The 288,358-nt window shown below is 38.2% G+C and overlaps 3 protein-coding genes across 17 annotated transcripts; 1 reads left to right on the top strand and 2 right to left on the bottom strand.

Moving 5' to 3' along the window:
- Positions 1-7,624: 7,624 nt before the first annotated feature.
- Positions 7,625-8,473, bottom strand: LOC110679240. The gene is made up of 2 exons (XM_021853394.1): positions 8,350-8,473; positions 7,625-8,286 (listed from the first exon to the last, which is right to left on the bottom strand). Exons 1-2 carry the CDS (start codon positions 8,389-8,391, stop codon positions 7,765-7,767), a joined length of 564 nt encoding a protein of 187 aa, XP_021709086.1. The 5' UTR covers positions 8,392-8,473; the 3' UTR covers positions 7,625-7,764.
- Positions 8,474-75,859: 67,386 nt separating this feature from the next.
- On the top strand, positions 75,860-85,761 carry LOC5577369 (probable isocitrate dehydrogenase [NAD] subunit alpha, mitochondrial). Of its 2 annotated transcripts, XM_001656401.2 has the most exons (5): positions 75,867-76,009; positions 76,221-76,346; positions 76,583-76,747; positions 76,814-77,344; positions 84,897-85,761. In XM_001656401.2, exons 1-5 carry the CDS (start codon positions 75,983-75,985, stop codon positions 85,236-85,238), a joined length of 1,191 nt encoding a protein of 396 aa, XP_001656451.2. In that variant the 5' UTR covers positions 75,867-75,982; the 3' UTR covers positions 85,239-85,761. The 2 variants fall into 2 exon arrangements, with proteins under 2 accessions (XP_001656452.2, XP_001656451.2); XM_001656402.2 differs by lacking the exon at positions 76,221-76,346 and having other exon boundaries at positions 75,860-76,009; positions 84,897-85,754.
- A 26,618-nt stretch (positions 85,762-112,379) lies between these two features.
- LOC5577368 (GRAM domain-containing protein 2B) lies at positions 112,380-251,600 on the bottom strand. Of its 14 annotated transcripts, none has more exons than XM_021851585.1 (9): positions 251,339-251,600; positions 240,498-240,581; positions 172,150-172,293; positions 134,844-135,055; positions 124,798-124,901; positions 124,343-124,715; positions 123,753-124,096; positions 123,565-123,684; positions 112,380-113,685 (listed from the first exon to the last, which is right to left on the bottom strand). In XM_021851585.1, the coding sequence occupies exons 1-9, from the start codon at positions 251,374-251,376 to the stop codon at positions 113,545-113,547; spliced, it is 1,560 nt and encodes a 519-aa protein (XP_021707277.1). In that variant the 5' UTR covers positions 251,377-251,600; the 3' UTR covers positions 112,380-113,544. The 14 variants fall into 14 exon arrangements, with proteins under 14 accessions (XP_021707277.1, XP_021707267.1, XP_021707269.1 ...); XM_021851575.1 differs by lacking the exons at positions 240,498-240,581; positions 251,339-251,600 and adding exons at positions 210,885-211,932; positions 223,148-223,358; XM_021851577.1 differs by lacking the exons at positions 240,498-240,581; positions 251,339-251,600 and adding exons at positions 181,172-181,848; positions 190,272-190,403.
- Positions 251,601-288,358: the final 36,758 nt, after the last annotated feature.

Raw genomic sequence — 288,358 nt, 5'->3', positions numbered from 1 at the left:
AGCAGTGAAATCACGAATGTTGTAAGTAACACTTTCATTGTCTTCACCCTTAATTATTTTTCACTAATTACAGTTTGAATTAAAACTGTTTGTGTTTGATACCGGCGGCACTACACTTTTTCTAGTTTCACTGTCTACGGTTGCCATGTATAATTTCAAAGGATTGTGATATCGTCAGATATCACGAGGCACACTGTTCGGTGGTTTGAACTGAAGTCGTCTTCATTTCCGAATCTAAACTTCAAGCTTGTGCTAGAATAAGGGCGTAAGTCGCATGATCGATTTCTCTTCATCGATGCTCTCTTCTGTGAATAAAGGTGACAAGATAAAAGTTCGTTAGCATTTCTTGCTTCAAACCGCTAGGCAGCGATGCAATCTTGCGTCTTGAAGTGAAAAAATGCTGAAAAACTTGCATCTTGTCACCTGTATTCACAGAAAAGAGGATCGATGAAGAGAAATCGATCATGCGACTTACGCCCTTATTGTAGCACAAGCTTGACTTATCGTAAGCTATTCCTTTGGAGGCATCTGAAGTCGTTATTTACTTTGCGAGTCAATCAGCGATCGAGACGCTGAACCTAAGATAAAGATAGTACAACTGGGAATAAAATTGAATCCAGTTTGTGATCCAGTCGCTGATTGGTTGAATTTGATATCTGCGACTGTGTGGCTGCGTGTGAAAAGTTACCATCGGATGCGTTTGTTTTGGTTTTGCCCGTGTTGCCGGATTACTATGTTGGGCCGTAATTTTTTTGCGGTTGTGCATAAAAGTTCGTAGCCGACCGATGTAAACCTAACAAAAAAGTGAAACGAAATCAGATTGAAATTAAGTGCAAAGCCTTTAACTGTATACGGAGCAGGAAATCTCATCCGGATCACCATTTTTATCGGTTTCCGAAGGACCCGAAAGTGCGTAACGAGTGGATTAAGATTTGCGTGAAAAATGAAGGACATATCGTTTTTTAAGCTGACAGCCGGATGCAGATTGTGCATTGTTAGATTGGTCGTATTGGGCTTCAATTAGTTTGTTTTGTACTTGCCTTGAGTGATTTTTAAAGGACTTAAAGGGAATCTTAATCCAAATCCGAAAATGGCCACTTTGGCAATAAAAGCTCTCATCAGTTAATAACTGTGGAAGTGCTCATTGACCACTAAGCTGCGAAGCAGGCTCTGTCCCAGTGAGGACGTAATACCAAGAAGAAGAGATACACTATACTTCACATAATCACCACAATTAAAAAATAAATAATAATAAATTTTTTTGTGAAATAGTGTACCGTCTTCCATACAAATGGCAACACTGTTTAACGTAACACGCAAGGGTGGAAAATTCACAACTGGGCTCATGGATGAAAAGAAGAACAACTTAAAGAAGCCATGTGTCCGATCTTATCTTAGCGCTGAACGAGTGAGAGAACATTTTAAGGAGAGACTGCACACGCAGCGCTGACGCACTCTGCCTGCAGCTTGGTAACATTTCTGCCTGGCTTTTGTCCCCAAGTACCCAACAGCCATATAGCAATAATTCTGTAAAATGATACTTTCTTGGGAAAGTGTTTATCGGGTGCAACAACCAGGGTCGCTGGCTGGCTAGGTTGCAATTTGAGCTCAGCATTACGCAACGTGTGCGTTCTGCTGGGAATGGATTTGGTTCGATGACATATGTGAAGCATATGCCACAGGGCCGAGCGCGACAGGGCTCGTCTAGGTAGCAGTGTTACGATAGACAGGGATACGTTCAAGGTCGTCGACGAGTTCGTCTACCTTGGATCCTTGCTGACGACTGACAATGACGTCAGCCGTGAAATACGGAGGCGCATCATCAGTGGAAGTCGGGCCTTCTATGGCCTCCATAAAAAGCTGCACTCAAAAAAGATTCACACCCGCACCAAATGTATCATGTAAAAAACGATCATAAGGCCGGTAGTCCTCTACGGGCATGAAACGTGGACCCTGCTCGAGGAGGACTTGCAAGCACTTGGAGTATTCGAACGTCGGGTGCTTAGGACGATCTTTGGCGGTGTGCAGGAAAACGGCGTGTGGCGGCGAAGGATGAACCACGAGCTCGCCCAACTCTTCGACGAACCCACTATCCAGAAGGTGGCCTAAGCTGGAAGGATACGATGGCCAGTGCATGTTGCAAGAATGCCGGACAGCAACCCTGCAAAGATGGTGTTCGCTGTATCGATTTGACGAGCGTGGGGCAGAACCAAGGATGGAGATATGCGGCCACGAACCGATTATTGTGGCGTGAAATTGTTGATTCAGTGTTATCTGTCTAGATGTTAACTAAATAAATAAATAATCGCGTGAGGTGAAGGTGAGACGAAGACCGTATTCAAATCGGATCGTTATTAATTTATATCCAATCAAAAAATTTTCTACATTGCTCATTTATTTTCTTAACAGGCAACATCACTGCATCTGGCGCCGAAGATAGCACACACAAATCATGGCTACTATGTTTCACTGCATAGTGCATAGATGCAGAGCAGCTCAATTATTATAACCGAAGATATTCAACTCATACTAAAATCAATAACTAATTATTGAGGTGTCTGATTTGAGTACGGTCTTCAAAAACGGTATCTAACAACGTATCTAACGATATCTAACAGTATCAGCGTTGCTTTAATCTTCAAGAGCACGTGGGCAAATACTATGATCGATTGAATGAATTACTTGCGCAGTCTCAGTCTTTATCCAAATGAGCTCGAATTTCGGGAGGAAATTGATCTGGAATCGAATGAGCGGTAAATAGCAAAAACGATTTTTTGAACCACCCTAATAAATAATGTTATTTGGGATGGTACACAAATTATGTCACGCTAAATTTCAACTTTTTTGACCCCCCCTTTGTCACGTTTTTTGTATGAGTCCTCTGAAACTTTTGTAAGGCTTCCCAAGTAACATTTTTAGTTTTTTTCATTTACTACAAGCGATTGTTACCACCACATCGTTAAAACTCATTTTAGAACTTATTAGACTTAACAACCTTAATAAACCTTTGATAAAACTCCGTTAAACCCGAAGAGGCCCACACTACAGGAGGTTGTTAAGACTATACCTTAAAACCACTTCTAAACTTTTCAGTTTTGCATCGTATGCATACATCTACTCTTGTAGTGTACTATAAAACACACATACTGCCCATAAAGGCATAACTGTCCCATATTGAAATCGTAGGCATTGAGAAAACAGCGCTCAAAGTTTGAAATTGGCATTTTCATTCAAATGTTTATAATTTTCTGGTAATTTTTTGAATGTTTGAATGTTATGCCTTTATTTTTCAACATGGGACTGCACCAACTTCATATTTTTCCACAACATTTTCAAACAAAGTGTATAAATTTTCATATGCATAGTGAAGTGTATATAAAAACATGAATGTTGCGATGAAAAAAGGTGTTGCTTCGAAAATCAATATGGGACAGTTATGCTTTTATGGGCAACATAAGAGCTATTGTATAGCCTTATTGAGCTCAACTAGCGGTATTAGATCTTTTGCGATATCCTAAAATACGGAATAAACCAACGTTAGAGCTTATGATTGAACAAACATCAGCTCACAAGTTGTTTATAAATCATAACCTTTTTTATAATATTGAAATCATCATGATGTCTGCCGAAGCATAATAATAAATTAATATCATCATTTTTTGGGTGGCAGTAAATTTGCTTTCCATCGCGTGTAATTCATGCCAAAGAAAATTTACAGGTGGAACGACACAAAATTTTTCGATTTATAACAACGCGCCACAATTACGACACCATAATTGACTAGGGTCGGTATTCCCTTAGTGGACGGTCCCCTATAGTCGCACTAGTGGCTTTTTACGGCCGTTTCGCTGGTAATCGTAGCAAAATAATTTTTGGCATGAAGATCAGTAGCTATTGATCTAAGTACCATTGACATACAGTTCGATTTTGTTCAAAAAATGATCGAAATAAATAGTTTTGCTTAAAATTTTAGCTAACCTATTGTTCCTATAGTAGCACTACTAAGAGAAACTATTTTGTTATTAAACAAAATAGTTGATAAATTAGGAACTTTTTTACATCAATCGAACGCTTTTGATCCACACTTCAAAGGAAAAATATAAAAGTTTTGTAAAAATACGGTTTTGATTTGTGTTTTGCCTATTCCGTGAGGCTAGTGCTCCTATAGGAACAGAAATTAGGAATAGTGCTACTATAGGCACATGTGTTCCTATAGTGGCACAAGCGATAATAAATACAAAATATGAGTTTTCTTATGTTTTATAATTTATCCACAAAGCCAAGATAAAAAGCTTTCAGATGATCTAAAAATAATTCCGCAGGCTTTATTTTTCGATTTTATACGAATATTTGTTCTTAGCTATGCGGCTATTGGTACATCGACCCTATCTAATATTTTATTTCATTCCATTTTCAGAATGATGGCATGCTCATCATAATCACAAATTGAAATTTCCCACGCATGAACCTGAAACGGCGACAGTAAAAATGGATTCCATTCATTTAAATCTTGCTGGTTTTGTCTGAGATGGTTTAAGATCAATTGGTGATTATTCCGTACAATATAATCATTCATATAATTCTCGATGGGGCCCAGATAGCCGTAGCGGTAAACGCGCAGCTGTTCAGCAAGACCAAGCTGAGGGTCGTGGGTTCGAATCCCACCGGTCAAGGTTCTTTTCGGGTTGTAAATTTTCTCGACTTCCCAGGGCATAGAGTATTTTCGATATACACATGCAAAAATGGTCATTGGCATAGTAAGCTCTTAGTTAATAACTGTGGAAGTGCTCATAAGAACACTAAGCTGAGAAGCAGGCTCTGTCCCAGTGGGGACGTAATGCCAGAAAGAAAAATAATCATTCATGAGAGCTTTTGATTTTATGAATCCTTTCCGCAAAACCCTCCACTGGCTAAAATATTCTTAAATCAGATTATTTGTTCTGCGCTAATACAAATAGGTTTTTTGTGACCCTTGGCTTAAACTTTATGCGCTCAGGAAAGCTAGTGCTGTCAAAAAGGTAAACAAATCGGAAGATATGATTTTGTGATGTAATTTAATAAACTAAATTTGCTTTGTTACGTATCTAATTATGGTTTTACTTGAATGAATTGTTGTGATATGGCCCGTGGTTCATCGGTTGTACTGATGCAGAAAACGGTAAGTGATGGGTGCCTGAAAAGTGAAAGTTTGTTCGTGTAGCTTAGTAATTTTTTATAAGAGAGATTCGCGGAAGCTGACATTGCTGTCAAAGTGTGAGCCAATCGAGCAGCGAGAGCTGTCAAAGTGTGAGCCAAACGAACACTCGTTATGTTTGTTTTGAAGTTTTCTTGAAGAGTAATGTAATCCGCTTGAAATTATTTCGGTAAAAGTAATTTTGCATGAAGCAAAACAATGAAATATTTTTCTTTTTTTTAATTTTTGTCAATGCGATTTTTAGTTGTTGATTTTTTCGGCTGTTTATTAATTTGGATAAGTAGCTCAAAGATCTATAACGAAACAAAATACACTTTTTAGCAATGAGGAATTCATGTCCGTGTTACAATATTATTCTCGACGTAGAACAAAATCAGCACTGCTGGTCTGTTGCCAAATCATTTCATTTTACTTCCGCTTATCTCTCAATGAAGGATCACTAGTGTAGCTCATCTGTTGTGTGCGGTATCGTTGTCTCACTAGAACTAGAAGTTCAGGCAAGCATGGGACAAATAGCTACATACGGTAATCCGATAATTGTACGAAAGAAATATATGCCATTTCTATTTTCGTGTTCTGATTAACTCATATTCCATGTAGAGAATTATCATTATCGACATAATGATATTGGTAATCACACGCAGACTGCATTCCAATAACATCAGACAGTTGAGATTTAAGAAGGTTTCAACATGACTTAGTGCAGTCTTGTCAGTTTTATCGATGTCTTTGAAAGACAAATATGATGAGGTTTCAAGTATAGGTTTTAATAGGCACTACACAGCTTCTTTAAAATACAATTTATTATCAACAAATTTGGCCGACCAATAAGTTTTACCGGAAGCACTCATAGGTATCTACAGAGCAATTTAAAGTGGTTTTTGCTGAAAAGACCGTTTAGCACTTTTCAATGCTGTTTAAAATCTGTCAGGATTTAATGCATCTCTAATAAAACCTCCATAAATAACATCTAATCTAATCTAATCTAATCTAAGCGCTTGCACAGCCAATATTGAAAAGCATCCTGGAAATACCGAAAGTTCTTCCAGTATTTTCTTGTCAGCATTAATGTTTGCAGCATATCAATGATTTGATACAAACATTAAAATGGCCAGGCCCACTGTGCAGACTTGGGGTTTGAAGAGAATTCAAAAATAAACGTCGATCAGGTTATTCACGAATGAATAACATGATCGACGAAAAAGTTTGAAGTATTGTGAAAGAAGAAACGGGGACAACCGTACCGACCGTTCCATTTAGGATGATAAGCATACCTCCATAAATAACATCTAAGATCAAAAAGCATTGAAATTGTTACTTGGGAATTTTCACGCTTGGCTGCCGCTTGTACCCTCCCCCCAAAGCGTGACGTAATTTGGGCATGACCCCTTTCTTTAACCCTCTAATACCCAACCCCGCCTTTAGACGGGGTACACTTTTGAATTTTGTGTATTTTTTCGTAGCTCGGAAATCAAAATGATTTTATTTTTGGCTTATACCTTGACTCATTACACGCATATAAGAAAAGTTTTTTATGACTTTTGAAACTTTTTTGTATTTTTAGAAATTGTTTGAAAAATTGCATTCTTATATAACCTACAAATGCCTGGGCTTCATTTAACGTGTATTATAAAAAATCGTACCTTTTATATTTTTCTACGATTAACCTTTCACAAACGAAGAGCCTGGTGGTATTAAAATCCTTTCAAACCTGTTTTTCCGTTAGTTACAAGGAAAATAAAAAACGCTCCGAAAAAAAATTAAAAATTTAATATTTTTAAAAATACCGTAACAATTTAAATTTTTATTATTGCCAAAAATCAACAACTAGAAAAAACTTCAAGAAAAATTGAAAAAAGCTAGGGATGTTCAAAAATAAAAATTATAAAAATCAAAAACCAAAATTTAAAAATGTGTGAACAAAAATAAATAAATGCCCTAAACGTGTTTAGAACGATTTTAGATAACGAAAAATAATACTTAAATCGAAAATAAAAATTTGGGTATTAGAGGGTTAATTATTTTGTGAGTCCTGCAATATCAAAATTACTCGCATTATCAAGGATACCCCGTTAACGTTACTCAATAATAACAATGATACACAAATCTGTAACACAAAGAGAATAAGTGGATGTCGAAAATTTCGCGTTCACCAAGGCCTAGGCAAACATTGATTTCTTAGGTCGGTATACAGTATGTCGTAAACCTGTCATTTACGGAATATTTTGTTCTCATTTCAGTAGAGTAATTCGCCTAATGTTGAGCGTCAAAAAATTTCCTATTGGCATATTTAGCAGTTAGTGACCTATTATAGCCGTTTGACAATTGGCGACTACCTTACAAACGATTTCTAAGAAATTATTTAAAAATTGATCAAAATACTTTGTAATGATCAATGGCCAACTCTAGTCAACATCTCGTTTCCTCGTCTACTGTAATATAATATAGAAAGTCTCTGATAAAACAACCATACAGATTATTTCCAATTTTATAGTTTATTATATCACACATTTAAATTTAAAAACCACTTCCACTTCCGACCCCAAAACATATGTCCTCAGATTGTCGTTCTACCAGTAATACCGCATAACCTTGGAAACAGCACCTCTCCGGTAAGACCTATAGTTCCCGATTCGTTGCCGACGTGGCGCAACACGAGACCGAACACGATACTGCGCAACGCCGTAGACTCTACTCCAAGGATATCTGTATGCCGTGTACGCGTGGTGATGCCTAATCGGAGTAATTCGCCGAGCACTAATCACAGAGGAAGGCCTCCGGATCAGATACCAGTTAACAATCGTTTTTGGAAGTCCGTTACATGGTCCTGCGACAGTCGTTGGATTGCTGATCACTGGAGTCTGCGTGATCACGTCGTAATTGTCGTAGTTGGGATACAGACCTGGATCAATACCTCCAACAGTGGGCACAGTAGGATTCCCATAATCGGGAACCCCGTAATCAGTTGCTCCGTAATCTCCTGGTGGCAATGTTACTGCAGTCGGATAATCTGTTGCTCCATAGTCCGGATAATTGGGATAATTTGGAATGGCTGTTGTTTCTCCGTAGTCATATTGAGCGGCTACGTAACCCTTAAAATAACATATTTTTGAAAATAGTGTTTACCATCTTCTAAATCCAAAAGGTTTTCCTACCACAAAAAGAGTCAAACTCAAGACTAAGCTTCCGTACAACATTTTGACGAGAGTTCAAGTTTGGAACTAATTCGAATTTAAGCATCCCATTGAGTGGGGTTTACGTTTGGCTCAATTACATTCACATTATCGTGAATGCAGATTCAGGGAAGTTGACCCGATAACAATTTCGTTGAAGGACGTCCTTGGTTCCGTGGAATGATACACGACAACAACTAGACTCTCAATTGAAATTTTCAACAGATTTGTTTTATGAGGTGTGTTTTATTTTATCTAATACATTCTAGACCTGGAATCAAAACTTCAAAACAAACCTTACATGTCTACATATTTGGAGAGGGTAATTTGTGCGCAGAGTATAATTTCTTTTTAATTCTTTTATTAGTATCATACCAAATATTACATCCATTTCTCATCTAGGTGTTCTATGTTAGAAAACACTAACATCGTAAATTAGTAAAACTATATTAAGCTTTTATTAACATTTTGTTAACAACATCTTACATTTAATTTGTCGTAGCAGTTCATAGTATTTACAGGTGAGTTGATTTCTCCTGCTTATAAGTGAAATAAAACGCTTTCAATTAACTTAACCTAATTTGTAAGTCATTAAATTAGGTTACAGTTTTTTCGGTTGTTCTAGCAAGTATCTCTTTTTTCGCATTATTTATCATATAACTTTCGGTTTCTTATGAATATAGCCTAAAGCGTTGATTTTTTATGAATACTTCGTGTCAATTTTTTTTTTCAGAACTTTCAATTTTGCGCATTTTTTCTAAAGCCATCAAAGAGCTAACTTGATTATTTTTAAAGTTATAGACGTTTTTAGTTTAGGAAAATACAGGTTTTTCATAATTAATGGAGAAAAAGATTATCTTTCTAATGGCGACTTTAGGTTGAGAATCCGTTTGCGCCTTTCAGAGGTATTAACATTTGAAAACAACCATTTTTTGAAGAAAATCTCTGATGACTCTACAACCATAAGAGGTGTAATGAGAACTATTCAGGATAGTGCACCGTTTCTGGCACTATCGTCAATCACGTATAGGGTGGGACGGGTCGAAATGCAATGATACCACCGGTCGATAGCAGGACCCTCGTCGACTGCTGGAATGCCGGAATACTGTTGGCTTGACTGTTGGAAGTGATCACTGACCGACAGCAGGACCCTTGTCGAGTGCTGGGTGCCGGGAAGTGGTTTGGTCGTTCGAACATGGTTTCAGACCGACAGCAGGAACCTCTTCGACTGCTGGGGTGTCGGGTTGTTGTCACGGATATCGACAGTAAGTCGGGGTTGATGCATAAGCGAGCTGGATGATTTCCGATGGGTCGATCGACGAGCGATGGCAATAGAGATAGAAAACTATAGAGGACGAATGTCGCTGCTGTTCCCTTTGTTCTCGCTCAGAAACATGTCGGGTATATAAGTGTCAAACTGCATACTTTTTCGCGTTGACGTTTATAGTCCCGCCTTTCTCCGCCAGCAAAAGATGTTTCTGCAGCGACGCCAGCGACATTCTTTCTCTATAGTTTATTACCTCTATTGCGATGGCACACACTGATGATGCACGTGTGAGCTGCAAGTCCACTGCCTCAGGATCGGTGACTTGAGGACCCCAACGGGTCATGCGGTCATGCACGCGGCGACGAAAGAGCACTAAACTCTAGTTTGGTCGACGACGCACGTAGATGGGTCCTAGATGGATAATGTGGAGCGAAAGATGTTATGGCTGGTGTGGTTCCCGTATGACCACGGCTTCAGCGCTCCTAGGTTGACCCTCGACACGTGTTCGCTACCTTCACTAATGGCAGGGTTTGATGAGCTGGTGTGGTTCCGGTGTGACTACGGCTTCAGCCTCACTTGGTGTTTTCTGAACTTACCGAAAAAAAACCTTCGTTCTGCCTTCGAACGCCACACAATTCTCATTAGAATCAATTCCCGTTATCGAAAATCACGTTTCTGAATTACCTTTACAAATCTGTAAGGTGTTCACCACACACTCTTGCCTATATGGATCTTAAGGTTTGTGTAATCGCTGTTCGTAACACATTTATTAAAAGTTGAATTAGCAAATAGTATGCTCTTAAGTACTTTCACCAACTTACATTGTCTTTTCTGGTCGTTTAACTAGAGCAGTTATGCTCAAAAGATTCTAGATTTTACTTTAGTGTATAATTTCACTTTCACTTTTTGCGATCTGTTCAGCGCGAGTACCAAATTGCAAGAGATCCTGATCATGGGTGGGTTGCATGTCGATTAGACTGGCCCTTAAACAAAAAAGTTGTAAAACTCAACGGGGCACCCCCCAGATATGTGCCTTAGGGTAAGAAAAAAAGCTCTCTCAAAATTTCAACGCAATTGGTTGCTCCACCAGCTGGCGCATTCAATCCGAAGTTTGTATGGGATATTCGTTTCAAATATATTGAAAATTGTCCCTATGTCACTGTTTCGTTTCGTATACTAGTTGATCGAATTCAATCGAGCCCAGAATGTCAAATACACTAGTTGATACCCTAATGAACATGATTGTAGAAGGTTGTATCTCAATTGAAGCTTATTTTCATTAACATTTCAGTTGTTGAAAGTTAGGCTTAGGTCAGAACTCACGTACAATTACATATATGCATGCCCCTTGTGCAGCAGTTCGCCCAGCGTCATAGGTGGCTATGATGCGCCGGATGGCTGCCACCATGCGGTGTTGAAGAAATACAAAGCAATATTGTTGTTCTTAAAAAATCTGCTTCGGATAGTTAAAACACCAACTTTTTCAATTTTAATCATGACACAACCTTTTACAATATTGTTCGCTATAGTATGAAGTAATGTTTTTGACATTCAGGGTTCAATTGAACGCAATCCACAATTTGCCTGAACCAAATAGTAGACGATGTGCTGTTTCCCATATGTTTGAGCTGGAAATCCCATATTAACTTCAATTCAAATGCGCCAACTCATGGAACGACCAAATGAGCTGAAATTTTCAGGAAATCTTCCTCTAACACTAAGGAATAATCGTGAGGATCTGAGAGAGACTCGCGAAGAGGAAAAATATCAACGTCATATGCAGCCCAGATTCCCCTCTCACGAAACGTCAAATGCAGCCCACCGTTTTTATGGCTGAAACAGATAAAGTATTGTGTTCAAAGTAAATTGTTATTGAAACCCTCAGTCAGCGGAGCAATTTTTTCCAAAGTTGCTGATAAATCTAAGCAGAAGATTAATTATTTCTAATGTCTGCTACGTTTGCTGGCATGAAATTTCACTCAAACGGCTATTTATGATTCGATGTGATGCAAACTCCATTATTTTTTGCTGAGAGGTTCATGTGAGGATTTGAACGACTTGCGCATAATTGGTATAAACACAAAGTGGAATAAGAAAAAAACTCAGCAATCACAGAAAAAGAAGACCGTCTTCGCGAGTCTCGTCTCAGGTGAGGTTTATACAACTTTATTTTCTCCCATACTGAGCTGGGCCAGTCTAATGTCGATACCCCACAATTGCACAAAAATGACATGTGGATCGTTCCTATTGGTTGATCACGGGATCATCCGATTAAGAGAGTTTACTTGGGAGAGAACTAGTCTAATTAGAATTTTTCATTCTTTTCGTACTAACGCTTCGCGCGGTCCAGCTCAAGGGAGGTACTGGCGGCTCTTTATTCGTGATCAAGCGTCAACATCCCACCGCAAAATCGCTAGTATTTGGAGGTGATGTTAACCTCCAAATTTCGAAATCATCACCTCCAAGTTAGTTCTAATAACCACTGTTATAAATATGAATTATGGTGGCGCGTCGATCGTCGCAAGTTTCTCGTTAAATAGTCAATTCCCGAGGAAGAACAAATAACTTCCAATAACTTATGCATACCTTATTTTGATATCGTATCAAAATTAGGTATTGTTTAGATATCAATTCGTCAACTTGTTATTATAATGGCATTGGATAAAATCTTTAAAACAATTAAAAATACTTCATTTAGGTATTAGACAGCTATTGAGGTCTGCTGGAGGAATTGAACTACAATTGACAAATTTCACTTTTATATGAAAATTCATCAAGTATTATTGAGGTATTACAATACCTGAACTAATTATCAGTTTGGTGTTCGTAGAATATGCTTGAGATATTATTTGAGGTATTTTACCTCTTATGCAAGGCTCATTCATACCTCATTCAGGTTGTAAGTATTGGAAATTATCTGGTATGGAATACCTTAGTTTGGTATTCAGAAGTTGTTTGTTTCGAATTATTATTTTTACTTTTCCGCGTTAAGCCTTAAAACTGGTTCTGGACTTAAGTTGGCGGCTTTTCAATTTTACTTCCATTTGACAGCCGCCCTCCACCCTTGGTCAAGCTTTCCAGGCAGGCCGTTATGCTTTTGCAGGCAGGCGTTATGCTTTCACTCGGTGCAGTTTGTACCATATTATGAAACATTCCAAAAATCCTGTCAGCTTGCTTCGCTGCAAAATTGCATGGTTTAAACATAAACGTTTGCTTAGAACAGTAGTTTCTCCGGAAAAATGCTGCGTAATCTACAACAAGAGTTTTGCGAGAAATTGTTGTATGCAAAGTTATCAAGAATAACCTGATTTTCAGGTCCATCCTAATTTATTTGTTAAAAAAAATCATAACTTGCGAACCATAAGAGATAGAAATGTAAGTCCTTCTTCGGAAAAGTTGCTCCAAATTGATAGTTCTAGAGCATTGTATATGCCTAAATGCATAAGTAATAAAGTTTTTGTTTTGACTCGTAAACCATGCGGGCCAGGGCCACCCTAATTTCATCACAGAAAAAAATTCCTAAGAAATATAGGGAAACTTTCCCAAAGACACCAAATATTTTAAACTGAAGATTTAGGCGCAAACATTTTGGTCTTCCTAGATATGGCTTTGGAACCAATGTGCAATGCGTGTACCGTAAAATGGGATGAAGTTGATCACTTTTGAGCAATACTGTTCTATAATTCCTACAAGGAAGCGTGCATTAGTGATCCTTTATAAGATATAAAGGATCACTAGCGTGCATTATCATCCTGAAATTTTTTAAACCTGTACTAGTTGGATGGTTATCGAATTATACAAACGTAATGTTGACAAAATGTTATCATAATAATGAAAACATTATTTAGAATTCAAAAAAGTAGAGTTTTTGATTCCGGGCAAAATTGATCAATTACTGCGAAAGGTTTCCTAAAATAAAGAGGTATGCTATTCACTAAATTTGAGGTCACTGACGTTTCAAAAATTTTACAACTTGTTGGTAAATTGGTCAATTTTAGAATGTGAGTTACAGAATACACCGCATTAAACGCCTAAAGATATGCAATTTTCTTTGAAATTCGTAACTTTCTTACAAACATAACATGGTTTTTCACTGAAAATTAATTTTTATCCTCAATGCAAATGCAAAACTGGGTTTGCTGAACGTATCTGGTATGTATGAAACAGTTTATATAAATGTCTTTATATTGCGATTTTTTTCACCACTTCAGACTTTAGTGATTTCGTCTTTTTCAGATTTCGCTGCCCCTTTTCGATCACCGCCGCCCATGCAATTATCCTGATGTTCATGACAGTTTTCTCCGGCCGGCTCATTGTTTATTATTTTCTCTTTGTTCTCGACTTACCAGCTGGTCTTGTTTACACAACAAAACCAGCTGGTCCTCCGATGTTTACAGTCATCGTCATTGTTCTCATGAACTAGATCTAGAAAGATTCGCGAATCAGGCGAAACTGACAAAATGTACACAATTTAAGAAAATATAGCGTTGAAATTGTGGCTTGATTGTCTATTCAGTGCACTTGAACTTTTCCCCTATCGATAATTTAACTATTCAAAAAACGCCAATTTGTAGAAGGCGAAACTTCACGTCATGCAAAACCACACACTTTATTGATTACGCCTGTGTTTTTGTTTATCAAATTGATGGGCGCATCTGAAATCGAAATCAAAACACGGCGAGAGTAAACGGCGACACTGCAAACAAAAAATAAACAAGGCGTGCATGGCGGGCTTAATTGAAACCAGAATGTAAACACGGCGCAAAAGTGACAGGCGACACTGAAAATAATATCGATTATAGGCCCATAACATTGGGCGATACTGGCATTCTCGAGTACGTTTTAGGCGAAACCTTTAAATATTTTTTGAGTACGAAATAGCTAGGGGAATTGTAGGAGATGTGTGTGATATTGATGAGGATTTTAAAACTAGGTTTATGAAATGGGTATTAAGGTGAAAAGGTTAAAGTTTGAGTATATTTTCTCCAATTGGGATTTAAAATTGTACATGAGAATTTCATTGATTATTTTCTCATTGTTATTGATTTGTCAGATAGGCCCTTATCGCGAATCTCTCTAGAGATGGTTGTGTTCTCGTGTAAAAACCAGCTGGTAGCGACTGCAATCAAGGACGAAAGGTAAATGGTGTTTGAAAATGTACTATGAGTACATTATTGGCAGCTTCTCAATTTCGTCATGAAAGTGTAATCATTCGTGAAAATCACAATATAGTCTTAGCAACAGTCGATTGTTTAGAGAAGAACCCTACAACAGTTCATTAAACATTTCCTAAGTAATCTGTTTTTCTATGGTCTAGTTATCTTGAATGTCAAACTAAAATTAGGAACATCAAGAGCAACTATCAGGTAATGCGACATCACATAAATTTTGATAATTGAAATATAATCTTAGCATTCTTGACAGTTTATACATGAGGGCGCGGGAATGATCAACTACACCCCGAATTACGGTTATCTTATGTGTGAAATGATAAGCGTGAATCTCAAGTTGCATGACAGCCCAGAATTCTCGTGGCAGCTGACTTGAGTAGACGAAGACTTTTAGTCCTTCGGTGGCTGTAATGTGAAACAACCCATTCGGCTCGCTCGGGCATGATCACGAATGCTGCTACAGTACATCCATCATTCATGCGTGTGTGCGCGGTTGTCGTTACATTCCATGTTTGATGCGAAACGTTTGACAGAAACTCCTCTGCGCTCTGATACTTCAGCTGCTTTCTTTTTCGGCTCTGAATCGTGTTGTATCCATCTTCACCCGACACGGCATGTGATTGTGCACATTGACGCTGGTTCGAGCTTTTCCAGCACTTTTAGAGGCGCCATCTTGTTCGCAGAGTACATTGCCAATAGCACGTGTCCGGTGTCTAATGAAAATCTGTTTCAATTCAATTGTTGTGTGTACAAAATACTGACCGTTTTACTGGTATCTAGTTCACTATCGCAACTTTGAAAATCGTCATCCGATACGTCCGACATTGTGAACACCACTGATTGAAATGTGGATAACCTGCTCTATTAGGGGGGGGGGGGTCCGTAGCCTTGAGGCTACGCTTTCGCTTCATAAGCGGAAGGTCATGGGTTCAATTCCCAGCCCCTCCACAAAAAAAAACCCGTCCAGCCACCAGAAGACGCCGCACGGAGGACCGTGCTTTGGGGAGCACATCCATCCTCTGTCAGTATCAGATGGTGACTGAAACAAACTTACCCTCTTCGTAGGCAGCTAGCCTCAAACGACTCAGGAACACGGCAAAAATTAACCACCGTAAGAGCAATGGACTATGGCTTATGGAAATCGATTGGACAAACAGCAAAGCACTCTCCTACCTTTAGCGTTGCCAACCTTCCAGATTTGTCTGGAATATTCCAGATTTTTTAGGCCCCATTTAACAAAAATCTGGAAGATCCAGATAAAATTTGAATCGAATTTTTAAGGTTTTGTAAATAATTTGTAAGCTTCTCCATACACAAGATAAGCGATCCAGACTTTTCCAGACAAATTTTAAAAATCTTCCAGATTTTTGAAAAATTGACTTGGCATCCCTGCCTACCTTCTCAGTGTTCGAGTGAAAGAGTAGAGAGTGATTCCAAGCAACAGCCCCAAAATTTGGTAAATTTTTTAATTCATTTTTTTCTATTGAGCTGAAACTTTGCACAGTTTTCCAGTTCCATCTAAATCGTCATTTTCCGATATCAAATCTTCAAGTTGAGTCACGACTAACTTTTCAAAAAGGTGTATGTGAAAATGGTTCAAAAATATTCAAAAAGCTGCACAGCAAAAACGGTTCGTTCGATTGTTAGACAACTAAAGAAACAAAGTTAGAAAACTTAATAAAGATTCCAAAAAAAAATACACACAGTAAAAAAAAATTTTTTTTGCATTAAAAAACATAATTTTTGACACAAAAACTCAAATATCTCAAAACCCTATTGGAATACCAACGTAATTTTTTGAGGGAAAACGGTCCATTATATTAGCTATCTACCATAAAAATTTGGTGATGGTAAACCAATAAACAAAAAAGTCAAACATGTCACAATTTTCACATTTAGTAGAAAAAAAAATTTTTTTTCGGTGTAAATTATTACGGGAACCGCAGTTTGTTGCTGATTTTATTGTTAAGGGCCTTGCGTGAATTAAACAAGTCGTTTTCATGTATTCATTTGTATTATGTATATTATATGTATAAATATTATGTATATGTATAAATATTATATGTATATGTATATATGTATAAATTAAAATGAATCAACAGATTACACGAAAATATTTTTTTTTTTACCAGGATATTTTTTTTAGAGTATGATCGATGAGTTTCTAAATGTTATATATAAACTTTAAAAGTTTTGGATTTGGGTATGCGTTATGAGCTCATGAAAACATTTTATTAATACTTATTTATTTATTTATTGTTATTCAATTTTTTTACAATATCGAACACTTTTGCATCATTATCAGTACAGTTCGGGTATAGTTTTGCTTTAATTTTATTTTCTGACAATGGAATGAAACAGTGAAATTTTTGGGTTCCTTGGATCGTTTTCGCGTTATTATATTGCTCGCTGAGCTCTGATGCCGTTAATTCGTACTCTTCAGTAGTAGTAAAACAAAATGATAATTTTGTTAAATCTTCTTCTTTTCTGCGATTCGCCCAATCAAATAGTTCTTTTGCAGTTTTAATTGGATGCTCACGTTCTTTGGCTAAACTTGCTCTTGTGGCCATGCGCTTTATGGTTCCTCCAATAGCATCACAAGGACCTTTGCCATGTGACGTAGCAAAGAAATGCCATTCTGCATCAATTCCGTACTTTGATTTAAATTGACATAGGCTCGAAAAATTCTTACGGTTTTTGTACTGCGATGCTGCTCCATCAGACATGAAATATATCTTTCTGATTTCTTTATCCTTATCAACGCGTAAAAAGTTAATCATTTTGGCAATGAACAAATTTACAGATACTGAGTCGTGTCTTAAATCTTCGGAAATTACAATAAAACTAAAATGTTCAATTTGCGTACTTCCATTGAAATAAATAACGAATGGATGAATTGTAGCTTGTTGTACGTTCCAGTGATGGGACTGCACTTCATCTTGCAATACAAAGCTATAGTTTTCAGAAAAATCACAAATGACTAAAAATTCACCATCTTGTAATGTATTTTTCGTATTTTTTAAAAAGCGGGATTGCTCTGTTTTAATAAAGTCGTGAGGAATTAAACTTTCTAATTTCAAGCAAAAAAATGACACAAACTCATCTACAGGTTTTACAATAGTTTCTAGGTCACACCTATCCGTGGTCACCCATTGCTCAAATGATAACTGATCAATATAATTTTCTTCAAACTCAGCGAATAAAGTATTTTCCAATGATGAAGAATCTGGACAATCCGAACAAGATAGCAATTTGATGTTGTATTTTCACACAAAAGACTACCAGTTATCATTTTAATATCCATTGATAAATTGATTCTTTTCAAACTATGTAAGATTAGGTTAATATTTTCGTGTGTTGTGCACACACAAACATTATGTGTTCCTGAATTGGATAGAAGCTTGCATTGCCTTGGACGAAGGCTTGCAAATGAGGAAAAACCTACCTTAATATTTTCGTTAATTTCCTTGAAGCGTGTATACGCTTCTTTCAAAGTAGTCATCATAATTCGTTTTTGGATTGCTTGACGCTTTCCATCTTTTTTTACAGATACATAATCTTTTTGGCCAGGCATAGCTCTACTTACTTCATCGTCTTCAAAATATTGAATTATTTTTTCTTTTGTCTCATCTGTTAATGAAGTACTCGACCTAGCATTTTTGGTTGCAAGACAGTCATTTTTGAATTGTTTTGCCTCTTTTGCTGTATTTCTATTGGTTTTGAACTCATCAATGGCGTCTTGAATAGACCACGAGCTTGGCAGCATCGACAAAATCAATAATTTTTCTTTCCTTGTCGTGGCTAGATTCGTAATTACCTCATCGTAGTCTGTATTTTCCACAAAAATTTTACAATTAAATCTTTTATAACCATAGTGGTAGTATATTTTTAGCTTTTTCGTGAGTATGTTCATGGTATGTACCTATCATGTTTTTGATGTTGTTGAAGTTACTCGCTTTCTCCCAAATATGATTAACAAAGTCTATTTTCTACCAAGGTGGGTCTATACCCAGGTGTAATCAGATTTTAACTTTGTGGAGAAAAACAGCGCCGAGAAAACCGACCTGCTTTACGTATACTAGATCACCTGGGTATAGACCCGCCTTGTTCTCTACGAGGTAAACTTTTTGCAGGTAAACTAGTCGTATACCTGTATAGAAAACTTTTTTTTGTAGCTTTTGTCTTCAATATTAGATTTCTTATAGGTTTTTTTATCAAAAGGTTTCAACACTATTGAGAGAATTTTTCTTCAGTTACGTACAATAAAAAATATGACACTATCAAGACTTTAGATCACAACACTGGATCGCGTCTAACTTTCTAATAGATGCTATAATAGTTATGAATAATTAAATAAAATATCATGAAAACAACTTGCTAACCTCATGTGGTACCCTTAACAAAAAATTCAGCAACAAACTGCGGTCCTAAAACAATTAACAATGAAAAAAAAAATTCACTAAGTGTCAAATTTATGAAATATTTGAAATGTCATAACTTTTTTGTTTATTGGCTTACCATCACCAAATTTTTATGGTAGATAGCTAATATAATGGACCGTTTTCCCTCAAAAAATTACGTTGGTATTCCGATAGGGTTTTGAGATATTTGAGTTTTTGTGACAAAAATGATGGTTTTTAATGCATAAAATTTTTTTTTACTGTGTGTATTTTTTTTGGAATCTTTATTTAGTTGTCTAACTTTGTTTCTTTAGTTGTCTAACAAACGAACGAACCGTTTTTGCTGTGCAGCTTTTTGAATATTTTTGAACCATTTTCACATACACCCTTTTGAAAAGTTAGTCGTGACTCAACTTGAAGATTTGATATCGGAAAATGACGATTTAGATGGAACTGAAAAACTGTGCAAAGTTTCAGATATTTTTGAAATGGTCGATCAGAATCGACTTGCATGCCTCCGTGGAATCCCTCTAGAGGAGAGTGAAAGTAGATGTAAATATACCTAGATTAGTTAAAAATAGATCTGCATCGGTAAAGCAGATACAGATAAACTGATTCCGGCACAGTAGTGGCCACGAGCACAGAGTGCCTTTAAAAAAACTGCTCTGTTGTCTTTTTATTCAAAGATGATACATAGAAAAGTGTGCAATAACAATAACACACTTAGAGATAATAATTGAAATCAAATATTAAACTTCATAACATACTACTATACTGTACATATGTACAAATGTGAACTCTAGTTGCTCCCAACATATACTATGTTGCAATAATCGGTTCCGTACTTAAAAATCAGCTCTTCAATTAAGAATGCCAAGCATATGAACAGACGTTAAGAAACAGTATATAATTTTCTGGGATATGATCATTCTGGGGCCCAGATAGCCGTAGCGTTAAACGCGCAGCTATTCAGCATGACCATGCTGAGGGTCGTGGGTTCGAATCCCGCTGGTCGAGGATCTTTTCGTAATGGAAATTTTCTCGATTCCCAGGGCATAGAGTATCTTCGTACCTGCCACACGATATACACATGCAAAAATGGTCAATCGGCAAAGAATGCTCTCAGTTAATAACTGTGGAAGTGCTCATAAGAACACAAATCTGAGAAGCAGGCTTTGTCCCAGTTGGCACGTAATGCCAGAAAGAAGAAGAAGATGATCATTCTGGAAAATGATTTTTTGGGGAATGGCTCATGGACCAATGCACAAATTCACTATTTGACCTTTGTGCGGTGCTGTGTTATTTATGTGGCTATGTTTTTTGAATTTGTTTATCGGCATATCGGTCTATTTTGCTCGAAGTAAGAGGGAGCATGGAGAAAAAAGCAATGAATACTAGATGGATAGGTACCATAAGGGAACGGCGAGAGAAATTGGATTAGATGTTGAAGAGGGCATACCATATGAAACAGTATTACTTTACGTTCTATCAAGTCGCATTATCCGACTCGGTAAGCCTCGTTGAATGAATGTACAATTCGTGCTGTAAAAATCATCATTCTCAAATTTATTGCGTATACTATTATGAATTATGGTTATGATATAATGCCTGTGGTTACTTGGATTGTTTAATATAGAATCGTGAAACGTAATTACATGTTAAGTAATCGAAATCTACTTCAGCATGCGGTCAATTGAACAATTATTGCAATATTTAGCTCGTTTCACTTTTCTACTTGAGGAAAATACTATATTTCAAACAAAACGATATTTCTTTCCAATTTTTTTACAACTAACTTCACAAATAAATACTACAATGGCCGCGCCATTAAGCATCAAGTACAACACGTAACAACCTAACAAATGCTCAGTATTCAACGGAATCGGCTCGCCCTGAGAATTCTGATCTTCTTGGACATACGCATAAGTGCCATAGCTATCCGCAAAGAAATTGATCAATCCTGACGGTTGAAGGTCCGCAATAATTTTATCGAATACCTCCGGCAGCGGGGATTTTTTCGGATAATGCATTCCCAGTGGTAGGATGCGCAGTTCGTTCTTCATTCTGGAGATCATTCCCACTTCAGATTTGTACTTGTTGTGATAGGCAATACTGTCGAATGGTACCAGAACAACGCCATGATGTACGCCTCGTGCCAATCGTTCCAAAGCCTTGCTGAGACTGTCACTCTCCTGTGGCAGAAATTCTGTTCTGGAAAGAATAAAATAATAGACAAATAGGAACAAAAGCAGCATTAAGAATCAGGAAACAGAAGTCCAGCATTTGATTTTAAGCCACAAATTGAAATAAAACATTTGATAAACCTTATTAAATTCATTACCCTTGTTCTGACTAACATATTTTAAGGCTCAAGAATCCATCATACCATCAGCAGCAATCGAAAATGTAATTTGTGAATCAATGGGAGAGGTGGAACCTAATTATGGATAAAATCGACACATATTATCGATCAGAACATTATAACAGCAATTCCATTAGAAAATCAAGTTACTCAGGACTTCGAAAATATTCTCAATCAAGAGAACGTTTTCGAAAATTCCTGGGAGACTGACTTGGAAGAAGAGAGAATTATTATTTAAAAAAAAAAAAACAAAAATATGAAAGCTACATTCACTCCTGGCGATGATGGAATTTTCTACATCCTCATCAAGAAACTTCCAAAAAGTAGCTTATCATTCTTAGTTGATATATTTAACTAATGTTTTCAGTTGGCTTATCTTCCTGACAGATGGGAAAATGCTAAGGTTGTACCAATTTTAAAACCAGACAAAAATCCCGCAGAAGCTTCTAGCTATCGTCCAATCAGTTTGCTTTCCTCCATCAGTAAACTTTTTGAAAAGGTTATTTTGAACAGAATGATGGCCCACATCAACGAAAATTCAATTTTTGCCAATGAACAGTTCGGATTCCGCCATGGACATTCGACCACTCATCAACTCTTACGTGTAATAAATTTGATCCGTTCCAACAAATCTGAAGGCTATTCTACTGGTCTTGCTCTTCTAGACATAAAAAAGCATTCGATAGTGTTTAGCATGAAGGTTTGATCGTAAAATTAAAAAAAAAAATAGTTTTCTAACATACATTGTTAGAACAGTTCAAAGTTATCTGTCAATTCGTGCACTTCAGGTTAATTATCAAAACTCTAGGTCTGAAAGACTTCCTATAAGAGCTGGTGTTCCCCAAGGCAGCATTTTGGGACCAATATTATACAATATTTTCATATCTGACTTACCCGATTTACCCCAGGGATGCCAAAAATCCTTGTTTGGGATGATTCAAATATTACGTAACGCAAAATTTGTCAATTATAAACCCTCTCCCCCCACATAACAGCTTTTGTATGAACAATTTTTGTATGGACCGTAACACTACTGAAGACCCCCTCCCTCCCCCTATTGCGTTACGTAATATTTGAACGATCCCTTTGCGGATGACTCAGGCCTCTCCGCCAAAGGATGAAGTCTGCGTGTCATCTGTAGTCGATTGCAAAAAAGTTTGGATATATTTTCTTCATATTTGCAAAAATGGAAGATTTCTCCTAATGCTTCCAAAATTCAACTGATAATATTCCCACATAAACCAAAAGCTCTTTATTTTAAACCTTCAAGTAGACATGTTGTCACGATGAGAGGGCTTTCAATATATTGGTCAGATCAGAGGCGCGTGCACGTTCGACACAATGGGTAGAACAAACGTTGGCAAATATTTTGTGCACAGTGAAGCTAAGAAAAATTTTAACCCTGGACTTAAAATTGAAATTGAGGGTCTCAAACGCAAGTACAATTTCAGTCAGTTTTGAGTTGAGGAAATTCTACTATTTCCAAGCGTTCTAAATATATTTTCAGGTGATCTAATCATTTGTTCTTTCTGTTTTCCCTTTTTCTTATAATATTGACTTGTTTTGTGACTCGCATACAATTTGTATAGAATGAAAAATTACGGGACATATTTTAAAGTAGATTTTCTCAAAACTAGGCTTTTGTCACTAACAGCCCTTTGCTTCTAACCCTCTCATTTTCATGCCAGTTGTTACCACAAATTAAGGAAAATTTTCGTCTTTACAGGGCTGGTAGCGACTGAGTTTCTTAAAAGTATGAAATTGGAGACCTCGTGCCAAAAAAAAAACCTAAAAGTAACCAAAAAAGAGGCCTTAAAGCAGGGCTGGAAGGCGTCAATGTAAATAGAGAGCGTACTGCGACTTTTACATAGTTGCTTCCCTCACTATCATTGGACGGCTAGATAATGATAAAGATTTTTTATGACGTGACGTGCCGAAGTAAGAACATGAAATATAGTTTCGTCTAGTGACGAAACGAACCTTTCGTCAGTGTCGCAAGTCGGTCACGATACCTAACAGCCCTGCCTCAAAGAGACCAACCAGGAACCAAGAAAACTAAAACCTAATAGGAGCTTGGAGATAAAACGTTAATTCTTCATTAGCATCAAGGTAGACATTTCTATAAGATCTAAGTTTTTTTTTTAAATTCCTCGTGACATTACGACAAGTGTTACTGTATGTGTTTTATCATGATTTTCTCTAGGAATTTTATCAGAAATTTAATGAGTTATTTGCCCAAATGTTTAGACGTTACTCCGGAAATTTCTAAAGGAGTTCATTAAGTGATTATTTCCTAAGAAATTGGGCAGTGTACGTTGATGATGCTGTAGTTGAAGAAACGGCCTTTTATGCTCATCTTGCACATCCTAGCGTTAATCGGCTGCCACCCGATAACGCGTTGTCGTATCTTGCCCAACACTATGAAGCCAGTTCCTAGCTCATTTGTGGTGCCACAGCTTTGGTAGAAGGTAGCCGCTTGATGCCCGCCTTTATCACACCTTCTGTCCAGTCCAACAAAGTTCCAGCAGCGCTACGATATCGAAGTTATTGGGATTTAGTTCGTCATAGATTATCCTGTCACAACCTGCGAAACCAAATGACTTGCAGTTCCATGTTTCAAGTTTCCAATCGTAATCCTTATTTCGTCGCGTGGGTCTTTGCTGATTGTTCCGGGTCTACTATGTTATTCGCAATAAGGTTTTTTATGGGTGGCTTATTGGGCCTACGAGAACACTCCTGTCTCGCCGGAGCGCCATCGTGCCAGCTATGTTTAACGTCCCAACTAACACTAGGACGATCGCGCTGATGGGGCTATCACCTTGGATTTAGCTGTGCGCGATTCAGCATTTCTTGCTCAGCCGCTGGATACCAGAACAGACGCTGTTGTAGCCGCGCCTCCAGGTGAACAGACGCTTGAGACGTACCTCCTCAATCTAGCTGATGTCAGAAGGACAACAGTACCCAGGCTGCACTACCAGCTACCAGCAATCCTTAACTGGCGGTCTTTGTCATCGTTTGACCCGTGAAAGCGTGAGGTAGGAACTTGTGCGGACCAGAGCTGTGTTAAACGCTCCTTCCTAGTTGTCGACTCACGGTTTTGCAGCCCCTAATAAATTGATCATATATTGTTTAAAAAATAAAGTTTGACATTTTAACTTTTCTTATCTGAGAAAACAGTGATCAGATTTTTTATTAGCTTAGCTAGCTTAGCTTAGACTGACTACACATATGAATGGTTGCTATTCCGTGATTGACCGAAGTCAGTGAAAATGCACAAAGAATCAGCTAGATGTTCGGCTAAGATTGGCCATAATCTTCTTCAGTGTGCATAATTCAGTGCATCTATTTATACATGGTCAATAACGACGTCGGCCACGTCCTTGTAGTCAGGTGGGATTGGGGAAGGAATGTTAGTGTGTAACCTTTGCAATTTGGAGACCGTGTTTGCCTCTACATCTCCACAATGGTTACTGGGAGGGATGTTTGTTAATGGGGAGGATCGTTGGGTCACAGGATTCACTTTTATAAGCGATTAGACCATGATATATAATTATTTGTGAGATATAAACATGCTTATATGTAAATATAATATTTTCATTAGATATGAACAATATCTATGTAGAGAAAAATTATGCCGACACTTGAGGTGACGAACCTTTCAAAGTTTACTTGTTTTTAATCATGAATCGTGGTTTACGGCTAACCAAATTATATGTAATGTTTAATGTAATGTAATGTTTTTTTTTTTCAAAGTTTGTTGATTAAAGTGAACCTTTCACAAGTTTACACTTGTAGTGTCGAACAATTTTTTTAATTACAAAAATAAAAGTAAAAAGAAGAAGGTGTTTTGAAAAGAAAATTTTGACTTAAAAATTTTATAAATCAGAGTTTATGTCGACACTCACAGTGACGAATCATTCATAGTTTGTTGAAAAATCATATTTACGTCTCACCGCACTATGGTCCAGGAATTAGTTTTACGCGGAAAGATGCATTTTGAGCTTTAGAATGAAACATTAGACAAAAACGGTCTTCTACAAAGTTGTTTGTATCAGTAAGGTCCTTTGTTGTTTGGTGTTATTGAAAATTAGGGTGGACCACATTTTCATAGAAATTGTGTAACTAACTTTCTTATTTGTAGAAATTATATTATACATGCTTCAGCAAAGTTGTAAACCATTGTTGCCCTCAATGCCCGCCCCGCTGGAGCATACGTCAAGGTCAAAGGATCAAAAACAACTAAGCGATTGCGGTTCTTTTTCACTTTCGCTCGACCGACGCGCATTGGCGTAAATAGGGAGGGGCCAGGGGGGGTCTGCCCTCCCCCCCGAATCATGAGCTTGGCCCCCCTGAAAAAAAAATGAAAAATAAAACAGGTGTTTAGTATCAAACATACCCTTATTTTGAACGCGTTAAATGCATTTTGAATGCAAATTAATGGATGGCAATAGCAAAATGTAGTCGTAAAACGTTACATACTGTATTAGTTACTCTTTTTACACTCATATGAATGAGACTCAAAATGACAAAATGAAGACGGAATTGCCCATTGAGTGAACGAGACCTGTTACGTTTAGTGTTCTTGCCCGGCTAAGCAAATCAGATGGCTAGTGAGGTGCTCGGGCAGTCAATGTGGCGCGCTCTATCATAAAACGTATCAAATATTCATGGCATTTGACATATATTGCTACATATAAACATTTTTGCTCTTATGTTTACTTAAGACTAACGGTACCTTGCTGCATTCGATGCTCTGCTGCTGGACGGGGCCCCGTGATGATGACGCCGCTTCTGTGCGAACATGCAATCGCCTATGCTTCGAAGGCGCGATCACTCAGATCGCCAATATCGTTCAATGGCTTGACTTTCGATGTCCCGATTCGTGGGATGCTCTACCCTGACAGTGCTGATGCTTGACTGTGGCACTCGTCCTAAATCGAGCTTCTACTACACTCGGCCGAGCCACACTCCGCGCGTCGTTTTCTCCTGGCCAACACTACACACCGGTGCACTTGTCATCGTCTAATGTAGGGCACGATGAGATCTTCTGTCGCTCTGTGAGCGGAGGCTCCTTCTAGATTACAGCCTACCGATGGACGGCTTGTCCCGAATGGTGATCACAGGGGCAGTGGCCCGTTGGCCTGTCAGTGCTCGCTGCCTCGACCAAAGCAAACGCACCGAAGATTATCTGTCGCCGCTTTGCCGGCGAATGGAATCCGGTAATGAAGCCTTCTCTTGAAGGCTTCGTCTCTTCACGCTGCGAGGATGCGAGGCTGATTATTGTAGGGAATCGTGCTGATGCGATGATGTGCTTCAATTCAGTTCGATGGATTGACGGGTCTTATCTGATTGGATTTGGATCCAATAGGAAACCGTTCTCCGGGTATTTTAGCCTCGTGTCGTGTCGGGTGGAAAAGCTTTCTAGATCGAGCTGAGAAGGTTTTCGGCACAACGCAGTAGCCAGTTGATTTGGGTACTCTGGTTGGGCGTCGATTGACCTCGTGGAATTTTGAGCTTTAACGGCCAAGATGTTGATCGTTTTGGCCAGATTTCTCCTTCAGCTGAGTCAATCGGCTTCAAGTTCACCGATCTTAGCTTTTCCAGTACCACCTACAAGACGCGGACTCACGGAGGACGGAATTTTTTGTGCAACCTTTCGGTGGCTCACACCTTTCTCCGATCGGTTTTCTAACACGGAAGTGGTTCGCTTTGTGTGTGAGTGTGGCAGTGGCGGTGTTGTTTTCAAGAAAACTTGAATAAGCTCTCTTGTTTTCAAGAGGTATTCGGTCGGTTTGCCCATGCAGGAGTATTTTTATGCACGGAAATTAAGTGTGCGGCAAATCCAGTACTTTGTCGATGTGATCCGTAACAACTGCCATACTGTTTTCCTTTCGCCTTTTCCCGATATTGATATGCATTGTAGCACGTTTAACAATTAGCACACATGGTTTGATCTATTTGTAGAGGTATTGTCAATCAGAAAACCAAAGTCTCTTCGATATTTGTGATCCATTACCTATCTAGGACAAATCGTTGTTACTGGGATATATTTATGTATGAGAGTTATCGTAAAGTTTTACAAAATATATGTCTCAAAAATAGACATTGATGCAGCAAGCCATTTTTTTATATATATTTTTTCACATATTTTATATTTAAATTTATGAGCCAAATTTGTACCTGAGACGTCGGGAACAGATATGAACTGCTGGAAAGCAGACGACAATGAAGCAGTTGCATTCAAATGTGACAGAAAAACTGTGAGCATTGAATTCCCTTTATGTATAGGTAGTAAGATAGTGGCGGATTCGTACAAAAAAACCATATCGAATCGAGTAAAGTCGTAGATGTCGCAACAATTTTCTTTATTGTTATATTGAAACCAATTTTCTGAAGTCTTTAGATTGATAAATTAATATGACCATAATATGACCTTTTTTATTACTTTTTATTACGCAACTTTTTTTGGCATCTTACTTAGGTTTTATGGACATTAAATTTTTTTTACAATTATTTATTTGGCTTTGTTAACGAGATTTTTAACCCTGGGCTGGTTCATATATAGGAAGTCGTCACTTTTACTTTTTAAGTCATAAGTGACTTTCTCGGGGATGGGATTCGATTAGGCGTGTGTTCCAACCGCTACACCAGGTCCGCCCCCACATGAATTCTGTTCAGAGATCTTTTATCGTTTTAAATATATCTGCATTCATGTAAAATTTCTGTAATTAGAAGACGTTGCAGTACTTGTAAGAAAAATAGATAAAACTTGCTTCTAGATTGATGACGAGATGTACTGCTTTGTGTTAAATATGTTTTTCATTGCAAGTTTGAACAAATCTAGAAAGACTAACTGCAAACTGTATGTAAGTTACACTAACATTCACAAATATCACAAAATAATTTTTAATTTCTCTTGGCTCAGATTTCTTATTTTACCAAGTCCAATGAAAGAGCCGTTTGTTAGGCGACCTTTACTTACATCGATGTATCAGTATCGGTATCAGAAGGCCGGCTCCAGAGGCACGTTCCCCGCCATTTGGGAGATTTGTGCCATCGCCATATTTGAGCCTATTTCATCATCTACCCGAAGGGAGAGGAAAGGGAAGGGAAAGATGGGAGGAAATAGGAGTGGGGTCCCTTGAAGAGGGAAAATCGCATAAGCGAATTGAGAGCATGTAGCTCCATACCACAATGGGTTCGAACAGCGCCCTGAAAAGGACACTGCAAAAACGCATGAGCGTAAAGAGAGCCTATAGCTCATTACCACAGCGGGTTAAGAATAACAGAATGTCCTAAAGATTCAGGTTTCTGAAATCAGTTTCACTTAATAAGTGTTAACCAAGTAATTGGAATCGCAATTACGCGAAGATTGGATAGTTACATATCAGATGATAAGAAGTTCCATAATCGGAATCACAACTATCACACAAAAAATGTATCAGCACACTGAATATTTGCCATGTGATAGTTGAGTCGGCAGTGGCCAGTCAAGGTTGTTACCAAGAGACTGCAATTCTGCTTTGACAGATTTGTTAAATACTTAGCCACCTTTGGGATGGCTCAGTAATGTACAATTTTGTTTGACGACATGACTCAAAATTATTCCAATATTGCTTGTGCTGAGTTGCCGCCCAAGAATTTCTGAAGCTTCACCCAGCACATCGAAATTGGAATAGCTGCCTGAGAGCTAATGAAGTCATGCGATGCTCCATTGCGAGCTAATTCATAAGCCAATTCATTCCCAGCAATGGAAGAATAGCAAGGACCCATATAAGTTTAACAGAGTTCACTGAATTCAGTTCCTCAAATTGAGTTCGACGTGCGATAACAAGCTTAGACATTGAGTTGACCTAAGCAAGAGCTTTAAAAGCAGCCTGACTATCTGACATATTCCTTTACAAATAGCCAGACGTCAACTAGTCCCGCAAAGGGAGTTGTGAGTAACAAAGTGACAAGCAATTGTGGGTTTCACTCGAATCAAGGACAATTGTGTCCCAATTCACCGGAAATGGAAACATTCAAATCACTAGGATTTCCAATGGACGGAGAGAATTCATAGAATTTGGTCACAACCAATTTCCAGTTTGTGGAGTATAACAAATGCAAAGTCTGCAAATTTACATTCATATGTTCATATAGAAATGTAGCGATGATCAGATAATGATTTATCATCTGATACATGACAATTCGTCAACTCGTGACTGATTCTGTTCAAGCAGAGCATTATGTCTAACACTTCTTCTCTAACAGATGCCATGAAGGTTGGGCGATTCCCTAAAATAAATAATCCAAGATTTGAACTACTTGAGCATTCCATCAGACTGGAGCTTCTCAAATTAATATCTGAGCTGCTCCAGATGATGTGATGAGTATCAGCATCACTACCCACAAATCAGCAGAAGGCCTTTTCATAGGCAGTGAACGACAACTCGTTTGAAATCATCCATTGCGGATGATTCATCATGTGGTAAATACACCTCAAAACGAAAGACGTATTTCCTATTGAGGTCACCAACAGAAATATCAATTGTGACAGCACATACATCTCTGGTTGTTAACTCAGAAATGAGTGTAGCAACGTCAGCGCTATTTACGAGCACGCATGCACGAGGTATGGCACGCGAGTTTGCCATTTCATGTTTATGAAAGTAACAAAAACTGGATCCACAAGGTTACCTAGAAAAAAGTTAACAAAAGTAAGGTTTTTGCGCCATTTGAACTGTACCATTTGCATTAGTCTACAAAGATTAATCGTTGCTGATATTTTATGCTGAAGATTGGTCTGACTAAGCTATCCTAACCGTAGCCACTACCCAAACTAGGCAGGATTAAGCTTTTCGCAATCTCAGAACGAAAAAGACCAGCAGCGAGAAAACCAGATCGGTATCTCTTAAAAGTCGCCAAAGGCGAAAAGCACAGACTACACTGTGTAATACGCATAATGCGAAACCATAGAGGTGGAAATTTTAAACTAACTTACAACGTATTAATAATCCCACCCTTATTAAGCCTCAGGCTTGAGACTGAAGAAGAGCAGACGATTATCTCGGAGAAACACAAGGTCACCTGTACCATTGTTCCGGGTAGCACAGGAAAGGCATAATACTGTAGAGGGCGCCCTGGTACTCCACAGGCTCCGTTTGCGGTTAGGTTTTATTTAGACCCCCCTAACCATTCATTCTTAGGCACGGTAAGCTTAAAGCCGCATGAATTAGAGGTCACCTGTGAGGTGGACTTTTACCACCGGAACAGGCAGTCCGTAGTGTTAATTCTTAGCCAGTTGAAACAACCGCTACCGACACTACACGGCTATCTAGGCTGATCGGGAAAAGGAAGTTAACATTGATGATTAACTCCTGACGTGCCCAAACAGCCGCTTACATCGATGTTAAACACCTGTATAAAATCTGATTGTTTTTCAAGAATGAGCTTATGTATTGTACAGTAAATATGTATTTCTAAGTCGTACGTTTGTATTTTGAATACGGCCGGATTTCTTTTTCGATTTTTAGTAGCCCAAAACTGAACAATAGAGTAAAGTGGGGCAAAGGTTCGAATGGGACAAGAGTATCTTTTTAAAATTTCTAGCTCAATTCGAACCAAAGCTTAAAAATGTCATGGTGATTCGAATGTTATTCAAGTAAGCGACTTTCTCTAAAAATATCATTCGATTGATATTTGGAAAAGTTATGACTATTTGTTGTTTTTTGACGTAAAAATTGTAATTTTTTGTCAAACTTTCATTGCATGGAAACAAATAAGGATAACATATTCTTCGATTTTTTATTCAAGGGCGTTTCTCAGCCTATTATAAGGATGCTCTAATAATAATACACCTAGTTATTACATATATGCTTGGAATCAATTTTTGACCCATAGTGGAGCAAAAGTTCGACCCACATATAAACTCGCAGAGAAATTTACAAATTACCCCAAATCCGCTTATTACTTTCAAGTTTAGCGAAATTTGCCTGATTGTGTGAAAAAAGTCATCACCATATCAAATTTTCAATTGGTTTTCGGGTTGGGTTTTGGTTTTGATTTTTGCATTTTCAAGTGCTATTTTTGGGTAAATTACAATTGACTTGACACTGGTTTGGGCAACTTTTTGATGAAAAATTAGTGTGAAGTTATCTCTAAACATAAATTTATGGCTGGTATAAGGTATTTCTGTCATAAAAGTGTCGATATTTAATGTTTTGGCCAGCGAACTTTTGCTCCACACTAGATTTGAACTCTTGCCCCTCCGGTAGGGCAATTGTTCGTTCAAGACAATCAATTTTGAAACTGTTATAACTTAAAATGGGTAAATATTTTGATAAAAGTTTGTTCAGCAAAATGATAGCAAATATGTTGAAGGTTCACTGTGTGGTATTTATTTCTTTTCAAATGCTATCGTATTTATGAAAATTTTGATTATACTACTAAGGTTGAATTTTTGCCCTACTTTACTCTAATGGGATATTATTAAATCCTAGAGCAAAATACTTTACATATTGTTTTTTGCAAACAACTGTTGTCGTGTGAATATACTTTATTCTAATCAGTTCACAAATATTATCGAAACAAGCACAGTAAAATTATCTAAATCCTTTCTACTTTTATTACTCATGAGAAGGAGCCGTGGCCCCCCTCAAGTCTGATGGCTATTTACGCCCATGCCGACGCGCGACATGTTTGATCCTGCCCCCATCGCCGGCCCCCGCAGGAGCAAACGTCAAGGTCGAAGGATCAAACATAACTAACTCCCAACTAACTGAAAACAATGATCAGATTTTTTATTTTACAAAAATCTCGCATAATCTGGGATAACGCCCTAAAAGCCATTGGTAACCACGTGTGTAGCTCGTTGTTTCTGAGCAAATGATTGTATAAACATCCAAACCAATACCACTGGCAGGTAGATATTGATCCTTTCTTCACCATAGAGTTGTTGAAAAACGTATAAATCCATTCAAATCCTCAGAAACAATAAGCTACACGCATGACTACCAATGGCTTTTAGGGCGAGATCATAAGTTATGCGAGAAATATATTATTTCTCAAGGTAAACTTTGTAAGTATTATATTTTTTAAACAATTACTGAACTACGACGATAGTGACTACACAAAGTCTCTCCATTTTGTCAATTATGATAAAAGGACGTTTTTGTTTTTCATTATTTGTTGATCAAGAAGAAGAAGAAAACTGCTTTTTTTCAGTTTTGACAAATGATCTGTTCTTACTAGAGCCTTAAGCGCATTTAATGTTCAGAACCGATAATGAGGCCCCTTCTCTCAATGACGGATCTACACGTCAGTGGGATGAGGAACTATTCTATTGCTATCGTTTTTCTTTGTCTCCAATCATCGTGAACTTTTAAGGGTATCCCTGAATAGGCCTATTCACATGACGTTCCAAAACAGCTGATCAAGAAGCTCTTTGACAGTTCTTCTATGAAAATGACAGCCTCGTGTATGCACCGGTCCTCCACCGATGAAGGGTGAAATTGATCATTGTATCACACGATTTTATTTATTCGTAATGGAGCACAAGTATCAATGTGAGCTGCAGTAAATGAACGTTGTTTGTCGTAACTATTGTCGAATTGTGTGTTGTGAAGTTTTTTGCGTTAAAGAATGTTTATTACTATGAAAATAATGTAAAATTTCCAAATCATGCACGGTGCATTATTGACAAACACCTATGAACTTTTATTTCTAAGCAAGGATTTGAACATGGTATAAACCTGAAAGTTTGTGAGGATGCTTGAGATATATCCCCAAACCAGATTTCATCACCCAAACTCGTACCAATGAGCTCATATGGTTGAAATAATTGAATTTCTGTTAGATACCATTGAATTCCTTAGGAAATCGCATACATTTAGGCGTTTTCCGCGTAATTCTTGAAATTTAACTATTCGTTATTTACATAAATATTCCATTGTTAAGAATTTGACAAGCATATTCTGATTCAGGGAGCTCAAATTTATCATGTAGAGTTGTTTTGAAAACTAACAATAATGGCATTGACAAGTGATCAATTTCACCCCGAAATGAGATCCCCTGATTTTTTATTTTAGAGATATTTGTTAACACTAAAATGACATTTGTTAGAAAATTTCGGTACATAAGTCGATGAGGCTCACCTTCGTACTTGTTTTCCTGCATTTAGTTGTTTGGTATTGTTAACATTATAGAAAACAGACTAGAAAAACCGTGAAAAATGATCAATTTCACCCGAAATTACGGTACATACCTGTTTAAAACATATGGAGTAGTTTCAAAGAATCGTACGTCAACCTCCGACATGTAGTACGTGAGTTTTTCCTTTTCAATGTCATCTATGGTTTCAACCTGTGGCCATCGTTGCTCCTGCTGCAAGTATTGAAACAGCAAACTTTGATACACCGATCGTACCACAAAGCAATAATAAATCCACGAAAATAGCACTACACGTGCTGAACACTTTTCCGTCGAAGTCAGAATTGAATTTCCAAAAACGATATTTATCAAATTTATTATCGGATGGTCGCCATCTTTGTCCAAAAAGTAATGTTTCAAATCGGAGTTCTCGATACATATAACTGCTACAACAGCTAACGATATACATAATCCAATTGCTATCCACATTTTCGACTCAAACGGCCTCAAAAGCTTTTCCAGTGGAGTGTAGAGTCGTCCAGCAGGTATTGCGAATACCAACTTCGCTGTGTAATGCGAAGTTCCAGCCTTGAGCAGCTCGTAGCGTTCCTTCGTCAATGAAAGGCAGCCAATCCCGATGTCTACTTCACCACGATAAACCATGTTCATCAGACCGGTGTCGTTGGGTTTTCCCAGGATTCCCCATTGTGTTTTATTCGGCGTAAATCGATAGATTGGGTGAAAGTTTAAGCGTTCTGACACAATTTTCATCAAATCCGCTTCGAAGCCACTTATTTTTGGCTGTTCCGTATCCTCTGTTGGATCTATGATGATGAATGGCCTAATTTCAAAAGTTCCAACCGTTAGGGAACAATTATGAAAGGTTTTGAACCGATTTCGAAAAAGATTCACACTTGAATTGTCAATATCGTTAAAGTACACCGAGTGAATCAATATCGGATTTGCTACGCCACAATATCCTGGAGTGTAGGGAAAGTAGGAAAAAATACGAATCACTTCTTGTTCAGCTCTCAAATGTGCATTCAGAAGAATGGTATTGGCAATCCCTAGAGACCACAAGTCGCTGAAGATTTTCGATATCACGTCAAAATTCACGGGTGCATCGTTCATTACGATGGTATACAGCCCGGAAAAGTCATACATCGCACTACTGAAATTCCTCATCAGATGTACGAAAGCAGCGTATCCATCAACAAAAATGAGATTGTAGAAAAATGGTTTCCGCTGCAAAATATTCGCCATATGGAACATCAAATTCGGTTTCTCACTTTTACTTCGAAGAACTTGGTTGATCAGGTCATCCTGATTGGTTGCTTTATTGGGATCCAACGCCAGCCAATTGATTTGTACGGGAACGTTACGGTCTAAATAATATGTCTGCAAAATTTCCACTATAACGTTGGAGTAGAAATTTGAATTTTGGCTGATTGGTTCCAACGCGTCTTTGCATTCGTAAAAGTTCATGGTTGATAAAAGCAACACGAGCACAGATATACCTTTCATGCTTAACGGGTGCAACGCCTAACGAGAACTAAACTAATCAAGTGTCATTGAAACATGCTGGTTCACGTACAGTGAAAGTGCATATCGTTTTCCACAAAAAAGGAATGGTGATTAGCCACGTGAAGAGTTCTTATGGGTTCATGGTGTTACGAAGCATATTTATTAGGTGTGATGTTCCTACTCATATAACCTGCGAATGAGTTTTTTGTTTCATCCAGTATTTTTTTTCCAGTCTTCTGGACGTATAAATGTGAAACTTTTTTTCCTTTTGAAAGCAAACAATCTAGGTTGGGTTTGTCGTACCGTTTTGTCTTGAATGCGTGAAGAATAAACCGACTTATTTCAGCTAAAGACACTTTTTTAAGAACTGCACCTGCCGAATCTAATAATTTGCGGAGACGATAAAAACATGGCAGATCTGATTTCAACACATCCGTTCGCACGCGATCCCTACTGCGATCCTCTGGAAAATATGTTCTGTAGAATATTCAAAAAATAAAAATAATGCAGCTTTCTATATCAACAATTTTAAGGCAGAGTGATAATTTTCAGGTTGTTCGCCGTCGTCGTCATCGTAACCCGAGCGGAAGAAAATAACTAAGGTTCCAATACTTACAACCTGAATGAGGTATGAATGAGCCCTGCATAAGAGGTAAAATACCTCAAATAATACCTTCTGCATATTCTACAAATATCAAGCTGATAATTAGATCAGGTATTGTAATACCTAAATAATACATGATGGATTTTCAGATACAAGTGAAATTTTTCAATAGTAGTTCAATACCTTCAGCAGTCCTCAATAGCTATCGAATACCAAAATGAAGTATTTTTAATTGTTTTAAACATTTTCTCAAATACCATATCAATACCAAAATGAGGTATTGACAACTGAAAAATTTCTAATTATGGTATGATACCAAAATATGGTATGGATTAGTTGTTGCGAGTTATTCTTTCCTCCTCGGGAAGCTACTTCGATCTAGCCAACAGCGTGTGGAGAAGCAGTCCATTGAAATAAGCCAAGCACGCTGCCAATTGTTCGTTCCCGTCGATAGATCGATCAACAGCCAGCAGCCTAATCTTGCGTCGGACTGCCTGCAGATGCCTATCAGCAAAGCGTACCGCAGCTTCCATTCTGTATGAATTTCATTTCCCATCCGTACATTCACTGTCGCCTATAAAAAGCGACTCCGTCGCATGTAGAAATGGTGTGTAAATATATATCGTTTCCCACAGTTTAAACGTGCGTTTCGAAAGCAAGTTGCTTTTACTCCGTCGTTCTTCTTCTTCTTCTTTCTGGCGTTACGTCCCCACTGGGACAGAGCCTGCTTCTCAGCTTAGTGTTCTTATGAGCACTTCCACAGTTATTAACTGAGAGCTTACTATGCCAATGACCTTTTTTGCATGCGTATATCGTGTGGCAGGTACGAAGATACTCTATGCCCTGGGAAGTCGAGAAAATTTCCAACCCGAAAAGATCCTCGACCGGTGGGATTCGAACCCACGACCCTCAGCTTGGTCTTGCTGAATAGCTGCGCGTTTACCGCTACGGCTATATGGGCCCCACTCCGTCGTCCCGTCAGTTATTCACAACGTAGGGCTCATCTCATCCTAGACGAAACATTGGTGCCGTGACCAGGATGGCACTTGGTGAGGACTTCTGGACGTCGGACACAGTTCATTACAGCAATGAAATTTTTATAACAATAATATTACTTTCTTAGGAAAGGCTCCTACATCCCGAACAACTTCTCTATTCGGTCGCATACAGTTTTGTCTCAAATTCCGAACAGACTCGTATTCCGAACACTCGATTTTTGTATGGCGATTTGGTTGAAATATTTCGCTGAAATATGTCATAAAATTACAAGGAAATGGCTGTCTATTGCAATTCAATTTTAACGTCTCCAATATATTTTATATCGCGGGAGTAGTGATGACTTTCTAGTTTGAGACCAGTAGAACAAGCTCAGATACATTTATTTGCGAAATTATTCATTTGAATATGATTTATTCGTGCTGTTCGCAATTTGAATCAAGGTGTTCGGAATATGAGACAAAATGAACACAGTGTTCGGGATTTGAATTAAAATGTTGTTCCATACTTTTACGCAAACACAATATTAAAAAAGATTAAATAAACAATTTTATCGTTACACTCAACAACTAACAGTTAGACTTTGTTGAGAAATTAAAATTTTCGCGAATATCAACTAATTTACGCCAATCAGATGCATTTGAAGTCACTGTTGGCCTTAAGTGTTCGGAATATGAGTCAAGACGGTGACAAATTTCGTATACCATTTTTTCTTAAGATTTGTTGGTTAGTTCAAACATACCACATTTTCCTTTCGAGGTTTTCACGCCCAGGTAACCATTAAGCTTTGTTATAGGGGATGGGGCACAAATTATGTCACGATTTTTGAATGGGTCCTTCAAAATTATTGTATGTCTTGTCACGCTTGGCTTGACCGAACCCCTCTAAGCGTAACATAATTTGGGCATGAACCCTAAGCACCCAGACAACCAGAAGTCGCAAAAAAGTGCACGTAATAACTCGTTTACTCATGCAAATCACATCAAACCCGCAAAACACGGTGGATAAATTCGTCAGACTGATGAGTTTCATCGCATAAAACGCTTCTATTCTGAGTTCATTTGCACATTTTGTTTCGTCTCGTACACTTGTACAAAGTAAGTCGAATCATTCCGTAGCAGCTGTCAAATGAACATTTGTTATCATAAGCTAAGTCGCATAAGATCACAAATTATTTCGGTAGAAAATTTATACACTCGCATTTTATGCTATTATTCATCACATAATATATGCACGCATATCGCCTCCACTTTTGTACGTAGAAGGCCTTTTCGCGACATCTTATAAGTGACATTTTTCCCATACAAAGCCTCCATGTGATTTCGTTATGCGTACATTTTGGTTGTCTGGGCAGTATATAAGCTCGTTAATGGATTTTCACTGCCAACATTTTCATGTGCTTTTAGGCACTGTGACCTGAAGCACTGAAATAAGCTGTAGAGGGAAGTGGTGGAAAAATGAACAGGGGTGGTAAAATGGGTTGGGTGACAAAACGTCGAAAGACAAAATGTCGAAAGCCAAAACGTCGAATGCCAAAACGTCTAAAGGACAAAACGTCGAAGGGACGAAACGTCGAAAGGACAATACGTCGAAAGTCAAAATGTCGAATGCCAAGAGGCCGAAAAAATAAAACTTCGACAGGACGTCGAAAGAAAAAAAAAAAAGGGAGTATTTGTAACAAACCAGGTCGACGATCTTGAATCGATCAATAAGAAATATGTAAAAAAAAATCGATAAAAATGTAGCGTCCAATTCAAATACTTAGCAAAGAACTTTGAACAGTTAAGACATTGAAAAATGTAGCCTTTTTAAATGTTATCTCTGTGAAACGGAATTGGTAAAGATAATAATAAAATGTAATTGAAAATAGTTGAAATTTGTCGAAATTGCATGAGATTTTTTGTATTATCTTCAGGTTTTTAAACAATTTTTGGGGTCTCATACACAAAGTGCTAGTTTCAGTATAACATTGATAGATGGTTGCGAGATACATGTTTTGAAGAAAAACAAAAATAAAAAATTCGCATATTTCGTACTCTTGTGTTTTCACGATAAAACTATAAACATTTATGCGTAGGAAATGTCAATATATGTATAGAAGTCAATTCACTAGCACAAATTTAAAACTTGCTGGATATCCTGGTACAGAATATCGGTTCCCCTAAGCAAATAGACAAATCGATGCAATTGTACTTTTTTGATAAAAGAATGAGTATTTTATTAAGAATAAAGAATTTACTAAAACTCAAAACCCCAGTTGAAAATTTTATGAGATATATGGCAACAGTTTGTTGAAAGAATAAGTGTATTTTATAAAAATAAATAATACACTATTAATCAACAGAAATCTTAACCAGCAACAAATCCATTGCTCCATGGATTTTTAAGATATTTTTAACCTGCAAAATCTTTACAAATTTAATGTGCAATATTTAAGTTTATAAGGGTAAATTGATCTTATTGTTTAAATAAAAAAATAGGATGTAACGAAACGGTTACGCTCCAACTGTAATTGTAATTGTAATTGTAATTTATTAACGTTACGATACCCTGTCAGTTTACAAACTATATCTCAGGTCAAGGAAACGAACGAAGTAAATTTGGATATTAAACATTGGAAACTAGTAATTAAATCACGGTTTTACAAGTTACAGTGACTGTCAGTGTCAATAACGACCACATTAAATTTAATCTAGGTACCTATTATCTACTGCCATCGTTTGACGGCTGCCTTGAATGAATTAATTGTTGGTTCAAGCTTAATTTGAAGAGGAACGCCGTTCCAGCTAAGAGCTCCTGCAATGAGGATACTTTTCCTTTGGGACGTCGTGTGTGCTGGGATGGTAAAGCACCGAGTGCGCTCTTGCGTTCCTCGCTGAAGGTGCTGCAGCAAATTGTCGGGCAGATCCTTGGCATATCCCTGCCGCATAAAGCTGCAAATACGGTTCCGATAGTTCGTTGCTAGATCGTGTCCCAAGATGGTGTTCCTCACTTCTTCGGTGGACTCTCTCCGACGAAGCCGGTATACGAAACGGACCGCTGCCTTAAAACATCTGTTCAGCTGCTCCTTTTGTGCTACGGACAGGCCGGGGTGATACACTACATCGCAATAGGTGAAGAAAGGCATCACCACGGCTTGCACTAGTTTTTTCCGGGTTTGGATAGTCAGCACAGGCGAGAAACGACGAAAGGTATGCAGAGTGCCAAAAACTTTTTTTGTGATTCCATTAACCTGAGTGAGCCATCGAAGATTCCTGTCCATTTGTAGACCCAAGTTAGTGACGCTATCGGATAGTGGGATGGATTCGGCGTAAAAGGTGATGTATGTAATCGGTGTAATTGTTCCTTCTCTGCAAAAGATGATAGCTTGAGTTTTTTTTGGATTTGGGAAAAGTGAGTTGATCCCGGCCCAACGTTCAATGTGCTGAAGATCGGTGTTGACCAACGCTACAAGCCTTTCGATGTCTTGCTTTGGTCCGGATACATATATTTGTAGGTCGTCTGCGTACAGCTGGTAGCTGCACTTGAGTCCCTGCGGCAGACTATTTACGTAAAGGCTAAAAAGAAGAGCGCTTAGGCAGAAACCCTGGGGCGTACCATCTGTGAGAGGGTGCACTGCAGAGACCGTTGATCCAACTTTCACAGCATGGCTGCGATGCCCAAGGAAGGATGTAACCAGCGCACAGGCATCTTGAGAAAAGCAAAACTCTTCGCTGAGCTTGGACTTCAGTTTCAGGTGGTTGACGCAATTGAATGCGAGAGAGAAGTCCACTATCACCATGAGAGTACAGTGGTCACCATCGAAGCTGTTGTAGATGTCGTGTGTAATTTTGGCGAGAGCTGTTGTTGTGCTGTATTTCTTCCTGTAACCCGATTGGCACCTCGAATTGAACATTTTGCTGCTACCAACGCCGTTTGCGTCGCAACCATTTTTTCATTAGCAACGCTAGCAACAAACATTTGCTACAAAAAGCACTGCTTTCGACGTTTTGTCTCTTCGACGTTTTGTCCCTTTCGACGGTTCGGGATTCGACGTTTTGGCATTCGACGTTATAGGTTTCGACGTCGACGGTCCCTAAACCGGTAAAATGATAACCATGCCTTTTACCGAGGAAAAACAAATTTCAATGAATTTTTACCACGCACGGACGATTTAGAGTAAAAATCGAAGTGTTCGGGTTGATACGGAGGTCATTTGAAGTGAAAATATCAACAAAAACTAAGATCTTAGAAAACCACGTTTGAAAATTAGAACTGACGTAACTTTTCACTCGGAGGTTTTGAGGTTTTTCAGGGAGGTCGATATTCACCTATGATGATATGATGTCATATTTGACACCTTTACAATTCTTTTTGAATGGGTATTGGGATCGTATCGTTTAAGGATATATTTTCGGTAATGCAGTGAAAATTTTCAAAAATATTTTTTGCTCACGTTTTTTGCATGATGCCCAGATAGTGCAGGTAAAATGAACATTTACATCCTTTCTTGCTAGCGTCAAAAATATGTGATAATTTAGCTATTCTAGTCTGAATTTGTGGCTCTGCTATAGTTTACAACTCTATGTTTGATGTTGTGCGAAAGAGCTATACAATTTCCTCGTTTTTTCTATTAGAAACAATAAGATATCCTTAAGGTGTTCATTTTACCACCCCTTCCTCTATATGTGTCTATAACGCTTCACTACAGTGAACCGTTTCTAACCGGAGGGGAAATAACTATCGAACTGTCAAATTTTAACTGAAAGTTAAATGAAACGGTGAAACGGTTCAAAGCCTGAAAGTCACGCTCTCCCGGTCGTTCCGGGGACCATCCGGAATGAAATTGATTCTTTAGGGGTTTCTCAAAGTTCATTTGCCTCACTTATTTTTAAATTTGTTTTAAATTGTGTTTTTGTTAATAAATGCTTAATGAGACAGAATTAGGGGCATAGTGTTTTTTAACACAGAACACCTAGATACAACGGGGATTCGCTAGTTGGAACACGACTGCCTTCCAATTAGCGAGTCCGACGCATTAGTTGGAACGACTGATACAGCTGGTGAAAATGCTCCAAAAATACACACATCTAAAAAGCAAATCATCACGTAACGCACATATACATGCACATTTATTCTATATATGGAGACAAGAGTATGCAAATTTTGGGTTCCCTTTGCTTAAAGCGAAGCGGCGTGTAACTCAAAGAATCATTAGAATCATCATTAATGTAATAGTAGTAGTGTCGCCTTTCCATGTATATTTTCAAAATAAACAAATAATAAATATAACATTTATGTTAAGCATATTTTTATGTAAACACATGGGAAATTTAATAGATTGACTAGTATTGGAAATCAAAATCAACTGTTCAATCGTACATATCAAAAGAAAACATTACAATTTAATGAAGGGCAACGGAATTTCTCTGTTTTTTATTGGATTTATCGCATATTTTTGTTATGCATCGGTACGGTTTATGTTTGCAAGGGATGACGGTGTTGCCAGGTGATTGGTGACAGATTTTTCTAGCAATTGTTATATGCTTGTTTTCGGAACATTTGCTGCATATTATAAAAGCTTATCATTTTGCAAATAGTTTTCCATCACAAGATCACTGATTTAATAAAATTTTAATGATTTTTGTGATCAATCCACATTAAATGCTATGATTTTACAGATAGCAATTCTGACATCACTGCGCTCAACGATCGTGATGATTATGCACACACGATAGACGCGTCCCAAAACATCGCACTGTGGAGCTTTTCAATTATTTTCAAACTCTGATCAAACTCTTCTCATGTGAAATCCTTTTAGCTATACACTCAGAGCTTACGAAATCCACCAAACGACTTTATTTGATTCATTTGAGGACTTAACTAGATTTATTCATTGAAAATTCTACAATATATGCATTTTGTGACTATTTTTCGGATTCAATTTTACTATATTGAGTAAAGTGATAAAACGTGTAAATTTTAGATCGGCAATGCAAATCAAAATCATGTGCTGCCGCCATTGTATTTAGTTTTCGGACATGAAAAAGTAGTTAGTTTGATTAGCACCGCGAAATAATTAACAAAAAAAGTAAGGAATATATTCCAATTGGGTCCTAAAATGTTTAATGAAATCTTGTTTTTATTTAACAACACGAAAGAGCATGTTACTTCAACTACTTTAGCGATTTTTTCCGCTCAAATAACGGCTATATCATGTTTAAACTTTAATTTTAAAATTGGGTCCATAAATGAATCTTGACACTTTTGATCATGTTTGACGTTCGCTTAGTGATGATGATGATGATTTGGTTCTACCATCTATTGTAGCAAGGCATCTGCCTATAGCACTGGAATAATCAGAAAAGCGATTTGATCAAGATTGAACTGTTGTTCGTGAGCAGGGCCAAAAATGGATGTGCGGACCCGCAAGCAGAGACACTTGCACGAAACCCGCGTCAGGGGAAGAGAATCTCCTTCCAGAAGAAAGCTCTCACGAACAACTGTAAAATCAAGCCCTCGATTGACTGAATATTCCCAATAGATGGGGTCGAAGAGCCCGCCCTCAATTCACGAAATGTTAACAACAGGGAGGAGGCAATCCCAAGCTCCCTGTCCAAATCGCTTCATTCGGGTGCCCTGGTGGTCCCAGCCCAACCCAAAGTACATACAATAATAGAAATGTGATCAGATATGGTATAATAAATGAAACAATTATAATGAAATATGTAAAAACGGAAATTATAGTTATATATGACATAGATGAAGATGTTCAATTAATTTAATTCATTGGATATGATGAATTCAATTTTATTCAGTAATCTCCAAAATAAGAACGAATTACGATTTCTGGAGAAGAACGACATGCTGAAATATGAAGAGCGGTGATTAAGCTAGCATTTCCGATATGCAGATTTCATTATGCTTCTGGAAGTTGAACCAATTAATTAGGATAATAAACCAAATATAAGTAAGTAATATGCGCGCCACGAACTGTCTGGTAGCTATGAGGAATAAAATTTATAACTTATGATAACATGTATTGATGTCCAGGGAATCTTGTAGTTTTATTCGAGAAAGGAATTACCCGGATACCTCTGTATTACATGTAAACGGAAAATTCCAACGCTTGAAGAAGCTGTTCCTGAAAAAAAATGCAACACAAAAACAAAACTTTGCACAAGGCACAACAAAGTTTCATATATTCAGTCACATAAGCGTCGAATCATTTAGTTTTATAGAAAAGCGTTAGCCACAAACGACTAACATTTCGCCTCCTGACTCCGATTGGCATTCCACTTCCTTGTCCATTGGTAACTTCAATGATGCCCTGATGCTCCCTCCCTCCACAAATGATGTTTATATAAAATTTTATATAGCAGATCAAAGTATAATATATAATAATATGGGAACACAATATAATAATAATAATATGGTCATCACAATACCGTACCAACAATATAATGTAAAATCAATTGAAAATCGATAAATTTAGCTACGTAATAAATTTACGCTGCCCTAAGAGTCAAGCATAATAAGGAACAGTCGACAAATCTCTCTCTTGTCTGTTCTTGTTTATGTATAAAAATCATTAAATGTTTTTTTTATAGATTTGTTGACCGTTTTATATAAAAGTAACTTTGAAAATATAACCACTGCCTCCATCTTGCCTCGCTGCCGTGATAACATTCTGCAATTAACAATTCTTTTTATTAAATGTCTTCGTAAAACCGGATTTATTGTTCCTGAAAAGTGAAGCGGTTGAACTTTCTTTTTGCTGCATAATACCATTTATTTTTTAATTTCCATGTGCCTATAGAATCGATTGAAATTTATAATGAATATTATAAAGCTCCTAAAATTATGTTTATCTCTGGAATTGTAACCGTTATAATTAATCAATTTTGAAACCGATAAAATCGAATAAATAAAATGAATTGAAATGAATAAAATTATGTTTATACAACCGTGATAATGAATCTTCATAAGGACTAGGGAAAGTGTACCAGTTATGGCTATAGTGGTTCCCTATTTCGCTATATGACAAATTTAGCAAACTGTCCCATTCTAAAACTTTTTTAATGTGTTTTTTTTTAAGTTATAATTGATATCTTACTACTTAAAAGCGCAAAAAGATTAAAAATTTGAAAACAATTGAATTATTTATTACGTATGGCGAAATAGAGAATCACTATGGCCATAACTGGTACACCTACCCTACGTCAATAAAATAAATAAGAAATAAAATAAATTGTCTACAGTAAACATATGATACTTACCATATAGCATAACCATACTTAATTTGCAAAATGTAATAATATAATTGTTGTGATGTTTCCGTTAAATGATGACGTGAGCAGTTTTACTTCTGGTAATTAAGGACTGTTCATTTTATAAAGTGGACACTTTGTTTATGCTATATCTTTTTTATTTATTGATAAAATCGTAATCGGTTTTCTGTGTATCGTTGACCTATTATTCTAAAATGCTATGAAAATATAAAATCTTTGAAAATGCTTTTGGTTGAAGAGCTAAATAGTTTTTCCAAAAACTTTTAAAAAAAAGCTGTCCGTCAAAGTTTAACATTATTTTTCGCAAAACAAAAATCCTTATTTTTATGAACAAATTGTATGTTTGTATCCTTTACTATTCTACTAAAGGTAAAGCTTTAAAAATATCAATTATATTCCACCATTCTATGACATTAGGTAACTTTAGTGATTTACCCATTTATGGCCAAATTTGCTGATACACCATCCTTTCACTCCCAGCAAAAGAGAAAAGTAAAAAGCGTGTTCAAAACTAGTTTGGATTACTAAACAAACTATATTAGTATAAACGAAAGCTAAATCGTGAGATTAAACTACAGTTGTTCCCGCGGATACGATCCGGTAGGGAATAATTACTACGAGAGATGTTTTCGAGTTCACGATTTATTTCCAACTGATTTTCTATAGCTGAAGATGTCCTATTTATACTCCACTCTTCCCTATTTACTTGCATGGAATATTCCAGAAGTGTATTGTTGTATACAATAATGTGTTGTGTCTAAACTGTTATACAACCTATTTGTACTGCAGAATCTTCTGGAACTGTCAGAGAATGATACAATGCGAAGGTAAACAATAACAATGCTTTTCAATGTTGTGATCTGGAATGATCTTGAAAGGTAAGTTGATTACTCTGTGTTTTAATGATTTGATACTAATTATTTTATGTTTCTAGGTATGCAGCATGAATGAGGGTATGAGGAATTATTTAAGGTGAGTAAAGTGTTGCCAGTATTGATGATTTGTGGTGTGTTTGTGGCCTCAACATGAGGCATGTTCATCCACCGGTGTGGTGCGGTATGATGCACCCCGGTGGCTTGTTGTTGGCCACAACATTCCGCCCACCAAATTGGGAACAATTTGATTGAGTGATGGGATGACATTTGTCCTCGATGATTTTGATGATGTGGGAAACTTCTTGATTCTTTGGTCATTTGTGATGATGAGACGGCACAGAGTAATTCTGCTCGGCTTGATTCGGTGATGATGAGAGTAGAGATGATCGTATTGCTTACATGGTGAGATGCCGCCCACCTTGGTTGAATGGCGGTTGAAGATTTGAAACGATGACAATGATATGCCGCCCACCTTGAGCAATCGGGTTGAGGCGATGATGGTGAGATGAATGAATGACGAATTTTGCATGCGAGTAAACTGGTAGTTGTCGGCGTGACGTAGATCTCTGATGAATGAAGTTGTTGTTGTATGTTATCGATGTTGATGTTCGTTGATGAATTGGTTGTTGTTAGCGTAGAATCGATTTCGTTTGCGTTGAATTGCCGCCAACCGTGTGGCGATCGCATAGGCAGCATGATGCGATGTTGAAGCGATGAGTTGATGTTTAATGCTTAGAATGTCCTTGTGCATCCCGAAGGCAATAGACACTGGCTTGCAGTGGCCGCTTCGGCGATATGGAATGTTGAAACGATGACGTGAATCCCGAAAGCAATAGTCGCTGGCTGGCAGGGACCGTTTCGGCGATTCAAGATGATGATGAGAGTTATAGATTTCGCAGATGAGTGTGTCCGTACATATCTCGTAGGCAATAGACGCTGGCTGGCAGCGGCCGCTACGACGATTTGCGATGATGACGATGATGTTAACCTTAGTAAGGACCTTGGGTCTTTTTCGACCCATTTCAAAATTCAAATCAATGTAACTTTTGATTGAAATAACCTAGCAATTTGAAACTTTCTGACAATTATTTTTTTGTGGGAAATTTTGTTTTTGCGGAAAAAAAAGTTTTGAATGACCCCTAGGGGCGCTTCCATAAAAAAAGTTACAAATTGTTGTTATGTCCCAATGACTGGGTGAGTGATAGCCAATGAACTGGTCCGGTCTATGGTTACTTTCATTCTCTTTTATTTTTCATTCTTACTTAACTCTAGCATTCTACCGAGGTGGTATGCTACAGCCCATTTCGCTGCGTGTGCATTACGGTAGGTTATCGTTCTCGAACGCTGGATGTTTATGCTTACAAAGCATAACACTCATCGTTCGATTCCACGACCTCCTTCATGCCGCACATAGGCGTAAACAGGGGGTGCATCCACCACACGCCCTATCATATTTTATTTAAATTTTTATCTACAGTTAAAAATTTAAATCTATCTGATACAATATGTTTTCCTTCACTCTAAAGGTACAATCCTACAGTAACGTGATGATACACACTAATCCTCGATACCTCGTATCTTGGACTTGACCTTCTCAAGGTTACGCATCCACCACACGTCCTATAAAATTGTCAATCCTCTTCCATAAAAAAAAATGTTTAAAATAATTAATATTTTTATATAAAATGAATAAATGTTCAATCCTATCCAAAAATTTGTTTAAAATGTTTAATCCTATCAAATAAAATGTTTAAAAATGCGTATTCCTATTCAATAAAAAGCTTAATCCTACTCTTATGTACTATGTCTTCTTTATTGTTATTACTGATTTTTACATTTGTACCCATGTCCTCCACTACGTGGTACGGACCATCATATCTCGGGTCTAGTTTTTTCCCTGTCTCATTTTTAATGAGAACAGAATCTCCTTTCCGGTAAGTTGTTTCCTTTGATTTTGTATTTATGCCTACTATCCTTTTTGTCTTTTCCTGAATAAGTCTGTCTCTAACTTCGCTATGACTGATCTGTAATGTTGCTTTTATTCTTTTACAGTAATCTTCAAAATTATACAGAGGCTCAGGGCGGCTGTCCACCAAGTTAGAAGGCATTTTTGAAGGTCTCCCAAAAACTAGGAAGAACGGAGTGTATTTGGTTGCAGAATGTACCGTATTATTATATGCAAATTCATAATACGGCACCCAGTTTGCCCATGAAAAGAGCTTGTTGTCACATTGGACCCTTAGAAAATTCCCAAGGCTTTTATGAGTATTTTCTAATGCTCCAATTGATTGGTGATAATATGCTGTACTGTTCAGCTTTTCAATGTTCAAAAGTTGTGCGACTTTAGTAAACAATTCAGACATGAATTCTGCTCCTCTGTCTGAAGCAATTCTATCTGGCACACCATACTTCAGTATGATACTTTTCATAAAAGCTTCAGCTACAGCTTCCGTTGTCTTGTTCTTAATTGGTGTTGCAGTAATGAACTTTGTCAGTTCGCACTGCGTTGTCAATATATATTCATATCCATCAGAGGGTAAAAGTGGACCCACTAAATCTAAATAAATTTTTTGAAATGCACTTTCAGCTGTAGTGGTTACTATCATCGGTGGTTTCGCAACATTAATTGATTTATATTTTTGGCATTTCTCACAAGATTTTATAAATTTTGCTACATCTTGGTTAATGCCTTTCCAATAATATTTTTGCCTAATGGTGTTAATTGTTCGTTTAATACCTGCATGACCTGCAGTAGGCAATATGTGATAATCGTTCAGGATTAACTTTTTCGTAGTGTCGTCATTGATGATTTTTACTTTATTTGATATTTTTAAAATTGAGGGTACCCTTTTTGCTAAATCATTTTGCATAATATTTTCATAAAATTTGTGCGCACAATCATCGTCTATTTGAATGTATAGTTCTCCGACACCATATTTTTTACATATTGAACCAAGTTCCTCCATTGTTCGTCGTAACGAGACCAAGGTATCTGTTGGTTTAATTATAATTTCTTCTCTTTCAGGAATCCATGTAACGTTATCAGAAAAATTATTTGTTTTTACTTTCAGTTGAACTATTTTTCCACTTGAAGCGTCATGGCCATTGATCACCTCTTTAGTAGAATTAGTATTTTCCTTCTTCGACTGCATTCGGGTCGTTACGAATGCCTCATTGCTGAGTTTTTCTTGCATGTCTCTCAATTCGGTTGTTGAAATACGTGATAGCGCGTCCGCCACAGCGTTTTCACAACCTTTTTTGTAGAAGACGTCAAAGTTGAATTCCTCGAGGGCAAGACGGAATTTTGTCAGCCTACTCGAAGGATCCGTTAATGTGAAAAGGTAAACTAAAGGTCTATGGTCGGTATACAACTCAAATTTTCGTCCATATAAATATACACGAAAATGCTGAATTGCCCAGACTATGGCCAAAAGTTCTTTTTCGATTGTTGAATAATTTTTCTCAGCGCTATTTAAACCTTTGCTGGCATAAGCTATTGGTTTATCATTTTTGTTGCTTAGTACTGCACCGATTCCGTAACCAGATGCGTCAGTGTGTAGTTTAAATGTGTTTTTCTCGCTAAAATCTGGATAATCTAACACGGGGGGTTTGATGAACCGCTCTTTCAATTGTTGAAATGCAGTTTCACATTCTTCACTCCAATTGAATTCTATTCCTTTTCGAGTTAAATAATTTAATGGTAAACACAAACTCGCAAAATTTCGTATATGCTTCCTGTAGTAATTCGCAAAAGCTACAAATCTCTTAACTTCATCAGAGGATGAAGGACTCTTCCAATTTTTAATAGTTTCAATTTTCTGTGGATCAGGTAGTACACCTTCCTTTGAAATAAAATGTCCTAAATATATCAACTCCTGCTTCAAGAAATTACATTTAGCGGGGTTGAGTTTCAAATTGACTTCTCGTAGTCGCTGAAAAACAGAAATCAAATTCTTATTGTGTTCGTCAAATGTTTTCCCAAACACAATAATATCATCGAGGTAAATCAAACATTTAGTCAAATTTAATCCTGACATTGCTACTGTCATTAATCGAGAAAAAGATGATGGGCTTGTTTTCACTCCCATCGGTAACCTGGTCATTTGATACTGACCGGATGGCGTCGCAAACGCTGTAATGGGTCTGTCCTCCGGTTTTAATTCACACTGGTAATAACCTTGTGACAAATCCAAATGAGTAAAATATTGAGAACCTGCGAGGGAATCGATTACTTCCTCTATATTGGGCAATGGAAATTTATCGTCTTGAAGATTTGTATTGACTTTCCTATAGTCAATAACTAATCTCCATTTCTTTGAATCATTGTCTGATTTTTTGGGAACTAGCAACAAGGGGCTGTTCCACTCAGATTTGGTTTCTTCAATGATACCATCTTTAAGCATATTTTCCACCTGTTTGCAGACTTCTTCTTTCTGAGAGAAAGGAAGCCTGTAAGGTTTACTAAATGCTGGTTGGATGTTTGGCTTGACCGTTCATGACGGGCAATAAACATTGGTGGTACCAAGCTTATCGCCTTTTAAACAAAATATATCGGAATATTTCAAGCAAATTTGTTTAATAGCTTTTTCATCACTACCAGATAAGTGATTTAATTTTAATTCTTCCAATAATTTGCTCGCTCGAATTTTGTCGTATTTTTGATCATCCTTTTTCAATTCTATAACATTGTAGTTTTCAGCTAATGCTATCCTTGGTTTCAAATCTTTAATAACAACTGGTTTATTTGAAATATTCACCAATCGCACCGGTATTTTACCATTCACGGGATTTGCTATAGAATTGGCCACAAACACATTTGGCTGAACTTTCTGGTTCAGTACCACACATGTTTCGGCGAATTCTGTTTCTATGTATGTAATATATTCATATCTTGGTGGTATTGTGAAATGTATTTCACCACTCGGAATTGTGAATTCCATCTTCATTTTTGCAAAGTCAATTTTTGCTCCAAATTTTTTCAAAAAGTTTGTACCAATCAAACCAATAACGTTTGCTGGTAATTGCTCCAGTATATGAAATCTAACAGGATACTCTGCCAACTCATGGCCTAAAGATGTATCCACATATCCCAATGTATGTGTTATTCCATTTACTCCTCTGACTTCAATGGTTGATGACTTATTTATTTTACAATTTTTCGGAATATACTCTTTGTCCAGTAGACAACAGGATGCTCCGCTGTCTACTATCAATTCTATACTCCTTCCAAATAATTCAAATTTGGCTCTTAGTGCTTTTTTAACACTGAAATTAGCGAAAAAAATCTATTAAGTTCGCTTCCTCTGCTTGGTTTTGCTCCTGGTTCACAGGTTGACGTTGACGTGGTTGTTCGGGTGCTTGCTCAGCTATATTTGCTGTATGCGCCCTGTGATCGTTCCCGTTGTGGTTAGCTCGAGGTGGTCTATTTCCTCTATGGCCTCTGCCATAATTGTGTGACTGGGGTTGTGAATTCATATTGTCATTCCTAGGGTTGTTGTAATTTGAGTAATTGCCTCTACCTCGGCCATAGCTTCTACCACGAGTATTTTGATACCCACGGTTACCACCATAACCTCTGCGACCTCTCGCATAGTAGTACGGGCGTTGGTTTGATGTACACCATAATGCCATCATGTTTTCATTCATACTGTCTGTGCTGGGCGTTGCCTGGCACTCTAAGGCATCAGAGATTGCCTTGTTCAAAGTTGTTGGGTTTCGGGCCTTTAGAAAAAATTTAGTTGACGGATCTTTCAATCCATCAATAAATGATTGAACCGCAATAGGTTCTACAATATTTACAGCGGCGGCTTCATGCGCAAATGTGCCCATAGAAACATGAGCTGCTGCCAGTTTGGCCGACAATTTCTCCATTTCAGAACCAAAGTCAGATATTGACTTTTGGCTTTGTTTTAGAGCGCTCATTTCGTTCTGAACCGCTCTTGGTGTTACTCTGATCGCGAATTTGTTTTTCAAAGCCTGTAGGGCATCCGCAACGGTTACAGATCCATCGATCGCACCGTGCGCAGAACCTACTAGCGTAGTCTTTAGAAATTTTATTATTTTGTCTTCTGGCACCCCTTCAGAGTAGTCCTGGAAGAGCTCAACTCCTTCGATGTAACTAGTTAGCTTAGCTACTGTTCCATCGAACGGCTGAATTACCTTCAGGCCTAAACTGAGATCAAGTTTCGTGGCCATGTTTTCAAACTCTTCTTCAAACTCTGTTTCTGAGCCTTCTGTAGAATCTTTACAATTATTGTTATCTAATGATTCCTGTTCTAACTCTAGAGTGAATAAATTTCCCAGTATCGATTCTTCCAAAGGTGACTTTAAAAGATTTAGACAATCGTAAATAACTGCTCTTAGCCTTTTATACCTGGCAAACAAATGTTGCCTAGTTACATAGTCAATTGAGCTGCTCTTTACTATTGCTTTTAAATCTTCTTTAAGAGCTATCAATGTATGCACCTTTTTGTCTCGTGTCTCTACTTTAAATGTATTATATTTTTTCAAGCTTTGATGCAGTTTGAAAATAGCATCTTCGATGCTGAAAAATTTATCCATTCCATTTTTTTTTTTTTTTTTTGCTTTACATCTACTTTTCACTCACCACTGTGCCATTTGTTCGTCCATGTTCGTCCATGAATACATGTACCCATTCATACTTTTTACCTAAAATTGTAATTTTCTATCAGTATCTTATCCTATATGTGGTTCATTCATTAGCTACTTCCCTTATAAATCCATTTGTCGATATGCCTCCATCGCCATGGATAATTCACCGTAGTTCCACTGAAGGTTTTGTACGTCCACTGGTCCACATTCGATGGCTGCTACTGCTGCCACGCGATGAACTGCTTCAATGATGGCCTTCTTGGATTCAAATTCCTCTATGGTGATTAACAATCTTTTCCTAGCGAGGCGTTCCCAATGCATCAATTCTCGCTCGAAAAATTGGTAGCACTGTCTCAGCTTTTCTTCATTTAGTGTTCTTCGATCTCCCATCATGTATGATTGTTCTTAAAATTCGTTGATCACTTGTTAATTTGTATACCGTGGTCACTAGCATTTGCTTCTCTGTGCACTTTTCCAATTTAACGACTTAGTTCATAGTCTTTTCGTTCACTTTTTGGCACTAATTTTCTTCGCGCCGAATGTGAATGTGAATCATTAGGCAGGCAAATTTGCCAACCGTGCGGTGCGCTCCGCAACACGCTCCGTTTGCTGCCGGTGACACTTCATCAGACTTTTTACGAGTAGATATCCCACGGCTACTCCGGCCATAAGACATAGCGCTACGGTCTGTGCTGTGTGATGACTTTCTGTTGTAGTCACTGCGGCTGGGGCGACGATTTCGTCCGCCGAAAACCAACCCATTTTGCTGCACTTTTCCGATCACTATATCAATTAATTAACTTGCACTTATTGATTCGTTGGTGTAGTTGCGGGGTTAATCACATAATTAACTTGCACTGATTGATTCGTTTGGTGTAGTCACTGGCAAAGGATCGCCATGTTATGTCCCAATGACTGGGTGAGTGATAGCCAATGAACTGGTCCGGTCTATGGTTACTTTCATTCTCTTTTATTTTTCATTCTTACTTAACTCTAGCATTCTACCGAGGTGGTATGCTACAGCCCATTTCGCTGCGTGTGCATTACGGTAGGTTATCGTTCTCGAACGCTGGATGTTTATGCTTACAAAGCATAACACTCATCGTTCGATTCCACGACCTCCTTCATGCCGCACATAGGCGTAAACAGGGGGTGCATCCACCACATTGTGACTTAGGGTCGTTTTCGACCCGAAAATTCAAACAGCTCGCAAAAATCAGTGTGTTGACCGAATTTAGTTCTGTTGGGCTTAAATGAAGGGCACACATGTCTAGTTTCTGAAACCCTCCCGGAGATCCGGATATGGACACTGTGGTCACCGGGAACCTGCTACACATGAAAAAAGTCCCTTTAGAGACCCTTACTTTGACGACCTGTAGTTTCGTAACTACACAAGTAATTTGAACCGTCCTCATATTGTTGAACAGGTATTCACGTGGACTGTGAATAGAGATTCTCAAATCACTTAGCTATTCATACCCGGTTCCGGAAACCCGGAACATCCGAAAAGTGAGTTTCCATCGCAGTTCTGTATATGTAATCACATCGGCACTATTCGGTTGATGGATATTTTGGCATAATTTTTTTCTGTAATAAAGGACCAATCACCAGCGCACATTCCCTGAAAAATTCGGTCCAGTATGGTCCATGCGGAACCAGTTCCGGGAGTCCCAGGAGGTGGCCAATCTGGACAAATCGATTAAATTACTCAGATTTGAACCCCAAAACCAAATGAATTGTGTCCAATTCTTTACGATTTTTTATGTTTGGATGTATTTTGCCAAAAGAATGAATGGATGGTTATTCTGGTCCTTTTGGAACACCGGAATGGCCACCGGGAAACCCGTAATATGGGACCACAAAGTTTAAGCGCCAAAAGTAGGCATGCGGCGGCTCAATCTTCATAATTTGGCATCCCTGTGACTCTGCTAGTTCAGTTATTGATGAATGACCACTTTGGTTCTTCTGGCCCACCGAAATAACCAAGGAATGGCCACCGGAGATACCCGTATTGTGGGACATTTCGGTTTTTGTACCGAAACTAGGCATGTGACGGCTCAATCTTCATGATTTTGAATACCTGTGACTTTGCTAGTTCAATTTTAGATGAATGACCACTTTGGTTCTTCTGGCCCACCGAAATAACCCAGGATTGGCCACCGGAAATACCCGTATTGTGGGACATTTCAGTTTTTGTACCAAAACTAGGCATGCGACGGCTCAATCTTCATGGTTTTGAATACCTGTGACTTTGCTAGTTCAATTTTAGATGAATGACCACTTTGGTTCTTCTGGCCCACCGAAATAACCCAGGAATGGCCACCGGAAATACCCGTATTGTTGGACATTTCAGTTTTTGTATCAAAACTAGGCATGCGACGGCTCAATCTTCATGATTTTGAATACCTGTGACTTTGCTAGCTCAATTTTAGATGAATGACCACTTTGGTTTTTCTGGCCCACCGAAATAACCCAGGAATGTCCACCGGAGATACCCGTATTATGGGACATTTCAGTTTTTGTACCAAAACTAGGCATGCGACGGCTCAATCTTCATGATTTTGAATGACTGTGACTTTGCTAGTTCAATTTTTGATGAATGTCCACTTTGGTTCTTCTGGCCCTCCGAAATAACCCAGGATTGGCCACCGGAGATACCCGTATTGTGAGACATTTCAGTTTTTGTACCAAAACTAGGCATGCGACGGCTCAATCTTCATGGTTTTGAGTACCTGTGACTTTGGTAGTTCAATTATTGATGAATGACCACTTTAGTTCTTCTGGTCCACCGAAATAACCCAGGATTGGCCACCGGAAATACCCGTATTGTGGGATATTCCTGTGTTTGTACCAAAACTAGGCATGCGACGGCTCAATCTTCATGATTTTGAATAACTGTGACTTTGCTAGTTCAATTTTTGATGAATGTCCACTTTGGTTCTTCTGGCCCACCGAAATAACCCAGGATTGGCCACCGGAGATACCCGTATTGTGGGACATTTCGGTTTTTGTACCGAAACTAGGCATGCGACGGCTCAATCTGCATGATTTTGAATACCTGTGATTTTAACAGTCCAATTTTAGATGAATGACCACTTTGGATCTTCTGGCCCACCGAAATAACCAAGGAATGGCCACCGGAAATACCCGTATTGTTGGACATTTTTGTTTTTGTACCAAAACTAGGCATGCGACGGCTCAATCTGCATGATTTTGAATACCTGTGATTTTAACAGTCCAATTTTAGATGAATGACCACTTTGGTTCTTCTGGCCCACCGAAATAACCAAGGAATGGCCACCGGAAATACCCGAATTGTGGGACATTTCAGTTTTTGTACCAAAACTAGGCATGCGACGGCTCAATCTTCATGGTTTTGAATACCTGTGACTTTGCTAGTTCAATTTTAGATGAATGACCACTTTGGTACTTCTGGCCCACCGAAATAACCCAGGAATGGCCACCGGAAATACTCGTATTGTTGGACATTTCAGTTTTTGTATCAAAACTAGGCATGCGACGGCTCAATCTTCATGGTTTTGAATACCTGTGACTTTGCTAGTTCAATTTTAGATGAATGACCACTTTGGTTTTTCTGGCCCACCGAAATAACCAAGGAATGTCCACCGGAGATATCCGTATTATGGGACATTTCTGTTTTTGTACCAAAACTAGGCATGCGACGGCTTAATCTTCATGATTTTGAATAACTGTGATTTTGCTAGTTCAATTTTTGATGAATGTCCACTTTGGTTCTTCTGGCCCACCGAAATAACCCAGGATTGGCCACCGGAGATACCCGTATTGTGAGACATTTCAGTTTTTGTACCAAAACTAGGCATGCGACGGCTCAATCTTCATGGTTTTGAGTACCTGTGACTTTGGTAGTTCAATTATTGATGAATGACCACTTTAGTTCTTCTGGCCCACCGAAATAACCCAGGATTGGCCACCGGAAATACCCGTATTGTGGGATATTTCTGTGTTTGTACCAAAACTAGGCATGCGACGGCTCAATCTTCATGATTTTGAATAACTGTGACTTTGCTAGTTCAATTTTTGATGAATGTCGACTTTGGTTCTTCTGGCCCACCGAAATAACTCAGGATTGCCCACCGGAGATACCCGTATTGTGGGACATTTCGGTTTTTGTACCGAAACTAGGCATCTTCTTCTTCTTTCTGGCGTTACGTCCCAACTGGGACAAAGCCTGCTTCTCAGATTAGTGTTCTTATGAGCACTTCCACAGTTATTAACTGAGAGCTTTCTTTGCCGATTGACCATTTTTGCATGTGTATATCGTGTGGCAGGTACGAAGATACTCTATGCCCTGGGAATCGAGAAAATTTCCTTTACGAAAAGATCCTCGACCAGCGGGATTCGAACCCACGACCCTCAGCATGGTCATGCTGAATAGCTGCACGTTTACCGCTACGGCTATCTGGGCCCTAACTAGGCATGCGACGGCTCAATCTGCAGGATTTTGAATACCTGTGACTCTTCTAGTTCAATTATTGATGAATGACCACGTTGGCTCTTCCGGCCCACCCAAATAACCCAGGAATGGCCACCGGAACTACCCGTATTGTGAGACATTTCAGTTTTTGTACCAAAACTAGGTATGCGACGGCTCAATCTCAATGGTTTTGAATACCTGTGATTTTTCTAGTTCAATTATAGATGTGTGATCATTCTGGCTAATTGTGACCGAATATAAAACCTGAAGTTGGCAGACACAAAAGTCAATTTGGACATATTGAGATATAAATTTGTGAAAAATAATTAAATCTTTCTGGTGAGCTTCGATCCCACGACCCCCAATACGCTAGACTGGGCGCGTTAATCAACTACGGCACAAAACGGGTAACGATTCTACAGCGTAGTCGCCCAACCTGAAACTAGAGGACCTGACCCAGACAACCAAAATGTACGTATAACAAAATCACCTGGAGGCTTTATATGTGCAAAATTCCACTTATAAGATGTCGCGAAAAGGCCTTCTACGTACAAAAGTGGAGGCGATATGCGTGCATATATTATGTGATGAATAATAACATACAATGCGAGTGTAGGGGAAGACGGGGTAAGAGCGCCCGCCGGGGTAAGACGGACCACCTTCAGTTTGGCATGAAAATTGCAATTTTCTTAAAAGTTCATGAAGCACTTTCCATAAACACAAGATTTTTGACATTCCGGAGTATTTAGTGTGATATTTAAATCAAATGTTTCATAACAAATGTCAAAAACAAAGTTTCTGCTCGTCGATATTGAATTTGATCTAAATTTAACAGATGCTTACTTAAGGATTTCGAAAGGGATTTTTTTGGAAACACATAACAAATTACCCGTCCATGCTTTAACAGAAATGTGAAATATGCTTCGGTGAAGTGAAATAAGAATTGTAAATATTAAGCTTTGAAATAAGGCCATAGTTGTGAAAATTGCGCAAGCGGGGTAAAACCGACCACTGTTGACGGGGTAAGACTGCCACCCCTAATTTATATCAAATAACTGTGTAAACCATTTTCAAAGTTTTAACTACGTTGTGCATTACTGTTCAAGTGAAATGAAATCAATTTTGTAAAAATACAAGCCAAATCCGCATAGTTTTTTCTAAAATATGGGTGTTTTAAGGTAATAATAAGTATACATTTAAGTTTTTTTAAATAATTAACCATAAAAATAATTCAATATTCACGTTAATCAATGTAGAATTCATAAAACATTATACTTTTATGAATCACAGGGAACTGATATATTTTTTCGCAAAATTGTGTACGAAAATCGTGGTGGTCGCTCTTACCCCGTGGGTGGGCGGTTTTACCCCGTCGCTAAAAATAATCGTGATAAGACATCACTTTTTAAAAGCTTCAAGAAATAAATATTTTTTAGAAATACAACACCTGTGATATTTTCTGATCATGCCTAAGGCTTCAAAAAACGACATGCTGCGTCGAAAAAGGATTTATTGAACCTTGATTTTGACATATGAATTAAATTGCTTAGGCGGGCGGTCTTACCCCGTCTTCCCCTATAAATATTCTACCGATCTTTGGGGACTTAACTCATGATAACAAATGTTGATATGACAGCCGCTACGGATTTATTCGACTTACTTTGTACGAGTGTACGAGACGAAATAAAATGTACAAATGAACTCAGAAAAGAAGTGTTTTATGCGAGGAAACTCATCAATCTGACGAGTTTATCCACGGTGTTGTGCGGGTTTGATGTAATTAGTATTCGAATAAACGAGTTGTAACGTGCACTTTCATGCGATTTCCGGTTGTCTGGGGAGTGCACTTCTACTTATTATTGTGTGAGAAAAGTCACATGCCCGAAAAACCAGGAATATTGAGCCGTCGCATGCTTAGCTTTGGTACAAAAACTAATGTACCCCACGATACGGATTTCTTTGGTGGACATTCCTGGGTTATTCCAGTGACAGTAAATGATCAGAGTGGCCATCCTTTCATTATTATGTGATTGAATCACGTGCTTGGAAAATTAGGAAAATTGAGCCGTCACATGTTTAGTTTTGGAACTAAATCTGAAATGTCTCACAATAGAGATAACACCAAAATTCCTGGTCATTCCTGGGGTTTTTCGGTGGTAACAATTATTCAGGATGGTCATTCACTTATAATTTTCTAGTTCAAGAGTCACAAGTATTAAAAATCATGAAGAATGAGCCATTGCATGCCTAGTTTCGGTATAACAACTGATATCTAAGGTGTAATTCTTGGGTTATTTTGGTAGTAAAGAAGAACCAAAGCGGTAATTTATCTATAATTGAAATAGAAAAGTCACAGGTATTCAAAATCATGAAGATTGAGCCGTCGCATGCCTAGTTTCGGTACAAAAATTGATATGACTCACAATACGGCCATTTCCGGTGGCCAATCCTGGGTTATTTTGGTGGGCCAGAAGAACCAAAGTGACCATTTATCTTTAATTGTACTAGAAAAGTCACAATTATTCAAAATCATGAAGGATGAGCCGTCGCATGCCTATTTTTGGTACACAAACTGAAATGTCCCACTATAATGGTATCTCCGGTGGCCATTCCTGGGTCATTTCAGTGGGCTAGAAGAACCAAAGTGGTCATTCATCAATAATTGTACTAGCAAAGTCACAGTTATTCAAAATCATGAAGATTGAGCCGTCGCATGCCTAGTTTCGGTACAAAAACAGAAATATCTCACAATACGGGTATTTCGGTGGGCCAGAAGAACCAAAGTGGTCAATCATCTAAAATTGAACTATTAAAGTCACAGGTATTCAAAATCATGCAGATTGAGCCGTCGCATGCCTAGTTTCGGTACAAAAACAGAAATGTCCCACAATACGGGTATTTCCGGTGGACAATCCTGGGTTATTTCGGTGGGCCAGAAGAACCAAAGTGGGCATTCATCAATAATTGTACTAGCAAAGTCACAGGTATTCAAAATCATGCAGATTGAGCCGTCGCATGCCTAGTTTCGGTACAAAAACAGAAATGTCCCACAATACAGGTATTTCCGGTGGCCAATCCTGGGTTATTTCGGTGGGCCAGAAGAACCAAAGTGGTCATTCATCTAAAATTGAACTACCAAAGTCACAGGTATTCAAAATCATGCAGATTGAGCCGTCGCATGCCTAGTGTTTGTACAAAAACCGAAATGTCCCACAATACGGGTATCTCCGGTGGCCATTCCTTGGTTATTTCGGTGGGCCAGAAGAACCAAAGTGGTCATTCATCAATAACTGAACTAGCAGAGTCACAGGGATGCCAAATCATGAAGATTGAGCCGTCGCATGCCTACTTTTGGCGCTTAAACTTTGTGGTCCCATATTACGGGTTTCCCGGTGGCCATTCCGGTGCTCCAAAAGGACCAGAATAACAATCCATTCATTCTTTTGGCAAAATACATCCAAACATAAAAAATCGTAAAGAATTGGACACAATTCATTTGGTTTTGGGGTTCAAATCTGAGTAATTTAATCGAATTGTCTAGATTGGCCACCTCCTGGGACTCCCGGAACCGGTTCCGCATGGACCATACTGGACCGAATTTTTCAGGGAATGTGCGCTGGTGATTGGTTCCTTATTACAGAAAAAAAATATGCCAAAATATCCATCAACCGAATAGTGCCGATATGAATTACATATACAGAACTGCGATGGAAACTCACTTTTCGGATGTTCCGGGTTTCCGGAACCGGGTATGAATAACTAAGTGATTTGAGAATCTCTCTCTCTCTCTCACAGTCCACGTGAATACCTGTTCAACAATATGAGGACGGTTCAGATTACTTGTGTAGTTACGAAACTACAGGTCGTCAAAGTAAGGGTCTCTAAAGGGACTTTTTTCATGTGTAGCAGGTTCCCGGTGACCACAGTGACCAAATCCGGATCTCCGGAAGGGTTTCAGAAACTAGACATGTGTGCCCTTCATTTAAGCCCAACAGAACTAAATTTGGTCAACACACTGATTTTTGCGAGCTGTTTGAATTTTCGGGTCGAAAACGACCCTAAGTCACAATTTGTAACTTTTTGTTAGGGACTAAGGAAGGTTAATCCCGAAAGCAATAATCGCTGGCTGGCAGAGATTGTTTCGGCGATTCGAGTGATGACGTTGATCCCAAGGCAAAAGTCGCTGGCTGGCAGGGACCGCTTGGCGATGCTGTATGTTGATAAGGATGTGAATCCCAAAGCAATAGTCGCTGGCTGGCAGGGACCGTTCGGCGATTCAGAGCACTAGTTTCGGTAACGGATTGTTGCGCACTGGGAAACTGCTGCGACGAAGGTTGATAAGAAACGAATATCCAACTCGAAGGCAATAGCTTTGGTCTGCATGTTGTTGCGCTTGTCTAGCCGCTTCGACGATGGGAGAAGATTCAAACGGATTGTTGCGATCGACGATGTGCCGATTGATGAGATGTGCAGGGTTCTCGGAGGCACGAGTTTCACGCAACGGGTTGTTGCGCACAGCGAAACTGCTCCGACGAACGGATGAAGAAGCGATGTACATGGTCGTGAGGATGTCCAAGTAGAGTAGGTAATGGTTGTCCAATCGGTCGTAGCGAAGCCATAGGGTGTCAACGGCAGTCGGAGTATCGGCATGTTGTATCACATTGTGGATTCACGTGGCACCACTACTCGCAGTAACTAGTCGGACTACACAATGCACTTCACTACTATTCACGAGGATGCTAGTTGAACTAGTATCCTGTCTACAGCGCCAAACTGTTCCCGCGGATACGATCCGGTAGGGAATAATTACTACGAGAGATGTTTTCGAGTTCACGATTTATTTCCAACTGATTTTCTATAGCTGAAGATGTCCTATTTATACTCCACTCTTCCCTATTTACTTGCATGGAATATTCCAGAAGTGTATTGTTGTATACAATAATGTGTTGTGTCTAAACTGTTATACAACCTATTTGTACTGCAGAATCTTCTGGAACTGTCAGAGAATGATACAATGCGAAGGTAAACAATAACAATGCTTTTCAATGTTGTGATCTGGAATGATCTTGAAAGGTAAGTTGATTACTCTGTGTTTTAATGATTTGATACTAATTATTTTATGTTTCTAGGTATGCAGCATGAATGAGGGTATGAGGAATTATTTAAGGTGAGTAAAGTGTTGCCAGTATTGATGATTTGTGGTGTGTTTGTGGCCTCAACATGAGGCATGTTCATCCACCGGTGTGGTGCGGTATGATGCACCCCGGTGGCTTGTTGTTGGCCACAACAACAGTCTTAAGTATAAATTTTACTGTTTATGGTAGTTTTACTAAAAAGTCTCATACTTTTAAAATCATGTACGCATATTTATCGATCTACAGCAAATTGTAAACAGTTTTCTCCGAATTTTTCAATTGGTAATCTCAGAATAACATATTATGAAAATAATATGTGGAAAATAAAATCGATTTTATTACAGCAGTGTTGCCAATTTTGATGATTGTCAATGTACTTTGATAGGTTTTCTAAGAATAAAACAATTGTGTTTCTGTTGTGCTTTGAATGTGACGTGGGGACTTACTAAGTAACTCTATGAAGGCGTAAGTTATTTTTCATATTAATACTATATTAGGACTTCCGTCAGGACGTACTTTTACACAAAAAATTCTACTCATATCAATTCCCATCAAATTTAAAAAAAAATTTCTTTAAAAATATACGGGAAAATTGATTTTATTATATCTGTAAAATTGTTGCTCCAAAAATAACTTGATTTTTTCCATCAGGCTTCTGATTGATGATGTTTTCGAAGAACAAGCCTTTTTTGAAAATAGAAAATATAAATTATCGAATTTTCCAGCCAATTTTTTACAATCATTGATTTTGATAACCTCAAAAAATCGACCGATCTAATCGTTGTTCCATATTTGTGTAAAATTTAATTATTTTGGAGAATTTTTATTATCACAACATTGTACAATACTAGTCGAACGATGTGCAAAAAACCGATTGAAATTTCATTGATTAATAAGAAAGATACAGCATGCACAAGGTGTCCACTTTATAAAATGAACAGTGTTTATAATTAGATGGTCATTATTCGAATCAGGATTGAAAATGGAGAAATGTATTAATTTAACTTTACAAATCAGCCCGACACAAAAACAGAAAACATTCCAGTTTTAAAAGGAAGGAAGATAAGCAGAAAGATGAAGAAGCAATGATTAATTCAATAGCCCCAACATAAAGAGCTTCACGGTTCTCCTACAAATTCAATCAATTCAACAAAAATATGTACTAAATACAGATAAATAATTACATTCATACGATAGTGACACCAACATTTATGCTGCATGGCTTGACAATCATAGGGGTGATGGAGATAAAATGGGCAATAATCGTTTCAACCATTTGACTTAATTTATAATATTATTTTTAATGTAAATTTTTTGTTTTGATTTTTTTTTTTTAGTTGCGTATATAGCCATCCATGAAACAATCACTTTAACATTTAATATCAATTTATGCATTGGCTGCTGGTTGGAACAAACTCACCAAATTCCACTTTCGCGCTGCGATTCACCGTTCCTTAACGAAGAAAATAAAATCAATTGATTCACCAACAACCTTTTTTATCAACACTCTTAACAGCACTCCCGAGACGCGCAAAAACGATTTCGATTACTGCAGCCTTCACAAAACTATCCCCCCGCAAAACACGCGGTAATCGTCAAGAAAAATTAGCACTTCGGAACAGCGTGAAACGAAGTCGACATCAACACAGTCACCAACACATTTATAGCAAAACTCATGCTACCCCTGTTTGCGCATGCAGACAAAACTCATGTACCCTCTCTTCCACACTGCACTGCACAACGAAACATGTTACTTATTCGAACAACTAAGCCTTCTATCTTAGGGGGGTCCGTAGCCTTGAGGTAACGCTTTCGCTTCATAAGCGGAAGGTCATGGATTCAATTCCCAGCCCCTCCAAAAAAATAATCCGTCCAGCCACCAGAAGACGCCGCACGGAGGACCGTGCTTAGGGGAACACATCCATCCTCCGTCAGTATCAGATGGCAGTGTCGTAAAAATTCAGCCGAATGATACCCGATCAGTGCGAAAACGAACAAAAACAAACTCCGCTAGCAAGAAGCCAATCTGACTTCGAGTGCGAATGCGACGAGAAAGAGAGTGGGTGCAACACACGCACACATTCAGTTTCAGCCACTGTTGGTGTCATTTCAAAATTCAGTTTCACCTAGAGGCACTGAAATTGAAAATTGAATATAAAAAATTACAAATGAATTTTATATTACTGGTGTAAGAAAACGGCAATGTGATGCCTCCAGTTGATGAATCATGATTGTCTTTTAATAAAAAAAATACAACTTTTGCAATTTGCGGATGTTTTGTGGGGTATTCTGACGGAAATGATTTTTTTCACTAGTGAAATTGAATTTGAATGTCAGTAGTGGATGAGAATTAGTGTAGCAAAAGTAATTGAAAAACTGAATGCACGTTCTACCAGATTCGTGCATGTATTGTCAAACAAACATTCACACAAAGAAGAATTCAACGATGACGGAGCCTACTGAGGATCGGCGTTGTTGACTGTATATTGAAATATGCAGACACTGGACCCACTTCGCAGGCAGCTAGCCTCAAACGACTCAGGAACACGGCAAAAACGAACCACCGCAAGAGCAATTGACTATGGCTTATGGAAATCGATTGGACCAACAGCAGTGCACTATCCTACCTGCTCGGTGTGAGAGCAAAAGAGCAGAAGAGAGTGAAAGCAGATGTAAATATAGATTAGCTAAAAATAGAACTGTATCGGTAAGGAAGATACAGATAAACTGATTCCGGCACAGTAGTGGCCACGAGCACGGAGTGCCTTAAAAAAAAGCCTTCTTTCTTATCCAAGCTAATTTATACACAATATTCTAAACATTTTCTGCAACATCACATAATGTAATATATGCTTTCAATAATCACAGACTCTTATTTTTTTCATACGTTGGATCTGCTCATGGTCACTAATTCTTTGCAGCGGTTTTTCTTCTATGCAGATCAGGATAGTCTTCTGATGTTCGCAGTTATACAAGTTAGGCGGAATTATGATAGAACCACTACAGCAAACTAATCAGCCCACTGAACTATTCATTTTCAAATTATTTCCACTTTATATTTTTTGCCAATTATTGAATCTACCGGAGCTCAAAAAAACGCGTCTTAACCCGACCGTGTATCAAACCGCACTTCTCATGTTTGACGTTCGCTTAGTCGACAAAAACACCACAGGGCTTTTAGTTTCAACACTGAGGTTGTTAGGTCTATAGGCCTTTTCATGTGACAGATCCGTCTATGCATTTGTTTACATCGGTGGAGGACCGGTGCTAACACGGGCCTGTCATTTTCATAGAAGAACTGTCAAAGTGCTTCCCTATCAGCTGATTTGATACGTCATGTGAATAGGCCTATCTGACATTTCGGAAGGGACACCGAAAACAATATATACCTAAAACTTGAGTTTAAGCCAAGGGGTGTGACAAAATCTAAAGAAACATAAAAACATGTTTTTTGGACTTAAACCAACGGAAAACATTACAAAATTGAGTAGACATGTGTTTTTAGCCTAAACTTAAGCATTTGTCACTAAAATTGGGACAGTGTTTTAGGACCCTATTACCTATACATTTTGTTTTGTCCCGTACACTCGTACACAGTAAGTCGAATCAATCCGCTGTCAAATCAACATTTGTTATCATAAGCTAAATCGCATAAGAACATAGGTTAGTTCGGTAGAAAATTTATGCTGTCGCATTGGATGCTATTATTCATCAAATAATATATGCATGTATATCGCCTCCACTTTTTTACGTAGAAGGCCTTTTCGCGACATCTTATGAGTGAAATTTTGCACATACAAAGCCTCCAGATGATTTCGCTACACGTACATTTTGATTGTCTGGGCGGTGCTTGCAATGAATCGGCAGACTCTTCGAAGATGCTGATTGATATACAATTTCTAGAAAATAATCAGTTTTTTATCAGTAATTACTGTCGAGATAAATTGTCGACACTGATGTATGTATTCAACTCACTGATCGCGCTACGCTGGATTCTCAAATTTCTTAAACTTCAAACACAAGCGCATGGAAGAATGGTAGTCGAGAACTGTCAAAACGTATGGAAAACAATGAAAAACGTAAATTACTAGCCATTAGGAAACTGGACGGTTAAATACGAAAATACTAATTAGCGTTGTAATTATTATATTTGTAATATAATCCTCCTTTATCATGGGCGTAAATAGCCATCAGACTTGAGGGGGCCACGGCTCCTTCTCATGAGAAATAAAAGTAGAAAGGATTTTGATAATTTTACTGTGCTTGTTTCGATAATATTTGTGAACTGATTAGAATAAAGTATATTCACACGACAACAGTTGTTTGCAAAAAACAATATGTAAAGTATGTTGCTCTAGGATTTAATAATATCCCATTAGAGTAAAGTAGGGCAAAAATTCAACCTTAGTAGTATAATCAAAATTTTCATAAATACGATAGCAGTTGAAAAGAAATAAATACCACACAGTGAACCTTCAACATATTTGCTATCATTTTGCTGAACAAACTTGTATCAAAATATTTGCCCATTTTAAGTTATAACAGTTTCAAAATTGATTGTCTTGAACGAACAATTGCCCTATCGGAGGGGCAAGAGTTCAAATCTAGTGTGGAGCAAAAGTTCGCTGGCCAAAACATTAAATATCGACACTTTTATGACAGAAATACCTTATACCAGCCATAAATTTATGTTTAGAGATAACTACACACTAATTTTTCATCAAAAAGTTGCCCAAACCAGTGTCAAGTCAATTGTAATTTACCCAAAAATAGCACTTGAAAATGCAAAAATCAAAACCAAAACCCAACCCGATAACCATTTGAAAATTTGATATGGTGATGACTTTTTTCACACAATCAGGCAAATTTCGCTAAACTTGAAAATAATAAGCGGATTTGGGGTAATTTGTAAATTTCTCTGCGAGTTTATATGTGGGTCAAACTTTTGCTCCACTATGGGTCAAAAATTGATTCCAAGCATATATGTAATAACTAGGTGTATTATTATTAGAGCATCCTTATAATAGGCTGTGAAACGCCCTTGAATAAAAAATCGAAGAATATGTTATCCTTATTTGTTTCCATGCAATGAAAGTTTGACAAAAAATTACAATTTTTACGTCAAAAAACAACAAATAGTCATAACTTTTCCAAATATCAATCGAATGATATTTGTAGAGAAAGTCGCTTACTTGAATAACATTCGAATCACCATGACATTTTTAAGCTTTGGTTCGAATTGAGCTAGAAATTTTAAAAAGATACTCTTGTCCCATTCGAACCTTTGCCCCACTTTACTCTATTGTTCAGTTTTGGGCTACTTAAAATCGAAAAAGAAATCCGGCCGTTTTCAAAATACAAACGTACGACTTAGAAATACATATTTACTGTACAATACATAAGCTCATTCTTGAAAAACAATCAGATTTTATACAGGTGTTTAACATCGATGTAAGTAAAGGTCGCCTAACAAACGGCTCTTTCATTGGACTTGGTAAAATAAGAAATCTGAGCCAAGAGCATTAGCGTAAATAGGGAGGGGCCAGGGGGGGTCTGACCCCCCCGAATCATGAGCTTGGCCCCCCTGAAAAAAAATGAAAAAAAAACTGGTGTTTAGTATCAAACATACCCTTATTTTGAACGCGTTAAATGCATTTTGAATGCAAATTAATGGATGGCAATAGCAATATGTAGTTGTAAACGTTACAAACAACAGTTTGAACAAAATCGCAAAATCGTTTGTAGTTAGTCTTTCTAGATTTGTTCAAACTTGCAATGAAAAACATATTTAACACAAAGCAGTACATCTCGTCATCAATCTAGAAGCAAGTTTTCTCTATTTTTCTTACAAGTACTGCAACGTCTTCTAATTACAGAAATTTTACATGAATGCAGATATATTTAAAACGATAAAAGATCTCTGAACAGAATTCATGTGGGGGCGGACCTGGTGTAGCGGTTGGAACACACGCCTAATCGAATCCCATCCCCGAGAAAGTCACTTATGACTTAAAAAGTAAAAGTGACGACTTCCTATATATGAACCAGCCCAGGGTTAAAAATCTCGTTAACAAAGCCAAATAAATAATTGTAAAAAAAAATAATTTAATGTCCATATAACCTAAGTAAGATGCCAAAAGAAGTTGCGTAATAAAAATTAATAAAAAGTAATAAAAAAGGTCATATTATGGTCATATTAACTTATCAATCTAAAGACTTCAGAAAATTGGTTTCAATATAACAATAAAGAAAATTGTTGCGACATCTACGACTTTACTCGATTCGATATGGTTTTTTTGTACGAATCCGCCACTATCTTACTACCTATACATAAAGGGAATTCAATGCTCACAGTTTTTCTGTCACATTTGAATGCAACTGCTTCATTGTCGTCTGCTTTCCAGCAGTTCATATCTATTCCCGACGTCTCAGGTACAAATTTGGCTCATAAATTTAAATATAAAATATGTGAAAAAATATATAAAAAAATGACTTGCCTGCCGAGTAGCGATGAACAGCTTCGTGTTTCGTTCGTCTCTACACTCTCAAGGTCCCCCACGGTCGGCTCTCGAAGAAAGAACACACTGGAAAAGCAACTGAATAATTTTGTCCAGATATATTATTTTCCATTCAACTCATTTGACATGCCTTATCCATTATACTACATATGGCAGTAGGGTGTTTTATGTAATTTGGATAGAGCGTTACGCGTATATAATTTGGCCACTTCCATTTGATTTTACCGTAAATGGCCAAATTATATACGCGTAACGGTCTGTCCAAATTACTTTGGTCACCCTATGTAACGTTTTACAACTACATATTGCTATTGCCATCCATTAATTTGCATTCAAAATGCATTTAACGCGTTCAAAATAAGGGTATGTTTGATACTAAACACCAGTTTTTTTTTATTTTTTTTCAGGGGGCCAAGCTCATGATTCGGGGCCCCTCCCTATTTACGCCAATGTCCTTTATGCATTCTGAATATTATGAAATAAGCATTCAGCTATTCTATTTCATACTATGTCATGCATTTCCACGACTTATATTTTACCGGGTCTCTTGCTACTCTTGCGACTTGTGAAATCAAACTTGTTCGTTGATCGTAAGTTATCCACGCCATCGCGCTGGATCTCTCCGCGTTTTCTTAGAAATCTCCTAGCTTTTTCAATAATTCTAAAAATTTCCTCAAGTTAGCACCGTGTACTCGAGTGGTCATCGTGGCTGTACATCTGTTAAATGGGTTCCAAGCTAAAATCAAGGCAGAAAACCAGAAATGTGAGAAAGGTTCCAGGATAATGGGCGCTCCCATATCGTCGGCTATTCAACTTTCCTCCGAAATCGCTTCCGGAAGGATTTGCTCTCAAGAGAAGTTTTCACCAGAAGCGATGATGAATATGACGGTAAGTTGACTGATTGCAAAATTATTGTATTCAGTTATCATTACATGGACTGTTCATTTTATAAAGTGGACACTTTTTTTATGCTACATCTTTTTTATTTATTGATAAAATCGTAATCGGTATTCTGTGCATCGTTCACCTGTTATTCTACAATGCTATGAAAAGATGTTAGAAAATGCTTTTGGTTGAAGAGCTAAATAGTTTTACCAAAAACTCCTAAGAAAAGCTGTTCGTCAAAGTTTAACATTATTTTTCGCAAAACAAAAATCCTAATGTATACTTTACTATTCTAGTAAAGGTATAGCTTTTAAAAATCAATTATATTCCACCATTCTCTGACATTAGGTACCTTTAATGATTCACCCATTTATGGCCAAATTTGTTGATACACCATCCTTTCACTCCCAGCAAAAGAGAAAAGTAAAAAGCGTGTTCAAAACAATTTGGATTACTAAAGAAACTATATTTGAATAAACGAGAGCTAAATTGTGCGTTTAAACCATAGTCTTAAGTACAAATTTTACTGTTTATGGTAGTTTTACTAAAAAGTCTTATACTTTTAAAATCGTATACGCATATTTATCGATCTACAGCAAAATGTGAATGGTTTTCTCCGAATACTTCAATTGGTAATCTCAGAATAACATATTATGAAAATAATAGGGTAACCAATATATTTTGGACCCCCCGGGCCATTTTCCTGCAAATTTCACAGTTAAAATCAAAAGACCAACTCAATTCGCATGCCATTTGGAAAGATGGGACTATTCCGCACTTGCATCAACCGTTTGTACATATAAAATTCGTTTATTTTATCTGAAATCAATTTAATTTAATCGGTTCATCCATGCAACCGTTACAACACGTTACACACAGAAATTGAAACCGTCAGAAATTTTTCAAATGTAAACAAAAACTTTTTTCAAATATCTGAACTAAAAGCGTGGAATTTCTTCGGTTTTTCATTGTCAATCGATTGATTAGACCAGAGGCGCGTCCACGTTCGAAACCATGGGTGGGACAAACGTTGGCAAATATTTTGTGCACAGTGAAGGTAAGAAAAATGTTAACGCTTGAAATTGAAGTTCACTATATTCGAATATTGTGGGGCCCAGATAGCCGTAGCGGTAAACGCGCAGCTATTCAGCAAGACCAAGCTGAGGGTCGTGGGTTCGAATCTCACCGGTCGAGGATCTTTTCGTAAAGGAAATTTTCTCGACTTCCCAGGCCATAGAATATCTTCGTACCTGCCACACGATATACACATGCAAAAATGGTCATTGGCAAAGTTCTCAGTTAATAACTGTGGAAGTGCTCATAAGAACACTAAGCTGAGAAGCAGGCTCTGTCCCAGGGGGGACGTAACGCCAGAAAGAAGAAGAAGATATTCGAAGAGGCTCAAACGCAAATGAGTGTAAGTGACTTTTTGCTCGGTTTTGAGTTGACTGGGAAAATTGTACTGTTTCCATACGTTCTAGCGACATTTTCAGTTGATTTTTCCGCTCAACAGATTTTCATGCTTTACAGGGCTGGTAGCGACTGAGTGCCTTAAAATAGGAAATTATAGACCTCTTGCTAGAATAAAGAAACCTAAAAGGAATTAAAAAGAGACCGTAAATAGCATCAGAACATACATAACTCTAAGATCAAATACTTTTTGCGAGAATTCCTCGTGACATTACGACAAGTATTACTGTATGTGTTTTTTTTCATGATTTTCGCTTGGACGGACATTCATCAGAAACATATTCATGTATTTGCCCATATGATCAGATAATACTCCTGAAATGTTTAACAGAGTTCATTTAATGATTATTTCCCAAGGAATTTCTCCACGAATTTTCCTATGGAATTTCTTCAATAACAGGATACTTCAAGTAAACCTCAAGAATGGCAATTTTCCCAAGGAGTACTACAGAAATGGAATTTCTCCAAAGATTGTTTCATAAAGCATCTGAGTTTCAACATTTGAGACATTTTACAAGAAATCCTAACTCTTCAAAACTTTATCCGGCGATTCATTCATCGATTTCCTTGAGACATGCTCCGAAATTCCCGATCAAAACATCTTCTAAAATTCAATAAATTACTTTCCAGAAATTTGTAGGGATTTTCTTCGATATTGTATACTAGGGTTCATATACCCTCATCAATTGCTCCAGAGATTCCGTCAAAGATTTCTACAAAAATTCCTCCAGTGATTCTTTCAGATTTTCTCAAGTAGGTTTTACATTTTTAAAGATTTCTTGAAGGAATGTTTCCATGGAAATGCCTAGGATTTTTTTTTCTGGAAAATAAATCCGAGAGGTATTTCTGAGGAAAATACTTGAATAACCTTTGATAAGACTTGTGTAAGTTTTTCTTAACAAGTATTTCACAGGTTTTTTTTTTCTAGATTTTTGTCGAAAAATGTTGGACAAAATCTTCATAAAAATTTGATCAGGAATTATCGGAGGAATTATTGGGAAAAATTGCTGTAGTGCAAACTGGCGAAAAAATTTGAATAATCTTTTGAAAACTGCATGGATTTTTTTTAAATTTTTTGGTAAAATGGCATGAGTATTTGGATGAAATGCTGGAAAATTCCTAGAAGAAAAAAATAGATTTTTTCAAAAGACCCATCAAGGAATTTCGGAAATCTGTGAGGATGAGATGAATTTCTGAAGTAATCGACATGAACAGGCGGAAATATTCTCGCAGGGCTTTTTGAAAAAAATCCTTAGGCTATATTTTCAAACACTTTTGAATAAACCTTCTCGCAAAATATACTGTAGAAATCATTGGAACATCTCCTAGAGTAACTACTGGTAAATTTGGTTGAATGATTAGTAAAAAATATCTGGATGACATTCTAGAAAATTTAGGAAAAATGAAAGAAATAGCTTTGGAGTCCTCAAGGATTTCCTGGAGCAAATTCTTCTAAGCTTTCTTTGGAAAATCGCTGGAATAATTTGTGGGAGAATAGGTAGAGAAATATCTAGAAGAATTTCAGGAGACATCCTTGTAGGGGCCCTGAAAGTATTCTTAATAAAATCAATATGAAAATTTCTAAAGCATTATTTTATTTTTTGTTTGTTGAATCATGGATAGGATAACCCTTTGGCTGTCCTACTAAGGCGTTTTTGTGCGTAGGACATGTCCTATCTGTCCTACCCACTTCCCGCGCCACTGGATTAGACTATGGGCAAGCATATTATACAACCAGTATCGTGGACTTTATCGACAAACGACAAAAAATGCCGGGGGTCCAAAATATATACTTTGAGGGTTCAAAATGTATTGGTGTGTCCAAAATAAAAACAGTGCTTCACAATTCTCATATTTTCGACGCTTTTTGGATCCTTCATGACCGTATGGGCATTTTTATATTATGGATCCGACAGAAATAAGGACAAACATTTTTTTTTTTAATATATTTCTTCTCAATCACCAAGTGTCGCGACTAATATTTGAATAGTGCGTTGTGTTCATAAACATCGTAAGAATGCAGCGCCACACATGTCATAATGACAGATATGTCGGGAACGAGTCAAACGTCGCGTGTCCCACACGCGCGTTCCGATTTGGTGGGCGCGCGACAATATCATAGAGGAAGTTTTTCTCTACATTTTGGCATGTTCTTTGATTAATTGGGACAAACAACTAAAATCACTTCCTTAGGGGGTCCAAAATACGACCGTTACCCTACTTTTGACCACACTGTGTTATAAGGTGAGTGTCACGGATTGAAATACAATGCTATGTAGTCGAGGCTACTATGGAAATGGCCACATTTACTGCACTGCTCAGTGATTGTTACCAGATTATAGTAAACTTAACAGATTTTTGTAGTCGGTTGAAAATCGTTGGTGCGGTTCTTAATTCTACCATGGATTCAGTAGATTATACAACAAAATTTGTTTGCGTGTAGTAAACACGGTTTACTCTTTAAAGAGTGAAAGCGGTTTATGTCAATAGATTGGAATTATTTTCCTATTATACTAAACGCCACCGCACCGGAAAATGGGTGAAAATAAAAACCCTTTTTAGGAAATATGAATGGAGGAAAATGGTTCATTTTTCTCGTTTGGTTTTGGTAACAATAAAACTTCTCTTTTCATATAATTTATTGACGAATACATAAACAATGCACTTAACAAAAAAGAAAACTCAATAGATTGTTGAAATCAGCCATTGCATCTTCCGGAGCTGGGCTCAAAGCAACCAAGAGTTTCTCGGAATCTGGAAATAATTTCAAATAATCTAAATTAGATTTCATTTACACCTATGCTAGTATCACTTACCGTTTATTATTAATGTTCTACGAGCATCACTCAATTATCAAACATAGAGATCTAGTGGTTTGTTCAAAACGACTTATGAATTGCCCGAAATGAAGTAAACTATTTATAACTGTTTTTTCACCAGGGTTTTCACCCATTTATGGGTTCATAGGGGTCATGCACAAATGACGTCACGCTCCAAGGGGGGGGAGGGGGTTGAGCCAAGCGTGACAAGCCTTACAAAATTTTCGGAGGACTCATACAAAAAGTGTGACAAAGGGGGGGGAGGGGTCGAAAAAGTTGAAATTTAGCGTGACATAATTTGTGTACCATCCCATAAAGAGTTTTCAACAACGGGTGTTTTTTTTACTCTTTTTGAGTTTTTAAATTCCCCCATTTTTTGACAGATCGGTACTCTATTCAACAATGAGAGTTTTCCAAAATGAATCCAAATTGCCGGAAAGAGAGTTTTCCGAGCAATATCAAATGTTGTTTATGAAGAGAGAGTTCTCCATGGTCGGAAAGAGGGTTTTCCGAGCCGGATTCTAGAAAGAGAGTTTTCCAAAATGAATCCCAATTGCCGGAAAGAGAGTTTTCCGACCAATGTTAAATGTTGTTTATAGAGAGAGAGTTCTTCATGGTCGGAAAGAGAGTTGGATTTGGATGATTTGGATTTGGATTTGGTTTTGGATTTGGATTTGGATTTGGATTTGGATTTGGATTTGGATTTGGATTTGGATTTGGATTTGGATTTGGATTTGGATTTGGGTTTGGATTTGGATTTGGATTTGGATTGCATTTGGATTTGAATTGGATTTTGATTGGTTTTGGATTGGATTTGGATTTGGATTGCATTTGGATTTGGATTTGGATTGGATTTGGATTTAGATTTAATTGGGTCCTAAAATGTTTAATGAAATCTTGTTTTTATTTAATAACACGAAAGAGCATGTTTAAATTTTAATCTAAAAATTGGGTCCATAAATGAACATTGACACTTTTGATCATGTTTGACGTTCGCTTAGTCGACAAAAACACCACATGGCTTTTAGTTTTAACACTGGGGTTGTTCCTATCTGACATTTTGGAGGAGACACGGAAAACAAAATACACCCAAAATTTGAGTTTAAGCCAACGGGTGTGACAATATCTATTGAAAACATGAAACAATGTTTTTTGGGCTTAGACAAACGAAAAACATTATAAAATTGAGTAAACATGCGTTTTTGTCCTAAACTTAAGCGTTTGGCACTAACATTGGGGCAGGGCTTTAGTACCCTATTCATACATTTCCACTAAGCACAGCATAGTATACAATTTCCCTACAATTCCAACAGCATGTTCAAGCAGTGCAATGAAAAAATGCATTTTGCTCATATTGGCGCTTACGTCGTCTATGCGAATATGGGCAGTATAGGGCTTGTTCATATATTTCATATCGCTTAAAATGGTCATTTTGGACACCCTCCCACCCTCTTGTGTGGCTTTTTGTATTGTTATTTTTCTGCAAGGACACCCACGCTCCCTCTCTAGCGTTATGAAATTTGTGAATGAGATATTTGCATTTCAAACGCACACAGCAATAGTCCATTTTACGAGGCGTTTTAGAACAGCTGATCGCTTATTTTATGAATGAAATTTTGACAGTATGCGGTGTCGTAACGTGTAAAAGTAACAGCAATATCATCAGTGTTGCCGTTTCGTAATATGAACTATACCATCGATACATATTAGGCGATTTCTCAATTTCACAGAGAATCACAGAATGGCAGAATGCATTACAAACAATCTCAGATTGGCCATGCATATGCACATGATAGTCCATTTGCTTGAGCGTAGGAATTGAATTTCATTTGAGAAAAATCATGAAGAGATAGTCAAAAATGTCACTTTCGACCTTTTGAAATCGACATCTTGATTTGTCTCCCTCGGTTTGCAATGTAATTTTGGAACGAACCCTCCAAGGAAGCGAAACACGCCTGTGCAGATTTGACGTTTCTTTATTTTTTTCACCACTGATGTCAAATCGATTTTTGCATCTTTTCTTCAGTCCTTCGCTGTCAGAACTCCGGGCCGAAACGAGAAAATTTTGTCCACTCCAGTCGCGGTTTTTGCTTTTTATTGGTGAAGAAAATCTGTGCAAGCAATGGCAGCACGTTTAATTAAGAGAATTGTAAGAATTTTAAGTGTTCTACCAAGTGGATTACTTAATAGTTTGGATTTTGGTTCTGTTATGTGATTGGTGTTTTGACTTTGTTCCTAACGAAAAGCACTTGGGCTGAGTTCCAGACAGAGCTCAGTTTGAAAGCGATTTTGCTTCGACCCTAAAAAGTTCCGGTTCCCAGATATATTTCTTCCAGTTTTGTTCGTTTTTTCTGTTCTAGTTTGGACGAGATCCTGAAAATTTTCTCAAAAGTTTGTCGCAAAAAGTGAAGGACAATTGGGTCAAAATTTACATAACCTCGCCTTCCTCCCGTGAAAAGCCAAATAAAAACGAGCCAATTGTCCAAGTAAATAAATATTTTGGTTAATTTTATGTAAATTACGTTTCTAAATTGAATTTGGCCACTAAGTCTTGCTATTAGGGCAACATATACTTGCAAGGAAGATTTTCCCTCCGATTAACAAGCTATTTTAAGTTACGTAACCGTATTGCAATGGCCATGGAAAAGCATAAATCAACTCCGTAGATAAATCAATTTTCTTGTAATTGATGGCTCTAATACCTAAATCTCTTTTTTTCAAGGCTTCCACTCCGTTCGGCGCACGTGGCTATGCTTCCGGTGTGAGGAAAGTTACGCTGATCCCTGGGGATGGAATTGGACCAGAGATCTCCGCTGCCGTTCAGAAGATTTTCACCGCGGCCAATGTTCCGATCGAATGGGAGGCTGTCGATGTCACACCTGTCAGGGTAAGTGCTGGTCAATATAGTAATCTTTAGACCATTGAATTAATGACAAGAATTTTTGTTTTCCAGAATCCGGACGGAAAGTTTGGCATTCCTCAAAGTGCCATCGATTCGGTAAACCGCAACAAGGTTGGCCTGAAAGGACCATTGATGACTCCGGTAGGAAAGGGTCATCGCTCTCTCAACTTGGCTCTCCGAAAGGAATTCAATCTGTATGCCAACGTGCGCCCCTGCAGAAGTTTGGAAGGTTACAAAACCTTGTACGACAATGTGGATGTGGTCACCATCCGTGAAAACACCGAGGGTGAGTACTCCGGAATCGAGCACGAAATCGTCGATGGCGTCGTCCAGAGTATCAAGCTGATCACCGAGGAGGCCTCGAACCGAGTGGCCGAGTATGCCTTCAAGTACGCCAAAGACAACAACCGCAAGAAGGTCACCGTGGTCCACAAGGCCAACATTATGCGTATGTCCGATGGGTTGTTCCTGCGGTGTTGTCGTGAGATGGCCAAAAAGTACCCGGAAATCAAGTTCGAGGAGAAGTACCTGGACACCGTCTGTTTGAACATGGTTCAGGACCCGAGCAAATTTGATGTCTTGGTAAGTAGCTTTATGTCATGAGGCAAATACCTAGACTTCGTGACAAGGCAGTGTCGGAATTTCATTCGACTTTGTCTGCCAATAATTGAATGCTTGAACGATTAAATCTACCCAACAACTATATAGTTTCTATCGAGATTTATCAAATTAATTAAAAGTCTTAATATCAAGATTTGGATTGAGGGGATAAGATGTACCTAGGTATTAAAAACCGTATCCTAAACTCTATTCTGGAACTTTTGCGGATTGAAAAATTTGAATATTATGTCTGACCAAGCAAATCACAATTTAAAGAATTGCACATTTGCATAATATAAGCATTCTATCGACTTCTACTTAACACCTCCTGAAATATGCACCGCAAACTGATAATAACGCATCACCTGGTCGTAACATATCTGCGTTGTCATCACACTGTCATGCGTTTTTGACACCTTGAAACAGAAGACCGAATTTCATCTGCGCTCATTTTTATGTTTATTTCATTTGATTGGATTGACCAGTGGTGCACATTCTGAGAATCGCGGAGTAGGTTTGGTATCAAATTGATTATCAAAACACCTCAATCTCTGAGGATTGATTATCAAAACACCTCTCCATAATTCGATAATTTGATTTGATGACTCCTTGAACGGTTCGTTACCAGAGGTGTCGGTATATTGCTAAGAGAATCGAATAGAAAAATAGAATAATGTAGTGGCCTAAAACAAAACGGGTCACAACACAAGCAAAACTATCAAAAGTACAACGTCTTGTATTTATCGCTATAATGATAGCGGGAGCGATGCGAAGCACTCCGTCAAAAGCATTAGATGCTATTCTTCATCTGCTACCGTTGTACGAATTTGTACAATTAGGCGGCATCCACAAATTACGTAACGCTCTAGGGGGAGGGGGGAGTAGGCTCAAACGTTACGACTCGTACAAAAATTTAAAACTTTTCATATGAAAAGCGTTACGAAGGGAGGGGTAAAAAATGGACGCTGCCTTAGAAGCTTAGGAGAGTTTTCTAAGGCTTAACAGATCAAATAAGTTCAAATCTGGTGATCTTGTTGGACACTTGAATATTTCACAACATATCCAGTGCGGGCCAGCGATGAGTGTGCATGAATACCTGATGAAAACTGTGGACAACTCTGATATCCGCTACACTGTATGCGAAACGACGCGTACGGATTGGAATGACGGAGAGTTCGCCAAGGCTGCATAAAATTCTTCACAGTTGGCTAAAAAAATCTACGCTCCTGAGACAAACGTTTCAGTGGCGATGGGAAGCTATTGAACAGTATGCGCTGATATTTGTCTTGAAAGAAAATACAGCCAAGTTGCGTTGAAGGCGTTCAATTGGATTCCGGGACACAATGGCATTGAAGGAAGCTTGGAGCTGCCTGACAGCTTAACTTGTCAAGGCTGAACCTTCGGTCTGACTTTTGCCAAGATTCCCCTCTACCAGGACCAATACTCAGACGGACTAGGCTATTATGCCTACATGAACACTGTTTTTTATTAGTATTGTGACGTAATAGTTTTTGAAAAATACCCATATTCCCTTGCTTCTGAGACAAGAAAGCATTGTAAAAATAAGCAACTCCACCAGAATTTGTTTGAAATGGTAGTGTTGTAGTGTACTCTAGTCGAAATAATAATACTGTCTAGTCGATATGATTCAAAATAATTTGTGATGCTTAGAGATGTACCGAATATTCGGGCCGAATATCTGGAATATCTCGATTATTTTGATTTTGCCGAATATTCGGTCTGCCGAATAATGAATTCTGCTAGTAACAAAATTAACTAAAAAAAAGTAAAAAAAATCAAACAATTTATTCAAATGTTGATAGGTACATTAAAATTTTCGTTTCATGCATTCTATGAAAGGAGTTTGACGCCAAATATTAAAAAATGTGAGAATTTCTCCGATATACAGTCAACTTTCGCTCGTTGCACTAAAGCTGTAGCCCACCTAGTGAAAGACTTTCACTAATCGGGCTGAGTTTTGAGCTGTCAATTTATCTAAAACAAAAACAAATCAGAGCTACCAACATTGACAAAATTCGTTTTATGTCAGAGAGTGACGCTTGTCTTCGTTTTAGATGGGCTATACTGCCCATAAACGCATAATTGTCCCATGTGAATAGGAAATCCAGCAAACATGGGACTGACATGCATTTATGGGCAGTATAGCCCACCTAACGGGAGCCCAATTGAAACGAAGTGCAAGTAAACATAGTGCAACGAACGAAATTCGACTGTATGGCATTATGGTGACTACGGTGCTGCTCAATACACAAGACATTCTTTGCAAATGAGCCTTAAGCTAACATTACAAGCTTTGCCAAATGTGCAAATATTTCGCTAGGCATAAACCAACAGACAAACATCGGTTTCAACACCAACCAAATCTATGCGATGACAAACATTTGTTTGACTCTGTATCAATCCATGCCACATATTTGCCATAGTGTACTGATAGCTTTATAATCATTTTTCTGGGGCTGTAAGGTACCACTAGACTAGTTCGATCCGTATGGACTCAATGCTTTTTATTTTATTCGTTAACATATATAAGCACTTTCCATTCTTTCGATATTGTTTGGGTTGAGACACCTGCTCAAGTTCTTCCTTTAGTCTGCTAGTCAATGGTCTGAAGTCTGTTTGTTCCAATTTCTTTGAAACACTCCCAAAAGTCGGATGAGAAATCTTGTAATGTATATTGGGTTATTCTTTAACAAAACATGAAATGGCTAAAAAGTGCAAGCAATAGAATACAGATCCTTCACTTTAGAAATACGAAAAATCTTTGGAATTTACTATTTTTGTGATTACAATCGGTTTCATTTTCATTCATAATCCGTTCAATTTTTCACCGTAGAAGCTTTCCCTACTTTTTTTTGCTAAATTAGCAAACAAAAACGAGTTTCTTTATCCAGGAATAAAAATATAGTTCTAGAGAAATTAGACAAATATACGGGTGTAATTTGGCCGAATATTTAGATTTTGTTTGGCCGAATATTACGTCATTATTCGGCCGAATGTTCGGCCGAATATTCGTTTTGCCGAATAATAATTTTCCAACTATTCGATGACAGTTGTCTTCACTGCCCATAAATGCATACCAGTCACACTAGCAAAACAGCGCACCCAAGAAAAACGCGATAGAAGTCGGGAACACCTGCATGCTTTCTTTACTCAAATTATATTGAAAATGCGATGTTTTCGCACCCAAATTTGAACTCAAATGGTGCAATGAACTATTGATTACAGTATTACATACATTTTGTTTATTAATTTTCTCAAATATTTAGTTAATATACGGAAAAATGTACGCGTGACTGATATGCGTTTATTTGCTTTTGAATGTACGAGAATAAACGCATAACAGTATCAGTGCTTACTATGATGCATCGGTCTTCACATGTGTATTATGGTTGTTTGACAGTTTAGTGTCCGCATTCAAAGTCGCGAAAATGTATGCTCTCGATTATTTGAAAAGTTATGGTACTTCTGATAGTTCCGAGGATGAGTGCAGGAGTAGGGCCGATGGCGTCCCGTTGGACAATGACGCGGGCTCTGAAGACAAGTTCGCTGGCTTCGACGATAAGAACGGCAATGCTGGCGGCGACGGCATATTTCAGTTTCCACCGAAGACGTAGCATTGGGTAAGCCTGGGAGGGAGGCACCGATACTACACACTAAATATAGAACAATGTTTGTTTGAACTGCAAGATAACTCCAGCTTGCCAACAACAATCAAGGCAGGCTTGGGGAAAATCGCTAGTTTTCTTTTGTTGTGTACTTTCGATTTTTCCTGACAAACATGGAAAAAGGGCCACAGTTTTCTATGCACTAAATATTCATTTTTATTGGAAAAAGTAAAACGATGCGTTTTTCAATGCTTTATATTCAATCCGATTGAAAGGTGCTCACGTAACATTACTTGCATAGTGTGCATGAATTGATTTTCATTCGATTTTTATCACTTTTGATGAAATGCGAAAATGTGTTTTAATCAGTTACGCGCTTTTTCCATGTTAGTCCAATGTTTGAGATCTGGGCTCACAGTGACAGTTCGTGACAGCGGAATCCCGGCTCACTATGACGTACAGAAATTTTGTATTGGTTTCTCCCTCCCAGGGGTAAGCTATTTAAAATCCTTGGGGGACACTATATATGTGACGGGGACTGATGAAATGGACTCAGACGGAAGTCAAACAACCGTTGATGAATTTGCCAAAAACGCAAGAGAACAACAACATGAAAGCGACACACAACGCCAAGAAGCGTCGATTATCGCACCAAGTAAAGCTCGTCACTTGTGGGTGTATAATGAACTACGGGCTTAAAATACCGAAGAAAACCCGTATTCGTCTTAACACGTTGCTCTAGGCATTGGATTCACGAGAGCAAACCAGCTATATACGCCAGTGCGTGGAACGAGGGGAACGAGTGGATGTTCAAAGACGGCGTCGGTACAAGTACGAGGAAGACGATCCAAGGAAATCCAATAGCTTTGTATTTCATCTGGCTGAATCAAACGATACTTCCGTTTAAGTGTGTCGTAGATTTTTTCTGACCACTCTGGGTTACGGCAACAATTGTGGATAAGTATATTTTCCTTTACTTGACTTACTTATCAACACAATTTGTCGCAAGTCCTTATCACACAAGTCGCGAGACTGACATGCGTTTATTAGTAACATGGAACAGACCAATTTCGATATTGTTTTTAACATTTCTAGAACAAACGTATTATTTTCTTATAATACAATGAAAGTACAAGCAATTTAATTACGTTTCCCGTAATTAACTAAAAAATGACAAAAAGTCACGTGGGACTGTTATGCATTTATGGGCAGTTCAAGTCTTAACCAAATTGGGCTGTTTAGTAGTAGTTCTAGTTCATTTCGTTTTTGTTGTTGAAAGTATGTATTGGCCATTACGTTCATATATCCCTTAAGAGTCTGTTCAACAATTGCTCGAAACTAGCAAGTGTACCCTAATGATCGATCTCAGCGTCTTACTTTCCATAGTCATTATTATAGTGAATATTAATAAATATAAGAGTTATAAGAGTAAAGTTACCTTAGGCTTGTATTACAGTCTCCTACAAGATTCTCTTTTCGGTGGCAAATGCAATGCTTCACAACGCCTACTTTCTACTTGTAAATTTTGCGAAAATGAAGCTGAAATTAGGTTTTGTATACCAATGTTAGGTATTCTTTATTATGGCAATGTAAAAACCATATTAAAATAATATTGTCGCCACTACTCAGTGAATCTACTAGTCATTCTCCTCAGAGTAATATTCCCTACGTCGTATATGATAAAGATGTGTCTAGCTAGCTAATAGTAAGAGTGAATACGGATCATTCTGGTTGGGAAATTGCAAACTGATCATCATCAGTAGTATTAATGCCCACTTCCAACGACCGGGAAAAATATGGGAAATACCCGGGAAATCGGGGAACACACCGGGAAAATCTGCATTTCAAACACAAAAATACCGTTTAGTTTCAATCGGGTGAAATTGGAAAATTTTGCCATGCCTGACAGCTAATAATTCGGACCTCGATTATGTTTTAATTAGCTGTTAAAAAGATAATTAACAATATCTACATTTTTTTTGTTTAAATCCTATAACAAATGATTGATTTCCTGGAAAAAAATTTGACAGATTTTTCCTTTAATTTTTACCATTTTTGAGATATGCTCTGTAGTTTTCTAGCTGCTAAATATTGAATAAATTAGGAAATGATCTTATGGAACATCATCAGGATCCTTGAAAAATTTCTAGAAGGGTATCTTGGGATTCCTGGCATACTAAAATAATACTTACTTAAATCTTATTAAGATTCAAGGCAAATTCTCAATGAGACCTTTACAGGAATCCTAACGGGAAACAAAGCGATACTAGACCCGTTTCTTGAAAGATTACTGGAGAGGTAATTAGTAGGTTCTCAATGGATTCTATAAAAAAAATCCTTGTTTTTTTTTTTAATTTTTAGTAGATTCAATGAGGTTGGCAAAATCGTGTTCTACTTTACCATTTTTAGGAGATTTGAGGAGGCTCTTATTGAAATCCGAGACATAATTATTGTGAATTGCGAGTAGTGGATTCCTAGAAATACTTATTCTTGGTGAAGCCTTGTCTGGATTACTAGTTTGGCTTGTCCTTGCTCTATGTCAAATAACTTATGAGGCCATTGAAAATATTTTGTAGGAATTTCTGTAGATTTACAACAAATTCTTTAAATTATTCTTTAAAGAATACTTATGAGATTATAATGAATTCGTGACAAGATCTTGTAGATGAATAAATGGTAAGTTCCTTTAGATATTCTTGGGCAGATTATTGTTTAGTTCCGGACGAGACTCTTGACAAAATCTATAATGGATTCCTTGTAAGATGCTCTTCTAGATTTATGTCAAACGTATTAGCCAGCTTCATTGGAGAACAATCAAATGTTTGTGGCGATATATTGTCACATATACCATTTCTGCTAAGAAGATCTCTTCATAGGTCCAACTAAAGTTTCACCAGGTCAATAATATATCCAGGAAGCAGCGATAGTTCATGCAGGGCTGGTAGCAAGTCACTTTTTAGTGACTTCGTCACTTTTTTCGACCTGGTCACTAAAAAGTCTCTATTTTCAACAATAAGTCACTAAAGTCGCTTTTTTCAGAAAATTGGTCACTAAAGTCACTATTTTCGTGATTTAACGGTATTCAAATTTAAGGCTGGGTTAGCTTTTCAAACAGAAACAGCAAGAAATGGATATTTATTATTATAAAGACTAATAAGTGTGATTTGAAAATTTAAGATAGAGATTCCTGAATATTGTGTAGTCATTTGCAACGGAAAATATATAAAAAAAACTGGGAAGTCGTAATATTTTAATAAATTTTGGCGAATACCAGGGCCAATATCTGACAGATCTGCTGAATAAATTACTAGTGAACTTTCTGCAATAATATGTGATTACAGTCGCCTCTCCACATCTCGATATCGAAGGGACCATCGAGATAGGGAGAGATCGAGACAAAGAACATTTTTTAATGAATACTAGATTGAAAAACACTCCGTTACCAAGAAAATAATAAATAATCAGATGTCATTGTACGTTTCTAATTTGTTTTGAATCTCAAAAATTGGGTCTAGTAACCTTTGATATTGGTTGTATCGAGATACAGAGAGAAAATTGGGAACGAAAAATTAACAGGAACGCATCGAGATACAGGGATATCGAGATAAGGAGGATATCGAGATGTGGAGAGAAAAATTGTATGCAGAATGAAGGGACCTAAAAATCATCGACATAGGGAAAGATATCGAGATATAGAACATCGAAATGTGGAGAGTCGACTGTAAATCAAAAAAGTTGGAAGATTTTGTCTAGAAGCTTGAAAAAGCGTTCGATCGTCGCTAACAATATTGATGAACTTTATTACACCTTAGAAAATCACACTTATTTGTTGGAAATATTAGTTTGTTTAGTTTGTTTGTATTGAAAACTTATTGAAATCGCTTCAATTTTCCCTTTTCCCTTTCCAGGTCATGCCAAATCTGTACGGTGACATCATGTCGGATATGTGCGCCGGTCTGGTAGGTGGTCTGGGCTTGACCCCGTCCGGAAACATGGGTCTGAACGGTGCTCTGTTCGAATCGGTTCACGGAACCGCTCCCGACATCGCCGGAAAGGATCTGGCTAACCCAACTGCCCTCCTCCTGTCGGCTGTGATGATGCTGAGGCACATGGAACTCACCCAGCATGCGGACAAGATTCAGAATGCATGCTTCGAAACCATCAGGGAGGCCAAATTCCTGACCGGTGATCTGGGCGGCAAGGCCAAGTGCTCAGAATACACCAACGCCATCTGTGAAAAGATCCATTAGACGTGGTATCTCTCGCATCATCAAACGTAAGGGAATATGCTTCAGTCAAATTTTACCATAGTTTTACCCGTTCAACAATCCAGTATCGAGTTTCCTTCCAAAAAAATTAAACTATTTATTACTCAGTTGTAGTACCTAGTTGTTCCTCCCACCATGAGTCGAATCTAAACCGAATCACAATTTCGTTTCCAAAAGAACTTCAATTTCGAGCGTCACGCAGTATTATCAACTGAATCGTTTTGAACAATAAATCCACCGTCGCTAAACCTAGATAGTAGCAACGATATCGAATTACAGTATGTGCTTTGCTATCCTCAGACAATAACACAAAACAGAAAGAAATGATAGTTGTGCGTTGCCGGAAAGTTTAGATGGACGATTCATTGAATGCAAAACTACTGTCCGCGGTTAATTTTTGTGAATGATGGTTAATTGTGCGATACAGGATACTAATTTATTACAAATTATTAAGGAAAAAATGTTACTTAATCGAATAATAAATCAAATCCACGCGAACACCTTACTTGCTGTTTTATAGCCATAATGTGATGACACGCCATTATCGAGAATAGACGATAGAATCATGTCACTAGCGGCAGTACAGGTCTGCCACATTTTCAAATGTAAGGCCGACGAGGTCTATACCATCTGTGAAGCAAACAAATTGAATGGCTATTTTGTAAATTCTTCCTCGGCTGTTACACCGGGCTCTGTGCCATAACAAACGAAGATTGAACAAAATACTCGAAAGTCCATCAGCTTGTCGTAGCCCCTGCGTAGTTCAAACGTCATTCAAAAATGACGTCCATCACTTGGGGGAGTGCGACGTGTGCATGTATAAGGTATTGGGAAAAGCGTGACGGATGGGGGAGGGTGGTCTAGAAATCCCGAAAAATGATGGACGTCATATTTGGAACCTTCACACAGTTTTGCACACCGTCTACCATTGCTCTGATCAATCTTGTGAGCTGTTCTCGTCCGTATTTTTTCATAGCTCATGGTCGATCCCCCGATTGTTCGATACCGTTTTGACTCATATTCCGAACACTTAAAGTCAACAGTGACTTCAAATGCATCTGGCAGGCATAAATTAGCTGAGATTTGTGAGAATTTCTATTTCTCTGCAAAGCCTAACCGTTAGGTGTTAGATGTGCCGATAAAAACGTTTATTTAAACTTGTTTAGTATTGTTTTTACTTAAAAGTGTTAAACAACATTTTGATTCAAATGCCGAACACTGTGTTCATTCTGTCTCATATTCCGATCACCTTGATTCAAAAATAAGTCCTATTCAAATTAATAACATCGCAAACAAATTTATCTGAGCTGGTTCTACTGGTCTCAAACTAGAGAATCATCACTACTCCCGAGGTAGAAAATAGATTTGAGGACGTTAAAACTGAATTGCAATTGACTGCCATTTCCTGATTATTTTTTGACATATTTCAGCGAAACATTCAACTAAATCGCCATACAAAAACAGAGTGTTCGGAATTTGAGACAAAATGGTACTCATCTTCTGCGCTTTCAGCGCTATTCAGGTGTTCTTTAGTGCTTTATTTATTTAAAAAAAACATGTTTAGACAAAGAAGCCGAACTTAAGATTATCAAGTTGGTAAAGGCAAGTACAGTTCTCTGCTTCAGTTGTTCATGAACATAAGAATTCCAACTTTTTTACAAAAATGTTTTTCCGATATTTGTACACAAATCAGGGTGTCTGCTACCTGAAAAAACCTGGAATTATCTGGGAATTTTATTCAACCTGGAATTCTCAGGGAATTTCGGCCATAATCAGGGAAATTATTTTGCATCTGTAATACCGTTTCGATTGATATTACGGACAACTTCAAATTCCTGACACTCTACTTTGTATGGGAAACATTTCACACGAAATGTTTCAATTTTTGCCGTTCAAAAATTCTGACTTCCGAGGCTCGTTTTAATGAGCTTTTTCCATGAAAATGTAGGCCAATGTATAATGCCCAAGTACCTTAGACGTCTCTTTAGTGGTTCGACAACTTCTATTGATGATTTGACTTTTCTATTAATGATTTTCATGAGCTGTCCAGATTTCGAATCAAAGTGTCCGGAATATGAGGCAATAGTGAGGAAGCGTCCGGAATAAGAATCATGAAAATGCCCCACATTTTGATTTATTTAAAATTATTCAACTTGCGAAACCGTATTCTTTACCCATCATTCGAAAGTTAAGGGTTTCCGACGCTCGATAACGCTGAGGAATCATACAGAATGATTTACTGTGTATGCTCTATGTTGAGTTATACTTCACTGATGCCTTTAGTGCCCGTAATATGAATCAAAACGGTACAAGGTAGAATACAGTCAACTCTCCATAACTCGATATTGAACGGACCATCGAGTTAGGGAGGTATCGAGTTATAAAACACAAAACCAGTGTAAATGTGATCCAAGGGACCGCCGAGTTAGCCATGAAAACCAACTTTTACTTTGGTTCTCTAACTCGATATCGAGTAAGGGAGAGTTGACTGTATGTCCTTTTCGTGACAGAAAATCATTTCAATCATAAAAATTTTCGGCTGCGCCGCTATCAAGACGCTACTACAAATATTCAGTCCTTATTTTTTTTAATGATTTTTATTTATCCAACATAAAACATAAACTTAAGATTGCCTTGGTAAAGGCAAGTACAGTTCCCATTTACAGTTGGGTGTCGTTCATGATCATATGAAAATGACAACGATTATCCTAGGATTTCCTCCAGATGTTTTTCCACTGATTCATACACCGATTTTTTCCAGTTGTTAGTTCTAGGAGATTCACCACATATTCCTTCTTTTCACAAAGGTTCATCCCATAGTTTCGATATTTTTGCAAGAAATCCTACAATAATCCCTACGCCGGTTTTTTTTTATTTTTCACATAGATTCTATGAAAAAATCATCCACGATTACTTTCAGAAATCGCTCCGAAAATGTCCTCAGGCCTTATTCCGATGAAATCTTTTATGAACTTTTCCAAGAATTCCTCAAAAATTTCGACCTGAAATTACTCATTAAGTTTCTCCAAAAAATTGTCTCAGAATATCTCCAGCATTTTCAGTTGTGGTTCATACATTTATCTAATATTTTTTCAAATAATATTTTGGAAAACAAAAAAATAACAGGAATTTCTGAATGAATTTTGACGCTGCTTTAAGCGGGAATGTCGGAGGAAGTCCTAGGGAAATCGATGGATATATTTCTTGAGAACATGGTACTTCCTTTGAAAATGTCTCCAAAGGTCGTGGAGGGATTCCTGATGCAATCCCCGAAGTAGTTTCTGTCGTAACGTTTCGCCATTTTTTTTATTCCGAATCACTTATAGATCTCCGGTTAAATTAACAAACTACAATTCGGGACTCCGAAGCAAGGTTTTTGTACTATCAAAACGCGTCCAATCGCACATACATCTGTCAACAGAATGAAGAACCCGTTCCGCCGCAGCAACGGCGAACCTGAACTCAGATCAATCAGAAGCCGCTTCGGGTCGGTTCGCTTTTTTGCTTCTCCCGAGAGACTTTTCATCGAAAGACTTTTTTTTTTCATTCTTACCTACGCTCTCACGAAGCCAAACGTCCCGAACTATCCCCCATCTCTTTCGCCTTCAACCTTTCCATTCGTCGAGCCGAACCCTCCGTCCGGCCTCGACCCATCGTTCGTTTTCCATCACCCATTATCACACCCGCTGCTAGCTACCCGAAGCCAAACGCCCCGAAATATCTCCCCGCTCTCTTTCGCATTCAACTTTTTCATTTGGTGAACCGAACCCTCAGTTCGGCATCGACTCATCGTTCGTTTTCCCATCACACACTCTCACTCCAGGCAACCGATCGATCCGAAGCATTCATCTAGCGCAACCTCGTCGTTCGTTCTCGACCCGAGTACGGCTCTCTCTCACTCGGCCATGCACGCTCTTTGTGACATCGAGAAGAACGATCAATTTAGCCCAACCAGATTTCTCCCGTTTGTCATTTCCCCTTTCCTATAGCTTTTTTTCTTTCTTCCGGGGAACTTATAATGATCGGTTGGAAGTCAAACACGCTAAGAACTACAAAGACAAGTTTGCATTACATTTTATTTTATTTTATATTTCCCATGGGCCTTTTATCTACTACAATATCCCTCTGCTGTACTCCAAGCTTACTCTATCTTGTTTGATTTGTTCCAAAGTTATCCTTTATTCCTTAAACTCTACTAATCATCTTTTTATATGTATTTGTAGGAATTGCTTATAGAATGTATTACTGGTAAATTCGATACACAAAGTTATCATTTAGTCGCACCGGTCTTTTTAACTTGGCGCGCTCACGAAGTGTGATCCTCTCCGATTCCTGGTTACTGACAGAAGGAAGACATATCTGAAGCTCTTGCTGTCGATTTCCTGAATTGTGCACTATACTACTAGTATCTTCGTCTGAGATCAACTCGTGGGCCGACAAGTTCAAACTTTCTTCCGGTGGAGCCAATTTTACGTCCTGGACGTTCCTAGCGTATTGTACTCCATTACTGCTCATAATAACTATCTTAGCCCCAGTTCGAGTGACTACAGTGAATCGTTCCGAGGAAAACGTCGGGTCGCTTTTACATTTCTTCTGCTGGCTTACAAGCACAACGTCTCCGACCTTAATACTGCTCTCCTTTGCACCCCGTACTGCATCTGCGTATTGTTTGCTGTATAGTTTAGCTTCCGCATCTAGTTCCCGAACGTTTTCTCGATCTAATTCTTTAGGGTGAAATTCATTCCAAAGACTCGGGAATTGACCACGATACTTGAATCCGACTAGGAGCTCAAATGGCGTGACCCTCAACCTCGCATGCGGAATCAGCGTATTGTGATTGTGAACAAATGTTTCCAAACTATTACGCCAATTTGATCCATCTATCGTTGAAGCAGAAACAGCTTTGATTAAAGACTGGTTCTGACGTTCTATGAGCCCATTCGATTGTGGGCTCAAAGGAATCGACTTCCGGACTTTCACTCCTTTATTTTCCCAGTAGGAACAAAATGTCGTACTGTTGAATGGCGGGCCGTTGTCGCTCTGCAAAATGCGTGGACATCCCCAGACCTTAAAGATCTCACAAAGTGCTGCATTAGTTGCATCCGCCGTTTTCCGCTTCATCTCAATCACTGAGAGGTAGCGAGAATAAGTGTCTACTACCGTCAAGAAATCCCCTGACCCATAACCCGGAATTGAAAGGAAGTCCGTTTGAACTATCTCCCAAGGGCCTTCGGGAAGGTCACGAGAAGATATTGGCAGGGGGGCATTTTTCCTAGACAGCATACAGCACGTTTGACAATCTTTGACAAACTGTTCCGTTTCGGAAGCCATGCGCGGCCACCAAAAGAACTCACGCATGATTCTTTTCATGGAAACCTCTCCTACGTGTCCCCCGTGCGCCGATTTCATAGCTCTTCTGCGCAAGGAACTAGGAAGAACAATTTTATCATCTTTGCAAATCAACAACCCAATGTTATGCAAATATTTCTTCTGAGCTTCGTATTTCCTTAAATGTGCAGGCCACAAGTCAAGCGCCAGAGCTTCTACCACTTGTTTCAATTCTTCGTCCGTTTCAGCAGCCTTCTCTATCTCTCCCAGCGATATGTCCATACTTCCGGTATCTAAAGCAAATAGTACATGGTCCTCACAACTGTCTTCAAACGGTTCAGCCTCCTTAGACATCTTAAATAGCCTGGAGAGTACATCTGCCACATTATGTTTCCCTGAATAGAATATAGATACATTATAACCTTATGATTAAATTTGGAAATAGCCAGCAATTCACCTGGGACCCGCTGAATAGAAAAATCAAACGGCTGTAACCGCAGAGCCCACGCTTCGGCGCGGGATATAGCTCGCTTACCGATTCGGTGCTTTCCCCCGAATATAAACTGGTTCGCTTCGGCATCAGTTCTAATAACGAACGATTTGCTCGACAAATAATAAGCAAAGCGCTCGACACCCCATACTACAGCCAGAGCTTCACGGTGTGTTTGTGGGTATCGTTGCTCTGTTGCTGTCAAAGCTTTGGACGCACAGGCAATGATCCTTGGTGTTCCCTTGTCATTGAACTGTACTAAGACAGCTCCGAGACCAACTGCTGAAGCGTCGACAAATATCTCCGTCCTATCCAATGCGTTAAAGTATCCCAGTGTCTTAATCATTTTAACAGCCTCCTTCTTGAATGCACTGAACTCTTGCTCTTCTAGCTCGGACCAATAAAAGGTTTCTGCATTTGCTAAAGCTCGTAGTTTTTCGGTTCGTGTTGCTCGATGTGGTACGAATTTGTCAACAAATGTCACCAAACCCAAAAAACTCTTAACCTCTGCGACAGTTTCTGGTGTTCTGAATTCCTCAATAGCTCGCATCTTTTCCTCCTCAATTTGCCACCCTTGTGGAGTGATCTTAAATCCAATAAACTTAACTGATTGGCTCTTGAACACACATTTGGATTCATTAATTTTAACATTGTGATCTCGAAGGCGGGCCATCACTTCTTTAAGATTTTCATCATGTTCCTCGGGGGTTTTTCCGAAAACGAAGATATCGTCTAAATAATTCTTGACGCCGCGACAGCCACCGAGAATTTTCCTCTGCAGGACTTCCTGGAAAATATCCGGCGCGTTACACAGACCGAAGGGTAGCCTGACGCAGCGAAACATCCCAAATTCGGTACAGAAGTTAGTGAGATGGCGACATTTCTCATCAAGCTCGATGTGGAAGTACGCGTTAGTCAGGTCTATGGTCGAGAACCACTGTGCGCCGTCTATCTCAGCTAATATTTTTTCCAAGCTAGGCATAGCAAAAGGAGATCTTTGAATATAACTGTTCGGACCTCTAAGATCTATAACTAGCCTTATATCGTTCTTTCCTTTAGGGATTGCTAGAATTGACGAGCAAAACGAGTTGTCCATATCATCTGTTACATACTCAATAATTCCCGCTGCGAGAAGTTGCTGGAGTCTTTTCTCGACAATCGGCTTAACAGCTATTGGAATGTTCATGAATATGTTGCGACATGGAGGCCGCGTCCTGTCATAACTAATGAGTACAGGAGGGATATTGAATTTTGGAAAGATTTCGTCTACCATCACTGCCGAAATGTCATTAGATTCATACCAGGAGTGCGCTACATATTTTCCTGAGCTCACCGGAACTTGTAATCCTAGCAACAAAACATTGTATCTTGTCGCTGTGGCTCTGCCTAACAATGATCTGCACTCCTTGACCACATAAAATTTTTCGAGAAGAGTTGGTCGATTGTCGGAAATATGCAAAAAGGCTTCAAATGTGGATAGAACAGGTATCTCCCCAGCAGTCGCATATGCCTTCAAAGGACGATCGGTACTCGTTTGCCTATTGAATAGACCTTTCCTGTATCTATCGTCAGTGCATAATTTGACAAATTGATGCTCCGTTATCGTGTTCACTTGTGCCCCGGAATCAATAAGGAACTCACATTCTAATCCTGCCACTGTTGCTTTTACGATACCTTCGTCTATTGATGCTCTTGCTGCCGTAAACGTTGCAATATGCAACTGTAACAAAATATTTATAAAAATTATTGAAAGGAAATCTTATTAGATATATCGCTTTTAACATTGATGTACTAGGTCATGCTTGAATCATCACAATCAGTCCAAATCAAATTCAAATTTGTTCCCATTACAATTTAAATCCAATTAAAATGCAAGGAAAATTCAATCTAACTACAACTACAATCCATTCCATATAAAATTACATCAAAAATCATTGTCATATTTTATTTAGCAGAAATTCAATAGAAAAATCTACGCAAAGATAAATGGATGTGGCTAGCGCCCATTTCTCTGCGTAATTTTAAATCCATACTCTTTGGAACAGTATCCACTCAAACATCAATGAATGTGACAAGCATTCATTAAATTTTATGAGTAGACTCCTTCCAAAGCTAAAAGCATTGATGTACTAGGGCATTCTTGATGGAAAAAAAGCCAAAATTCAAGTTAGATAAATGTCAATCGAATTCAACTTTATTGACAAACGAAAAATTCAAGATTTCCAACGTAAATCATCGTTATCAACGTAATTACTTTAATGAAAACCATCAACACCTACGTTTTTCTCTTCCATTTGCTCTTCTGCTTTCGCTGTTGCTTCAACCTCAATTGCTGCCACCTCAGCAGGCTTTGCGGTAGGCTCCTCTTTCACCAGGTGACGATGATTTTCCGTTTTGAACGACGCCCGACAAGCTCTTTGAATATGGCCTTTACGGCCACACTTCAGGCAAACTTTATCGATTGCGAAACAGGTCTCAGCGTTGTGGTACACGCTGTCACATCTGAAACAACGGTAAGCCGCCTTGTCACGAAAATTGCCATATCCTCTTGTGTCCAGTGATCGATTTTGGAATCGGGAGTGGCCCGCTGAATGCTGCCCAAATCTTCCACGCGATGTCGTACGATAGTTCAAATTGCGACGCGATGATCCTTCCTTGGGAAAGCCTGCAGTAACCGCTGCCACCGTTGCTTCTTCCGGCTTGTTATGACGCAAACAGTAGAATTGTTCGTTCATCGCCACTGCCTCGATTTCGCGCACCGCGTCGACCAGTTCCGTAAATGATCCTTGCTTGTTCAACATCTTTAAAGCGACAACCCGCACATCTTTGTTCCTCGCATGGGTGGCTACTGCGCTAACGATTTCTTCGAACTCTTTGCCTTCTCTGAAATCACAGAGACGGGCAATCGAGCCGGCTCTCATAATGAACGCAAGGTCCGATTCTTCCGGTGCCTGGATCATCAGCGCTAGCTTACGCCGTTGCAGCATAACATCCGACGCTGACCCGAAATATGTCTTTAGTCTGAACAAAGCGTTTGAATACGGGAATTCCACTTCGTCGGGTCCTTCCGGTGTTGACTTCGTAGACTTGAAGATGTCCAAAAGCATTGGACCAGACTTCACCTTAAGGATGATAAATTTAGTCGGCTCGTCCTCAACTCCTGCCAACTTCATCGAATCCTTCAGTAGATCAATCCATGCTTCGTAATCTCGCCGTCCAATCTGCTCACCCACGACAGAAGGTTTGCACTCAGGCACGTTAATGGAGGAAATAGACATTTGATTCACTGACGTCATGAATCGTGACATTTCAACTCCAGACTCATTTCCATTGTGCTGAGTGCTAGAAGGACCCGCATTTCCTGAGAACACTACGGTATCGACACTTTCACTCCGAGGGGTTCTCAAACTCGTCTGCAATGCCATGATCGTTTCATTTGCTTTCTCCAACTGTTTGCTCAACTCCACCCTAGCAGACTTTTCCTCTGCCAACTCTTTCATTATCATGTCGATTTTCGCTTCCTTCTTTTTCATTTTCCTGTAAAAAATCAGAAAAAAAAATTCTTTACCATTCGTTCATTGCGCCTCTTCTTCATTTTTTTTTTAAATTACGTTTTTTTTTTTGAGTTTTCTGCGCTTCTTATTTTGATTCTTATTATTATCATACGAACTTTTGTTTTCTCTCTTTCATATTTCCATTAGGAGTCCTCTCGCTCCTTTTCTTTGTCCGATAATTTCTGTTTCCACTTCAAGAGACCTCTCGCTCTTTTTTTTTCAGTTGGAGTCCTCTCGCTCCATTACTTTGTGTGGGGTGTGCACCTTGCTTAACAGTATGTTCAGCGCCAGCCATAGAACTGTCAAGCCGTTACGAATGCGGCAACGTTGCATTCCGCCTTGACAATCACTGCCTCGGATGATCGTCTTTCATTCAGTAGTGGTTTTCTTGGTTAGGTAAGTCACCCTCATCGTAAGCATCCTACATTTCCTCGCTAAGTGATTGTCCTTTACCGTAATACAACATGGCAGCTAACAATGCATCGTAATGCGAAAATAGAATACTTACACTTTGGTAAGAAGTCCTCTCGCTTCTTCCATTACTTCTTTCTTTACCACGTGTTTAAAAAATTGAAACTAACAGATCCGATACGCCATTTTTGGCTCCTTTTCTTTGTCCGATAATTTCTGTTTCCACTTCAAGAGACCTCTCGCTCTTTTTTTTTTTCAGTTGGAGTCCTCTCGCTCCATTACTTTGGTAAGAAGTCCTCTCGCTTTTTCCATTATTTCTTTCTTTACCACGTGTTTAAAAAAACCAAAACTAACAGATCCGATACGCCATTTTTGGCTTTAATTTTACACTGTTTATCTCACTTTTTTTTCAGTTTCTTTCGCTACAATGATTTTAAACTTATGGAAACTTAACCGTGAAACATTCGGAAATGTAAAGCAATCGTCTTCCTTTCTATCACTTGTCCGTCCGTATATCACATTCCCTTTTTGCATTTTTAACCACTGAATAAAATAAAACTAAGCTGCAAGCCGCTCTGATACCTGGTAATTAATTTAATTTTCTCACTCCTTCCCTCAATTCGATAAACTTTTCTCCGTTCCCCAGCCGGCAACAATTGAAAAAAAAAAGTTTCAATTCCACTCCACGTGGTGGAAGACTGTTCCGCCATTTTGTTTGACAAACGTGATTTCACTAATCGCTTTGTTTTTCGATATTTCTTCTCTTACCCCAAAGAACAACTACTTACCGGACGGGAGCGTCCACTGCGCCACTGTCGTAACGTTTCGCCATTTTTTTATTCCGAATCACTTATAGATCTCCGGTTAAATTAACAAACTACAATTCGGGACTCCGAAGCAAGGTTTTTGTACTATCAAAACGCGTCCAATCGCACATACATCTGTCAACAGAATGAAGAACCCGTTCCGCCGCAGCAACGGCGAACCTGAACTCAGATCAATCAGAAGCCGCTTCGGGTCGGTTCGCTTCTTTGCTTCTCCCGAGAGACTTTTCATCGAAAGACTTTTTTTTTTCATTCTTACCTACGCTCTCACGAAGCCAAACGTCCCGAACTATCCCCCATCTCTTTCGCCTTCAACCTTTCCATTCGTCGAGCCGAACCCTCCGTCCGGCCTCGACCCATCGTTCGTTTTCCATCACCCATTATCACACCCGCTGCTAGCTACCCGAAGCCAAACGCCCCGAAATATCTCCCCGCTCTCTTTCGCATTCAACTTTTTCATTTGGTGAACCGAACCCTCAGTTCGGCATCGACTCATCGTTCGTTTTCCCATCACACACTCTCACTCCAGGCAACCGATCGATCCAAAGCATTCATCTAGCGCAACCTCGTCGTTCGTTCTCGACCCGAGTACGGCTCTCTCTCACTCGGCCAGGCACGCTCTTTGTGACATCGAGAAGAACGATCAATTTAGCCCAACCAGATTTCTCCCGTTTGTCATTTCCCCTTTCCTATAGCTTTTTTTCTTTCTTCCGGGGAACTTATAATGATCGGTTGGAAGTCAAACACGCTAAGAACTACAAAGACAAGTTTGCATTACATTTTATTTTATTTTATATTTCCCATGGGCCTTTTATCTACTACAGTTTCTATGATTATACTCAGAAAAACTCCAGATTGAATTCTTGAAGGTATCAAAAACTAAATCCTCGGAAGAATTTCTTATAAAGTTCTTGAAAAATTACAAACTCCTGAAAAGATCGTTGGTGTAATATGTGAAAGAAATCCACGGTAAGACCAGGTAAAACTAGCAGTAATACTTGTCGTAATGTCAAGGGACTCTGAAAAGTCTTACACACTTAGAATCATTCTTAAAGATATGAGGAACCAAAATTTCATGATGGGATGTTGTTTTTTCATAATCCACGTATCGTCGTTTTTGTCGAGAGATATCTAAAATTCTTATTTCCAAGACTATCAAACGCTACCAGACTCGATTTCTCCAAGATATCATCTTGAAAAAAATACAATATGCCCTCAAAAGAAATTTTGTGGGTGTATCGCTGATATCCATGGTTCAGAATGCCATTCTAGGGGAAATATTCTTCATCTGCTTTTGATTCTGTACTTTCAGATCATTTGAAAAGAATTTTTTTTTGTGGAAATCAAATAAAAATCACCTAAATTTTAGTTTTTTTTAGCATTTCCAGAATTTAGAATCTTTTTTTTTTTAACCTGGAAAAACCTGAAAATCTCAGGGAATTTCATTTCTGTAAATGAGTAGACACCCTGCAAATGATAAAATTCGTGGCACGGTAAATGGCTGGGCATGGTGTACCATTGGTACCTCGCGTACCTGCAGGAATAAAATTGAGCCCTTTGTGTGGTTCTTAGCCTCTTGCCCAGTAACTCCTATCCCTACCTCCTCGCGGTACTGGCCGGTGTACGAGTAACCTTAGGGAAGATATGGTAACCAACTTCGGTGGGAACTCTGGTGGTATGCCTACAGGGATGGGGGGGGGTGTTAGGGTTTGCTTTAGCTTTTGCTTCTGCAAACCTGGAGCGGCTGTACTCCATGTTAGGAGCGGCTCACAACAGCGTCTGTTCCACATGTCAGGGGGCAGCTGAGCACCGTCAGAGTGCCAGAGAAGTACTCTAAGCTAATCTGCGCACTGTGGCCCTGCGAACATTTAGGGCAAATGATCCTCCGGAAATCTAGGGGGTTGGTGTCAGGCCCTGCAAGCCACCCGTAAAAAATAACAAGCACAGGAACTAAATTCACATCAGCATATAATTTTGATTTTTATCAGGGAAAAATTTTGAGCGATGAGTATTCTGGATTAAACTTACGCTCCAAATATTTTTACAGAATTTTGTATGACGAAAAGTCAACTTTGTTTAATATCACACGCTTTATAAAAATGTTGTAGAAAATATGTATGATAACATATTTTGTTATCAACCTGTTATCAAAAATGTCTGTCACGGATACAATGATAAAAAATTTTGTTATCATTCCGTTATCATAGATAACATAATATCAAAATGATAACAGCGATAATAAAAGTTGTTATCAATTTGATATCATCCAGTTATCCGCCTTTGCTCGGGATGGGCCCGGACTGGTTGGCTACTTGTCTGTACCGATTGAAATTATGCGAATCGGCATTCTATATAAAAAGCCGGTTTGTAGAAATCCAATCTCTTTTATCAAAAAGTGATCCCCAAAGGAAGTAGAGTGCGCGCGTGTAAATAGTATATTTAATGGTGATAGTTTTGCTTTATTGGTGAAATTCCTTTTAATTCTGTGTTGCTTCTTTTCTTAAATTAGGTTACGTGAAAATCTTATTTGTTAAAAATTAGTAAAGTTATATTAAACTTGTTAGAAGAAACAGTATGTTAAAATGTAATTAGTGTGGTTAGTATTGTTATATCTAAAAATCTAACCTAAAATAATGCATCATTGGAAATTATAGTAAAACTAGCTACGAACAGTAATACGAACAAATAACGAATACAACAAACAAGCAAAACCAATAGAAAAAGGTAATTATCAGTGAAACAGCGGAAAAGTAGAGGTTAGGTAGTGACGTCGCAGGGTGCTAATTCTTGGTGTCCAGGTCCACGTCAAGGGACCTTTTTCTTTTGTACTTTAGTCCAAGATCGTCAGTGCAGTGCCGTCGGTGTGCCTTCCGGGAAGATCTAGCCAGCTTCCGATGTCCCGGTTCCGTTGACCTCGATGATGTGACCGTTGGGAAGTGTTACAACCCGAGTGCGTGCCGCCATTGTCTTTGGCCGCTAAGAATAGCGTCACCGGCATCGGCCATCGTGATCCTGCCATCCTCCTACCATGCACCAACCCACCAACACCACAGCAAAACTCCGGATCCGTGAGAACACCTAAAAGCTAAGTACCCAAGATGTGACGTCACAAAAAAATTGTTGTTGAATGTTAAAGCCTCAGGTTTAGCTAAATCTGTAGAGAGACCAGCCCTGAATTCTAAAGGCCTTCACCAAGTTCTCTTTGTGTCGTCCTCCGGGTTCAAAAGGAACCATCAAACCTTGTCCTTTGTTGAGCACTAAGCATTCAAGACCCCCCCCCCCTTCTCTAATATGTGATATGTTTGCCTATTCTGTATTCATCCTTTTTGTGAAGAGTTGAAATTTGACTCATGCTTGAATCAATCATCCTCTGCTTGCGTATTGGGTGAATCGAATGTCCATACGACCCTGAAGATCCCAATCCCTTAAGCCAGTGAGTTAGCAAGTTACATCTTCCGCTGTCTCCTGTTCAATATTGCGCTAGAAGGTGTTATGGAAAGGGCGGGCTTCAATAGGGAAGGTGTACCGGTATTCGCCATGTACCAGTTATTCGCCACCCCAGATTATATACCGTTTTACGACATATATGGGTGCCAATTGTTTAGTGTTCGCTAAATTGCTTTAAGATGATACGGAAAAATTCTTAGAAACCGCATAATTTTCTCAGAAAATAATAGAAAAAAATCATTTTTCTTAAAATGTTTGCTCCTTTGCACCTATTTTTCGCCACCTGTTCCTGATTCGCCACCCTCCATAAGAAATCAACGTAAGTGGCGAATTTAGGAATCGAAATTAAAATCGTGGCGAATACTGGTGCAAGTGGTCCAGTATTCGCCACCACCATTTTAAATACAAAAACAAAGTTTCTGATTAGTTTTTATATTTTCCCTTCTGAGCATGGATTGAAAGCTTTCGTTTGATGTATTTACAGTAACCAAAGGTCTTTTGATTTATGTATAAACAATATTTTTCCTTAAGGTGGCCAAAACTGGTATACCTACCCTATAACGGATTTCACGCCAACTCGACACGCGATTGGCAGCACCCCTTCAGAATTCAATGAAACTTTCTGGATGTCAAAAATATGTGAAACTAAGATACTTTGCATATTTTGTATTTTCAAAATCGATCTAGACTAACATTTGAAAAGGGTCAAAGTTTTTTTTTACTTTTTTTATAAACCCGTATAACTCGAAAACGGTAAGACCTACAAAAAAGTGTTGTATGGTAGACTGTCGTGTAATTTCCTGAAGTTTTAGAAAAAAATATTGAAAAAAAAAACATTTTCTACACCGAAAAAACAATGATTCAAAACTTTAAAGTCGATTTAAAAAAACGGCCATTTCAGATTTTGATCATCCTTAAGCAAAAAGTTTCGTAATTAAATTTACTAAAAGTCGTCCATACATTGCAAATTCTGCATATTTTAGGAAAAAAAGTTTTTCTAACAACGAATTTTTAAAGTCAAATTTTTTTTTTTTTTATTTCTTTTATTTCGCTTTAAATAGTCTAGTATGCTCATATTTTGAAGTGATAAATGAGTTTTAATCACAAAATAGATTATATTTGATTTATTGGGAGTAGTTAAAAGAAATAAAACGGAATTATACAGAGTTTTTTTTTAATTAAATACAATTGATCTCGCACCAAACCGCTTATGAGAAAATGAACTCCGTCGAACAATCCGATGGGTTTTTAATGGTTGGAAAGATATCACAATAATATTTTATTTCTTATTTGGTCAAAGCCAATCTTAACAGGTGTCTGGAAAGGGTCAATATTATGCTTATAAAAAAAGTCGTGGTTTTTTTCTATCATGCATCATTATTTTTATTATTGCTATATATCCTTAAACGTAGTATCTGCACATGAATATTTACATTATTTTTGGGCTTTACTGAATAAATTGAATATTTTTGGTTCATCCTCTGAATTGGTATACCGTTTGGCTGCAATGTAGGCACTAATAGGCATAAAACAATGATATTTTTGGGTACCAGGGACAGTTTTAACCTTATCAAACAATTCCATCAATTCCTCTGACATTTTAACATACTGTTCATTAGATATATAACAGAAATTTAATTTGGTGATACATGTATCAGTTTGTTTCACTGCCCAGTCGAATAGTTCTCGCGGAGTTGCGATTGTGTTTCCATAGTCTTTTGCAAGACTTGCTCTTTTTGCCATTCGCTTGAGAGTGCCACCAATAGCGTCACAGGGGCCTTTGCCGTGGGATGTGGCAAAAAAGTGCCATTCTGCTTCCAATCCATATATTTTCTTGAAATTACATAAGCTGGCAAATTTTTTTTTTTTTATTTTTATAATGAGCTGCAGCTCCATCTGACATAAAAATAAATTTTGAGAAATTTATTTTTTGTTTAACAAAATTTATCAATTTTGAAATAAATAGCTGAACTGCTACTGTATCATGGGTCAACACTTCTGATATTATAATAAAACTAACGTTTTCCAATTTATTATCTTTTTTATGGTAAATCTCGAATGGGTGTATCGTTGCTTGGGAATTATTCCAGTGATATCCTTGAGCAGCGTTTTGTATGATAAAACTATAATTTTCAGAAAAGTCGCTAATTACCAGTATTTCACCTTGTTTTAAGGAGTTTTTTTTTTGTTTCGTAGAAAAGAAGACTGTTCTTTGCAAATAAAATCATGAGTTATTAGCTTATCTACTTTCTCCACGAAATACGTAACAAATTCTTCAACAGGCTTTATTATAGTTTCTAAGTTACAGCGATCGGTGGTGAGCCATTGCTGAAAAACTACATCTTCTTTGTCGCTTTCCTCTAAAAGCGAGATTAGTTCTCCTGTAATATTTTCTTTGGAATTACACTTTTCACTTTCTCGAAAAAAACAATCAGTCGTTCTTACTAAAACATCGCATAACAGTTATTCACAAATTTCTGCCTGAGAGACAATTCCTAAACTGTTAAGCATTGGTTTAACATTTTCGTGGTATGTGCACACACATACATTGTGAATTCCTGTGCTATCGAGAAGCCTACAATGTTTAGGCCTCAACATAGCAAAACAAAGTAAAACCAATTTCTACATTTTGGCATCTTTCTTCAAAAATCATGTACGCCTCTTTAAGAGACATCATCAATAGACGCTTTTGAACTTGTTCTTTGCTACCATTTCGGTACTCAGAAACGAAGTCATTGGCTCCTGGCATAGGCCTACTAATATCATCACTATCAAAGAAATCAATAACAACCTGTTTATCTGTTTCACTAATTCCATGCCCACTTCGAGCCCTTGTGGTACATAGAATGCTCTGTTCATTCACAAGTTGTTTCACTTGTCTTACCATGTAAATTGGTGCCTCGAACTCCTCGACAATTTTGTTGATCGACCACGACTTAGGAAGAACCGATAATATTTTCAACTGGTCATTTCTGTCAATACCAGGTGAGTTGAATTTTTCTTTCAACTGATTGATGATTTCCTCGAATGCCTCCACCTTGTTGACGTCCATTACATCCATGCCTAGTATGTCATGGCGTACAGCTTTGGTGATCTCCACTGACTTTTTAATTCGATAGTCCAAGCTCCTCATGTTTCTCGACGAGATTGGGGACAAATTCAAAGTTTCAATAATACTGTTGAATTTTTCCACGTTGTAGGGGCCTAGTAATTCATCCGCTGATGGGACGGATGGCAAAGATGAACAGGACGGGACTGCTTCTGAAATATACAATAATGTCGAATTAATATATTGATATGGGTTCTATGTAAACAATCATTGTCGTTTAATGTGCTGCAAAGTAAATTTATCTTACCTAGCATTTCATTGGAGGCCTGACCGCTTGTTGGTGGTTGTGGATTTTGATTCACTTCGCCTCCACCCGAACGTCGTTTTTTCTTAGGCGGACTTCTGTGGAGCCTGATCACTAAGCGACATGACTCACAAATATGCATAGTTTCATCAAGCTGATGACTATATCCCATAGCACGTATGTGTTGCGAAAACTGGTTACGCCTGCACTTAGGATTGTTTATACCGGCGCAACATCTCAAAATTTTAATGCGCGATAAATCTTGTTGATCCATCTTTAACTTCTTTTCACAAATGACTTAGATAAAATGAAAAGAGTTTTATTGACATCAAGCTTAAATAGTTATATGCATAGGTAGAACGACAATTATAAGTTAAATACCTATCTTTCTATACACTCACGCGGTGATTGTTGAGTAACTCAGGTCGTTAACGGACATTTTAGGTAGATAACAATACAAACATTATGATCAGTATGCTGATCAAATGTATATAATTGTAAATAGTTATAAATAGTTCTAGAGTTAAGTTCTTTGAATTCAAAAACGACCCTGAATTTGAAACAATCAACCCGTCACCATAATTGTATGACCCACTGTAAAGGCAAATTGTTAACACACTACACACCACCGTACCCATTCAATCAAATGCAAATTGTTACGTAACATACCCAATACTCAGCATCAAGAAATAGTACAAAATAGACTAGCAAAACGATCGGTAGCATTTTCTTTCCCTCGTCCGTTCTCCCGAGCAATAAAGTTTAGTGAGCAGTGCAAATTAAATGACAATCTCTATCTCGAATCCGAAACTATATCTTCGGCTGTGGCCAACGGTGGCAATTAATCAACCCTTAGTAGAGAAGAGATCGCGCGCGAACGTTATCCTGTGGCAACCAGGTTTCGTGCACCTGGTGTGAAATTTTAGTGCAAATTGTGGCTACTGTTTTCGGTTGAAACCGTAATTGTGAAGTGCTGTGGTGGTGAATTTCACGTTCCCACGATTTGGTGCGCCGCTATTGCACATAGCGGGTAGTAAAACCTCCGGTGGCCGGCAATTAGAGCTCCACGCTCGAACATTGGTCCTTCGAGCCGGATCGGAGGAAGCATCCAAGCCCAAATCGACGCGCGAATTGGTGGTATTCGCCATTGTGGTAAGTGGTCAGAGGACGATGACCACAGAAGGTAGGCCATTCAAGCTATCTCTATTGATCAGCATATTGCTGCACACACGATCGGAGCCAACCTTTGCCCCCCTTACAGAAGCCCATAGTACGTACTGTGTGAGGAATAACGTGTAACGTTGCATGCTTGTATTGCTAGGCGAAGAACGATCGATTCGTTTGTTTGTAGAATAAGCGCACGTAGAAGTTTGGCAATATCATATGCGGTGGCATATAGGCTCACCCAATTAGCCTGTTAGATAATTGCCTTAGGTGCGCTTTACAGTGTCGCACACATTTATTGGTTCGGTGGCAAACCCAATTAAATCATTCAATTTATTAATTGATTTTCAATATCCTACGATTGCGCGGTGGCGTTTTTAGCGGATCCGCGAATCGTTTAAGGAGACACGTAACCGCGCCGGGAAGGATTATTCGTTACGATTTTACGTGTTCTCTATCGGTCGTTCGTTCCGTGTTCGCGTAGAAGCATCACGTGACGCGACGGGAAGGAGATACACGTTCGATTATCCGTGGTGTTTCCGTCGTTCGCGTACGAGCAGCACAACGCGACGGGAAGGAGTTATTCGTGCGATTTTGTGTTGTTCACGTTTAGGTTCGCGCAGTCAAGTGATTCGTGGTGGTAGTAAGTGATGACGGGCAAAAAGGATAAGAAGTTGGCGGAGGATAAGCTGATTCTTAAACGAGTATTGGCAACGCGAGATGTGGTGGAAAGGTTCATTAGCGAATACGACCTCGAAAGGGATTCTGGTGAAGTCGTCGTGCGGTTGGAAACGCTGAATCGAACCAACAAGGAGTTTCTGCATATCCAGTCCGAGATCGAGAAGCTAGATGATGAGGAAAACTTTGAACACCACATGGCGATGCGGAATGAGTTTGAGAACCGGTTCTGCAAGATGAAGGGCTTTCTTCTCGCCAAGCGACCCACGGAGCGGAATCATCCGCTTCTTAATTCAACGATGACGTCATCAACACTAGCGCCGCTTCATAACGTGACTGGATTCCATCATCGTTTGCCGAAAATCGACCTGCCAAAGTTCTCTGGAGACGAATCGCGCTGGATTTCCTTCCGGGATAATTTTCTATCCATGATCCACGGCAACGATGACATTCCTATGGTGAACAAGTTGCAATATCTGCTGCAGTCTTTAGAAGGAGATGCCAGGAAGCCGTTTGAGAGTGTCGATATCCAAGCGGACAACTACGCACCAACCTGGGATGCGCTCATGAAGAGATACGACAACAAGCGGTTTTTGCGGAAGGAGTTGTTTCGGCGATTATTCGAACTGCCATCGATGAAGCGTGAGTCGGTGCAGGAGCTGAACACTCTGGTGGACGACTTCCAACGACACGTGAAGGCTTTAGCGAAACTTGGTGAACCAATTCAGCATTGGGACACCCCGCTCACGTTCATTCTCTGCAACAAGCTCGATTCCTACACGTTGCGTGCCTGGGAGCAGGAAACTCGACAGAAAGACGAAGTCAAGTATGATGAACTGATCGAGTTCCTCACGCAACAAGTCCGGATGCTGAAGTCCGTCTCTAGTGATCTGCAGTATCGTTCCCAAGGGTCCAGCATCAAGGTGGCCGGCCCAGCTCCGAAGAAATCCTCCACAGTCAAGTCCATCGTCAACAGTGCTACCAACGAACCCAAACCAATCGTTCCACAATGCCATGCTTGCCCACAGAAGCACCAGCTGTTCCAATGTCCGACGTTTGCCAATATGCCAGTCTTGCAACGTCGAGAGTTGGTTTCACAGCGAAGTTTATGTTGGAACTGTTTCCGCCCAAACCATCAAGCGAAGGTGTGTAAGTCGAAGTTTTCGTGCAGAACGTGCCACGCCAAGCACCATACGTTATTACACGACCAAGTTGCACCAGCAAGATCCACGCCGAACCCTGCCGGCTCGTCGAACACGTCTATGCAGCAACCAATTCCATCCACGTCAGCGAACGTTGGGACCGCTGGATCGTCGAATCCACCCGAAGTGAATCTATCCGTTCAATCAAGTAGAAGCACGGTCCTATTGGAAACGGTTGTTCTCTCCATCGTCGACAAGCACGGCAAAGAAATCACCGCTCGAGCACTTCTTGATTCCGCTGCGATGTCAAACTTCATCACCAAGAAGCTGGCAAATGCTCTTGCCACCCGTCAAGCCGTCGTAGATATTGCAGTTGCTGGAATCGGAGAATCAATGAAGCAGATCAAGCGGCAGATTTCCGCAACGATCAAATCCCAATCTAAACCCTTTTCCACCACACTCGAATTCCTAATCATGAAGAAGCCTACTGCCAATCTACCCACTATCGCTATTAATACTGCATCATGGAACATACCAAAGCTTCCACTAGCAGATCCGAACTTTAATGTTCCGGGCATGATCGACATTATCATCGGCGGTGAATGTTACCATGAAATCCACACAGGTAACCGTCTGTCACTCGGTGCCGGTCTACCTTTCTTGGTTGACACCCTTTTTGGATGGACAGTCTCTGGGAAAACTGCCATCAACTCCTCCATCGCACCACCGGTGTGTTACCTGTCGACACTCGATCGATCTCTAGAAACAGCGCTTCAGAAATTCTGGGAACTCGAAGCCATCGATCATGGCCCTACGTATTCCACTGAGGAAAAACGATGCGAAGAAATCTATGCCAATACTACCACCCGAACTCACTCCGGAAGGTACGTCGTACGCCTTCCTCGGTCCGAAGATCCGCAAGTCACCCTCGGCGACTCTCGAATAATTGCCACTCGCCGCTTCTACAGCCTCGAGAGACGCCTTGAGAAAGATTCCGCCTTAAAGCAAACCTACCACGAGTTCATCGACGAATACCTTCACCTCGGTCACATGCGCAAACTCGATGTTGTTGACGACGATGTGCCCCACTGTTACCTGCCCCACCATCCAGTGTTAAAGGACAGCAGCACCACCACCAAGGTGCGCGTAGTGTTCGACGCGTCCTGCAAGACATCTTCCGCTGTGTCGTTGAACGATACACTCCTCGTCGGTCCAGTTGTGCAACAGCCTCTCGTCAATATCATTATTCGCTTCCGATTCCACGTAGTCGCATTTGTGGCAGACGTGGAGAAAATGTATCGACAAGTCCTCCATCATTCCGTCGATCAGCATTTTTTGCGCATCCTGTTTCGTCGAAATCCATCCGAGCCGCTCGCTACCTACGAACTTCTCACCGTCACATACGGTACGGCAGCTGCTCCATACCTGGCCACTCGAACCCTGCTGCAGTTGGCCGAGGATGAAGGAGATAAGTATCCAGATGCCGTTCAAGCCGTCGTTGAAGACTTCTACGTCGATGACCTGCTCTCCGGAGCAGACAATGTGGAAGCTGCTATCGAGAAACGTTGCCAAATCACCAATATGCTTGCATCCGCTAGATTCCCGCTGAGGAAGTGGGCCTCCAACGCACCAGATGCATTGGCCGGAGTACCACCCGAGGATCTGGCAATCAAACCAATCCATGATCTGCAAGATGACCAATCCGTCTCAACATTGGGACTTGTTTGGGACACAAGGACGGACATGCTACGCTTCAACGTCGAAATGCCACTTCCAGCACCGATCCTAACCAAACGCAAGATTATTTCGTACATCGCCAGAATATTCGATCCGTTGGGCCTCGTCGGCCCTGTGATAGCTACCGGCAAGATGTTCATGCAGCGGCTTTGGAAGCTGAAGACCGAGGACAATCATCCCTACGAGTGGGACAGACCGCTTCCACCTAAATTGCAGGAAGAATGGAAGAAATACCACGCCACGTTGGATATTCTTTCCGAACTTCGGATTAGTCGATTCGTTTCCTTTGCCGGTGCACCCAGTGTTCAGCTACACTTCTTTTCCGATGCGTCGGAGTTGGCCTACGGTGCCTGTTGCTACGTTCGCTCCGAAGGCGATGATTGTATAACCGTGAGACTGCTCACGTCCAAGTCGAAAGTCGCACCTCTCGCAACCAAGCATTCCATCGCCCGTCTCGAGCTCAGCGCAGCCGTCCTGTCCACCAGACTGTTCCAGAAGGTTGAACAATTAGTACGCATAACAGCTGATGTCTTCTTCTGGACAGATTCAACCACCGTTCTGCAATGGCTCAATTCCGCTCCGAATCGCTGGAAAACATTCGTGGCAAATCGAGTATCGACGATCCAATCAAACACCGAAGGACATTCCTGGAAACATGTTCCCGGAATAGACAATCCTGCCGATGAACTATCCCGAGGCCTGATGCCAACCGAACTGCCAAACCAATCTCGATGGTGGAACGGTCCGGCATGGCTCTCACAATCTCCCAGTCATTGGCCCGATGCAAGCATCCCACAAGAAGAGTCGTCGTTAGTCGCTGAAGAAGTACGCAAGGTTACGCTGGTATCGTTGGAGAGTGAAGGAGTCCAGTTTGCCGATCATCTGTTTTCACGCTTCTCCACGTACACCAAACTTCGTCGTGTGGTTGCGTACTGCATCAAGTACATCCGTTCCCTCCAAGCCGTAGTACAGCAGTCTACCGAAGACAGATCGCTTATTCTAACCACGGTAGATCTGATGAAGTCCGATCAAGCCCTAGCTCATTTGGCACAACAACAAACCTTTTCGGAAGAACTATCCGAGCTACATGCCACCGGCGTCGTGAAAGGCGCACCGCTGAAATGGTTGAAGCCGCGTCTAAGCGATGACGGCATCCTTCGTGTTGGAGGCCGGCTTGAGAACGCTAATGCATCAGAAGCAAGCAAACATCCCATAATCTTGTCAGCCAAACATCCATTTTCCCGCTTGCTTGCCGATCACTATCATAAAACTCTCCTCCATGCGGGTCCCCAACTGATGTTATCCACGTTGCGCCAAAGGTATTGGATCCTTGGAGGGAGAGATCTGACTCGTTCAACCTACCATCGTTGCGTCAAGTGCTTCCGCATAAAGCCGAACCTCATCCAGCAAAGCACTGCAGATTTGCCGATATCACGTGTCACACCGGCGCGCCCGTTTTCCATTTCTGGAGTGGATTACTGTGGACCAGTGTACCTCAAGTCTCCCGTTCGAAACCGATCGCCGACCAAGGCTTACATAGCCATTTTTGTGTGCTTCTCCACGAGAGCAGTGCATATTGAACTGGTTTCCGACCTGTCCACGCCAGCATTTTTATCCGCTCTACGTCGCTTCATCGCTCGCCGCGGCCGTATCCAGGAGCTGCACTCCGATAACGGAACCGCATTCAAGGGTGCTGCAAATTCATTGCACCGTCTCTACGAAATGTTGAAGATCAACAACAGCGATCGTGAGGACATCATCCGTTGGTGTGCAGACCAGGAAATCCAGTGGAAGTTTATTCCACCACGTGCCCCACATTTCGGAGGTTTGTGGGAGGCGGCAGTGAAATCGTGCAAACATCATCTTCTCCGAGAAGTCGGTCAAACGTCCCTCAGCTGGGAAGACATGACAACCCTGCTGGCACAAATCGAAATGTGTCTGAATTCCCGTCCACTAACTCCGATCCCAACCGAATCCACCGACCTCGAAGCGCTCACACCTGGGCACTTTCTCGTTGGCTCGAACCTGCAAGCAGTTCCGGAAGCTGATGTTACCAACATTCCTGACAACCGTCTGGATCACTGGCAGCGTACAACGAAACAGCTTCAGCGTATCTGGACCAGGTGGTATCCGGAATACCTCGCCCAGCTTCAAACACGAGCCAATAAAGGATGCAAGTCACCGGTGAACCTTCAGTTGGGACGGATGGTGGTCATCAAGGAGGAAAACCTTTCGCCGGCGCAGTGGCCTTTAGGCCGCATTACAAAGCTTCACCCAGGCAAGGATGGAATCGTCCGCGTAGTCAGTCTGAAGACAGCTGCCACGGAGAACGTAGTACGCCCAGTGGCCAAGGTGGCCCTCCTGCCGATTCAAACCGAAGAAGATCATCAATCAACCAAATCGTAAGCAGACCCTACAAAGATCGGTAGAGCAGTCCGAAACTGTCTCAACGCATGTTTGGATAGCTAACAGGTGATTAGCGTTCCAACCCTTTTACCAGTCCCTGTTCGTTCTACCGGGTCTCTTTTTTCACAGAACCTTTCTGCTCTCGTCATCTCATCAACTCACCGCTCTCGTTCGCATCCCGTACACCATCTGCTGAATGAGCCCATTCAGGCAGCATCCAACTGATTAATGAGATCCAACAGTGCGACGAAGCTCAACGTGTTCGCCATCCGACGTCAGCCGATTTCGGAGAGAGTAGTGAGAGAGGAAGCATGCTGAGAGAGTTGAAACAGTGTGGCCGTTTCAAGGTGGCCGGAATGAGCAGTATGCTGATCAAATGTATATAATTGTAAATAGTTATAAATAGTACTAGAGTTAAGTTCTTTGAATTCAAAAACGACCCTGAATTTGAAACAATCAACCCGTCACCATAATTGTATGACCCACTGTAAAGGCAAATTGTTAACACACTACACACCACCGTACCCATTCAATCAAATGCAAATTGTTACGTAACATACCCAATACTCAGCATCAAGAAATAGTACAAAATAGACTAGCAAAACGATCGGTAGCATTTTCTTTCCCTCGTCCGTTCTCTCGAGCAATAAAGTTTAGTGAGCAGTGCAAATTAAATGACAATCTCTATCTCGAATCCGAAACTATATCTTCGGCTGTGGCCAACGGTGGCAATTAATCAACCCTTAGTAGAGAAGAGATCGCGCGCGAACATTATCCTGTGGCAACCAGGTTTCGTGCATCTGGTGTGAAATTTTAGTGCAAATTGTGGCTACTGTTTTCGGTTGAAACCGTAATTGTGAAGTGCTGTGGTGGTGAATTTCACGTTCCCACGATTTGGTGCGCCGCTATTGCACATAGCGGGTAGTAAAACCTCCGGTGGCCGGCAATTAGAGCTCCACGCTCGAACACATTATTTCTCAGGGGGGTCTGTAGCCTTGAGGTTACGCTTTCGCTTTATAAGCGGAAGGTCATGGGTTCGATTCCCAGCCCCTCCACAAAAAAACCCGTCCAGCCACCAGAAGACGCCTCACGGAGGACCGTGCTTTGGGGAGCACATTCATCCTCCGTCAGTATCAGATGGTGACTGAGACAAACTGACCCTCTTCGCAGGCAGCTAGCCTCACTAACAACAGAGCTCTCTTCTACCTGCTCGGTGTGAGAGTAAAAGAGTAGGAGAGAGTGAAAGTTGATGTAAATATAAATAAGTTAAAAATAGATCTGTATCGGTAAAGAAGCTACAGATCACCTGATTCCGGCACAGTATTGGCCACGAGCACGGAGTGCCTTAAAAAAAAAAAATAAAAAAAATAAAAAAATAACATTATTTCTTATTCATCTGGCTTGTAACACTGGTACGTTTAGTAGTATTTTCTAGAAGAAAATTTAATGGGGTATGGATCAGGTTGTTCCTTTTCAATGTTTGCAATCTTTCGAACCATAAAAATCCGTCGGATTGTTAGACGGAGTTGATTTTCTCATAGGCAGAGGCGAAATCCATAGATTGCCTTCATTTAAAAAACATAATCACTGCATAATTCCGTTTTTTAACTATTCTCAATAAAAAATACAATTTATTTCTGATTCAAACTCATTAATCACTTGAAAACACGATCATATTTAACGGTTTAGAACAAAATCTTTGAAAAAAAATTCAGTTTTGGACTTGAAAAATTCGTTGTTAGAAAAACTTTTTTCCCTTAGATATGCCCAATTTGCAATGTATGGACGACTTTTAGTAAATTTAATTACGAAACTTTTTGCTTAAGGATGATCAAAATCTGAAATGGTCATTTTTTTTAAATCGACTCTTAAGTTTTGAATCATATTTTTTTTTTCAGTGTAGAAAATGTGTTTTTATTTTTTCAACATTTTTTTTCTAAAACGTCAGGAAATTTCACGACAGTCCCCCATACAACACTTTTTTGTAGGTCTTACCGTTTTCGAGTTATACGGGTTTATAAAGAAAGTAAAAACAAACTTTGACCCTTTCCAAATGTTAGTCTAGATCGATTTTGAAAAAACAAAATATGTAAAGTATCTTAGTTTCACATCAATGTGCGGGCTGCATGATATTAACATCCAAAATCCTTTCGTGGGCCGCACAAAACTCTGCCGAGGGCTGCAGTTCGGTGACCAGCTATTTTTTAAAGTTGAATTCTCAAATGCAAAAATCTTGAGAACCATACAATTGTTTGTGCTGAAAATTTAACTCATTGGTCACGCTGGTGGTGAACAACCAATAAAGTTTTCAGCGCGAACGGTTGTCTGGTTCACTCTGCTCTTGAAAATTCGAGGTTTGGCTTCGATACATCTTCACCTTATAACTGTTGATGGTTAGAGGATAACGTAATAATATCAAATAGAGGGATGGTTACTAATTTAACATAAAAATATTAAAGTATGCTTACGAGCTCATCCTTAGAGAGCTTATTTTGCCAAGTCTACCACTAAATAGATAACTAAAGTTGCTAAAAATGATTGCAGTTGCACTTATGATTTTCGGATAAAATTATAAAACAAACTCGAGGGTACTTTCTATTCAAGTCCATTCCATTGTATTCCTAAAGAATGCATTATAACCTAAGCAGGAAAAAAACCTTATTCAACCTGGGCAAAGTATCTAGCGATAAGTCAAACAAAACTTGAATCACGAGAAAAAAAAAACTCAACTTTAAAGATATCGGTTGCTTTCCTGTCACTCAAATTCTTGTTCACAAAATTGTTAATTGCTTCTGTTTGGTTAGTTATTTTGATTTATCCTCCCACCGGATTTCGTTTATCACAGACAATGTGTACTTATTTCGTCCACGAAAAGTTGCGTTTTGTATGTTTCAATGAATTCCTCGCTTCGAACCAAGTTCTGTCTGCCAAGTTTGTATTTAGGAATAGTTTAGAAAAAGTAATTGTTTCCATTTTTACGATCATTTATTATGTCTGCCATATACATACAGAGAAAATCAAAAGTAACATATAACGAGGAATAAATCATCACAATAATAAATGTATTTAAAAATGTTGCATACTTTTAACAAACCATGAATAATAATTAGTCGCAAATAACATATACTTTAAGAAGCAACACAGCAGTGAAGTCCATCAAAAATGAAAAAAAAGATTTGAAGCGTTTTCTTCATAAACCACGGCTATTCTGACCAGATTACAAATTACTTAATCAAAGCGTTGTAAGAATTTGTTAGCAAATTGTTCTAATTTTTATCATTGACCCAATGGACCATGTCCAAATATGTTTAATGTCGTGTGACTAGTTTGTATTGTTGACCAATAAGGAAACTTGAGAAACATCTTTCCGAAACATCTACAAAACAAAAAAAACGATAACGCGTATCCAGCTTAGCTGGGACAGGAATAGTTAAACTAACCATTCAACCCAACGATAGTCGTGAAGGAAACTTGGCTTCCCTTACAATCTGCTGACTTTTTTGTTTTATTATTACTTTAAGCTGTCTTTTACGTCTGTTAACTAATTATTTCCTGTGACCGATCCTGCGCACACCACTTGACGTTTGACTTCTGTTCCACGATTTACGTTTTTAAATGCAAACATAGCTTCCCTTGTGAATAAATACTTATCGAACTAAATATCACGATAATAAGTTAATAGTACAAAATAAACTACTGTTGCTACTGCATCACATTTTCCCCCTACAATAATGTGCCAGAGTCTGTTCACTTGCTACGTCCCGTAGTCGGGTTCCAGTATCGAACTGTCCGCGGCACCGGGTACTTCTCCGGTGCCAGGGCTGCTTATGGTTATACCATACTTCTTGGTAGAGTCGTGCAGGAGGATCGACAAAGTTTCCAGACTTTTGCGCACCTGAAATGGAAAGAAATAAAATTGGTATTAGCTGAAGTTTTATGTGTTGCTGCTATTATGACACATGGTTTTCTAGCAAAACTTATTTGGCTGCGGAAAAACATTTATCTCTCATCAAAACCCAGGAATACAAATCGCTTATAAATTTGAAAGCGTTGTTTGAGTCAGTTAAAAATAAACGAGTTAGAAGTTAACAATCAAACATGATTTTCCGACGAAACTGATTAGACTGATCGACATCGCATCGATACCATCGAAATGAATCTCAGAGCCGCGAAAAAGCATTAAATGCTTCCTGCTTTCTACAAGGCAAAACGTGAGTGATGGACTGTGGAATCATTGACAACATAATGAGGCCCATTGAGACCGGTCGACAGCGTGTGTCTAATATTGATATTGGAGAATATTGTAAATGTCTTAGTACTTTAGCAAGAGGCGATTGTTTAGATACCTTGATTGTTAGATACCTAACGGATAAAATAATTATCGCACTTTTGCTAAAGTACTAAGACTCATAAACTCTTCGCCAATTATACACACACTTTTACTATTATTTAACAAGCTGTTAACCGGCGCTGCGTTTCGTTATCAATAATGACACAGTTCATCCCTCACTTGACGAATGAGAACGGTTTAAGACTGATAGACATCGTCGCCTCAAAGAATATGGCCAACCTAAGCATCTATTTCTACCATAGCCTCCCATATCGGTACACCTGGAGATCACCAAAGCAGACATAATCGCAAATCGACCACGTTCTGATCGATGGACGGCACTTCTCCGATATAACCGATGTCAGACCCGAGTAGCACTAATGTTATAATTGAGGCAAAATTACTATTATATAACCAGATCTGGTCATATATTTGTTGATATGTGTGTGTTACTCGGGGAAACTATCGTGGCACTAACTTTGATTCCGAGTCTTTGATTGGTGGTGAAATAGCGCGTCATCCTTCGTCAACGATGTACGGTACCAACGCCCACCTCTGTACAATCTAGCGGGACTGAAACAACCACATGTCACGCGCATCAACACGGCAGCGTTGCCGATTACGATGAAGTCGAGATCGATATATATGGTACTTCTTGGGGACTGGAGGACAGTCAAATAAACCCTTTTTGACGCTGCCGAAAGCATTGTCGGATACGTGGAACGATGTTCAAGAATCTTTTGGTTTCATGATAAATGTCAGGATATTTAGAAAGTTTGTAGAATTCTTCCTTCCTTAGAAGCCTTCCTTTTCAGATTATTCTGGAAATCACTTAAAAAAGATCTTAGGACGATTTTTGCAAGAATTTCTCCAAGAATTTCATCCTTTTGAAGATATTTTAAAAAAATTTGAAATTTTCATGGGTGTCAAGGATTAAACCAAAAGTACTTAAAATGTTGTGTTATGATTTCGTTCAGGTACTATACCAAAATTTGTCCAAGAATTAATCTTGTAATTTGCCAAGAATATTTTTTCTCAGAATTCCTTTAAATATTGAAACATGCATTCTTCCCAGGACTCATTAAGTATTTATGAATGTCTCAAATAACTAGAGATGGTCGGGTCTCGGGTTTTCGAATCGTGTCGGGTACGGGCTTAAAAATTTGATTTTTTGGATTCGGGTCGGATTTGAAAGGCTATAAAACTATCGGGTACGGGTCGAGTTCGGCCTTGAAAAGAGTAGGGTTTTAGTCTGGTTTGGGTCTAGTTTGGCGAGAATTGCGAACAAGCACCAGCCTGAATTTATCGAAAACGTATAATTTACTATTTAAAAAAACTCGTTTTTTCACAGATAAATTTTGTGTTTCGGGACGGGTTCGAGTTTCAACAATCATTTTTTTCGGGCTCAGATCGGGTTCGAGTTTGTAAAATATGAAGCCCGACCATTTATATTAAAACACCACCTAAAACTAAACGAAAGAAAATTACTCAGAATAATATTTTTTGAACTCCATGAATTTTTCAGGAACACTTTGGAAAAATTAAGTAGAAAACATTTCACGTTGATCTTTCCTCAGAATTCCTCCAAATAAACAATAATTCTTCATGGTACATATACATAAGGGAATAGTTCAAGGATTTTTTCAGGACTTCATTCAATGCTTCCTTCAGCTTTCACTTTCATAATTTTATAGGCAAATATTTTCAAAGCTAAACGATCACTTCGACATCTGGTGGCCAGTAGAAGAACCTTCAAAAGAGGGGTTTGGGTTGAGAACGCACCGTATGAAGCAAACTTTTTTTCCTTCGAAAATTTCCAGATCCGGTCGGTATTCATGTGAAAAAATGGTGTTTGGCAACATAGGATATATACTTCCGGATTATTAATTTGATTAATTAAATTTGATGTGAAATCAAACGGATCGCAAGAATAATGGTCCAAAATGATTATGCCAATGGAAGAAAGTTTAATAATTAATTGATAATTAAACAATTTTAGGATTGAAAAAATGAATTTTGGACGTGAACAAACATTTTCAGTGACATTTCTCTCGTTCTCCACTAGCGAACTTTATGACAGTGGCGCATCATATTTCCCTATAGGGAAATTTAATGCGCCACCCAGCATAGAGGTCGCTAGGTAAGAAGGAGAGAAATGTCATTGAAAATGTTTGTTTACGTCCAAAATTCAATTTGTCGACCCAAAAATTAGCTCATAATCAATTAATTATTAAACTATTTTCCATTGGCATAATCATTTTGACCCTTTATTCTTGCGAAACGCATGATTTCACAACAAATTTAGCCACAAACAAAGAATCCGGAAGTTTATAACCTATGTAGCCAAACACCAATTTTCCAATTTTATACCACAAATCGTACATGAGCACTGACCGGATCTGTACATTTTGGAAGGAACAAAAGTTTATCATGTTTTTCAATGCTCTCTGATCGTCTATAACATAACTATTCCGAGAAAAAGTGTAATATGTGTGCTCCTTCCTATGCTGCACTCGGTGCGTTCTCAACCCAACCTCTTTTATGACGGTTCTCCTACTAGCCACCAGATGTCGAAGTGATCGTTCAGCTTTGAAAATATTAGCCAAATAATTTTTCAATGAATATCTCAAAGACGCTACCAAAAAGTTTGCAGAATCCAAAAAAAAACCTGTACAAATTCTGAGGAGTTCTTGAAGTATTTTAAAAGAAATTTACAAAGAAACTCCTGACGAATTTGACGGGAATTCTTGGAAAAATGTATGTACAAATCTCTGGATAAAATTCTGGAGGAATGTTTTAACTTATGCTCATAGGAGAAACCCGCAGAGAAACACTTTTATGAACCTCTGAATGGATTTAAGAAAAAATCTTGATTCTTGGAGTACATACAGTGGTCCAATTTCATATTCGTACAGGATACTGTTTCCACATCAAGTTAGTAAAAAACTATTAAATGAAGTATTGAGCTAGAAATACTTTATCCACATTGAAGGTAACAGGTGTTATCTATTGTTTGCCAATCACAAAATGTTTCCATTTACATTCATCTTTGGATTAATAGAAAAGTATTGAATTGATGTCTAAAATTCACCCAATTCCATATTCGTACACCTACCAAAATTCATACGCACAACGTTCAAAACTAAATTAAGAAGCTCTATTTGATTACTGAAATGCTTTATTATGATGTTCAGATGTAGTGAAATACATTTGGACAATTTATTAGTGGACATATATGAAATTTGAGTAAAGTTATGAAAAATGCCAGTTTTCGAATGATTTTTGCTATTAAATCCTACAATTCGAACAATAACGTTTATTTTTGTCATTGGATCCAATCTATAGATTATACTCGTAAGCTCTGATAGAAATTTAGTTGAAATATATATATAGTTTACAGAAATCATAAACAGTTTTTATCCCTTTTGAGTTCAAAAAAATGTTGTGCCATAAGTTCAAAACTCTTCTAAAATGATATTTTTAATCAATGTAAACCAAATGTTCATTCTAAACAACAGGTAAATGTTAATTTTGAATTTGCCTGTAAAAATAATTTGAACTACGAACTTCGTTTTACAATAAAGTACCCTAAACTACGCTGTACATACCTCCACATAATTGATGTCATCGTAATATTCAATTATCTTTGAAATAATATTCAAATTATATTCACAATAGCACCCTATTTTGCAATTTATTGATTTTATAAGAAAAATACAAAATAACTTGAATGAGCAGAGAGCATTGATATACTATTTAATAGAATATATCCTGTTGTTTTCATCATTTTAAAAAAACGTTTGTGTTGCGGTTATGGCAATAATATTTATTCTTTAAATCTCTATAATCATGTTTGGTAGTAAAATGTAAATTAAAAATGATAATTACGCAATGTTTTGATTGGAACATTAACTATGGATTATGCATATACATTTAGGAGCCAAACATAAAGAAATTGACTAAAATTTTTGGTTTTGGATTTGTTATAAATGTTATACTACCTAAGATTCAAAAGTATAAGTTGTCGATATCCACTCCTAGCTACTCTAAAACTGATTATAATTTTTTGAAACTTGTTCAATATTCGCAGTTATCATTATTAAGGAAGTGATGTTGAAAAAAATGCAATTTATTGTTCGACTTACCGAATATTTTAGCAAAAAACATGGGAAAACTGGTATTTTTCTTAAATTTGCTTAAGTTTAAAATATGTCCGCTTTTAAATTTTCCAAATGTATTCTACTGCATCTGAACAACACAACGAAGAGCTTAAGTAATCATCTAGTCCATTAAAAATTAGTTTTGAGTGCTGTATATTTCTGTTTTGTTAGGTGTACGAATATGGAATTGGGTCAATTATAGACACAATCTCAAAACTTTTCCATTATTCCAAAGATTTATGCAAATGAATATGGTTTGTCATTGCCAAACAATAGATGGCACCTATAACCTTCATTATTGATAAAGTATATCGAAGTCCATGCACCATTTAATAGATTTTTACCAACTTGATATGAAAACAGTGCCCCGTACGAAAATGAGATTGAGCCACTGTAGTTGTTAGATTTAATTCTGGAATGATCCTAGAAAGTAGTTGTGTATAAGTTTTGCGAAAAAAAAAGTGAATGAACTTATAGAGTCGCTTTGGTATAGAGTTACTTTACACGTGCTGTAGGGCTAGGTGCAGGAGGCCTCATTGCTTGCAAGCGCATTGTGAGACCTTTTTCAGTGCGCCTCATTCTTTCTAGAAATGTGTCAAAATGTGGTCTCATGCGCTCTGTCACATCTGCTGTTCAAAATTCAGCGCAATAATTAAAGTGATGACAAAATTTTTCAACGAGGATCGAAATTGTAACTCTCGGATCGCGAGTTTCGACCATATCATGTAGACCAATGGTGCTCAGGCTCATTTTTCAAACACCTGTATTTCTGATCGTAGAAAGTTATCCGAATAGATCAGTGTGTTATTTATGATAGCTTTAGGGGTAGTAGGGAGTCGATGCCGGTTATGGACCCTTTGCGGATTATGGACCCCCTACAGAAAAACATAAAATTAACACTCAAAGCAACCTTATTCCTATGAAAATCCACCGGGGGAACTTCGATTGTATTGTTAGTCAGTAGTTTCAGGCAAAATATTTGATTTGAGGCGCATAAATACAGATATTTAAACAGTTTTGTAAATGAAACCACACAAGAGGGTCCATAATACGCATTTCCAGATGGGTCCTCAATAGGCACGTCGGCAGCGAGCCGGATTACATGGGAATCAAATGGAGGGTCCATAATACGCAACGTCAAATTTGTAAACAATCCTATTATGGACCCCGGGAGGGTCCATAATAGGCATTCGGACAACAGTTTTCCAAATGTATATTTCTCTGGGAAAATCGTATGAATTTGTATGTTGCATGGGTGTACTGTGAAGTAAAGGCATTGAACTTGTTATTAGACTCCACAAAACGTATATCCGCCTGATATATAATTGAGGAAAGGCGTCGAGAACGAATTTCAGCTACTAAGGGGTCCATTACTAGCATTGACACCCTATAACCTCCTGACGGAAAATTGTATGAAGTTTGTCACATTCAGAAGATCTGGGCCACGAGTGCGGCCCACGGCAGTTTGCCAATACACAACTATATTTAGGTATTCTACTTTTTAAAATGTGAAATCATCGAGAAACACCTAGAAATGTTAATTACGTTTGCTTGAATTTTGACGTTTTTTCACGTATTTGCCCTCCGAATGTTTTGGTTTTCCAGTGACAGTTGGTGACAGGTTCCCTTGACTTTTGGGAGCTCGCAATCTAATCCAGCTGTCTCCTCTCTCTCTCAGGTTGGAGACTCGTCAGCACACTCAGAAATAAAAATAGTCACAGAATTACTAAAGTTTATGCATCCGTTCTCAGGCTTCGTGGCGCGAGGTGAAATCGGCATGAAGGACGGACGCGAGGTGATCGAAGCTGGAAGCAGCACTACGATTACCACCTGAATGGCGCAGAGACACAGGCATAGAGATTCAGAACAACGGCAGTGATGATTACATCAGTACAGCGAATAGTCGTTCCCACAGACTGATATTCAGAATGTAGCAGACGAAACAGCTACCGAAGGATACGAGTTGGAAAGAAGGGAGTAAGGAGAAAACCGTAAACGGCGACCAAGGAGAATCTTAAACCGAAGACAGTGAGCAAGCAATGTGAGATCCTTGGTGCAGATTATTAGTTACTGAAACAAGAAGTACTTGGCGACGAGATTGATGTGAGATCTTTGACTGCAGAAGCGACTCTATAGTGTAAAAATCTGAACGAATTCACCGATACAGCAGAGGTCTTGGCTGCCCTCAAAGAGCAGTGTGACATCGGCGTAGCCAGTAAGGCCATCCACCTTAGAAAGAGCCCGCATGGCACCCAGGTGCCGGCGATAAGGTTGCCGATTGCAGAGGCCAACAAAGCGAAGAACTGGGGCATACTCAAGGTAGGCTGGTCAGATTACCGGCTGAGCATACAATAGCCTCCTGAAGTTTTCTTTAAGTGTCTCGGGAAATGCAATGGTCCCGACAGAAGAAGGCTGTGCATAAAATGCGATACCGAAGGGCAAGCGATTGTAAGCCCTTCGCTAAGTGCCTAATATGTGCTCACAGAGCAGAAAACGGATATTCAACGGGTGGACCCAAATGTCCGGGCACAAGAAGAGTTTTAAAGCAGCCAAAACGAAAGTAACACAGTTGAATTCAAAGCACTGTGATGCAGCGGAGCTGCTGCTTTGGCAGTCAGTCTCAGGAACGAAGACCGATGTGGTGTTACCTGGAAGGGAGAAACCGATGCAAAATTTCTCAACGTCAAAGTGAGACAAGATTTTACTGTCACGGTGAGCCCGGATCTTAAACAATGGACAAACATGATAAAAGCGCGTAATTAATCAAAGCATATTTTTGCATTTTATCAAAGGTAACAAAAATCGAATGAGAATTAATTTATGCACATGCAAAAGTAATGTCACGTGAGCATTTCTAATTGAATATAATTTTACTATTTACTATTTTACTATTTTCAATAAAAATAAAAACTGTGGCCCTTTTCCAATGTTTGTCTAGAAAGATCGGAGGTACACAACAAATGAAAACTAGCGATTTTCACCAAGCCTGCCTTGATTGTCGTTGGCAACCCGGAGTTATCTTGCAGTTTGGAAACACTTCGTATCAAATTTCGTATGTAGTATCTGTGCCTCCCTCCCAGGGTGTTACTATCGGACCTGGGACCGCATACCAGCCAACAACGGGAGCTGGGTGGCGGATAGGTCTCAACAGCTAGCAGCTAAGCAGTACCTGCATAGGATCTGGCTTTCAAAATCACCTGCGTGCCCCATATTTGGTAATGTGTAGGAGAACAGTGTGTGGTGACGAAAAATGAACCGCGACCTCGCTTGATACGGCGAACCCAGGTGGCTACAGCCTGAGGGATACGCAGGACAGGGCACGTTGTAAGATTTCATTTATTTAGTTAACATCTAAACAGATAACACTGAATCCACAATTTCACGCCACAACACTCAATTCGTGGCTGCATCTCTCCATCCTCGGTTCTGCCCCACGCTCGCCAAATCGATGCGCATTTGATCCGCACACCTAGCTCGCCGTGCTCCACGCCTTCTTGTACCAACCGGATCCGACGCAAACACCATCTTTGCATGGTTGCTGTCCAGCATTCTTGCAACATGCCCTGCCCATCGTATCCTTCCAGCTTTGGCTTTCCTGCACATCGCCAAGGATCGTTTTAAGCATCCGACGTTCGAAAACTCCAAGTGCTTGCAAGTCCTCTTCAAACATCGTCCACGTTTCATGCCCGTAGAGGACTACCGGCCTTATGAGCGTTTTGTACATGGTACATTTGGCGCGGGTGTGGGTGGAGGCCATAGTAGGCCCAACTTCTACTGATGTTGCGCCTCCGTATTTCACGGCTAACGTTATTGTCAGCCGTCAGCAAGGATCGAAGGTAGACGAACTCATCGACCACCTCGAACGTATCGCCGTCTATCGTAACACTGCTACCTAGGCGAGCATCACCAGCTAGCATGTACTATGTCTTGGACGCATTCACGACCAGTCTAACTTTTGCTGTCTTGCGTTTCAGGCGGGTTTACCGGTCTGTCACCTTTTCAAATGTTTGGCCGACAATGTCCATATCATCCGCGAAGCAAACAAATTAACTGGATCTTGTAAAAATCGTACCCATCAGGCGGTTAAGCCCGGCTCTCCGCATAACACCTTCTAGCGCAATATTGAACAACAGGCACGAAAGTCCGTCACCTTGTCGTAGTCCCCGGCGGAATCCAAACGAACTGGAGTGTTCTCCTGAAACCTTCACACAATTTTGCATACCTTCCATCGTCGCTCTTATCAGTCTCGTGAGCTTCCTGGGAAAGCTGTTCTCGTTCATGATTTTCCATAGCTCTACGCGGTCGATACTATCGTATCTCGCCTTGAAATCGATGGAAATGTGACGCGTTGGGACCTGGTATTCACGACATTTTTGGAGGATTTGCCGTACAGTAAAGATCTGGTCCGTTGTTGATCGGCCGTCAACGAAGCCGGCTTGATAACTTCCCATGAACTCGTTTACTCGTTTACAGGTGACAGACGACGAAAGGTGATCTGTGATAATACTTTGTAGGCCGTCTCACAATCTAACTTGTCGCCTTACTTGTACCGTTGTAAGAATGCTGGACAACGACCCGGTATTTACAACAGGTGTTCGTTTCGAAGCCGGTCTGAACAAAAAAGCAGTGGACGTAGCAATCTATGTGGATTGACTAGGTGTACCTGCCAGGATCTGGAAACCGTGGGTCGCAGTAGAAGATAGAGCCTATGTTACCCCAGGGCTAAGAAAGTCCCATCAACATTTTACAAATCATAGAATTTTCCCTAAGAATCCAGCTTTTCTGGTGATTAAAAAGGACAGAATGCTTACATTTTTCAAAATTATTAATTTATGTATTGAATACCACTAGGGAGCCCGATCCTAATCTTGGCATTGTTGATTAACTTCGGCACTGGGGTTGAGAGCTCATATTTGGCAACAATATGCGCTAAAGCGCTTATCATTGCAAAGTTTCAGACAATTCAGTCGAGAAAACCCCCCATGCCAAATTGAATCATGGGAGAGCCCAAGTGGTTCTACACCCTACTTTTCAGTTAAATAATGTAACTACATTTTCTATTTCATTGTGTTTACAAAAGCGATACAAGCTACTGGAATAGTCACCATGCAGATTTATATGAAATAGGTATAATTGAAGACACGTGTTGCCTAAAGGAAAAATGCATTTGCATAAATATGAGATGCAATAATTTACTGCTGTTCTATCAAGTGGTCGTCATCTCTGATATGGATCGCGTGGAACAAGTAAACCCAGTAAATGAAAATCGCGAACATTTACATACCTTTGCAATTTGCTCTAGATTGGAATTGAGAACTATTTGAGCCTCCTCCGTGCTTCTGTCCTGCATTTGTTTCTGCCACTTTAGAACTTCCGCATAGACATCCATATTATCGTCTTCACCCTGAAACAGAAAATGGGAGCATTACGAGAGCTCAGAAGCGAGAACGCCATGGCATAAATCACACTCACCCATCGGAAGTTGTTGAAATTGGATATCCGCGACTGCAGGTAGTGTATTTTGTACATGAGAAAACAAGAAAACAGTGCTAACACTATTGCTAAAATTATTCCTACGTGTATAACACCAAAATCGGAGGGAAAGATTTGTTGTAGCCTATTTCTAAGTCTTGTTAGAATGCTATCATTAGCGTTACTACTAGTACTACTACTTTGATAGGGGTTATCACTAAAGCTGGGTTTCTCTCTAAGAGTGGCGTTGCCGGATGATGTCTTCAGAATTGCTGCGGATGCTATGAGCGCCGCTGGTGCCTTGATAATAATCTCCTTCTGGACTGTTTTTATGTTTTTCGAAACTGTAACGAGATGAAGAAAATTGTGAGTTTAGTGAGGGAAGGGGGGCAGAGCGATTTGATTGGAATGTATAATATAGTTTGACATGTGATTGATTACTGATTAGTTTTTAGTTTTGGTTACTATTTTCAACATGGTCACTAAAAAGTGACTATTCGCAATAGAAAGTCACTTAAGTTCACAAATATTGTTTATCGGAAAAACCCTATCATCCAGTAAAACAGTATGTTGATGTGAATGCTACTTACCATCCAGGGACCGCTTGATCCCATCAATCACCGTGAGCTTATCGTTAGTAGAATCACCCGAATCAACTACGTCAGACTTTTTATCTTTCACTTGGGAAGAACTTTCGTTACCACTAATTGAGCAGCTGCTGTCATCCTCGACCGAGCACTCGGACACTTCGACATCCGGTGCCTTCTGTGCAATGGGTTCCTCGATTTCCGCCGGGGCAACCGGACGCCACACGCTGCACATCAATCGGTACGCGGCTTCGCGGCTAATGAAGCTGCCAAACACGTGCCGATCTTCGCACGTTGTGACGCCGACCGCATTCGGGAACATTTTGGCCGTCTTCTCCTTGGAGATTTTTATCACTGACACCGTGGGAATCAAGAGCTGCGTGTTGATGTGGGGGAGAGAAAAACAGATCAGTTGGAAGATCTCATTCTAGGTTGCAATGTTTGTTCGATCGTCTTACCTTTGTTACGTAACCAAATACATTAGAGTAAAACGCAAAATAATTCTGCGTAACGTAAAGATGGCCTTGTAGAAGAATATCGCTAATCAATGCGCAGGAGAAATCTGGAAGCAAGAAGATCGAAACCAGAATCATTTTGGTGTCCATTTAAGTGCATACGGAACTAGATTTGAAATTATGTCCAATGGAATTTGCTCTTTATTTCGCATAGTATAGGAATGAATCTACAAATTCCTTCAAATTATGATTAATCATTTCTTATACGATTTTTTAGTCTTGAAAATTCTTTCGAAATTGATAACGTAGTGTAATAATAGGCAAAATAGGTCTCCTAAGAAATGAATCCCTATAATTTTCATATCGAAATAAAATTGAACTTTTTACCTAGTCTTTTGCACACACTATTTAACAACTAAGCTATGATAAAAATTGAATGAATTGTTATACATTTCGATACCTGCATTTTGATCAGTAGTTTCCAGGACGTGTTCTCAAACTATGTGCATTTTAAAAACCCGGCACACCTTAATTATTTCACCTAGAGGTAGTCGGGTGCTTAAACCCAATTTTGAATCTCACTTTTCTGACATATGATATGATTTTTATGACCATGAATAAATGTTGCACGTCGTACTAATATCAAACTTGAAAACAAGCCATTGAAAACATTACCATTTTGTGGTCTTATAAAAAAAAAATGCTCAATGTGTCCCTTATACTCATTCATGCAATGTACGAAATTTTGATGAAGTATGCATCTTCTTTCTGGCGTTACGTCCCCACTGGGACAGAGCCTGCTTCTCAGCTTAGTGTTCTTATGAGCACTTCCACAGTTATTCACTGAGAGCTTACTATGCCAATGACCATTTTTGCATGTGTATATCATGTGGCAGGTACGAAGATACTCTATGCCCTGGGAAGTCGAGAAAATTTCTAACCCGAAAAGATCCTCGACCGGTGGGATTCGAACCCACGACCCTCAGCTTGGTCTTGCTGAATAGCTGCGCGTTTACCGCTACGGCTATCTGGGCCCCCATGAAGTATGCATATTCTCAGTATTAGGGGGGTCCATTTCGCCCCATGTGTTCATTATGTCCCTTAATCTTACAAATTTCATCATTTTAGTATGATGATGTTTTACTGTTAGAATGTTCATTAAAATTTAAGCTTTATGCACGGACTGTTTATAAATACTAATAACTTTAAATTGCAAAATTGAAAATAGATTTTTTTAAGATTAACGTCAATGGGCCAGGGAGTGAGAATAAGTCAAAACTTAATTTGTAATATTTCAACAAGTATTTGATATATTGACATACAATATAAATGGCGTTTTCTTTCCATATATCAAAAGCTATCGGCGAAAAAATAGATTTCGGGGACCAGTACTCAATATTAAATAAAACATGGGAAATAACGCTTTTTTATCTCTCAGGGTGTTTTTGAACATCTAACTTGTAAACGTAAGAGAACTAGCACTATTTCAGTACTTTATAATAATAGCCATCATATTCCTTAGTATTGGAAAGTATTATCACAGAGAAACAAACTCTTAGGAATTGGAATTCGGCCGGGCAAATAATGATAATCGCACCACGGTATATAAAGCAAACTAAAACGTGTTTATTATTGCAAAAACTACAACGATAGCAAAGCTTCCATTTCGAACTGTCATCGTTCTCTTTCTCTCACTTCGCACCTCATAGGCGCAACACTGATGATGGGGGTAAGCGTTGAGCGTCACGTTGCACAGTGGGATCAGTGCAGATATTGCTCCTCAATACCCCTGCTCAATCTCTGCAATCCTAGATCTTCACGTAAACGTCCAAAAGCTCCGGCAGGCAGCCCTTTTGTCATTATGTCTGCCAGCTGCTTCTCCGTCGGAATGTAGGAAATCGCAATCCGTCCATCTTGCACCAACTCGCGAATGAAATTATATTTAATATCAACGTGCTTCAGCTGTCGACTGTTCTTCGGTTCTTCAGCCACTCTGATGCAGGACTGATTGTCCTCATAGTAGGTTACAGCTCCTTCTACAGTTACGCCCAGGTCAGATAACAATCGACGCAACCATATGCCTTCGCATGCTGCCGAACACAATGCTACAAACTCAGCCTCGGTGGACGACAATGCAACAGTTTGTTGCTTCCGTGTTAACCACATCACTGTGCCGCCGAATACTCGCAATACACTGCCGGAAATAGATCGCCGGTCGTTCTCATCATTACCCCAATCCGCGTCGGAGTATGCCACGAGAGCTTCCACACGTTCGCCTCCTCGAAACTCTAATCCGATGTCAAGTGTTCCCTTCACATAACGGAGGATACGCTTCACGTAGCCCCAATGTTCGTTGGTTGGGCAACTTTGATATTGGCTTAACAGGTTCACCGCTGCACACAAATCCGGTCGGGAACTTTGTGCAACATACGCTAGGAAGCCAATCAACTCCCTGTACGGTTGAGTTGTCCTTTCCGTCTCCACACCCTTCTTCAATTTCAGTCGGCATTCCATCGGTGTCGCCGCCGGCTTACATTCTTCCATTCCGAATCTGCGAAGAAGGCTCTCCAGGTAGGTACGCTGGGTAATCCGTAAAACACGGTTCTGTATGTCTCTCTCGATGCGCATACCGAGAAAGTTTCCGACCTGCCCTAGGTCAGACATCTCGAACTCTGCTGCTAGATGCTTCTTAACCTTAACGATGTCCTTCAGATTCCGACCAATAATGAGAATATCGTCGACGTATAACAACAGGAACAACTTCGATTCGCCTTCTTCTCCCACGTATAGACAACGATCGTTCTCGCTACGACGAAATCCAAGTTTAGTTACCAACTCATGGAATCTCTCATTCCAGGCCCTGGATGCCTGTTTCAGGTCATACAACGCGCGATTCAGTCGGCAAACACCGTCCGGTCGTCCTTCTACACTCTCTGGTAGCGTCATATAGATTTCTTCACGAAGTCTCCCATTTAAAAATGCCGTTTTAACGTCCATCTGATGGACTTCGAGACGTTCCTGATTCGCAACGGCAAGGACTGTTCGAACTGTATCCAATCTGGCTACTGGAGCATACGTGTCTGTATAGTCGTATCCGAATCTTTGGGAGAAACCACGTGCCACTAATCTGGCCTTGTAGCGGTCAACACCGCCGTCCTCACCTCGCTTGATACGAAAAACCCACTTGCAGGATACGGCTCTCTTCCCTTCCGGCAGCTTGCATAACGTCCACGTGCCATTTTTCTGATGAGACTTCATCTCCTCGTCGACTGCAGCCTTCCACTGCGGCCAATCTTCACGCTTCTTCATTTCGTCCAAAGTATCCGGAAAGCTTTCAACAAAATTCATTGCGCTTAGAGCGTAAGCACAACTCATATCGTAATCATCATGCCATTTCGGTGGTGCACGCTTCCGAACACTGTGACCATTCGAATCAGCAACTCTTGATTCATTCTCCGAATTGAATTGGAAATCTCCTGATGTCTCTGCTGTATCTCGACCAGATGCCCCTGCTGAATCTGAGCCGCCTGTTGCTCCTTCACAGTCCTCAAACTCATCGAACGATCCATCCATATCATCCTGATGATTTCCCACATCTTCAACCTCGTTGCCTTCCAACTCAGTATCGATCGGCGGTCGTCTGATCCTCACCAGGTCTGGTAGCTTCCCTTGTTCGTTTTGCTCGTCTACAGTACAAGCTTCGTGGAAGATCACATCGCGTAGTACTACCACCTTTTTCCACCTTGGATCCCAGATACGGTAGCCGTTGCAATGGTATCCGAGAAAAATACCTTTCCAAGCCTTGCTGTCTAACTTTTTACGATGTTCCTTCGGTACATGGCAGTACGAAGGACTACCCCAGACGCGTAATCCGGACACATCAGGTTTGCGACCTTCCCACAGTTCAGAAGGAGTCTTCCCATCCTGAAGGGCGCTCGCTGGACTACGGTTTACCAAGTAAGCGGCCGTTTCAACGGCCTCGCACCAGAATCTCTTGTCAACGTTGGAACCGAAGAGCATCGCCCGTGCCTTTTCCACCAGCGTCCGGTTCATCCTTTCGCTAACGCCATTCTGTTCCGGCGTATACGGCACGGTACACTCCATCTGAATCCCTTTCTTGCGACAAAAACGCTCAAAATGTTCATTTCGGTACTCACCGCCGTTGTCGCATCTTATGCGCGAGATCTTTCGCTCGAATTTAGCTGAAACCATCGCCTCATACAGCTTGAAGCATTCCAGCACCTGACTCTTGGATTGCATCCGGTAAACCATGGTGAATCTGCTCCAATCATCGATGAAACTTACGTAATATCGACTGCCATCGTGAGCCACCGGCGTTACCGGACCACACACATCGGTGTGAATCAGTTCCAAAACCCGAGATGATCTCTTCTCCGAGCTTTCGGAAAACGGCTTCCGAGTTTGCTTTGCCTCAATGCAAGACTCGCAGTACACTTCACTATTATCATCACTCGTATTCTTCTCAAAACCTTTCACCATCTTCTTCTTCATGATGTTCTCAAGGTTCTTCTCACTTAAGTGTCCGAAACGTCGGTGCCAAAGTTCATTGCACTTCTGAATCTTCCCACACGAGTACAGCGACGAAACATCTTCTTTCTTCGTACGGAAGTCCATTTCATACTGCACTCCGCGACGCTGACCACAAGCAACCACTTTTCCGTTTTTGAAAACTTTCACGCCACCGTCCTTGAAAACTACCGTCATACCCGCCATTTCCACCTTACGGATCGAAAATAGATTGCACCGTAGGTCTGGGGCATACAGTACACTCGCGGTTCTCGTTTCCAATCGCAGCGATCACTTTAACCGAACCACGGAACTTCGCGACAGCGGACTTTCCACTCAACGCAACTGCGATCTTGATCGGTTCTTCCAATGGCACTAACGTTTCGAATACACTCTTGTCATTCGTCATGTGTTCTGACGCACCGGAATCTGCCAACCACTTGATCTTCTTCTGCGGGCAGTCACTTTCAGCAGCAAAACAAATTCCACCACTGCTTTCTTCCGTTACGTTCGCACTTGTTTTCTTCTTGTCGCTTTTCTTCTTCTCGCGCTCCGGACACTCTGCCGCTTTGTGACCAACCTTTTGGCACACGAAACACTTCCACTTGTTCTTCGTTCCATTCGGCTTCCCCACGAAAGCAGCTGGCTCACGTTTGGAGACACTTGCACCAATATCTTTTCCCCGACACTTAATCTCTTCATCGAGTAGCCGGCATTTGACAAATTCCAATGTCAAATTGTCCTCCGGCATCGTCTCTAACGCTGTAACTACCGTCGCGAACTTTGGTCCCAGCGTTAGCAAGAGATGACAAACTACATCGATGTCGTCGATAATCGCACCCGTCGATTTATATTCGCGAACGATACGATCGAAAATCAAAAAGTGCTCCTGCAAACTCGTTCCACTTTCGTGACGCAGAGTGAACAACTTTTTCTTTAAGTGCAACCGACTCGCGATACTTTTTCGTTCGAACACTTTGTGCAAAGCCACCCACATAGCCTTTGGTGTTGGCTGATCCTGCACATACTCTAACTGGCTGTCACAAATGCGAGAAATAATGAACGACTTGCACCGGCGGTCTTTCTTCCTCCGCTTCACCGCCTCTTCTTCCTTCTGCTTCTTGATGGCAGCGCTGTCTTCTTCTTTTATAGCCAGCGCCTCCACTTCTTCCACCTCCTGTTCCACACATTCTTTCAAATCGTGCTCCTCTAACACGATCACCATGCGGAACTTCCATGATGGAAAGTTTGTGCCATCAAACATCGGAATTCGCACAAGTTCCGATTCCCGTTCCATTTTCTTAGAAATATCACACACGGACTACGAAACACTCATTAATACTTCCCGACACACGCGAATACTGGGCCCAAAACCTCTTAGGAATTGGAATTCGGCCGGGAAAATAATGATAATCGCACCACGGTTTATAAAGCAAACTAAAACGTGTTTATTATTGCAAAAACTACAACGATAGCAAACCTTCCATTTCGAACTGTCATCGTTCTCTTTCTCTCACTTCGCACCTCATAGGCGCAACACTGATGATGGGGGTAAGCGTTTAGCGTCACGTTGCACAGTGGGATCAGTGCAGATTAGACTGCCCCTTAAACAAAAAAGTTGTACAACTCAACGGGGCACCCCCTAGATTTGAGCCTTAGGGTAAGAAAAACGCTCTCTCAAAATTTTTACTCAATTGGTTGCTCCACCAGCTGGCGCATTCGATTTGAAGTTTGTATGGGATATTCGTCTCAAATATATTGAAAATTGATCCTATATCACTGTTTTGTTCCGTATACTAATTGTTCGTGTTCAAATAAGCCCGGAATGACAAATACACTAGTTGATACCCTAATGAACATAATTTCAGAAGGTTGTATCTGGATTTAATCTCATTTTCATTACTCTTTCAGTTGTTGAAAGTTAGGCTTAGATCAGCACTCCCGTACAGTCACTTATATGTATGCGACATGTGCCTCAGCTCGCCCAGCGTCATAGGTGGCTATGATGCGCTTAGTGGCTACCTCCAAGCTATGTTGAAGAAATGCAAGCAGTATTGCATGATATACTTCAGATGATTAAAACACCAACTTTATTAATTTTGATCATGGTACAATCTTCTACAATATTCTTCGCTATTACATCAAGTAGTGTTTTTGACATTCTGAGTCCAATTGAACGCGATCATCAATTTTCCTGAACCAAATAGTAGATGATGTGCTGTTGCTCATATGTTTGAGCTGAAAATCCCATATTAACTTCAATTCTAACGCGCCAGCTCATGGAACGACCAAATGAGCTGAATTTTTCAGCAAGGCTTCCTCTAACCCCAAGAAATAATCCTGGGGAGTGCCCCGTGGAATCATACAACTTTATTTTTCTTCCATACTGAGCTGGGCCAGTCTAGTGCAGATATTGCTCCTCAATACAAACACCCTCATTATTTTCATCGCACAGCAGAATAGAGCCAAATTCTTATACCGTGCACCCCCGCTAATTTGAACGGTACCTCATGCAAACCATCGGGGTTCATTTTTAATTTGAACATCTAGTCACCCTAGAAACGTGTTTCTGGTTACCCTTTTTACTGTTTTGTTTTGATTCTGCGTTCCGTTCCACAGCGTTCCATCTCACTTCACTCCGTTCCATGAGCTAAATGACGTTTGAACCGTTTTTAAGCTGAACGATGTGCAAATTAGCGGGGTACAGATTAAAAAGTGTTCAGATTAAATGTGGTCAAACCAACGGGGGTACCCGGTATTTAGTAGTTGGCTGACATGCAGTAGCGTAGCTAGGGGAGTGCGGTGGGTGCGGTGCGCACCGGGCCCAAAGTTCATAGGGGCCCCCAAACCGTGGTAAGAGTTTCGTTTAAGATTATGAATTTGATTTCTTGAAAACTAACAGGTTATCAAGCAGATGAAAACTCAGTTTGAAGGTGACCTTGATTGGCAATGTGTAGGGGCCCCATGATCAATGGTATTAGTGATTAGAGAAGCCTAAATATCTATTCAAAATTCATTCTTGATAACTTGGTTTAATTTTGTAATTTCGACGGATCTACCTAAATGTATGGGGCCCATAATCGTATCTGAAGCTGATTTAGAGGTATGTTACAAACCTCGCCGATTGTGGTCAATTGTCCTTAAAAAAAAAAATAAAATTTGTAAGGACCGTGGTCATTGGTCAGACCCCCCCTCTCCCCATAAATGTCCACGTGGTTAATGGACGGCCCCTTAGTAAATTCTACAAGGATCTTTTCTGGAATACTTCTGAGATATCCTTAAGAAATTTCTCAATTGATTCCAGCACCAAGCCTCCCAAAAACAATCCAGCATTGTTTCGAGAGATGGTAAGAGAAATTTCTTCGTAATTTGCTTTAGGAAATACATACGCACTAAAACGCTTTTCTTGATTATTTTGATTTCCCTTGTTGTAACTATAGGGGATCTTCCGAAGTTTCCTTCAAAAGTTCTTTCAAAAAAATCATTCTACAGTTTTTAAAGACATTTATTTGAGGATTTTTCAAAGAAGATCTACGAGAATTCTTACGCCAGTTTCTCTAGTTTGCCATTCTTGATTTTTTATATGGATTCCTTTAAGGTTTCAAACCAACACCTTTTTATCACAACATCCACGTTTTAATTATACTTTACTATGCATATAGTAATAAACCCACGATGTTTCAAATTGTTGTAGACAAACATGATTGGTGCAGCCCAATATTGAAAAATAAAGGCATGACACTCTATATGAACTTTCAACTAAAAACATGAATTGTTCAATTTAATAAAATTTGCTTAACAATAGAAGCAATATGAGCACTCGAACAGTGGATTACAACAGCATTGTTATAGAGTTTGTCACTCACATATGTTACCTCTGAGATAAGTCCCAATATTATTTTTCTTCTTTTTCTTTTGTAAATATTTATTCTTCGTTTATATTTTGTCTATTTTTGTAAATACGTGTAAATAATTATCCCCTGACTATAATATTTGTAAATACTTATATATAACAATTATAACTTTTTGAAATTATTTATTTTGCTACTACAGTCAACTCTCTCATACTTGATATTGAAGGGACCATCGAGTTAGGGAGGTATAGAGTTACAGAACACAAAACCAGTGCAACTGCGATCCAAGGGACCATCGAGTTAGCCATGAAATTCAACTTTTACTATGGTTCTCTAACTCGATATCGAGATACGGAATATCGAGTAAGGGAGAGTTAACTGTATTCCCCTATTTTCTATTTTTTTGTTGTGTGAATTAAATTTCGTTGAATTAGTGTGGGAAGTGAGTCCGCCCAAATAATCATGTAAATTTCTTAGTGTTAAATTTTCATTAGTGTAATTTTTATTGAACTTTTTTCTTAGCTTTAAAGGTTTTTTTTTTAATTGAATTAATTTGAACTGCAAAGTAATGTGTGAATTAGATATTTGTCTTACAAATGGCGCCCAACGCCAAACCTTAGCAAATGTTGTTATTTTCCATAACAGAATTATAACAAAATTTATTATAAGCAATTGATTTAAAAAAATAATGTAATAAATTATGTTTTAAATTGAAACAAATTTTAAACAGACTTTGTTATTAGAACAGATTTTGTTTTAATAATGTTATAATTTCCTAAATCAACTCAATGTGCTTCTAACAAAAGTAAAACGAAATTTGTTGTTTGTAACAAATTTTGATATAATTGTGCTACAATTTTGATGTAATTCACTGGTCGGGTTCTCATGGAGAGTCCAACCAGACATGTCTACACAATATTTTTTAAATTCCTAGTGATATTACTACAAGCACATATTACTGTATGTATTTTTTCATTATTTCATCCAGGAATCCCATTCTAAGACATATCAAATGTTCACTTAAATTTACATTCAACATGTTTTGATGTGATTCTTTCACTGACTTTCTTAGGATAATCCCTGATATCACTCTAAAGATTTACTCTAAAGGAATACTTTTTTTTCAGAAATTTCTGATGAAATTCCCAAGACCTCAAAGAATTCATCTAGTATTTTCCATCAATTGCCGTAGAATTCCCTCTAAGATTTTTGTAAAGAACATCGTCAAGAATTCAACCAGTAATTTCTCTAGAGATGCGTCCAGTGATTTCCTCCAAAATTGTCATTCAGGATTTCTTCATGATTTCAACTTAAAAAAAACTTAGACAACGTTCTCAGAGCACCCTGAGGAATTCCTGGTTGAATTTATTGAGAAATTGCAAGAAGAGTTCTTCACAGATTACTTTGGAATAAATCCTTGAGGATTTTTAAAACAATAACTGGGAGAAACAGGGTGAAAGAATTCTTCAAAGAATCCACATTGAACTGATTGGAGAAATGACTAGAAAAGTCGGCATAGGAACTTCTGGAGATTTTTTTTATGTTCCGATATTTCCCCCCAAGGATCAATTTTGAGTTATAGTGTTTCCGCCCCAATGCCCCAAAGTATTCGGAACGGCTGGAAAGAACTGATCTAAAACAAATCCGAAATTCTATCGCATTACTCACAATTCAAAACCTTCTCATCTTCCACCTGGATGAAGTGCCGGGAGAACTTTTTCTGCCGCGAGCTGTTGAACTCTTTTTTCTTTTTCTCCTTCTCTGGCTTCTCGGGCTTTTCGATGGCATCATTTTTGGCGACTGATTTTGACGGATGTGGGCTGGAGCTCCTTATGGTTGGCGATACCGACAGTGGAGAAGACGTTAGAGATTTTAAAGATCTGCAACGAGAGAACGACAGAAAGGAAACGTTTACTAACAGGTGCATAGAGAAATGGAAGGAACTTCCCATACGTATGAATATTGCATTTCTTTCGATTCGATTCAATGTCAGCAAGGTCAAGTCTATTCGCAATACTGCAATGCGATCCTCCAGTAGATAGAATTTTCCCACACTAATGGCTTGTTACATGTAGGGCACCGTAAATTGATTCATCGAATCAAGCAGTAACAGAAAATTGAAATTGCCTTGCTAAGTGCTCCAATTTGAATTTTGATGCATGGGCCACGGGCCATTCAAATTATATCTTCACATGAATCAATCGAAGGCGTCACTCAATTGTTATCGTGTTACACGTGATAGTGTATAAGCAAAGCAGTGAAATTGTTTTTTCCCACGTGCTAACACTAATTAAAAATAATTGCATTAACACTTCATTAGCGTGTCGCTGGCAATCGTCAATGGCCAATGCAAATAACTCACATGTTCACACCCTCCGCCGAGAGGTTTTTCGTGTTTTGATCCCCATTCATTACGGAGGTTGCCTTTTCTATGGACGTATCCGCGAAATGTAGATACAATGTGCGAATTGTCAAATTTGGACCACTACCGTTTGTCTTAACATCGGATGATTTCTTGCTAATTTAATGAAGTTTGAGATTGTAACAGCAAAAGGTAAGGCGTATATTTTTGTTGAGGTAGTCGTCAGACAACGTTTAGCAACATTTCAGCGGTGCATAAGAAATTATTGTTAGCACTATAACTTCAACAGGATACACTGGGGTATAATGAGCAGACGAAACGAAATTGGCAAATGCGAACTATTTTCAACAAATAGAACTTTGCTATACATTTTTTGCATTACGTATGCACTGTAAACAATTTGTATATATTTTGAAATACGATTACACAACGCAAGTAGTAGTTTACGCAACAAGGTGCAGAATGAAGATTTTTACAGCACTAGTCGTACGGCAAGCCTTGTTGGATAATTACGACGAGTGCTGTAAAAATCGAGTTCTGCTCCGAGTTGCGTACAACATTTTTTGAAATTTCAGGAATAACTTTTAAACTAATTTTTAATAATCTGCACATGGCCGTCCGTAGCCTTTTTGAAAAAATATGATCATAGTTGGTTGTACTGAGCAATCATTATTCGAAACAATGAGCGATTCCGATTCTGATGTTCCGATTGATATTGAGTCGGCAGCGGAAGTGGCCCTGACTGGTCTGCCAGATTCTATTACGATGAGAAATCAATTTTTTATATCTTAAGGCTCAAATTATGTGTATATCTAGAAAAAATTGAGTAGCTGAATCTGATGTCGCTCTCAGATATTTTCCAGCATGTCAGCATTTAGAGATAAAATTTTTGAAGAAATCGTGTAAATTCAAGTAATATTTGTCCGAAATATTAAAGTCAAGTAACCAGATATATTTTTCTCCAATCCGGGACAGATTTTTTACAATTTAAAATTTATAGTACAGTCGAAGATTGTTATAACGACATCGCAAGGGACCGTTGTAATAGAGAATAGAGATTACAGCGGGGATTTGCTGGTTGGAACACGACAGCCATCCATCTAGCGAATCCGACCCGTTAGATGGAACGACTGAAAGCTGGTGAAAATGATCCACACTCACGCATCTGGAGAGCAAATCGTCACGAAACGCACATATACATACACATTTGTTCTATATATGGAGACTTCAATGCGGCGGTGCTCAGACGTCAGAATCAGTTTGACATCTTCTCTTGGCATTCGAGTGCTTTTTAGTTGGATTTTTTTTTCCAACCAGCGAATATCCAATCATCGGGTCATTCTATGTAGCAGACCCCCAACGAGCGAATCTCCACTGTACATCGAAATGTTTTTCATGGGATAGAAAAATGTCGCTATAAAAGTGGTCGTTATAACGAGCTAAGACGGTAGTTAAGGTGAAGATGAATCAAAGCCAACCTTCAAATTTTCAAGAATCCGTGCTCTGCTGAAAACTTAATCGATTGATCACTAGCTGGTGGTGACCTGGGAGGAAGAAACCAATGCAAAATTTCTCTACGTCACAGTGAGCCGAGATTTTGCTGTCACGAACTGTCACTGTGAGCCCGGATCTTAAACAATGGACAAACATAATAAAAGCGCGTAATTAGCCTAAGCATATTTTTGCATTTCACCAAAAGTAGCAAAAATCGAATTAGAATCAATTCATGCACATTCAAAAGTAACGTCACGAGAGCACCGTTTATTCTTATTGAATGTAACGTATTGGAATGAGGCTCTTTTTACTGTTTTCATTAAAACTGAAAATTAAACGCATAGAAAACTGTGGCCCTTTTTCAATGTTTGTCCAGAAAGATCGAAGGTACACAACAAATGAGAACTAGCGAATTTCACTAAGCCTGCCTTGATTGTCGTTGGCAAACTGGAGTTATCTTGCAATTTGGAAAACAATTGTATCCAATTTCGTGTGTAGTATCGGTGCCTCCCTCCCAGGTGGTGACCAATCGATTAGGTTTCGATTCATCTTCACCTTAAAAGTACGTTTCGTCCTACATTTCTTTCTTTTCAGACTATCATAAAAAACGACATAATTTCTCAATATAGAGTTGACAGTTATCTTCCATCTCGTGCGGACGTAATTGTTATTATCGCTGAGTGAAGTTTCTGTTTGTATTTAGCCGGTGGACTTTGTCCATAAGGCAGAACACCAAAAACCGCGTTCTTCGTGGGAATTGGCCTGTCCTCTGTAACGATGGACGACTATCGCAAGGATTCACTATTCCTGGACTTCAGCGGAATGCCAGTCCGCCCGAAACTAGACAAAGTTTTCGAGCTCATTAGCAAGAAGATCAATCTCGACATGACCAAAGTCAATTGCATCCAGCCTAGTATGACAAAAGCTCGAGTCATCATCGAATTGAAATCTCAATCGTACGTAGAAGAACTCGTTGCCCAACATAGTTCAAAGCATACCGTCGAGCACAACAACAAGCAATATGCAATCCCGTTGATCCCTTTCGACAATACGATCGAGGTTAGGGTAGCAGATTTACCCTCCTATGTTTCAACTGAAATCGTTTCCAAGCACCTAGCGCCATATGGTGAAGTTGTTTCCACGAAGGAGGAGGTATGGAAGAACTTCTGGCCAGGTTTGCCCACCGGTGTGAGATTGGCACGTATGCGTATACATAAACCAATTCCTTCATACATCCCGGTCGCTTCACACACGGCATTTATCACCTACCGGAACCAAACACGCACCTGTAAATACTGCGGAAGAACTTTGCACATAGGCCGTTCATGCAATGAAGCTCGCAAAGATCTAGGCATTGACATCAACAATCGCCTTACTGCAGCACAAGTAGTACAGGGAAATATTCCACCTCCGTCATCAGCATCACCAAATCAGAATGCCGCAGCAACATCTTCAAGCTTGCCAAACACAACACCCGAAATGGAAACATCGGAAAATGAAAACAACCCCAGCAACAACCAAACCCTCGCCCCGGTGACGACCGAACATCTGATGGCACCACCAACAACACGCACGACCAGGTCCTCTTCGGCCAACCTTCTTCCGTTTGACAACTCTCAGGTCGCTGGAACCAGCAGGAACAATTCGCCAGCCAACATCCAAAGAACAACATTGCAACCGAAACCAATCAATGCATCCGAATTCGAAATTTCTGACGATGCGGATGAAGAAATGACCAGCATCGCTGCAGCTAAGCGACAACGACCATCGAATACACCAGACATCAATGAAGCCCCATTTGAGGAAGTGAAACGCAAGAGCAGGAGTAGGAGTAAGCATCATTCGTCTTCTCGGTAAGATTAGCAATGGGTATATGTCCCGCCGAAGCATCCCTAGATACTACCACATGTCTCAAGGAACCTCCACCTTTATTTCTCTCATCACAACAACCTCATTCACTCCGACGACACGCATCTTGGCGAAATCATCGGATCATCGCGAAAATCATCAGCATCAACGAAACTCACCATCATACAAGAACACTGCTTGTATCTAAACGCCATTCAAAGCTTCCAACTGCATCAATGAAACCGAAGAACGAACCGTTCAGTAGCACTAACGTCAGCGAGGGCTCCCTTTTCCGTGTGGTAAGCCCTAGTATATGTTCTGTCGAAGCCTACACAGTTACTGCCCCTCTGCTCAAGCAAAAATCATTTATACCTTTCACGACACCAAAACGTTGCAACCCGTACCGCATCCTGGATCCATGCCACCGGAGAGAAGGCGATCAACATTTCTCCGAAGAGTCAACGCCGGATGGACACACGAAAACAACCCTATTGCTCGACGATCATTCATCAACAATCCTGCGACGATACAGCATAAGCAAATCACGTAAACTGTATTCGACGATCCAACCCATTGATCAACAGGTGAGCCAAAACAACAACACTACTATTTGCAATGACAAATGGTATCAACGTCACACTGTTATGACATCTCCTGACGGCAAATGCGTGATGCTCATTGCTATCAGAGACTGGGAACGCATTCAAAGTACCTACAAGGTGGAACTCCAAAATCATTAGGGTGATGGATTTATTTAGTTACAAAATTGCAACTATCAATATCTGTAACATCTCAAGCACAACAAAAATTGATGCGTTAAGATCGTTTATTAGATCTGCCGATTTAGATGTTATCTTCCTGCAGGAAGTGCAAAATGAGCAGTTGTTTTTACCAGGCTTTGTGCTATTTTTTAACGTTGACATTCTTCAACGTGGTACAGCTATTGCAGTGCGAGACCAATACAATGTACATCATGTAGACAAGAGCTTGGACAGTCGAATAATATCTATAAGGGTTGGACAAGTCACCTTCATCAACATTTATGCTCCATCTGGCGCCTTAATGAGGAACGCGAGGGAAGACTTCTTTAACTCATCAGTGGCACACTATCTTCATCATGCTACGGAGTATGTCGTACTGGGAGGCGATTTTAATGCAATAGTCAATCAAAAGGATGGAACAGGTGTCAGCAATATTAGTCCAATGTGTAAAAGACTTATGACTGCTGCACGTTTAGTAGATTCGTGGGAGATACTGAACGGAAAAAGAGTAGAGTTTTCCTATATCAGATCGAATTCAGCTTCTAGGCTCGATCGCATTCTTATCTCAAACATCATGAAGTCACAAATGCGAACAGCCTATTTTACTGTAACAGCATTTTCTGATCACAAGGCATATATCATTCGTATGCTTCTACCACACTTGGGGACTCCAACTGGGCGTGGTGTTTGGCGGCTTCAACCACAAATCCTAGACAGCGAAGACGTTATGAACGAAATGTCTAGGAAGTGGCAATATTGGCAACGTGCAAGACGAAACTACCGCAACTATATGGAATGGTGGATAAGCTACGCTAAGCCAAAGTTGATTTCTTTCTTAAAATGGAAGACTTCGATTGTACATCGTGAATTTCGAGATGCAATAGAGCTTTACCGTTCTTTACTGAAAAATGCATACGAAAACTATCTCAATAATCCAGAACAACTAAAAACCATAAACCACATCAAATCTCAAATGCTGCGTCTTCAACGTAACTTTTCGATGAACTTCAGAAAATCAACCGAAACATTTTTATCTGGAGAATCTACGACTCTCTTCCACGTAGCACAATTACGTAGTAAGAAAGCAAAAAGCACTGTATCAGTGCTAGACACAGGTGATGGCGGCGAAATAAGGGAGCAACCTGAGATAAGGAACGCGATTAAAACTTATTTTGAAACACTATACGCTGATGTGGAAACGGTTCAACCGACAGACTTCTTACCAATCAAAAAGATCCCCGAACACAACGATGTGAATGAAAATCTAATGCAACCGATAGCACAAGATGAGGTTTTTGCTGCTATCAAAGGTAGTTGTTCTCATAAATCTCCAGGACTAGACGGGTTGCCAAAAGAATTTTTCTTGAAAACTTGGCAAATTATCGGCCCTCAGTTCACCAGCGTGATAAACGATGCACTACAAGGCAACTCTCTGAAAGAATTTCATGATGGCATAGTTGTACTGGTCAAAAAGAAAGGTAACGACAATAGCGTGAAGGGATTCCGTCCAATATCCTTACTAAACTTTGATTATAAGGTACTGGCACGAATTTTGAAACAGCGAATACATGGTCTGCTTCCACTTGTATTGTCTGACCACCAAAAATGTTCTAATGGAAAAAGGAGCATTTTTGAAGCAACAAGCCGCATTTTTGATAAAATGTGTCAATTAAAACACCAACGGAAAAACGCATTACTTGTATCGTTTGACCTAGATCACGCATTCGACAGAGTAGACCACACATTCCTGAAGGAAACACTGATTAGGATGAACTTCAATCCACAATTTGTGCATCTTCTTGCTACAATTTGGAGTCGATCATTTTCAAAAATTTTGATCAACGGACATCTAACGCAAGAATTTCAAATAAAGCGCTCTGTTCGACAGGGAGACCCTCTGTCAATGCATCTGTTTGTCTTGTACTTGCAACCATTACTTGATGCCATCAAACAGAAGCTTCCGAGAGTCTTGATAAACGCTTACGCTGATGACATATCAATGTTCTTCGAAGACGAATGCTCGCTTGTACAAGTGACACAAATCTTCATGGAGTTCGAAGAAGTATCCGGTGCGATTCTAAATAAGGGGAAAACAACAGCGATAATGATAGGAATCATGAACCTTTCTGCAGATACAGAGTGGCTCAACATCGAGAACTTTGTAAATATTCTTGGAGTGCGGTATGGGAACAACATAAAACAATCGCAAAAACTCAACTGGCAGCATGTTATAAATGGGCTAAGATCACGATTATGGCTTCATCACCCGAGAAAACTAAACTTGATACAAAAGATTATCCTGATAAACACGTACATCAACTCGAAGGTCTGGTACATGGCTTCAAATCTACCAATCAGCAAGGGATTTGTCAGTAAAATCAAGACGGAAATGGGTAAATTCATTTGGCACGGCCAAACACTACAAAGAGTCGCATTTGCAAATTTGATATTACCCAAAAATCGAGGTGGATTAAATCTACACTGTCCAGAAACAAAATCAAAGGCACTGCTAGTGAACCGTTTGATTAACTTAGCTCCGCAATTACCATTTTTAAGCAGTTTTCTCGAAAATAGAAATATAGCTATACCATCGACATATAGCCACATAGCTGTAGTCTGCTCGGAGATGCAGCAGTTTCCAGATCATATCCTCGATTCACCATCGTCGCAGGGAATCTATCAGCATCTTCTCTCCATGTTACCGGATCCTGGATTTGTGTCTGCAGAACTACGAGACTGGAAAACTGTTTTCAAACACCTTCATAGCAAGTCACTTACTTCACGTCAACGTTCAAATTGGTATATGGTGATGCATTCGAAGATAAAACATCGAGAGTTGCTGTATCGTCGAGGCGTCGTTGACAACCCGTTTTGTGAAACATGTCCTGATGAACCAGAAACCGTTGTACATAAACTATTTCGCTGTCAGAGAACACGAGACATTTGGAGATACCAGCGAAGAGAGATATTAGCTAAGGAATCTAGTTTATCCAGACTTGAACCAAATGAATTCATCTATCCTATCTTAAGAAACATCAACAGAAATTCAAAACACTTTATTATAATAACACTTGGTCATTTCTACACATACCTAATTGAAACACCAGATGATGAAATAGGTTTAGATAATTTTGTATTTTACATGAATGTTAATTACTAACAAGACAATATAGAAGGTTTTACAAAAAAAAAAATATGAATTTCATAGCTTAGTGACCAAAGAAATCTGAATAGAAGTTCTTTTTTTAGGTTATGTCGAATGCACTGAAGCTCTAAAAACACGTAGCATTTTTACGAAGGATTCATACACTGTACTTCTGTATTCGTTCTCAAAACTAAATACAGTGGGGATTCGCTGGTTGGCTCCGCTACATGGTTTGATGTTCGCTGGTTGAAAAAAAAATCCAACTAAAAAGCACTCAAATGTCAAGAGAAGATGTCAAACGGACTTTGATGTCTAAGCACCGTCGCATTGAAGTCTCCATAGGTACACCGAACAAATGTACATTAATATGTCCGTTTCATAACAATTTGCTCTCCAGATGTGAGTCTGGAGCATTTTCACCAACTGTCAGTCTTCCCAACTAACTGGTCGGATTCGCTAGTTGGAAGGCAGTCGTGTTTCAATCAGCGAATCACCGCCGTAAACGAATTTAAATTACAAAACTACAATATTAAATTTGTTTGCATACATGAAACTATATTGTCACAGAAATCAACAAATGATTTAGTAGTTGTAACGAACGATTTTGTTATATAATACAGAATTTATTTTGTTGTGGTAACTTTTTGGATTGTTTTGTTATGGAAATGTCCAAAGAAACGCCATTCTCAAAATGTCTATAACAACAAAATATTCTGAGTCTAAAATAAGTGTTTTTGCAATTCACAATATCTGCTGAATAATCGTATGCAGACAAGCATCACATTTTCTGTTGCCCAGTGTAATTCAGTTCCAATGCTTTATCAATATCCAAACAAAGTGCATGTTCAGCACATGTTCCCCTTGCTTGTTGAGAGTAGCTACAGCAAAAGCTACTTACCCGTAATAGAAAGCTGAGTGCTTCTTCCTGAGAATAACTCCTTCTTGGTCGTCTTGGGTATCGCTGCTCTCCACCAGCATGTTTGGCGTGGAATAGGCCGGCGTCATCGGCATGATTTCATGTAAAATCTAACTAGCTTACACTATTGTCCACTTCACTGTAATTAACTAAACTAACACTGTAGTACGACTGTCAATGGTACATTTAATGATGCTTTTTGTTGAACTATATGTAGATTTGCAATAGGCTCGAAAATCCAGAACTACGAGCAACCAACAACGTGGTTGCTACTGATCGCCAGCATGAAGTGGACTAAAGGTTTATCTGCTATTCATGACCATTTCATTATCATTTTATACAGCGTTTACAAAATTGTTTGTATGAATCATGCGTCAAAGATTGATGGAGCTGGTATCGGATTTTTTCGTACCGTTTGGGCAGCCATAGTTCGACGCATCATTGCGGGTTCCCTCTTCCTTATCTATTACATCATGTAAGCGATACAGCTCGAGAGTACGGCTCCAAGGTTTGGCACAGACTGATAACACTAGATAGTGCTGATAGCATAGTGTCAAAAATTCCGTTATATTGGCTTATTGCAGTGGGAAAAGGGAACCTTCAGAGGTGCGTTTCCGTTGTTATATGAATAATGTCTGTCTAGTGATGAATCATACAACATAATCAAGCCAGATGGTGCTATTAATCATACAACTACCTTTATGAGAGAGATCCAGAGAAAGGACACATTTGGGATTGTTATACAAATATAAACTTTGAATAAATTTACTCTAAATTTACTGTGTTTACAAAGCTATTCATCAAGACCGTACTGAGGGTCGTAAAGATCCAAAGCATAGAGATGCAAATTTTGCAATTTTGGTTCTCCTATACTAAAAACGATGTGAATTACAATAAAAAAAATGTAATTGTAGGGGAGACTGGGTAGACTTGATCCCCGTATTGTAGCATGCGCTACAATTTTACAGGGATTAGAAAATCCCTTGGGAAGAGAATACCTGTAAATTTTAAATTCACAAACTTTTTCAATTCTATATCCTTGAGGAAAAACTTGTGATTTTCTTGCAAAATTAAGCATTTAAAAGACGAACTTATTGCGAAAATTTATTGAAGATAGTAGAAGTGCGAAACGAATTTTTGGAAATAATGTTTTTTTGTGGAGTTCTTGAAAATATCGCGGACAAGAATTTTCGGTGCAACCCCTGTCAAAATTTAGAATTTTAAAACAAAATTGTGATATCTAGAACTCAGGAGAAATTTCCAGTCTGGCATATTACTCCCAGAAATTCAGCTTGGATGGACCACAAATTTTGCGAAGAACCCGGCTAAAACTTTCATCTTCTCTCATCAATTAACCAGACGCTAAAAATCCTTTCCTGATTTGTCCACTTGTTTATTAACCAATAATAACGATTTGAGTATGAATCAATCAGAAATTCACCTACGCATCGATAATTAATCAATATTGCAATATTGCGCTTGAAGGTGTCATGCGGAGAGCCGGACTTAACAGTCGAGGCACGATTTTTACGAGATCCGGACAATTTGTTTGCTTCGCGGACGACATGGATATTATTGGGAGAAAATTTGAAACGGTGGCAGATTTGTTCACCCGCCTGAAACGCGAAGCAACAAGAGTCGGGCTAATGGTGAATGCGTCGAAAACAAAGTACATGCTGGTTGGCGGAACTGAGCGCGACAGGGCCCGCCTAGGAAGCAGTGTTACGATAGACGGGGATACCTTCGAGGTGGTGGACGAGTTCGTCTACCTTGGATCCTTGCTGACGGCTGACAACAATGTTAGTCGGGAAATACGAAGGCGCATCATCAGCGGAAGTCGTGCCTACTATGGGCTCCAGAAGAAACTGCGGTCAAGAAAGATTCACCCCCGCACCAAATGCACGATGTACAAAACGCTCATAAGACCGGTAGTCCTCTATGGGCATGAGGCGTGGACTATGCTCGAGGAGGACTTGCAAGCTCTTGGGGTTTTCGAACGCCGAGTGCTAAGGACGATCTTCGGCGGCGTGCAGGAGAACGGCGTGTGGCGGCGAAGGATGAACCACGAGCTCGCTCAACTCTACGGCGAACCCAGTATCGTGAAGGTAGCTAAAGCTGGAAGGATACGCTGGGCAGGGCATGTTGCAAGAATGCCGGACAACAACCCTGTAAAGATGGTGTTCGCCACGAATCCGGTCGGAACAAGAAGGCGTGGGGCGCAGCGAGCTAGGTGGATTGACCAGGTACACCAGGACCTGGAGAGCGTGGGTCACAGTCGAGGATGGAGAGAAGCGGCCATGAACCGAGGGAATTGGCGAAATATTGTTGGCGAGGCTTTATCAAGATAATTGATGTAAAGCCAAATAAGTAAGTAAGTATCGATAATTAATTATGGCATTGGAGGATTTCTTGGTAAAATAGTTTGAAACTTAGCAGTATGATTTATTTAAGAACGGCACATTTTGTTGCAAAATATGAGCCCTGTAGCTTTCAAGAAATCTCCAAAAATCTCTCCAACTAGTGGATTACAACAGAGTTGTAACAGATTTTGATACTTAGTTAGCGCATTATTTCTAACAAAATATGTTATATTTTTTCTGAATATTAGTTAAAATAACAAAAATAATAACACAATTTCCTCTATTCTAAATAAAATTGAAACAAAACATGTTATAATTTAAACAAAAATGTATCTCATTATGTTTTAAATCAAACAAAAATATAACTCATTTTGTTATTTTTCATAACTGAATTATAACAAAATTTGTTATCAGCAATTGCTCTCGCAATATGTACAACAAATTGTGTTATAATTATGTTTTAAATTGAAACAAATTTGAAACAACCTGTTTTGATATTTAATGGAAAAGTTCATAAAAATTTCTCAAGTGAAATCTTTCCAGCTACAAATTTGCCAAAGATCACATTTTGGTCGTGCGTCAGGATCATTTTTTATTAACGTGGTTTCAAAATAGCGTTTGCTCCACACCGCCCCACAGTGCTGCGTCCCTTATACAAAAGGGGATTTTTTTTTATTATCGTACAAATTGGGCCGAAGGGTCTCAGATTTTCATGAAACTTTTTCCACAGGCAGGGCTCATGGATATATGAATAAAAAAAATTGAGAAAAATTCAGGGTCGCCTATTTTTCCGGAAAACTCAGGTGGAAATTTTTTGTTTTCCCTTGACACTAGTACTTTGAAAAATCATAACTCAAGAACGAAGCATCGTAGAAACAAAGTTTTTATATGAAAATTTAAGCAAATTTTCTCAAAAATCAAAAAAAAAAATATGAACTGGAAAAAGTTTTCCACAAAATTTTCCACCGTTGGGAAAATTCGTAAAGAAAAGCCGGAAAAACTATGCCCGAACTCGTGGAAAATTTTCAAAACAATATTTTCGAGAAGGTAATTTTATAAGCTTTAATCACTGAAATTTTTGGAATGCACTTTTTTTTTCGTTTTTGAGTTATGGCCAATTATGTGAAAAATGTCCAGATGTGCCATATAAGACTTTTCTTTGAAAAATTATAACTCAAGAACGAAACATTGTAGAAACAAAGTTTTTATATGAAAATTTAAGCAAATTTTCTCAGAAATACAAAAAAAAATATGAACTGGAAAAAGTTTTCCACAAAATTTTCCACCGTTAGGGAAATTCATAAAGAAAAGCTGGAAAATCCATGCCCGAACTCGCGGAAAATGTTTATTAAAATATTTTTGAGAAGGAAACTTTATAAACTTCAATTCTAGTAACTTTTAGGATGTACTTTTTTTTTGTTCCTGAGTTATGGTCAATTTTGTGAAAAATGACCATATTAGCCTTTTCTTTGAAAACCCATTACATTACATTACATTATTTATAGAACCAACTGACTCACCCGAGGAAGGAGTTTCCTTTGGCGACGCCAACGAAGATAGTGGTGAAACTTGTTCCTCAAACGCCATTGTTTCTGGAAGATCCGTTACGAGAGCCTTCTGGTCACCGGTAATGGAGCACTTCACGCAAATTTTCATCTTTTCCGTAATCTACCGAACTCCATTCGAATGAAGCTTACTGATGAGGCCTTGGCTGATCGATCGTAGATTTGTCCTTACTGATTTGTGGCCGTCCAGTCCGAAGGGGTTACAGCATAAAGAATTGTATTCGTAATATTGAACTTTGTCCATTTCAACAGCTTCGGGAAAAAAATTTTCACTTTACAAAAAATAATAACGAGGAATATACAGCTGATAGACAACACTTGCACTTTCTCACTGCTCTTTGTAAGTTTTTGGTAAACTTATGATTCTCAAGCCATTTCAACGCTTTAAACTTGAATTGGTAAATACCTATTTGTCATATTGTCTACCCATTTATTTAACTGTCAATTTTGTAGTTACCTAACAGGAAAAAATTGCCTACATTCTGATTAAAAAAAACTTTGTTTCTATGTAGTTTCGTTCTTAAGAAATTTTGTTTATGAGCTTATAAATTTGTAAATATATGGTTCAAACAGCTCATCCTAGCAATATTTGATCATGTTTTAGGAACGAAAAATGAGCGTATTGAAAAATATTGTAGGATTGGATCTTATTGATCGCTCTTTTCAAACATACTTTGTTTGAAAGCTGGAATAGCTAATCGGGTTTTCATTATTTGTTTCCATAAACAGTGAAAAATGTCCTGGGGAACTGATTCCATTTCAAAAATTTTATATTTTTGAGATAATTTGTATCCGGTTCGACAAGTCATGATGAGTCTTGAGTCATGATTCTTAAACGAAAAGGCATGTATGGCAAATCTTTGCATTTTTTACAAAATTGACCATAGATCAGGAACTAAAGAAAAGTACATCCTAAAAGTTACCAGAATTACTTAAATATTTTTAAGAATTACTTTCTTAAAAATATTTTATTAAAAAATTTCCGCGAGTTCGGGCATAGATTTTCCAGCTTTTCTTTATGAATTTCCCCAACGGTGGAAACTTTGCTTAAATTTTCATATAAAAACTTTGTTTCTACAATGTTTCGTTCTTGAGTTATGATTTTTCAAAGAAAAGTCTTATATGGCACATCTGGACATTTTTCACAAAATTGGCCATAACTTAAAAACGAAAAAAAGTGCATTCCAAAAATTTCAGTGATTAAAGCTTATAAAATTACCTTCTCGAAAATATTGTTTTGAAAATTTTCCACGAGTTCGGGCATAGTTTTTCCGGCTTTTCTTTACGAATTTTCCCAACGGTGGAAAATTTTGTGGAAAACTTTTTCCAGTTCATATTTTTTTTTTTGGATTTTTGAGAAAATTTGCTTAAATTATCATATAAAAACTTTGTTTCTACGATGCTTCGTTCTTGAGTTATGATTTTTCAAAGTAAGGCGACCCTGAATTTTTCTCATTTTTTTTTATTCATATATCCATGAGCCCTGCCTGTGGAAAAAGTTTCATGAAAATCTGAGACCCTTCGGCCCAAACCCGTACGGTAATAAAAAAAATCCCCAAAAGTGAAAAAAACAACTATTTTATTGCACCAAATCAAGTAGCCTACTTTGTTTACATACATATAATATGTGTCACATGAGTAGTAAAACAACTAAACTATTTATAAAACCAGACAACCGAAGATGTTAAACAGTTTGATTGATTGGCGAGGATATTGTAAATTCTAGCGCACCACAATTCTGAGTAAAGAACTAGCCAATCTGTGTTAAAATTCACATTGATAAAGTCAAAAAAGCACCACAATTCATCCTTTGTAGCGATCTTCTTCTATGATATTTTTTTAGTGATAATCGAAATAATAAGCATTAAACCAAGTAAGTTTAATACATAACACTGTTTGTGATTGTTATTTTTTTTTGTATAGAATTTTGTGAAAACTGAAGCTTACATATTATTTATTTTTCCCATATATAAAACAACTAGCAAATCTTCAAACAGCTGAACCAAAAAATCACCACAAAACACCTTTCTGATTTTTGCATCAGCTCTAATTTAGGATGCCTTTCAAACAATGAAAATGATTTCCAGCTGCTCCCGTCTACTTTTTCGATTGCAATACTCGATTCTCTAGATGATGGTGTTGTGGTAAATAACCAGGACTTTTGAGCAAAGGTCCTATTCTGATAGGTATATTGAAATGAAATGATCTTCTACTTAACTCCTGTTTATTTTGTACAGGGACGGTTGAAGTATTTTATTATTATATATCAGGTCTGTGCATCCTTTTTGACTCTTTTTTACATACATGTTTGCCACGTTATAAGTCCGACCTGAGGAATTTATATCTCAAATGAAAGCTTTGTATTCTATCTGACTAATCTATGTATAAAACATTGACTTTATATCAATCTCTTTGCTACAGATGCAGTTTTAACTTAGAAGTCCAAAAATTGGTGCGGCCCGCGGGCCGGGCTGATTTTTGCCTTTGTCTGAATTGCTAGCAAAGAGTTTGACATGAATTTGAGTTTTTATACATTGATCAATCAGATATTATACCGAGCTTTCGTTTGAGGCATTCATTTCTTAGATCGGACTATTATTGCGAACGCGGCAACCATTTATGTAAAAAAATAGAGCCAAAAAGATTGGGCAAGCCTGTTATATATATGTTGAGTTTCTTCTTCCTGGCGTTACGTCCCAACTGGGACAGAGCCTGCTTTTCAGCTTGGTGTTCTAATAAGCATATATTTATAACCAGCATTGCCCTACTTTGAATTAGTTTAGTGGGAATTTACTTCCCTGCCATTATAGAAGAAAGATGTAAAATAATAATGAATTCCACTGCAATTGAAACTTCCACTGAAGTTAATTTTCAAAAATCTCATGAATTGTACCTCCGCTAGCATTTTAAAAAAACTTTTAGTAGAAAGCTATATGTTAGTAAAATTCGGTGTGTAAGTAATGTTTTGATGGAATTTCATGACGAATCGTTGCTAGATTGACTGCTTCCATTATTTGATTAACATCGCCAACAGATGGAAAAAGTTTACATTTTGTTCGATATTTTGTTTGTTTGTTTGTTTTTATTGTCCAGCAGCGTAAGATATAAATCTTTTAAAATTGCTACCTCCGGTTTTGCAAAGAAATAACTATTATACTATTGCAGTTCTTATTTAAAAAAATAAACTATTTTTAACTCTAACTATTGCGGTTCCAAAAGTTGATGCAGCCTCTTTTGAAAATTGCCCCCGACGATGAACGCTTTATTTCGGGTGGTAATTTGTTCCAGTTTACCACACCTCGAACGAACAATGATCTAGCATAACATGTGGTGTTGTTTGCTGGGATAATTAAGTTATTTAAACGGCGGCCTCGGGTTTGAATGATCCTCTGATACAGTGTAACGGGAGACTGTGTTGTTAGCAGGTTTCGCAAGAAAATGCAAGATCGATGAGCCAGGAAACCTCGTAGAGTAGAACCAATTAGGTTCTGTTGTAAGTGACTTACAGGGTCAAGACGGTGTAATCCAAACACGTACCGTACGCAACAGTTTAGCGCCACACGGAGTCTTTCAAAGGAATTTGCACTTGGATGAACGTGTAGAACATCACCGAATAGGAAATGTGGAAGAATCAACGATTTAAACAGCTTCAGTTTAGTTGCGGTTGGCGCCGCCAAAGTACAATTATAAAGCGTACGCAGGCTAGCATAGATTTTCCCACACTGTTGAGCAACTAGGGCATCCCATTGCAAATTGCTTTGAAAAATAAACCCTAGGTTACTTGCACTCTCCGACCATTCGATGAACTGACCATTCATAACAACTGGCGATACAGGAAAACTTGAAGCTCTCCGTTGGTTCCCTGTGACGTATATCGCTTTACTCTTCGCAGGATTCAAGTAAAGGCTGTTTCGTCGTGACCAATCCTCCACCGCTTGAAGATCTGAATTTATCATCCTAACTAGTTCTCTCGTGGAAGGCCCATATCGTCTGACGTAAAGCTGAACATCATCTGCATAAATCTGAATAGAACAGTACTTCAATACAGTTGGTAGGTCATTGATGTGACAGCAGAAAAGAAGAGGGCCTAGTACTGATCCTTGAGGAACACCCGATGAGACCTCTGCACTGCTTGAATGATGATCGCCACAAAAAACTGTCTGCTTTCTCCCTCGCAAGTATGACTCTATCAGTCTTATTGCAGGAGAAGAAAAGTTGAACTGTGCCTCCAGTTTGCTAAGAAGTTTGCTATGAAGGATAGTATCGAAGGCTTTGGAAAAATCCAGAAGCAGAAGTATTCCAGCACCCTTCTTATCCACGGTAGCACCTAGGTCATCGTGTACTCGCAGAACTGCACTTTGGACATATTTATTCAGTTTCAACAGTCACAAGGATTCAATTAGATATAAGCTTTAATCTTCGATTCTGAAATTTCTGGTAAACAAAAAATTGTGACAATAAATCATCAAACACAATGTCAAAATTGGTCAGAATCTGAGTGTCCTCTCAAAATTTGAGCTAATTTATATAAAGACTGAAACTGCATAATGTACCATTGAGGGTTAGCATTGAATACTGCAGCATTGTATGGTGACCATTTTTAATCACGTATCAAGAAAGCTTAGCTTAGCTTAGCTTAGATTGACTACACATATCAATGGTTGCTATTCCGTGATTGACCGAAGTCAGTGAATATGCACAAAGAATCAACTAGAAGTTCGGCTGGGATTGGCCATAATCTTCTTCAGTGTGCATAATTCAGTGCCTCTATTTATACATGGTCAATAACGGCGCCGGCCACGTCCTTGCAGTCAGGTGGGATTTAGGGGAGGAATGTTAGTGTGTAACCTTTGCTATTTGGAGACCGTGTTTTCCTCTGCATCTCCACAAAGGTTACTGGGAGGGATGGTTGTTAATGGGGAGGATCGTTGGGTCACAGGATTCACTTTGATAAGCGATAAGACCATGATAAACGATTATTTGTGAGCATACTTAGGAATATAATATTTTCAATTGACATGAAAAATTTTCAAATATGAGAAAATAATGTCGTTACTTGAAGTGACGAACCATTCAAAGTTTGTTGAACAAATAGCTAAAAGCAACAGCTGCTAGGATGTTTTACTCAAATTGAAAAAAAATCTATTGGCTGGACCATCACATAATATTCTTATGCCGACACTTACAGTGGCGCACCATTCTAGCACAGACAAACAGACCGAACCATTCAATGCTTTTTTTTATTTATAAAAATAAAGGTAAGAGATTTTATATAAAAAAATATAAAACAAAAAAGTTATGAATAAGAGTTTATGCTGACACTTACAGTGACGAACCATTCATAGTTTGTTTAAAAATCATATTTATGTAACGATTAAATGTGCGGTCATACATATTTTACAGATTAAAAAAAAAGCATGAAACGAGCTCACCAATTGATCCTTCATCCTTGAGTGAGCAGCCACAATCCACTTTCAGCTTCACTCGTGTGCTCGGCCATATAAAAGCACTAAGAAAAGACCGCGTCACCCGAGAGGGAAAAATAATGACGATTTCTCGGGTTTTCTCGACGCACTGCCCGGCAGAAAAGAACGCGGCACCCGAGAGGCAAAAAACTGACGACTTCTCGGCAGTTCTCGACGCACTGCTCGGACTTTCTCGATGCACTGCCCGGCAGAAAAGAACGCGGCACCCGAGCGGGAAAAAACTGACGACTTCTCGGCCATTCTCGACGCACTGCTCGGACTTTTTCGATGCACTGCCCGGTAGAAAAGAACGCGTCACCCGAGAGGGAAAAAAAAACTGACGACTTCCCGGGCTTTCTCGACGCACTGCCCGGCAGAAAAGAACGCGGCACCCGAGAGGCAAAAAACTGACGACTTCTCGGCAGTTCTCGACGCACTGCTCGGACTTTCTCGATGCACTGCCCGGCAGAAAAGAACGCGGCACCCGAGAGGGAAAAAACTGACGACTTCTCGGCCATTCTCGACGCACTGCTCGGACTTTTTCGATGCACTGCCCGGCAGAAAAGAACGCGGCACCCGAGAGGAAAAAAAAACTGACGACTTCCCGGGCTTTCTCGACGCACTGCCCGGCAGAAAAGAACGCGGCACCCGAGAGGCAAAAAACTGACGACTTCTCGGCCATTTTCGACGCACTGCTCGGACTTTTTCGATGCACTGCCCGATAGAAAAGAACGCGTCACCCGAGAGGGGAAAAAAAACTGACGATTTCCCGGGCTTTCTCGACGCACTGCCCGGCAGAAAAGAACGCGTCACCCGAGAGGCAAAAACTGACGACTTCTTGGCCATTCTCGACGCACTGCTCGGACTTTCTCGATGCACTGCCCGGCAGAAAAGAACGCGGCACCCGAGAGGGAAAAAAAACTGACGACTTCCCGGGCTTTCTCGACGCACTGCCCGACAGAAAAGAACGCGGCACCCGAGAGGGAAAAAACTGACGACTTCTCGGCCATTCTCGACGCACTGCTCGGACTTTTTCGATGCACTGCCCGATAGAAAAGCCATTTTTAATCACGTATCAAGAAAGAATATAATCAGTACAGAAACAATTTATATTGTATGCTCTTCGAAAATTAGGTTGAACATCTCTTCCACATCCATCCTACGAAGCACGCTACATGCTTATTGACACACAAACGTTGAAAGAACGGCGTGTAATCGCAATGGTTTCATTTGTGAATGATATTGTTTCGCAACGCATAGACTCAATGGAAATACTTTCCAAATTAAATTGCTATATCCCATCACGACAATTACATAATCGAACCTTTTTCAACAAATCTCTGTTGAACAAATTACGCCAAATTTGGTCCAATAAATCGAATGATGATCATATATCATCAGCATTGCGAAACTATTGAGTCTCGGCATAACTTAATTAAATATTTTCATAACATTTGTACCAGGGCATAAAAAAAAATATAAAAAATAAATCAATCCAATCATAATATGAACATTTACCAACATTGTATGACACGTTCTAGTCAAAATTTATTAATTTTATAAATTACTACTTTATATTTAAATGTGGTCTACATTCTGGTTAACGAAATAAATAAATAAATAACACTTTCGAAAACGTGTATCAGCCGCAACTCTTTCAAAGACCGTTTTTAAATCGAATGTGTCATAGGGGTAGTCGGAGTAGTTTCGCCAATGGGGTGGAATAAGCTCTCCAGAATTCTACATAAATTGTTGAAATTTCATCTGAATTAAAGTCAACCCCAAAGCTGACAAGGAAAAGAAGCAATTCATCTCCTTAATGCTACAACTAGATAACTCAAAAATCAAAATTTTGAGATGTGCAACTTTGAATATATGACCGTTTTACAAGGTTTTTGATGGTTAATCGCAGAGAATATGATTGGAAAATAAACTTCAACTCATGTATTTTGAATTCCACGCTTATGAGTTGCAGATATTTTGCAGATCTGATTGAAAATAATATTATGATATATTGAAGTCAAAAATTTCAAATTTCGAGTTATCTAGTTGTAGCATCAAGGGGACGAATTGTTCTAAACTCTAATAAAAGAAAAAACAGCCCATATTGCCCCGAATGGCACTTTCAAATTTCGTCGTTTCAGAATGATAATGTTTGACTGTTAGATTGTTCTTTAAAATTCAAACCTTTTTCATGGAACGTTTAAAAATACTCATGACTTTCAAGTGTAGTGAAAAAATATTAAATTCTTAGATTATATAATATAATTTCACAAATAAAAATAGGGTGCTCATATCATGCGATAAAAAATTTACTCGAAATATCACAAAAGTAGGATTATCATTCATTCATTCGTGAACTTTATAAGACAACAGAAATCACACGAAGAACAAAATATAGTGTTCGTAATCATTTATCCGGTCAAGTTAACTATATTTTAAGGGTAATTTAGATAAAACCATAAATATAGTATATTGTTAAAAACAACTATACTGTTCGGGTGTACGCGATTGGATTTTCCAAATCTCAATGAGCAAACGCTGTTGTGTGGTGCTGTTAGCTTTAAGCTATAATAATTCAATTAGTTTATTATAAGTTTCAATATAAGGTAACTACACTTACAATTTTGGTAAACCGCTAGTGTTACGGCTGATGAGTCGACAGGTTTTTAATGTACGTTGTATGTGTAGGCTAAATTTAGGTTAAGATATGATTAATTCATTCTTTTAAGCTAGTATTTAAGTAAACATCTTACTCTTACTATAGTAGCTAAGCCAATCCAAAATAATTCATCAATCCAACTGAAACTATTTTTTTAAGTGCAAACGTAAAGAATTTTTCTAACAATTTGATTTTAACTTTAGACGATTAACTTCCATTAGGTGTTGTTGTCTCAAAATGCAGGCGTCATCGTCGTTGACAGGTGCCATCATCAACGTTCTGCAGCGAAGCATTCTACACGCGCCGCCGCAACGAGGGGTCCGTCGCCACATACCCCCGCCCGTAAACCTTGGTTATCTTCAGGGCTTCCTGAAGGCCTCGAACTAAGTTTACTACCACTCGCGACGTCTAAGACAGCTAATTTAACAGCTGGTCTTCGAAGAACTCCCGTTGCTGTACGGACCAATGCTTGGCGTACTCTCCCGTCCTTGCCGGGGAATACTTGCTCAATTCGGCCCCGTAACCATTGGTTCCTCGCCGATCCGCTGACCACCATCACAAGATCACCCACAGCGATATCCTTGGTTTCATCGAACCATTTGCATCTACGTCTGATCACCGGCAGGTATTCTTTAATCCATCGACGCCAGAACTCCTCCGTGATGAATTGTGCCAATTTCCAACTATTTCGTAGTACTGCTCTGCTATCTACCGGAGCAGTTGGTAGAATTTTTACTCCGGAGGAACTGCCCAGTAAAAAGTGATTCGGCGTCAATGCCTCTTGATCAGCCGATTCAAGTGGTATGAAGGTGAGCGGCCTGCAGTTGATCATCGCCTCTGCTTCTAGAAGAACAGTCTCCAAAGTCTCATCATCTGGTTTTCGAGCTGCGTCCAGTTGCTACTTTGACCGACCGGACAAGCCTCTCCCATACGCCACCCATATGTGGAGCAGCGGGCGGAATGAACTTCCAGCTAGTCTCCGCACTCGTGAAGGTCGAAGCTAAAATTTCGTTTCTCCGCTTGATTTCCTCTTTCAACTCCCGACTTGCACTTTGGAAACAGGTACCGTTGTCCGTGTAGAATTCCTTTGGAGGGCCACGACGGGCTACGAAACGACGCACAGCCATGATGCAAGATTCTGTGTTTAGAGAGTGTACTACTTCCAAATGCACTGCCCTAATCGTAAGGCAAGTGAAAACGGCGACCCACCTCTTGGCGAGGCTTCTACCAATCCTTACAAAGACTGGTCCGAAGTAATCAAGACCGACGAAAGTGAATGCACGGACGAAGGGTGTGAGGCGTATTTCTGGTAGCGAGGCCATGGCTGGTGGTCGCGGAGCGGTTTTAATGATGCGACACCAGATGCATTGCTTAGTGACCTTCTCAACCAACGATCTCAGCTTCGGGATTTCAAATTTTTGCCTGATTTCATTGACGATAGTCTCTCTATTAGCGTGATTGTATCGACGATGAAACCAATCTACAACTAGAAACGTTATTGAATGATTCCTTGGCAAAATAACTGGAAATCTTGCATCATTTGGTGCGTAGATAGCTGCACCAATTCTACCGCGCATTCTCAGAATCCCACTATCATCCATAAACGGCCATAATTTGTAGATGGGGCTTGATTTGTGAACGATACGGTGGCGATTGTCCGGCGATCCCTGTGTCTGTACCAGAATGGATATTTCTTCAGTAAAGGCTTCCTTCTGAGCGATTTTCCATAACAGTTCTTCTGTTTGCTTCAGTTCCTCTCGGGTGAGGACTCCCAGTTGTAGACTTTCCTTTTTCATTTTTTGATGGCAATTGCCCAGATAGCGGAACACGAATGCCAACGTTCGCTGGAGTTTCAACCACGAGTTGAATCGAGAAAGAACGATTGGGATATCCAACCGCGGCTTGAGATGGCACAGGATGACATTTGAACGAAGTTCCTCCTTCGTCGTTGTAATTGGGCACTGTACTGGCCAGGAAACTTCTGGTGCACGCAAAAAACTCGGTCCACGAAACCAAGGGTTATCCACCGAAAGTTGTGGCCCATTATTCCACTTTGTGGCTTGATCAGCGACGTTTGATTTAGTGGGCACCCATCTCCATTCCGCAGGATCGGTTATCGTCAGAATTTCACCAATGCGAAAGGCGACAAACTTATTGTATCGGCGATGATCCGAACGAATCCAGGAGATAACGGTACTCGAATCGATCCAAAGGACTCTTCGAGAAAGTGGTAGATTATGATAAGATTGAAGTGTTTCCAGCAGACGAGACCCAAGAACGGCGGCTTTTAGTTCGAGTCTAGGGATGGATATTGTCTTCAACGGGGCTACTTTCGTTTTTGAACCAATTAGAGCAGCTTCTACTACTCCATTTATCTCCAGACGCAAGTAGGCTACACAGGAATATGCTGCTTCACTGGAGTCGCAGAAGACGTGGATTTGTAGGTAGTCGGGGTTTAGAGGGATAGCGGATCGGAAGTAACATCTTGGAATGCGAAGTTGATTTAGTTCCGGGAATAGACTCGTCCACTGCAACCATCGGTCGTACAAATCGTCAGGAATAACATCATCCCAATCTGTACCTCTGGCCCAGATGTCCTGAATCAGGATCTTGCCATGGACCAGGAAGAACGAGATCAGTCCTAGTGGATCAAATAATGACATGACGACCTTGACGACCTCACGCTTCGTTGGCGTATGATCGTGTTCCAGAATTTTCCGAACATCCTCTCTCAGCACTAAGGAATAAGTGAAAACGTCTTCCCTAGGCAGCCATTTCATCCCCAAGACCGATTCAAGCTTCTCTCCCCTTTCAAGTGATAGGTTTTTACTTTCCTCTTCTGCTATTTCTCCGATAGCGTTCAGGAACTCACGTGAGTTGGACAGGAACTGCCGCAACGTAAATCCACCTTTAGCATGTACCATTCTAACTTCATTCACGGTTTCTACCGCCTCGTCGATGGTTCTGAAGCTATCCAAGTAGTCATCCACGTAGTGCCTTTTGACGACAGCTTCGGCAGCACGGGGATACTCGGCTGAGAATTCGTGGGCGTTTCGATTTTTCACGTATTGGGCCGTTGCTGGAGAACATGTCGACCCAAACGTGGCCACGTCCATGACGTATACTTGAGGGTAATCTGTGGGTTTTTCTCGGAACACGAACCGTTGCGATTGGCAGTCAGGGAATCGGATTTTTATCTGGTGAAACATTTCCATCAGATCACCACTGACAGCGATGGGGAACTGACGGAACTGACATAAGACTTTCGGCAGTGGAATAAGAAGATCTGGTCCCTTCAGAAGTTTCGAGTTGAACGAAATCTCACCCACTTTGGCAGCCGCATCCCAGATAAGCCTGACTTTATTCGGTTTCTTTGGGCTGGTTACAGCTCCAAGGGGCAGATACCAAACGCGACTTGCTTCGACTGAAGTTAACTCGATAGGGGTGGCTTTGTGAGCGTAGCCTTTACGCTCGTAGTCCGCAATCTGATTTTTGACATTTTCAGCCAACACTGGATTCATCTGGAATCTTCGCTCTAGTGATTCGAGCCGTCGTACCGCCATGGGGTAGCTGTCAGGAAAGTTAGGGTTATCCATCTTCCACAGCAGCCCAGTTTCGAACCGGGATCCGTCTTCAGTTCGCCGTGTCGTTTCTAGCAGAATTCGATTCGCACGCTTCTCCTCTTCAGACTCGAGGATCACGTTTGGAGAATTGACACCAGCGTTCTCCAACGCGAAATAGTCGCGCATTTGCTCGTTCATCTCGGTGTCATGGTTCGATGCCACCGCAACGTGAAAATTTACTACAGATTTGATAACTGTAGAATCTGGAACACATCCGTAAATAGTCCACCCTAAGCGGCATTTGGCGCCAATCGGGTCGTTTTGACCTCCTTCCCGAAGCTTCAGTGGAACGGTTAGTCTGAGATTATCCAGCCCAATCAGCAACTTCGGCTGTACAAGTTCATATTCTTCTACAGGGAGGCCGCGCAGATGGGGGAACTTTCTGGCGAGTTCTCGGTACCTCAGCGTTTGCGAAGGAAGCACCAAGCTACTAACGGTCCGGGCGTGAACCAGTTTGTATTTGGTGGAATCGGTTTTCGCACTAATTTCGGCTTGAACTATTCTCGATTTATGTTCGGTTCGCGTTACGTTACTCGTCCACTGAAGTGTGAGCGCTTCCGTAGGTCCCGAAACACCAATTTTGTCGGCAATGGAGTCCTCCAGAAGCGTGTATGATGAGCCTTCATCAACAAATGCGAACACCAAATGTGAACTTTGATTTCCAAAAAGAACCACAGGCAAAATTCGGAAGAGTGGTGCGGGAAACTCGTCAAGCGATACATGATTTGCTACAATGCTTATGTTTTCAGAGCTTCCAGACGTGTGAAGGAGCGTGTGATGCTTTTGGCGACACCCTTCAATTCCACAACCTCGCCACGATCTGCATGGCCATTTGCCATGGTTGTTAAGGCACGTTCTGCACAACCCCTTCAGTTCAACAAGCTTCTATCGCTCGTCTACGTTGGCTAACTTGAACTGTGGACAATCCGCTACGCGATGACCGTCTCGACCACAAGATGTACAAGGCTTACCTGGTTTGGCCGAAACCGAAGGTTGAGGGTTGGACGAACTGAGGGCGTGCGTATGGAACGATGCTGAATCTTTTTGCTTCCGCTTGTCCACCCTGTATGAGCTGCTGGAACCTGGTAGGTCGTATGTAACCTCGGTAGCTGCTGTCAACAAACCGGTCATGAAGTTGCCGAACGTCTCTAGATTGGATGTCTGAAATCGGCTTTTGTAAACGGCCCAATCAAGTCGCAGCGAACCCGGAAGCTTTTCCACCAATTCCCGAAGTAGAATCGGATTTGATAGGTGGTCCCTCTGGTCGGCCGCAACGAGGTGATCCACGAGGTTCTGAACCGAAATGCCAAAATCAATCAACGTGTCTAATCGGTCGTGTTTAGGCGCCGCAACTTGGTGTATTTTTTCGATGAGTGAGTGGATTAACAATTCGGGTCGCCCATAAAGCGTACGCAGAGTCTGTATAACGGATTGCACCCCGGATGGTAGCAGCAAACGGCTCTTTACCGTATCTAAAGCTCGGCCCCGTAGACACCGCTGGAGACGGATGAGGTTCTCTGCGTCCGTATAACCGCAGGCGATCGTTGATTGCTGGAAACTACTAATGAAGATGGGCCAATCTTCGGGATCTCCGCTGAATACCGGTAGTTCTTTTCCCAGTACTTGTCGTGCCGCGATTTGTTGTTGGGTGAGTACTGTGGATTCCGAAATTACCCGTCTTGCTGGCTGATGATTGGGGTCGATCGAGCAACGGTTCAGGTTATCCTGGATTTCACGTCATGGTGCTTCAACAGAGTGGATTGGAGTTGAATGGTGTACGGGAAGAGGTGGTAGAACTTGTGGTTGTTGAAGCGGAGTTTCACCATAGAATTGGTTCACATTCAGCGCTGAGTTAGTAGGAACCTTTTTAGAGTGGGGTTCGACGATACTGTGGTTGTCATGTTCTCCCAACTGATTTCCTTCTTGTCCTCCAGCACCAGTATGCTCCACCAGCCATTCCGATACCTTTTGAATGGAATCCGCAACTGATCCACCTCTACTGCTATTCAACGCTGCCTGACGAATGATTTCGTGTTGCCTTTCCATCGATTCTCTTCGCAATTGGGACTGCAACGCTTTCAACTCCTTTTCTTCCTTCAGTTTTCGTTCACGCAAGCTTCTTTCTTCTTCTGCGATCCTTTTCTTTTCATCCAACTGACGCTCTGATTCCTCCAGTTCTTTCTTCTTTATCTCTGCCTGCTCTAGTAACTCTTGTTGCCGGCGCTGTAGCTCATCTTCCGCTATCTTCAATTGGGCCTGCAGCATTGCCGCACGTACACTCGACGTCGCACTCGCATGGCTCTTTTTTGAGCTCGCCCGTGTGCTTCTAGCAGGCGGATTTGCAGCGGAAAGCGGCAGCTGCTTGCTGATCACTCCCAACTTGTTGCGACATACCTTGCAATGATATCGGTGATCCGGTTGTTTAACCCTCTCATCGACTCCTGCGCAGCCAAAGTGCTCCCATAGCTTGCACATACTGCATTCTACCATGTCCGATTCCGCTGCATCCGGACGATTACACGATTGGCAACTGTGCAGCGTAGCTTCCAGTCGATCCTTCACCATGTCGTCACTCCGGTACATCATTCCGACAAAATTCTTAAAGAAATGTTCGGGTGTACGCGATTGGATTTTCCAAATCTCAATGAGCAAACGCTGTTGTGTGGTGCTGTTAGCCTTAAGCTATAATAATTCAATTAGTTTATTATAAGTTTCAATATAAGGTAACTACACTTACAATTTTGGTAAACCGCTAGTGTTACGGCTGATGAGTCGACAGGTTTTTAATGTACGTTGTATGTGTAGGCTAAATTTAGGTTAAGATATGATTAATTCATTCTTTTAAGCTAGTATTTAAGTAAACATCTTACTCTTACTATAGTAGCTAAGCCAATCCAAAATAATTCATCAATCCAACTGAAACTATTTTTTTAAGTGCAAACGTAAAGAATTTTTCTAACAATTTGATTTTAACTTTAGACGATTAACTTCCATTAGGTGTTGTTGTCTCAAAATGCAGGCGTCATCGTCGTTGACAGGTGCCATCATCAACGTTCTGCAGCGAAGCATTCTACACGCGCCGCCGCAACGAGGGGTCCGTCGCCACATATACCGTATAGTTGTTGACAACTATATTTTTATTGAATTTACATACGTCAAACGTCAAAATAATTTAGTAGACTCAAAGTAAATTTAATTGAGTAGCAATGTTTACTCAGCAAGTTCTGCTTTATCAACATATCTGAAAAGATTCGCTGCTGCTTTATCGATCCAAAAGAACATTGCAACAATCAAAATAAAGTACGAGTCGGCAAGTTTGATACGTGGTCTCCTGCTTGAGAGGTGTTCATCTTATCACCTACACTATTCCTTACAAGTTTAAAGTAAGTAGATTTGGGAGCATGACTTGAAGTCTAGGGATGTGAATGTTTTCGGATAGTGGTCATTATCCAAATTATAATTGATATAGGTACAAGTGGATAGCTGAATCAGTGAAGTGTGTGTATTGGATTTGACGTTAAGGTGATTATAAAACGAAGCCAAACTTCAAATTTTTAAGTGCACAAGACTGTAGAATTTGACAACCGTTCGCGTTGAAAATAAATCAAATTACTTGCTTGCTGGTGGTGACCAATGGGATAAATTTTCAACGCGGAGCGCTGTCTGGTTCTCAACTCTTGTACTTTTGAAAATTTGAGATGTGGCTTCGTTCTATAATCACCTTAATTTAGTGTTGGCGTAAGTTAATTTTACTTCGAAACAACTAATTGTGCGTAAGTAAAAGTAATTAATGAGATAGTAATCTCAACATAAAGAAATTCTTCTGCGTGTATATGGATCTATTGTATTGATCGAAAAATTGTTGTAAATCATTTAAAAATTCCAAGATTCCATCACATTTCCAGCACTCATATCGACTCGTACCTGCCACACGATATAAGAATGCGAAAATGGCAATTTTGGCAAAGAGAGCTCTCAGTTAATAGCTGTGGAAGTACTCATAAGAACACTTAGCTGAGAAGTAAGCTTTGTCCCAGTGAGGACGTAATGCCAAGAATAAGAATGAGGCAACGTTAATGCATCTGGCGCTGTTCCACAGCATATATCCAGTTATGCTTGAAGAGCAGCTCAATTATTACAGCCAGATATTCCCAATTAAGAAGAAAGCCAAAAATTACATAAGTAATTTCTATACAAACTTTTAAAGCAGGGCTGCCCAACGTACGGCCCGCGGAGGGTTCGAAGATTCTTCTCATATTTGGCCCGTTGCTACTACTAACCCGAAGTTAGATCATACCAAAACTATTTCATTTCCAATTTAGTTTCAACTTAATATTTTATTTAAATTGTTTTGTTTCCATTAAATCTTCTTTGCTACTTAAATTTTATCAATAATTCAAATTCTTAATCTGAAATTATGTGTGTTTCGACAATGTTTCTACCATGACTTCCTTCGGCATTTTTTTTTTTTTGAATCATAGGCTGATATTCTCACAGAATCCTGGAAGACACGGACACCGTCTTCAGCCATTTAGCTGCACAGACTGTAGCTCACGGATAATATTGGCAAGATTCTCACAGAATTTTCGCCAGAAATCCATAGACTTCTGGTGTGAAACGAATTCAGTACATAATTTTCTAAAACCCTGGATAAAATTACAATATACCACTACATAACATTTTGCTAGAATCTCAAGCGAATTTATAATACAATTTTGAGCAGCTTACTTTTGAAATACTTTTTAGCATTCTCAAAGATTTGAAGGTTGGTTGATTGATGACCAAGATTTTTGTAAAAGCTTGATCAGGATTTTATCACATTTCAGGTCGGGTTCTGAGAGAATACGGAGTATGATTTTTATAAAATCTTGGGCATTATACACACAGAATCCAACATTTTTGGGGGAGATTCTTCAAAATATTCTGCAATAGGTTATTATATATTTTTGAAAGAAAATCTCACAATATCTAGCAGAATGATTAGCAGGAATATCTATTTCTCGATTTCTTCAAATAAAATTTACGTCATTCATTTATTTTTGTCAGATTTTATGAACTTCATTTATTTACCGTTTTGTCTCAAATTCCGAACAGACTCATATTCCGAACACTCGGTTTTTGTATGGCGACTTGGTTGAAATGTTTCGCTGAAATATGTCATCAAATCACTACGAAATGGCTGTCAATTGCAATTAAATTTTAACGCTTTCAAATCTTTTTTATTGCTTTGGAGTAGTGATGATTCTTTAGTTCAAGACCAGTAAGACTAGCTCAGATAAATTTATTTGCGAAATTATTCATTTGAATAAGATTTATTCGTGCTGTTCGGAATTTGAGTCAAGGTGTTCGGAATATGAGACAGAATAAACACAGTGTTCGGTATTTGAATCAAAATGTTGTTCCATACTATAAAACAATAGTAAACAAGTCTAAATAAATATTTTTTTCGGTACACCCAACAGCTATGGGTTAGACTTTGTGAAGAAATTTAAATTTTCACAAATATCACCAAATTTATACCTATCAGATGCATTTGAAGTCACTGCTGACCTTAAGTGTTCGGAATATGAGTCAAAACGGTACTTTTGTCAGATTTTATGCAAATATTTGTCTTTTTTAAATGTGGCCCGCGACACGAAATTGTTTCTGTGATTTGGCCCGCGGGCAGGTCTGTTTTAAAGGCTTGTACAGACCCCGATTCCATTCAAAAGAGCTCAATTTTTGAGAGGACAGTCGGAACTAGATATTGAATCAAATGTGCGGTGTGGGGCGAAAGCGATTTGGAATCAAACTACGCCAGTCCAGGGAGAATGATATAGGGGTAAATATTGCTGTGTGCGTTTGAAACGCAAATATCAAATGCGGGAACACCAAACGCGGTAAGATTTTCTACAAGAAATGCGATGTCAAAGATAGATTTTTCTTGCTAGGTCGGCGGTGATTTTGAAAATCGTTGCTAGGTGTCCTTTGATTGTTTTGTGTTACCGCATTTGGAGCACATTTAGTCAAGATTTGCATCTCAAAAGCAAACAGCAATAAAATATCCATGTGGACACTGTTTATTTGACAAATGAAAAAAATCTCTTATTTCAACCACAATCATTTAAACATTAAGCAATAAATCAATTATGCAATCAGTTAATAATTCATTACTTCTGGTCCAAATATCCGATTTGATGAGAAAATTTCGTAAGCGTAAGCCAATTAGATCTTAGTCAACGCCTCCTCCCTCGAAGGAGTACCGTGAAACGGTGTAACTTGCAACACTTTTCAACTTCAGAGCAATATGGATGAAAGATATTAGGATTGAGCCAAAAACAATCTGCTATCCTAAGTGCCACGTAAAGAATACCACGTGGTATTTGTTTATCATACGTTGGTTTTCTGGGATCAGGGAAGATGGATAATATACATTTGCCATTCACTCCCTGATGTGGGGTAACATGCAACACACAGTGTTACCTTAAGTTAATTATAAAAAACTCAACCAATGCCGTGCTTTTTGAATATTACAGTATGGTTTCACAATAACTCTTTAAAACAAATCATTAGTGATTTAATTATTGCTTGAAATTGAGTATTTGATCTATTCGCATAAAAGATCAATTTGTATGGTATTGACAGTTCACACATGAAAATTTTAGTGAATCATATGTCTTGGCGGCTAGTAAAAAGCCATTCAAATGTTTTAGTGCACAAAATACAAAAACTTTTTAGGTTATTCTTCACTTAGCTTATTTTCATACACATTTTTGCTTTGCATTTTGACGTAGCTATCACCACATTCATGAATAAAATAAAAGTAATTATAATATTGATGTGGTGTTACTTTCCTAATATTTTGTACCAATTGGTTGAGGTATTATTAAAAAAATATTTTGCGGTAGCCGCCCAGCTCTACCACAACTGTCAAAGTTCTCCTCAAAAATCATTGTATCATTGATTGAAACCATCTAATCAAAGTATGCTAGTACAGACCAAGCCAGCGGTAAACAACAGTCATTAAGGCTAAGTAGCCCTTCATTCGTTTGGCAACCATGTTGATTGTGCAGCTCGTAATTTCAAAATAATCAACTAAGTCGTAATAGTTAATATTGATTCAGAAAAGTATCAATACTTGCGCTTACATGCAGAAAATTTGCTGATACTTTTTCAATGCAAAATCATGCAATTTTCATTAAATCGCAATCGTGAGACGAATTAGCAACAATCTTCGATGTCCAATACAACTTTCAATGACGAATGAAAATGTGTTCACTGTATTCTATTCTATTGTTTCGGAGTAAATACATTTTCATCGAAAAATGTTTAGTTTTGAACAGAAAAACTGCTTTTGAAGTTTTAATGATGACGATGATTACGATAACGGAGCGTTGAACGTTAACTTGGTTTCCAAGGTATCATCGGAACCGATCGATGATGCTTTGTGAAAATGACATATTTCTATCGTTTGTGCGATACGAGGAACGATTTTCAGTTTTGTTTTCATATGAACATATGTACGTGTAATATGATTTTAACCTCCAGCAAACCAACTAAAACAGAAAAAAATATCCAAAATCATGTCAAAATCTGCTGTTTTATACATAAGGCCAATAACCGGTGTAATAAATTACAGTCACACCTCGATATAACGTAAACTCGATATAACGTAATTGTTTACCTCGATATAACGTAACTTTTCTGGCTCTCATTTATTTTTCCATTTTTTTTATCAAAAACATGATTTATAAACTACAATAAACATTCTTGAAGTTTCAAACACCAACCAATACTAAATCAAACCAATGCAAGCATTTACTATTAATGAATACAGACATAAATCGATTTCCAGGGAGTTATAAGCTCCATGGTTAAAACCAACATTTTGTCGTTGCTGTACATTTGTTTACACCACTGTTTCCCAAACTTTTTTGACTTTCGCCCCCTTGAGGCCAATATATTTTTGGAATCGCCCCCCTGCTTTGTTGTTGAAAATTCAGCTCATTATTTTACAATAAGTAATCAAAGATTGGTTAAGTTATCAAGTTTACTGATGTAAAAATGTTAAAGCGAAGTAATTCGTCATCGAAATTTGTACACGTCGTTAATCAATGTTGCTTATTCACCTCACGATTACAAACTAATGAAATTCAGTTGAGTTTTCACTGACATAGCTGAAAAACTATCAGCATACTTTCTGCAAGGAAATGAATATTGCGATACTTTTCCAAATCAATATTGATCATGGGGACTTGCTTTTGTTACTTTGAAATTGTGGGTTGCAAAGTCAACATTTAACAAAATTCTTGAAGTTCCATAATTGCCTGCTATAAATGTCTACATTAGACTTTTTGACGGTTTCTAAAAGATCTCATTTATTAATTTATTTTAGAGTTTCTCCGACTATTCAGGGATCCGTCAAAGTTTCTTCCTGAACACATTTCTTTAAGGATTACAGCAATAGATACGTATACATAAAAAAAATGGAAATAAAAGTATAAAAAATTAAACACAGAAAAATATTGAAAAAATATGTAGGAAAGACTGAGAATGCGTGCTAGATCAATATAATCAATTTAAGACCCATTTTCTCATCGAACAACACATGTTGAACGAAATCAAGAAAAAAATATTTGCTTCGATATAACGTAACGAAAATAAAAATTGAGTTACGTTATATTGAGGTATTATTGTATAATATTTTTACTCAATGCTACAAAAAACATCATTTCAGTTACAAGCAGTTGTGTTGCAAGTTCCATCATTATTGCAAGTTACCCCGTTTGACAGAACATCGGAAACACCAGGTGGTAATCCCCATAATTGGCCTCCGGAGAGAATACGTTTAAGGTTAGCCAGAAGTTCCTCGTTCCAACTACAGCCGAACTTGAGATCAGAGAGGTGAAAACCATAAGTTCCTTGAAGTACGATGGCTAGCCGTTGCTAAACCAATCTTGTCGAGGTTTTTGTCCCAGCAGTACAGGTGTTGCCCGTACAGTTCAGAATAACCACACAAAATAGATGCGCACTGTGTCAAAAATTGACATTATAGAAACAGACAGTTAGGGGTGTTCCTTAGCCTAGCGGTAACGACCGCGGCTACAATTCAAAGTAATGTTGAAGGTTTGGCTTTGCTTCCCAGCCGGTCCAGGATCTTTACTTAATGCAAATTTCCTTGATTTCCCTGCGCATATAGTATCATCGTGCATAACCGTGGGAGTGCTCTAAGAATACTAAGCCGATTAGCAGGCTATGTCCCAATGTAATAGAGTAAGTTCTAATTCTCAACCAGATGCATGCGTTAGCCAAATCTAGAACCACCTAGAATCAGAAATCACCTAGAATCATTATGGAAAATCATTCAACTAACAACATCCCTTACTTTAACTGTTCAATCAGATATAGGAAATCCGTCAGAAGATTTGGAAATCTGATTCCAGGTCCAGGTCGTGAGTTGCAAATTCTAAAAACACTAAATCTAGTTAAGAGTTTCGTGCCAAAGTGCGATCTAATGTTAAACAGCGTTAAATAATGACCTTACAAGCAATACGATGAGTAGATTTCCAATCACCACATATCTACAAGCACGCCTAATTGCGCAATTTTCGGTATAGAAACAATTTTTGAAAAAATAACATAATTCTGCTTAAAACCCATTTCATCAGAAATTCCGGTATTGAATGTTTTGCGAGAGCATGTTTCTTCTCAACACCAAACAAATCTCTCCCAATTGCCACTTAAATGAATCACACGCATATTCGCAATAGCATAACATCCATGCTGCTGTGTATACGTCCTGGTGATATTTATAAATCCATCACATGCTCAGTAAATACGCATATAATTTGCTTTCCCGTCGGCCGGTTTGTTTACAGTTATAAAATTATACAAGGTTGAATCTTGCAAAAAATATCTAGATAGAGAACACTCGCGGTAGCGTTGTCCGAAAAAAAGCACCACACCACAGTCGTACCACTAGTAGTAACAGTTACACTAAGAATGCTGCATTATCGTAATGTAACTCCCGGATTAGGTGGGAAACTGTAAGTTAAACTCCTACCCGAAACGTGTCACTATAGTAACTGATGAAACGTAGACAGGAAGTTCTATCCCTTGGGCTGATAAGATAGAGCTTATCAATTACGCTGTACAAAGTCACCTATTGGCCGAAACCGAACGCCAAATGTGGAAAGAGGATGGGTTCGTTTGTTATTGCTAGAGCATTCCATCAATGAGAACGGACGCAACCCGGTCAACTGATTAAGTATCAACCGGGTTGGACATCTGGAACGCAACCGGTCGTTGTCTTTTGTCTTATCAGCAATTCCAGCTTTATAATAACGCTTCTGCATGACAAGCCTGCAATGCACAGTGCTAGGAAGGAGACATAGAAGGGGTCGTAATGTTGATTACACAGCGTAACAAAAATGACATGTTTGCGTGTCTCAAGAACCAAATTATGTGTCTCTAGTAGATTTGGGGCTGCTGAATCTGATGCCGTTCTAAGAAATGTTCCAGCACGTCACAATTTTTAGCTACAGATCGCCAAAGTTGTACAAAACACTGCTTTTATTAATGTTTACATGAAATTTAAAGTACAATTTATCATACTTTTTTGTAATCTAATCCACCAAACATGCAAAATAGAACTTGAACTTTCATTCCAGACATAATTTGATTGAAATTGCGCGATTAAATTTCGATTAAACCGATTTTTTCAACATGCTTGCAGTCTCCATACAAAATTCTTCGTTTCTTCTATATGGCAAAATACAACAATTCTCTAAACCATCAAAAAATAACTTTTCCGTATCGAAAATAATACAAACTTTGATGATAAGTATTGTTATACACATAAAGATTGAATTCAGTGGTAAATTAAGCCAATATATTACCTTACAAGCTGGGAAACTTGCATGCAAGTTGGCTGAAATAGTCATTTTTTGCATTTTCAACAGTCAATATCTCAAAAACTGGACGTGCTATGATATTTCTGAAAACGGCAATGGATTCACCACCCCTTAATTAAGTGAATAGCAGTATTTTGGTGCTGGAGACAAAAACGTGTTCCGCAGTGTTATCATTGTTTCCCAATCTTCCAAACCTTATAATTCCAACTTTACATTTCTAGGGAGATTTAAACTTTTAATACAAAAATTGTAAAATGTTAAAGCTTTTATGAAGGCCCTAAAAAAACCCGTAAACCCATGACTATCTACAGTCAACTCTACAAAACTCAAGTTAGGAAGGTATCGACTTATAGAACACAAAACCAATGCAAATGCGATCCAAGGGACCATCGAGGTAGCCATGAAAACCAACTTTTACTATGGTTCTCTAACTTAATATCGAGATACCGAATATCGAGTAAGGGTGAGTTAACTGTATACTGAAGATTCTACAACTCGGTGAACTTCTAATATTTGTTTGTATAATTCTATTAAAACTTAAAGTGTCACCATGCTACCGAGTGCATGGTGAGTCCTTTCTCTGCACCCTCCTTTTTTGTGGCAATAAAATATTAAAAAACTTTTTCATTATTTTTCGAACCTACAGTCAACTCTTATAGAATATTCAAACACAAGTATTTGTATTTTTACAATTCCACTTTTTCATCAGCCATCTTTTTATCAAAAGAATGAAGAGCATAACGGCCTACTTTCCCTACCATCAAAAACAGTACCGAAAAGTGCTTCTCATTTATGAAAGTAAAGTCAATTTATAAGAAATACACATAAGATAGAATTTCAAAGAGGTAAGTTTTTCTTGACTGCAAGAAAAAGTGGAAGAGTGCAGATAGGGGAGACACCATGCATTTGCTAGCACATCAATCCCTATTGATTAAAAAAATGTTTGCAAAAATATTAGCAAATCATATTGTTTTTGCTATTTTTGAAATCGGGGTTGAGTTGAGGTTGAGCTACTGAAGGTTATAACTTATTCACATGAGTTTTACTTCCTCCCTTGTTCAACAACTGGTTAAATAGATTTTCCCTCGTATGAAGACATTGATCATATTGTACTTCAATGTTCAAGATATATTTTACCGAGAGAAAAATTATTTAATAATATAATCAATTTTGGTCATCCAATTCCTGTTTCTATTCGGGATATATTGGGTACAAAGTACTACCCTATACTTAAACTCTTATATCAATTTTTAATTGAGATCTCATGTATTGTTTGATACTCGTTTTTTTTGTATTTTTTTTTTTATTTTCAGATATCAAGATGATGTTTAGATACCAAAATGATGTTTAGTAAACCCCCTCCCTCATCCCATTTATCAAGATATCAATACACTCTCAAATCTACATTATATTGCAGTATATGGCTCTGTTATGGTTTTTGTTTTACCGTATGAGCATTTAGTTTTAGTTTGTTTGTCTTTGAGAAAGATTTCGAAAGGAAATCACTCAAAGGGGTTTTTCCCTCTTTCAAAATTATTGGTTAAAATAAATAAATAAATAAATAAATAAATAAATAAATAGATTTTCCCAAATAAATTAACAATGAACCCTTTCTTCGCGTAGCACCTAAGCCACCTATGGCAATCACCCACTGATTGCTCACCTATATCTCCACCATCAAAATGACCAAGTGGCCTGTCCAAACAATGGCAATTGAAACACCTGGCAGATAAATTGCAGCGACAGCAATTCGCCATCTGTGCGGCTTAGCAGATGCATCCACTTGGGGCTTCCAGTGTTCCCAGGACTGCGCCCGCCCCATAGATAACGGGTATAGTTATTTTTAGATAAGCGATCCACATTGGGCAGATAGGTACTTACTTTTGATCACTCTTAGTGGAATTGTTGTGACTTGGACTACGTGAGAGTTGGCTACTGTTGGGTAACTGCACATCGGAACTTAGTGGCTCTATGGTGGTTGAAATGGGCAGGGGGCGAAATCCGAGGCCAACGCTATTCGTAGATCTGCAATTAGGGAGATAAAACGGATTTAGGTTGCGACATTCAGAAGTACTTGATTGCATTGAAGAGGTTTATGGGGACTTGGGGTATTATGTGAATGTGGCACACACGGCAGAATAAATTAATAACGTAGGTAAGGTGAAGAACTACTCGGGCACCTTCATAATTCAGTTCGGCGTGGGTGTTTTTTTCTAGGTCTAATTGTCTAAAATTTCACATGTAAGGTACCGTGGGGCAAGTGGGTAATGGAATTCGCATAGTTGAGATTCTTCAAATTCTAGAGACTTTAAATTGAAACAAATTAGGTCGTGTATATTTTTTAGCTTGACTCCCACCAAATATAAGCAGCATGCTGAAATTGATTTTTATGAAAAATTTAAGAAAAAAATACAGAAAAAGTTTTTGAAAAATGTCTCCTTACTTTTCACTTGCCCCAAAAGTGGGGTGTGAAAAGTTTACCGTTTTGAACAATAAATTCAAAAACAAACAGTTATATCCACGATTTCTATAAGCTTTAACATATGTTAAGGCTTCCCAATGAACAATAACATAAGTAGTATGTAAACAAAGAAAATGTTATTCTTTTCATTTGAATTTTCTTCTGTTCAGTTATGTTAGTTGAAATGATTCGACAACATTATAACTGCAACATTTCCAATGTTAGTTCTTACATTATAGGACAGCAATTGCATTTCTGCTCTGTATAATTCCCACCGCTCGTTATTTGTTTTTGAAAAAGTCGGATATGACGTCGGATAACTCTTCGGGAGAAATCAAACGGAATCCTTCAATAACGTATTTAGAATCTTTTTTATGTGGATAGACCTATACCCCATATTTATGTTTGGAACTAGCTTTACATAGACTTTCCACGAGATTTCCGTGTGTTCTCTAATATTGCAACTTTTCAGTCAACGTCTTCCTTTTAATTGGCTGCCCGAAGTAGACATATTAATATTGTAATGTTTGGCAACATCTTTTAGAGAAGTTCCACGATTTCTAATAGCTTTTAACGCTTGAGTATAGTGTTTCTTACGTTCGTTTCGTACGTTATGTTTTTCTATGATAATTGCGAACCATGTTTACTTATGGCTTCTTAAAGAGAAAACACAAATTCAATCTCTAATGATAAACTTTTCACTTGCCCCACCTGATAAGAAAATTGACGGTGTATAAATTTAGCTATTTTTAGGTCAACGTTGAATTAATTCTAAAACTTTTTTATTGCAGTTTGAAACTGTCACAGAGGACAACTAAGAAGTGGTACAGGAAATTATTTTCCGCAACTTTTTTCCACTGAAAATATTAAAATAAGATTGTACGCCGCCAACTTGTTACGGAGTAACAGTTGACAGGTTAACAATTTTTCGCTCTATTATGCAATAATGGTTGAAAAATCTCAGAAATATCTTACCTATCGTAATGTTCTCAATGGCCTCAAAGGTTTACGCATGAGTTCAAAACGTTATTTCACATATTCAGTGAAATATATCAATTGTTTTCACTTACCCCATTTACCCACTTGCCCCGCGGTACCTTATACGAAGCAAAATTCCAACTATAAATTGTATATTTAACAGATACGTCTATTTCAATCTCAACTGTAAAGTCGTCTTCAGTGTCGTGTATTGAACCATAACATGTATTGTTAAGTAAGTGTGAAATTTAACCAAATAATTTTAAAAAATATTATTTTCTCTATTGAAATGTGCATTCACCTTTGAACTAATGCATTCTATAAATTTGTGCATGAAAATAAACCGATATTCACATTTTTTTGCTGTGTATGTCGAAAAGGAAGGTACTAGGATTCAGTTGACAACGTGCCACTTCAAACTTATGAACCGACGTATCGGAACAAATATAAGTAGAGTGTACTATTATTATCAATCAACCAATTATTGATCAAACGACTTTCATAAAAAAAAATAATCTTCAATTGTGTCAGTGCAAATAACCTGAACCATATTGGGTGAAGGTCAAATGCATTGCCATTGATCCCATCTCAGTCGATATAAATTCCGCAGTATGTTTAAGCATCTGATTACCATACTCGTTAACGCCAATTTCCAGGTACATTATTTGGAAACATATTGCTATACATATACTTTTACACCTCTTCATTTATCGTAGAGTCGCTTTAAATATTTCACCTTCAACAAATTTATATCACTTTATGGTACATTAACGGACGTCAATCCTTTAGTTAAAAGGGAGAATTGTCCGTTTTGTATCAGGTAATTGTTTTTAGACCATATAACTAAATTAACGTTGTTCAATTCTTCTTCTTCTTTTTGAGTTACATCCCAACCGATAACAGAGCCTGAATCTTGGTGTTTGGCTTGGTGTTCTATAAGCACTTCCACAGTTATTACCTCTCAATAAATCTTACACAATCAGCATTGGATGGAGTTCAAATTCAGTTCTCGGAAGAGGTTAAATACCTTGGAGTGACTGTGGGCAGAAAACTTAATTGGAGTTCACATCTAAATAATGTTATTAATAAGGGTACCAATGCCCTGTGGGTCTACAATAAAGCTCTAAGGATAATCTATGGGCTGCGACTCTGGGTACACTGGATTTATTCAGCAATAGTCCGCCCAACAATTACTTGTGATTAATTGATATGGCGACCTAAAACAAATTAGGTAACCGCTCAAAACAAGCTGGCTAAGTTACAAAGGCTTGCTTGTATATCAATGACAAGGGCAATGAAAAGTACACCATCAGTTGCTTTAGATGCTCTTCTTAATAAACTACAAGTTGTATTTTATACCGACGCACAGTGCGTTGCTCCATAGACAAAAATCAAATTTTAAGCTATTTTATCCGGCGATAATAAGTATCCCCAAGTGTTTATGGATAGCATCCGTTATTGACAGAAGTATTGATAAGCTATAAAAGCACTAAAACTATTACAACAAGCGTCGAAAGTGGCAGTTGTCGAAGCAACAGAAAAACTAAATTTTGTCGCATGTTTTCAGCATTCTTTTCACTTAGTTCTGAGAGTGTTGAAATCAAACTGTTCAATTAAAATCTAAAAGAACATGGCTGAAGGTTGGTAAAGTATATATGATGGGATAAGAACACCAATTTTAACTTTGAATTCGAGAAATCTGCACGTTGAGCTGGCTATGAAATCAAACTTATGAAATACTAACAAGTAACTTTGACTATCGATTCAAAAAGTTTCACCGAGTTCCACCCTAAATCACGTACACACATGTTTCTTAGAGTGTCCTCTAAGCAGTGATGCATTTTGAACTGAACACGAGCCAAAACTGAACGGAGCAAGTTCAAATTTTGCTCGAGAACGCAGTAGACAATGGGCCGTATGAATTAAATGTAGTAAAGTTGAGTTTATTACATTACACTGCGGAACATGTTTTTGTCTCCAGGATCAAAATACCGCTATTCACTTAATTAAGGGTTGCTGAATCCATTGCCGTTTTCAGAAATATCATAGCACGTCTAGTTTTTGAGATATTGACTGTTGAAAATGCAAAAAATGACTATTTCAGCCAACTTGCATGCAAGTTTGCCAGCTTGTAAGGTTATATATTGGCTTAATATGCCACAGAACTCAAACTTTATGTGTATAACAATACTTATCATCAAAGTTTGTAATACTTTCGATGCGGAAAAGTTATTGTTTAGTGGTTTAGAGAATTTTTGTATTTTGCCATATAGAAGAAACGAAGAATTTTGTATGGAGACTGCAAGCATGTTGAAAAAATCGGTTTAATCGAAATTTAATCGAGCTATTTCAATCAAATTATGTCTGAAATGAAAGTTCAAGTTCTTTTTTGCATGTTTGGTGGATTAGATTATAAAATTTGTTGATAGATTGTACTTTAAATTTCATGTAAACATGAATAAAACCAGTGTTTTATACAACTTTGGCGACCTGTAGCTAAAAATTGTGACGTGCTGGAACATTTCTGAAAATGGCACCGGATTCAGCAACCCCAAATCTACTAGAGACACATAATTTGATCCTTGAGACACGCAAAAATGTCATTTTTGTTACGCTGTGTTATCGGTAGTAAACGCAATATGTGGAACACGAGTGGAACATGTTTGTGTCATTTCTCTTTCTACACCTTTCGAACATAGGGTAGAAGCACCGGTTTTGGCCATACGCCAATAGTAGCCATAGTGGATTATACACCGTTTTACATAGCCAATCAGCATGAAACCTTTCGTATTGAGTAGATCACATTCCCATGATTGAGCTACATTCATTTAAACGTCCAAATTTATTCAAAACATAAGAAAAACAATTCATTTCTCTTATAGTGCCAACTACCATACACCTAATTTGGCCAGGGTACTCTTAATTTGGCCACTCTCATGAGAAATCAATGCGATTGGCCAATTTAGGAACCGAAGTTAAATCCCTGGCCAAAACTGGTTCTGATGGCCTATATTAACCAACGAGATTTTCAAAGCGAAAAATGGTTTTGGCTCAGTTTTGATATTTTACATACATAATATGGATTGAAAGCTTGAATTTCACGTGTTTGTAGTATAAATGCGGCTTCCCATGTAATTTTTATTGACATTTTCTCTTAGGCTGGCCAAAACCGGTGCTTTTACCCTAATCTCCACCAGTATCTCAACAAGAGACCAATATCTTTTCTTATGCATTCATATTGAGTGACCAGCACACTTGAATCTGCCACTAGGTGATACACTAAAAACACTTTCAAATTTGGAACAGCTTGTTTGAACAAAGCACAAGCACCGACATAAGAAGAGCAACAAAATCTATGACTCATACAGAATTACAATCATAAGTCTCACCTTTTTTGCTCATTATTCTTATTATTATGGATTTACATAAATTGCTTATGTAAAAACAGTAATAGATAAAAATCCAGCAAAATGTCTTTTAAGAAATTTCATTAAATTAATTGCGTTATTCTGGAGAATTGCAGAAGTGTCAACATATAATCCATAAAAAGAGTTCATAAAGCCTGTCCACGTTAAATTTCGGACACCCAAATAATGGCAGCAAAAAAAAGTTACTCATAATTCAACAAAAACAATTGTTTATTTCAGAATAAAAGAGTTATATCTACAAAATAAACAGTTGACAAGGATGTTAATCCTTCTTTCTGTAAAATTCTCGAACTTTCTGTGGTACACCCGCCATCCGTGTCCGAAATTTATCGTGGACAGGCTTTATAGTAAATTTGTATATCATTCTTTAAGAATTCCACCGGCACCATGACAAATGCAAATACAGTCCAAATTACACTTTATTTTCAACCATCTCATTGATGCGTGCGATAAATACGATTGAGAGTGTTTTAACTTTTTGTCTGTTGTATTGGTGTGAATATTGATCTTTTTGCGTTAACTATTTAGAGCTACGTTCCCTCTTTGCTATAGACTCTGTAAAACGTTAGAGTTGTTAAGAGACGATCCATAGTTCTATACAAGATTGTTAATCAAGGTCTCTACGTAATCAAAATGTTCCTTACGAGCTGGGTCTATGAGTTTCCCAACTGTACTCTGGAGAATCTTCAGGGGATTCTTGGTTCTTAGGGGAATCCTACGGATTCCTTGCAAGATACTTCAGAGCCCTAGCGTTTTTCTGTAGATTTCTTATGTGAACCTGAAGATTCCTATCATGCTCTTTAGGTTTCATAACAGGAGCCTGTAAATTTCCGTTGATTTCATAAGGTAGGTGTAAAACATATATCAAGCTCAATTAAAACTTATTTCAAGTAAGAATTAAATTCCTACACAAATAACAAGTCGCATTTATCGATCATCTCATGTTTATGTTTGTCCTTTTGACTGCAGTCAACCATTCATTATAAATTGCTATTTAGAAACTTAAATTAAAGGAGCAATTCTAAACTTACCAAATTTTGTCAAATTTTAAGCTAAAGCCCAAAAGTTTAACTGATTTTAAATGTTCATTAAATTAGAGAAAAGTTTATGCCGTTTTGCAATACTGCAATAATAATGTTTCGTAAATACGTCTTTGTAAGAACACAAAAATATATTTTTTTTCGTATTCTTACATAGTTTTGAGAAAATGTCCAGTTCTTGACTAAAGGTCACTAATGCGATTATTGATTTTACATGGCCCATTTATACACAAAGTGTAAATCAAGCTCCTATAAAAAACATTGAAGACGTTGAGACTTAACAAGTATGTAGAACGTATGCCAGAATTTATATTACAGAGCTATAGATTCATAGCGTATAGCCCTACGGAAAAATGCTTCGAAATGAACCTTTCCGAAGTATTGATACATAAAGATGATGTATTAACATGTTCATGATGTTTTCAAAACCAATAGTTGAAACATAAAATTTAAAATATGGCTTCCAATTTTGGCACGGTTCCGTTTTTGGCAACTGAAAATTTCGACTTTGTTGCCAAAAACGGAATCCCACTGTATCATCTTAAAAAGATAGGAAAAATCCAATGAAAACGAATCTGTTGGTCATTTACTCTGCAACTGCGGAGCATTGTTTAATCAAAGAATGTCAACATTTGGAAAAGAGTTATCAGAACCTTTGGAAATTTGACAAAGTTGTCCTAATAGGCTAATAGGGTAATAAACTTTATAATATGGGATAGTGTGCTACATCTACCAATGTCTATCACATCTCAGCTATGAGAGAATATTTGATGAGTACCGGATAAAACAAAGGCCATACAATAATATTCCTAAATTATGGAAGCAGTGGTCAAAAGGCTCTACAAACGTGGAAAAAACTTAGTGGTTTGTTTGCAATTTGACCATTTTTACAGTCATATATCTTGTGGCAAATATGAAGACCCCAAGGAATCTATGACAAAAGGTAGAAAGACAAAAGGTCGAAAGGACAGAAGGTCGAAAGACCAAAGGTCGAGAGGACAAAAGGTCGAAGAACAGAAAAGAAGGCACAAAAGGTCGAAAATCTTTTTTCAAAGAAGGAAAAATTTCCCACCATGCAAATCATATTCGACCTTTTGTCCTTTCGACCTTTTGTCCATAAACCGACCCCAAGTACCCCACTGGGCCTCTAATTCGCCTTTTTGGTCTAACAGGTCTTTTATACTGCTAATATAGGGCATAACAGCTACATAACAACACTATATTAGCACGCAGGGCAAATTAAAGTGCTATTGGGTTACTTGGGACACTCACTATGCCCTGAGCAGGCTAGAAAATTTCCTAGGATTCTAGGAAATTCGAACCACGACCCTCACATTGGTTTTGCTAAATAGCTGCGCGTCAAACGCTACGGCTAATTGAACAACAGTTTTTTTGGCACATTCACATTGCATGAGGATATAGGTTTTTAATTTTTTATGGTTGGTGATAATTGAATGATGGATTCCTGTGCCTCAAAATCATATCCAAGGTATCATTGAACTCTACTGATGATGTGTAAAACGAAAAGTTTTCTCTAAAATTGCAATACAGTGCCGGTGAACTTGTAAAGTTATTGTGATTTAAAAAAAAAGATTACCCTTTCACCCCATCAAACAGTTATGTATTTTGCTTGATCATAATATATCATGAGATATTGCAATACAGTTAACTCTCCCTTACTCGATATTCCGTTTCTCGATATCGAGTTAGAGAACCATAGTAAAAGTTGGTGTTCATGGCTAACTCGATGGTCCCTTGGATTGCAGTTGCTCTGTATTTGTGTTCTGTAAGTCGATACCTATCTAACTCGTTGACTGTATATCGTTATTTCCATTCAATATATTTATATTATTTAGCAAACCCATTATTTGTCTTTCTTTCCTTAACTAAAATGATACGATAATTTATGAGTAAACGTAATATTCAAAATTTTTGAATGAATAACACGATATTTAAAAAATATCGTATATAAATTTTGAAATAAATTCTTACTTTTTATTTTATTTTTTTTTTCGAAATGTCCAATTGCATCCTGTTTGAAGTGAGTGCTCCCTTAGTAGACAGTCCCCTATATTTGCACTACTGGCTTTAGAACTGCTTTTTCTATTATTCATTGCACTTTTTAAGTCATGAAGCTCAGGAGCTTTTAATCTAAGAACCATTGATGGTTGGTTGGTTTGGTTTGACTTTATTAACGAGATTTTTAGCCCTGGGCTAGTTCATCTCGGGACCAACGGCTTTACTTCCCTTCCGAAGGAAGTCGTCACTATAACTTTTTACGTCATAAGTGACTATGTCGGGGATGGGATTCGATCCCAGGTCCTCGGCGTGAGAGGCGAGTGTTCTAACCACTACACCAGGTCCGTCCCCAGAACCATTGATAAACAGCTCGACTTTGTACACAAAATAATCGAAATAAGTATTTTTGATTGAAATTTATACTATATTAGCACTATAAAACGAGTTAAGAACTTTTTTTAGTAAAAAATATGAATGTTATGAAAAACTACGGTTTTGATTTGTGTTTTACCTATTCCGTAAAGCTAGTGCTACTATAAGAACTAACAATAGATAAACTACTTCTATAGGCACATTTGTTCGTATAGTGGCTAAATCGATATCAAAAACAAAAATAAAATCGTAGTTTTCACATTTTTCCTCCTACAAAACCAAGATAAAAAGCTTTCAGTTGACACTGGCTTTATTATTCGATTGAATACAAATATTTGTTTTTAGCTGACCAGCTATTGGTACATCGACCATATAAGATGTTTTCCAGTCGAAAACCCCAAACATCTCGAGAAATGCTATTTTCAAAAACTTTCCATGTGAACTCACAATAAATATTCAATTCTGATGAGCAATAAAGGCAAGTTTAGCTATTTTCCAAATTATTCATGATTGTTAACATTTGTCAACTACACCAACAATTTGTTAAATATAAATGTTCGAATTTGAGACACATACATACATCGATAACCACAAAGTATAAATACCTAGATTTTCGCAACATTCCCCACTTGACATTGGCGTTACCGGTGCTGTCAAGTTTTTCCGACGACGATCCATCTGAGGAATTAATTTTGCTATTTCTGTCGCCGGCTACGGCTGCCGTTCCGGTTATACCTTGCACGAGACACAACATGGTCGTGGAAATTTAACGACTCGTAAAACGAGACTTTCATGCGCTTTTCCTACTTCTCGATTTGCTTTCGCCTCGACACGACACCAGTGTCCAACTGTATCCGTGAAAGTAAGCTCCCCACAAAACAGCAATAACCGGGAGCTATCGTGATCGTAGAAAGTCCTAGAGAACTACACCGTGACACGCCATCATGACCGAACTATACACATGTCCACTATCCAGTAGATTATCGACGTCTGCTTTCTTAACACACCCCCACGTTTTATTCTATGTCACTTGTAGTAGCCGGACACAACCTGTTGTACCGCACAATGGTGAATACTTCACGTCACTTCCAATCAGCGAACTCCTCTGAATTATTGATGCCATCGCTATCAATAATTAAATCCATCATCTTCTGTTAATATGTTGCCCGCCCGCGGACAAACGGAGAACCGATTTGGAATTTGTTCTGCACTATACTAAACGTGTAGGGGCGATTCACATCAAACTCAACACATTTCTAGATCACACGTTTCCAATGCAACACTGTAATGAGCAAACACACGGGTAACGATTTGAGCTGATAGTCACAGTCACAGTCAATGGGATTTCCCCCGAAATTGTCTTCATAATTTATCACCACTATAGCTGAAACACGTTGCTAAAAGGTAATTACGTACAAAAAAAACGAGCAGGATCACATGTTGTTGGTCACATTCAGGTAGCATAGCCTTTTTTATGGAGGAACTGTGGGTAAATGTCAGAATTTTAACATAGGTATGTAACAATCGTTTCGAAGCGATAATCATGCTCCTGGTAATTTAGTATAGTTAAAAAACTAAAATAACTTAAATTCATACAAACTTTGGGGAAAAAAGGTACAATTGCACCAAACTTGAAGTAGTTGTTTTGCATGACCAAATTGGCAGAAATCAATTATTATTTCGTAAGACTCCGATTCAACGGAAAGGTACCAAAAGATGTTTTAGAAATCAATTCAATCAATCTGATGGATTATGAATAGCTGGGATGGCCTATTTTTAGGATTTCTTCGAATATTTCGTCCAGGAATATTCAAATAATTTTTCTAAGGGATCACTCTATAAATCCCTCTAAAGATTCTTTTGGTTTTTTTTTTTCAAAAATCCTCCTATAACCTTATTTATAAAACATAACAGAATATTTAAAAACCTTCCAGAAAACCCAAAAGAATTATTACTGGAATTGTTTAGGAAGTGAATAGTAATGTGGGATACATTTTAGATTCTCGCGCAAGCTCTACAAAAATACTCACAGAAATTTGTTTTAACAGCATTTATGATTCCTCAATAAACTTAGTTAGGCATCCTCTAGTTATTTTCATGAGTGCCACTCAAATTTTTTTTGATATTGCCTTTTAAATTTCTTTCCAGAGTTCAAGAAACATACTATCTGTTCCTCGACTATCGCTCATCGACGATGTCTCTTCAAGATATTGGCTCTGTTATGGTTCGTTTCTGGTTGAGTGTTACTTATTTTATAAATTTTGTTTTGAAAAGATGGAGAGGTTTTGCATCCTTTTGAGAGGCATTTTGAAAAAGTAAATCACTCAAAAGTGTGCGAAAGCGCTTCCAATTATGAGTGTTGCCGTAAAATAGGACGAAGTTGATCACTTCTGAGCGATTCTGTTACATAAAATCTGATAGAATAAATGAATGGCAATCTAAAGCTAAGCTTATATTGATAGGATAATTTTACAATCAAATATGAGCTAAATTTGGTCCGAAATGTTACATGAACAGTTGAAACCATTTCAAAATTGCAATATTGGAGTTTTTGATTCCTATCTGAAGTTGTCAATTACTGCGTTAGAATTCCAAGAACGAAAAGATATGCTACTATCTTGATTTAAATTCAGTGTATTTTAATTAAGTCTTCAAAATATTACAGCTAGATGATAAGTGATTTAAATTTCGTGAACCTACTTTGAAAGACTATATGTAGGGAATTTTCTGTAAAAGTAGCATCCTGTTCTCGATAAAATTATGTTTTTTTTTTCTAGGTAGCCTAAATTATAACCTTAAAGCAAAATTGAAATTCATATTAATCTTGCACTGTCCATCCTCATATAGGTTAGGATTGAACAAGAGAACGCTAAATTTTCCATAACTTTTTCATCAGTATTTTCCAAAATATTATTCTTTTTCCTGCATGAAGTTTGTAGCAATTTTTATCCTCAAAGTCTGCATGACTTTAAGTTTTTTTCTTTCTATTTGGAGTGAACTATTGCGACCAGTTTTGTTTTATCTTTTGTGAAGTATCCGTGCCCTTTGTTCAGTTCATGAATAATGAAGCAGTCGTTTCTTCGTTCGTTCAATTAAAAATTTACACATTTTGTATAAAAATGGTATTTTTTATTTTGAAATATTTTGAAAACAATCAATCTTGCTAGCAAATTTTATCCTACAAACATTTTTGCAAAACAGTGTACTGCTCTGAATATATTCAATTGACGGATTTCACGCCAACTCGACAAAGGGATTGGCAGCACCCCTTCAGAATTCAATAAAACTTTCTGGATGTCAAAAGTATGTGAAACTAAGATACTTTGCATATTTTGTTTTTTTTCAAAATCGATCTAGACTAACATTTGGAAAGGGTCAAAGTTTTTTTACTTTTTTTATAAACCCGTATAACTCGAAAACGGTAAGACCTACAAAAAAGTGTTGTATGGAGGACTGTCGTGAAATTTCCTGAAGTGTTAGAAGAAAAAAAATATTGGAAAAATAAAAAAACATTTTCTACACTGAAAAAACAATGATTCAAAAAGTTTTGCAATTAAGTTTACTAAAAGTCGTCCATACATTGCAAATTGGGCATATTTAAGGGAAAGAGTTTTTCTAACAACGAAACAATGAAATTTTTTACAAAGATTTTGTTCTAAACCGTGAATTATGATCGTGTTTTCAAGTGATAAAAGAGTTTAAATCAGGAAATAGATTGTATTTTTCATTGAGAATAGTTAAAAAACGGAATTATACATTGATAATGTTTTTTTAAATGAAGGCAATCAATGGACTTCGTCTCTGCCTATGAGAAAATCAACTCCGTCTAACAATCCTTGGACTTAAAAAATTCGATGTTAGAAAAACTTTTTTCTCTAAAATATGCCCAATTTGCAATGTATGGACGACTTTTAGTAAATTTAATAACGAAACTTTTTGCTTAAGGATGATCAAAATCTGAAATGGCCGTTTTTTTAAATCGACTTTAGAGTTTTGAATCATTGTTTTTTCAGTGTAAAAAATGTTTTTTTTTTTTTATTTCTCAATATTTTTTTCTAAAATCTCAGGAAATTTCACGACAGTCCCCAATACAACACTTTTTTGTAGGTCTTACCGTTTTCGAGCTATACGGGTTTTAAAAAAAAAAGTAAAAAAAACTTTGACCCTTTCCAAATGTTAGTCTAGATCGATTTTGAAAAAGCAAAATATACAAAGTATCTTAGTTTCACATACTTTTGACATCCAGAAAGTTTTATTGAATTCTGAAGGGGTGCTACCAATCGCATGTTGAATTGGCGTGAAATCCGTCTAGCTCACAATTTTTATTTTTTTTTTATTTTTTTTTTTGTTAAAAAAATATATTTTGACAAAAATAGAAAAAAATGAATACGGAATGATTTTTATTTGAACATATTCAGAGCAATGCACTCTTTTGCAAAAATCTTCAAAATTGTTTGTAGGATAACATTTTCTAGTGAAACTGATTGTTTTCAGAATATTTCAAAATTAAAAATGTTATTTTCCTCAGATATATCTTCGAGTGTGAGTAAAAAAAGTTCACAAGGCGAAGTAGGCCGTCATTAACATTTGTACGCGTCGTTGATGATTGTTGCTAATTCATCTCACAATTTCGAATCAAAGAAAATTAGTTGGTTTTGCACTGACACAGCTGAAAAAGTATCAGCATGCTCTATGCATGTTAGCGTGTACAGTGATACTTTTTCAAGTCAATATAAACTATCAAGACTGAGGTTTTATCACTTTGAAATGCAAGCTGAAAAGTCATCATTGCTCTTGATCGCGGTATGAATCAATAATATTACTAAATTCTTTTAGTAGCTACACTGAGAACAGCGTTGCAGTTGAAAATACTATGTTAGAGGGTTAAGTTAAATACACAACGCCACTTGATTTGTGCAGACTAAATTTGCATTTATTTCAAATATTTTGTGTATTCAATTTTACCATGGTACCATTTCGACAGTAAAAATTACTATATCATGGTTAAAAACTTGCAGCAAGCCAGTATCGAACCGATGATCTTGCGATTGTCAAGCGCGAACGCTTACCGCTCGGCTATCGATGCGGTTGGATTGAGAGGGACCAAAACGCAAATAAAAAGCGCTCTTGATAGCTCAATCGTGAATGGAATAGTAAATTTAAAAACTTGTTCATGGTTCGCATTACTTCAACGCTTGTTTCAGTGTATTTGGGCTGTATTTCTGACCAACTTTGTAAGCCGTGTGCCTATTGCTGCCTAGCTAGAAACGATGTTTTAAAGTTATCACAAAGTTTTTTTGTGAGAGATTGAGCCCCAGACAACATTTATAGATTCAATAAACATAGCTTTGAGATATAAATGCGTATTTATATGGATTTGGCTATGGTTTTGGAGTAAAATACTTGACCAATAAATTGTGGGAAATATACAAACAAGTCAAAATTTATGAATCAGCGTTCAAACTGCTAGTACTTAGCATTTTTAAAAATGATTCTTAGTATCAAAAAATTTCATCAATCAACCAATTGTTTGTCATTCTTATGAACACTTTTATTGCACGTTTTTTTAGATTAACTCCCAGGCTAAACTGTTGGCTCTTCTATCAGATACGTGAAGAAGTAAAAGGTATTCACACTTTTAAAAATAAACAAAAACTCAGATGTCATGGAGTATCGTGACAGAATATGAATGTCATAAGACTGAAAGATGAAATTCGGTAGAAGAACTCTTGCTCCCCAAAATATTGATTCAAGGCTCCTCTGCTTGTCGCAAACTCACTATATTGTTTTTTTTTTTTTCATACAAGTGAGTCAGCAACAAGCGGGACGCCGCAAATCCATAATTTGGGAAGCCCGGGATTAGCATATTCCAATTTTTTTCAAAGCTGAAAACCAGGAAAATCTGTTAGTGAAATTTGATTGTTATGCTAAACCATACATTATATTCCATGTTTTTATAGAAAGGTAGAATCCTCTTATATCGGACAACTTTACTAATAGAAGAAAAATCGATTTTGGCCTACTTTGTATGAAAATCCGAAAATTGGCACAGAATTCTTGTAGGTCGAAAATTAGTGCTTTTCCCCTACACACATTTTCATCTAACACTTTCAGCTTCAAAATATCTTCTTCTCTTTGAAAGCGTGATGATGACTGTCGTTCGACACAAGTTCCAACCATAGTTTCGTTCGCTATGGGTTGATCACAAACAATTTAGAAGTTTTGAACATGGAAATCGATAGCAATGCTCATCGATTTCATCATAACAAACTCATTGCGCACATCAATGAATTGACCAACTTGAACATGATGATCATGACACAAGCTAACCATAAGCAAAACACACTGAATCCGTGTTGGATGATGATCTATGCGACGAGGTTTGCAAGAAAATCACAGCAAATCGATGTGAACGTTCATGAATAATTTCAAATACACAGATCGATCGTGTGGATATTTATCAGTGCGGTAAAGGCAGTCGAAAAGTCAAGCATTTACGAGTTCTGCCATCTAGATCTAATGATTGTCTAACCACACTACCTTCCATCATCCTCCAAATAAACATGTTCCAGAAGTATATAAATCCACTTATTCATTGCTCACTAGGCCCGCTCAGTTGCGAAATTAAAAATCAAGAAATGTCATGCAGATTCTTGAAATACCATGACCCCATAGTTATGGATCAAATAGTGTGGAGTCCAACCTATAATATTCAATAAAACGACATGGAAAACGTTTCAAATTGGAACTTCGGTTAGTAAACTGTTTTGAGTGTAATATTTACATAGGATTGCATAAAAATCAAAAATTTTATCGGTTTCTGAAAACCATATTATGGATCAATTTTCATATTATGGATCAAATTGAGACATATTACGGATCAGTGCGCAAAATCAAGAGATTTTCAACACAATGCATCTGTATTGCACGATTTGGCGAAAGTTAACATGTCACATATTACTGCAGAAAATAGCAGTGTTAGAGCTGGAAACAAGGGTAAAATGCCATTTTTTGTGAGTAGCATTGTAGTAACTGAGACATGTACTGTTTTCCTTCCATTTTTGTCTGCTAAAAATGAAATTTACAAACCTTGATATTTTATTAGTTTTATCCTTAGTGCTTTTGTCTGAAAATGTCGAATCCAATGTTTAAAATGGCAGAAATTTACATTCTTTGGAAGTGATCCATAACCGTGGTAAACAATCATTTCCTGGTCCATATTATGGATCACTAGTTAGAAGTGCTAATATTCGGCATTTAGAATCAACAATTAGGAAAAATGTTTTCCAAAGATGAATTCATACTAAATCGAAGCGAACGAGCATGTTTTATGCTATAACATTTGAATTTTACCACCTGTGGGAGCTTGGGGCCCAGATAGCCGTAGCGGTAAACGCGCAGCTATTCAGCAAAACCAAGCTGAGGGTCGTGGGTTCGAATCCCACCGGTCGAGGATCTTTTCGGGTTGGAAATTTTCCCAGGGTATAGAGTATCTTCGTAGCTGCCACACGATATACGCATTAGCCTGGGACACGGTTGTATGAAAAATTTAGATTCTCGCTCCAGGCCACTTTTTGGATTGCATTTAGGTCCCATAACAACTGTACAAAATTTCAACTCGATCGGAGAAACTATATTTTAGCACCAGCCGTTCAAATTTTGTATGGGATTTACTATGGGAAAACTTACTTTTGCAAAGAAAAATCGCCAGGGGTCGCCCATTGTCCTCTATAAAAATTTCGAACACAGATCTCATTAGGTATTTCTACGATGAACAACATTGCCGAAGACCGAAAAGCAATCCGATGCTTGTGAAAAAAGTTATTAAGTATAGACTATTCGGAAATTTTGCCTGATTTTGTTATTATTGTTATTCCTTAACTTTTTTCACAAATGTCGGATTGTCTCGCGGTCTTCGGCAATATTTTGCATTGTAGAAATACCTATCGAGGTATGTGTTCAGAATTTTTATAGAGGCAAATGGGCGACCTCTGGCGATTTTTCTTAGCAAAAGTAAGTTTTCCCATAGTAAATCCCATACAAACTTTGAACGGCTGGCGCTAAAATATAGTTTCTCCGATCGAGCTGAAATTTTGCACAGTTGTTATGGGACCTAAATGCAATCCAAAAAGTGGACTGGAGCGAGAATCTAAATTTTGTCCCACACTAATACGCATGCAAAAATGGTCGTTGGCATAGTAAGCTCTCAGTTAATAAGCTGAGAAGCAGGCTTTGTCCCAGTAGGGACGTAATGCCAGAAAGAAGAAGGGAGCTTATGAATACTGACGGCACTTCTTACAGAAACGACCATATAATGATAGCTGTGTGATACCAACTAAATATTTGTCAAATACATTGTTATTTAGCGGTTGAATGTTGTGCTTAAAAATGGTATAAGACAAATAGTATAACATGGGAAAAATATGCTTTACATCAACGTTTATGTTTTGAGCGAGTTATCCGATGTTGAACGCCAAAGTGATCCGTCACTGTGGGTGATCCGTAACTGTGTGGGCATGGTACTTGGTTCCTGTACACCCCCGGATATAATTAACGTTGTCCGAGGCAGTATTCCAATAAACATATGAACTATATAGCATTTAGTGGCAAAATAATTGAAAGTAAACAAATGATTCATAAATCGTGTTCACATTGATTCATATTTGTGGACAACTTTTTTACCGATTCATAAATTGTGGTTTTAGGCAATGTTCAATTAAGTGAAAATTTCAAATGTTTTCAACAATTTTAATGACAACATTGTGCATGAGCTCCAGGTATATATCCCACTTTATCATTTGGCATTGATTTCATAAAAAAAATATGGTTTACTTTTCTCTCTATAATTTTTCAACTTTAAGCAGAGCCTTATATGATTAATAACTGGGACTAGTGTACTATTATGCAATTGATAACATTATACAGATCTTAATGATCTGAATAACTGAATGCCTATCATTTTTATCACATTATCATACACCTGTTGAATCAATGCAGAAGTGAAGTTCAAGTTTCTTATTCATGAACTGCATCAATGTGCATATTATAAACATCGGTATATAGCGAAAGCCATCTGCCAGCTGAATGTTTCCCACAACGGAAATACTATCCCATTGTGTACATTTTCACGATCACTTTTTAAACAAACGTAGACTAGTTATAAGGTGAATAAATTATGCAATACAGATACACTCTCGTCGACTGCTGCACACCACTTCCGATTTTCTCATACGACTATCCAGTTCCATGAATAACAAAGGTAAGCAACGTGCTGGGAAGCAGCTAGAGCACTTTATTCACTTTTTCCCACTTGTACCATTCGCTCGAATGATCCAATTTTTGCAACGAAAGCCGCAAAACTTCCCATGGCTTCCGCTGCTATGCCCGAGACCGAATCGTACCGGACTGAACTGATCTTTCCGAGACACACCGGGTGGGCAAGTTTCTCCAACTGTGGGAAACACCTCACAAATTTCGATCAGGAAGTGATATGGTTTCACACTAAAATCGATAGGTACACTTTCTTCGTTTTTTTTTTGCACTCACGCACTGTTGATGTTCTCACACCAAAAATCTGTGCTATGGCCCAAACAACGATGTTTCGTCCACTAATTCGAATCCCAAGACATACACTGTCACCTTTTTAACTGTAAACTATACCACATGTAAAAAAGGTGTTCTTAAGCACAAGATTAAGACATTTACGGTCACACGAAGCACTTTGTAGCGGATCTTCTTGGAGGCCAACAAACCGAAAACAGTTGTGTACACTTTCGTCAGTCCCGTCCCTAAAATGCACACATCCAGCGGAGAAACTATATCTACTGGCGACTAACGGCTTACTGGCGAAACACACCGCATGTTCTACGCTCCTCTCTGCTTCTGCTGCTGCTTCAGCCAATGGCCAGAGCAAATGCATGTGCGCTAACAAATACAGAAGAGATGACGGCAGTCAGCCGGTCCACATTGGCGTAAATAAGGTAAGGGGGGAGCCTGACCCCCAAACTCCTAGATTTGCTTGGAAAAAAAAATAAGATATAGTTTAACTGAATGCCGGATATATACTTTTAAAATTTCTGAATGATATTTGTTTGACAAGCAGAAGCAATAATGAATGTATTGAAAAGTAATTAACAACACTTGCAACTGTCTCAGAAAAGTTAGGTCAATCACACAAACTTTTTTATTGTTCTGGCTCTGGGTACTGTGTATATCCTCCAAACACAATACTTCGGCGCTATTTTAACATTAGCTGTTGTAATATTTTGAAGGCTATCAAAATAATTAGCGCATGTCTAAAAACCATCTGAACACATCTCAAAATGTAAAAAAATGCGAAAACTACGAAAAAATGGCAAATTTTTTCAGCAAATTACGCTTACATCACAGACAAACAGACGTCACACTTTCACTGCTGTCCATCGACCAACTTTTTAACGTTCGATTCGAATATATGGTAGGTGGTCAATCGATCACCCGCAGCGCTCGCGCCGTTTTTGTTCGTGTTTGACGTTTACACACTACCGCCACCTGTTGGTCCATCGTCCACCTACAGTGTTTTAAGCATTGGGCGTACATGTTTTCGCGACTATGATTTTGATCGCAATTTGTTCTAAGTGTTACGTCTGTTTCTCTGTGCTTACATATTGAAATCAGAATTAAACATGTTTACAATCATTTTCCATACAATTGATCAAACGGATCGTTATTATTCCCATTTTAGCCAAAATCCCCATTTATTAGTCTTTTCATAGGACTTCTCATATTATATTCAAGGCAACTGATAATGAGCTATGTAATAACGCTACCTTTGCGATAACAGTCTATAGAAGTGAATTTAAAAATTGAACACAGAAAGAAAGAAAGCAAAATTAATGTAAATTTCAGCGTAACATGATGCACATAGGGGAAATGCCAGATTTATCGTAAATATACATTACAGATCGTGAAAAATTACATCTACATCATGTAAACTTATACGAATTGTCGCGTAATCGTTTAGAGCACATGTTGGATTACGCGACGTGTAGTGGAAATTTACAAGATGCTGATATAATGTTACACGATGTGTAATGTAAATTTACGACAAATCTGACATTCCCTTTATTTGCATCAATATACGTTGAAATTTACATGGAATGTTTGTTTCTGTGAAACTGATCGCACGGATTTGTATCATGCTCATTATATCCGAATTTCCCATTTTATCAAGCTTTGATAATGAGCAAGAAACCTATTATGAACTACTGTTATAACTTTTTTTTTATATGATCCTTGATAGGATTTCTCTTATAATATACAAAGTGACCTCTAATTAGAGCAACAATAGTCAAAAAATTGAGTCCAGTAATTTAAACTGAGCGAACGGATTGTTGAAATGCTCATTTTATCCACATTCTCTATTTTAATTTAATTTGCAAAGTATTTCCGGTGCTTTGTCCAATAAAACATATTATTAGCTTTTGAAATAGGGATTTCTAAGTGACAACAGTCTCAACTGGTGAGTGTAGAGGAAGAAACCGATCGCACGGCTCGTTATTATTACGCTTAATCTACCCATGTTTCTTATTTTTCTATTTTCATAAAATCAAATGAAAATGGGGAATATAGGTAAGTAAAATAAGCATTATTACGATTCACGCGTTCAGTTATAATTACTGCACTGATTTTCCTAGACTGTTTTCACCTAGATTACTTTTTTCAATAGCTCATATTACATCAGCAATGCTTGATTTTTTATAAAAATACCTATTATAGGGTGTCCCAGAAAGTATGGGCACGACTTTACCATACTGCCATTTCGAAACTAATGCAGATAAAATTCCGATTTTCACACATAATATTCTCGCACTTATTAAGAGCAGATTTTGAATTTTGAGTAATTTTTCCGCTGCCTGTTTGTATATGGTGTAACATTTCTGAAAGCTCTTATTATCAGGTTTGCACAAATCGTGTTATATCTGAGCGACTTTGTTTTACAAAATTGATGCTAGGCCATAAAGTACTTACAATAAAAATCTGAAAAAAATATATTCCTCATTGCTGATACGATAAATGAACAGACTATCACTGATTTTATTGTAAATCATCAACTTAACCCTTTCTTTCCCACAGTTTTGTTTGACAATTTAACTGTCAAAATGGCGTTACTAAAAAAGTGCTTGAACAAAAGTTGTTGCAAATAAGCTACTTTATTCAAAATCACTTTAATTTTTTTATTGTTTTCAATAGTTAGTTGATTGTTTTTCAATAGTTTGACCCGTAGGTCACTTATTTCGATGTTTGATGAGACAAATGAGCGCATAAATTTATTCTAATCGTTATTGAGCTAATCGTACCAATTCGGTTTAGCTAGCGTTCGACGAAAATCGGTGGATCACCTGTGCTACCATGGGAAAGAGAGGGTTAAGTACATGAAATTTGAATAGAAACTAAAAATCCGATTTCTGCTGTGGTCGATTTTTAAAAGGGTCAAACCAAGTCCTCCTACATCTGTTAAAACATGCAAAAATCCAAATTTTTTGATGCCTATCCAAAAGTAAAGATATTTAACATAAGGAAATATGAAATGAATTGTTTTCATTTATATTGAAAATACCTGAACATCTATGATTTCGTGAATTTATCTTATGTGGAGAGAAAAATTAGCGATTTTTGAGAACTTGATCATGTTTTTATATGTTTTCTAGCAAATTCGAATGAAATTAAAAAAAAAATTGTGGAACATCTTCGATACAATGTACTTGAATTCATCACATCGATGGATTTTGATAAAAACATTTAATATTAGTTAAGTTTCAACAAAACTCAAAAGTAGGGTCTGTGCTGGCTAGATAAGAATTGATTTTCTAATATAAAAAAAAATAATGTAAAAGATTATTTTATCAAACAAAATTTTTACAAACATCATTTGAAAGACCCCAAGGAAAAATACAAAAATATAAATAAAATATTTGCTAGGCAAAATATTGTGATATTCGTTATCCAAGTCGTGCCCATACTTTCTGGGACACCCTATAAAAGAGAAATATGGGTAAATGGTACATTAGATGATACGTGCGATTAATTTCACTCATTTTCTTGGACTGTTGTCACTTAAAAAACGTAATTTTAACTATTTCCTAAACAATCCTGATCATACGGAGAATTTAAATAAAATGAGCATAATACCGATCCATGCGATTATTTTAAATTCCTGTAAAGCTGTTGTTACTTATAAAACGTTATTTCAGTACCTCATAGTCAGCTATCCTACCTATAATAATAGAAGCACTGATAAAAGGGGGATTTGAATAAAATGAGTACATCAATATCGATCCGTGCGATCTGTTGTAAAGCCAACACTCACTTTCTTGGACTGGTATCATTTTGAATACTTTATTTCAATAGCTCATACTCAGTTTCCCTGCATTTCAGATGAGAGATCCCACCAAAAACCTAATGAAAATAGGGTAAATACTGATCCGTGCGGTCAGTTTTAATTCATGTACTCACATCCTTAGAATAAATAACTTTGTATGGTTCGTCACTATAAGTGTCGACATTGTGCTTATTTTATACAATTTCAATATTCATATATTTATCTCTTTTTGACGTTATTATAAATATCTTTTGAATTGTTCGACATTGTGAATGTTGACGTATTTTTTAAAACTTCTACCATCTCGAGACAAAAATGCACAGGAATACTCATATGTAATTTTTAAACAAACTATGTATGGTTCGTCACTACAAGTGTCGGCATTATTCATGTTTCATATGATTTAAAATGTACCTATACATGTAATTCTCAGTTTTTTTAATTGTTCGACATTATAGAAGTGGACGTGTTTTAAGATCTTCTACCAAAAACTTCTCGAGGCAGGAATACAAAACTAGCTTTAAATATAAGTCGTATATTTCTCCCTTGTCCATGGATCGCATCACCGACCAAAGGTGACTCCCAGATCTTTCCCTCCTTCACTTATAAACACCCTTCCCGTGGTGATTGTGGAGATGCAGAGGTATTCTCGGTCCCTAGAAGCAACAATCATTACACCCTAACATTCCTTCCGCATCCCAACTGACTGTAAGGACTTGGCCGGCGCCGTTATTGATCGAAGAAGAGCAATAATTGAAGTGAAGACAAAATTTTAAAACGAGAATCGAAATTGTTACACCTGGATCGCGCGTCTTCTGCCGTATAATGTAGACCATCAAGACACTTGCATAATGAGGTGAAAATAATTATAGAGACTCTTCGTTACCTGAGAGAGACTCGCGAAGAGGAAAAATATCAACGTCATATGCAGCCCAGATTCCCCTCTCACGAAACGTCAAATGCAGCCCACCGTTTTTATGGCTGAAAAAGTGAAAAGTATTGTGTTCAAAGTAAACTGTTATTAAAAACCTCAATCGGCGGAGCAGTTTTTTTTCCAAAGTTGCTGATAAATCTAAGCAGAAGATTAATTATTTCTAATGTCTGCTACGTTTGCTGGCATGAAAGTCACTCAAACGGCTATTTATGATTCGATGTGATGCAAACTCAATCATTTTTTGCTGAGAGGTTCATGTGAGAGTTTGAACAGCATGCGCATACTTGCTATAAACACAAAGTGGAATAAGAAAAAAACTCAGCAATCACAGAAAAAGAAGACCGTCTTCGCGAGTCTCGTCTCAGTTCGTTACTAAGCAGTTGTTTTACAACTTGGATACTGATGACGAGCGTAGCACCGAGCATCGCATGTAACGAACGCATCTACTCCCCTAGCTTGCTTTCAGAATTTTCGTTAATCTCCGTCTAGCGCAGCACACTACGATTCTGATACGTTGAAAGGTGGTTTGGATTGAGACTCGTTAGTTCATTTATGTTATCCTGAGAATTATGTAACTCTAAGTGCATCGAGATGCGAACCACTCGTAAGACGGTACGCTCTGTCGAGGGTGATTCCCTGTAACAATGTTAAAGGCAGCTAGGAGAAGCAGTTTACCTAGGCTTCTTCTGCTGCTTGTGTTGAAGTGCTATATGCAATACCCTCTCCTCGGAGTCTGAGTCCAAAAGTAATGTATGTGGTTTCTGCAGATAATATCCTAATAAGAAGTATGATGCACAAATGCAAAACTGTTCAAATTAACAGAAAAGGTCTCAGTAAATGCTTGAGTAGTTGAGAAGGAGACCCTATCCTAGTTGGAACGTAATTCCAGAAAAAGGATGCTTATCAGTACCTGAAGCTAATTGAATCAGTCGAAACCAACAGTCAGATAAAACTCTAATGCATAGCCTTAAAAACAGCAAAACTTCAAAAAAAGGAAAATCCTTTGTTTAAAATGCAATTGAAATGCCCATAAACACTCTAAAGCAAGAAGAACAGCCGACATTTATAAGAAGGCAACATTTCAATTGAAAAAAATACAGGATGTAAATATGAAATCTATGAAGAACAGTCGATGTTTAAAAGAAGGAATAATCGTCGATACAAGTATCTATTAAATCACTAAAATGTATAACTCCAAAAGAACAGCCAATGTTTAAAAGAAGAACAAATCTCAATTGAAAATGTATCAAATAAAAAGCTAATAATAATTACTCTATGCTTTGCAGTATCAAAATAATAACAACTGACGTTCAGAAAATAAGTCTTTTGATGGAAAATAATAGCCTTAATACAAATTATTGATTCAAACGATAGTTCTCACTTCTAAAGAACAGTAATCATTTGAAAGAAGAAAAAACTTCAGATGAGAAGGGAGAAATTTGTGGTAAAAATGTCAAGCAACTGAGTGTACGATAATCTTTTCAACGGTACAATTATAGAGACAATTAGACCTTTCGTTCATTCGATCTTTTGTCCCTTCGACCTTTTGTCCATTCGACCTTTTGTCCCTCGACCTTTTATCATTCGACCTTCTGTCCTTAGACATTTTGTCCTATAACCTGGCACCGATTCCTGTGGTCAGTTTCAGTTGTCGCTTAAAAACGTTATGGAGCACTGCACAAAAATCGTCCTCTCCCTTTCACTCTTACATAAAATTTGTAAACAACAAGGCCAGTAAACGTCAAAATCCTAAATAAAATCAAAACAATGCAGAGCCCTATATCAGTAGCTCATAATCAGCGTCCCTGTTAAAAATGAAAGAAGTCTTATCAAAAGCTGGATAGAGTGACGAATTTGAGCAAAATGAGTGTGATAACAATCCGTGCGGTAACATTAATACCCGCACTCACTTTTTGAGACTTAATAGCATAATAGTAGTTTACGCAACAAGTTACAGAATGATGATGTTTACAGCACGAGTAGTAAATTCCCAACTAACATTCACTCTTTTAACAAACACCATTATGGCATTTTTATCCAGCATCATGTTTTATAATATTTTAATAATTTCCATGGCCAACCTTTGTTAAAGCATTGTTCACACAAATTTGGAGAAACTTTAAAGCATGTCGTTGAATACCAACTTTATTTTTCAGCTTTAAAAACGTTTTACAAGCATTTAGTTCAGCTTTTATACGGCTGGTTTAAAAATAATTAAAGACTAATAAAACAAAAAAATATTTTTCAAGGCACTTTATAAATGTAGTGTGCACTATTATTATGATAGTATAACAATCTTATTTAAAAATCGCCTGTATACTGGATTCGAACTCGAGACCTTCCAATCGTCAGCGGTATGCCTTGCCATCTGCGCCATCCTGGAATTGATGATTTTGCCGTCTAGTGCTAAATATAAACTTCTCATAGCTGAATATTGACCATGTTCGAGCTTCTATTCGACAAAGTCTAATCAACACATGGTACGCTAATCTACAACTGAACAAGCATATTATTCAGCTGCTGTTTAGTGCTGATCCAAGCTGAGTTCAGTCGGCTATTTTTAGCGCACAGTGAGAAAATTTATGTCGATGTTGGTCAAAATAATGTTTATTTACACAAAGTAAAAACAGTCTGAAATGATTAATATAATTTCATAATAAGTTTTAGTTTGTTCAAAATTGATTAATTAACTTAAATAATATTATAAATTATAGTTTGCTTATTTTTTATTTGTATTTTTCATAAACCTATTACATATGCATTGAAGTAAAAGTTCTCTGTATGAATATATTTGAATCATTTGAAGGCTTAGTCTTCAGAACTCACCTGAATAGTAAAATATTCGAATATCTTGATGCGATTTTTATTTTCGGAAATGGCCAAGTAAATCATTTTTCTTAGAACGCAGTATTTATTCAGTTATGAAGAAATGCCATTTCAAATGTAGCTGGCTATAGAAATTTATTTAATCAATTCTGTCAAAGAAATTTCCATTTTTCTTGTACGGAAAAACATCCCGAGCAGGCGAAAAAACTTAGCAATAGAAATTATAATATGGATAGCTAAAAGTGATATTAACTTGATAGATACATGATATAAAATATCTGGAAATTATATCTAAAATAAACTACTAGAACAAAATTGGCATGTCATATTTAGATTCTGCAAAATTTTACCAATAGCTGCGAGCTATTCATTAGATCTGCGTACATCAAATTTTTCATAGGTTTGAAAGTTTGAGGAACAAAATTTTGATATTGTCTTCAGATATTTTATCTCTTATGTCTATCAAGTCAATATCACGCTTTGTTTGTCAGTACTTTGCTCCTACTCGGAATACTTAGCTTAAATTTTTATTTTTGTTTTTCACAATAATTCTGCATTTCTGAAGACTGACCATGTTTATTTTCTGAACTGCTATTTCGAAAGTTTTAAGAAAGCATAATTTATGAGCTTTGAAATGCATTCGGAACTCAACACGAATTTCGGATATTTTGTCCATTTTATGAAATTTAGCTATAGTGTGATCGCTTTTACAAGGCTTATTAATTGCTGAACAATGTGTTTGTTAATCGTCATTTTGGCCTCTATTGGATCAACTGTTCTTATAATATACTGAAGCTGAATTAGGATTTTATAAGATACTTGTTCAGCTCTTATTCATGCTTATGTTAAACATGTTGGAATAGCTGAAGTGCGACGCATGTAAAACGTTAGTTCGTCTTCTGAATATCCTTTTATACATATACATTTGTTTAGTGGAATATTGGCTTTTTAATTGGGGGAAACATGTCTTGTTCAGCTCATTTGTAGAACAATCTTGACTAGTCGAATGAGAATTTTTGGAAACGTTTAATAAGTGGCAATTCAACTTTTGTTTATTCTAATGCATAACGTTGAACATTGATCTAAGTTTGTGTTAAAAAAGCACCTTCTCAGCTCTTTATAGAGCAATTTTTTTATTCAGCTGCCATTACCATTATTGAACAATAATTAAACATGCATGCTTGTTTGTGGCTCTGAATTGTTAGTTGGGTTTATCCTACGAGGCTTGCCGAGTAGAATAATTACGACGAGTGCTGTAAAAATCGAGTTCTGCAACGAGTTACGTACAACATTTTTTGCAATTTCTCATCGTAATAGGCTGTTTTTCATCACGCCAATCTGTCATGAAACGGCCTACTTTCCTGCACTGAAGTATGCAGTGCGGGAATAGTCATTACGCAACTGAAACCAGTGCTGTAATGATTCATTACGCAACGCTTTCTCATTACTTAACTATTTTGAGTTGCGTAATGAATCCTTACACAACAATGTTTAAGAAATTGTGAAATTATGGTGAATGCATTCTGATATGATTTCTGATACCCTCAAGTGGTGTACTACGAAATTGCAAAAAATGTCGTACGTTACTCGTTGCAGAACTCGATTTGTACAGCACTCGTCGTAATTATCCTACTCGGCAAGCCTCGTAGGATTAATTTATGACTCGTGTTGTAAAAATCATCATTCTGCAACTTGTTCCGTAAACTACTATTATGCAATTTCTCATCGTAATAGGCTGTTTTTCATCACGCCAATCTGACAGGAAACGGCCTACTTTCCTGCACTGAAGTATGCAGTGCGGGAATAGTCATTACGCAACTGAAACCAGTGCTGTAATGATTTATTACGCAACGCTTTCTCATTACGCAACTGTTTCGAGTTGCGTAATGAATCATAACACAACAATTTTTCAGAAATTGTAAAATAATGGTGAATGCATTCCGATATAATTTCTGATACCTTCAAGTGGTCTTCTACGAAATTGCAAAATATTTTGTACTTAACTCGTTGCAGAACTCGATTTTTACAGTACTCGTCGTGATTATCCTACTTGGCAAGCCTCGTAGAGTAAATTTACGACTCGTGCTGTAAAAATCGTCATTCTGCAACTTGTACCATTAACAACTATTATTGGATATGGCATGAGAAATACTACCAAATATCTGATAAAATGAGGAATTTGGGTAAAATAAACACGATAACAATCAGTGCGATAAATTTAATTCCTGCACTCACTCACTTCCCCTAAAAATGTTATGTCAATAGCTTATAAACAGTTTCCCCGTATACAATATGAGAAATCCTTTCAAAAACCTGATAAATTGGAGAATTCGGAAAAAAAATAGCTCGATACCGACCCGTGCGGTCTGTTTAAATTCATGAACTCCCTTTTCTAGACCATTATCGTTTAGAAAACATTATGTCAATAGGTAATAAACGCTTTCTCTGCTTATACTATTAAAAATCATATGAAAAACCTGAGAACAATGGGGAATTTGGGTGATATGGGCATAATAACGATCGGTGCAGTCAGTTTCAATACCTGAATTCGCTTACTCAGACTGCTATCGCTTAGAAAATGTTATTTCAATAGCTTATAAACAGTTTCCCTGCATATAATATGGGAAATCCTATCAAAGCCATGATAAATGGGGGAATTTGGATAAAAAAAAACCCTTTTTAGACTATTATCGCATGCATTTAGTATTTTAAATCATATGAAAAACTTGATAAGAAAAGGGAATTTAGGTGAAGTGGACATGATAACGATCCGTGCGGTCAAGTCCAACTCCTGCATTTACATCTTCATACTCCTAGCGTCTAAACATCGTTATTTCAATAGCTCATGCACACTTTTCCTTCATATATTGTGTGAAATCCTATCAAAAACCTAATAAAAATGGGAAATTTGAATAAAATGGGTATGATTACAATCCGTGCGGCCTTCAGAACCACTTTCATTCAATTCCTTAGCCAATTTTACATGAGATACAGGTATTTTCTCAAGGATTACGCGATGCTTATCATTCTACCACCTCCAATGCGAAGAGGCCGTGACCCCTCTAGCTCTGAACATCTTTTTACGCCTATATCGGTCCACTCACTACTAACAGGTTTCATGTTGTTATACATTCAACACTGTCTTTTCATTCCGTTCTGCATCCTACTCTACAAGCACAATACACACAACAAACTCTCTGACTGGCACTCTCTGCATTATACGCTTTCTTCCACTGACTGACTGACGACTGATGGACAACAACCTGAACTATGGATTTCCGCACAGAATCGCTTGAAGCTACACATGTTATTCTATTATAATTTGTTTGAAAAAAACTGCATTTTGTTTCTGGTGTTTTCCCAGTGCATGCTATGTTTTGGCAAAATGATTAGAGGGAAGTCCTGTATGGTCGAACATCATGTTTGTCCTAAGAATACCAAATGAAAAAAAGTGCAACATTCTAAGATTGCAGAAAAAATTGCATTACCTGTACGGCCCTTAAGATGTTCTTGAATATAGAATATGCAGAAGGTATTATTTGAGGTATTTGAGGTATTTTACCTCTTATGCAGGGCTTATTCATACCTCATTCAGGTTGTAAGTATTGGAAATTATCTGCTATGGAATACCTTAGTTTGGTGTTCAGTAGTTATTTTCTTCTGCTCGGGTACAGTTGCACTACTTACTACTTAGAAACTTTTTTTTTAACTAAATAAAAGAAGAATTAAGAACTTTTCTACATCAATCAAAAGCAATCAATCTATTCTTCATAGGAAAAATATAAAAGTTATGTAAAACTACGATTTTGATTTGTTTCTATTGCTACATCAAAATAGATGCATTGCTACATACAATTTAAAAAAAGCTTCCAATATATTCAGAAAGCCACTGTGGATTCCCTATACTGAGGATACTGCAACTTCGAACTGCATTTGCACAGTTTTAAAAATTGCTCGTTGATCGTAAGTGGTATTCTTGTATGGGATCATGCACAAATTACGTCACGCTTCAAGGGTGGGAGGGGGTCGAGCCAAGCGTGCCATGCCTTACAAAATTTTCGCAGAACTCATACAAAAAGTGTGACAAAGGGGGGGGGGGTCGAAAAAGTTGAAATTTAGCGTGACATAATTTGTGTACCATCCCTATCTCTAGTACATTTAAAAGAGTAATACATTTTCCGAACAATAAAACTTTGTCTTCACAAACATCATGAATGTAGTCGAATGCTTTGAAGATTAATTTGATGTGCATATGAAATTTGCAATTTAACACAATAGAGCATTCTTCTTGCTTGGTTATTTTTTTTTTTGCTCAAATAAAAGCTCATAATTTAAACTTCAATAAAAAAATGCGTTGAAATTTCAATCTTGACCAATCTGATTAAATTTGATGTTCACAAAAACCCGCTGGAGTTTTTATTTTTAACACTGGGGTTGTTCCTATCTGACATTCCGGAAAGTATACGGAAACCAAAATCTGAGTTACAATCTATGGGAGTGACACAAATTTGAAAACAAAATAATTCGATTTTCGGACTAAGATCGATACAAAACATTAGAAAATCGAGTGAACAACAGAAAAACATGTTCGATGATGAACCTAATTATGGCTAACATATAACTGTTGATGCTTTGTTCGTCAAGTTTGAAGGAGCATGTTTAGAAGAGATTTATCAAGCATCTGATCATTAACTTCTAATTAGTTCTCACGATGCGCCATTATTGTTATGGAGAGCGAGGCATAAGAGATATTCCTAATTTTCTTTATGTTTTATGTTTAATTTTTTTTAGCCATTTCCGTAGAACTGATTCCGGAAAATATGGTCAGTCATCATGCTTGTATCTCCAAATTCAATCATGTATATAATCCGAAACCATTTTCAACGGGCATCATACCTCACGAATATGCTTGCCAAAAAAACAATAGATGCACTTTATTCTATAGTAGGTTTCAGGTGCGCTGGCTGGGGATGCCGCACCACCAGCGACACACGAATAATTAGAATCAATGCAATGGTACATACTATTTGGAATCGCACCATATGATTTGAATGATTTAAGGTGACTTCATAAATCAAGAATTATGGGCGAAAGTTATGCAAATAAACTTAAAGAAAATTACTAAAACAACATATGAGAGCATTCAGATTGGGATTTTGTTGACTTCACGAAATAAAAAAAAATGGAAAAATGATTTGGATAAACACGAAGAGTGATATTCTTTTGCTTAAATTTTTTTTCGATTTTTTAACGTGACTTTTCCTACAACGAAAGCTTTCTCATTTAGGGTTGTATGCAATTTAAACATCTGCGGATCTATTATTAAAATATTTATTTTGAAAATAACTCAATCGGTCACACTGCAGAAATGGTAGCGTTTAAGTTCCTTGAAAATATGAACGTTAGAGAACTCTAGCCTGCAAAAAGATACCAAAAAAGCAGACAGGCACCGAAAAGAAACCAAAAATGGATCAAACAGGAAACAGAAAAACAAAACTTTACCTAATAGGAATCACAAGATAACAATTTTATTTCTTACAATTTTTTTTTTGTAATTACTCTCGACATTACGACAGTATTGCTGTATGCATTTTTCCATGATTTTCCCTAGGAATTTCATGAGAATTCAAATATGTTTCCAAAGATTCAGATATTATTCCAAAGACTTCTCCAGGAGTTCATTAGGTAATTATTTCAAGAACTTCTTTTCAAATATCTCAAAAATAAAACCTGGATTTTTTCAAGGATAACTATAGAAATCACCTAAGATATTCCATCTAGAATTTCTTCAAAGATGTTTTTAGATATTTCCCAAGGAAGTCCTAACTTATCCAGGATTTTATCCGATGATTCATCTATCAATTTTTTTAGTTTATCCTCCAAGATTCCCGTTAAAAATATCTTCAAAAAAAATTGGAAGATCTCCTAGAGTAACAACTGTAGAATTCGGTTGAAGGATGTGAAAAAATATCTGAAGCAACTCCTAGTATAGTATATGTAAAAATCGATGTCATCCCTGACGAAATTAATGGAGGAAGTATCGTTGGAATGATCAATTATTTCCTGGAGAAAATCCTCTAAGCATCCTTTGAAAAATCACTGGAAGAATTTATGGCAGAATCGGTAGTGGAATCTCTAGAAATATTTCTGGAGAGAACCATGTGGGAGTTCCTGAAAATATTCCAATTATTATTGTTATTATCCTCATTAACGAGATCCTTAATAAGCATCCCGAGACTCATTTCTGAAAATATTACAAACTAGTGGTCCCGGCAAACTTCGACTTGCCATCAAGTAGGCTGTTGAAAACCGCTATGAATCGTCCCATACAAAATGACAGTTCCGTTCAGTCCCGTTCTCCTACTTTCCCGGTGAACATCCTGAAACTTTTATACACACAAACACGTCGGAACCCTTGACGAACGAAATAGGGGAAGAATTATCCAAATCCGTTGCCCCGTTCGTGAGCCATTTCGTGACATACAAACACCATTCAATTTTTATTCATATAGATAAAAGTGTTCCAAATAAAACCCCTGGACAAGATTTTAAGAACTTTTTCCTCGACGAAAATAAGGTAAAATGCATGGAGAACCTCATGAATAGCCACGTTATATTTTGTAGAATTTTGCATCTGTAATCAGAATAGTGAAAAAAAAAGGCTTAAGCAAACATTTTGGTTAAAATGAAGACTTTGGAAACCTTTCATTAAAAATAGAAACTTGCATTAAAAAAAAAGACCAAAACTCTAGAAAGAGACCTGCTACCAGTTCTACACCAATTCATTCAACTCAAAACTGATAAGATTAAAACATGAATACAATAAGCATAATTTGAATTAAGGTACCGTAAACCGGGGGCAAATTGATCACTGGGGCGAATTTGATCAGGTCGGTACCGAAAAACATTTCCCCCAAAGGATGCTGAAGGGTTCGTTGGCACCGTTTTCAAGTTTATAGGTGCCTAATGATGATTTGGAACTATTTCATTTTAATAAGTGTCAGTTTTGCATATAAATATTCACACTTTTTGAAGGTGTAAGCAATACAGTTGGAAATGTCGATGCTAAACAATCCGCTGGTGCCATGCGTACATGTCAACTATAAGTGTTTAAAATGTTGTGTAAACTTCAGTATGAACTGCTGAACTCATTTTTGATATCATACAGTTTAAAAAGTATAGCGTTTTGCTCATAAAATCGTTTATTCTCAAATAATGTGCTTATTTCAAGGGAAATTGCCTACATTTAGGCGTATTAGGCAAATTTTCAAAGATTGATTTTGCAATAATATGATCAAATACTAGACTTGTAAGATTTTTGGCATCATATTCTGATTTAGGAGACCCAAATTTAGTGGATAGGGAAATTTTTTACTCTTAAACCTGCTTTTTCATATGGTGATCAATTTTGCCCCAGTGCGTCATTCTAATTTTTTTAATATTAAAACTATTTTTATAATATGTTAAATTTTATTTCATGAAAAATCGATTACATGAACAGATAAAGATCAATGGAGTACTGGTTTTGCCGAAATTTATTTGACAATAATTGGATTCCGAAGGACAACACAGCAAAAAGTTAGAAAATAGTGATCAATTTGCCCCCGGATTACGGTACCGCCAAATGGATAGTTAACGAATAAGCACCAAAAACGTTTAATTTGACCTAAACATTTTTTGAACGTTATAAAATAGTTTGACTTCTGATAATAAAAACATTACAAAGAACATTAAAAAAATTATCTAGTCTATTCTAAAGTATCAACATGTTTTTTGGGAAAAAGTCCCCCGGGCCTCCGCATTTGTAAATCCAGCTCTGCATACGACTTTTCCACAACTTTGCATTTAAGCGCCTTTCTAACGCAGTTGACAGCCGCTTTTCGTGCGCGATAGACGTGTTTTCACAGAGCTCTTTATAGCTCTCGTTGTTCTAGTACCCCACGATCACTGCTACGAAACACAAGATGTCTTCGCATCGAAAAAACACTCTTGTTGTTGATTTCAGTGTTCTGCCGCATCGTATTTTAACGGATCAGGTGGAGGAGTTCCTCAAGGATGTCGTTAAGCTCAACATGACCGATGTAAGGAACATCCAGCTGCACAACCTTGACAACTGCCTGTACATCGAAATGCGGGACGCAGGCGTACCCCCACGCCTGGCAAAAAAGCATCATTTGCGACACTACCTTGAGTATCAGGGAATACACTACTACATCCCGATGTACGTGGATGGTCCCACTACCACTGTTAGAATCCACGTTTTACCACCGCAAGTGTCTAACAACACCATATCCGACTACATGCAGCAGTATGGCAAAGTCATCTCTATCTACAACGAGTTGTGGAGAAAGTATTTCGCGGGAATTCCGAACGGTTTGCGAGTTGTACGCATGAGGATGGAGAAGTCGGTGCCATCGCGAATAACAATAGACAAACAGCATACACTCGTCACCTATTCGAAAGACGACAAATCGAAACCAGTCCGTCACGAGAAAGGGGACAGTACAACAACACATCAAGAACAAACGTCCAGCTCTACTGTTGCAGATGGAACGAACCATACGAACAACGACGACGAACACTCGCCAACACCGCATGACGACGACGACGACGACGACGACAACGACGATAGTGAACGAGGCAGCGAACTGGAAACATCCACGAAACGGCGGCTGTCGGCTAGACCATCGAGCAAAGAGAAAGAAGAAATGCAAACACTCGGTGCGGTCGAAGATTCTGAACTGGACAGAAAACAGTCTCCTGATTTAGGCTGGAGATTTACTAGATCGAGAAAGCTTAGGAAAATTAATAATTAAATTTGATTTGAACTCATGAATTAAGTGCTTAGAATGATTAATTAACGAATTTGTATAAATATCCGACACGAATGCACGGATTACGTGTAAAGTGTCGTTAATAAAAAACAAACAAACAAACGAAGCCTTTCTAACCACCTTCATTACATACCGTCATACGGCTCCACTTTGCTAAATGCCACATGAGCCTTCATACGGAACCGACCCTAAACATAGGGCTTACGATACACGTCTTCCATTTTCGGTATAATATTCACATCAAAGCTACCATCAATAGCAGTATGCATTTCTGAACACTAGAAGTTATATTTAGAAGAATGGTTTGTTTCGTTAAGATCCCCGTTTTGGTAACTAAGTGGGTAATACATATGTTCTAGTTCATCCAAAACCTTTCTGGAATAAATACATACAATCTACTAGTGTAATATGCAATCTTCAACAATACATCAACAAAATCAAAGCTAATTGCTCTTAATTTCTTTGCATATACAAAGATTTCAAATGTTCATAGACGACGCTTGTAGATCTGGAGACTATAATTAAGAGTATTCTGAAGTTTATGGCAGGTATGGCCAATATAGGGTGTCCCAAAAAGTATGGGTATGACTTTACTATACTGCCATTTCCAAATGAGAGCTGATAAAAATCTGATTCTCACATTTTTTTTTCTTGAACTTATTAAGAGCAGATTTTGAATTTTGAGCGATTTTTTTCGCCACATGTTTGTTGATGGTGTTGCAATTCTAGAAGCTCCTCTTATAAGTTTTGCACAAATCGCGTTATTTCTGAGCAACTTTGTTGTAGGAAATTTGTGCTCGGACATAAAGTATGTACGATTGAAATCTGAAAAAGAATATTTATTATTGCCGACACCATAAATGATCAGGCTATCACTAATTTGAACGAAAATTATAAACCTAAGTATATGCAATTTGAATAGAAATTAAAAATCCGATTTCAGCTGTGGTCGATTTATAAAAGAGTCAAAACCAAGAGCTAATCATAACGTTAAAGCATGTGAAAATCTAAAAAAGTATAGATATTTGACTTAAGTATATCTGACATGAAATATTTATGCATGTTGAAAATACCTAAACAGCTATGATTTTGTGAAGTTATCTTATGAGGAGAGAAAAACTAGTGATTTTTATGAATTTTACTATCTTGTCAAATGTTTTCTAGCAAAGCCAAATAAAATTTTAAACAAAAATTCTTGTAGAACATCTTAGATACAATGATACTTGAATTCACCACATCGAAGGATTTTGATAAAAACATTAATTACTAGTTAAGTTCCAACAAAACATAAAATTAGGGTCTGTGCTGGCTAGTTAAGATTTGTTTTGCTAAAATAAAAAAATTCAATGTTAAAGGTTACACAGCGTAACAAAAATGACATTTTTGCGTGTCTCAAGGATCAAATTATGTGTTTCTAGTAGATTTGGGGTTGCTGAATCTGGTGCCATTCTCAGAAATGTTCCGGCACGTCACAATTTTTAGCTCCAGGTCGCTAAAGTTGTATAAAACACTGGTTTTATTAATGTTTACATGAAATTTAAAGTACAATTTATCATACTTTTTTGTAATCTAATCCACCAAACATGCAAAATAGAACTTGAAATTTCATTTCAGACATAATTTGATTGAAATATCGCGATCAAATTTCGATTAAATCAATTTTTTCAACAAGTCTCCATACAAAATTCTTCGTTTCTTCTATATGTCAAAATACAACATTCTCTAAACCATAAAAAAATAACTTTTCCGTATCGAAAGTAATACAAACTTTGATGATAAGTATTGTTATACACATAAAGTTTGAATTCTGTGGCAAATTAAGCCATTATATTACCTTACAAACTGGCAAACTTTCATGCAAGTTGGCTGAAATAGTCATTGTTTGCATTTTAAACAGTCGATATCTCAAAAACTAGACGTGCTATGATATTTCTGAAAACGGCAATGGATTGAGCAACCCTTAATTAAGTGAATAGCGGTATTTTGGTGCTGGAGACAAAAACGTGTTCCGCAGTGTTATTTTATCAAACAAAATTTTCACAGGCACTTTTTAAAATGACCCAAGGAAAAATACAAAAAAAAATATTCTTTTAATTGAGAAAATATTATGATTCTCGTGCCCATGTTTCTGGGATACCCTATAGTATGGTCTAATGTTTTATAGGTTGAACATGTATGAACTAAACTGCAAACCATAAGTTGAAAACAAATTACGAAACAGTTTACGAAGTGGTTTAATGACTACCGCTTCTGATTCATTATTAGAAGGCTATGGGTTCAATTACTGGCCCGTGCCATTCCTCGTACATTGTAGTTGTATCTTTCACTCTTAGTCTATCACACTTGATCTATTCGTTCATAGCATTTGCTTAAGCCAGAGCCGAATTAAACAAAACGTTTCGCTTTGCTCCATTTTTCCATCATTATAGCATCTACAGACCAAATAGCAAGCCTCTCTGCCATAAGATGACCACCCCTACACCTTCCCGCATGAACTGGCGTAGATGCAGGGGTATATCCGGTCTACTTTGGGCCACTTTTAAAAACATCATCAATTCCTCCGCTTCCCCTCATTGGTCTGCATTCTGACGTGGCAGGCGCCATTGTTGCCTGAAAATAGAAAATCACCAGCACTTATACAATGATGGTGTCTGTTAGTCCCAAGCATGCATCTGGTTGGTTCCTTGTGTAAGTACAGCTGATCTGGCGATGCTGGAGTATCAACCCAAGGGTGGAGGGCGGCTGTCAAATGGGAGTAAAATTGAAAAGCCGCCAACCTAAGTCCAGAACTAACTTTAAGGCTTAACGCTGAAAAGTAAAAATTATTATTCGCAAAATTACAGGTAATCGATGCGCTGGAAAGATATTGCTTGCAAGCAGTTGATTGCTACGTGCTACTGCAGTGCGCTGTTGGCAATTTGATCAGCAAATATTGCTAAATTCTCATAATGGATGTTTTTGCGAAAATTTATTACGCCTTCACTATTGTTTGGTCGTAATTTTGTATGGTTGCTTACATTTTAGAACCAGCGACACGTTTAGGTAGCAGTAAAGAGCCACCAGTACCTCCCTTGTATCAACCACGGGCGGCCAATCAAGCTCAAGCTCTAGAGGCTCAACTCAATTTACAAACTTCGTAAAAAAGTTAAGTAAATTGAATTTAAAACTTCGTAAATTGAGGGTCTCAGTGTTCTTATGAGCACTTCCACAGTTATTAACTGAGTGCTTTCTTTGGCAAAGTTGCCATCTTAGCATTTGTATATCGTGCGGCAGGTACGATGATACTCTATACGAAAATATTCATGAACTGAACGGGAATCGAACCCAGCATGGTTTTGCTTTGTAGCCACGAACTCTAACCACTCGGCTTAGGAAGGCCCCGTGGATTCTAAGAGCGCCACCCAGACAACCAGAAATCGCATGAAAGTTAACGTTATAACTCGTTTATTCATACTAATTACATCAAACCCGCAAAACACTGTGGAAAAACTCGTCAGATTTATGAGTCTCCTCGCATAAAACACTTGTTTTCTGAGTTCATTTGCACATTTTGTTTCGTCCCTTACATTCGTACAAAGTAAGTTGAATCAATCCGTAGCAGCTGTCAAATCAACATTTGTTATTATAAGTTAAGTCGCATAAGATCACAGGTTAGTTTGGTGGAATATTTATACACTCGCATTGTATGTTATTATTCATCACAGAATATATGCACGCATATCGCCTCCACTTTTGTACGTAGATGGCATTTTCGCGACATCTTATAAGTGAAATTTTGCACATAAAAGCCTCCAGGTGATTTCGTTATACGTACATTTTGGTTTTCTGGGCATTAGATACATCAGCCCCAGATACATCAGATCAGGCACATGATCCTTGAGAGACGCAAAAATATTTTTTTTTGTTACACTGTGTTATCTAGCTTTTGTCCAAATATTAAAGATAGACGTGAGAGATTTGCACCAATTCCGATTGGAAAACGATTGCAGTAAAATGATTACCAAAAACGGCCAACATCTAAGGAGACATCCAAAAACCACGTGGTCATTTATGGGGAAGGTAGATGTCTGGCCAAAGACTACGATCTATATAAACTTTAAAATTGTTGTACGAAAAAAACCCACATGGGAGTCGCCTGGAAATAAAAAAAAAACAACTTACACTTAAGATTTGCCATTTGACGTACAATCATGACCATACTATTATTATTGAAGCACCCTAATACACATGCAGTACAGCTCGTATTCGTAATCACTTATGTGACTTTTTTACACAATACGTGCTCCAGAGCTTCATGCAGCCGTACATTATTGTTGTTTAAACTGCTGCAAGAAGCAAAAACAGGAAGACTATGGAAGACTTACCTATCACATTGCGTGGCGTTTGACGAAACAACGCCCTTCCTTATGCATAACGAGTCAGAATGCATCCGTCTGTGGGACTTGGCTCTATTTTTAACTCCAAAGTCCTCGTTCAGTTGCATTACGATGTCGTCGAATATGTCTCCGGTGCTGGCACGTTTACTAGGCACTTTTTCCGGCAGAAAAGCATCGAACGGTTTGCTAGGAGTGGTGGCGGTGTTGGTTTCTTCATCCAGCTCTAGAACAGCATTGGAATCGCTATCGCTGGTGCATGAGCGGTCTTTCAGTTTCAGTTTGTTGCGTTTGAAAAGGTAATTGAAACTCTGCCTAAATGACGATCCGCGGCGAAATGGTGACGAGGAAGACTCATTGCCAGAACTATTGGTGAAGTCGTCCGTCTGACGAGAAACGGTTCTTACCCTAACGCATACATCAGGCACTATCACTTGAGAACCACTAGGCTTAAGAATCGACGTTCGGCGCGCACCTGTTTCACCGCTTAAAATTATTGCTTTTTCTTCCCTCTCATCAAGCTGTCCCAAATCATCTACTCGAACAAATAACGGCAAACTGCATGGCCGATCACTACTACTGCTTACACTTTTGCCATCGCCCCCAGTCACATTTCCACCGTTGCATTCAAAAGACACTATCTTTTTCCGCAGAAACAGCTCATCTTCCGATTCGAGCCCATTTTTCGGTACCGTTCTGCTCCTCCCAATCCCCAACCGCCTCACGAATTGCGGCAAAAACTTCGATTTCCTCTGCACCACCCCACCGCCACCATTCGACTCCGACTCCGACAAGGATACCATTTTCTCACGAGCCTATCCTGCCTGGGCCCAAAACACCGGCTTAGCTCAACGACTCGATGACACCACACTCACTCCCACCCACGCGCCACACTTCCGGTCAACTAACCGATCGATATTGGCTCGATTTCAAAATTATATCATTTCACACTGCACTGTCGCCGACGGATGTTCGATACTACTGCTCGCTTTGGGGCAGCTTTTCGTTACCGCAATACGCTCCATCGTCCTCCTCCTAACTAAGTGGAAACAAATTTGTCTTTGTATTAATTTTTTTTGCGCCACCGATAATTTCACACCACAATTCGCTCTTCGAGACTAAATGTTTCCATGTGCCAATCGATAACGTTGTTCTGCCCGCTCTGTTCGACATTTTTTCCAGCCAGCCAACCAGTCAGCCAGCAGCGAAATAAGTCATAGCTTTCGCATTACAAGTCTGTTTGTTAGGGTGTGCCGAAATTGCAGTTTGTTGCTGGTGGTTTCCTATGTGCAAATTTTTGTTCGTTTTCGTATACACAAATCAAGATTAAGGTCTTACTGCAGTTGCATAAATTTAATTGGCACCAAGCAATGGTTATTAGAATATTCATAATAATCTATATTAGAAATCCTTTATAAGAGAGATTCGCGGAAGCTGACATTTCTGTCAAAGTGTGAGCCAATCGAGCAGCGAGAGCTGTCAAAGTGTGAGCCAAACGAACATGTGTTATGTTTGTTTTGAACTTTTCTTGAATAGTAATGTAATCCGCTTGAAATTATTTCGGTAAAAGTAATTTTGCATGAAGCAAAAATATGAAATGTTTTACTTTTTTGAATTTTTGTCGATGCGATTTTTAGTTTTTGATTTTTTTGGCTGTTTATTAGTTTTGATATGTAGCTCAAAGATCTATAACGAAACAAAATACACTTTATAGCAATGAGGAAGTCATGTCCGTGTTACAATATTATTCTCGACGCCGAGCGAAATCAGCACTGCTGGTCTGTTGCCAAATCATTCCATTTTACTTCCGCTTATCTCTCTATAAAGGATCACTAATCTATATAAGCAATAACAAATGGTTCATACTTAACAAATTGACCCTGACAAACTACAAACGTGTAATATAGTAGTTCCCAACCGGGGGACCCCTAGGGGGCCGTGACAGCTTGTTAGGAGGAACCATTACAAAAAATGTTTATTTTTTCTTGATTGATAATCATATTTCAGTCCTACATCTTCTCTGTAGCGTACGGAAAATAACTAGTAGGATTATGAGTTATGTGTTTATTCTATCACCCACTCTAATAACATCATTGATGGATTTCTCGCTGAAATTTTATTGAATATTTATCATTAGAAAATTACATGCAAGATAATTAAGGTTAAATCGGGTGGAGATCAATTTTTATCAATACATATATATTATGTATATTTTTCCTCGCATTTACAGGAGTGTGATTTGCAACAAATTCACTTTCATGAATGTGGGTTTCTTGGATCACGCAAGTATTTATTTATTTTATTTATTTAGTATCTTTGTAGTCATTTTTGGATTCAAACCTTAATGTTTTTATCGGCTATGACCGTAGCAAGATAGGGTGAAGAACAACTTGGGTATTTTCATCATTCCCTTTGGCATGAGTTTTCCACGGCCGAATTGTCTGCAACTTAACAATAGGAAGCACTTCAATACGCCGCATGTTGTGGCCAAATATGAGATCTACAGAAGCCCTGTGCCTTCCTTAGCCGAGTGGTTAGAGTCCGCGTCTACAAAGCAAAGCCATGCTGAAGGTGTCTGGGTTCGATTCCCGGTCGGTTCAGGATGTTTTCGTTATAGAAATTTCCTTGACTTCCCTGGGCATAGAGTATCATCGTACCTGCCACACGATATACGAATGCGAAAATGGCAACATTGGCAATGAAAGCTCTCAGTTAATACACGCTCAAAAAAGAGTTCTGGAAAACGTGAACTGTCAAAAATACACCATGAACTACCACCAATGGTCATTGGTCACATAAACATGATCTAGTTCACGGTGTATTTTTGCTTGTTAACGAGTTCACGTCTGCTGTACACGGATATGAGAACGATTTTTTTTCTGTGTAACTGTGGAAATGCTCATAAGAATACTAAGCTGAGAAGCAGACTCTGTCGTAGTAAGGACGTAATTCCAAGAAGAAGAAGAAGAATAAGAAGAAGAAGAAGAAGAAGCCCTGCAAAAGTGAATCAAAAGTGCCAGGAATAGGAGCCGGCTCCCTATTTGCTGAATTCTTGATGAGATCTCTGAAAATTTTCTTAGGAGTTCTTTGGTGAACCGTTCAAACCATTATTGGATTCCTGTCAATGTTATCAACTTAAGTCTGTCTTAATTTCCCTGTCACATTCCAATCTCCCTGTAATGTTTTTAGTGGACTTGTGTACCTAATCGATCTTCACGGATGTTTACAAATTTTAGACGCCACTCTTCAATTAAAAATCCATGCCAAAATCAAATCCCATTTTTCTGATTTTATTCAGCAAAAATTGATTTTAATAATATTATTAGGTTTTTCCTCACAAATTTCATAACGTCAAAAATGGCTATTTTCGACAACCACCCACTTTCTCGTAACGCTTTTTGTTTGCATATTTTACAATTTTTGTATGAGTCGTAACGTTACAATGACATCCATGACGTTATGAAATTTGTGAATGAGCCCTTATGGTTTTGTCACGCCACACAGCGGCTTTGCCCTGGCCTAAAGCAATAAAAAAGGTTGCAGATCCTTTGCTTTCTTGCTTTCTCTAATATCGAATAGTAACTTCTCAATGTTTTGGATTGATTGGTGTACATTTCGAATTTTCGCGTCAAATGAACTGTAGTTATTCCAGATAAAATTTACTCTTTTTAAATTTTCTAATTTCGCAGAAATAGTTATTTTTAGGCTAAGAAGCCCATCATTCGTTTTGGCAACAATGATGACTTTTCCGCTTTTCGAAGTGATAAAACTCAGTCTTGATAGTTTATATTGACTTAAAAATGTATCACATCATTGACTTGAAAATGTATCGCTAACATGCATAAAGTATGCTGATACTTTTTCAGCTGTGTCAGTGCAAAATCAACTGATTTTCTTTGATTCGAAATCGTGAGACAAGGTAGCAACAATCATCAACGGCACGTACAAATTTCAATGACGGCCTACTTCACCTTAAAACCACTATTTGAGTACTAAATCTTGTTTTAAAAGTTTTTGAAATGTTAGCCATTTGAAAATGCCAACAAAAGTGTAATATAGAACTTCATCAGTAGTTTTACTATTTTTCAAAGTTGTAGTAAATTACTTGGAAAACACTCTAAAATGATCATTCACCCCTCATTGTGTTTATTTAGAATGTTGTATAGTATTCGTAGTGCTATGGCTTTGGCTGCGCATTTTTGTGTCAAGATAGGAAATTAAAAAGTTCTGTTACAGAGCAAATCAGGTCATTCAATCATCTGACTCGACTTTACAATGCTTTTTTGTGATTATCAGTCTCCGAATTAATCCAAAAACCATCAAAAGACTGCATATGATGTTCTCCTTTGAATTGGTGTGCAATTCTTTTCATTTCAGTACAATTTTATATTGATACTGATCTATGAACTAGGTGAACATATTGTTTTATTTAAACCCAATCTGCCAAATGTACGGGAAATGTCAAATGTTTCGTTTCAACAATAAATTCCATAAAATTATTTTCGAAAATCATGTTTTGTTCAACTCTTGTATAGAGTGTGTTCACTGAGTATTGTTTGATCCTTCGACCTTGTTGCTTGCTCTTGCGGGAGCGAGCGACGGGGGCAGGATCAAACATGTCGCGCGTCGTTCGGTGGAATTGTATCGCCGATCGCGTTAGTATTTAGTGTTTGATCCTTTGATCTTGTCGCTTGCTCCTGTGGGGGCGGGCGACAAACACTTGTTCGGCGTTCAATGCATTTATCGAGTAATATCGCTCGTGTAATTTAATTACATACTTATTGTTTACCAAAACGAATCCTTTGCCTAACCCTTTCCAATACCCAAACTCTACTTGTGGAAGTGCAGAGTACTCCTCGGCTTACATAAAGCAAGTAACACGTCAACATTTCCCTCCCATCTCCAAATTGACCTGCATTCGGAGGCAGCCGGCGCCGTTATTGTTTATTATAATAATGAGAGCACCAGTACTTACGCATTGAGGATGCTACTGATCCCGAGTAGTGTCTGTTGGTTCCCTGTGTAAGTACAGCTGTTCTTGCAATAACGGAGTAGCATCTGCGGGCGGTCAATCATGCTCATGCTCATGCTCACTCTTGTATAGAGTGTGTTCACTGTATGAGCGTCATCCACATGGAACCATATGATAATCACACTTCGGAACGATCACTTCGAAGCACAAGCGCAGGCAATTTTATGGAACATTTTAATAGAACATGACTCAAGCGTGTGCTAAAATAAGGGCGATGAGGAGAAATAGATTATGCGACATACGCACTTATTCCAGCACACGCTTGAACTATGCTTTGAGCCGTAGTGTTGATTATATATGATACAATCCCGTGCAAAAGTTTATGGTCAGCCTTTAAAAATATACAAAATTGTAGTGTCCCTATCTCTGTAATTACACGTCTATTTAAACTCTCAATGGCTCATTCGGAAAACAATGAGTTATTCTTTTAATAGACCATTTCCGTCAAATCTAATCCCCGGTTTTTGTATTTTTCTTCGAAAGACAATCATTTTTAAACAATATTAACGCTTTCCGATTTTGTTTATAGGGGATTTTTTTATCGGACAATTTGGGCCGAAGGTTCTCCTATTTGTATGAAATTTTCACCAGAGGTAGAGCTCGTGGATACATGACCAAAAGTGAAATAAAAAAAATATAGTGGCCTATTTTCCTGGAAAAACTCTAATAGTTATTTATGCAACAAGTTGCAAAATGATGATTTTTTCAGCACGAGTTGTACATTTATCCAACGAGGCTCGCCGAGTTGGATAAATACAACGAGTGCTGAAAAAATCGAGTTTTGCAACGAGTTTCATACAACATTTTTTGCTGTTACGAAAAACTCCGTTTAAGCTCGATCATTTCCAAAAGCACAAACAAACATTTCAACAGAAACCACGTGAGCATACATCCACGCGTAGTTCTTATCATTGCAGTATTTTTCAATCGCGTAGGCTGCGACTTACTAGTATCTACAAATGTCACAAAGTTTGTTGTCCACAGACCTACATTCCCTATTGGAGGACAGAACAGGTAAGACAACGCGTAAGTTCGGCGAGAAACCGATTCAATGTTTTTATCGCGCCGACAATATCACCAGTCTTGCATCCGTATCGCACATTAGCTATAGAATCAGATGCTATAGCAGAATAGACTGGAATATTTTGCTGACGCCTTCCAAACAGAACTGAAAAGTGCTACTTTTCAGCACCGAAAACAGTGCTGAAATGTAGCACTTTTCAGCATTGTTTTTTAATAGGAAAAGTAGGCCATTATGTAGTGCAAATTATCAATGAAAAGTTGATTAGTTTGCAACGGAATCGCATAAATGAATTTTCACGATTTCCCTATATACCTCAAACTTTCAAAATTCATGTCTCCTGAACTGTGCATTGTTGAACAAAAGTTTTATTTTGTGAAATCGAAAGGAAATTTCCTCAGCAATCTTCTTCTTCTTCTTTCTGGCGTTACGTCCCCACTGGGACAAAGCCTGCTTCTCAGATTAGTGTTCTGATGAGCACTTCCACAGTTGTTAACTGAGAGCTTTCTTTGCCGATTGACCATTTTTGCATGTGTATATCGTGTGGCAGGTACGAAGATACTCTATGCCCTGGGAATCGAGAAAATTTCCTCTACGAAAAGATCCTCGATCAGTGGGAACAAGGTGCAGAATGATGATTTTTACGGCATGAGTTGTAATTTTATCCTACGAGGCTTGCCGAGTAGGATAATTACGACGAGTGCTATGAAAATCGAGTTCTGCAACGAGTTACGTACAACATTTTTTGCAATTTCGTAGAAGACCACTTGAGGGTATCAGAAATTATATCGGAATGCATTCACCATTATTTTACAATTTTTGAGAAATTGTTGTGTTATGATTCATTACGCAACTCAAAACAGTTGCGTAATTAGAAAGCGTTGCGTAATGAATCATTACAGCACTGGTTTCAGTTAGGTAACGACTATTCCCGCACTGCATACTTCAGTGCAGGAAAGTAGGCCGTTTCATGACAGATTGGCATGATGAAAAACAGCCTATTACGATGAGAAATTGCAAAAACAATCTTTACCTTTCCAGTCAGAAGAAGCTTTTCGTCAATCGGAGCACTCTCCATCGGTCTGTTGGGTGTTTTGTGTGCCCTTTATCAGCAACGTTATTTAGTATTAAAACTAAAAAGCCTCTATGGGAGCCGCCCGGGAAGTTCTTATCATTATACAAATTTCCTTTCGATTTCACTAAAAAAAACTTTTGTTCTACGATGCATAGTTCTGGAGATATGAATTTTTAAGGTTTGAGGTACATAGGGAAATCGTGAAAATTCATCTAGAGATTTTCGGGAAAATAGGCCACTATATATTTTTTTTTGAATTTCACTTTTGGTCATGTATCCACGAGCTCTACCTCTGTTGAAAATTTCATACAAATCGGAGAACCTCCGGCCCAAATCTGCCTGATAATTTAAAAAATGCCCTATATGCACTTTTAATTTTCTTATGAATTGGGTTCAACCCTATGGATATCAGCGTGGTGATTTTTCAACCGTTTTTCAATTCCACCCCTGCATTGGGATGCTTATTTACATTTGAAAACGTCAAATCAGGTGCGCGCTCAAACTGACCGTGATCCCGAACAGGAGCGCCAACGAAACTAACCTGAAATTACTCAAACAAACGTTTTTGAACCAGATTGGAACTGGCACAACCCGTTCTGAATCACAGTTTTAACCCCAACCCGATTCAGGTCTTCCTGTAGGAAAATATATTTTCCTCCACAGATTCAAAATTCAAAACCACCCCCTAACAACAAATCTCTCATCCCCCAACAGTTACGGTACCGCTATTAGAGGATTTAATCTAATCATTTGAATTAATGTTTTTGAATCGATTTGATTATCAAGCTTTTATGAATATTTACAAACACAAGTTCCCAAAATAAGACCAAATGCAATTACATTCTGACCTCTTTTTACGCTTAGATCGGGGCATAAAAAGAATCGGTCGTAAACAAGCAGGGTTATAATTAGGGACAATGGAAATTCGCGATATATTTGCATAATAAAAATGGTTTATTACGTTTCGACAAAAAAAAATTGACTTAGAAGTCCCTGTAGCTTGCTACGTGTCGTTTCAAATTTTATATTACCACTTTGATACCAAGCTTACCATCTTAACCCCTCTATCAACAGCTTCAATTTTTTACCATAAAATAAATATTTAAGTCGCTATAACTTTTTTGTTTCTCAATTTGTTTTTCCATTTTTCACAAGTTCTCAAAAAACTCTTCTATTTTCAGAGTATATGTCGATATTGATCATTGGTAATCTAGTTCTGAAGATATTGCGATGTTCCGACATTTCCCATATATGTAAAATTTCTTTGGCTGCCATTTCATAGTCAATTTATCAAAATTAAATATGGGCTATACAATAACAGTTGATAAGAAGCTTCTCTGAAAAAAATCATACAAATCGGTTGAGTTGGCTCCAAGGAATCTAAAATTACAATAAGAACTGTTTTTAAGTTTTCAAGATCCTACTACGGCCAGAATGGCATCCAGGCCCGGATTTGGGGGAGGGAGTGCCAAGGGGGCAATTCAACCTTGTGCCAGGCAGCCATGTTTTCAAGGTCAGCACCAAACTCAAGAACAACAACGTACATTAACGTAATCATATTAGAATTAGGGAAATTTTTCTCAGATAATAAAATGTGTTCCACACTAATCACATCTACTCAAATTGACTTGCTGTACTGTAAACAAATAGTTTGCAATCGCTTTTTTGTTCTAATATAACTGTTGTTGCGAGAAAAGAAATTTATGTTCAAAGCAAAGCCATGCTAAAGGTGTCTGGGTTCGATTCCCGCTCGGTCTTGGATCTTTTCATAATGAAAATTTGCTTGACTTCCCTGGGCATAGAGTATAATCGTACCGAATGCGAATATGGCAAATTTGGCAAAGAAAGCTATCAGTTAATAACCGTGGACGTGCTCATAAAAATACTAAGCTGAGAAGCAGGCTCTGTCCCAGTGACGACGTAATACCAAGAAGAAGAAGAAGAAAGATGATTCTGGACCGTTCGGGAAATAAACCCAGCCAGCTTTAGCATGGAACAAGGTGAAAGGCAAGGCACAAGGCTCGTAATTTGAGATAACAAAAAAAATAAAAGCACTTCAATACTGTTTCTGAACCACCCTACTAGATACAGTCTGACGTGCTGTTTGCCGTCGACGTTTTGCCTTATAATGTGTTTGTTGCTTCACCCATGATGGTTTACGCGTTTTTTTGCGTGCTCAATTAAAAGCTGAGCACAGTTGTAATTATGATACCGACCGACAAAGGTAGGCCCAATAATGTTCGGTAGTGGGGAAACACTCCCTGAGGTCATCAGGCGAAAATGAAGGCTATGTTAGCAGAATTAGGAGCAGTGATGCAGTGCCCTTGTTTTATCATAGTCCTGAATTGGAAATTGGCATGTGTCGGTATGATGGTAGGCAAAGTATGTAGTAAAAAATACTAAAGTAGATAGGTAGTACAAATCATGTATTTTTATAGGCATTGACCCACCTTATCTGCTAGAGATGACATGTTAGACATAGCGCTCTGTTCAAATAGTTACAGTAACGAGATGACGTATTGGCATATGTCAAATTCTTATCTTTTTTACGAGAATTCTTCTAGACGCTTTTTTGGTCGTGATTTCTTTTCCGGGTTCAATTCTCTGATATCCCATTGTATCTAGAGCAATCGAAAGAAAAAAGTTTTGCCTATTTTTGTTACGCAATTTTTTTAGGGTGGAACCCATATATTGTTTAGAAGGAATTGGGACAAACTCCGTTCAGTTTACAATTAGAATTTTCGACGACTCCGGTACTATTTTACCGGAATTGAAACCGTTGAACGTTCGGTTTTTTTCACGATTTGCTCTTCACTACGATGCCTTTTCATGAAAAATATAAAGATGACCAAAAACGGTTAAATTTTATGTTACACACAACCACAACAAGACCTAATAAACAAATTGTATAATTTCGTTGCATATACAGAAAGGTTTTATTAAGGAGAATGTTAGATTTCAATACAAATACTTTATACCTTGCCTTTTCTGTATATACAACGTTATGATACAATATTTGTAAGGTTTTCATGCATAATCATGCATGCATTCATGAAAAATCTTGCAACCACTTTTTCCCTTGTAACTACGCTAATGTTTGGTAGATGGAATTCGACTTGGTGTTTGTTTTTCTATTTTTCAGAATAAATTGCACTATTCGTTCGTGCAGCTAAAAGAAAATTAGAAGATATGACGAAAACTTCTTCTTCTTCTGCTTCTTTCTGGTGTTACGTCCCAACTGGGACAAAGCTTGCTTCTCAGAATAATGTTCTTATGAGCTCTTCCACAGTTATTAACTGAGAGTTCTCTTTGCCGATTGACCATTTTTGGATATGTATATCGTGTGGCGAAGATACTCTATGCCCTGGGAATCGAGAAAATTTCCTTTACGAAAAGATCCTCGACCAGCGGGATTCGAACCCACGACCCTCAACATGGTCATACTGAATAGCTGCGCGTTTACCGCTACGGCTATCTGGGCCCCATGACGAAAACTTATACCAACTCAATTTTGACGAAAATGTAGATGGGATTGATTTGCGATTCATGTCAGTATAACTCGATATCCATTTGAATATCGAGTTAAGGAGAGTATTAAATTTGTTTTCATTGAAAATATACATAATTATAGCACAGTTTACTATGAAGGAACAGTTTTAATTCCTACTAAGAAAACAGCAAATTTAGTTATAGTTCAGTTCTAGAAAATAACATACAATTATGATTTTATTTCAATAATGTTTAAATTTTGCATATTTTGATTGAGTTGTAGTTAATGTGTAAGGTTAGTTTTCATGGCTACCTCGATGGTCCCTTGTTGCACTGGTTTTGTGTTCTGTAACTCAATATGTATCACCCTAATTCGATGATCTCTTTAATATCAAGTTATGGAGAATTGACTGTATGATAGCAAAAGCTTTTGATATTTTAATCCATACAGGAGAAAATATGTAATTTTTGCTGATTCATATATTTTCACTGATTTTAAAGCGTCGAATCTTAAAATACTTAAAAAAAACACAGATGTCTAGTAACTCAAAACGAATGGGAAACCCTTTGTTAATAAGTTATTCTGTACGATAAAACCAACTCAATCGGTTTTGTGATCAGATAGAGGCAGCACGTTTTATATTGTACATGTATTCCAACTGTTACGAATATCTAACTGTACAATATACAACAGCACGAGTGAACAGTTTTTGATAAATAATATCTAGATAGGTACCAATGGATTTTTTTTCCAAATGACCCTCGAAAGAGTTAAGCCGCTAAAAATAGTTTAATATATTTTTTTAAACATACTTCAGTCGAAAACCTTTGAATAAACAAAGGTAAAGGATTGTTGAGTAGAGGAAAAGACAAGGGATCGCTTAATGTTTACGCATCTCTCATTAATACATTTTTTTAGTCTTTGTGAAAGTAAATAATTTGGAATAAATTCCAAATATACATATTTTTTCAATGCACAATAAATAATATCTGCTAATCATTATGTATTTCAATGGCAGAAGTTTCCTGTTTGAACATATTATTTTCACCAAATATGCATGATCACAAAGATGTGTATTTTTTTCTTCGAAAATAAAAAAAAATGTTTATCAAGTATACGGCAATATAAATTTGCGCAGGCTAATTAGTGTATTTGTATCAACAATATAATCAGCCATTGAAATTAGCCCCAACTCGTACCACGCTTATCTGACACGTTCAGTAAACAAATTTCACTATCTTGGATTCACACACCACTTTATAAATCGGATATCACGATCCCCATGACCAAACAAAGTTGTTAATTGCCAATCCGACTCACTAGTGTAAACACGTAATGTAATCTTTAAAGGAACGGTTAAACACAGCAAAGAAAACTCTCTCTCCAAAATTCGCATAAATTCGCAACGTCGACTTGGATCAAACCACCAGCACACGAACACTAACAAGCACGCGGTCACTATATATCGCACGATATAGAAAACCCTCCAGTTCCGCCTGTCATAGCAAACTTTTTTCCCTGAGAAGGTTCAATCAGGCTGATGATGACTAAAAATAAAAACCGAATTTTCATTTTTCTCGCTATAACCAAACAACAACACTGGCAGCGAAAATAGAACACTTTTCCGACGGATCACCTTTACGGATTTATTTTGCAAAATTACACCAACGACCGCACGATATATCGATGTTTTCCCATAATATCATCATCATAGCAAGCGAGATGATGATAGGGCACTGCGCCAGACTGTGAGAGTAAAATCGCACGACGAAACGACAGGTCTTGATTGCCTGACAACGATGCCTACGTCTACTTCGACGATGGATCACAACTCCAAGAGTCGGAGAAACAAAGCATGCTCCGAGAGAACCGCGACGGTGTAAAATATAGGTGAAGGAAAATATATCATAAAACCAAATTATTCATCAACACTAGTGTAAACTCACGAATTAGCCTATGCGAAATTCGAAAGAGTGGAGAAAATCAGCTTAAGATTTGTTTCAAGACCGAACCAGCATCTGAACTAACAACATATGCACATGACGACATTGGAGCGGCGACACCGCCGTTGCGAGTAAATATTTGCAAACTTCAATTGAAATTTCCTCCCATTCCGGTCGCAACGTAATCTCTTTCCGCGCGCTCTCATGAGCACATGAAAACCACTCTCCATCCACATTATGCACAGCCAGACGTTCCTAACGTTTGTTTGGAAGAGTAAAGCATTTCTTCTTACTGTAAAATACATATATTTAGTTGAAAAGACTAAACCCTCAAAGATATTTATTTGAATAGAAAACATTCAACTCGCAATAATTCGATATTCAATATAACAATATTCAGTCATAGAATCATAGTAAAAGTTGGTTTTCATGGCTACCTCGATGGTCCTTTGGATCGTAGTTGCGCTGACTGACGGTAGTATAACTTGTTACCTTTCTAACTCGACTATCCCCCTTCAACGTTATGATTTTTTTTTGAACAGGCCCTAATGTGTCCAAGTAGGGTCAGTGTCCCCTATAGTCGCACTAGTGGCTTTTTACGGTCGTTTTGCTATAAATCTTTTTAAAATATTTTTTTACTTGAAGGTCAGAAGCTATTTATCTAAGCACCATCGATACACAGCTTGATTTTGTTCAAAAAATGATCGAAATAATTAGTTTTGCTTAAAATTTGAGCTCCCTTGCGCCTTTAGTAAACCTATTGTTCCTATAGTAGCACTACTTAGAGAAACTATTTTTTATTATACGAAAAAAATAATGAATTAAGAACTTTTTTACATCAAACGAAAGCTCTTGATCCACACTTTGAAGGAAAAAACAAGAATGCTTATAAGTGTTCTTGAGGCCTGCCTGAGCCATGTAAAACATGGCTTTTGCAGTGTAGGTTGTGAACCAACTTTCTTCCATGCATGGAAATGGACAGTCACAGTTGGATCTAATTTTGGCGAATGACCAATCTAATGTTCTTCGTTTCAATCAGATTGATGCACCCACCTCATTTTGAAAGTAGTAGATGATATCGGTTTGGTTCTTGGTAAAGGTAACGCAACTGTTTTGTTGTTGCTTGATTTTTCGAAAGCCTTCGACAGTATATCACATAGTATTTTATGCAAAAAACTGCAGATAAATTTTGGGGTTTCCAACCATTCTGTTTCACTGATTCAATCATATCTCCGAGGACGTGTTCAAACTGTTTTTTACAACGGTGAATATTCTGATTACCTACCCATATCTTCTGGGGTTCCACAAGGGTCAATATTAGGTCCAATTCTTTTTTCCCTTCATATAAATGACCTGCCAAATGTTGTTAAATATTGTAAAATTCAAATATTCACAGATGATGTACAGTTGTATGTTTAATGTGCTCATATAGATGTTGATAATATTGCCATTAAAATTAATGCTGATTTAAAAAAATGTCTTTTATTGGGCAAAGAAAAATAATTTAACGCTGAATGTCAATAAAACTCACGCCATGTTCATTTCCAACAGGAATGATACAAATAGACAATAGATATTGATTAATAATAGGGTAGAAGCGCCGGTTTTGGCCATACTCCAGTTGTAGCCATAGTGGATTATCCACCGTTTTACATAGCCAATCAGCATGAAACCTTTTGTGTTCAGTAGATCACATTCACATGATAGAGCTACATTCATTTACTCGTCCAAATTGATTCAAAACATAAGAAAAACAATTCATTTTCCTTATAATTTCAACTCCCATACACCTAATTTAGCCAGGGCACTCCTCATTTGGCCACTCTCATAAGAAATCAATGCGATTGGCCAATTTAGGAACCGAAGTTAAATCTCTGACCGAAACTGGTTCCGTTAGCCTATATTGACCAACGCGATTTTCAAAGCGAAAAAATGGTTTTAGCTCAACTTTGATATTTTACACACATAATATGGATTGAAAGCTTGCATTTGACATATTTGTAGTATAAATACGGCTTCCCATTTAATTTTTTTTGACATTTTCTCTTAGGCTGGCCAAAACCGGTGCTTTTACCCTAATGTAGTAAATTATATTCAATCTGCAACCAGCTTAGCGTTTAAAATTCAATCCAATTTAGAGTGGGACAGTTTTGTGATACAACAATGTGGAAAAATCTATGGGAAACTTCGAACGTTACATTTGTCAGCTTCACTACTGCCCGTAGCTACGAAGCTTAAACAATTCAAAACTCTCGTTTTGCCTTACTTTATGAATTGTGATTTCTTATTAATGCAAATTTCGGCAGATACATACTTAAACCGTTTGAGGGTTGCACTGAACGCTTGGTTTGGCAGATACATACTTAAACCGTTTGAGGGTTGCACTGAACGCTTGTGTAAGGTATGTTTTCAAACTATCGCGTTTTTCTCATGTTTCGCACTTACAACATCGACTGTTAGGCTGTTGTTTTGAAAATTTGTGTAAACTACGATGCTGTCAACAAGTGTTTAGCATAGTGTCTAGCACAAAAAGCCTGATTATTTTTATACCAAACTAAATACAAAGCGCAAGATCAAAAAATTGGCTATATCAAGACATTATACTGCCAAGTACGATAATAGCTTTCTCGTTAGAGGTGTTTCTGTTTGGAATTCTTTACCAAACGATTTAACTTATTAGCGGGGTCAGTTTTTAGAAAGAAATGTATAGAGAACTTTAGGTAGTTGAATATAAATTATAGGCAAGTTAAAGTACAATGAAATACGAAAAAGCGGCACTTCTTCTAGAGAATTTACATTGTACATTGAAAAGATGGTTGTCTTAAGTTACTTATTAATAAATAAATGAAATGAATGAAATGAAATTGTCAACCGTCAGCAAGAATCCAAAGTAGACGAACTTGACTATCACCTCGAAAGTATCTCCGTAGTTATTTTATTGTACTTCACTGAGGCCTTAAGTGTCCGTATCATGAATCAAAACCATAACCTGTTTTGTTAAGAATCCAGGATTTATCCGATTCACGTATGTATATCGTTGCGACCCTTCACTTGAGAACCCCTGCTGTATACGCAAACGCGTAACAAAAGGGTACATTTGCGTCTACCGACATCCATCATCAGCCGTTGATGCCTGCGCTTATTTCTGTCGAATTGAAATCAGCCACTGAACTTCCAGGCCGCCTCATACAAATGAGAGAATGAGTGTGTCAGATAAGATACGCGTGTTGTAATTATAATCAGCGCTTTTTGCACAACGAGATGAATTATAACTGCCCCTTTTCGGTTGGCGAAGTGCCTCACATACATACGTCCTACAGAGGGTCCACCACGTTAAACCCTATCACCCAGAAACGTTTCGCTGCTCGCGTATTGGTATGCGCAGACCTGCCTGCTGAACGAACGAATATCTCGCGGCCTACTAAATACACTTTCGCGAACAGCTGACTGTGGAAACGGACGGTCATACGATTGTGGATGTGTCTGCTGCGCCTACTACTGAGGGCCACGAATGTCCGCACGATCCAAGTAGGTAAGTATCTAACAACCAACAGATGACCATCAGCGATCACTGCAACGAGATGGATATTTTGCTTACGGGCAGCAAAAGTGTTGGCAAAATATGTTTTGTAAAGTTTATTATTCGAAAAATATGTCAAAAATTCAATGCACTTCTTTAGACAAATACATAAACATTACTTAAGGTGAAAATCAATCGATGTCAAAGCTCGAACTTTTGAGAACGTAAATCTAGAGAACCAGACATCCGTTCAAGCTGAAAATTTAATCGATTTGTCACCACTAGTGAGTGACCAATCTATCAAGTTTTTAGTTTGAACGGATGTCTAATTTTCTAGATTTGTGCTTTTGGAAATTTGAGGTTTGGCTTCGATTCATATTCACCTTAATACATAATATAGGAATTCTCGAAGCCAAGGAATATAATCAAACGGTATAGGTTTAATTGATGAGTTAAGGTTTTTCCTTAAAAAACGACAGTTTTCAATATTCATAACTTTGCTTATTGAGGTTGAAGAACTATTTTACATCTTCATTGCACCTTGTAGATTCACTTTGGCATGGGAGAGAGTTCATTGGTCAAATTGTATTAGACTTGATAATAAGATCCTAAGCAGAGGTGAATAACTGAAGAATAAATAACCAATTATTCAGTAATCATTTGAAGGATTCCTGTATTGTATTCTTCCGGAAATTGTGCCAAATATTCTCCTAGAAATAGTTTGAATTAAAGGGCCGTAGAGGAAGACGGGGTAAGAACGCCCGCCGGGGTAAGACGGACCACCTCCAGTTTGGCATGAAAATGGCGGTTTTCTTGAAAGTTCATCAAGCACTTTGCATAAACACAAGATTTTTGGCAATCCAAAACATTTAGGGTGATACCAATATTATTTTTTCAATGATAAATATCAAAAACAAAGTGTTTGTTCGTAGATACTGAATTTGATCTCATTTTAACAGATGCTCACTTAAGGATTTCGGAAGGGATTTTTTGTCAAAGCATAACAAATTACCCGTCCATGCTTTAACATAAATGTGAAATATGCTTCAGTGAAATGAAATATGAATTGTAAATATTTAGCTTTGAAATGAGGCCCTACTTGTAAAAATTGCGCAAGCGGGGTAAAACCGACCGCTAATGATGGGGTAAGACCGCCACCTCTAATTTATATCAAATAAAACGTCTAAACCATTTTAAATGTTGTAACTATATTGTACATAACTATTCATAATTCATAATTCAAGTAAAATAAAATCAATTTTGTTAAAACTACACATCAAATCCGCATATTTTTCCAAAATATGGGTGTCTTAAGGTAATTATAACAATATATCTAAGTTTTTTGAACTAATTAACCCTGAAAATGATTCAGTATCCACGTGATTCAATGTAGAATTCATAAAACAAAATCACGGTGTGCCAGAAACCGTTATTTACGAAAAAAAATGTCCAAGAATTTGGCACCTACTATTCGAAAGATATAATATTCAAGCATCTTCTCCGTGAATTTGAAAATATTTTAACGAGGGAATCGGAATTTATCGTGATTTGAAGGTTTTGAGCTATTTTGGAAGGGATTTTTACATACTACCCAATTTTCCACACCAGTGCATCATTTTTTTTATAAACTTGTCAAGTAACCATCAGCTTTGCATTAAGCATTCAAAACATATGATATCTAAGCATCTGCTCTGAAAATTTGAGATAATTTCTCCGAGTAAATTAGAAGTTACAGTGATTTGTATACTTACCATTATTTCTATGAAGTTTTAATAAGGGCTTATTTATATGGCTTTGCCACATTTAAGAAAATAATTTACAAATAAAAATATTTATAGGACTAATACTCGGTATTCAAAAAATATATTAGTTATGCATCTTAGCAGTTAAGTTTATCAAAAGACAACATAACCAGAGTACTTTGAAGTTGTGGACCTATCTTTAAGATTTATTTCTCAACCGTCTAAAATAATTTTCGCAACACGCATTTTATCATTGCGACAAAAATTAACTTAACAGAGTTGCATTCAACTTGTAACTTTCATTCAAAAAAGTCATTGCTTCGTTACAACATAAGCGAATGTATTCATTTTTCATTTTGTTTAATTTTCGGCGTTTTGCTGGGCAATGATTCGTTATGGTTCAAATCAGCGTATTGGTGAACCTGAACAATTTAAAAGTGGTTCCTTGTTACCCAGTCGAGGATGGATTATTAGCTGGCAAGATCGTTTTATGCTACAGTTCTAAATGTGCTAAATATGATTGTTCAGAATTTATTTGGACAACAAAGGGGATACGTTTATATATTTATTCATATGATAGTACGTAGTCGGTTATTACCGAAATTAACCTTGTTTCATGTTTTTCAAATATTTAAATACAACAAGTCTCATATTCGCTTTAGTTTTACATATCAACACATGATCCTTGAATTTTTAGATACTATAAATGTAGACATTTTCTCTAGATGCTGTTAGACTACGTTTTTGATTGATGTTGCGTGATTCGCTTCATGCAAAATCATTGAATGGTTCGTCATCAAAGGTTTCGTGACGTTGAGTCTTCAGTCAAGTTTAGTACATATGACATTTTTTTTTTCATTTCATTTTAATTATTGTTTTGTTGACTTTATTATGTTTGGGGGGAGATGTAACCAGTGAATATGGTGCGATGAATTCTAGGACTCTTGTAATTAAGCGTTTTGTTTACCAAGACAAATCCTGTGATACAACCCCTTTCCATTTTCTAAACTCCCAATGATTTCTCGTGAAAGTACAGATGACCCCAACGGCTGCTACGTAATATATTTATTCCATAACCCAAATTGACTTGAATTCGGACGCAGCCGGCGCCAATATTGCTTAGTACAGATAATGAGAATTTTATTACTTACACACAGATGGTGGTGCAACAATTCCTAAGTAGCATCTGTTGGTTCCTTGTGCAAGTATAATTGCTCTTGTAGTAACAAAGAAGCAGCAGCGGGCGGTCAATCACGTTCTTTAATCACATTGATTAACATATTTACAAGATTTTTTTTTATTAAGTAATTGTTAAAACATTGAACGTGCTAATCGAAAATATCCATAATTTGCCTTTCCAAAACTTCAAAGAACTCTAGTTATGTTGTCTTTTGATAAAGCTTTCTCAAACCAATTGCGAAGATGCAAGTCAGCTAATATGTGTAGTCAACTATATCTTTTGAATGCCGAGTGTCAGTCCTATGGACATTTTTATTTGTAAATCATGAACATTAATATAACAAAGCCATATAAATAAGCTCTTATTTAAACTTCATAGAAATAATGATAAATATACAAATCACTGTAACTTCTGATTTTCTCGAAGAAATTATCTCAAATTTTCAGAGAAGACGCTTAGATATCATATGTTTTGAATGATTAATGAAAAGCTGATGGTTACTTGGCTAGTTTACAAATTAATAATGATGCACTGGTGGGTTAAATTGTGAAGTATGTAAAAATCTCTTCCAAAATAGATCAAATCCTACAAATTACAATAACTTTCGATACCCTCGTTAAAATATTTTCAAATTCACGGAGAAGATGCTTGAATACTATATCTTTCGAATGGTAGGTGCCAAATTCTTGGACATTTTTTTTCGTTAATAACGGTTTCTGGCACACCGTGAAAATCCTTTTAAGAATAACAGGGAACTGTTTCATTTTTTCGCAAAATTGTGAACGAAAATCGAGGTGGTCGCTTTACACCGTGGGTGAGCGATTTTACCCCGTCGCTATAAATAATTGTGATATGAAATCACTTTTTCAAGCTTCAAGAAATAAATATTTTTTTACAAGTACAACACCTGTGATATTTTTTGATCATGCTCAAGGCTTCAAAAAACGACATGCTGCGTCGAAAAAGGATCTATTGATCATTGATTGTGACATGTGTCTTCCCCTACATAAACACATGGTTATTATGGAAAAGGGAGGAGTTCTGGCCAAATTCCACGGTGCACACATTTTTTTTTTGCGGTCAATAATCAACGAGGAGAACGGGAGAGGCATAGAAAAAAAATGACCTCCTGGTTTTTGGACAGCCTTAAAGTAGTATTGCAATAACTCCACGAAGATTTTCAACTAACTAAACTAAATTACTCAAAGGATACACCTTAGAATTCCAGGAATTCATCCAGTGAATATCTCGAGATTACCTCCAAACACAATGTCAAAAAATAATTTAACACGTGAGAAATCCTCTCGATTAATACCAGACATGTTTTTTGGGACCTCTATGAAATTTCTTGCATAAAATTATAAAGAAAGCTTTCTGGAAACAATTCATGCAACTCTTTAGAGTTTTTAAAATATTTTTGTTTTTTTTTCAAAACTCACGCAGATATTAAATTATTAAGAAATACCTTTGAGTATTACGACAAATATTTTTTCTGACAGGAAGGTATGATTCTTACAAGGATATCTCCAGGATTCTTCTATAGATTTCAGAAGGTCGTCAATGGTTACAGCTATTCCCACAGGAATTATTATTTGCACACTTTTAAAGCCTAATGGTAACGTTTTTTTTTCAGGAATTATTATTTGAACACGTTACCATTAGGTTAAACAAATTACCAGTAGGTAAATTCCGTAGGTATTATATAAGGCTTTAAGAATCAATAAGAAACTCTTATATAACTTTCCTTACCTTTTTTTTCAATATAATCCAAGGATATACCTAAGGGTACCTAAGGGATATACCTCTTCCAAAAAATTGCTTGAATTTTTGAAATTATTTGTGGTGGATTTGTAGGACCAGATGAAGCACTTTCAAGAGATGTCCACAGCAGAATTCTTGTAGCACAGAGCTCCCTCAATATTGTAAATTTTGTTCATATTCATATTAAATGAGTTGAAAAAAAATTCCTACAAACGGAGACTAGAGAATCTTATGCAGAAATATCTAGAAAAATCTCATGGCGAAAGCCAACAGGATTACTAATGTTTCGAGTAATCGTTGCCAAACTCCTGGAGAAATCACGGAGGGGATTTCCAGATAAATTCTTCTTTTTTCTTGACATTACGTCCTCACTGGGACAGAGCCTGCTGCTCAGCAGAGTGTTCAATGAGCACTTCCACAGTTATTAACTGAGTGCTTCCTTTACAAATGTTACCGTTTTCACATTCATATTTATATCATGTAGTAGCACTATGGGCCAGAAATCAAAATTTCGAGAAAAAAAGTCCAAAAACCATATTTTAATAATTTGTTTTTTTGAGATTGATTTTTCATTATTGAGAATACGTGTGATTGCAAATCAATTATATTATTTGATTAGTTACATTATTTCATTGCACTTTATGGAGGTCAATTTTGTTTAAATTGAAAAACTTGAATTTCAGCCTTCCATAAGAAAATTTAGTTTGAGGGGAAAACTGTCAAGAAAAATTATGGTATGTACATTTTCGGAAAGCAAATTTAGTACATTTTACAAGTCTGATATAAGAATAACGTTTATTTTTAATTTTACAATTGATTTTATAATGTACCAGTAATATCTACTACAGTTAACTCTCCCTTACTCGATATTCCGTATCTCGATATCGAGTTAGAGAACCATAGTAAAAGTTGGTTTTCATGGCTAACTCGATAGTCCCTTGGATCGCAGTTGCACTGGTTTTGTGTTCTGTAACTCGATACCTCCCTAACTCGATGGTCCCTTCAATATCGAGTTAGGGAGAGTTGACTGTATATGTTTACTAAATCACCTTAAAAATTAAGGGTTTCCACCGTATTCGGCTTGGAACAAGTTTAAGGTGAAAGCTTAGACTCCCCTCTTTCATGTGCTGTCAAAAGTTTTAGCATATACACTCCCGTGCATAAGTTTGGGTTCACCCACTAAAAAACATACAAAAGTGTTCTGTCCATATCTCTGTGAATATACGTCCAATTGAAACTCTCTAATCCGCATTCGAAAGCCAAAGAGTTATTCTTCCTTCGTATATATTTTTCCAAAAACATTTTTTGAATTTTGTATACTAAATTTTTACTTAAAGTTGTGACATTTTTCAAAAAAACACACTGAAAAATCATATCTAATTTTCTCAGCATTGGATCGACCAAAATTTTTAATCGAAGTGTCATTAGAAACGTAATCTTATATTCTTTGAAGAGCACTCACGATTTTTTTGCGGAAAAATCTGATAATTATTCAAAATTAATGAAACAGTTATTCAAGTCATCGTGCAAAAGTTTGGGTTCACCCCTCAGTATGGTGTATCGTGCAAAAGTTTGGGTTCACCTGAACATACTTTAACCATGAAAAATCTGTGAAATCTCAAACCAATTATTATTTGCGCTCGAAAAAGCTTTAAACTATTAAAATCGGTTGAAAAATGGCAGAGATATTGACAAAAATGATGTGCATGCGGCTCAGGTGAACCCAAACTTTTACACGATTTGCATCATATTGAGGGGTGAACCCAAACTTTTGCACGATGACTTGACTGACTGTTTCATTGATTTGAACTTTCCAGATTTTTCCGCCAAAATTTCGTGGGGTCTCTTCAAAGAATATGAGATTACGATTCTAATGACACTTCGATTTAAAAGTTTGGTCGATCGATCGATGGCCTGAGGAGCTGAGGAAATTAGATATGATTTTTCAGTGTGTTTTTAAAAAAATGTCACAATTTTAAGTAAAAATGTAGTAAACAAAATTCAAAAAAAGTTTTTGGAAAAATACATACGAAAGAACTCTTGCTTCGAATGCGACTTAAAGAGTTTCAATTGGACGTATATTCACAGATATATGGACAGAACACTTTTGTATGTTTTTGAGGGGGTGAACCCAAACTTTTGCACGGGAGTGTATTTGCGAATGGCCGAGATTATGTAGATTAAAGTATATGCGATAATTTATAATTTAATAATTTACCCTTTATTTTCAACTTTGCTGCTGTTCAATCAACAAATATAATAATTTTGATTGGTATAAAAACAACTAAGGCAGTCATAATCCCCTTTTTTTAACGAGGGTCCGTTCATGAGCTGAGTATCGTTCAGAAATCTGGATTAAGTTGGTTGAAGAATTACAAAAAACTTTATTTTTCAAATTTTGTTAGAGGCTAATTTTTATAAGGTATGATAAGACTATAACAGAGGAATTTGTTTGAGATTCCCAATATAACAACTTATGTGTGGTTTCTGGGCAACCTCGAGGTAAAAACAACAGACTTTGAAGAAATATGAAACGGCTGGATTTTTTTACTTATTTATTTATTTACAAGGCTCAAGTGCCATAAACGGCTGAAATTGTTATATGTCTATGTCTTCAATTTAGAGTTGTGTTTGATCCTTCGACCTTGACGCTTGCTCCTGCGGGGCCGGCGATGAGGGCAGGATCAAACATGTCGCGCATCGGTCGTGTAAAGTGAAAAAGTGCCGCATTCGATTAGTCCTTTTCGTCGTTGACGCTTGCTCCTGGTCAGTGCGTCAAGAAAGCCCGAGCAGCCGTCAGTTGTTTTCCCTCACGGGTCGCGCACCTATTTTCTCTGAGTGTTTTTATATAGCCGAGCAAACGAGTGAAGCTGAAAGTGGATTGTTGCTGCTCAAAGATGACGGATCAATTGGTGAGCTCGTTTCATGATACTATTTCTAATCCATAAAATATGTATGACTGCACCTTTAATCGTTACAACGGTGAGACGTAAATATAATTTTTCAACAAACCATGAATGGTTCGTCACTGTGAGTGTCGACATAAACTCTGATTCATAAATTATTTATGTCTAATTTGTTTTCAAACACCTTCTTCTTTTTACCTTTATTTTTGTAATTAAAAAAAACTTTGAATGGCTCGACACTACAAGTGTAGACTTGCGAAAGGTTCACTTTAGTCAACAAACTTCGAAAGGTTCATCACCTCAAGTGTCGGCATATTTTTTCTCTACATAGATATTGTTCATATCAAATGAAAATATTATATTTACATATAAGCATGTTTATATCTCACAAATAATTATTTATCATGGTCTAATCGCTTATCAAAGTGAATCCTGTGACCCAACGATCCTCCCCATTAACAAACATCCCTCCCAGTAATCTTTGTGGAGATGCAGAGGCAAACACGGTCTCCAAATAGCAAAGGTTACACACTAACATTCCTTCCCCCAATTCCACCTGAATGCAAGGTCGTGACCGGCGCCGTTATTGACCATGTATAAATAGAGGCACTGAATTATGCACACTGAAGATTATGGCCAATCCCAGCCGAACTTCTAATTGATTCTTTGTGCATTTCTACTGACTTCGGTCAATCACGGAATAGCAACCATTGATACGTGTAGTCAGTCTAAGCTAAGCTAATTCGCAATGGCTTCAATTTAATATAGACATTTAGTAGAAACTTTCTGAAAATAATCATACAAACCCTGCTGGTTGTATTTCAACCAGGAATAAATCATTGGTATTACATTTAAAAAAAAGTTATAAAAATCAAGTGGAAACAATGAAAACCTGTCCATTTTAAATTTTATGATTCAATAAGAGTGAATTGGTATTTCCTAATAGATTAAAAAAAAAATAAGCAGCCTCCTGTACTATCTTCCTATACTACGTTGGAATATCAGAAAAATACAGTGTAAAAGATTGAAAGAAAATAAAAATAAATAGACAGCACCAATAGGTCAGGTCAAAGTCCATTAATGAAGAAAATTTTATACAAATCGTTTGAATACTTTTAAATTGCTGTCAGAAATATCGGTAACTTCAGCGTAATACTACCAAAATGTACGCATACCAAAGTCAACTTTTGCTAGGTGCAACCACGTGCAACGTTTATAAGTGCAAAGTTACACTTATAAGAGGTGTTATGCATATTTGACATTATAAAAAAATGCATACAATGGGAGGATATAAATTTTATTGCGAATTAATCTGTAATCTTATGCGACTTAAAGTGTGATACCAAATATTGATTTGACAGCTGCTACGGATTGATTCGACTTCCTTTGAACGGAAGAAACGAAATGTACAAATGAACTTAGTAAATAACGTTTTGTGCGAGGATATTCACTAATCAAACAATTTAATTCATTTTGTAGTGCATGTGTGATGAATAAATGGGTTATTGAGTGAATTGTTATACGATTTCTGGTTGTCTGGGATAATCATATGAACTATTCAATTGTGCATAAACGAATAGTCTAATATAGTTGAAATCAAATGAAGATCAGAATTTTACTTGTTTTGTTTCAATTTAGAATCAATCATATACGAGATCTGGACAAGAATTCATGATTCTCATATAATAATTTTCTGTATGTAATAATATAATGGAGTCAATAATGTTTTAACACATCAAGTAAGGCCTCCATTACAGCTAAATATTTCTGACCATATTGTTTCGAAAGTGAATTTGAATGAAACGCTTCAAACAATATGAAATTGTCACCTTTTAAAACAGCATAGCATCTACAAATATGTAATGCATAATTACTTGTTGCATTTTGGACAATGCCTATGCCATTGATTATTTTATGGCTATGTCATAGGTTATGTACAGTGAAAACAATGCGTTATGGAACTTTAATAGTGCAAATTATGAATTAAATGGAAATGTACTGTGAAAAACCAACAACAGTTGTCAATGCATTCCAAACAACTATGACTCATGATCACATTTTTAAGGCTTTCAGCAACTTTATGGTGTATCTTCAAAATACTTAGAAATGTATGAATCATACCTTTGAAAATGTACCATGTATTTTGTGATATGAAATATGAGCGAATTTTTCATGATTCATTACTTTTAGGTTGATTTTTGATAATTTTGAAGGTGTGTGGAATTTTGTCGCGAAATTTTGATTTCTGGCCCATAGTGCGCAGGAAGTTTAGCTCATCCCATCAATCATAGTGAAAACCGCATTACATTAAATCTCGTTGTTTCTGAGCACCAGTCAATAGAAGGATCTGTCCCGGGTCTTTGAGGGTTAAGGAAATTTCCTTTATGAAAAGATCCTGAATGGCTGAAAGTCTTAATAGAGATAATTTGTTAATCAGGTTTTCTAGATAAGGATGAAGATAAATTGTTGATGCCTGGTGGAATTTTTGAAACCATTCTTATAGTAAGCTCTGAAAGGATTTTCTGCAACAAACTCTGATGGAAATAAGAGCACAACTCCTAAACGATTTGTTCGGAAAATATTAAGACATCAGAGATGCTTATGAACATTTCTCCAGGAATCATTTTCCCATATTCCCACCGAGCATGAACAAATTATGCAATAAATTAATGAACTCTTTTCTATATTTATCCATAAAATATAATAGATATTTCTCTAGGCTCTGGAGTTTTTCTTCAAATAGATACTAGATATTCTCACATTTTTGCATATTAACCTTCCAGTCGTCGCGCGATTTACCACCGTCAGAACCACCACGCTGCTGTTGTGAACAAAAAGCGAGGTTTTTTCAGCAGTGTTGTAAAAAATACAACAGCGCGACGATTGAAGTGTTAAGTTCTGTTGGATATATTTTGAGAAGTTTTTGCCGTTTAAATCGAATGTTTGGCATCAAAAACTACTGTGCAAAAACGGCATAAAAATGGTATCAAAAACGTTTCGATCTGTATTAGATCTTCTTCAGGGATTTGAAACAATCGTAGTTTTATCGTCATTTTTTTTTTTTGTTTCTCGATATGGCGTGCCTATATCATGGATCATATCATCAATTAACCGTGATTCCTTGATCGTTACCTTAGGAAACATTAAAAAATGAGTCCATCACGAAAGTTCAACAGTGCATGTATTGGAAAAATATATTTTGTCTTTAGTAACAACGGCTGTCTAACTAACGAATGAAAAAAGTGCCGCGATAGTTAGTTGTGTTTGATCCTTCGACCTTGACTCTTGCTCTTGCGAGGGCGGGCGAGGGGGGCAGGATGAAATATGTCACGCGTCGGTCGATCAGTAGTGAAAAAGTGCCGCGAGTGACGAACACTTGTTCGGCGTTCAATGCGTTTATCAAGTAATATCGCGAATCCGGTTAGGCGCCTTCATTTCAACTATATATTTATCGTTTACCAAAACGAATCCCTACCCCATATCCAAACTCCCATTGTTTACTTGTGGAAGTGCAGAGACTCCTCGGCTTCCATAAAGCAACTAACACGTCAACATTTCCCTCCCATCCCCAAATTGACCTGCATTCGGACGCAGTACTTACACATTGAGGATGCTACTGATCCCGAGTAGCGTTCGTTGGTTCCCTGTGTAAGTACAGCTGTTCTTGCAATAACGGAGTAACATCTGCGGGCGGTCAAACATGCTCATGCTCATGCTCAGTAACAACGGCTGTCTAACTAGGGTAAAAGCACCAGTTTTGGCCAGCCTAAGAGAAAATGTCAACAAAAATTATATGGGAAGTCGCATTTATACTACAAACATGTCAAATGCAAGCTTTTAATCCATATAATGTATGTAAAATATCAAAACTGAGCCAAAACCTTTTTTCACTCAGAAAATCTCGTTGGTTAATATAGGTCACCAGAACCAGTTTTGGCCAGAGATTTAACTTCAGTTCCTAAATTGGCCAATCGCATTGATTTCTCAAGAGAGTGGCCAAATTAAGAGTACCCTGGCAAATTAGCAAATTAGGTGTATGGAAGTTAAAATTTTAAGGAAAATTAATTGTTTTACTTATGTTTTGAAACAATTTGGACGAGTAAATGACTGTAGCTCTATCATGGGAATCTGATCTACTCAATGCGAAAGGTTTCATGCTGTTTGGCTATGTAAAACGGTGTATAATCCACTATGGCTACAATTGGCGTATGGCCAAAACCGGTGCTTCTACCCTAACACACTTTCCTTTCCCCGATGACCGTTAGAACGTGGCCCGGTGCCGTTACTGCATTACATTTTTAGCTCTTCAGTTGAGCGCATTGAGAATGGTTAGCTAATCACAGAAACCATTCATTGAATCTCTGTGCAACTTTGATTGTCCTGGTCAATCACGGAGTAGCAACCCGGGCAGGCAAAAATGCTTAGTAATATCAAATATTGATAGGTATATCTAAAAGTTATGCATATTAATTTGTTAGATATAAGAAATTATAGATCTGAAGATGATATCGAAAACTTATTCCGGCAATACCTTTTGCATATCTAATTTAGTTTGGTCGAGATTCATTCCTACATTGTGATTTCACAGTAAAATAGTAGAGCTTTTGGATTTACATCCTACATACTACATATTTGCGCGAACATATTTAGTTGTTGTAAGATAAAACCAATATCAGCAAAATATTCATTAGATCTGCAAACATCAAATTATGATATGGCTCAGTAGTTCCTGGAATAACATTTTGATATTATCTTTAGGTCGCCCTTTTGAAAGTCCCTTAATGTAGGACTGTAGAAAAGATATTAGGTGCGAATTTGATTCTTAAATTAAGACTCAATGCTTATTGTTTGATTTCAAAAACATTCATTTTCAGACCCCATTTAGAAGCAAAAGAGTGTATGAGAGCCAAAAACAAGCTCATTTTCTGCCAAAAAGGTTTTTTTCTGTTGAAACCATTGGAAAACTTGAAAACAGTAGAAATTTTCAGTATAGGGTGCAGAACCACTTGGGCCCTTCCATGATTCACTTTAGCATGGGAGGTTTGTCTCGGCCGAATTGTCTGAAACTTTGCAATAAGAAGCGCTTTAGTACGATACATATTGTGGTCAAATATGAGCTTTGTTGCTTTCAAAAAACTCCGCTGCCGAAGTGAATCAAAAGTGCCAAGAATAGGATCCGGCTCTTACTTAACCCTCTAATAGCCAAATTTTTATTTTCGATCAACAATATCAACAATAAATTTCAAGTTTTTACAAGAGTTTTAAAAATACGATTTTTTTTATTTTTTTCTGGAATTCCTTTTATTTTCCATGTAATTAACGGAAAAACAGGTTTGAAATTATTTTAATACCACAAAACTCTTCTTCTGCGAAGAAAAATATAAAACCGACCAAAATGTCACTTACACCCCTTTGTTGCTTTCAACGGGTACTCGGTACTCGTTGGTAGTACTCTGACTTTTTCGTAGTCTATAATTGATTTCTCGTCATGACTTATGTTAAGTTTATAAAATGGTTTTCCTCGATGGTTTCATAGTGCATGATTGATATTCATTTTATTTTATAGTGCTATCATTTCTACAATCGAAAGTGTATTCTCACGTTTCTAGCTTTTATTGTGGTCATTCACATGGCCCAAGGCTTTATAAAGTAAATTGCAATAAAAATAAAGAAAACCAGGTGTGAGAATTGGATTTTCTGCTGGGAAACCTGCTGTTATCAGACCTATTTATCACCTTATGGGATTTCGTGATCGCCGAACACCTGGTTTGAACAGCTCATTCATCTACCATTGTGTAGGCCACGGCACCTGATAAGCGAATTGAGCGTCGTCAGACACAAGTGTTTTGCGGAGATATGAATTTTGTGACACCACACCGCATGATTGTGACGGGGATGTTACGGTTATTAGTTTGATACACGCGTCAAACTTACCCTTCGATATCCAGCCGGACGCACTCAGCCGCGACAATGCCCCCGCGTCCGGGAAAACCCCGTGCGATACCTTTGCGAGGAGATCTGGAATCAAGAAAAAGGCAGATTTTTCATAAATCCTTATGATTCATTCGGCTAATTTATAACGATGGAAGATGTGAGCGAGATCTCAATTGTTAATTTACAGTGTAATTACGCAATTATATTGACGCAGATCTAGAAATAATGGATTTAAAAAACAGGCTATATGAGTCAGAGACTACTGTTAACTCTTCCTTACTTGATATTTCATTTCTTCGTCTATCGAGTTGAAGAACTATCGTAAAAGTTGTTTTTTTTTGTGGCTACCTAGTTGGTCCCTTGGACCGCAGTTGCACTTGATTTGTATTCTATAACTCGATATCTCCCAAATTTGATGGTCTTTTGAATATCGAGTTATGGAGAGTTGACTGTATTAATATTTATCAAATGGGAGAATTGGATTACAGGGAAGAAATTATCGTCTTCTTCTTCTTCTTGGCGTTAACGTCCCAACTGGGACAGAGCTTGCTTCTCAGCTTAGTGTTCATATGAGCACTTCCACAGTTATTAACTGAGAGCTTTCTTCGCCAAAGTTGCCATTTTCGCACTCGTATATCGTGTGGCAGGTACAATAATACTCTATTCCCAGGGAAGTCAAGGAAATTTCCATTTCGAAAAGATTCTGGACCGACGGGGAATCGAACCCAGACACCTTCAGCATGGCTTTGATTTGTAGACGCGGACTCTAACCACTCGGTTAAGGAAGGCTCCTTGATATTACTTTTATAAGTCGGAAACATCAAGAAGCACAGGTTTCAGTTCATCACCTTTAAAATATCAGGCTTGCAATAACTGCTATTCTAACGTTCAATGTGAGATTGAGGATCAAAAGTATGACATTATATTTCAGCTTTATCGACGTTCTCAGCACTGATGATTTCAAGACTTTAACGCTCAGTTGGCCAGAACCTAGACTGGAAACTTCAGAACCAAGCAGCTGACGAACAAGAACTGCTTATGGCTAATTGATGCTGCCATCTTTGACACATAGAGATCACCACAATGAACTGAATCACAATTCGGTCATGTTTTGAAAGATGGACGGCACTCCACCGACCTTATCGGCTTCAGGATCTATCATGATGTTAATATCTACTGTGACCATTAGGGTAATTCACCAAACGTTGAACGGCTAAAATGTTGAACACGCCATAAGAAATACACAAACTGTTCAATAATTAGCAACATTTTAAACCGTCCAACAATAAGCAATTTACCCTACCTGTAACTGGTTAAACTACGCTCAAATACCTCTGTAGTTGACAACGTAAAGGTACCGACGCCTGCCTCGGCTTGACCTCGAATGAAGTAGCTAGATGTCTGCACCAAACAAGCACACACGGAAGAAACCTCAATGCAAAACCATAGTTAAACCCAATAACCCAAAAAAAAGGCTAAATTTCCAGATGAAATTGCCTTTGAATCCATTAGAAAAATTTACTCAAATTTGTAAAATATAATTCTTTTGACTCAAGCATTACATACATGTATTTAACCTAATTTGGCTTGTTGTGGGCTTCGTAGCCGTGTGGTTAGAGGCGTCAGTCGTTTAGGCGTATTGTGCTACGGAGTGTGGGTTCGATTCCCGCCCCAGTCGGAGAAAACTTTTCGTCATACGAAAAATTCTTCACTGGTCCACTGGTCGTTCCGTGTATCCGTTGTATAATGTTAGTTATGTTCAGTCTGTGCAGCCTATGGCTGAAGACGGTGTTAATTGTCTTTTAATAATTCAAACTACCGTCAGTGGGTAGATTAAGTTCTATATTTTTGGCAACATTCTAAAAAAAGAGAGAACATCTAGAGATTTCGGGTTGAATGAATAATCTATTTGGTAAATTCAGGCAAGCCAGTCGCAAACATTCAAACGCACAGGATCGACAACGCAAATAGTAAATACGGATTAGAAAAATCGACTAAGACCACCGCGATTTTAACATAACGGCGATTGGAAACTTATGGAAAGTGGAATTGCAGAGCTCTGAACAAAATGTAGAACGATGCACACTTAATTGTGGAATTTCATTTCGGTAAAACTGAATGAATTTTTTTAGGTGAATAACTGAGATTCAGTAAGCTATTTTACCACAACCATCGGCAAACAGGCATTTTCACTGAGTTTCGGCAAAGCGCATCTGTCAAAATCGAAAATTTGAAGTGCTGCAACCAACACGTGCTTGATATGTTAAAGACGTAGAAATGCGCATTGTAGAGGACGACTACATGTAAGTATTCATGTAATTATTTAGAAAATTGTGATTATGTCGTACAATTGTTTCCAAAACTGATCTATTCAGTTTTATGGTTCACATTTCGTATTCTATCATTTAGAAAAATTTAGATGCGTTTCATATTGAATCACAACACCTTCAGTTTCAGTTGATGTTTGACGATTCTGATGTTTTTAATAAATTTATTTGGGCTGGTACTAAAACACAATATTCCTTCACTATCAGAATGAAAGAGCTCTCTGATTAGTTTCAGCATATCATACAAACATAAAACTGAAACTACAGGAGTTTCTAGAAAGATCCTTAACGAATGTCTCTCAGAATCATATTGAAAAAAACTGATTTTCTGTGAAGATTTTTTTCAGATTTCTCAAAAAAAATGTTTTTGTAGTACTTTTCATTAATTTCTAGCGAGATCCTTAGCGAATTATCACGAGATCTCAATGAAAACTAAACGGAAGCTTGTTTGTGAAACTTATAAAAAGATTCTTAGCAGATTGTTTGTGAAATTATGACTTGAATAATTCAAGCAGCATTTCTATGCATGATGTTTAATAAAACCCCAAAAAAGACTCAAAGCGGATTTCGATTTTTTTTTAAGATTCTATGAAACATACTTTCGACACTATTATGCTCATTGGCGTAAATACGGGGGGGCTAGGGGGGTCTAAGCCCCCCCTAGAAAAGTTCAAGTCCCCCCTAGAAAAATATATCTCTTATGCTAAGGTCGCATCTTACTTGGGGATTTTATTTTATCGAATGGGTCAAGCCCCCTCTAGGTTTGAGTTCATGTGACGCTAATGATTATGCTGTTTTGAACATTCTTAGTGATATCCTGGCGAGATCTTGACAAAGCAGACTTCTTTCAAAAGCATCTCGCTGACGAGATTTGTGCTGGATTTCCTGAACTCATAAGATAAATGAATGTTTAGAGGCCCTCGGTAATTTTTTAAAGGATTCCTGTTGATAGATTCCTGACTAGATGCATGATGTAATTTTAAGGTGAAGATGCATAGAAGCCTAATCTTGGATGTTTAGGAGCACAGATTTGGAGAACTAGACAACCATTTGAGCTGAAAATTTGATCGATATATCACTCGCTGGAAGCAACCTATCGTTCAAATTTTCAGCGCAGAGTGTTGTTTGGTTTTTTAAATTTGTGCTCTTAAAAATTTGGCTTCGATTTATCTTCACCTGGTTTACGGAATTCGAGTCATGTTCAAAACTTGAGAAAAAATGGAATTTACACAAGAAAATTGTGAAAATAACAAAATGACCTAATTTTTAATCTCAAGGATATGGTCATCCTAATTCAGTCTGGTCAGCAATACTTTAAGGTAGTTTAATTATATTTTCAGGAAATTGTTCGTTTTGTCATTGAGGCAGCGGGCAAAATCCACTTCAGACAGAAGAATATATTCCGGATTGAGGGATGAATAAAATGTTCGCAGTGGTGGTACTTCATACATTTGTATTGGAGTAATCTCTAATATTGATAATAAATAAGTTTTTTCATAAAAATGGATAATGTGTACTTATTCTTCTTATTCGTCATCCACAAAAAACAATAAACCTTTGCCGAGTTTCGATAACGGCGTGACGAGAATTTCGGCAACAGATTACCAATCTCTTCGTCACATTTTGAAAGTTGGGTTGATTTGGGTCATTTTGCAGTGCAATCGACACTTTGAACTTGTATTAATACCAAGATTTTCACTGGAATCTCAGCAATTATTTTGGCCGGCCTCGGCAAAATGAATTAAGTGTGTATGAAAGAAAACGAAAGCAGCCAGTAAAGCCACTTATTTCGGGTCAAAGAGCGCAGCCTGGAATGCCGAGACCCAAGTAATCAAAAGTACGGATAAAAGAGCATGTTATGGCTCAATCAGCTCACTTTTTAACAATTAATAGAACTTTAAAGTTTAGAATAAGTTCGTTTAATTTACTTACAGAGAATGATATTCACCTTTAAGTATGAAGAAGTTCAATTCAAACTTGTTCCGAACTTTCTAGCTGTTGATGAGTAATGAGTTACTCTTCTGAGAATGCCTTCTCAATCAGCCAAAATTTTCTAAGGAACTAGATTTATACCAAAAGTGAACTATGGAGTTCTCCGAATCATTAGTTGCATCGGCAGCTATGTCGTTCACAAGAACTGTGAAGGTTCTACGATAAGCTTAACGTGTTCCGAAAAGGCTTCGTGCCGCGAGCCAAAATGTGTAGGTCCTGAAGCGTCTTGACGGACAGGCGTAAGGTGATCGAAAGGTGGAAGCAGAACTACGATGAACACCTGAAAGATACGTAGGTAATGACTAAGTCAACAAGGTACATGAAGGAAACCAACCTCAAGAACAATTATGCGGCTGGTAAGGATGGTATTAAAGTTGAACTTATCAAAATGTACTCGGAGAGATTGGCCACCTGTCTGCATCGGCTGGTTTTCAGAATCTGGGAACGGAACCTGACAAACGGCCGGAAATTTAGTGTTCACCTGCTATTCCACCAATTGATAAAATTTAATATATTTCTAATGCATGTATATGAAAATGTATAAATATAGCATGTTTATTTATTTATTTATTTATTTATTTCGTCAACCGACGTAGACTAGTACATGTTACATATACATCTTTTTATTTCTTAATGCTAGTATAAATTACGAAATTTATTAAAAAAATGAAAAAAATGTAGTGTTAGTAACGTAAAGTTCATTATGTTTTATTTTATGTGTTGCGATTTCGAATGGATTTGAAGTATGTTTTTAGATTTTGCCGAGACATGGTAAAGTCAATAGTTTCGCAATGTTGATTGTAAATGGCCATCATTTGATTTAGAGGCCCATTTTTTGGTATAATTTGTTCGATGATGATTTGTCATAAATAAGCTACGATTTCGTAGTTGCCTAGAAGGAATATAGAAATTTAATTTTGATAAAATTTTTGTAGAACTAATACGTTGCGAAACGATATCATTTACAAATGAAACCCATGCGATTTCACGCCGCTCTTTCAAAGTTTGTATGTCAATAAGCATGCAGCGTGCTTTGTAGGGTGGAAGTGGAAATGATGTCCAACCTAATTTCTTCTTCTTCTTCTTTCTGGCGTTACTTCCCAACTGGGACAAAGCCTGCTTCTCAGCTTAGTGTTCTTATGAGCACTTCCACAGTTATTAACTAAGAGCTTTCTTTACCAATTGACCATTTTTGCATTTGTATATCGTGTGGCAGGTACGATGATACTATATGCCTTGGGAGTCGAGAAAGTTTCCAACCCGAAAAGATCCTCGACTGGTGGGATTCGAACCCACGACCCTCAGCTTGGTCTTGCTGAATAGCTGCGCGTTTACCGCTACGGCTATCTGGGCCCCTAGCCCCAACCTAATTTACGAAGAGCATATAGTAGAAATTGTTTTTGTACAGATTCTAATCTTTCTTCGTGTGTGATTGAGAAAGGAGACCATACAAAGCTGCAGTATTCCATGATCGATCTTACATATGCAATATATAGAGTTTTAATTGTGTATAGGTCATGGAAGTTGTAGCAGAAACGTTTTATGAACCCTAGCATGTTATTAGCCCTGTGGATTATTATATTGTAGTGGCCTACGAAAGAAAGTTTAGAGTCTAAGATTACTCCCAATTCCATTACTCTTTCACATTTTTCCACATTTTGATTTCCTAATGCAATTGAAATGCGTGGTGTTGTTCTTTTTCTGCTAAATGATATTAGATTGCATTTTTTACATTTAGTTCTACTAGGCTTTTTTTGCACCATGTGTAGAATTTTTCTATTTCATTGCGGAATACATTGGTGTCTTCTTCATTTCTTATTTCCAGATAGAGCTTCATGTCATCGGCATAAATTAACACTTTGAGTTTATTGAAAATGAAGGAAATATCGTTAACGTACATAATAAATAGAAGAGGTCCCAAATGAGAGCCTTGAGGGACACCCGAAGTGACTTGAATTGGTTTTGAGTTTTTTCCTTTGAATTTTATGATTTGTTGACGGTCAGTTAAATACGATTCAAGCCATTTCAGCAGTCCTGGCTCGATTCCAATTTTTTGTAGTTTGAAAAGTAGCATTGGTATGTCTATGCGATCAAATGCCTTGCTAAAGTCCGTATAAAGAGCTTCTACGTGGTTTCCATTGTCCATTGCATTCAATGAATACTCAACAAATTGAAGTAAATTTGTTGAAGTCGAGCGACCTTTAAAGAAACCGTGTTGTGTGTCAGTAATTGTATTTTTGATTTGAAGAAATATTTTTTCGTTGACAATTGACTCGAAAAGTTTTGGAATACTGACAAGAAGTCATTGCCTTGTGTGAGTAAATGGTGCAAAACGAGATAATGAGTCAAACGGATGAGCAAACTTAATAATTATATTTTGACTGCTGAGTTGCGTGATTGACAACTCACGCATGAGAAATTTCAATCATGAGTGAGCATTATGGAATTTGAGTTTTTCACAACACTGCTTAAAAAGTAGAACCTTGTTACTAAACCTGGCTTGCTGGATAATGTTCGACCGTATCTTAAAAAGTCTTATTTCGCCTTCGATAGATTTACCTTTACAAAACAATTATAATTTATATATCTACCTATCTCAAGTGATATTCATTATTCTACCTTATGGCTATGGTACCTTTTACTTGATCGTACCTACGGAATTTCTGAGCTATAAATACTGGCTGCTACAGGCCCAGAAGAGATTTTTCCTGGACTGTGGACTGATTAACCCCTCTACCGACAGCTTAATTTTTTACTGCAATAAAAATATTCAAACTTCAATAACTTTTTTGTTTCTTTATATTTTTGCATCATTTTTCACTAGTTCTCAAAAAACTCTTAGGATCTGTGTAGATATTGATCATTTGTCAACTGTATACTGAGATATTCCGAAATTTCTTGGGAGACCGACGCGTAGCCATAACTCACGTAAATACCTCAGGCTTCAGAATTTTCATCGTATTGGGATATTAACTCTTCGGATTAACACATTAATGAGAGTATGCTGTGAAAAAATGAAGCAATTTGGTGCAGCAGACTTTGAGTAATGATCATTTATGTGTCTGGTACCACGCTGGCCGAATAAAGATCTTGAAAACTTCAAATAACATTATATCGTATTTTCAGATATCTCCTAAAATACTTAACCAATTTGTATGATTCTTTCATAGTAGCTCCTTATCATATAGTTTTGTATAGCCCAAATTTTATTTACATTTTATAAGTTGACGTAAAACAAAATGGCAGCCAAAGACATTTTGTATGGAAAACGTCGGTCCCCCAAGGAACATCTGAATATCTTTAAAACCAGTCACCAATGACAGATATCGACATGGATTCTTAAACTAGAAGAGTTTTAAAAAACTCAAAAGAACTAGTGAAAAAATAACAAAAAAGTTATCGAGGTTTGAATATTTTTATTGTGGTAAAAATATAAGCTGCCGGTAGAGAGGTTAACATGTTAGTTTATTCTTCATTTACATGATATAAAAGTGGCGATGAGGTGCATGGAAACGTATGTTGGTGATTATCGTTTTTCTTTGAGGTGGCGATTTTGCCAATTTTATTTATGGTTAAATTGCCAATTTGAGTTGAACTAAATTGTTGTTCTTTTGTGCTATATTTTGCGATGGACGAAATTATTCTTTAGTGTTGACGAAGTTGTCAAATGTAATGTTGAGCAGTATGAATCCAATGATTTTAATGTTTTGTTGTAGCCATGAAATAAGCAATTTGAAGATAAAATTGTGGAATTTTCGTTGTAACGTGTATGTGGCTTTTTGATATTAGAAAATCTAAAGGAGAAAGGACTGTCATATCTACCGACAGCGCGTTATAACGACATCTGAAGGGATCGTCGCAATAGATAAAAGTCGTTATAGAGAATATATATAACATTGAAATATTTTTCATGAATCGAAAAATATCGCTATAGAGAGCTTTTGTCGTTATAAAAGTTGTCGTTATAATGAGCTTCGACTATATCTCAAGTGATATTCATTATTCTACCTTATGGCTCTGGTACCTTTTACTTGATCGTACCTACGGAATTTCTGAGCTATAAATACTGGCTGCTACATGCGCAGAAGAGCGATTTCCCGAACTGTGGACTGATTAACATATTATTTTATTCTTTATTGACAGGATATAAAAACTCATGATATGCCACAAGATAATTGGTTTCTAAAAACATATGTTTGTATTGCGGAACCAACTTAACAAAACTCAAAATGGACCCTATACGTTCAGGATGTTCAATCTTTACAAGCTACAATTTGCTGAGCAGTGTTGTTTGATATTTCACTTAGAAACCACCCATTTCTAATGATAAAATTCGGTCTTTTGGAACTAGAAACTGTGTTCTGAAGCTGGTCTTAAAAAGTACACCTTTAAAAAACAGAAAGGATGTCGAGTCAATATTATTTTATATGACACATTATGGAAATCAACATTTGATATGGCTTGGTTCTCTGGGATCACATACCAAGACTTTCAGCCTTCTGTATCTGAACATGTCAAACGGTCAAGTGATTATTGTGGTTCAAAAATGTTCCACATGAACTTGCAAGACTTGATACATGTTATATTCATATACTTTCGCATGAATACGTGCGAAATATATTGATTTTTTTTCAATAATTACTGGTGGGAACGCTTCATTTTCACCTGTATATCACGATTGACCACCGGTATCCAAATCCTTGTGGATACAACGGCTATCAGGGCCCACGTCGTTAATATGCGTTAAATTAAAGTCCACTAACATATGAAATGAATCCAGCCTGCAAACTATTCCGGATTTATCAATCTAAACGTATGATTTAACGTAGATGTGTTCAAGAGAGTATTCCATGTATTCTCATCATGCGTTGCATGGAATATTGCAAATGCAGCTACAATATACCGACTTAATAAACACTGTTACACGGGTAAAAATGCGGCACTCGAAATAAGGAGAATGAGTCATGATTTCGGGAGGAAAGTGTGTTTTCATGTTATGAAAATACACCATGACCAAAAGTCATGAAATCATGAAGCATTTTACTGTAACGCCGGCTGTACGTTACGTTTTCAATTTAAAGCGAAGAAAAATGTCAGCTGGAATCCTCAAATCATGAAGCATGTATGCTGGAACCATGAATAAAATTCATGGAAACATAAGCGCTATTCATGGATTTAGTCATCTGTCATTTATGATTCCTATTTTTGATACGAAAAGTGGCAATTTCGGTCATGATATCATGAAGCAGGATCTGATGTCATGAACAAAGTTCATGAAAACAAAAGCACTATTCATGTATTTAGATGGCTTTCATTTATGATTCCGATTTTGGTGCTGAAAAGTGGAAAATTGAGTCATGAAATTATGAAGCAGAATCCCTGAATCATGAACTAATTTCATGAAAACGGAACATTATACGTCAATTTAAATCCCAATTTATATTTGCTATTGGTAAACAAATGCAATGAAAATTAAAATCGTTGCGACTTTTGCGCCGGTAGTTTCGTAATAAACCGCGAACACATTCCACAATCGTTAACCTAACGAGTGCCAAATCTTTAGCAGGAACGCGAACATTCAGTGCTTAGGTTTGTACGCAAAATATTATTTCGAATATCAATTGATTTGACAAATGGTCCCTGGGCTCACAAAATGCTGGTGGATTGCATGAGTAATGGAACACTCCTTAACAATACTGTGGATATGGAAAGTGAACTGGAACATCCGGCTGCCGAAGGCTTTTTTTGAGCTGCTCTGCTATAGGACATAGGGAAGGAATCACATCCGAGCAGTTAAAATCGCCGACGAATTTGTGAAGCGAAATCTTCGCTCAAAGTCAAACATTGCCCGGTTCTGCAAAATCCTGATGAAGGCTTGTAAGTATACTTATATATATTTTGGAACATCTAACAGCTCCGGCAGATTGATTGTGTCGTGACACAACGTGGGAACTTACGGAAATCTCGCCAAGAATGTCATCGATACGATGGCAAGGTACCGCAGAGCAGTGTCTTCAATTTAAACTTTTTCAAAAACAAAACTACTAGAAAAAATCACCGATCGCCATGAGACGCGTTGACTAAGATGAAGAAAGTGACAGTTAGATTTGTGTAACGCCCTGAGCATACAAATTCTTGCATAATACTCACGATTTCATGACTTTTAGTCATGATATCATGAAACATAAAATTTTATGAATTCATGACTTTTTGTTCATGAATCCGGCAACCGATTTTTTTCCGTGTAGATTTTTTCAGGCAATTATTTTAATTAGGAGACCCTACATTCGTATGCGGTAACGTAAATACCACGTGCGTCTTTTTTTAGTATTAACACGTCGCCGGTAGCATAGTCACTGAAAACTAGGTCATTCTCCTACACTCTTTCTTCCAGAGTATGTTATGCATAGAAAATCGATGTTCTCCAGTATAATCCTCAAAATAATTATGTAATGAGATGTATGGAATGCATTGTGATGCAATTCCGGCCGGCTTGAAAACACACTAGACTTTTAAACGCACCCTTTGAGATCGGCGAGACTGCGATTCTTCCGCAACATAGTGTTCACTTCCGTTTTATCAAACTTTCTCGTTAACAAAATACACACATGAAACAATCACTAGCACTGTTCGCTATTTCCGTTACACTTGTTACTTAATTTGTGCAAGGAATTGAACTGAACTTGGTATCGACCTAGAACTCGCTCCGCGACAGGACAACCCACCGGACATTGCGGCAGAACCATGTTTATATTTCGACACACCAATCTACAATGATTCTTTGGAAGCAGAAGGATAACTCTGCAAAAGAAGGCACACATAATAATAAAATAAAAGAAAAAAAACACCACGTTACGAAGAATAAAGCATCATATAGGGAAAAGCTGCACAGTACATTAAAAAAAACACCTCGCTCTTCTCTATTGAAAGACCATTCGACTGCGCTCACGACCAAACTTGCATGAAACTGCAATGCAAACCCGCCGCCTTCCGCACTCCAACTAAACTTGCGCCCGTATTGCATTGGCTGAATGAGGACCAAACTACGAAAACCGTATAGTGGGTAGGTATGTAAATTATGAGTTTGACACATTATGCTCGCCTCTTCCGCTTTGCGTCGTTTCCGATCCGATGCTGTGGGTGAGTTTGGCCGGAAAAGTATTTTCGGTTTTCCCTTTGCTGCGCTCTCACGTCGCGCAGAAGAGTAATTAGAGCAAATGTGTGGCCTTAATTTCAAATTTAAAAAAAAAATCTTGCTGTTGTTTTTGAACATTGCTAATAGTATACCACATGCTGACATCACAAAACGTTGGGAAATATGATAAGAGCGGTAGTTTTTTCATCTATTTCCGTTGCCTAATGTTAGTGATTGCTCAGTCTGTGCAGGATTAAAAAGACAATTTACACCGTCTTCAGCACATAGGCTGCACAGACTGAACGATCACTAACATTAGGCAACGGACAACACGAAACACCCAGTAGCCCAGCGATGATTTTTTCGTTTGACGAAAAGTTTCCACCGACTGAAGCGGGAATCGAACCCACACTCCGTGGCACAATATGCCTAGACGACTGACGCCGCTAACCACAAGGCCACGAAGCCCACTCAGCTCAGATTCAGCTGAAGGCGGTGTAAATTGTCTTTTTCATATATTTAGAATTATCGGTTTTCTGTGACATTTTTTTATGATTTATATGTATTGCTGCACTTTTTGTTTATGAATCCAAGAAAAGCTTTTCACAAAACATTTAAAAAAATATGTTTTATTTCTCAGTCAATTTTATATATTTTATATACCGTAAAACGAGTTGTTAAGGATAGGAGGGGGTGGGAGTTGAACTACTCTATCAAGTTTGACAAGTCATAGGATCGCAGATAGTCAATATATCAGTTATCTGAAATGCTTGATTCGTTCGGAAAAGTATAAGCTACATTGTGTGATAGTGCCTAATTGAGTTAAAAGTATTGTGGATGCGAGATATTTTGGTTCGAATTTCATGGACTCAAAACATTTGTTTTCATAACTAAGGAACAGTATTGAGAAAAACATGTCAGTCAGGCTCATTCGGTACAGACCGTTATATTTTTCAATATACTTTTGGCTTGTTACGTGAAGTAAAATTGATATATTAAATGAAATTAAATGAACATAACAGAAATAAACTCGAATTATGCAATTAGATAAACTCGTTTTGATGTTAATATGAATTGCCTTATTAGTATTTTTCAAATGCGTTAGATCACATTTAATAAATGTTTGGAAATAGGAATGATTCTCTTATTTGGGAATAGTTTTGGTGCTATTAATCTTTCTCAAAATATTTTATCAGGATTCTGTCATGGTATCGTCATCATTGTAGACACAACTTAATATACACGCCGAAAGCATAGTAGAGCTGTTTCATTATTAACACAAAGTTTCTCAAAGTTTAAGTAGAACTGTTTTCATCTCTCACCACCTCATTTTACGGTACCAAAATTGTATTCATTTTTTTTAATAACTTCATTCAATATTGAAAAAGCATAAAACTTTTGCGCATATGTCCACCCTCCAATTTCAAAACCTTTCGAGCATATAAACTTATATAAATTTTTCGCAAAGTATTTGCGCACTTTCAATGTGTTTTGTGAGTGTGTCTATGGCTTTTCAATTTTGCAACATTAACAAGTTTTCCTAACTTCTTTTTATTATAAGATGTGAATTTTTCATTTTGGATGATTTAGAATTGTCATTATTAAACAGTTTTTTAGGAAATTATGTTTAATATGCGTAGAATCGCTTCACAAATCCAGCCAAAGGGACAAAGTGTACACAATTTATCAACCTTTTGTCTGTGTCTGTGTGACGGGGCTGTAACGTAGTTAGTGAACCAATTTGTGATTATTTTTAAGGCTGAAGAATTCATCATTCAGCCATCAGCAATCATCAAGAATGAAAAACCAGTTTTTTCGTTCAAATTTAAATAAATCCTCATGAAAATCTATCATCGCATTATAGACAGCAAGTGCAGTAAAATGATAGATTATCTTGAACATTATTTAATTTTGAGCGAAAAAACTGGTTTCCAAAATTTGTAAAACGATGATGGTTATTTTCCTCTTAACACTTTGATGAGTTTCCGAGCATTTTTGTTATTTGCGCAAGATTTTTTTTTTCAATTATCTTTAAAAATAGTTCAATTTTCATGGAAATAGTACGTTGTCTGTGCGACCCCTAGACACAAACAACAATATTGACTCCAAATTCAAATTGCTGTAACTACACGAAATATATATATATGGATTTCCAATTTTTCTGCAGTTCTGATGAGCAAATTTAATTGAGTTTTACTAAAAAAAATTACATAGGGTACCTGGGGGCAAAACGCATCCTCTAAGGAAAGACGCGTTTGTAGCTATGAAGTACATTATTATAATCCTTTTTTAACCATTATCTCAAAGACAAACATGTTTCTATCAAATAGTAGAAACAGCCACTCGTCAACAAACTGGTATCGTATAAGATGGCTTTTATTACACAATACTATTACTCTAATAAAAATCAGAGGATAGATAGGTAGATACACATATGGGACAAATTATCTTGAATTCCGTTTAAAAGTTTATTGGAAATACATTACATACATACAGAAATACATTTGAAAAATATAAATTCATGAAAAGTTTCTCAAATATAAGTTTTTTTTAACATATTTTCATCAAATTTTCAAACCAGCACAACAAAAAAGCCCCACGTGGCCCACTTTTCTTTTTTCGTGACAATGAAACTTATGTTCTTGACTAGTCGTATACAAAAAATTAGCTGCCACCATCTGCCGCTCCATGAGTTATCCTGGATTTTGTAAAACACTATTTTTAGACTGTTTTTACCAAAAACATAATTAAATCTGAAAATTTTGCTTGTAAATGATGTAAATTTACTTTGTTATAGTTAAGCTTCTAATACTTGATGACAAAATATTTTTAAATTTTTTTTTTGTATGAAAAAATGATCAAAATCGATTTTTGACTGTTTTACTAAATTGTCATACATCGTAGTCCACGTCAGTGATAGAGTGTAAGTGTCTTCCGAAGAAATGTTAAAAATGCCTCAATGAACAACTTTGCAGAAGAAAGTTTTTTGCTAGGACGCTCCTATCAAAAGATAAAACTGATCTGCATCAGTTTTCACTTATCTAGATCAAATCTGAATATGTCAAAATGTAGTATAAGTTATTCCAAAATACTTTGTCCAAGACACCAAACCTCTAGGGTTTATATCTAAAGTACTAGAGGTTTTGGCCGCCGAAAACAGCGATCTGCCCTAGTGTGCACCGCATGACTAGCGCTATCTTAGAACTTAGACTTAGAAAATGTAACTATATGGAGCTTAAATATTAGTTATGTTGTTCTATATTCCAAGATACTGAGTATTTAGATTTTAGAAGAATGGTGAAAGCAAAGTTGCTCATTGAATCATGGGTTATTATAACTTGCATGTCTGCTTGACTTAAAAAATTGTCACTAGGAGGCGCTGGTGAGCATCAAATATTTCTAACTTATGTATCTCAAGTTTTAGTTATGTTAGAAAACTATTGTCTTTCGCTACGTTGTTCATTTGTTCGACAGCTACAATAGTTATTTAAGCAACAAGTTGCAAAATGGTGATTGTTTCAGCACGAGTCATACATTTATCCTACGAGGCTTGCCGAGTTAGATAATTCCGACGAATGCTGACGTTGAAGTTGGATTATTTCCAGGAACATAAACATGTTTCAAGAGAACCACATGAACATCCATGCGTAGTAAGAGCCTAATATTATTCAATCACGTAGCCTGTCGTATAGTTGAATGACTGTCACGAATTTCCACGCTTTCATTGCTAGTCTATATACTACATTCGAAGACAAACCAGATAACGCTCTGTCAGTGCGGGGGGTAATATTGATCCCAAATTCAAATCGTAATAACTTCAAGGAATTTCAATCAAATTTTGATTTTGCTACTGTTTTGAGAAGAACATTTAATTAAGTTTTACTTAAAAATATAAGAAAATTCAAAAGAGGGGGAGCCAAAATTGCAAGCGAAAAATAGTTGTATGGCAAGTCATTTTGTAAAGACTCATTGAGAACTTTCTTCATAAGAGTATTTGGGACCTGTTGAGTGTGTGTATAAAGATGAAGAATGTGTCAAGAAGAAGAAAAAGAAGAAGTTTGGAGTTACATAGCCCTCTACCCATCATATAACTAAGTACTACAGGGAAATAAGAGTCATTGATGAAACTTCCTCTAAGTAAAAGGGATACTCGTGGATACTAATAACACTATCGACATTTACAACTTCTAATGATGTATTATGAATCCTACTAAGTTTCATCTGCCACCACCTGCCATCAGAATAAATACACGGACCCCAAAAATGACTGATTTTTGCACTTAAATGGTTATAACTGCTTTTCCTTCATCTTTAGAAATTTATTGTCTTCTTCATTTCTTCATTCATTTTGACTGTTTACATAATTTTGTAGAACATTGTTGCTACCGGAAACTTCGCATTTTCAAAATATACGAGAAAAACTAGTTTTAGGGGGTCGTTCATAAAATACTCCCGTATTTGTATTTGTATATTTGTATTTGAATTATCTACAACTTTGCCGAAGACATCATATTTAAAGATCGTCATTTAAAAAAAATAGTTTCGCAGCGCCGCCCGTGGCAAAGTTGCGAACTAACATTTACCGTCAATATAAGGACTGTTCATTTAAGAAAGTGGACACGTATTTTTTAAAGCAAACTGTTTATTTTCGAACAAATTCATGAGTTCTCTTGAAATACATGGAAATCAGAGTAATCTCGACCAAATTCACATAAGTTTGAAAATTTATTGAGCATTCCTGGATAATGCTCTGACTTTTCTCTTGATGCCTCCCATCGGATTCTGCACAACTTTCTTCGTAACTTTTCTTTGTGTTGCTTACCACATTTTCTTGAAAAAATCCATGGCACTTGCTTATCTTCCATCCTTCTTAAGATGTTGTTTGATTATTGCCCAATATTTCCAAATGGGGCGTAGTTATGGGCAATTCGGTAGAATCTGCCATGTTTAAACAAATTCGACTTTTTCCTTCTTGATCATCTCCAAAGTAGCTAAAGCATAGTGAGTCGATGCTAGGCCTGGCCAAAATAATGGAGGCTTGTTATACTTTCGGTAGATGGTCAGAAGACGTTTTTAAATGCATTCAGTTCTGTTATTTTTCGCCGTTGATTGAACCCGTTGTGGAAAATGTTGTACTTTTCATACCACAGGAGCAAATTACTTGCCATAAAAAAACTTTTTTCCCAAATTTTTCTTTTCGGATGTATTGCACGTCGTCATAGGCATCTGTTTTCGATACAGTGTTGAAAAATTGGAATTTGGACACTTCGCGATTTAAGCCAAATCTCGGAACGACAGCTTTTTTTATCACCATTTGTGCAGAAAAAATCTGCGTGTCGCCATGTTAAACCGATCTATCGCTTGGAATTTACAACTGTTTGATGTCAACTTTCTTCTGCTGTCAAAATAAACACTTGAGTACACACTGAAACAAAATTTGAATTTTTTCCTTGGAATTTTCACACCAAAATGTTAACAATCAGGTGTCCACTTTCTTTAATGAACAGTCTTTATGCGCTATATTTTTAGAAAATGTTCGTTCGAAGACACCATTCCGAAAAAAAATCATGTTTTAAGGTGCTACAGAATTAAGTTCAAGATTTCGGCCGAACGAAATACTGTGCAATGTGTGAAAAAAATCACAAATCGATTCAATAACAAAAAAGTTACAGCCCTTCAAAGTTTTCTGGGGTTATATTGACCCCAAAAAAAACAGACAGAGGGTTAATTCTTCATGTGCCAAAACAAAAAAGTAAATCAACTGATTGCCTCCTTTACGTTTGCTAGATGATTCCAATCCAATCAAGAATCCCTTATCTGAATCGGATTTGGATCATCCGACGGATGTAAAATCAGAATCGCTAGTTGATGAAACCATTGAGAAATTCAGCGTAATTTAACAAATGGTGTATGGACGCACTCAGATATTAGTTTGGTAACTTCAGAAACAGAACTGAAAAGTGCTACTTTTCAACCTTGAAGATTGATGTTTCGGAAAAGTTGCACATTCGTTCGCCATTATCGAATTTAAATCATGTTCATATGTTCATATGCCAAATAGGGTGAAGCAAACGAATTGCAAAGGTTTCCAAAACCGCAAACACAAAAATCAAGGTTTATAATATTCAGCTCACTAGGTCCCTCAGTTGCCTTATCAGACATGTACCGCAAAGACTGCTTATCAAACAACTTTACCGAAACATCAACCTTTTTACTGATCTGCAAAGCTACATTAGCAAATATAAAAGTTCAAATTTTCAAAGCTCTACTACCATGTTAGGTTCAGGAATACGTGACAGAATACCGTAATAACAAATAGTCCTGACACTAACAAACATTTTTTCTGAAAACATTGGCTTAATAGTTGTTCTGCATCGTGAGATATGAGTGGAAAATAGTTTATACCCACTAGCACATCCTAGCGATAGAACGTTAAACATGTTAGACATTCAGTATATTGCCGTTGATCTAACGTACAACCTTACCAAAAACAACAGCCTTCCATCAAAGCTACATTAGTTAATATTCAAATTTTAAATTTTTAATGCTAAGAAAATATGCAGTGCATAGCCTTTAGAGTAATGGGCGGGCAACTTTGCCGAAGACATCAATATTTCAAATCTTCAGAATTTAGAACCATCGTGAAATCTGTTTACGAAACGTCTAAGTCGCATAGGGTAATTAAAAAACCATGGTTTTTTTACTAGCGCCATCATGCGGTGAAATTCCCTACTAACCAATGCGTAATATAGTAGCCCTTTTTCTGTTGCAAATCTTCAGTTTAAGAATAACACAATTTTTTTAATTCAATATAGAACTCCTGATATAAGTGTCCAAAGTTTCAAAAAATCGCTGCTTTCAAACCTTTTTTTTTAATAAAATGAATCATACCCATTTTGAATTTTCTTCTATTTTTTTAGTCAATCAAATTTGCGTTCCAAAACTGCAGAAAAGTCGATTCAAATTTGGAGTCAATATGACCCCAAAACACAGACAACGTAACTTTTTGTTTTCGCACAGACAGAAGGTTAAAGATCTCAAAATGCAAATTTTGGAATACAATTACATTGAGCAACTTTTGTTTTTCATTTGTTTATAGTGTGTTCCAATTTTTGTGGGCATTCAGCAAATTTACCTTTTTTGTGTGAAAATAACAAACATAACAAACATTCATATTCGTTTTGCTAGAAAAACAAGGCTGAGAGAGCCTTAATCAGACAATCGGATTCGTCTATTGGATTTATGGAATTTTGTTCTCCTGCTGTCATGTGCAGTTCCAGTAAAGATGAAAACTGATGATGAGTTACAACACAAAATTTAAAAAAGAAGAAGTGTTATTTAACGGACTTAGTCATGAAACCAATACAAATGCCAACGCTGGAGTAAAGTACACTATTGGTCCCATGCAGTGTTGGGAATAGTAATAATTCTTCTTCTTCTTTCTGGCGTTACGTCCCAACTGGGACAAAGCCTGCTTCTCAGATTAGTGTTCTTATGAGCAATTCCACAGTTATTAACTGAGAGCTTTCTTTGCCGATTGACCATTTTTGCATGCTGAATAGCTGCGCGTTTACCGCTACGGCTATCTGGGCCCCTTAATAGTAATAATTGTAGGCTTGAATTTCGCGAAAATCACGTGGTTTTTCCCTGGGAGGGAGGCACCGATACTACACACGAAATATGACACATTTTTTTTCAAACTGCAAGAAAACTCCAGTTTGCCAACGACAATCAAGGAAGACTTGATGAAAATCGCTAGTTTTTTTTTTTGTTGTGTACCTTCGAACTTTTCGGACAAATATGAAAAAAAGGCCAAAGTTTTCTATGCATTTTATTTTCGTTTTTATTAGAAAAAGTAAAATTATTTGTATTTGAATACTTTATAAATTAAATTGAATTTTCTTTATTAAAGAGACTTTCAGCCCTTGGCTGGTTCGTCTCTAACAATACTTTATATTCAATCAGAATAAAAGGTGCAATCGTGACATTACTTTTGAATAGGCATGAATAGCTTTTCAATCGATTTTTTGTCACATTTGATGAAATGCAAAAATATGTGTTGAAAAATTACGCGCTTTTTCCATGTTTGTCCGTTGTTTAAGATTCGGGCTCATAGTGACAGTTCGTGACAGCAGAATTTCGGCTCACTATGACGTACAGAAATTTCGTATCGGCTTCTCCCTTCCAGGTTTTTCCTAGTGCAGTAGTTCAAAAACGTGAAACTCATCAAGTAGCTGTTGGCCTATTTCATAAGGCCGACGCGCGCATCTATTCCCATATTGTCTACAGGGCTAGCAATACTGCAAACCATGTGACATTACGGCCGTCGGAGGAGTGACAGGTATCCACCTTCTCACCGGGTGAGTCAGCTAAAAACTGAAAACAATAGAAAAAATAGGAAAGGAAGGAATGCAAAGGTGCAGTGATGATCGTTATCTAAAATTGTGCTTAAAACTAATCTATAATACGTTGAATTTAACATATAAACCTAGTGAACTAAAATATTATCCTTATACTTAGTATGAACATGCTTATCAGGTGAGCCTTTTGCTTTTAAAAACTATGAAAACTATCTAATGAAAAGTTGTAACTAGATAACCTAAGATCACATATCTGTATTGGAACTAAGGGAGTTGTCGATATACCTAGTAAATCTGCTCATCCTGCTCTTGTTCTATAAGCTGCCGCAATCGGTAAGAAAACTGCCAATTGAACTATACAGACAAGCTCTTGAAATTTATCTTACAACTAAATCTAGGACTTACGACTAAATCGACAATTATACGGACTCTTGACTGACATAAAACCGACAGGTGAATACAAAAAGGGACTAAACGTAAGTAAAACTACTATATACAGAATATTAGCTTAAAAGTACAATTTGCACACACATATATGTTGGTCATAGCCTAAAATATAACACAGGGGTTCACCCCACAAACACTACGGAGCACACTTCCGAATAGACAAATATGTATCAACCAATTCCAACATTTACGTTATAAAAATGAAACTTGTTGTCCTTCCTTAGGAAAATTATATTCTTCCCTGATACTACGGATCCGGTGTTTTATTTCCGAAGGGAGAATCATAATTTTGGAAATTCCCGTTGGATAAATTCCAACAAAATATAATTTTCGTTTACTACGAAAAATTCGGTTCGCGACCATGTCGAGTCGTGGTGCAAAGTCCGACGGCAGAAGTAGCAAAGTGAGTGGCAAGAGTGGGCAGAAGGCCAAGGAAGGTGAAGTGGTTAGTGAAGTGGTCGGTGAGGAGGATATGGATCCGGTAGTAGTGGTGGTGGATGGGAACGAAAGGACCATCGATGGATACACCTGTAAGACCTGTAGAAGAGCCGATTCGGATGATATGGTGCAGTGTGACCAGTGCGATGGATGGCATCACTTTGCGTGCGTTGAAGTCACAGATGAAGTTGTCGATCAAAGCTGGTGTTGTGCCAACTGCAAGACTGCTACATGGAACCAGCGAACGTCAACATCAGACAAAAATCCAGCGTTGAAGGATGCCAACACAGAACACTCGTCTAAACGTGTTTCATCGCAAAAGGCAGGCTCTACCAGAGGGCAGAAGATATCATCGAGCGGTAGCCGTCACGGGCCACCGATTACATCAGATCCAGTAGTACGCTCGTCGCAAGAGCCGCATAGGACTGGAAAAAAGCTGTTTGTTCCATCATTAGAGGGACTGCCTGCCATCCGATTGGACGAAGCATCATCGGAGGTCTCGTGTTCGTCATCTCAGAGGTCAGCACGTAATCGTGCCAAATTGCAGCTACAGCGACTAGAAGAGGAAAAGGCATTCGAAGAGCAACAAGCAGAGCGTCGCCGGATTACTGAACAGCTAGAAGCGGAGAAACATAAAGCGTTCCTGGATGAAAAGTATCAGTTACTGGAACAGCTAGCCAGTGAACGAGGATCGAGTCGGTGTTCAAGTAGCGTCTATTCCCGGAACCGTGTGGAGAACTGGATCGAGAAGGGGTATCATTCCGAGGCAATGCAACAGCCAAACGAACTGCCAGCACAGCAAGAGCGGAGCCAAGCAAATCAGCTACCAGCACAGCAGAAGTTCGACGCACGTCAGCCAGAAGCCATCCGAATGTCAAAGTATTTTAATCCCAATGTTCAGCCACAATCTACGAGAATTCAGCCGGCGGTGAACCAGGTTTCCCGATCTCTAGCAAATTCGACAGTCCTAGAGCAGAACAACAATGGGGCCTTCAGCCGAAACCAGGCGATGCAACTAGACGAATACGATCCGTTCCAGCTGTCCCGCTCTCAAATCGCAGCGAGGCAAGCGGTTTCAAAGGATTTACCAACATTTTCTGGCAGCCCGGAAGATTGGCCGATTTTTCTATCGATGTTCAACAGCACGACAGCTATGTGTGGATTCACGGAGGAGGAAAATCTCGTGCGGCTGCAAAGAAGCTTGAAGGGAAAAGCTTACGAGTCAGTTAAGTGTAGGTTGATGCATCCGGGTAACGTACAGGGTGTAATGAGCACGCTGAAAATGCTGTTTGGGCAACCGGAGATCATTGTTCACTCATTGATTGGGAAGATAAGCTCTCTGCCGCCGATACGAGAAGATCGCCTGGAGACATTGGTTGACTTTGCGGTTAGCGACACAGCTGACCGTCAACCTGGCGACTTTCAGTGAGTGGATATATTCGCTTGCCGAAGCAGCTAGTTCGGTAACGTTTCCAACCGAGTCGTTTCAGATGAAATCGACGCGAAATGAACTTCGTCGGAAAGGAAAAGGAGAAACGTACATTAACGCTCACGTAGAAACTCCGAATAAAAACGACACTAAATTGTCTGCAAAACCGAAAGAAGCAAATACATCCGGGCCGGCGAGAGAAACCTGTCCTGTGTGTAAAGGCACCTGTAAAACCCTTGAGAAGTGTAAGCGGTTCCTGGAGTTTTCAAGGGATTCCCGGTGGGCTGTTGTTCGAGAGTTGGCTTTGCCGAACAGTTCGGGCTTTGCCGAACATGCCTTCGTCAACACAAAGGATCGTGCAAAGCGAATCCATGCGGAAAGGACGGATGCTCCTTCCGGCACCACGAGCTCCTTCATAACGATCAAAAACCCAAGCAACTGAACTCTGGTACAGCAGCGGAGAATCCTCAACCAACCACGAGCGGAGCTGAGCTCGGCTGCAATACTCATCAAACGGTTTCTAGCTCTGTTCTCTTTCGCTATCTTCCAGTGGTACTGTCAGGACCAGAAAAGAGTATCCACACTTATGCCTTTCTTGATGAAGGCTCAGGAACAACGCTTCTTGATCAAGACCTAGCCGATGCACTGCAGCTGGATGGTAAGCCTAATCCGATATGCCTTCGGTGGACCGGTGGCACCGAGCGGTGTGAGAAAAACTCTTGTATTGTTCGTCTACAAGTCGCGGGGCAACACGTTGGAGCGGAGAAGTTCACATTAGAGGATGTTCAAACAGTAAAAGAGCTCCTGCTGCCACGACAGACACTGGATTTCGATGAACTAAAACATACGTATCATTATTTAGAAGGTTTGCCCATTACATCGTATACCGATGCTCGACCTCGCATTCTGATCGGAACGAAGCATGCGCAGCTGGGTCTGACACTCAGGAGTCGAGAAGGTAAATTCGGTGAACCAATCGCAACCAAGACTCGGTTAGGGTGGACAATCTGTGGCAATTTGGGATCAGGAAATGGGCCGAGCATGTTTCATTACAGTTTCCACGTATGTTCATTGAATGAACCGTCTAATGATGATATGCACCAAGCAATGAAGGACTATTTTTCCATAGACAGCCTAGGAGTTGGCAGTTCTTCAAAATTACTTCTATCAGCAGATGATCAACGAGCTGAGACATTGCTGACGTCCCTCACACGATTCTCTGGCGACCGCTTCGAGACTGGCCTGCTCTGGCGTTATGACAACGTCCGTCTGCCTGACAGCCGGTCAATGGCCCTGCGTCGTCACAGATGCCTAGAAAAACGCATGGCAAGCGATCCACAACTTGCAGAAGTACTACAACAGAAGATCGCCGACTACAGCGCTAAGGGTTACATACGCAAGCTTTCCAAAGATGAAGTCCAACAGCTCTCCAGCGACTTTTGGTATTTGCCTGTTTTTCCCGTAACGAACCCGAACAAACCTGGGAAAGTCCGTATAGTTTGGGATGCTGCAGCTAAATCCCACGGTGTCTCGTTGAACTCTGTCCTTTTGAAGGGTCCCGATTTATTATGTTCTCTTCTTGACATTCTTCTACGCTTTCGTCTTCACCCTGTTGCAGTAACAGGGGACATCCGCGAGATGTTCCACCAAGTGAAGATACGTCAAGAAGACCAGCAGTATCAATGCTTCTATTGGACAGATGAAAGTGGAGAACTGGTCGTTTATACTATGACAGTGATGACTTTCGGAGCATGCTGCTCTCCGAGCAGTGCGCAGTATGTCAAAAACCTTAATGCGGAGCGATTCAAGGCTGAGTTTCCTGCAGCAAGCGCAGCGATTACCAAATCTCACTATGTCGACGACATGTTAATTAGCGTCCAAACGGAAGAAGAAGCAATCCGCATCGCGAAAGAAGTTAGCTACGTGCACACTCAGGGCGGATTCGAGATCCGCAACTGGATAAGTAATTCCAGGAATGTTGTGGAGGCGCTGCAAGGGCAAAAAGCGGACCAACAGAAGAGTTTAGACCTGTCAACTGAATTATCAACCGAGAAAGTTCTAGGCATGTGGTGGAATACGTCAGTCGATGCCTTTACGTTTAAAGTAGGCTGGAATCGCTATGATCCTGAACTGCTCAGATGTGGTAGACGTCCCACAAAACGGGAAGTGCTGCGTGTCTTAATGACTATATTCGACCCGCTTGGACTAATCGCCCACTTTCTCGCTTACTTGAAAGTTCTTCTTCAAGACGTCTGGAGATCAGGTATCACCTGGGACGAGAAAATTAACGACGATGAATTCAAGAAGTGGCAGGACTGGCTGAGCGTTTTACCGCAAGTTGAGCAGCTGCAAATTCCAAGATGTTGTTGGCCTAAGCATATAATCCATGACGCCGATGATGTACAGCTTCACACTTTTGTAGATGCAGGACAAAATGGGATGGCTGCTGCATGCTACTTGCGATTCTCATCCGGGGAAAACATCTATTGTTCACTAGTAACAGCGAAGGCTAGAGTGGCTCCGCTGAAGCTAACATCCATCCCTCGTCTAGAGTTACAAGCGGCAGTCATCGGAACAAGACTATCAAGAACTGTGATTGATACACTATCGATCCGTATAGTTAAGAGACTCTACTGGTCCGACTCTCGGGATGTTCTATGTTGGATCAACTCCGACCACAGGTGCTATAGCCAGTTCGTCGGCTTTCGGGTTACTGAAATACTAGAGTCCACTGAGTCTCACGATTGGCGATACGTGCCAAGCAAGCTGAACGTAGCTGATGACGCTACCAAATGGCATGGGCTTCCAGAACTTTCCACGGACGACAGGTGGTTTCGAGGCCCAATTTTTCTCTGGCAAACCGCAGAAAAATGGCCAACGTCTTCCACTCACACTGAGGTAACGGACACCGAGTTGTCGACAAGTTTGCTAGTCCATCACTCACCCCCAGATCCAATCATTCACGCTCAAAACTTCTCCAGCTGGAAACGGCTACAACATGTCATGGCGCTTGTGCAGCGATTCATTACAAACTGTCGCCTAAAGATACAGAAGAAACCCATCAACCGCGGACCTCTTACCAAAAGTGAAATTTACATAGCTGAAGCGCATCTGGTACGCATTGCTCAACTAGAAGAATACCCGGAAGAACTTCGCATACTCCAAAGTACGCCACAACAAGCCGGAAGCTCAATGAAGTTACTTCCAAAATCAAGTCCCCTATACAAGCTTCTCCCGTGGGTTGACGACCGTGGCATTATGCGAATGAAGACTCGTATTGCTGTCTGCCAGTTTGCAACTGAAGATACGAAGAATCCCATCATCCTTCCTAGAAAACACCACATTACTACCCTAATAATAAACCACTACCACACCAAATACCACCACCAGAACCATGAAACCGTAATAAACGAGCTACGCCAAAAATACCAAATTGCCCGTTTACGCTCATGCTACAGCCAAGTGCGCCAAAAGTGTCAAAGATGCAGAAACGATAGAGTTGAACCGAACATACCACCCATGGCCGACCTTCCACCCGGACGACTGGCAGCGTATTGTCAACCATTTACTCACGTGGGCGTGGACTATTTCGGTCCTATCGAAGTTGTTGTGGGTAGAAGACATGAAAAGCGCTGGGGAATGTTAGCAACCTGCTTGACTATCCGAGCGGTGCACATCGAGATAGTTCATTCGCTTAGCACTGACTCCTGCATTATGGCCATTCGGAATTTTATCGCTCGTCGTGGTCAACCTCGTAAATTTTATAGTGACCGAGGAACCAACTTCATTGGGGCCAACAGAGAGCTGCAGAACCTCCAGGCGGCGATCAACCACGATGACGTGATGAAAGAATTCACGACTGCTGAAACAGAGTGGGTATTCAACCCTCCGCTAGCACCACATATGGGCGGTAGCTGGGAACGATTAATAAGATCTGTCAAAAGAAATCTACTAGCCGTCTGCTCTACCAAGGTCCTTTCTGACGAAGTATTGAGGAATCTGCTGATAGAGATCGAAAACGTTGTGAATTCTAGACCTTTGACGCACGTACCAGTTGATGAAGATTCTGGTCCGGCCCTAACACCAAACCATTTTCTGGTTGGCTCCTCCAATGGTTCAAAACCTCTTGTTAACTTCGACGACAGCGTATACACACTCAAGCAGAATTTGTGCACCTCGCAGATCCTGGCAAATGCATATTGGAAACGGTGGGTGACTGATTATTTACCGGAGATTACTCGCCGGACTAAGTGGTTCCAGTCAACCAAAGCTATCACAACTGGAGATGTCGTCGTGATCGTCGACCCAAAATTACCCCGGAACTGCTGGCCAAAGGGAAGGATCATCTCTACAAAATCCGGTCGTGACGGTCAAGTGCGATCAGCAACCGTGCAGACATCCACCGGAGTGTACGAGCGTCATGTAGCAAAGTTGGCAGTCCTAGATGTTCAGCGCGTGGATCCGTAAGCCAACCGGATGTTGGCGTACCCTGGGGGAGTGTTGGCCTATTTCATAAGGCCGACGCGCGCATCTATTCCCATATTGTCTACAGGGCTAGCAACACTGCAAACCATGTGACATTACGGCCGTCGGAGGAGTGACAGGTATCCACCTTGTCACCGGGTGAGTCAGCTAAAAACTGAAAACAATAGAAAAAATAGGAAAGCAAGGAATGCAAAGGTGCAGTGATGATCGTTATCTAAATTTGTGCTTGAAACTAATCTATAATACGTTGAATTTAACATATAAACCTAGTGAACTAAAATATTATCCTTATACTTAGTATGAACATGCTTATCAGGTGAGCCTTTTGCTTTTAAAAACTATGAAAACTATCTAATGAAAAGTTGTAACTAGATAACCTAAGATCACATATCTGTATTGGAACTAAGGGAGTTGTCGATATACCTAGTAAATCTGCTCATCCTGCTCTTGTTCTATAAGCTGCCGCAATCGGTAAGAAAACTGCCAATTGAACTATACAGACAAGCTCTTGAAATTTATCTTACAACTAAATCTAGGACTTACGACTAAATCGACAATTATACGGACTCTTGACTGACATAAAACCGACAGGTGAATACAAAAAGGGACTAAACGTAAGTAAAACTACTATATACAGAATATTAGCTTAAAAGTACAATTTGCACACACATATATGTTGGTCATAGCCTAAAATATAACACAGGGGTTCACCCCACAAACACTACGGAGCACACTTCCGAATAGACAAATATGTATCAACCAATTCCAACATTTACGTTATAAAAATGAAACTTGTTGTCCTTCCTTAGGAAAATTATATTCTTCCCTGATACTACGGATCCGGTGTTTTATTTCCGAAGGGAGAATCATAATTTTGGAAATTCCCGTTGGATAAATTCCAACAAGTAGCCTATGTTGGGTGCATGAATTTTCTGAATCATTAGTGTCATTGAAGGCTTTCAATGCGGGAAATACAGCGGGAAAAAGAAAATTTTTCTACAGTAATTTTGGGTTGCCCTTAGCAACGGGTGTTTTGCTATTTTCAAGGCTTTTTGCCTACAGCAGCGATGGGCGTGAATTTCACTGGCTTCGCTGACTGTGATTTGCTTTGCTTGGCTACTGTAGAGTGAATTTTGAGAATTTTCCCAACCCAGGTCCCATGCCTGTAAATGTTTAGTTCTAGATCTAGACCATCATCTACAAAGTTTTGACTCCAACTTTTTGCACAATTTTAGTCTAAACAACAGTTTAATTGTTAGAATTATGTGGCATTTGAAATAATATTACAAACAACCAAATGTCAAAAAAGTTTGCACTAGACCCACCGATGGATTATTTTGATTTTAGTAGCAAGTGATACAGGGAAATCTTTCATCGATCATTCGAGACATGCCGATTTTTTTTTAAGCAGACACCATGAGATACGTTCCTTTGTTTTTAGATTAACCCCTTTACTAGCAACTTCATTTTTTAACGCAAAAAACAATTCAAATCGTAACTTTTTGTTTATGAATATTTTTGCATAAATCTATATATATCTATGCCGATGATATGAAGTTATTCATGGAAATCAAGTATGCTAACGACATTGACATCTATCTGAGTGAAATATCTATTTTTGATGAATGGTGTAGTAAAAGCCTACTTCAGTTAAATGTTAAAAAATGTAATTTAATTACTTTTAGCAGAAAGCGAAACACAGAAGAAACAACTGTAGTTTTAGGAAATCAAATCGTTGAAAAATGCGATAGGGTCAGAGATTTAGGCGTAATTTTAGACTCAAAACTCACTTTTATCGATTATTACAACACCATTATACATAAAGCAACAAATACGCTCGGTTTTATCAAACGCTTTGGTTCTAACTTTAATGATCCATACACTATTAAAACTTTGTACGTCGCTTACGTGAGGTCTATATTAGAGTATTGTATGGTCTCCTTTTATGAAGACGCATGAAGAACGTCTTGAATCAGTTCAAAAGCAATTTCTGTTATATGCTCTTCGTAAATTGGGCTGGACATCCTTCCCTCTTCCATCTTATGAATCAAGATGCATGCTCATTGATATTCAGACATTGAAAAAGCGCCGCGAATTCGCTATGGTTTCATTCGTGAACGATATTGTTTCGCATCGTATTGATTCTCCTAACCTATTAAACAGTTTAAATTTTTATACTCCTTCCCGGCAATTGAGGAATCGTAACTTGTTTTTTATTAATCACCGTCGTACTAATTATGCAAAAATTTCTCCTCTAAACCGAATGATGAGTTTATATAATCAACATTGCGAAACAATAGACTTAACCTGGGAGGGAGGCACCGATACTACACACGAAATATAAGACAACGTTATTTTGAACTGCAAGATAACTCCAGTATGCCAACAACAATCAAGGCAGGCTTCTAGAAAATCGGTAGTTTCTTTTGTTGTGCACCTTCGATCTTTCCTGACAAACATGAAAAAAGGCCACAGTTTTCTATGCACTAAATATTCATTTTCATTGGAAAAAGTAGAACGATGCGTTTTTCAATGCTTTATGTTCAATCAGATTAAATGGTGCTCACGTGACATTACTTGCATTATGTGCATGAATTGATTTTTATTCGATTTTTATCACTTTTGAAGAAATACGAAAATGTATTTTAATCAGTTACGCGCTTTTTTCATGTTAGTCCAATGTTTGAGATCTGGGCTCACAGTGACAGTTCGTGACAGCGGAATCTCGGCTCACTATGACATACAGAAATTTTGTATTGGTTTCTCCCTCCCAGGACTTAACAATGTCGCGTAGTAACCTAAGAATATACTTTAACTCTGTAAGATATAGCAGTATATAGATTTAAGTGTTAACATGTAGTCTACTTTGATTGACGATAATAAATAAATAAATAAATAAATTTAGATCCGGAGATATTCTGAAATTCCTTGAGGGGCCGACGTAAATTTCTCAGGCTACAGAACTTCAATCGTACTCGGATATTCACTCTTCGGAACAATACATTAAGGGGGCAGGATCCGTCATTGGTTTCGGAATATTCAAAACCAGCTTTTTGATTCAAAATTAAGAAAATTCAAACGAAAATGTGTTTACTGTGAACACATTTTCATTGAATAATTCTTAGCTTTGAACAGAAAAACAGCTTTTGAAGTTTCGATGATAACGATGATTACGATGGCGGATCCTTGAACGTTAATGAGTGTCTGTTGTGAAAAAATGAAGCAATTTGGTGTAGCCGCCTTTGAGTTATGAGCATTAAGGTTTCCGGTACCTGTTTGAAAAAAGATCTTGAAAAATTCAAAAAGCATCATATCGTAACTTTCATTGTGTAGTCCACAATTTATTTTATTTTTTTTGATAGATTGACCAAAAACAAAATTGCTGCCAAAGACATTCTATTTGAAAAATGTCGGAATAGCATAGCATAGACTGACTGTACATGTCAATGGTTGCTACTCCGTGATTGGAACTGGAAAGAATTGCACTACGATCCAAATTAATAAAAGATGGGAGTTTCCGATTACTCTCGAAGTGCAATTTTAGCAACTCTAATATTATTGATCAATAACGGCGCCGGTCAAGTCCTTACAGTCAGTTGGGATGGGGAAGGAATATTAGGGTGTAATGATTGTTGCTTCTAGAGACCGAGAATACCTCTGCATCTCCACAATCACCACGGGAAGGGTGTTTATTAGTGAGGGAGGAAAAGATCTGGGAGTCACCTCTGGTCGATGATACGATCCATGGACAAGGGGAAAATATACGACTTATATTTAAAGCTAGTTTCGTATTTTTGTCTCGAGAAGTTTTTGGTAGAAGCTTTAAAAAGTACGTCAACATCTATAATGTCGAATAATTCAAAAGATGTTTTTATTGATGACGAAAACTGAAAATTACATGTATATATTTTAAATTATATGAAACAGGAATGATACCCACACTTGTAGTGACGAACCATACATAGTTTGTTTGAAAATTACATATGAGTATTACTGTGCATTTTTTCTCGATATGGTAGAAGTTTTAAAAAATACGTCAACATTCACAATGTCGAACAATTCAAAAGATAATTTTTGATAATGTCAAAAAGAGAAAAATATATGTATATTGAAATTGCATAAGAAAAAAGCATAATGCCGGCACTTATAGTGACGAACCATACAAAGTTTGTTTTAATATTAGGGGAACATGGTCCAATTCGGACCTAGTAACAGTTTTTTGGCCATATCTTTTTCAGCACGATGGACGGCATGAAAAGTTTAATGTTTTCTTGAAAGCCTCATTTAGCGCGCGTATTTTTCTCTCAGAGAGTTTTGTGATATCTCTTACCAGGACATGACTAGACATGTTTGTACAAAATTCTCCAAAAGGTCCGAATTGGACCAACCCTGTTCCAATTCGGACCCCCATGTTCTAATTCGGACCACCCTATATTTTATCAGTTTATGCTATGGTAGCTATATTATATAACACCGATTTGTTTGGTATCAAAGCTTGTTGAATTAACTCAATGTGTGAAAATTTCCATTTTAGTTCGAGTCAGAACTAGCTCAAGTAATATGTTTATTTCAATAAAATAAAACAAACAACCTGGCCATCTTGTATTAGAGATATCAAGATAAAGAGAACTTTTTTTTTTATTCTGGACCTCTTTGTTATTGAGAGAATTCATTGGAAAAAGCCATTTTTGCTTAGATTATAGTAAAATTTCAACATATTTAATCATGTCCTGAAAATATCGGATTAAAAAGGTGAACTTTTTCGGGAAACTGAAAGAGACAGCATCGAGTTACGGGACAACAAGTTGGAGAAGTATCGACATACTTTTTAGGGTTAAAGTACGCTTTCCAGGTTTTTACGAGCGCTAATGGCCACCACAATCAGGCTCGCTTTCTGGTAGGGATTGAACGATCTGACATTTGGATTGGGTCGTTTGACAGCGAATCGATATGTTTTTGATCGATATTATCAATTTGCTATCAAACAACCCAAGCCAAATGTCAGATCGCCTAGTCCCTACAAGACAGCCGGTCATTAGCGCTCGTAAAAAGCTGGATATTAAAGTGATAATAAAATTAAGCCAAGCTTAAAATTTCAAGTTCAAAACACATTATATCGAGTAATGGAAAGTTGATTGCATTGTTCTCAGCACTCGTAAACGTTTTTTGTATCGTAATGTCAAATAACTTTTGAAACCTGTATCCAAAATAGGTTGGGGTATCAATGGAGATGCTTTTCAAGTAACTGATTCCTTTTTGGGTGGTCTACCGTATTTCTTAGATATTTTCAAAGACTTTTCTTGACTGCAACAGATACAAAGGCACCATCCATCAATATTACAACTTCTGTGGTTTTCTAGCAAGTCGAGAAGACTTTCACGGGGTGGAGCTTATGAAATAGACTGGCTGTTCGCTGAAAATCATGAAAACCATATGGTCGGATGCAAGCTTAGGCTTAAGGGATTCGATTATAAAATAATACAGTAAGATTGGAAATTTATTGTCAATTACAGAAGCTTGGGAATAATGCTAACCGATAGCACAGTAGAGCACTTCAAAACAACAAACTAATATAAAAATTAAACGAATTAACTGAATGGTGTCAAACGTATTGTGTTAGATCCTAACCAGACGGTGGACAGAAAAAAGGTACACACGATCTTTACAATAGCGCCAGTATTGAGAAATGCTTGATGGTCCGATTTGGAACAGGGTCCGAATTGGACCAGCTTCCCTTACTTAAAAGTTACGCTTTCAAGAAAAAATGTGTTATCACAAGCATGAAACGAACTCACCAGTTGGTAATCCATCCTCGACTGAACACAAAACTGACACTGACAGCAAAACTTCTTGGCGTCCCGAAAACAAACCGTCTTGGTTGTGCCTTCCCAAATACCTACCCAGCAAGACGCTCCAAAACAGAAAAAAAATTCTTCGGCGACGAAACCACGCGAGTAACCGTGAGCAAAACCTATCTGACGACGCAAAATCGAACCGTCCTGCTTGGGCTTCACGAACAACTACCTAGCAAGACGCTCCAAAACAGGAAAAAAAACAAAACAAATCGGCAACGAAAACACGCGCGAAACCGTGAGCAAAATCTATCGGACGACGCAAAACCGAACTGTCCTGCTTGGGCTTCACGAAGCACTACCGATCCCCCAAGGAACATCGGAATATCTTCAAAACTAGATCACCAGTGATTAATTTCGACACAAATTCTTAACCTAGAAGAGTTTTTTGAGAACTTGTGAAAAATGATGCAAAAATATTGAGAAACAAAAAAGTTATCGTGATTTGAGTTTTTTTATGCGGTAAAAACGAAGCTGCTAATAGAGAGGTTAAATGTTCTGTATCATAATTCCGCATTTAACCATTGAGAAGTCATGCCAAAATAGAGCTCACTTGTTGACTCCGAATGGATATTTTAGCATACTCACCACAAATGCTTAACCTAAAATATCCAGGAACTACGAAAAATATAATTTTTCATCATCAATTACCAACTTGTGCCAAACAAAACTAGGTACTTTTTTGTTGCAAAAATACTCCAGCAATTGGTCATCAAAACTGAACATAAAAACAGCTTTTCATTAACGTCATTAAAGCTCCAATCATTTTTAGTTAATATTAGGACGAAAGAAGTTAATTGAGAGTAGAAAATAATGTTGACCATGATTGACCCAAATTACTCCTGTGTGCGTCGGCTGCGGGCTTCAATGCAATCGCGTCGTCGTCGTATCCTTCCGAGATACAGTGCATTCAACGTTCGGGAATCAAATTCTTGTGCGCGGTGATGCCAGTGATGATAGATCCGGAAAACGTCAAAAACGGAGTACATCAAAAGATGTAGGAGAAGATGGCCCAAGACACTACTTAACACTAAAACACTTTGAACCTTTTAGTCGTCGCCAGAACCACCACGTTGATGCTGTGTACGATAAGCGAGGTTTTTTCACCTATGTTAAAGTGACCAGATGAGTTTTGGTCCAACGCGGTACAAAACTATCCCCGAACATGCACGCGCATATCACAGTTAAAGTAGAAAATATGACAAAGTTCAAATGTACAAAACCAAAATGATATCAACTTATTTGAAGTTTCAATAATTTCTATGAAGATACGAAATCACAGGTGTTCCACTAACTAGGTCGAGAATTTAACATCACGGAAATTCTTAAATGATTCTGAGATAGTTTATACCTTCGGAAAACTTCCACGTGTTTTCTTTTTTTCTAGCTGTCCACAGTAGGTAAAATTTAAGTCTTATGTTTTTACATTTCTCCTGTTTTTCAGAATATTCGTTTCAATGAAGGATCATCAACAGAGTCATGATAATTTAAGGGACGATAATTATGACAGAATCCAAAAAAGGAGTCGTACATAAATCTTAATTGGTTTCTGATAATATGTATTATCTGATTGATTTTTTTTACAAAATCATGGATAGCATTCATTAATAGTTCTTAAGGATTTCTAATGATCTTGGACTAGATTCTAATGGAATCCTGGTACCTAATCCTACAGACATCCATGCAAGATTATCACATAATCTTGGGAGCGGTTCTTTCATCACCCCGAGTCTAAGTACGACTCCCAGAGAACTGTATAACATTGAATTGCCTTTAGTAGTGCATACAAATCAACTCTTTGGAAGCTATCGAGTGCACAAAGGTTTTAAGTTTGTAATGTGTGAGTACTATTTTAAATTAAAGATTAATTCAAAAAACACATGTTTAAAATAACAGCTGAAAAATCTCCTTTTATTAATAACTTCTCTAAATCAAGGACATTTTCAAGATTTGAGTGAAATGCGGGACGTTTCGCGGGACACTTTTCAGCGCGGGACATATGTTTAAAATACGGGACTGTCCCGCGAAAAGCGGGACGTCTGGTCACTTTAACCTATGTTGTACAATACAGTTTCATCGCGTTCAAACTAGATTTATTAGGGAAGCATGAATCAATATGCATCGATAGTAAAAACCATTCCCAAACGCCTGATTATGAAAATCTTTCTCAAACGTAGAACGCGGCAAATGGTGCAGTAGGGCAGTTCAAAATTTAAAATAAAATGAAAACCCAATCTCTCATATCTTCCTTACTATCCTTACCGTATAAATAGTATTCTGTGAAATTTTTAGCGCTCTAGGTAGTTATTTAAAGGTGGCGAAATAACTATGGAGAAAATTTGAAAAAATGTTCTAAACACGTTGGAATTGAAATGTAAGTACAAACCCATTGTGAAAACTCATTCTTCAAACTATGATAACATGTTTCGAAATTTCGCCTTAGTTGTTTCCATATAAGCCTAAATTGTATTTGGCCACATTTAAATCACCACCGAAAAAGCTGAAAATTTCACAGAACACTATTGGATTTTCAAACATTTTTTAATTTTGAATCGCTCTAATGGTGCAGCTCTCAATATAGAAGAATTCGATAAGTTTCCACAATAAAATTCAATTCAGTTTAGCTCTTCTACATACTTTTTCAGAGATTCTTCCCAGAATTCAGTTAGATATTCTTCTGGTAACTAAGACCTGTATAGAAAGAGATTTTTAAAGGTAGGATGTCTTTCAAGTTTCCTTTCAGCAGTTTCTCCAAGAATTCGTTCAAGTGCTTATTAGAACAGGAGATTCTTCAAGGATTTCACACGATTTATGTGTGAAAATTTGCTTTACAGATATATCAAAGAATTTCACAGAGCATTTCCTCAAGAATAATATAACCCTTCATAAAGCAGTGGCAACTATATTGACAGCAACAATTAATATTTTTTCTCTCAATATTTCTCTGCAAATTTAAAATTCATATCAACCTCTTTGCCATCGGCGTAAATAGGGAGGGGCCAGGCCGAATCATGGGCTTGGCCCCTCCGAAAAAAAAAAATGGAGAAGAAATGAAAATATAGTTAAAACTAATTTTTAGTATCAAACATGCACTTATGATACTAAACGCGTTAAGGTGATTATAGAACGAAGCCACACCTCAAATTTTCAAGAGCACAAGACTTGAGAACCAAACAGCGCTCCGCGTTGAAAATTTGTCCCATTGGTCACCACCAGCAAGCATGTAATTTGATTGATTTTCAACGCGAACTGTTGTCAGATTCTCCTGTCTTGTGCACTTGAAAATTAAATTTTGCTTCGTTTTATAATCACCTTAAATGCATTTTGAATATAAATTTCTGGATGATCATTGTTTGACAGACAATAGCAATATGTAATTTTAAACCGTCACATACTGCCATACTGTTTCCTTTTTTACCTTTTCCGATATAGAAATTCATTGAACCAGGTTTTAGAATGATTAATAACTGTTAATGTATTGCTTTGTTTTCATATGTTTTTATTGTAAGTTTGAACAAATCTAAAAAGCCTAACTGCAATCAATTTTCTGTAAGTAACACTAACATTAGAATTTTATGCGTGTAAAATCATAAAACATTCTTAAACTCCTCTAGGCTCAGATTCCTTTTTTTACCAAGTCCAATGAAACGGTCGTTTGTTAGGCGACCTTTACTTACATCTATGCTCGCTATGTCTGAACCAGACGATTATAAAAATCGAATATACATCGTATTTTTTCTCGTTAGAGATCAGTATTTGATCCATATTTTCAATCGGAATCGGAAGGTTTTAAAATATTCTATCGGTGATTTTTTTCCATACATTTTGTACAGGCTGAAATGCGCCGAAAAACGAGGTTTTCATAGGTTTTAGTATAAAAAATAGCTGAAAAGTGTAGAAAATCAAAATTTCACCGATAGAATTAAAATATTCCGATTATTAAAATATGGATCAAATACTGATCTCTAGCGAGAAAAAATCTTATGTACATTCGAATTTTTTAATTGTCTGGTTCAGACATAGCGTGCTATGTCAATCTACTGTATAAAAACTGATTGTTGTTCAAGCATGAGCTCATGTATTTTTCAGTAAATATGTATTTGTCAGTCGTACATTTATAATATAAAACGAAAAAAAAAAATTTTAAATACGTTTACTGTTTTTCCATAAAAGTAACATTTGGTATCTAAGAAATTTGATCAATCGATTTTGGACGATTTTTAGGTTTTGATCTACCTCTGTATCAAAGTGCGCCACTATAATCGGTTAACAAATATTATAGAAACAAGCATTGTTAAGTTATCTAAATCCTTTATGACTTTTATCTCTCATGAGAAGGGGCCGTGGCCCCTCTCAATTCTGATGGATATTTACGCCCATGCTCTTTGCTACCGATGCAATTAAGTCCAAAAAATGGACTAATTTCTACCTTTGCTACACAGTACTAAAAAATAATGTGATTTACGTCTTTTGAGATGCACATAAAAGAAGCGAGCCGAATGACGTAAATTTGTGTCGAATATCAAATACTTTAGTGTCTGATTCGGGAAATGTCGATCACAGTTCCATTGTTTTCGTGTCCTTTAACATGTAAAATTGAATTTTTTGTTCAATACATCTTCAAGGACACGTTTTCGTGTCGTTCCATCACTTACATCATGTGTCATTCAGTCATAACCAGAACTACGTCCAGAATAATTTTCATTATTTTTAAGAGTGTAGCTTTGCTAGCAAAAAGTTTGATATAAATTTGAAATTTTCAGCATGGATTAGACTGGCACGGTAAATGGCTGGGCATGGCGTACCATTGGTACCTCGCGTACCTGCAGGAATAAAATAGACCCCTTTGTGCGGTCCTTAGCCTCTTGCCCAGCAACTCCTATCCCTACCTCCTCGTGGTACTGGCCGGGGTACGAGTAACCTTGGGGAAGATCGGGTAACCAACCCCCGGTGGGAACTTTGGTCGTATGCTGACAGGGAAGGGGGGGGTTTGCTTTTGCAAACCTGGACCGTCTGTACTCCACGTTAGGAGCGGCTCACAACAGCGTCTGTTCCCCATGTCAGGGGCGGCTGATCATCGTCCGAGTGCCAGAGAAGGACTCTAAGCTAAACTGCGCACTATGGCCCTCCGAACATTTAGGGGGAATGGTCCTCCGGAAATCTAGGGGGTTGGTGTCAGGCCCTGCAAGCCAGCCGTAAAAACACATCAGCACAGGAACGTCAACGAGAGAATACGGACCGGAACAATCGGCAAAGACCACAGCGACGAAAATGGACTAGCGATTGGAAACTCGGTACGTGGAACTGCAAATCTCTCAACTTCATTGGAAGTACTCGCATACTCTCCGATGTACTGAAGACCCGCGGTTTCGACATCGTAGCGCTGCAGGAGGTGTGCTGGACAGGAGCATTGGTGCGAACGTTTAGAGGTAATCATACCATCTACCAGAGCTGCGGCAACACACGCGAGCTGGGAACAGCTTTCATAGTGATGGGTGATATGCAAAGGCGCGTGATCGGGTGGTGGCCGATCAATGAACGAATGTGCAAGTTAAGAATCAAAGGCCGATTCTTTAACTTCAGCATAATCAACGTGCATAGCCCACACTCCGGAAGCACTGATGATGACAAGGACGCATTTTACGCGCAGCTCGAACGCGAGTACGACCGCTGCCCAAGCCACGACGTCAAGATCATCATAGGAGACTTAAACGCTCAGGTTGGCCAGGAGGAGGAGTTCAGACCGACGATTGGAAAGTTCAGCGCCCACCGGCTGACGAACGAGAACGGCCTACGACTGATAGATTTTGCCGCCTCCAAGAACATGGCCATTCGTAGCACCTATTTCCAGCACAGCCTCCCGTATCGGTACACCTGGAGATCACCTCAGCAGACAGAATCGCAAATCGACCACGTTTTGATCGATGGACGGCACTTCTCCGACATAACCGACGTCAGAACCTATCGTGGCGCCAACATTGACTCCGACCACTACCTGGTGATGGTGAAACTGCGCCCAAAACTATCCGTCATCAACAATGTACGGTACCGACGCCCGCCCCGGTACAATCTCGAGCGGCTGAAACAACCGGATGTCGCCAATGCGTACGCGCAGCATCTTGAGGCAGCGTTGCCGGATGAGGGCGAGCTCGATAGGGCCCCTCTTGAGGACTGCTGGAGGACAGTCAAAGCAGCCATTAACGACGCTGCCGAAAGCGTTGTCGGATATGTGGAACGGAGTTCAAGAAACGATTGGTTCGACGAGGAGTGCCAGGAGGTTTTAGAGGAGAAGAATGCAGCGCGGGCTGCAATGCTGCAGCATGGTACGCGGCAAAACGTGGAACGATACAGACTGAAGCGGAAACAGCAAACCCGCCTATTCCGGGACAAAAAGCGCCGCCTGGAAGAGGTGGAATGCCAAGAGATGGAGTTGCTGTACCGTTCTCAAGAAACGCGGAAGTTCTATCAGAAGCTCAACACATCCCGCAAAGGCTTCGTGCCGCGAGCTGAGATGTGCCGGGATAAGGATGGGAGCATCTTGACGGACGGACGCGAGGTGATCGAAAGGTGGAAGCAGCACTACGATGAACACCTGAATGGCGCAGAGAACACAGGCACAGAAGGTCAGGACAGCGAAGGCGATGGCTACGTCAGCACAGCGGACAGCGGAAATCAACCAGCTCCCACGATGGGGGAAGTTAAGGATGCCATTCAACAGCTCAAGAACAACAAAGCCGCTGGCAAGGATGGTATCGGAGCCGAACTCATCAAGATGGGCCCGGACAGGTTAGCCGCTTGTCTGCATCGGCTGATAGTCAGAATCTGGGAAACGGAACAGCTACCGGAGGAGTGGAAGCAAGGCGTTATATGCCCTATCTACAAAAAGGGCGACAAACTGGAGTGTGAAAATTATCGTGCAATCACCATCCTAAACGCCGCCTATAAAGTGCTATCCCAGATTCTCTTCCGTCGTCTATCACCTATAGCAAACGAGTTCGTGGGAAGTTATCAAGCAGGTTTCATCGACGGCCGCTCGACAACGGACCAGATCTTTTCCGTGCGGCAAATCCTCCAGAAATGCCGTGAGTACCAGGTCCCTACGCACCATTTGTTCATCGATTTTAAGGCGGCATACGATAGTATCGACCGCATAGAGCTATGGAAAATCATGGACGAGAACAGCTTTCCCGGGAAGCTCACAAGATTGATCAGAGCAACGATGGACGGTGTGCAAAACTGCGTGAAGATCTCGGGCGAACACTCCAGTTCGTTCGAGTCTCGGCGGGGACTACGACAGGGCGACGGACTTTCGTGCCTGTTGTTCAATATTGCGCTTGAAGGTGTCATGCGGAGAGCCGGACTTAACAGTCGAGGCACGATTTTCACGAGATCCGGACAATTTGTTTGCTTCGCGGACGACATGGATATTATTGGGAGAAAATTTGAAACGGTGGCAGATTTGTTCACCCGCCTGAAACGCGAAGCAACAAGAGTCGGGCTAATGGTGAATGCGTCGAAAACAAAGTACATGCTGGTTGGCGGAACTGAGCGCGACAGGGCCCGCCTAGGAAGCAGTGTTACGATAGACGGGGATACCTTCGAGGTGGTGGACGAGTTCGTCTACCTCGGATCCTTGTTGACGGCTGACAACAATGTTAGTCGGGAAATACGAAGGCGCATCATCAGCGGAAGTCGTGCTTACTATGGGCTCCAGAAGAAACTGTGGTCAAGAAAGATTCACCCCCGCACCAAATGCACGATGTACAAAACGCTCATAAGACCGGTAGTCCTCTATGGGCATGAGGCGTGGACTATGCTCGAGGAGGACTTGCAAGCTCTTGGGGTTTTCGAACGCCGAGTGCTAAGGACGATCTTCGGCGGCGTGCAGGAGAACGGCGTGTGGCGGCGAAGGATGAACCACGAGCTCGCTCAACTCTACGGCGAACCCAGTATCGTGAAGGTAGCTAAAGCTGGAAGGATACGCTGGGCAGGGCATGTTGCAAGAATGCCGGACAACAACCCTGTAGAGATGGTGTTCGCCACGAATCCGGTCGGAACAAGAAGGCGTGGGGCGCAGCGAGCTAGGTGGATTGACCAGGTACACCAGGACCTGGAGAGCGTGGGTCACAGTCGAGGATGGAGAGAAGCGGCCATGAACCGAGGGAATTGGCGAAATATTGTTGGCGAGGCTTTATCAAGATAATTGATGTAAAGCCAAATAAGTAAGTAAGTAGACTGATATATCACAAAGCATTCATTTGAGACTAATTTTGTTCATATTGGTCTATTCTAGCAAACGCACCAACCATTTATGTCAAAAAAGAGCCAAAAAGGTTGGGCAGGCCTGTTTTAAACGGTTGTCTTGTTATCACTACATGTTTCTATTAGCCAATACAAAAAATGTTGACGATTTCAGACCAAAATGTCAGGTTGTAAATTTATAAGATAAATAATCTGAAACTTTGAAAATGCGAGGTTTGTTTTGATTTTGTCTATCAGCAGAATCAAAGTTTGTAACACAATTTTAAAAACAAGCTTTTTAAAGTCCAGAGATCGTTGTATAGACTAATTCCGAGATTATTTCATGATTTCATACACCATACTGACCCATCGTTAAACATAATTGTGATAAAAAATCACTTTCTCAAGAATTAAAGAATTAAATTGCTTAGGCGGACGGTTTTACCCCGATTCCTCTAGCACATCTTGCTGCGCCGTACCCTTGTTAGCGGTGCAATAATTTATGAGACAATCTTCATACAGATTAAATTCTTCTTTTTTTGTGGACTAATCACTACTCACAAATTGTTTTCTTTTATATTGTAAGCATAATGAATTCAGCAATCTAACCATGTTTGGACCAATTGAATTCATGGTACAAGGCACACTAAACTGAAGCCCAACTGGTACTGTTTGAACTTCCAAATGTTTCTCATAGATAGGCATGCATTTCTTGAATGGCCCTGACCTTCCTCATTCTACATTACCTATACGTCATACAAAACATTCATCCTGCTTACCTTTTGCTGTCGGAGGCAATCTTGATAACACTAGAGAGTTATCAACCCAACGAGAGTAATCCTGAAACTTTACTTTCCGCAGCTTAACCAAATATATCCCAGAGGCATTTTCACTATGCATCCATCAAATTGTTTTTTTTTTTTTCAGAGGAAAGTTTTCACTTTTCACTTTTCTTCCCTCTATGTTGCAAATATGTAGCTGGGCTTCAAGGCGAACCGCATTCTTCTTTATTTTTGCAAACCCAATCGGTCGGTACGAATTCGACACAGGACACGCCTTTCGCGAAAACCGGCGAACTTTTATTGATAAAATTGGAAGAACTGCTGATTTCGCACTCGAAGTACGTCGTGCTGCGATTCGACTTTACATTATTATTTTCCTGTAGGTCAATTTAAATGGAAGCAAAAATGCCGATAGACGTCCGTGGAAAGAAACACACTCCAACTCGACGTCGCACACAAACACCGAGCATAGGTATTTGGGGGCCTCGAAAACGGCGAGGATTCAAGGATCAGTGAGAAAGCCAAGAGAGCTGATTGAAAAGTATGTTTCAGAGAGTATGAGAGAGGATTTAGTCCTTCATTGCGGTTTCCATGCTTACCTTCCACTATCTAGGGGAACATGTTCTATTTCCGACATGGAAGATTTTACCGACAAAATCGTTTGAATTATTTAAGTTAAATAGAGTTCAACAAACCGAGGGCGTCATTTTTTATTAATTTTGATATTGTACAACAAACACTCGGAGATGAACCAGCCAAGGGCTGAAAATCTATAAATAATAACAAACACTTGATAGTTTGTCAAATTTGTCAAAAATGTTCGCTTTCTTATGTAGTTTGTTATTTGACGCAAAAGAAAAATAAAACTATGTTTGTTTCGCAAACCTAAATTTTAATTTTTATGAACAAATTGTATGTTGGTATTCCTTACTATTCTACTGAAGGTAGAGCTTTAAAACCACCAATAATATTCTATCAATCTCTGACACTAGGTCACTCTCCTTAACTTTATCTGACCAATTTATTGGAACCCCTCTCATCGTGACAACATGTCCTACTTGAAGGTTTTGAAACCTTTTTGGCTTTTGGTTTATGTGGGAATATTATTAATTGAGTTTGGGAAGCATTAGGAGAAATCTTCCATTTTTGCAAGTGTGAAGAAAAAATATCCTATTTTTTTTTGCTAACTACAACTTTGGCGGAGAGGCCTGTGTCATCTGTAAAGATGTTTGACATCCCTGAGGTGACTCAGGTAAGTCAGATGTAAATATATTGTACAATATTGGTCCCAAAATGCTGCCTTGTGGAACTCTTGTGGAACACAAACTCTTAGTCTTTTAGACTTAGAATTCGAATAATACACCTGAACTGTACGATCTGACAGATAATTTTGGATTATTCTAACAATGTATGTTGGAAAATTTTTAATTTTACAATCAAGCCTTCATGCCAACCACTGTCGAATGCTTTTCCTATGTCTATGGGCAGTAGAATAACCGTCAGATTTGTTGGAACGAATCAGATTTGTTAGACGTAAAAGTTGTCCATGTCGGAATCTGAAATGTTCTTTTCGTTGGTGTGGACCATCATTCTGTTCAAAATTACATTTTCAAAAAGTTTACTGATGGAGAAAAGCAAGCTGACAGGACGAAAGCTGGAAGCTTCTGCAGTATTTTTGTCTGGTTTTAAAATTGGTACAACCTTAGCATTTTTCCATTTGTCAGGAAAATATGCTAATTGAAAACATTGGCTAAATATATCAACTAAGGGGTCGTCCATAAATGACGTAGCATTTTAGGGGGGAGGGGGGCTTCACGAATATGTGACGATGTGTGACGAGGGGGAGGGAGGGGTCCCAGCTATTGGACGTAGCATTTTAAAGTATGTCGGTAAACAGAGTAGCGCAGAAAGAAAAAGATTGACAAACAGTTTTTTATCAAACTTTGTTCTTTGTTTGAGTTTTAAAACGGGTTTTAATACAGATATAAAAATTACGTATATAACAAATAAAGAAATTATTATTTTTTCTAATAAATACATTTAAACAAATTTTTTAAAGCTTGCCTACAGAAATGATCCTGTGAAGCAAAGTCTAAAAAGCTTCATAGGAATATGTGAAGATTATATTTTATTCGTGACTAAATTAATAAAATAATAAACAATTTAAAAGTTTAATAAGTTCAACCCTTTCTTCCCACAGCTTCGATCGACAATTTAACTGTCAAAATGACGTTTCTTAAAAAAGTGCTTGAACAAAATATGCTCCAAATAAGCTAAATTATCAAAAATCATATATTTTTTTCAATAGTAAGTTGATTGTTTTTCAATAGTTTGACCCTTTGGTCAATTATTTCGATGTTTGATGAGACAAATGAGCGCATAAATTTATTCCAATCAATCAGCTAATCGTACCGATTCGGTTTAGCTAGTGTTCGTCGAAAATCGATGGATCATGGGAAAGAGTGGATAAATATAAATCAATGCTTTATCGACATGGAAAACATTGTTTTCTCTTTGTTATCAAAGCATACAACGAACTGTTTTAGTTTCATTATTATTTTCTATTGCAGCTTTATTTCTTTAAAAAATAAAAAAAAATAAAAAATAACTTATGCTCATTTAGGCAATTATTCACATTATCACAGTAAAACAAGATATTTATTCATTGAATCTTGCGTTCAATGTTGTAGAGATCTCCACCTAATCAACTCTTTGACTTGTTTTAATATATCAATGCTCTTGGTGGAATAGCCTGGATAATAATAAGGACATCAAATTCAAGTACTATCGAAATTACCCTATCGACTATCTTAATCACTCGGTAACTTAGGGAAAGCATTTTCATAATTTTGTTGTTTCATCATGGAGAACGATAATAGAATTTATTTGAAATATTAATTAATATGAATAATTTGCATAATAATCGCTAAAAACTTGGAATTTAATTTAGTTTTTTTTCTAACGAAATTTTTTTTCAATATATTATCAAAGACAACATGTTGTACTACAACTCATTACTGCTAGCTTCATCAATCCAAATAAAGACTTTTCACTTTTCTACCTGCTTAGCTTTAAATTTATGTTATGTTTTCATGGTAACAACAGCAAAAGAACTACAAATTAAATTTGACCTGTATTAAAATGAAAATCAACAATATGTAACTTAAACAAGAAAAAAGTTTGTTTAAAACTATTTTCCAAATGACTTCCGAACGCTACGGAATATCAAACTATTAATTTTGTTCGTCAGATTATCCTGACTGGAAAAGTAATTAATAGCAAACTTTTCAATTTTTGAAAATCATATTGTCTCGTTTTAGGCCAATCGCTGAGTAAAACATTTAAAAAAATAACAGGGGGGGCTTGATATGCTACGCGTTTTCCAAGGGGGGGTATCAGCATTTGTGACGAAATGCTACGAGGGGGAGGGGGGTGTAAAAAATCAATGAAAAAATGCTACCTCATTTATGGACGGACCCTAAGAATGATAAGCTACTTTCTGAAAGTTTCTTGATCTAGAAAATTTCCTTCATCGCCAGGAGCTTTCATATTTTTGATTTTTTTAATAATAGTTCTCACTTCTTTCAAATCAGTTTCCCAGGAATTTTCGAAAACGTTCTTTTGATTGAGAATATTTTCGAAATCCTGAGTAACTTGATTTTCTATTGGACTAGTAAGCCCTAAATTAAAATTGTGCACGCTTTCAAACTGCATAGCAAGTTTTTGAGCTTTTTCGCAATTGGTTAGTAATAATTTGTTTTCCTCTTTCAATGTCGGTATTGCCTCCTGAGTTTTTTTTTTTTTCAAAATTTTAGATAATTTCCAAAAGGGCTTAGAGCCAGGGTCCAATTGAGAAATTTTATTTTCAAAATGTTTGATTCTTAATTGTGAAAAACGTTTTTTGATTTCTTTCTGCCAGTCCTGCCATATAATTTTCATAGCAGGATCGATCGCGAGTGCGTTGAAATTGCCTTCTCCTCACGTTTTTAAGACGGATCAAGAGTTTAAGATCATTGTCTATAATCACGGATTCAAATTTTTTCATTTTGGAATTGCAATTCTCCTGGCTTCGACAAGTGAATTTGTTAAAGTTTTAAGAGCATTGTCAATATCAAGTTTTGTTTGTAAAGAAATGTTAACAACAAGATTAGAGTCAATATATATTTGATATATATTCCAGTCGGCTCGAAAATAATTGAAAGTGGAGCTGATAGGATTGAGAATCGCTTCATGGGATATTTGAAACGTAGCAGGGACATGATCAGAATCAAAATCAGCATGAGTAACTGGACTGCAAAACGGTGAGTCGACACAGCTCTGGTCCTCACAAGTTCCTACCCCACGGGTCAAACGATGACAAAGACCGCAAGCGAAGGGTTGCGTTCTTAGCTGGTAATGCAGCCTGGGCACTGTTGTCCTTCTGGCATCAGCTAGATTGAGGAGATACGTGTCGAGCGTCTGATCTGGTATCCAGCGGCTGAGCAAGAAATGCTGATCCGCGCACAGCTAAATCCAAGGTGATAGCCCCATCAGCGCGATCGTCCTAGTGTTAGTTGGGACGTTAAACAGAGCTGGCACGATGGCGCTCCGGCGAGACAGGAGTGTTCTCGTAGGCCCAATAAGCCACCCGTAAAAAACCTTATTGCGAATAACATAGGAGATAATACGACCCGGAACAATCGGCAAAGACCCACGCGATGAAATAAGGATTACGATTGGAAACTTGGAACATGGAACTGCAAGTCACTTGGTTTCGCAGACATCATTTATTCATCGATTTTAAATCGGCCTATGATACAATCGATCGAGAACAGCTATGACAGATTAAGCATGAATACGGTTTCCCGGACAAACTGATAAGATTGATCAAGGCGACGATGGAGCGAGTGATGTGCGTAGTCCGAGTATCAGGGACACTCTCGAGTCCCTTCGAATCTCGAAGAGGGTTACGGCAAGGTGATGGCCTTTCGTGTTTACTGTTCAACATTGCTTTAGAGGGTGTGATAAGAAGATCGGGGACATACACAAGTGGCACGATCTTCAGAAAGTCCGTTCAGTTACTTGGTTTCGCCGACGACATTGATATTGTTGCACGCAACTTTGAGACGATGGCGGATACGTACATTCGACTAAGGGCTGAAGCTAGGCGAATTGGACTGAACATCAATGTGTCGAAGACGAAGTACATGATAGCGACGGGCTCAAGAGAAGACACGGCACGCCCCCCACCTCGAGTTCATATTGACGGTGATGAAATCGAGGTTGTCGAAGAATTCGTGTACTTGGGCTCACCTGTGACCGCCGACAACAACACCAGCAGATAAATCCAGAGACGCATCGTTGCTGGAAATCGTGCCTACTTTGGACTCCGCAGAACGCTCCGATCGAGCAAAGTTCGCCATCGCACGAAGGCAACCATCTACAAGACGACCATCTACGTGCAGAGGATCAACGCGCCTTTGGTGTTTTCGAACGGAAGGTGTTGCGGACCATCTACGACGGAGTGTAGATGGAAGACCCCAGACAACCAGAAGTCGCATAACAGTTTACGAACAAAGTCGTTTATTTACACAAATTTCATCACACCCGCACAACATGGTGGATGATATCGTTTGATCGATGAGTTTCATCGCATAAAACGCTATTTTATGGGTTCATATGTACATTTCGTTTCGTCCCGTATAGTCGTACAAAGAAAGTCGGATCAATCCGTAGCAGCTGTCAAATCAATGTTGTTATCATAAATTAAGTCGCATAAGAGTACAGACTAGTCCGCAATAAAATTTACACACTCGCATTACATGTTAGTTTTCATCATATAAAATATGCACGTATATCGCCTCCACTTTTGTACGCATAAGGCCTTTTCGCAACATCTTATATGTGAAACTTTGCGCACATAAGCATCGCATAACGCAAAAGGTGATTTCGTTATATGTACATTCTGGTTGTCTGGGACGGAACTTGGAGAAGGCGGATGAATCATGAATTGCACCAGCTGCTGGGAGAACCAACCATTATCTACCACGCAAAAATTGGGAGGCTGCGGTGGGCCGGGCATGTCACCAGAATGTCGGATAACAACTCGGTGAAAATGGTTCTCGAAAACATTGCGACTGGCACAAGACGACGAGGTGCGCAGTGAGCAAGATGGGTCGTTCAAGTTGAGGACGATCTGCGGACCCTTAGCAGAATGCGTGGCTGGCGACGGGCAGCCATGGACCGAGTCGAATGGAGACGTCTCCTATGTACAGCAGAGACTACCCAGGCCTTAGCCTGACTGGTAAGGTAAGGTATGAATAACTAATTGGCTACAAAGATGACTAGAGTCGGTTAAGACCAAATCAATCGTAGATGGATTTCTAGAAGAGGA

Source organism: Aedes aegypti, chromosome 3, assembly GCF_002204515.2.
Source record: "Aedes aegypti strain LVP_AGWG chromosome 3, AaegL5.0 Primary Assembly, whole genome shotgun sequence".
Taxonomy (NCBI): domain Eukaryota; kingdom Metazoa; phylum Arthropoda; class Insecta; order Diptera; family Culicidae; genus Aedes; species Aedes aegypti.
The sequence above is the reverse complement of the archived record's forward strand: the minus strand, read 5'-3'. Positions and strand labels throughout refer to the sequence as shown.

Coding starts and splice junctions, on each gene's coding strand:
- LOC110679240 (XM_021853394.1), bottom strand. CDS start 8,391: ATGTTGTACGGAAGCTTAGTCTTGAGTTTGACTCTTTTTGTG. Junction 8,287..8,349: donor TGAGTTTGACTCTTTTTGTG/GTAGGAAAACCT, acceptor TGTTATTTTAAG/GGTTACGTAGCCGCTCAATA.
- LOC5577369 (XM_001656401.2), top strand. CDS start 75,983: ATGGCAGCACGTTTAATTAAGAGAATT. Junction 76,748..76,813: donor TCGATGTCACACCTGTCAGG/GTAAGTGCTGGT, acceptor TTTGTTTTCCAG/AATCCGGACGGAAAGTTTGG. Junction 77,345..84,896: donor CGAGCAAATTTGATGTCTTG/GTAAGTAGCTTT, acceptor TTCCCTTTCCAG/GTCATGCCAAATCTGTACGG.
- LOC5577368 (XM_021851575.1), bottom strand. CDS start 211,696: ATGGTATCCTTGTCGGAGTCGGAGTCGAATGGTGGCGGTGGGGTGGTG. Junction 124,902..134,843: donor AGATGAGAAGGTTTTGAATT/GTGAGTAATGCG, acceptor TCTTGCTTCCAG/ATTTCTCCTGCGCATTGATT. Junction 123,685..123,752: donor ATTTCAACAACTTCCGATGG/GTGAGTGTGATT, acceptor TTTCTGTTTCAG/GGTGAAGACGATAATATGGA.